Source organism: Anser cygnoides, chromosome 5 (assembly GCF_040182565.1).
Source record: "Anser cygnoides isolate HZ-2024a breed goose chromosome 5, Taihu_goose_T2T_genome, whole genome shotgun sequence".
Taxonomy (NCBI): Eukaryota; Metazoa; Chordata; class Aves; order Anseriformes; family Anatidae; genus Anser; species Anser cygnoides.
The window spans coordinates 10,864,727-11,127,500 of record NC_089877.1 but is presented as its reverse complement, the minus strand read 5'-3'; the positions used below and the strand labels follow the sequence as shown (position 1 = coordinate 11,127,500).

The 262,774-nt window shown below is 39.7% G+C and overlaps 3 protein-coding genes across 14 annotated transcripts; 2 read left to right on the top strand and 1 right to left on the bottom strand.

Moving 5' to 3' along the window:
• Positions 1–39,674: 39,674 nt before the first annotated feature.
• ANO5 (anoctamin 5) lies at positions 39,675–94,821 on the top strand. 12 transcript variants are annotated; one of them, XM_066998779.1, is made up of 23 exons: positions 39,675–39,876; positions 49,646–49,690; positions 52,356–52,426; positions 58,154–58,201; positions 63,504–63,548; positions 64,701–64,814; positions 70,735–70,803; positions 71,989–72,273; positions 72,622–72,735; positions 74,189–74,355; positions 75,240–75,374; positions 76,615–76,720; positions 76,810–76,870; positions 78,018–78,169; positions 81,912–81,986; positions 82,646–82,868; positions 85,482–85,651; positions 85,897–85,994; positions 86,288–86,418; positions 87,863–88,068; positions 89,223–89,404; positions 90,519–90,624; positions 91,076–94,821. In XM_066998779.1, the coding sequence occupies exons 1-23, from the start codon at positions 39,816–39,818 to the stop codon at positions 91,295–91,297; spliced, it is 2,886 nt and encodes a 961-aa protein (XP_066854880.1). In that variant the 5' UTR covers positions 39,675–39,815; the 3' UTR covers positions 91,298–94,821. The 12 variants fall into 12 exon arrangements, with proteins under 12 accessions (XP_066854880.1, XP_066854879.1, XP_066854882.1 ...); XM_066998778.1 differs by having other exon boundaries at positions 58,151–58,201; XM_066998783.1 differs by having other exon boundaries at positions 39,676–39,876; positions 74,240–74,355.
• Positions 94,822–113,004: 18,183 nt separating this feature from the next.
• SLC17A6 (solute carrier family 17 member 6) lies at positions 113,005–146,451 on the top strand. Its single transcript, XM_013177644.3, has 12 exons — positions 113,005–113,674; positions 116,591–116,843; positions 117,545–117,663; positions 133,896–134,010; positions 135,860–135,947; positions 136,050–136,136; positions 137,046–137,188; positions 138,832–138,981; positions 141,506–141,638; positions 142,319–142,429; positions 143,845–143,972; positions 144,337–146,451. Exons 1-12 carry the CDS (start codon positions 113,589–113,591, stop codon positions 144,667–144,669), a joined length of 1,746 nt encoding a protein of 581 aa, XP_013033098.1. The 5' UTR covers positions 113,005–113,588; the 3' UTR covers positions 144,670–146,451.
• A 96,042-nt stretch (positions 146,452–242,493) lies between these two features.
• Positions 242,494–243,979, bottom strand: FANCF (FA complementation group F). Its single transcript, XM_048050899.2, has one exon. The coding sequence runs from the start codon at positions 243,793–243,795 to the stop codon at positions 242,788–242,790; it is 1,008 nt and encodes a 335-aa protein (XP_047906856.1). The 5' UTR covers positions 243,796–243,979; the 3' UTR covers positions 242,494–242,787.
• Positions 243,980–262,774: the final 18,795 nt, after the last annotated feature.

Below are 262,774 nucleotides of genomic sequence, written 5' to 3'. Positions count from 1 at the left end.
AGCACTACATTTAAACATCTTTTAAAGACCTCTAGGGCTGGTGACTCAACCACTTCACTGGGCACCCCATTTTATTACAGAGTTCTGAGACCCACAATCAGGTAGCTAGCTATTCAGGGGCCTAAAGTCAAAAGGCACTGCTAGATTTTCATTGAACTTGTCCACTTCATGCATAAAGATCTTACACTAGTCCCTAATGTCAATACAAGGTTTGACTTCATTTGGTGGCATTATACCATATTTAACCTACTATTGGCCCTTGCAGTTAAAGTATATTTAAGGACATTTTGAAGACAAGAGGGACCACCTACTGACACTCAAATCATCTTTGTTTTTGCATAAAACAGGACAGATAAGTGTCCCTTATGCTAATTTCTGGATAAGGGAGAAATGTATATTTTCAAAAAGGTCACTGATTTGTTGACGATCAGAAGTCACTAGAAAACCACCAATCTTTGAATAAGGTCTTTAATAGTTTTTGGTTGGTTGGTTGGTTGGCTGTTTTTTAAATTTATATACTCATTTACAAATGTGAGCATAATTTCTAAATGAGTTTGGTTAGAAATGAATGTCTAGCCATTAGACTGTGTTGCACTTGCAGTCAGCTTAAGCCTTCTCCCAATGTAACACACAGATGTGATAAAGTACCTTTAAAATTCTCTTTGGTAGAAAGGCTGCGCTTCTTTAGGATGCAAAAGAACATTTGCATCCTTCTGGACAACAGAACTGGACATAACAACCCCAAAGTAATTTCACTAAGGCCATATGTACAGGTAATATCACTTTCTAATTCCCAAAGGAAAATTCCTTCTCCATAAACCCTCTGAACACATTAGTTCTCATAGCCAGAGCTCTGCACAGGAAGTTCACAGTTTGATTATCCATTATGACCAGAAAGTCATTTCTAGAGGCAACATTGTTCTGAACATAGTTCCTTCAGCCTGACAATTTGACATACATTCACCATCTCTAGATGCATAATGTTGTATTTGGTTATATTAAAGTTGAAGCTGGACTTATTTGATGAGGAAACCAAGATGTTCAGGTAATTGGCTTGTCCCTTAGTGGATGGAATTTGAAACTTTACATTCCCTCTGCAGGATCTGTAGTCTTTTTCTGTAAAGAAAAGACTTTATCCTCCAGTGCTCCCTACTTCACAATTCTCACCAGCACGACATTCTTAGAAAAGTATAATGAGAGGGAAAAAGATTGCAACTTCATATAGTGATGTATTTCACCCTTTATTTTGTCAGTTATCAATCTGCGTCCCGCCATTTCATCTCCCTGGTGCTAAAGCCACCCACTATGGATGTATGAGCCATGCTGCACAGATCTAGAACGTGCATTCACTGCACTGCCCCATCAGTCTTCCCTTCTTTCTTTCCGTAAGCAATCCAGAAGAAAAACAGACTCAGTATTGTGCTTTGCTGCATTCTTTCTAACATGTTGCGTGTTACAGACTGACAAGAAAGATTATAAATAGAACTGAGCTTCTTTCTCATTACAGTGATTGTAATGAGAATGATAAATGGGTTCAAATAAAACCATTCAGGCTCCAGTGATAAGATTGCTATCTCTTCCAATGCTGTATCTAACCCAATTTCATGATGTCATTCATCATGATGTCATGATGTCCCCGAAATGTAATGGAATTTATGGCAATTTAAAGGATCAGTCCTAGTATATTTTATATATGCTGTGTTTTCTCTGGCACAGGAAAACTCCTTTCACTTGATCTTCATTATGACTCTGCTTTCAGGTATCTCTGCTCACAAATGATAAAATAGGTAGCTACAGATTAACACGTACATTGATCTGTGCAAACATAAGACACTTGCCTCTTGGTTGTTGCGTACTCCTAAAAGATCAGAGATCTTCTGTTACGACTTGTACTGATTTGAGTAATATAATTAAACAACACCCAGGAGAAAGAGGAATAAAGAAAGAAACTCATTTGTTTTTCAGATTATTTTTTTTCCAAAAAAAGACTGCCAAACTCACTACCTCAGTATAACAATCACCAACACAAAGCTTATACGTGAAAAATAGGTAAATCACTATGAAACTTTCTCATAAATATTTTCTAACAAAAGGTTAGAGAGAGGTGGAAGTTTGTGAGTTACATTATTAGTACAGAGAAGGCATACGTCAAGGTGAAAGAACAGAGGGCTTAAATTTCAGCAATGACAAAGTCAAGGCAAGGATTTCTGCCGCAATCACATTAAAAGCTATTGTTTCCTTCCATCATCATCCTAGAAATCATGTGTGTTGCTTCATGTTTTTTCCTGGTCCCATGTAAGAAAAGAGGTATATTAGGTCTGCAAAACTAAGCTGTCATCTCCTAACAGCTTGAGTACTTGTATGTCTTTGTGAATTGTTGGTTATCATCCGTTTTGATGTATCTGATGTTTTCATTCATATTTCTTTATGCAAAGGTTAATCTGAGAACATATAAACAGTCTGAAAAGTCACAAAATGCATCTTTTTTTTACACCTCTTTTTGGGACCCTGATTTTTGATTTTCTCTGAAACAGGTGAGCTATGCAACGCTGCAGCCATAATGCTGCTTCAGTGAGAGTTTCAAACAACATCCTTGTGTTTTTGGTAAATGCCAGAAATTGTACCAAAATCAGAGACAGCCTTACCGATTTTCATTGAAACTAGCAATGAATAAATATCAGTGCCATACAGAGCCATCTTTCACCTAAAATACTCATGTCATTGCTAAAGTCTAATATGGGAGATAGAACACCTCTTTTTCCCTCTCCTCCTTTCTTCCTGTGTCTCATTTTCAGGCTTACACTTACCTAGTGATAATCTGATTGTTTTAAGGTGATATAAGTATATTGTTTCTTGTGTATACAAGGAGACTGGAGGAGAAAGTAGACTTCTCTGGACTTAGCATATTATGCACTGCTACCTATTATTAGAGACAATTAGACTCAATAATACAGTTGTCCCTTTAGTACTGTATTCTTATAGCTCTAAAACTTTGAGTTAATTGTTGGATCTTAATTCTTATGCTAGTAACTTTTTCCAGCAATACTACAGCTCTGTGTACTTAAAACTTGACATGACTTTTCCACACAGGAAATTTTGTTCTTTTGCCTTCTTCTTCTGTTAAGTTTGTCAGTCTCATTAGCCAGTGCACAGAAAGATATACAGTTAATATATACCACTTTCGATGACTTTGTGGACTAAATACTCATTGAGTTTTTACAGAAACATAATCCTGAATGTTTATCACAATATTTACACAGCTTTTTGTTCTTCGCAGAATGATGAAGCCTGTATTGTGCAATGATATTGGGATGAGATTCTCCCCTGCTGACTTAACTAAATATAAAATAAGGAAATAAACAATATTAACAAAAACCTCTGATTTGGGCCTTCATTAAGCACTAGGTTTTCAAAAGCACTCGCTTTACGTCAAAAATGTCAGAGCTTTTTTCATTACGGCTGAAATTATGGAACGAAAATAACTCCTCTTCTCTGCACTCCAGGAAGGCCCTCAATCACCTCTTCATTCCAGAGATGGCTAATAATTCCTGCATGTATCGTGTGCATGCATGAAAGTGCTTCAAGACGAAAAGTGCTGTATAAATGTAAGCTACTATTAATTACGGTACTCAAAGGAACATTCAGAGAGCTTAGTTTTCAAACTGAGCCTACATTAACGTTTCTGTATGTTCTAAAGTTCATTTTCTCCATGCCTCTTAATTTGCCACTCTGTCATCAGAGAAATAGAAATTCACTATTCCTACACACCTCTAAACACAGATATATTCTCCCTGCTGATTCAACTGCAACAATTGACTAATATGTATTATTTCTGGTGCTCAGCTGAGGCTATTGTGAGGCAAAGACTCAGAAAGAAAGATGAGATTTTTTTTTTTTATATATACATAATATATATATTTTACCACATATGAGCAAGAACACTGAGAAGGGATATCAAGAGTGAAGTGGCTATGCAGCGATTTTCTTCAAATTTCCAAGAGATTACCATAAAATGTGGCAATTAAAAGAGAGGCAGAAGATGATAAGGATTATAATCAAACTTGTTCTTCTAGAGGATCTTCAAACCAGTGATCTCAAAGCACTTCATTAAACAATCAAATCTTACTTGACCTAAGTCTGCTAAGGAACAAAAAGGTATTTTTGTCCATCACTGGGATGACCACCTGGTAAATAAACACACACAAAAAACCCACAACTGGAGAATAAAGAATACGAATAAGTCAATCTTTAAACAAGATTAGGGCAAGAAGTCCTCAGCAGGATTCAACTGGCCAAGGCAGTAGCCCTAACATCCCAAGTGCTGCAGTAAGTGCCATGGGACTTTTGCCCCATAGTAGCATTAGGCTTTTTGAATGCAGGTTAATATAGAACAGATTAGTTTCTATGATCAGTGGTAGGAAAGTGATTTTGACTGCCAAATATTTTTGACGGTCATAACATATCAGTAACCTCATTATTTGATAATCTGTGTCTCCCTTCAGCTTTTTGAGTTCTCCCTTTGCGTGCAACCATTATTACTTACCAAAATTAGCTTTATTACACACATTTTGTATGGAGCTGTCCTTTAAAATCTTTATAGATAAAGCTGAAGAACTAGTTTTATTAACTTGAGCATCTTGCTAGAAGCATGTGACAGCTACAATCTTTTGTATGACCGAGAGTCCCGCTGAGATGTACGCCTCTTCCATCCCAAACTTCCCTTTGCTAGGAAACCTGCTCAGTATGGACCTTTCATATCACAAACAGTGAGCGGCTGTCAGAATGTTTTCTACAAGGTCTTGTTCCCTTTTTGATCTGGGCCAAGTGAAAATTACATCAGGTTAGGCGGCTTTCAGACTGGGCAGATAGATTTTTTCACATGCTGAGGCAAGAGGCAATCCTGTCTACGACTGAATGATTACATTAATACTTCAGAGATTGAAGCTGCATTGTTAATGTGCATCACAGTACTAGCAACCCAGGCGCTATAAATACTCAAAATCTGTAACTCTGCAGGATCGGTAAGCACACCATTCTCCCCGAGATCAGATACAAGCACTAGATGTGGGTAGGACAGACTGCCAGGAAGCAGCTCTAGAGTTCTCTTTGCAGGGTTCCATCTTTAAAGTGGAAGGCATCGCTTTCACTCTTTTACACTTCTCCATAGGAAGGTGACACATGCAAATGCTAGGAAACTAGGGTTTCCTTCTTGATGCATATCCAAACACAAAGGCAAAGAATGGAAAAGTATTTCCTATCTCATACCAGCTCACTGGAATCTCATTGTCTTCCTTGCTGGGGCTGTTACAGTGACTTAATTGTTTTCTGTTATTTTTCCTCTGCTGTCTTACACGTTATACTTGGGTTTGGGTGGATGGATATTTCATTGCTAGGAGGTAATTCAGAACTGGAGATTTTAAACCAAATGCTGACATTGTCTGTAGGACAAGCTTCTCGACCAAACCCTGCCCAACAGTCATACGTCTGCCTCATTTTCATCTCTTCAGAAGTCAAGCCTGCCCAAGCCCCATCCTGGCTCTGACAGCACGTTCCTGTTCTTTAAGCACACAGCATCAAAATTGCATGGCACAGCGGAAAAGAACTGAAAAGAGTCATCAGCCATGCTTTACCAAATGCCTAATCTAAGCTGTTGTTGTTTTCTTGTTGTTTGTTGTTTTTGTTCCTAATTTTCACTTGATGCAAATGAAAAAAATGGATATGTAGTTGCTAGCCTTCAAATTCCTTTATTTCACATTACAAGATGCAACAGCAAGATTATTGACTCAAAATTATTTCTTAATTGGATGAAAAATAGTTGACTTCTCAAAGTATAAGCCAATGTTCAGAAAATGCCTTTCCTGAACACTTATGTTAAGAATAAATGATTTCCCAGCAGCTTTGTTTGTGGCAAACGAAAAAATTTATTACCACTGTCAATTGTCACTCATCCAGAGAGATTTACAGGGACAATCCATTTTGCAGCCCAAAATAGCAGAACTTTTAATTCACTGGGTAACAGTCTATGCTTTTATAGCCAGAGTATGCATTTCATTTCTCCCCCTTTGGCCAATATTGATGTAGCAAGACAATCACCTTGTTATCTTCTGTAAATCTAGTCTCACACAAAATTACAATTTAGAAATCTACAACATTCTCTAGATAAAAAGCTTCTGCAATTCAGGACATTGTCCGTCCCTCTTAACAGTCAGAGAATGTCATGTTCTCATTTAATCTAAGTACCATGGATGATTCAGATTCAGTTCTGATTAGAGCTGTGGATTGGAAGCTGCAGATAAAGACTAAAAGATGGATGTTAAAATTGGATTTTACTATGTGCATAGTTTGGGTGGGCACAGATGTGTTAAATAACTTAGCAAATGTCTGACAGTCTGACACCTGTAGTCCAGAAGAACTCCCAAGACATTTTTCTACTCTAATTGTTAAGCAAGTCTTACCCAAACATGAACTATACTACACGTAAAGACCCCAATAGGTGACTTTTTGTTGTTCTACCAGTAACTGCTACATTAAGGGATATAAATTCCATTATACTGGCATTCCCAGCTTTAATTTGCACAGGATTAGTTTGTTTTTTCTTCTTAGAACTCTAAGATGTTATGGTGCTTTAATGAGTAACTAAAAGAGATCCAGACTCGGTAAGCCTCTGACAGATGTTGTTTAATATCATCAACTTTCTTGGTCTTTTCAGAGACTAGACAACTGGGTTATATTTTGTAGTCTGGTATGTGATTTTTATTAGAATTTAACTATTTCATTAGCTCATCATATGAAGATGCTATGTTGATGGCTGCTGTTCCTGCTTAATTGTTGCTGATTATTTTTTCCCTCCCCTTGCATGTCCACAAGCATAGCTACACTGTGTATCCTGTGCATCACCTGTGTTTACTTTCAATGAGATAACAAGGCTTGCCAAACAGTGACATTCTGTAACTGACAAGATGTCAGCCAGTAAGTTTTTGCTGCTGTATACACTTTGATAACATGATGCCCTTCCTTTGGATATATTGATTATATTCACTTCTTCTTCATTTACATTAGTGTACTGTTGTTTGTGAAGAAATAGGACTAATTTCATTTTCTGATAGCGTAAGCACTACTTTCAGTTCTATCTCAGAAAAATATGCCTATAAGTCTGGGGAGGAAGTGTGGCAGACACAGAATAAGAGAAACATGATAAAGCCGAGCACACCAAGGTGGCACAGATGAAAAGACGTACCTAGATACTAGATATCCTATTCTAATATTTTTACCAGAACCCTAGTTTTTTTCTTTTTTTCCTGCAGGAAATCAAAAATAATAATAATAATAAAAAGGGGATTTTGAGATTGCTTTAGGAAAATGAAAACAGTGTAGATATCTATCATTCTCTTCCTTCCTGGCAGAGCAACCAAACATTATGTACCTACTTAGAGTAACTCATGTAAATCACACAGTCCTCCAAATAGGACAGAAAATTGATCCTCGAGCTTCAGCTAAAAAGCACACTTCAGATACTAGCACCAGCTGTCTATGTGTTGACTTTATTGGCTCCTACAACTATCAGCATTATGGAATATTTCCAGGTAACTTGTTTGTAGCCAGTAAGGCAAGGTTACCTACAAGAAAAAATGTTCTGTAATGCTATTACCTTTGCTGCCTACCTGTCTGCAGATTCCTTGCTAATAACCTGGTAAAGCTCCCTTTCTGGAAGTATCACCTCCCTACCATACAAGCCTCTCACAGATTTTCTTCTTAGAAGAAGTTCATTGCCTTTTTTATTCCTTCTGAACGGTGGGAAAAAAAAAATCTCAAATAATATTGAAAAGTTTGGTTTTGGTTTTTTTTTTTTTGAAAAATGATCGTGCCCTTGTTTATCCACCTTAAAAAAAAAAAAAAAGAAGACCCACAGATCTTTGATTACTTGTAACTCATTTAACATATTTTTGTTTTACTAGTTTTAGTGGGGTGCCTTATTTATAAATTTGTTTATTAAAGCTCAGTGGTAGCTCTCTAGCCTGTTTTTGTAATAACTGCAGCTGACTCAAAGTGATACTTTATAAGGTTCAACAAGAGGACACTTCCCAGAATCCAATCAGGTTTTCTCATTAATCAAACTGCTTGAGTGCTGGATGTTTCCTGTTCCCTAATCACATGTGTAAATGCTGCTAGCTCCAACCACTTCTTTTGAAGTGGACTGAAAACATCATATTTAACCATGTATTTTTTTACAGGGTTTAAATACAATTTCATGGAAAGAGTGAATGATTTTCCTGTTCCTATTTCTTTCTCTTCTCCATGTTATGTGAGGTTGTCATATAGCCATGTCTTTACATACCTCAGTTCACAGTGCTTTTTTCCCCCACCAAGTGCTCTCTCTTTCCTATTTCCACATTTTGCTGCCATCTGTTATTTTCCTTCCTTCCTTCCTTCCTTCCTTCCTTCCTTCCTTCCTTCCTTCCTTCCTTCCTTCCTTCCTTCCTTCCTTCCTTCCTTCCTTCTTTCCTTCCTTCCTTCACCCCAGGTTTCTTCAACAGAGACAAGGGGAAAGAGGATCTAAGCTCAGCGTAAGGCTATTCCTCTGTTTACAAGTTGTACAAGTCAACAGGAACTTATGGGCAGAGCAAAATAGCTGTTGCTGGAGAACTGGTATCCACACTATACAAGTTTCATGAGTTTTACTTCAGAGTAACTACAATGAAAACCCATTAATAACCAGAGTCCATTAGGTGCAATTCTTGAATACACCTACCACTTCAGTTTCATTGGAAAGGAAACAAGTCTGTATATTCCGAGACCACCCCAATATACAAAACAGCATAGTAAAAGAAGAGATTATTGATTCGCTTTAAAAACAGACTCCCAAGCTAAGTTGTTCAGGTAGACATACCCTAAGTCACCAAAACCAAAGTAATTCAAGTCCTGAAGTTACAATTTTCACACAGTCAACTTCATCAAAAAACACAGTTAAAGGCTGTTGGACCTCAGTTATTGAATAATGGCATAGAGCTTTTATCTAATGCAGCAAGAAGAAATGAAGTGTACGTGCTCACTTCCATAGAAGTTGAACTGAATTCAAGATTCAGAGGACCAAAACAAATGTAGACTAGAAGATAGGTCAGTCAGCTAGGAAGAAAATCAGAAGGCTTGCATTTTGTTCCCACAACTGCTTATATATTTTAGCCCAGTCACTGGCTAAAGAAAGCAGAAACCAGAGTGTGAGCAAGTTCCAAACAGAGGTAAAGTATACAGTTCCCTGTCTGACAGAGAGTAGTGAACTGGATGTCAGGCTTGAAGCAATCCTTGCAACTGAAGGACACTTACACTTGCCGCTCAGAGACTGAAGGCAGAATTTGGGCTGCTTTGCACATTGCTTTTGGCCTGCAGCAGAGCAAGGCAGGTATTCCACACAATCACCTCTCTCTTCAATTTCTCCAAATAAGTACATGTTCAAAAACCTCAGGAATGCTGCACTTCAGAAAGTAAGTACTTCTAGGGTTTTAAAGGTACTGCAAAATGAGCTATATAGATTGCTTCCTAGACCTGGGTATCTACATTCCTCCGTGTCCTACAGATAAAAAAAAAAAAAAAAAGAAAAAAAGTAGGGACCGAGGCACCTACTCTGACAAGTATCATCACTGCTGAAACATCATCCTTCACATTCCCCCCTTCTTCTTTTTCTCAGTGGCATTGAGAAGCCATCAATTTCTCATATCCTTTGCTTTTGGCTTTGTTTAAAGCTAAAAGGCCCTGTGACTCAAGAGATGCTTATGTCTGTCTCATCCTGAGTCATAAGGGTGAACAGTAAATTGGAGAGAAGCTAGCAAATAAGAGAGGTCTCGATTTTAGCTTTAATTTTAAAAGAACTGACTCTTCTACTAATGGGGCTTATTAAATAGCAAGGGATCCTTAAAAACACGAGGAAGTAAAATTTTTATGATTACTCTTTTGAATGGCAAATATTTTTCTTCGGGGTAAAGTGCTGGACTGGTAACACGTCACAATTTATTACAGTAAAACAAACACAAATATGGACTTGAGAAGAATTCATTGTCACAAGTCTTTGAAAAGGATCGCTTGCACTCAGGGAATGTTTCTGTTTGTTGGTTTAAAAGGCCTTTTAATCTGCATCCAATTTTGTCCTAAATATTAAAGCAGTCTTTTCACAAAATGTAGTGTGATGCAAGACATACACATAATTTTACCCTGGCTCAGGCTTTGAGTTAGCTGCTAGCAGTAATGGAATAAGGAGCTGCCGTGTGCTGTGCCATTTCAGACTGAAAGCAGTTACTCTTCGGGTTCTCTGTGGTCAGTGTCACTGGAGTTGGAGTCTCTCCTCTCATACAGGTGAAAATCCTGTGAAGAATCACACTATCTGTCCTGGCTTCACACTTTCCCCTGGCCACCCGATGGTGGCTACTGTTAGAGATACTGCACTAGATGTATCTGACAACGGATGCTGTTACGGTTTTTGTGTTTTTCTGAAGTTTTAACAGATCATAACTACCTCACACTGTCACAGGACCCCTTAAGTTGCACCTTCAGCTGAGCTCAGTGGAAAGGCCAAAGCCTGATATTCTTTCCACCATAAGCAATGCAATTGTTCTTGTTGCATTAGGTTTTAACACAGAAACTTATAGAACAAAGAACCTGAAGTGTTTTGTCCTTCTCCAAGGTTATCTTTTGGATCAGACTGAGTCTTTTCCGAGGACAATAATCTCCTTCTAACTACCCAAAGGGAATGGCAGAAAAGTGGTGCTAGTTGTGTGAACAGGGACTCCTCATGTAACAACATCCTTCCTGAGAAACCAGCAGAGAGATCAGCACAAAGCTTCTGTGTCAGCTGAACTACCATAAGACATTGTCAGGCAAAAAACTTGCAGGAATATATATACACGCGCTGTGTAAGAAGAAAACATACTTAACCAAACCTTATCCCTACGTCTACATACAGAAATGATATTGCTATCAAAGAGAGTTACACATATAGATCCAAAGGCAGAATAAAGATGCTAGCTAGCATTTCACTGTAGAGCTGTAATTATTCACATTGTTTTTTTTTGCAAAGTACTTGCAGGTTAACTGTAAAAGTGTGTAGTGAGTAGGGTAAATTCTACCTTCTGTCTGGAACGATTCCAGGCTCAGATGCTTCCTGGTGAGTACATAAACAAGTTTGTCAATCAGTGAAACTATGACGTGCTATTGAAATACCATTTCAGAGTCTTGTGGACAGCACACGGAAAAAATGCTATTGGTTATTTTATTTAGTGTTCGATTTTCTTTTGTTATGGAGTAGTTATTTTGTATTTCCTCCCAGTTAGAGGGAAAGGTTCACACAAAGTCTAATCTTTGTCTAAATTACGTTATCTACAAGTTCTCAGGCTTTTTTTTTTTGCTGTTTATGATGTTAATTGCAAATGTCAAGGATCCAAGGCTCTGGCATTCATCAGAGTCAGCACACAAGAGACTGGTTTCTGAACTCAGCTGAACAGCAGAAATCCAAAGGCACACTACTACCTGTCTCCAAAGCAAAACTTTCCCATATAAGAAATCATCAGCCTTTGTTCAACAGTCTTTGCCAAAATCTCTTAATCTGGCACTCAGAATGATCAGTTGGTTGAAACTACTATAACTCCAGCGGCATACAAAAAATATCAGCTGGGGCTTAGAGTAAATCTTGGTCCTAATGAAGTTAATGGCAGAATTCCCACTGATCACAATGGGACCTGAGACAGAATGCAACAGCTGCATATAAACCAGGGCAGACTGGTAACAGCCTTTCAGCTCATTGTACTTCCTTGGAAACACACAGAGGCTTTCATAAGTCCTTTTGTCCACTCCAGCACCTCAAAGGAGATTTAAAATTACCTCGAGGCTAACGCTGAGCAGTACAGATGCAACTGATTTTTAGTTCTCTGCTGTGTAAGAAAAATAAAAATGAAATGTTGTCTCAAGACTACCTCAGATGAATATTTCATGAACTTTCCAGACAATTAAAATTCTAAAAATTACTAATTGGGCAAACATCTGTACGATTTAAAATGTTTTGCAATGCTGTTTAAAAATAAGGAAAAGCATTCTGTTTATTCAGTTAAACAAAATAAGTAATTTTGATTCTAAAACCTAGTAAAGGATTTCTTATAAAAGATTTCACTTCAATTTTGATGTGAGCTACCTGGAACAATGCTTACAAAAGCTGAGGAAACTTCCTTTCCCCAACAGTTCTGGCCAAAAATCCTAGCTCATTTGTTGAAAATTTGACCTTCAGATGGCATGAGGTTGGCAGGATGGGTCACAAGCTACTTCTGGACTCCTTCCTAAAGTAAGTGCCTTGTGGTGATCTAAAAACATGTCAAGACAGAAGAGAACTGGGCTTAGTGACCCCAGCTGACAGACTAGTCCTCGTGTTGTGTGGTTACTGTACTGAGGGAGGGGCAGCTCAGGACTCCTGCAACAAAACAGAGACTGAAAATGGACTTTGCTTCAACCGGGTTTGTTAAATGTTTACTCCTCCATTGCACTTGCATAGTCAGCGTTCAGAATATCTTCCTTGTCCTTTGACTTCTCTGCTAGCAAACTACTTTAGTACCTCTGTACTGAGCTATACCACTTTGTAGGGTTACCTAATTATACCTACAAAAATGCATTTTATCTTCCCCTTTTACTACTGTATCTTTGTCTTTATAGCCTGTATCACAGGTGTTTATCCAGCAAGAAGAACAAGGTCAGGGTCTTCTAGTTCTCTTTAAAGAGGGTAACAAAAAGCTATTCTGTTTTTTCTTGATTTAATTATCTATTTTGTGAGGAAAGCTCTCACACAGGTTCTATTACTGTTATTTTGCTTCAGTTGCTACTTGGGGCCATTGTATTGTCTGCTTCAGATATGCCTCCAGGCAGTTTTGGCCTGCTGAGATCTTTTTTTGACACCCTGAGAACTACTGATGGGTTTTCATACCCCTGCGGCAATGCAACCTGTCTCCTTGGCAGCTAAAAATGACGCTGCACTGGTTGGACTGCTCTCCGGCATGGTTCATGTATTCTTTTCTTGGCACGTAATTTTCAACAGGTGTAATCATGCTCTAAGAGGCCCATGGTAGCAGGCTGTACTACAGTAATTGCTTAAAGGAGCTGCTCTTTTAGAAGAAATGATGCTTGCATTGTCATGCTGGCTGCTGATCATTGCCTGGCACCTCTGCCCTCAAGGCAAGAGTCCAAACAACTTGTGAGAAGGCACTCTGCCATCACAGCAGATGGACACGAGCATAAGCAGCTTAGGGACTATGTCTGCACATCAAGCATAGGCATTGAAGGCACGATTCCTAGCCAAGAATACTGCAACTGCTGTTTATCTTCTGCTTACCAACCAAGAGTTGTTTATCTTTTGCTTACCAACCAAGAGTTCAGGGAATATGTCATTGCTAATTAAGACCTGGGCTGGCCTCAGTTTCAAAGTATAAAATATGACTGTGCAAAACTAGTGTCTGTCTGGCTTGAGTCAGGCAGCAAGTCCTAACAGGGGACGTGGGAGTTACGGGGGTGAAATCTGCACTGGAGCTGATCAAAATGGTCTGTGCAGAAAACGACGCCCCAGAATATTGCCATTTCATCAGATTTGAGAAGAGTTAGGGAAGGGTGAACAGGGATACCACTGTTATTATGGGGGTGAATTTATTTTTGCTTAAAAGAAAAACTTGGCATATAAAGGTATGTAGTTGAAATGGGTTAAAATTTAGACCCAGTATAAGAAAAAATCCTGATTGTAAATTGCATGAATTTATAGAATAACCTCTGAAAGGAAGATTAAAAGCACTTGTGTTTGGCAATTATAATATCTGAAAAGAAACACTTCCTCCAAATAGGACGACAATATTGCATTCACTAGGAGAAAACCCAGATGATATAATGGATATTTTCGTCTCTCAGTTCCATGAGTCAGATAAGATGCCACCTGAGGTGCAGTGGGACTGCAAGTCCTAGAACACTTTTGAAAGACTGAGCTAGAGTGAAGTAGTTCAGAGGCCTTGTCCTTGTATGCAGAAGATAAAAAGCAGTCAGCCAACACATTATCTAGATCATGACGTGACACGCTTCTGCCAGTTACAGGCAACCACAATATCAGATGACAAGATCAACGACATGCTGAAAATATAATGGAAATGTTTTAAAAGAGGTTTTTGATCTTCCAATGTTATCTGAGTTTCAAGCCAAATATTCAGGAAGTATCGTAAAATCTTGCACCCCCTTTACCATTTTAGTATTAAAAATGGTTAGTTACCCTAATTACTATGAAAAAGGAAAGAGGTCAAGTAGTTGTTTTTCTGATAAAATGGAAATTATAAATAGATATAAGGAAAGTAAGTGATTAAAAACCACAAAACTAAAACAAAGTGTTTCACTGCATGATACTTTAATGGATGCTTGAAACACAGCACCCTAATAGAAAAGGCTGGCCACAGAATTGAAAGCTCAAAGATCAACAAGTCAGGACCTAGACACAGCATATTCCTGAGATGATAATCTCTCAGTTAGGACACTGATCCCACACTGTGACTAACAGGAATAAGTATTTTACATTATTTTATGTATTTTTATTTATGCCAATGCAGCTATCTTCATCAAGCCAAGTTTGAAAGCCTCTATGCTTTTGTGGCAACTGGGATGCAAGAAACTCAAATATTCTCCAAATCTACATAAACACGAATATTCGGACAGCAAAGTTTCTGCATGTTGTATGCTTCCTATAATGCATGCCAATACTAAGCTTGAAACATCTAGCTTCCTTTCCCAGTGCCCTTCATTTACTGCTCTCCATTAGAGAAAAAAACCTACAAGGGAGCAAAGCTAAAGGAAAAGCACAGCACGCATAAGCAGGCGCCGCATGTTCAAACACCCTTCTCTAATGACAGGAGATAAATTTCATCACTTCAGACTATTCTCCAGCTCTATGCAAAAAGACAGACAGTATTCAAATGTCTTCACCAAAATGCCTTTACACAGTTCTACGAGTTTTCAAAAACAATATATTCCTGACTGCTACTTGCATTATCACTGTATTTGTATCTATATCAATATTTGAATTTATATTTTTTACTTCTATGAGAGGACCTTCATAAATAAGAAGAAAATTTATCAGAAATTTTTTTGGTAGTATCACAAAATGTTGCAAGGCCATCACATCCCCTTGCATCATTTCACGTGATAATGCAGATATTTTGGGATACAAAGTAAATTAGAAGAAATGTGTAGTTCTACCCTTCACTGTCTGTTACTGTTGACTTTTTCCTACCATGAATATTTAAAGTCTAACTCAAAATACAGTGAAATTAAAATTTGCTCAGTGAAATAACTTCTTATTTATCACTCGTAAGTCACTCCATTTTCATCTGAATATCCTGTATGCCAGTTGGATTAGTGCAATGCATCTTCTCATACCACTTTGCAGTGCAGCCAGAACCCCTTAAAATACCAACAAAGTCAATTAAATGGATATTCTCTGCTTACGTACAAAATGTAGGTCAGCTATCAAGTTGAAGATGATGCATTAGCCTTATTCTCTCCACTAGTTGGCAGACTATCCAGTCTGGGGAGAGTTGATTTGGAAGAAACGTAGAAAAAGATTGCTTTCTGTCACATAACACAAGTACGAGGTAGCATTATGGGGTTTTGTAACGAATTTTCTCGAAGATGAGCTCTGAGCAGCATTTGAAAAGTATTAGGGAAAACAAAAACTTGAAGAAAGTAACCAGCAGTTGAACAGCAACCAGCTCTAGATGGCACAGACAATGAAAATGTCTATTACCAAAGTAGTACTGTTTGCTTTTTTTTCCTGTTTTATCTTTAGCCCCTTTTTTTTTTTTTTTTTCTCCCCTCTTCCATGGCATCAAACCCAAGGCTAACAAGGAGAGGAAGCACCTGCAAGTCAGGCATTCTGCAGTCAGACTTGCCCTCACAAGCGTCTGGATCTCTGAAAAGTCTCCAGATACTTGCCTAAGGGGCCACAGCTGCACAAGCAGTGCACAATGATGGCGACGTACCTCAAAGAAGCTTAAAATACATACATGGTACTAAGGCTAGACACTAGTGTTGTGGTTGTTCTCAAGGTAATTCAGTCCTTCTTCCTGTCTCCTGCTTCTTGTTTTCTTGCGAAATGTTCAGTTTTCAAATGCTCTTGAAAATTATCCACCCTCTCACAAATTCACATACTTCCTCTCTGAGGCTTGCTCCAACTATTCACCTCATCTTCCATTTCACCAGCCCTCTTCTAGTGTAACCATCCAGACCACATATTTCTATCTTGCATAAAAATCCTTGTACCTCCAAGCTTCAGCAAAGCAGGTTTTGCACACCAGCTCTCATCTGGGACTCTCATTGCCTACCTGGAAATCAAGAGAGCTAAACTCCTGCCAAACTTGCACTACGGAGGATTTGTACGGCCTTCCATCACTAACCTCAGGCCTTGTGTCCCCATTCACAGAGACTTTGGAAAATTGCCTTTTTCTTGTGTAAACTGTTTTCTCACTGTCCATCTCCATCACTGTGATGCTCACATGTTTTTGTGAGCAGAGATCTGCCAGCAGCACTGGTGCAGCCAGTGCAAGGCCAGGCAGACTGGAGAGGAGTAAGAGAGGTTGCCTGTCCTCACCCAGCTACTGCCACAAGGAGGGAGCACGCTGGAGCCTTGGGTCCTCTGCGTGCCCTCTTCCTCCAGAACGATTAGCCCCCCGTGGCTAGTGTATGCTTTTCACATGGCTGCCAGGAAGAGGAAAGAGAGAGGAAAAATGGAAAAGTAGAGTAAATAATCAGACGGTCTTTCCTTAGGCCTACTTACTGAGGATATATTTCAAAAATTTACTCTGTACTATGGAGGAAGGCAGGGAAGGAGGTGCTTTTTGAAAGCAGCTGTTAGAGGAAACACTAAGCACAAGGAGGTGTTTGAAATGCGACCCTGACCTACTCTGCGCCTCACATTTTGCAGGAAAGTGCTTTTTATCTACTGCAGATCCACAGATTTTAGCCTTTTCCTGAAAGAAAGGGTCTGTGACCTGTCTTTGAAATAGCTAAGCAGGGACTATTCTTTTTCCTTTTAAAACATACTTGAAAGGGGAGATGATGAAATGGCACTGAATAAAATATGAATCCCTGGAACAGAACTCAAGCTATCCATCTATCATGTAGTGCCCCTGCCCATGGAGCTATGTTCATATTCCTATTATCTTACTGGCCCAGTCAATCTTGAGTTCTTTTCAATACAGCAATCCAGATTCACCAGAGTGGCTGGAGAGCACTGCCCATGCATATACCCCATTAACCACAGGCTACAAAACCAGGCAAGAAAATGGGACACGTGGGTCTGAACTCTGTAAGACAGGAAAGGAAGGTGAAACTAATTCTTTTGCAATTACAGGCTACTACAAATAAGGCAAAGAGTAGGGTGAGATGATCTTTTTAAAAGAAAATGACATCTCCTACTGCATTTTGTCCAATCTTTCCAGTTCACAAGGCATGTAACTAGGTGGAATGCCTTTTGAGACTTAATCACAGGTTTATCTAATTACTGGGTCTTGAAAGTGAAGCCCATAAAACCCAAGTTATGAATTCATTGTTACTGCAGGTTGGTATCTGGACAAGGCTGAGTAAGTGTGAACTCTGGCAGAAGAGGGAAAAGAAACGTACTAAAGTATAATCAGTTGTAGCTAAACTCTGAAAGTCAACAGCAGTCAAAGGGCCAGCATTCAGATCCTGACACACAGAAGGAAAAGCAAAGGAGTTCCTGGCATGTTTAATCTCATTAAAAAAAAAAAAAAAAAAAAAAAAGGAAGAACTGAAAAAGGGAGAACATATAATAAAAATGTCATCAGTAAACCCTTTTAAGTTTATTATTAAGTGTGGTCAAGCAAAGCAAGTATAACGTGAAGTGCTGGTTCACTAGTTAATATGTTAAGTAAATTCTTGGTTCAAAATTCTACTGGGAACAATAGTCATTAGGCACTGCCACCTACTGCAGATGGTTATGAAGAACCTTAATAGAGGAACAGGCTATGAAACCTTTCATCTTAATAACACCTACCTGCTGTCTTATGGTCTACAAAAAGAGACATAAGAGTTCTCCACAATACATTTATTTGGTAAAAAAGAAAGAACTGCTACTTGCTATAGACTTCTGGCTGATTTTTTTTTTCCACTTGTCTTTGTTGCCATTTCACTCCATTTGTTCTGGAAGCATTTGCTACTGGAGAGGAAAAATATAGTCTTTACTGAACCAAACCAACAGCTCATGTAGTTTTATGCCCTGTCCTTGGTAGTGGTTAGTATAAGTTACCTCACACAGAACAAGATGGAAGAAGTACAAGAAATACAAGAAATTCTAATTGAAAATTCTGAATAGCAGGCTCAATAAAAAGAATTCTGGCTTAAGCTCAAGACGAATATGCCCTAAAACATCATCATTTATAATAATTTAAATATTGTATCACATTAATACGTCAGTTCTTTCTAATTTTAGTTCTAGAAGTTTGGTAATACTGGGACCATTTCAACTCACATATTCCTAAGCAATATTTCACTCCCGTATTGCTTTCTCCTAGTTCACCAGGCATGAGTTAAAATGGTTGAGAAACAGGCTGCTTTCCACCTGCTACCAACTAGTGTGATATAATATGTTAATTATATTAAAAATCTAGCATTGAAGAGTTTTTTAATAAAGAGATAGAGAACCATTACCACCAGTTTTTCAAGTTAAACTTTTTTTTGGCTCATGGTCTGGTCTAATACTCTGAAGCACACTGACTTCAGTCTTTGAACAGCAAGCCATTAGCTTTTTGTTTAACAGCTATCTGTCTTTTTTGGTTTAGATTCCCAAAGTCAGATGCAAATCCCTCACACTACTCCCCTTCCTCTTGACTGCTCTGCTCAGATAAATTTCCCCTCACACCACCTCCACCTCCGTTATGCTCTCTAAAGCAGAAACGAAGCACGGATTTGTAACATAAGCAGCACGTCTTCATTCTGGTTAGCCCAACACAGGCAGTCAGGCAAATGGCTTTTGCATTCTGTTCAACATCAGTGTTTTTGAGAACTGATTTGTCCCCACACTTACTTCCGTTCTTCTGGAATTGTGAAAAATCAGTAGCCTTGATTAGGTATTTTGTCAAATAGGTTTTGATGAGATGAGTAGCTGTAAGGATATTCGACTAGTTCTGCATCTGTGCTCTCCAGCAGAAACAGCTCATCAGCTTAGCTCATATATTTCAGCAGAAAGAGCAGGATGAAATGTCATGAGGCTGTGCTGGATTATATGCAAGTGTTCCTGACCTGATTCACTTTAATTTTTCCCTTTTTTTTTTTTTTTTCTTCTCCTTTAATGCAGTATGCTTCAGTAAACATAATATCTGACTTTCATAACTATTTTGGAAATTACAAATATCTCGTCTATGAAGCACTGTGAAAATTCACTACATCACAAGCCTTACAAAGAGATGCTGAAATAAAACATCTTTCATTAAAAGTGCATTAGGTGCTAAATGAATCTACAAAACTATACTCACAGACCCATACATTGCCCATATGGGGAAAGAGATATATAAAGTTTGTGGCTGGCAATCTGTTATTGAAATGGAACATTAATGTAATAGAAAGTATCTGCTTGTATCAGCAAGACTACCATCATAAACTTTACAGAGTAATTTCTTGCTGTTAATAGCATTTCACAGGAATCACCACAGACAGAACAGAAAACATATCCTCTAGAGAAATATACAGCAATATCCAATGGATAGTCCTTTCTCTTAAATGAATTTAATGCAACCTTAGTGAGGGGATTCTTTTTTAAAGTTCAACACTCAAATTCGATTCTGCATCTCAGATCCTCAAAATATGATGGTAGGGTACCAATCTGATCCAAATTTTCCATTTTTTCTTAAAATAAATAAATAAGTAAATAAATAAAAACACTGCTATCTGGTATATAAGGAAGAAAAGTTCCTAGGCATGGAGCTTGGTTTCTCCCCCTTATCTTAATATTATGGAACTTAAGTTATACTGGATGTGCAAATTCAACTGAAATCTTCAAGCCAAATCCTTAAACTGGTATAACACAGTTACTGTTCAGACTTAAATGACATCATAGTAACAATATGAGCAACCAGGGAATAAAAATAATCACAGTGAGAAGGGACAATTTGCTTAACTATGTCATTTCACTAGGTAAATAAAGTTCCAGGTTCCATTAATACCAGCGATAGCAAAGCTCCAAGTGGCATTTAGAAAGATGCATCTTAAAAATATATCATTTTTATTCTCTTGGTTTCTGAAATAATTGAAGATTCTTTGTCTAGATGTTTTGTTTCATCCTCTATCACTGCAACATGAAGCTGGAAAAATATGTGATGTCTAAAGGTCGGGCTTCATTTACACTTCATAAATGAATGGTGGATAATGGGCTTTTCTGCCCACCTCAAGAATGGAATTCTTTTCTATTTTACTGTCTCCAGGTCTGTGGTTCTTCATGCTTAAAAACCACTGTCATTCACAACAGACTTTCTTCTTCCTTTCTCACTAAACGTTCTGTTCTGAACGTGTTCTACTCAATGAAAGAGAGGACAGAAACCCTCCATAAAGCCATTAGAAGATTTGTTTGGGTACTGGAAAATCAGTTTTTAAAAGTTTAATTGCAGAATAAAACGTGAACCTATCAAGCCTACCAGCAGGACAGTATCCCTCTGGAAACTGCGAGAAAATTGGTTGAAGTTTTTTTTTTTTTTTTTGGCACAGAAAATTATTTGTCATTATTTTGGGATTCATATGGGATAAAAGCAAAATTAATTAAAGTCCTTGAGAAAATTGGTATTGGTTTCTTAAAAGTAAAGCAGTTTCACCAGGGAAGCTGAGGAGGGCCATGTGAGACAGGGAGCTCCTCAAAGGCACTGACAAAGAACTTGCGTCTGGGTCTTCCATTCTGCTAGCCTTTCCCCACCCTTTAGCTGTTTTGCCATTTCTGCATGCTTTTATAAATCTGATTTTTAGGTGTATATTTGATCCAAGTGCTGATGACAGAATTTATAAATTTGTTTCAGGATTATGAGTTCCCTTAGCTTTCTGGGTATGAAAAATAAGGAGTTGCATAGGTTAGTACTGCAACAACAGAAATCTCAAGAATCTACCCCCAGTGTCTCAGTTCTGTGCTGCCTGAGAAAGGCCACAGGTCAGAGTATTCTACAGAACAAAACCTCATAATAAAAATAAAATTTTTTTGGCCATATAAATCACTATCACCTGAGAAAGAAAGCAAATTGTAATGTCTAATTGCAGGTTGTCAGAACCAAGTGTTTTTCACAATTCAGTATAATTGGAATCAGTACTGCCAAACTGTACCCACTTCTAAAAATATGTCTTACTGTCTCCTTTTTCTGACTTTGAAAACACTGAAAAGCCTTTGTCTTATTAATAGAGCATACTTTTTCAGAAGTACAAAGTACATATTTGCCCAGAGTATTTCTAGATTAAATTTCAGGACACTCATAAATCTATATTAGAAAATACCCAGGCAAACAGCTAAAGTATGATTGTATGGAATGCTTCAGAGTAATTAGCAGATTAAGCAACATTTTTTAAAAAGGCTCAAATCAAATCTAATCTAATCAAACACAATTCAACTGAACTTCCAAGAGGAAAGGATAGGTGGGTGGTCCAGCTGTCTTCTTCATTTTTTTAAAGGATTTTCAGAAATATGGATATAACTTAGAGACTCATGCTCCAAAGCCACTGAGCTCTTGGAAAAGCCATTTATAGTCAAATTTTAATACGCACTTTAATGACTTAGGAATGTAAATTGTCTTTTTGAAAGTGAGGTAGGCACTTACAAGCTTAACTCTTCTAAAAATATAAGTGACGCAACATAATAATTCCCCTGTTCTCATGTATATAACCGAAGTAAAATAAGCTGTTTATTTTTAAAGAACAGAATTCTTGCAAATGACAACTATTTTTCTAATGATTTTCTAGCAAATATAGAAACTATGCATACTTTCAACAGACTATTTTTATATTGGAGTCTGAAATTATTTTAGCTTGTAGTGTGTTAAAGGTAATTTTTTTCTCTCATGTAATTTGGGCAAGATCACTTCCACAGCTGTGGGCACTTTGTAGTAGACTTTTCAAAGAGCATCAGAAACAATCCAGAGAATCTAAATCCTTATTATGAAAATGTTCATATTTAGCATCAGGGTGAATAGTTTAAATAGCTATTTTCACAGAAAGGAACTGCCAGAAAATTAACAAGAACATGGGCAATACTTGTGTGCACACTGCTTGCTAGCTGGGAGATAGAAAGGCAATGTTAATTTCTTTCTACTGTCCCATTCCTTGATAGTCGCCCAAAATCTTAGCAGCAAAACCCCACTTCCCTTCTGCCAAGTAAGAGGGCTGCAAAGGAAACAGTGCATCCAAACCTGTATTTCCTTCCCTTGCCATGCCGTATGATAAAAGGTCTGACTCACTGCTTTCTCAGCCTCAATGTGGAGCTGCCTCCTGGGGACGTGCCTTTCAGTTTTGCTTTTTCCTTGCATCCAGAAATATCGTCAGTGCCTTAGTTTCTCAAAAAGGTCTTCCATCAGCTAAATATCTCAAAAAACATTGAGCAATCCGCTGAGTTTTTGGGCACGATTACTTATTTGAGCGAAGACTTTCCTTTTTCTTCATTTTGTACACAGCTTTGTGCAGTAGGGACCAAACTATATCAATTGTCCTTCACCTCTTAACGCTGTAACTTTAAAGGGTCATTTCAGAGATCTGGGTGTTTCCATCTCTGTCAAGCCTATAACAACCTATTATTCTGAATAAAAAATAAAAATAAATAATAATAAAAAAATCCTGCAAAGCACAACAGCATGGGAGGATCTAGCAGATGATTAAAGATGTAGTTGAAACAATTATACAAATATATCAACCACTCTGGTTCAATGAAATCACATTTTATTTTTAGACAGTATTATGTTCCTTGTCTAAAAGCACTGCACTTATCTAATCTGCTGATAACCTTTTCCCATTTCATACAACTCAAACATTGTGATAAACTAATAGCAGTAAACATAGGGGGGTTTGGAGGAGAGAAACTTAGGACACACTGTTTCCAAACTCAACAGAACGCTCAAAGCACTAAGTAATGTACCCATGCATAAAAATACACACTACGGGATCCTAAACTTGTAAATAAATGTTATTGAAGAATACTCCTGAGAGAAAGAGTGAAAACAACTGGTTGCCAATAGTGCATTTAAATCAATGAGCTGCTGCAGTATTGGAACTTAATGATGCTTGTGCCCTTTCTGACATTACAGTGCTTGTCCTCCTTGCTTTGCCTGATCAGAGCCTGCAAGCTTTGCTGTTGCTGTATTTCAAGCTGCCGATGAAACAGCCTGAAGAAAACTGGAAACACCTCTTTGAAATGCACAGCAGGATCTCTCAAAAAAGAACAAACAAAATTTTGACAAAACTGCTGCAGTACCAAAAGCAAGAGAAAAAATATATGAGCATTATGATCGGAAACATATTTTGACATCTGGGAAATGCTAAAACAGGATTAAAATGGAGGACAAACTATCACCAAACAAACAACCAAGTATGGACAAAAGTCCATGCATAGATATAAGATTCCCCTAGCTAAAAGTTGATGCTTTTTCTGATGCCCTCGTGTATCTAGCTTCTAAAATGACAGGAGAGCAACTAACCCTGATTCTTTGCCACAGTCTACATAAAGATATAGGAGTAACTTTAAACTATTTCAATTGCAGAAAATCACTTAGTGAAAGTGCATGGCAAAATTCTTCTGCTCAGAAGAAAGGCTGGAGATGGAGGGAACAGAAACTGATGATTTCAAACTGATCTTTTCAAACGGTGACGGAGCACTGGAACAGGCTGCCCAGGGAGGTTGTGGAGTCTCCTTCTCTGGAGATATTCAAGGCCCGTCTGGACGCCTACCTGGGCAACCTGCTCTAGGGAACCTGCTTTGGCAGGGGGGCTGGACCCGATGATCTCTTGAGGTCCCTTTCAGCCCCTACAGTTCTGTGATTCTGTGTGATGATTTCATGGTAAGGAAAAATAAAAATAAAAATAAAAAATAAAAATAAAAATAGGTCTTCCATTATCACCGTGCTACCTGAAAATTAAGACATTCTTTCTCAGAAGGTTTTGCTGATATTTTATTACTGGTGACTTTTTGTTGAATACACTGTACAAAAGATGGAGCAATGTTCTGCAAAGCCTGTCACAAAAAGCATTCCCAACCAATCCTGGTTCCGTTTAAGGGGAAAAGATTAAGCAGAACCCCACCACTCTCCCTTGCTGCATTCAGAGTTTTCACTATGGATCTTTCTCGCCAAGAACAGTGCTCTAGACAAAAACGTTTTCCCTCTTTCTGCTTCTTTCTGTTGCGCTACACCTGCGGGATGCTTTGTAGAAGAGGCGACAACACACGCCGTGTACCCCCGCAGCGCCAGCCCCGTGCTTCCCACACGAGCCACGGGCCCTCAGCGGCCGCGGCGCCCCCAGGCCCCCGCCAGGCCCGGACCGGCCCCGCTGAGGCGGCGGCGCTGGGGCCCGGCGCGTGGTGACAGCGGCCCCTGGCGGCCCCTCCGGGCTGCGCGGCCCCGGCCGGACCCCGCTTCGGGAGCGGCCGGAGAAGCCGAGCCGGACCCCGGCCGCACCGTGCCGGTTCCCAGCGGGGCCCAGAAGCCAACGTCTGGCAGCCGGGCACGTCGCGAACCGCCCTGCCGAGACGCACAGCCGAGGGGCGTGTTGGGGGAGGCCCGCTCAGCGTCGCCATTTTGTTCCGCTGGGGGCGTGAAAGGATAATAAAGATTAAAAATCATAAACTTGATTTGATGGAGTAAGCGTGAGATTTGGGCTCTGGAAATAGTCCCTTACGGGTTTCCTTATGAGGATAGCTGCTAGCTAAAAAACAGCTCAATGAAATAGAGATTTAAGTCGTCGCAAGGCTTGACTTCTGGCAGGACTGCTTTCACTTATTATAAAAAGAACAGAACAAATTTCCCAAAATGTTTAATGTCAGTACTTGCAGTTCTCCTATAACAGCAGGAGGAAAAAAAAAAAAACTTGTCTAATGCCCAAAAATGACATCTGTGAAAAAAAATCTCTGCTAAAAAGGATGAAAAGAACATCTAGTACAGTTTATTCTCAGAAATGCCCTTAATAGACTAAATTTACACCATAAAACTGCTTTTCTACCCAGTTTGTATAATAAAGAAAATTATGTTATTGACACTAGCGCTAAACTAGCTCTGTGCAGTATAGTAAATCACAGTCATGCTGTGCTAAACAGATGGACACATTTCTGTACACGCTAGGGACTGTATCAGTTAGCCATCTGAGAAAGTCGTATCAGCACATTTATCCCTGTCATCTAACCTTCGTTTAAGGGCATCGCTAAAATCAGTAGCCGAGATTTAAAAGGTTCAGAAAGAAAAGAGGTCATCAGAACACTGATCTGTTACGCGGCCCATGCCAGGTATCCCTTTCCACAGATTAGAAGCTGTTGCTGCAGGCAGCCAGCCACAGCCTGAATTCAAGTAGCAGCCATCTTTCCAGAGCAGCATCTGAAATTTCACTTGAGGAGGCACATAGTAGAGTCAACCAAATTAACATTTTCACCATTATTGACACTACGAGATTTATTACTCCCTGTTCAATTTAAAAAGATTCCCTGGGGAAATTTTTAAGGGGTGCTTGCTTTATTAGTTGTTATTGAGTTGGACCATTTGACGGCTTGTGTGGAATGTCTGAATAACAAAATCCGTGCTAGAAAGAGATCAAGAGACCCCTGGTGACTGATATGGAGGACATTGATTTGATTTTAGCATGATGCATTTAGTTTCCATTGTTAAAAGAATATAGCAGATTAATTTATAGAATGAAGAGTAACCATATGAACCATATACACAAAGGAGTATGTCTAGGGCTGCTGCTAAAGCCTCTAGTCTTAGAGTGCACGCAGCTCTTGCTCCCCTGGTAAGCAATAAATTTTGGTAAGATTGCTATACGGAGATGGATTACTACGGAGAGGAAGCACTAGGGATGAACCCTAAAACTTCTACATTTGATATTCACAGAATCATTCCATTAATGTATTATAGTGGATGTGAGGTGGGAAGAAAAATAAAGACAGGAGAGGAAGATTTCTATCTTCTTAGAGCTCATGAATAATTTTCTTCTAGCAAAAATATAAAGAAATCATGAAACATTCTTGTATAATAAGGATACTGAAACAATAGAAGTGCTGAAAATACAGATATGGGATGAATTAGAGTCATACAGTCGTGCAATCTAAGAGGTATTCTTGGCATTAGAATACAAACCAGAAGGCTAGCTAACAAGTAACAAAACACCAATAAGACTGGAACTATCTTCTTTTTCTGAGCGATTAGGAGAAAAACAGAGAGAGTCTAGGACAGCGGAGAGAGGAAAAACCATGAGCATAATGAATTCATCCAGACACTAAAGCTTTTATAGAACCATGTACAAAGACACCAGCTTTCTTTAATATGCTGATAAAAAGAAATTTTAGGAAAGCTGGAGTGCATCAAGTTTACCTCCTTCAACAACATCATTTGCTAATTGCCATAACCCTAAAGCCCTTCATTTCAGATTTAGCCATTACAGTCATAAGTCATATCACTGCTACCAAAATGGCTCTCAATCTCCCAAGAAAGGATCGGTGAATATTCCTGTTACACCAAGAAACAATAAGTAGTGGAGGGACATAATATACGCAAAGATTGTTGATATCAACTCCACTAAAGCTTAAACTAAAAGCTGAAGATTTTTTAAAAGATCTTAAGATACATCCCTAAAAATGCCTTAGAAAGTCTGAGCTGTTTCAATTACAGGTGAAGTCGCTGCTGGATGGGCAGCAGCTATACAGGTTTTAGATGAAGAACTGGATTGAGACCCCTTTACCATGGTTCCAAGCTAACCAGAAATTCCCTAGCCCCGTATATTTATTTTCCTTCCTGACTCTGCCCCTGGCGAAGTCATGGTGACCTGGCTGATCATCCCTGCAGTTCTAAACTCTGATCGCTGAGGCTGAAAAATTAACGTGTGAACAACACTTTATTCAGTCTGTGATTATTCTGGAGCACATCAGATCTGCATTATCTGATCTTAGGAGTTCATCTGAGGCTTAATATGAATTGATCATTAACCCAACATCTGTGCTGCATACTGGGCTTTGGCAAAAAAGCGTGCCAGGCGAATATTCAGATTCTACAAACCAAAGGAAGCCAGAAATCTGTTTCCCTAAGCACACCAAGGTTACTCAGCAGGAATAGTTTTTGTCCCACTGTTTTTCTACCAGATTATACTTTGCTGTGTACAGCTACTGTAATTATACTTAATCCTCTCTGTGTTACATATGCTAATGTAATTTTCTATACTGTGTTTGAATCATCCATAATTCACTCCTGTTTTCTAACAAAGCTTTATGCCTGTGGGGCTGGAACATGGAGTGGGTTTTCCAATATAGCAGATGAACACCCAAACAGGTAGATTAGAGTCAGTTTCCTTATCTTTGACTCTGTCGATGACAAGTCTACAAGATGAAACTGTTTTAAGAGCAGGAGATTCCATGGGGTAGGATATATTTACAAGCAATAACTCTGCCTCACCCTTTCTGGTGATCTGGCATTTCTCCATTGTCAGGTTAATAACCTGATCGTTGGCCTACACAAATACCTTGTAGTAATTTTCTGTTATTTTGATCAGAACAAGAGAAATACTTTTGTTCTATAACAAAAAGAGTCTCAGGAATAACAAACTTCTTGCTAAAAGCATCACCTTTACATGATTAACTTTGCTGATGAAAATCAATGTTGGACTGTCCCTGCTGAATTTGAATAGATATGTCTGTTGTTTCAGATCTGAGACCAAAAAAGTCAGTAAGTGACTGCAAATCTCTAAATGGTCACTGAAACAGACAGAAAATTATTGCAATGTGCTCCCCAAATAAGAGCTCTGCATATCTTCATAACAGAAGTCTGGTGAGTCTGCCTGCATAGGTACTCTGTGAGGTGCTGCGGTGCAATTCCATTCATTACACACTCTCAGATCACTGTGACAGAGAGGCAAAGCATGAATACTTCTCGAAGAGCGTTTAACAATGAAGCAAAGAAAGAACACACTTCTTCACATTAAACCAAATCAAAATACCATGTTCAAGAACCTAGCCACAGATGACTAAACACAGCAAATTCAATGATCATATTATGGCAAATTACAGCCATGGGTACCATGCAGCAAGAAGTATCCTGAAACCAAGGAGCAGCACATAAGATCAGCCTTATTGAAAGAATGATTGATTGCAAGCAAAGAAGAAAGAAATTACACAGAGTAGCTTTTCTGGGGACAGTATTCTTCTCTGTGCCTTTTAAATCCAAGACAAAGCCTCTGGGAATTCAAGATACTAATTTAAAAGAAATGAAAATGATTTCTACCTTGCCATAACAAACCCTTATATAAAAGCATTTCCATTCACTCTGTAATGCCTAAAGACCTTCACAATGATATTTGTTTTCTGGTTGATTCTCCTCATCTAAGAAAGAGATACATTGCTATCTAAAAATGAATGCTTCTGACAGGCTTGTTTCTCTTTCTCGATTACATTACAACAGTAACAAAAATCTTGAACCATTAACTCTAAAGCAAAATTTATCTAAAAGTGAACCAACTAAGTATTTCAGGATTAGGTCCATAGAATTACACCATCATTAGATTCAAACAGATTAATATTTATTCACTGTGAAAAAGTGTTAACGCTTCCAAAGCGACTGTGCTGGGAACAAACTATTGGTATTAGTAACAGTCGATAGTAGTTTGATGCTGAAGCAGTTTATATTTTCAGATGTAAAATATCAAGTGCTTGCAGACAAAGAGACAAGGGTGCATCCTGAGAGCCATAAACCAGTTGCTGCTCCCCAAGGGTAACTGCCGAACACCAAGAGATCATTGTGAGAGCACCTAACCCTGGAACCAGAAACCTCTGTTTCAGACAGCAAGGAATCTAGTTTTGATAGGCAGGAAAAGGGAGAATATGTGCCTGTGCAGGAAAAGAAGGCCACCCGTGGAAGCAGCAGAAATCCTGTACTGTTGCCATACCTTCATTTCCTTCTAAGGGAAAACACTGAAACTCTAAGAAGAGGTAAGGATGTTCAGAGCTGGCTGGAAAGAGAATGATAAACAAACCTGAGTGCTGGAGGGAAGACTGATTAAAGCAGCAATTAAAGAAACAGGGATATCAGAATCAAGTGGAAGGGGAAGAGATCTGGAGGTGGGAAAGAAGAGCTAGGTAGTACCAGAGGGACAAGATGAGAGAACAGAGGTAGAGAATGAAAAGGCACTGTGAAGCTTAGTTACATGCCAGAGGAATCTTTGTTACAAAAAAAAAAAAAAAATGGCTTCACTGATGTAAAACACTGTACACATGATACAGCAGTAAACCTGCATGAATTATTATTCAAATTACACATAATTTTCACTCTGTGTAGAAGTGTGAGATGTAACAGGAAAAGAACAAAATAAGAGCTGTGAAGTGTGAAAGAAAGTAGAGAGGGGAGGACTTGTTTTCTCGGGTTATATTTTTTATATACAGAGGAAAACATTTTCACTCTGAAAAAATAAGAAAAGCAATTTAAACAACAACAACACAAATTATTCATTAAAAAGAGTACCTCAGTATTACCCTTGTCCTTGTAGGAGCTGTAGAGTTTAATGGAGACTGAATACAAACTATAATCTATGTTATACATGTGCATCTCTCTCTACTTGTTAAATTACTATTAGAAAGTACTTACACTGTTTGTAAGTGTTCACAAATGAGGTATGAATACTTCTTTTTAAATTGTATTTATTTTTGATTTTGTAGGAAGAAATGTATACAGGCAAATAAGAGTATATACTATACTTCCCACACAATTACAGAAGCCTGAAAAAAATGGGGGTGAGGGAACCCATTGTGAAATATATTTTTATGTATTTATGCTATGGAAAGTGAGTTTTATATAGCTTGAATTTGATGGGGAATTACAAACTGTGTCATAGGTTTGCTACCGTTGTTGTTGTTCTTTTACCTAGGAACTGTTAGACTGAATGTGAAGTAATTCAGGTTTTTGGATAACCTAGGTAGGTATGAGCTGGGAGAGATCAATACACAAACTTCAGTAGGAGTAAAGAACTAAGCTATGGTTAGGTTACTCTGGCAGGAGTTAAATACAACATCAGTATGGACCATAATGCTAAGGCAATTGTGAATCCCCTACCTCTTCACAATTCCTGCTGGTTACTTTGCATTTTGAAACAGCAAAATGGGGCTTCAGCCAAGCCATTTGTTTGGATTTGGCTCAGATATGTTTACGCCCCGCTGAACCAACTGATTTCACTGGCAAATTGATAGTAGCTTGAAACATATCACTGGGAATTATTTGTTGCACAAAGCCGAGCTCAGTTGGCCGAGTTCACAATAGGTGTAATAAAGCTAAGGAAAATCTATCATGTTTTTCATACAGCTCACACAGGACCCTATTTCCTGACATACCCCTTAACAGCTAGCTAAGCAACTTCTGAGATGTATAGTATAAAAACAAGAAACAATTCTCCTGTTGTTAATAATTTTATCAATCAAACTGCAGTTGATAATCAATTGACTGTTTCTATAAAAGTTATGATCAGTAGTGGCAAGGGGAACTGTTCTGGAACAGCAGCTGATGATATTGCTTATCCCATCACTGTCTAAGCCCATTTTTTGTCCAAATTAAAACCAGCAGTGGAATGGTCAGCAAAAGGAATCCACACAGGGAAAATTTTAAATCTAGTTTCTCATATAGCATATAGCCACGGTGATCACATTCGATGTACCATGTAATCATGGTGGAGAACATGACTGTGTTTCAGTTTCTCATGAGAGAAAATCAATAGAAAAAGTCACACCCCACAGTCACAGTCCATGCCCCAGCTCTAAAAACAACAAATGACACCAACAAGAAAAAAAACGGGGAACATTTATGGGAGATATGCGAAATGGGTTTCTCAAAACAGAAAAGAAGGGCATGGAATGATGACAGTATTAAAGACTGCAATAAATTTTGGGAAAGAACTGTGTAAAAGTTGCTGGCATTTGGAAAAGGAAGGTCTCTTGTACGAATTAGTAAATGTACCATAGTAAAGGAATACTAATAAGCACTTCTCCACTATCAGATAACACTGCTAAAGAGATTAGTGTTCATAAGGCTTACTTAAAGCAAATGCTGTAGCTGATGTTGACCCTGACAATGTATGCAATTGTGCTGAATTAGAGAATATGACCACCAGTCTAGTGACAAAGCATGATCTTGAAAATGAATTCAAAACAAATGTTACCAGACGTTTGGATAAAAACATGATAACAGAATAACAAGAGATTTTAAACATGAATCTTGGAGCACGCAGACAGAAAAATAATAAAAAATAATAGAATAATAAAAATAATTAAAAAAACTCTTATTCCATTAGCATTTCTTTAGGGCTATGGTATGGAGATACTAAACCATAAGTAGACAGTCAGATTTTTTTTTTTTTATTTTTTAGATAGATGCTCATAAGTGCAAGAAAAAAATGCTTTGCCTGTTTCAGTTTTCATTTGAGTATGACAGGAAGAATGTGAGGAGGATATAAATTTTACAAACAGAAATGGAGGGGTGAAGCTTAATAACATCATTACCTTGTGAAAGTACAAAGGAAATGAAGAAAAAAGCTGCTGCAGACCAAGGCAAAGTTAGCTAATACGCATAGAGCCTCATTGGATAATGACTGATAAGAACAGCGATTACTGACAGTTTTAAAAATTGTCATTCTATTTTAGTTCTCGAGATGTCAGACTCAGAAAAATTAAATCACGTCAGAAACCACAGACCTATTACTAAAAGGCTGATTTTTATGAAACACAAGAATTTTAACAGATTAACTGAAGTCCACTCTATTAACTTGAAGCAGACAAGTTTTAGCAGGAAGTCATGCAAAAATGGACTGAGAATAGTTGTATTTACAGTTACTGCACAAGGTTTTGATTCTAGTACCCAAGATCACTGAAAATTAAAGAGTAAATGACCTTGGCATTCATATTAGTATTATTATTCAAAACTTCTATCAAAACATGAAGAAGTGCTCTGAACTGAAAAATGAAGTGGCATCACTTGACTTGCTTAATGTAGGAGTGGATAGGGAAAAACCAGTGCTACCCTCCTATTTAAAGTCACATTCATTTCTCTAATGCACGTTAGAACTAATGAGGCAAGGCACGCGGCAATTCAAAGCAAGACCACTACACTTGCATATCCTGATGCTGGAGCTTCTTCACTAACTCAGGAAGGGCATGAAGATATTATGATCACTGAGTCTTCATGCAATTAACTGCTTTTAAAATCCAGGCCAAAAAGTGCATTTTATACTAGTTCAGTTCTTGATCATGCTCAATTTAAAACTGTGAAAGATAAACTATACCTTTGAGAAGCTAAGTATGATTGTGCTGGAAAACTGAGAAAATCAAGGAACAAGTTTGATACGAGAAAAGGAAAGTTTATTCTAGACCTAAAGACCTGTCTTGAAAAGAAAAAATGCAATGGAAGTTCCTGAAATATTTTAAAAATAGATCTACTAATATATATTTGCAGTAGGGGAGTATTCTTCTAAATATACTAAGTACTTGGAATGATTATCCAAGAGGACAGAGTTAGAAGTCACAACTAGTTTGTCTTCTGATAAAAAATACAATATACAATTCATAAGAAGAACTGTATTACAGACAATAGCAATGATCTCAAGAAAACAGATTTGACTTTTATTAGAGATGACAGAGCTCTTCTTATGAATTCAACAGTTTAATAGGAAAGTAGAATTAACATTCTAAGAGACAGCTACAGAAAAAGTGTTCAAATATCAGATTTGCTGTACCGAAATTACTGAACTCTGCACTGGCCTATTTGCTATTCACACTTGCTATTTTTACACTTCAGTTTTCCTACTTGAAGCCAGAGCTAAACAGCATTAAAATATTTTATGGTTGGCCCTCATAGGCCTATTAGAAGCCAGAGGGAACACAGTAGCACCTTGCCTTTTGAGAGGTTTCCTCCATTCCCCCGAAATTTAAAATATAATACTTTCCAAACAATGAAAGTTTCAATTTGATATCTTTCTTACTTATTGCTTTGACTTTTTTTTTTTCACTTTTTGTCAGTCTCTGCTGCTTCCTGCTTAGAATGTGTACAAAAATTTTTAATTATATTGATTTCATCTTACTATTTATACTTCAAAGTAATGATTTTTAGATACATCTTTTCCACTTCACTTTGTCACTTTTCTTTTTGCCTGATCATTCCTGTTATGTTTGAGGTGGCTGAGAGTACCCGTGTGTTGCACCACTCCTGCTGCTCCTGGATGCTTATCATGTTCACGGAGCGCATGTAACATCTATATGCTCAGCCTGTGCTGTGACTAGGATGGACAGGCCAGCTGGGGCAGCCCTGACAACTTTGCACAAGGGTTCCCCTGGGTGGGGAGATAAGTAACACATTTTTCAGACAGGATTTGGTGTAGGAAGCAGCTAGAGCTAGAGACTGGGGAAGGGCTGGAAACATTTTACTGTTTATCTCACACAGTTGCACAGAAAAGCTGTGAAAATGAGTACAAAAGGAAACTGAAAGGTTGCAACAAACAAGAACTAGCAGCTCACTGCACAGTTTGATTAGGGTGGAAATCTTCAGCCAAGGGACTAGAACTAAACTGTGGAGCATACCCAAGGAGATGGGCTGAAAAGAGAAGATGTAGTTTGATCATTTGATGTAAGAGGTTGCTCAAGTTGTTTTTTAGGGCACTGTGCATGTGCACAACATTAAACAGAAGCATTGAAAATTAGGTGTAAATCTACCAAATATGCAGAATTTAAATATAATTTATAACAGCAAAAGTGAAACATTTTTTTAAAGCTTACACTGTAACTTCTATTGTTCTTCACATAGAATTTTGTAAACAGAAGAGAAGAACACATTCATTCAATACTGTCCACAGGATTAGGCAATCACTTGTAGCATTATTTCTATTATTCTCAGCAGCCTGTCAGCTAATAATTTGTGCTTGAATATCCTGCCTTATTAATCACCATATAGAAGGGCTTATATTTTTCTAGTATTTTTTTTATATAGCTGCTAATCTCTTTATATATTTGTGTAAATCTGCAATAAAATAGGTAACCAAGAACAGCTAAAAATGGGCACATATGAGAGATGTACAAGTCATTAAAAGGTGTGTTGAAAAATTTGTGAGAGATTACATTTTATCTCATCCAAAACTGCAATATTTTGCTCTCTTAATTTTATGGTACCTTTATAATTCAGTTCTGCTTTACTGTCTAAGCTGATTAATGCACACTGAACTGAACTAAAGTTTCCAATATTTTTGCTAGAGCTACTTAGCTCCCTGCAATATTTCAGTGCTCTCGTTTTCACACATCAGCCTCCTCGTTTACTCCATCCACAACCCTCCGTGTTTAAAAAATAATATATATATATAATTTCACTTAATTTTATCCATTTATCACCAAGGGGTAATCAACTGATGCAGAGAAAACTAAAAGAAAAAAAAAAAAAAAAAAAAAGAAGCACGAGGTGTCAGCATATCTAGTTTCACAGGAGAAAACACTATTACCACAAGAGGGCACTAAACCCCGGAAAACTATCTATAATAGCAAGAGAGAGAAAATGGATGATTTCGCTAGAAAGCACGTAGGAACTTACTAAAATGTCCTTAAATTAACATTGTCATTTAAGTGCCAGAACTGATGAAGTAGCCTTATCCCATCCCTACTGCATTCAGTAATCCTTTATATGAACGCACCTATCTGCACAACTGATCAGAATGAAATACTGATCTCCGCTCATCTTTTTAGGAGCAGTTTAGTAAAATCAATGGAACTATATCCGCGGAGACACAACAAGAGTGAAGAATCACACCTCACACATAGTTAATGAATAGATTTTTTGCGTATTAGGGTATCCTTATAAAGTCTCTAGCAGCATGAAAGAGATGGATTCTCTCTACTCCCCAGTACATAACAATGCAATTTTTTCCTTGTGGTCTTTTTTGTGGTTTCTTTGAGTTATTTCAAGAAGGCTTTGATAGCAGCTGTGAACTGGGGAATCCAGTTATTGGAGTGCAACTGCAAAATGACAGAACTAAAATGTGTGTTTGTGTGTGAAATGTGATACGGGCTTCTGTTAAAACACCAAAATACAGCTTTCTGTTAAGATTACCTTGATCTCTTGCAGCTCTTTCAAAACATCTGTTACTCATGCAAAGGACACAGAACTATTGTTCCTGTTTCATGCTTTCCTCCTCCCAGAGCAGTCAGCACCCTGCAGAGATGTGGCTGGGCTTAGCTGGGACCACACCCATTTGGTTTCCTTGCCCTAGGGTAGAGAACAAACCAGACAGTTGATTTTAGCTCTGCTATTGTAAATTTGCTGTAACTCGGCTCAAGGAAAAAGTAGATTGTAGTCCGCAGAGATATCTGTTTGTTTAGGTATTGTAGGTGTTATTCTTGCCTGCGCCACTTAGTACAAACAGCTGACTAACTGAGAAGTGTGAAGTAAGAGAAAATGCAGTAACTAAGTACTTTTGCATACTATGTCAAACTTTCTTTAAGAATTGCTTACATTCTGCCACCTAACACCGGAACTGTTTATGGCAGCCTCTTATCTTTACCATTTCCTGATGATTTTTAAGGTTGCAAGGCAGCATGCAAATAGAATTAGCTGTCTTCATATGCAAATTCAAATGCCTGTTCCATCAGCAAGCATTTCTGTATTTCCTAGGTGCCTGACCCTGGAGTTTAGCCTGAAGAACTGCATATGGTGCAAGGAGAGAGTCAGATATCAAACAACCTCTGAGTAAAATGCAGGAAAAGTTTAGGGAACCCAGACTGAATCTCCAGACAGAAAAAATCTCCCTCAGGCTTTCTCTGAGATCAGGGGCTACTACATTCCTTTCTTTACTGTGGCAACTGTAACAGAAGAGTGTAAGGTACTTCACTCATCATCCCTGTGTCCTGCTTTGCTCCTCAGTCGTTCACCATACCTAACACAGCCTACAGGTTGGTGGCGTGGCACTGCATTAGGAGAGGTCAAATCCCCTTCAGTCACAGTAACTGGTCTGTGAGCTCCAGCATCCCAGGCAAGTGTTGAAGCTGTAACTGATGTTATTGCCCGAGAAAGAGGTATCATGCTTCCGTTCTGGCAGCATTAAAAAAAAAAAAAAAAGCCTATGAAAGTTACAATAGCAAGTAGCAACCAAATGGGAGTTTTGATTATTGTAATGTTGGATTTGAGCACCTAACTTCCATCTGAGTTCAACTTTATCTTTCTAAAGCTCTTTGATATCTGGCTCTACTGGTCTCTAGAAGATTAATTTCTTTCCAAATGAGACTATTATTTATATTCTAAAGGGCTAATTCAAAAACAGGGAAAGAAACTGGTTGGCTCTTCAACTTGGAAAGCCTCAAAGACGTTTAATTGCTTGAAGAAGTGGAGGGAGGTGGCAACATCGGCTTCTGGGATGCAATCTGTGTGAACTGAAACCTTACAGCAAAGCAACGCTCCATGGGTTGCAGACTGAAGAGACCGGGAAGGAGATACGATGCTTTACCTTTTCTTACTGTATCTGTTTCAAACTTGTGTTTTCTTACTCTATCTGTTTCAGACTTACGCTCGCAGTCTGACGTGAGAACTTACTAAAACTGAATATATACAAAACTTTTCTAAACAAAAGGAGTATGCACAATACACATTTTCCATGGCAGAAAGTTACTGCACCTTCTGAGACTGTGACAGAGATGTATATGTGCATATAGAATCCTGAAAGCACATGGCATCTTAACAGCTTATAGATCCCCAAGTGGTAAAAACAAACAAACAAACAAAACTCTCTATATTATATTCCTTCATGGTGGGTAAATAATAGTTTTTTTTGTTTTGTTTTTTTTTTTTTTTCAAAGCATTTAACTGCTATACACAAAAGCTTTATTTTTATCATGATTTAGGACCATATATTTCATCTATTTCTATTTAGGCCATATATTTCAAAGATGCTTGGGCGCCAAAAGATTTAGTCCTCTAACAGGACTTTCAAAAGCTAGGATCTCAGAATGAAAATTGTGCTTTTGAACAGGTTATGGGGTACTTATCTAAGACAATGATGGAAGCAGAGATATCTTTAAAATCTGGCCCTCCAGTCCTCCCAATTTTCTGCACTTAACTAAGTTTGAAAATACGATGGCTCCTAAACCAGTTCCATGCTTTTGAAAAAGCCTTTATAAGGGCTAAGAATAAAAGAAGGGCTACAAATGATCTGCTCACCTTTAGTGCACACAGTTAAAAATTACATTTTGCTGCTGAGCATCCTAAGCATAATCACTGCTAGCAATTTCTGGAAATGCACATTAACTACACCTAAAGTCTTCTACTATTTTTATTTTTTGTTTTATATATACACAGTATTAGAAACAGTGTTTGAACCCCAGACCACCGAAAGCAGAAATACAATGGCATTCCTGGTTGTCTTGATATTTAAGGAATAAATTAGTTCTGCCACTGTGTGGTACCCCATTTCCATCTCTGTGTTAGCAGTACCTGTTGCTTGCAATGAGTCACAGAACTGAAAACCCGCAAAAAAAAAAAAAAAAAAAAAAAAAAGGTCAGCTTAGTAGGTTGACCTGACTCGCTGCCTTACGAACGTCAGTGAAAATGTAAGGTGAGAGTGAGAAAGGCCTGTGCTTTTTGTAGGAAGTTTGGTCCTAGATCACTTTGGCATACTCTGAAGCCCCTGAGTAAGACAATGGCTGCTTAAACTCAGGATATCCAAGAAAGCTAAATGCTGGGTACTGCATATACCTCCTGTGTGCCTTCTACGGACACAAGGCCTTTTGTATCTCCTGGGGGAGCAGATTTCTGTCCTGTCTCTGACATAAGCCACTGTGTAATTTACACAAATTCAGTGCTTCAGGAAACCACGAACCTGACCAATTACAGAGATCTGCAAAATCATCTTTGGAGTACCTACATAGCTTTAGATATGGTCGGCTTCACTGCCACACATGCTGGGTGGAGCTGGGAAGAGAAAGCATGCAATTAGAAGGCAAAACCTAGCCATGGCCACAGAAATTCTTGCTGTTTCTGGCTCTTGTTAAATGGTGGAACTCTAATTGCATCTTCTACGGGCATAAAAGCATTTATCCTATATTTAAAGCTCTGATAAAATTAAGGGCCTAGAAAACACAGCTTTTAAATTGAACATTCTGACCTAGTGAATTGTATGCTGTTACAAGTTGTTTAAATGCTTCTCACTTAGCATGCCGTTTCTGTAGGCTTTGCTCCCAGTACAGAGATTAAAAAACAAACTAAACATTTCAGACTTTGGAAAGAAACCAGATATGTTTTTAGGTCTCGCCCCTGACTAAAAATATACTTCTCGAAGCAGTAATGCCATACAGTAAAAATAAAGGCCTAATACCATACGTAGACTGGAGTGCAGGCCCAGCACCTTAACTGAGGGACTTGCTTGACTTGATTAACTTTAGGATTGAGAAATCTTCCATGAAACTGGTGTTGCATGCTAGTTGCTCAAGTAACAAAACCTTGTATGTTTGTTGCATACAATTGTTATATTGTCAGTACACGCCAAATAAACAAAAATGTTAATCGGTAAAAAGGCCTCAAGATCTGCCCTGAGGGAGTGCAAATGAATAAAAAATATGCGAAACCACTGTATTGGACAAACAGCGCATCGGAAACTACCCCTAGTTACTGAAGGTATGAGAAGATGGGGCTGTTAGGGACATAAAGATGACAGCAGTTCCAGGGCAGCGCGCAGCAGCCGCCACCGGAGCCTTCTGTGGGGGTGTGGGGAGAGGCCTGGTTTGGAGCCCCTGAGGGAGGCCAAAGCAGGCTGGGCCAGACCGAGGGACCAGGGCCAAACTGGTGTTGCTTTTCTCTCTTGATCCAACACCCAGACGGAAAGACTTGAGTTTCATCTGCCACCTTTCCATGCCCTGTTTTCCCTTCCTCAGGGTTTGTTCTTATTTCTGTCTCTCTCACCTATGACTTCGAAGACCCAAGGACAGCTAGCCAAAACAACGCTTTTACTAGCACTGCTGTGAATCCACAGTCAGGACAGCCGACAGCGATACCTTTTAGTGCCTGATCCAGCAGAGGTGAGGAGCAGCGTGCTGTTCTGCCACCCCTGCGGCAGGACCAGGAGGGCCAGCTTTCCTCCCCAGCGAGAAAAAACGAGAACCCCCTGAAGTGAATGTTACTCTATCACACTTCCTTCAACTTCTCTCATAAAAGATACGTTATGATAAAAGACCCAGAAACAAAGACAGCCCCACTGCTGTATCTAAATCGACAAATGACCATTTGTCTTTCCAAATGTGCGGGGAAGGCGCAGGGCGGCCTTCGAGGGCCAAAGGCTGAGGGGGGGGTGATAGTATGGGGAGCGGCCAGGCCGCGTCCTCCTCCGCCCCGTCAGGGAGCCCCCGCCATGGAGCCCCGGCTTCCCCGGGCGGCGGCCGCCCCGCCCCGCGGGCAGTGCGCATGCATGGCCGCCCGCCCGCCCCCTGACTCACCCCGGTCTGCTCCCCACCGCACCGCACCGCACCGCTCCGCTCCGGGAGGCGGCGGCCAGCGCCCGGCGAGGGCGAGCAGGGGCCGGGAGGAGCGCGGGGAAGGCGAGCCGCCATGAACCGCCTGGGCAGGAAGGCGAGCGAGACCCTCATCGAGATGGCCCCGTCCGCCGACGGTAGGTGCCCGCGGGGCGGGAGCGGCCGCTCCGAGGCTCCGTGCCCGCCGGGCTGGGCAGGGCAGGGCCGGGCCGGGCCGGGCGGGATGCAGCCGCCTGCCCCGTTCCGCTGCCGGGGCCTGGCGCTGAGGGGCCGGGCCCTGCCGGGGCTCCCCGGCTGGGGCTGGGAGCGGGCGGGAGGCGAGAGCCGCGGCTCGGCCGGGCAGCGCCCGCCGCACCTGGCCGGCAGCTGGCGGGGCCCTGCGAGCCCGGCGCCGGGCTGCGAGTGCCGAGCGGGTGGGCAGCGCCGAGCCGGAGCTGGCGGTGCGGTAATGCAGCAACATCCTGAAAACTCGCACGCCCCAAATAAACCCCACGACCCTTTGGCCTAGGAAAAGTTGGTGGGAGCCATGCTTTGGCAGCAGCCGCAAAGGTGCAGCCCCCGCAGGAGGGAAGCACCACCTTTGGATCCGTGCCGGGCTTGGCAGCTGTCTCTTCTCCTTCGTGAGCTTGATGACAGCGTTTGTTTTAGGAAAAAATAAAACGTAATACCATTTTAAACAGCTTAAGCAACAGCGTACGCTCGCAGGTTTCAAAATACTTGACTGATTTGTTTCAGAGAGCTGGCAGCAAACGATGAGTGCAAAACTTGCCCAGAAGCAGCCAGTTGCGGTGACAGCGGCGTTGATGTCCCAGCTGTGCCAGCCCAGCCCAGCCTTGGCCTTCCTCGAGGAAGGCCCCCGAGCTGGCAGTCTGGCTGTGGGGTCGGAGCAGGCGGGGTATGGCAGCCTCACAGCCTGCCAGCTGTTATCCCAGCCCTGCATGGAGGCCGGAGTCACGGCCCAGAAGTGCTCGACCTGGGCTGCGGCGCTGACCAGGGGCTGCTCGGCTGGCGGAGCTTGGGATGGAAAAATAGTTACAGAACGTGTGGTAACTGTGTAGGGAGTGATGTTGGAAGTCTGGTATGTAAACTGAATCCTGTAGCTCTCATTTTTCCCATGAGCATCTTGTGGGGCTTTTTTGGTTTCTTTTTAGTCATAAACACTGAATGTAAGGGGTTTCAGTGAACAAGGATGACTTATTAGCTTATACTGTACAGTAGCACATAACTGTGCATCCAAAATCATGTACCAGTTCAATTCACTTTTTAATCAAATACTTTCCTAAAACGGAAAAATAATTTCATATGGGCTGAGTAGACTTTTACAAGTTTGTTAATTGGTTGTCCCAATAAAAGTCTTTGGTTTAAAATAAATGAGGTCTTCCTTCAGTTATGGCCTACAAAAGCTATCAATATGTATATATTACCACTGGGACATCTCAAAGATCTAAACATATGCTTAGTGCTCTGAAGGAGAAGGTGGCCTTACACAGGCTTCAAGCCATAGCTGCCTGATGTCTGCTCACACAGTAGGGTCTGTGTGAGTAAATAGGAACAAGGCAGAAGAATAAATAAGTGCTGCGTCTTTTCCTTAAAGACACATTAATATCTGGGGAGCACACGTGCACTTCGTTCTAGTTTACTACAGCCTTTCATTAAACTTGAATGCTGAAGAACAAGTCAGGGGAATGAAAAGCAACTTACCAGCAGCAGCAGCTAGTTGAGTGTGCAGTCTGTCTGGAGTTCACATGCCAAATCTTCTACCTTGAAGGAAGTTTTCTGGCTTCCTGTTGAGTTACACCAGTATGAGGTAATAACTTCCACTTTCAAGTGTGTGATTTTGCTTTTTGTTGAAGCTGTGTGGCATCCACCTAAATATAAAAAAAAAAAAATAAAAAAAAAAATAAGGGAAGTGAACTTGGAACAATCAAATATAAGTATCAAAAGAAGAACACCATAGTTTGTTGTTAGGAATATTTCTTTGTCTATGCTGTTGTTCAGCGTTATTTTTCCTGCATGAGATGCTCACGCTACAGTATCTCTGTTGGGGAATACACCCCAAAACCGCAGATGTTCGGGAAGCTCGCAATTGGCTCAGTGCCGTGTTTTGAGCTGTGCTGCCTTCATATGTGTGGTTCTACAAGAACATGGAACCTGTGTGGGGAGGCCAAACCAGGCTTTTCCTCTGCAAGGCAGAAAGATTATTCATGTTCCCCTTCAGTAGCAGGGGAGTGGACCAAAGCCATGGCTCATCTTTCTAAGATTTACCTGACTGTTTTAAATTGTAATGCTCACCGAGGTGGTTGGTCATCTTGCCTGTGGTCCCTCCGAGAAAGGTACCGAAATACCAGGAGAAGCTGATGGTGTGACTTCCAAAAAATGCTTGTGACAGTGTTGACTTCTGGTAATGCATCGCTATTTGGGACCAAATGTTACTACTGTTTAAGAGCATGTTGTTTATTTAATTGAATTTATGATTTATATTAGCAATTTAAAATCAAAACGTAGGCCTATGTTCAAAACTACATCTGTCTTTAATTACTGAAGATATGTATGTAATAATTTCCAGTCAATTTGTAGAAACAAAGATGGGTTATCATGCTCCCACTGGACTAAAATGGAAGATGTATTAATACAAAAACTGTTTGAAAATGTATTCGCAGGTAATGAAATAAAAGCTCCAAGAAATTTGGGCATAGTTGAGAATATAAAAGGCAGGTGAGGCGATACTGCATTAGCCCTGCCAACCAATGTGTAGAATTTCTTGTGGAATTTCTTTACTGCCTGAGCTGTGTCCCTGCAGGGGCACAGTTTAAATATGTGTTGGGTATCCAAAAGGTAAACCTCGTTTTAAAAGAAAATTACAGTTTGTGGTAGGCAAGTTTGCTTTTTGGAACAGATCCCCATAGCTTGCACAATATTGCCTTGTATCTTAGTGCACGCAAAAAGCTATTTTGCTGTAGTGCTTTTAATTAAAAACTGCAAACTTTAACCACTGTAGTGGAGTGGGGTTAAATAGGAATTTCACCCAGTGATTGTCAACTTGAAAAAAAAGAAAAAAAAGTTACAATGATTTGCCCTTGGACTGGTGAATGAGACCTAACACTTTTCTTTTAGTTCATGACCCTGCATGTGAGAGTAAAGTCACTTTTGTCAACTTTTTCTGACTGGCAAAGTGGAGCAGCTCCAAAGGGAGCATTAAGTGCTCTCGCCTGCCTTTTTAACCCACTGGCAATTATGTGGGATGTTCAGGCCACTTTTCTGAGAGCTGGGGAATACAGCTGAACTCTGTCAACTGGAAGAGAGAACTGAACTGGTTCTGCCATCTCAGGCCAATGCTGTTTAGCCTTTATATAAAACAGGGTCACTGCTTCACCTTTACGGGACTCATTGAAAGGCAGGTTTCCAATGCATAGGATTTTGCTTTGTGTCTTTCTTTTTTTAATAAGAAATAGGCTTTAGATCTGACTAAAATTCAAAATTATGAAAGTACGTCTACAGTTGGAGGCTTGCCAGTCTCTGTTGCTGGTCCATGAAATTTTATGACCCAAGTCTGATATGGTACACCGGAAAGTTTTTATAGGTAATTCTCAAGTTACTAAACAAAATTCAAAGTTAGTTTGCTTTTCCAACTTTTATTGTACAGATAAATGCAATCTGCCTGGCATTAGTCAGCACCTGTACGAACAGAGAGCTTAGTTGAAATGCAGGGTTTTGTTGTTTGAGAGAAGTCTGTACTCCACAGAAATGAGATAACTATCCTAAATTGGAAGAGCACCTCAACAGCTATGTACAAGTCATTAATAATTACTGAGACTCAAGGAAAAAACTCAGATAAGATGTAAGGGTTCTGCTGAAAATGGACATTTAAAATTAGTCTCAGAAAACTGTTGGCAGATATTTCATCAAAAGAAATTGTTCGTGCTTACTGTCTGTATACTAATTTGTGTGTTGTGCATGTATGCACATGGAGGAGACGTACAGGTCACCTAATACAAACATATTCCAAAAGTATTGGAAACATGATCTGGCACACAACACCACTTGGCACCTTTTCACATTATGTGGCAAGGTAGTAATGCAGTGAACTTTTCTGTGTTGTTTTATTGTTATCTGGGGGTGGAACTGAAGAGCAATACGATTGCAGAGGTTGTGCTTTGCTATCTAGCAGTACCTCTGTACTACTAGTAGTTATGGTTGGGGGTAGTATTTCCACAAGTGCATGTGTATAAATGTACCACGGGGATGAATTTTATTTGTGTCGTATTGCTAGGGATGCTTCTTGCAATTACAGTTCTGTAAAGGGTTTTGAGGTGTTAGCAATCTGCAGAAAGCTGAATAATATGTCAGGAGTTGTTTTTGAGGACTAATAATTCTTGGAGGGGTGGGGTTGACTCCAGATTGGGACTTGGCTACTTGGATTATACAGTAGACACAGACATTTTTCCGTGATGAACCTCCTGCGTGGACCTATGACTGTTAACACGTGCTCCTTGCTTTAGCTGGATGCATGCCAAGAAGAGGTATGCTAGCAGACAAGTTGCTGCTGTGGGCCTAGAATAAGGCAGGCGTTTGGAATCAGTGCTGAGAACTGAGTGCTCTGAGGAGCATGGTAATCAGTAATTACCTTTGGTAACGTAACCTAATACCATTCTGAATTCACCAATCTGGGCAGGGCGAGGGATGCAACATAAATATCTGCTTAAGAGTATTTCTCTAGAACGGCTGAGAAAATAGCTTAATTCCCTACCTAAGTTAATTCAGTATTGTGGTAATCCAGTAAAGGGTTCAGAATCTATTTATATGTAGTTCGAATACATCCGAGGGTGTGCTGGGATTACTCTTTTCACACTGCATCAGGAAGGGACTGAGGAGGACGGTTCTGACTGTATCAGGAGATCCAAGCAAAACAAACAGGATGATGACCAAGAGAGCTAATGAAGTTCCAAATGCATTTTTTGGGGAAGTGAGAGTATCTTAAGGTGAAATGCAGTTTTCTAACTGGAAATCCCACGTGACCTTACTTAGCTGGCTCCCAAGGGTAAACGTGAAATCTGAGGCCTTTGGCAAGGCAGCAGAATGCCAGCAAGCCATGTGGGTAGGGCTCACGATGCAGACCTTTAATTTTCCGCGCTAACCCTATATTAGAAAAGGCCCTGGGGTTTGTTATTCCAAAGGCTTTTCTTAATTATCTGGTAGGAAATCAGAGAGCCTATATTTGCCCAATTTACAGTGTGCTAGAAATATACCATGTGGACAAGTAATGTCAAACAGATGTGTTTTTGAGGCCACTGGCTAGTTAGTTGTCTTGGCTTACTTGGGTCCTGTTCATTAGCTGGTGCTTACATCAGAAACCCTAAGTGCCAGCAGCCCTGGTCTGTTGCCCTGCTCGTTTTGTTGGTTGGTGGGAAATGGGGTGGGGAAGCTGCCCAGTGTCTGAAATGAAGTGTCCAGGTCACAAGCAGCTGAGGAATCCTGCCAGCGGACAGCAAGGCCTGTTTTTTTGTGGTGTGCTTTTTACTTGCTTAGTAAATACTCACTGAGTAAATACAAGTCATATATGTTCCTCACTTTTGCGAATCCAGTCCCCACTCTGTTTTCCCACTATTGCCCCATTTTGAGCTCCCTGTTGACATGTTGCTTTTCTCTTGCAGTCTCTACAGAAGATTTCTTGTGCAAGGGTGGGAACGTAATGCCCGTCCATAGAGCAAGCAGTGTGTTGGGCCCCCTGCTGCTTCTAGTGCATGGCGAATGCTGAAAGAAATGAGAGATTGCGTTGCTTCACTATTAAATCAATGATTTCAGTGAAAGTCGGAGCAGTGCATTAATGAATAATGCTGTGAGATTTTAAAGGGGCCTCTGGGAACACTAGGAAAGCAAGTCTGTACGTAGCACCTTTTGAAGTGCTTGCCGCTCTTGGGCTGTGACAGAAAGCAATAGGGCAGTTGCCTTCTCTTCCTCTTTTCTGGAGTGAGAGGGGCACGCACCTGCCATTTCCATGTATGCGCACAGCAGTTGCTCGAGCTGTTTGTCCGCTTCTGCAGTCAGTGCTGATGAAAAATGGCCCTTGACATATAAATAGTCCAAGTGCAAACAGGCACGGCCGTAGTCCTTCACGAGTTGCCAGGACTTCTGCTGGCTGGTATTTTACTAACCCTGCTTTTCTAAGGTTTATTTGCCATCCTATTCCCCATCACTTATATGCACCTAAATGCAACCCAATGTAAAAATACCTGACTTTATCCAACTATCGCTCATCTGGGTTTTCTCTTTCAATTGCATTTGAACCCATTAATCACTTGGCATGTACCGTTCTGCAAAATGATAGGTCCCAAAAGGTATAAATGCTACCTTGGGTGCTCACAGCACATTTGATGAACTCGCACAGACAGGACTTACAATACAGTAGTGGTTATTGCCCTAACCACATGAAAGGGTCATTCAAGTTCTGTTACAACACTATGCTTGTGGTTTTTTGCTAAAACAGATTTACACAACTTTTATTTTTTTAACCCAGTCCCTTCTAATCAAAAGGGGAGGTTTTATAGTCTTTATAAAAGGAAGGCAGCTAGGAGTAAACCTGATGTTCTGATTTAAAATACACATTTACTATACTAGAGATTCACAGAATCACAGAATTGTAGGGGTTGGAAGGAACCTCGAGAGATCATCGGGTCCAGCCCCCCTGCCAAAGCAGGTTCCTTAGAGCAGGCTGCCCAGGTAGGCGTCCAGACGGGCCTTGAATATCTCCGGAGAAGGAGACTCCACAGCCTCCCTGGGCAGCCTGTTCCAGTGCTCCGTCACCCTCACCGTGAAGAAGTTCTTTCTCATGTTGGTGCGGAACTTCCTGTGCTCCATCTTGTGGCCATTGCCCTTTGTCCTTTCCCCACAAACCACAGAAAAGAGGTTGGACAAATCCCTCTGTTTGCCACACTTCAGGTGTTTATAAACATTGATGAGATCCCCTCTCAGTCTTCTTTTCTCCAGGCTGAACAGACCCAGGTCTCTCAGCCTTTCCTCATAGGGAAGATGCTCCAGGCCCCGTATCATCTTTGTGGCCCTCCGCTGGACTCTTTCCAGGAGTTCCCTGTCTTTTTTGTACCAGGGAGCCCAGAACTGGACACAGTGCTCCAGGTGAGGCCTGACCAGGGCAGAGTAGAGGGGGAGGATCACCTCCCTTGACCTGCTGGCCACACTCCTTTTAATGCATGCCAGGATCCCATTGGCCCTCTTGGCCACCAGGGCACACAGCTGGCTCATGGTCAAAATTAGAGTAGAAGTAAGGACTGTATCTTTTCCAAATTGTTATTGTTAGCATTGATTTTTTTCCTATATATTCATCTGTTTAAATTGCTGCTGTTTTTTATTTTACTACCTATGTGTTGATAAATACCCATTCTGTGCAATCACTCATTAATAATAAAACAAACGTTGTAAATTAATATGACCATGAAGCAGGTAATAATTGAACGCATTTTTTTCTTCCAAGGGGATCATGAAGTTCTTTTAATATGTTCCTAGTAAATTATCTTGGGTTTATGGAAAATCGAATGTTTTCATTGTTAAGGAATAGTTTTAAATTTTAAGGAGCAGCCCTGAGTGGGTATAAAGTACTTGAAGCGTAACCTTGAGATTGAATCTTTGGCTCAGGAGTGCAGTTGTTAATCTTCGGATGATGCCAGGTGAAGTAACAGTGTTTATTTAACTTGCTCAGGAGCCAGCAGACTAGGTGGGACCTCAGTTCCCCCAGGCAATGCAGTCATCGAGCTGGGGAGTCTAGTTGGGTCCTGCCGTGATTCCCCTACAGCGCGTGATCCCAGGCAAGCAGGGCGCAGCGAGTCAGGCTTCACTGCACAGCTGGGTTGTGTCCTGTCAACAGGGTGGATTTGGTCAATATACGCATAAATTTAGTTAATAAGTTATTTTAAAGCCATGCTTTTCTGAGATATGGAGGCACTTAGAATAATCATTATAAAGCTTATGTGGAATGAATGATGTTATTTCGGAGCAGTAATCTTCAGTATGCATTTTTGTTAGTGATTCATTGCTGAATCAGACTCCTTGAGAGTTGGAATCAGTCAGAGTAGGTCCTAGTCGACAATTACAACACTAATCCCACGGCGATCTTGTGGGAGCACAGGACACGGTGCCATAAATACGATATTGATTTAGCAATATGTAACCATGTTTTTAAATTGATTCCTATTGTCCCATCAGACAGGCAAGCATATTGAATAATGGCAGGGCTTTATTAAGACGGTATCTTCAGGATATCCAGAAATAAAATTTTCTTTCACTATTTGGTAAGGTGAATAACTGTTTATTTTCCCTTGGGTCACTTTAAATTTTAGTTTTATAAAATCCGTATTAGCGGTATAATCAAAGCGAATTTCCCACTTCCTATCATACTGTCTCAGAACAGTCAGGTCAGTCAAGCAGGCGGTCTTCATCCATTCGTCTGATCTTAGACTTGCAGTCATACTCAAATAGATTGCTTGCTTCCCTAAATTGTGGCTACAGTGGTGCCTTTGAAAAACTGTAAGCATGTCAGCGTCCAGACCGTTCAGGGATTTTTGTCCTTCATCAGGGAATGAACAGACAAGTTTTGAAGGACAGCTTTTTGATTCCTAAGTACTAATCATAGTAAACTACTTCATTTAACCAATAGGTTCAAACGCGGAATGAAATTGCTTCAATTATTTTTCCTAAAGTGCTGTGTAGAAAAAAGGAAGTGATTCAGGCACTGTGAACAAACTTGGACTATTCCAGAATGACTCACCAGTTCATTACACCCCAAGCCATTTTTCATGCTGGTTATGGAAATAGTAAGATTGCATTAGTAAAAGTACTTTTCTGTGTGTGTGGAGCAGACTACAGTTATCCTAACAGGCCAAATCAGTCATGGTTGGATTCTCCAGTCTATTCTCCAGTCTCCAGTTCTGAATGTTGATTTCTGTGAACTGTTTTGGGTTACTGTTGATCATCCAGATCTGTAATTGACATAGACGTGGTCTGTAATTGTTCAGGGTGGCATACTGCAAGTTTATAAGTAGATTCCCTTGTGGTCGGGTATAGTTTAGGATAGCGTATGTTAATAATACTGCGAAATTACAGGCATAGGAAGCTTACTCATTTCCAGCCATGTCCAACTCCCAGGATGCATATGTTTAAGGAATTAGAAATAGCTGTGCACAGAATTGTAGGGCTGTGGGAGACCAAAAATAACATAGGGAAAGCAGCATTTCCTTCAGATATGACATGCATGCCTCTGAAAGACCAGTAATATGAATGAACATTGAAACTATTTTAATAGATCTTGATAATCATAGCGTGGTTCTCTGGTTAATTTTGAACAAAAAGACAAAATCGCGACGCCTGACCACAATTCGTACGAGTGAATTTTGAAGGGCTGTGTATGTTTAGCAGATGTTGTCATTCCTTTTGGTGTGCTGATGGTTTTAGATCTTTTTACATAAAGTAGAGCATGGAGTGTTGAAGAATGAGGCAGTTCCCTTAAAAATGCTGGTTTTATCGGGGTTTTATCAGTATGTATCATTGTACTCCACCTTTAGATAGGAGGATGCAATTTCTTGAATGTGTTTTAAAGGCATTTTCTTGGCTAGGGGAAACTATTAATGTCCACCCTGCTGCCGATATGGGGAAGTGACATCCTTGCTTCTGTTGCCCAATGAAGTGCCTGGACAAAAGGGCAAATGCAGAGGTTTCAAGAGAAGCCTGCTGTGTGCTTTCTGCCTAGGTCACGGGCCTTTGTCACTGCTTGTTCATTCGTTTGGTTATTGGGCCCTTACTGTAGAGGGTGGAGGAGACATATTAAATGGATTCATGTTAGAAATGGATTGTCCTTAAAAAGGCTTTTGGTTCTTACTGAAGTGTTTTTTCCTTTTAAAGATGACATTGCGGTTCTCACCAAGTTCAAGCTGTTGCAGTCAGAAGGTATTGTACTAGCCAGCGTCCCACCTTCCTTCCTTTTGTCTGTGCCCTCTGTTGCTTTTTTTTGTTTTTAAAATTCCAAGAGCCTCTTGGAAATCAGACTTCAGTTTATTTGAATCGCTGATGTCACACACAGGCCATTTTTTTTTGCAGTGGGATTTACAAGTCGGTTTTTACTTATCCTCTTGGCTACGCGCTAGCCTGGCATCTGCATTCATAGTGCTTGTTGCAGTTCTGGGTTGCAGCTCCCTTACACCTTCATACATGACATGGACATGCATTTTCTTGTACTGCTGTCTAGGAACCTGCTTATATGTTGTTCAAGGAGCAAACGTTTAAGTATGTTGTATTTCTCGGCTTATGTTTTGCATCCTCTTTCTTCCTTCTTGTGTGCTGCACCTGCGTTAATTCAGTTTTATTCCCCTGGATTAGAGCTACCGAGAGGATTTCTTTTCACAAGTTTATTAGCTATGCTACTAGAAGAGCATTTCCCAAGAAAGTTCATAATCATGCTTGTTCCCATGGTTCAATTTTCACAGCTACAGAAATTATAATCCAGAAAATACAACCGCCAAAGCTGTTGTAGGCTGCGGAGTCGGTTCAAGTCCTCTCAGCATCACTGGCAAATTGAATGCCATGGCTCGGGGGATGAGGTGCCAGGCTGCTGCTGCCATGGAAAGTTGGGTGCTGAAACCCTTGGGCCGTCTGCCTCTGGGCCCTGGGTTTGCTACCTTAAGCCAAAGCTGCAGCAGCCAACCTGCTTTCCTGCCTGATGGGCAAAGCAGCCACCAGAGTGCCGTGGTGGTGCTGCCTTTCTTTTGTTTCAGCTGTTCTAGGCAGCTGCCAAGTTTACGTATGCTTACAGACAGCCCTGTATCAAGGTAGAGCCTCTCTCCAGGAATATCCTTGCAGAAACAGTTTCTCAAGCAATTTGTTCTGGATATTTTGATAGTGGCTGTCTTTTGAGTAAAGACTGCGGTATTCTTATGATATTCTCCTGTTTTGTGCCTTGTGGTTCTCTTGTGTTGAACGTTTGTGCTGTTTGGGAAGTAACCTGAGTTCACTTCTGTGCTGAAGCTGTTTCTTAATGCCTTTTCTGCGTTTGATGTTGTCTTGGAGCATAGTCCCTTTAGCATTTATGATAAATTTGGGTAGGAAAAATGAGCCTAAATTAGTTACTTCCACATGATTTAATGTTGGTCTCCATGCTTCTGTCAGCATATACAAACAGGTGTGTAAGCATATACAAACAGTGTGCAGGTGTTTCTCTAGGTGTATAAACCTTTTCAAACTACAAGATACCTACAAATACAGATTGTGCAGGCGTGTTTTCCATAATGAAATAGCATGCAACAACTGTAGGTTTAGTATAACGAAGATGTTTCTGCTGTTATGTATCATTATATACCATTGCCCAGTTTCTCATCACATCAGATGTAAGATTAAAAGTCATAAAGACCATTATTTCTAAGCAAGCTTAGATACAGCTTGAGAGCATTTTTTTCTCTTTGTCTCTGTAGTTTATTAAAAACTTTTGAAGAATGTTTTTTGTTCTGCACAGATGTGATTTTTGACAGGAAGTATTTGCAGCCTCTTTGTTGTTGTTTTTTTAAACAAATAAAAAACATAGGCTCCTGTTATTTGTAGGAATAAAGTAACTGTAGTTGTCTGAAAGTGCTCTGGTCTAAGCTGTGATACTCTGTCCGGTCTGAGCTATACCCATTGATGCTTCCTTGCTGTTTGACGGAGAGAGGAGCATGATAAATCCTCTTCTGGAAGAAAGAGGCACCTTGATTAGATTCCTGCTGTAGGCTGTGATGAGCTGTTTACAAAACCGCTTATCCTTTTCCATTGGCGGGGGAGTTATTTAAATGACTGCCCTGTCTGATCAGCAAGGAGATGGCTGTGTACAGAGTCTGCTTAGAGTAGGAGCTGAGCTTATGGGCTCGGAATTGATCTCCAGAGGAAACTGTTGACAGAGGAGGTTCAGAGCCACAAACCCAGCCAACCTCTCAATATGATTTAGGTATTTAAAGATGCTCAGCGTAATTTCCCCTATCGTGTTACCATTAAGTAGTAGTCTCCTTGGCAGACTGACTTTTCTGTGGGAAAGGCAGAGCTCAATGCTGCTGTTAAAATTAAGGAACTTTTTAAACGAGCTTTGGTAACTTAAGTTGATGTTCTTGATTCTATCATCATATCTCCTTTATGTGTCTTTAATCATGAGCTTTACCATCGTACCGTTAATCCCTTAGAAGCAGAAAACAATTTCTAGCAAACAACCCCAGAGATAACAGAACTTTGAGAAACAAGGCAGCAAAGCTCCAGGTGTTGGACCCTTATTAGACAGTAACTCATAGGACATTTGAGGCAAGAAAGAATTTTATCCTCTCAAATACGTGATTCATCTGGATTTTGCTTGTCACAGTTAGAACTGTGTGACTGTGAGGTTACAGCCAGTTGGTACAGGCTGAGTGTCTTGTGTCTCAGGGCGTTCTTTATCCCTTCAAAAAATCATTTGTGAAGGTCTTATATAGCTGAATATCACTTTCCAGCTATTGCTTTTGCTTGTTCATAGCTCTGTGCCTTCAAGTTTCTCTTCACTTTCAAATACAAGGGTATTTTAAAAGGCATGTACTTATATGAATGTTTCTTTGAATATTTTTAGGGGAAGAAAGCAATGGACCTTTATGTGAAACGCTTTCAACTGCAGGATCAGAGGTCCCAAGCAGCTCAGAGGTAAGGTACAGTACAGGTAGCATTAACACTCTGTTGGTAAAAAGAGAGGGGAACAGTACTGTGAAAGATGAAATTAGTTTTGGAAAATAATACTGCTGTTAGATTCTCTCATATGTACATTTTTATCCATGCACATGTTTTTTTTTTTTTCTCCAGTGTTTTGAAGGAGCAAAAGCAAACAAGTAATGCTGCTATTCACTGAGTCTTGTAAGAGACTGCAACACAATACAGCTAGCAGTAGTGGAACAGTATGGGGCTTAACAGCGCTCCCAGTGTGAGTCTTGAAAGAAGAATCGCATATCGCAGTGTTTTGGTAATCGGAAAAGCATAATACTCTTCCACAACCCCAACACTTGGTTTTATACTACGTGCTATGCTACTAGGAAATCAAGGCACTCTTACACTCCTGTGCTCTAGGTACTTTTTTAATAATTCAGCTGTTTATGAGAAAGCCAATTAGAAGAGTTATAAGAATACCTCTTCCTTGCAAGAAATGCAACCCAAAAGTTGGGCAATCCAAAAAGCATCAGTTACTTGTTTTTCACAGTACCTCATTGCTTAATACATAAAGTATGCAGTATCTTACATACAGGTGTACGGATACTCTTCAGTTAAGAAATGGATCTAAAAAGAATATTGAAAATTACATGATCTTGAAATTAGTGTTTTAATTTCTGTTGTCTGATTTCTTCTTTGTTATTGTATGTTTAAGGAACATAGGAAGACTTTTAGGTAAGAATAGAAATAGCTGCTCTGTTGAAATATGGTGTCTTATGTTGGCTGAAAGCATTCCCCAGAAATGATACTGTTGAATTGAACGTTGACAAAATGTAGTTCTGTTGAACTTCGAAAGCATAAAACATTTCCTCATCTACTTTTAAGAGGCAAATTTAGAGACGATCCTGTCAAGACTAAACTCCAAGTTCTTACATTACACAGATGTTTGTCTTGCTAGCACATGCAGCCCGATCATCCAAATGCTTTTATAAATCTACCAAGTTCCACCTTAAAGGACTGTTAGTGTGTTAGTACTGTTAGTAGTTTAGTGTTAGACTGTTAGTAGTCTGGTACCTCTCCATCTATTGTGTGATGGACATCTTTTTCTCCTGGAAAAGTTTTGAGCAGACAATATCAATCACTTTACTGAACCCAGGCTGACGCTATCTCAGGTTACAGCGTATGAATCATCATACTATGATAGGCAGCAGTTTGGAGCTGATTCTGGGTTCGTGTTGAGTGTCACTGTTTAGATGAAGATGACCTATTTCACCAGGGCCTGAAAGAATTCACTTCATGACTTCGGCTGTGGGAAAAGACAAGAAACATGGGAGGAAGGGTGTGAGAAGCATTATGTGTAGGGGCATGGGATTTGAACCTTTTTGAAAGGTGGAACATTTATGATTCATAGGAAAGGAGGCTTTGGTCTTCAGGGTTTTCTTGTCCAGGGGGTAGTCTCCTTATGAAAAATAGGTCTGGTTATTCTCTCAGAATCTCCTGTTGGTAAAATCATGCTGCATTTTTCTCTTTTTTACTTCCTTACACAATTATTTTTTCTTAATTTGTTCTTAAGTATCACAAACAAATGTCCTAGCATCTCAGTAGTTGACTTTAATTTTCTTCCACTCTCTCCTTCTAAGAGGAGACAGCATACTTGGCTTTAGATAGTTTGTTTCTTCAGGTCAGCTGGTCATCTGATGCTTGCTTACATTTAAGTTAACGCTTTCTCTGTGTTTCACATCATCCTATACCACATCCCTTAACATGGTCTCATTTACCAAACTTTTGCTTTCTATGCACTAACGTGGCATAAAGTTACACAGTTGCTTTTAATCTTCTTGCCCAATTTCATGCTCTTATCTGCCATGACAGGCTTAGTTCCTGATGATTAATGTCCTATATATCCAGGTGAAGTCTGTCCTTAAAGTATTTCCATGAATTGATTCCAACAGTAAGATAGCCTTGGTTTTTTTCTTATAATGCTAATCCTTTATCTTGATATGTCATCTCAACTTCACTTTTCTTCTCTACAGACTGGAAGAATTTCCTTTCCCTCAGTTTGTTGATAGCCTGTCTTTGTCATCCTTAATGCATTCCTGTAGGAGCTGAGTAGGGTCATCAATCCTGGCCTGTGAGAAAACCCATACTGTCTCCTCTTTCTACAAAGACCCCTTTAAGCTCAGGTGGATGTGCTTTGTTCTTGTTTTGGCCAATAGTGCATTTCTCTATTTTATAAATTTACTCTGATGACAGATGGGTAAATGTCTTGTTACTTAAGCATGGACTTCAATTTATATCCCTTTCGACTGGGAAGTATTAGCACTTGAAGTCTTAAAAGGATTTAATTCCAGTGATTTTAAAACGTAAATGGAATTGATTCATAAAAAGACTAATGGAAAAGATTTACCTGAAATTACATTCTGGTCACAGCTAGAGTATGCTTGCATTGTCTTTCCTTTTGGAAGAGAAAAAACATAACTTGAAATAACAGTATACTTCTGCTCAGCAGTTGGAAGAAAAAGCTAAGGCCTTGATGTTGGTTTAGCAGTGGAGAGGGCAAAAAGATATTTAGCTTCAAATATGGAAAAGAGAAAACATCCATAGTTCACTGGCATATTTTTATCTTTTGCAGTTTATACAGTAATCTGTACATAAGGAATTATGCAAGTAAAATTTAAAAAGAGGAAAAACAGTCTGTCGTGAAACCTGCCAATGCATATAGAAAAGTCAGATGAAGTTTAGGATTCAAAAAGCAGTCATGTCTCCAGCCAGCAATGCTTTTGGTCCTTCCCCATAACTTTGCATTTGTGCTTTAATCTGCTTTCCGAATTTTACTGCATGGTTGTTTTTTTTCCTCATCTGCTTCTTGAGTCTCATTTTTCTCCTTTGCTCAATCTCCCACGAGGCCAAAAGAAGCAGGAGCACTTAAAGTTCAACAGTCTTCCATATTAGAAGCTTCACAGCATGAATCATTTCTAGATGCTTGGTCATGACGGGAGGCAAGGAGATTTCAGCAGACTGCAGAGGGGAAAAAAGGGACAAGATAGGGATGTTTTTGTGTAGGCACTGCAAAGGAGACTGCTTCCAATTATGTCATTGTGAAATCAGTAATTCAGACAACCACTCCTGTTAGGGATAGATGACTGTCCTAATTGAATCTCGAAGTAGAATTTACTGAATTAGTCTTTATAGAGTTCCTGTTCCAAGAAATAAATGCCTCTGATAGTCCTTTCAGGCAAATTGGAAAATGAATGAAATAAAAACTGAGAATCTGTTTTTCTTCTGTAGTTTATGCAGAGAGAGAAAGAGTATACTATGGGACAATTCTGTTTAATAGCATGTTATGTGGGAGATTGAATCAGAAGATAGTTTGTAGTTTATTGACATCTGTAAGAGGCATTTACTAAGGATTATTTGTCTGCTGTTCCAACTCCCTAGTGTAAAGTCACTTAAAATATGTGCAGTGTATGCACGTGGACCCCGAGTTCCTCACCCTCGCAGTTGGTTGTGCTGCTTTGCGTGAAGCTGTAGGGCTGTGCCCCAGTCTGGCTGTAAGAAGTTAGAAATTCTTTTTTCACAGCTATATATTAATTTTTCACCTTTTCTGTTAATTTCACACCAACAAAATGCTCACTAAAAATTCTGTTACTCAGTATTTTCCATATTGTAAGTTGATCATGAGAAGACCTGAGAACAAGCAGCTGTTATTCAAACCAGGTTGTTAGCAGAAGTAAATTGGCATAACTCCATCAAATGTGTTAAAGGGATGTATTTTACCAAGATTAGCGGTATGACGCATGGATTTTTTATTTTTTTTTGAGAGCAGCAGGTGCTACTGTACCTTCTCTAGCTGATTCCAAATGAGTTGATTTTTTTCTGGAAAAATCCCACCATCATAATGTACATTACTGTCATTCTTGTTCAGTTTTCAATGCAGACCAGTGGATTTTTGAGTAGAAAGAAAAAAGAAGCACTATTATTAATATTGTGGAAACAGACCAAATCGGTTTCCAAGTCTAGTTGGACATATGAAAAGGCTTCTTTCAGGTGTAACTACAAAACATATTCAGAGGAATATCTGAGAGAGAATATGCTAAAGCCTTCTGAGAGAGGATTGCAAAGTATGAAGGACCAGCTGAACACTGCTACCACTAGTGCCAAAGTGTTTTACTTACTGGCTTTCATCTGAACGAAGTTGGACTATTTGAGTGTTTCTGAAAGCACTGCTTAGCTCCCGTTCTGAGGGCTATGTTTTATCACGGTAGAAGCCCTGTTGTACAGTACATAAACTTTGGCATATAACAGAAAAGTGGTCTCTCTACACCAGTCTGAATGTGTAAGAAAAGGTATGCTGACTGTCAGCAATTTTGAAACACTTAACCCCCATGACTCGAGTTAATTCATTTCAGACAATTGTACTGACAGCGGGAGTAGTTCCCTGGTTAAACAGAAAAGCAGTTGACAAAACGCATAGGAACATACAGAGGGTTTTTAGCTAGACTCTTCCAGCTCTATTTTGGCATTTCAGTTCACCAAGATTTATCCTTGAGTAAAGCAGTGTGGGCAGCCTAGGGCCAGTGGGTGGCTAAAGCCTGCGCCTGCATCTAATCACACACAAGGTGGGAAGCTGTGAGTGGAGGGTGCGCAGGAAGGAGAGGTGGAAGAAAAGCTGAAGGATGGGTGCTGGCTTGGACAGGGGCGAATCGGGAGTCTCAGAGAGTCTCTCACTTTCACAACACAGTCCTTCTTTCCTTTGCACCATCTACGCCGGTCTGTTGTGATTTTTTTTCAGAAGCAAATCAAGAGATCAGTGTGAGAACTTACTAACAGAATCAGACACTGCAAACCATTATTCTTTCCAGTAGTGAAGCCTGATCTCAAAATCCCTTGCTTAAGCATTCATATAACCGTGGGCCAGGAGCGCAGATAGCTCGTGGCCATGTCTTTGTAGGATAATTGCTTTGTCAAGTCCTCTGTGGTGCTGGCGGTCCCATCACCCAACCCACGTGTGGAGTGTGGCCAGGGGATGTGGCAGCACCCTGCAAGCCCCCGGGCAGGGAAAAAGGGAACACACGGGTCTGGTACAGTGCAAGTCGGGGGGGGCCTCGCTTGGCTGCGTATCAAAAGGAAGCTGGAAGTCCTCGCAAGTCTCACTAGGGATAACCAATACAGTTACTGATACATATTTGCCTTGTCTACACTACGAGATTCATTATTTGTCTACTTGTATCCATTTTTGTTCAGTGTGTGCATGGTGTATAGTTTGTGTTGAAAAAATAAGTAGGCATCATATTTGTTCTGAATGCAATTGCAGAAGTCTGTTGTGTACATTTTGCCTGATGTTCAAATAAGAAGTATTGCTAGAAGTTGTTCTTTATCAGTTTGTGAACTGCGGTCTGTGCCCGATTGTTTATGGACTTGAATTTTTATGATGGACATGATGAGGAATACTGTATAGCTTTTATTAAAAGTAATTCTTAATGTTTTAAAATCAATACTGGCCATGTAAAAGTCAATGGCAGTAGGCTAGTGGTCCAGTTGATCTGAGGAAGTAGAGATCTGCCTAAACTTTGACAACTGGACTGAAAATCCAGCTGTCACACGGAATAGCTTTGCAGCAACTTAAACTCGAAGCTACACAGTTTTTCCTGAAATAGCCTTTTATTTTAAAGCATCCTTTGCATCATTGCTAACAACATTATGTTTTTCCCGTGATGCCACTGGCAGCAGGGTCTAAGCAGCACTGAGACTACTTTACTCATCCCTGATCATCAAGTGGTAAGCAGTAAGAAACATTCATGCTTCCTTGCATGAATTTGTGTGGCGTCTTCTATTACCATATGCCAAGAAGTCCCTCACTAAAAAATTTTCCAGTTTCTGGGAAGCCATCCTTTGAAAAACAATTGCTTTCCTAGCATATGAAAATGAATGGGGCTTTTGAGTCTATTCCTAGGCAATGGCTCCATGAGCATATAATGTGATGGCTTAATTGAGAAATTCAAGGTAATTGAAAGGGTTCAAATGGTGAATAAAAGACAAAATTGAAAAGTTAATTATTGGTGGAGAAAACTGGAAAGTTTGCTTTTTTTGACTGTTGTTTTGGGTTCATGGGATATAGGGTGTTTCGACTACGGTGTGACTAACAAATGGGAGATCCCTTTTTATGATGATAATCTGCAGGGCTTTGAGTCAGCATGATACCTGAATGTGTTTTAACCAATCCTGGCATCATTTGAAATGTTGCATATTTTTCTTATTGTAGTAAAAATAATAAGGAAAGGCCCAAAATATCCTTTTACTGAATTTTTCAGATATTATAATTGTGGTAATTATAAAATATGTCAGAAGACTTGAAATCTCCATTATTTTATGGAGAAAAAACTATTAACTCATTTAACATAACTGGAGAAGTACATGCTGAGGTGTATTCAGATTGCTTGCTTACATTGGGTTCTGGTGTCTTACATTAACACATGCTCTCTTGGCATCCTTTTTATTTTTCTTTGTTCTATTCTTGTTTAATTTGTTCTTTTGTCCAGAAAGGCTTTTACTGCATATTCAGATTTCAGTGTAAACATCTTGGGTGTCTTAAACTTCTTTGAAATGCATGTTTTCGAGCCTTCAGGTTTTATTGTAGCTCAAAATTGAAAGACAAGTATGCTAAAGGTGCAAAAATAGCTCCCTGAAGTAGGTGGGGCTTTTCTTGTTTCTTTTGGTGGCAAAGGTTATGGTTTTGAATGCAACTGTGTAGCTTGCACCAAGCATAACTGGAAATGGTGTTGAGTGTGTTGTTAACGCGCTCCTTGGAAGCGGTGAGCGCTGCAGCTACCTGGATTCCTCCAAGAAAGAAGATGGAAGAGAACGTCATGCCGAGTGCCTCTCTGGTCTGACAGCAGCTGAGTTCACTGTGCAGGAACCGCAGAGGAGTTTGCTTTTTTGATTTTCACTAGAGTGCCTGTGTATATGCAAATGTTGTGTAAACGCTTTTACAGGAGCTTTTTTGCTCTTCAACTTCCATCGAACAGGTATGTTTGGCACAGCAGGATGTTTCTTCTGGAGCTGTCAGCATGTTTGCTGCCATGGAAAGGGCTGGGGTATACGAATATTCAGCTTGCAGTAGGAATGAGCGTGTTAATTTTGTTTTTAAGCCACCGAATGTTGCTTGCCCTTCCAGGTCTAGAGTTTTTTTCTTGTATTTTGGTTCACATTTCATTTCCTTACGTTTTTGTGATTTTTTTTTTCAGTATTCTGGATTTTTTTTTCCCGCAGTGGGTTGTTAATTTATGAATTGCCTAATTGCTTTATAATGTAGTCATACTGGTTTGTTACGATGTCTGCAATAAAAACTGATTGGGTGCATGATTATCTGAGGTTAAATATACATTTGCTTTGTAAACTGAAGCTTGTAAGCAAGCAAAATATTGCTTGTTTTCGTTTTCCTTGTGATCTCAGGAAGCTTTCTTCTCTCATAAAGGAGTATAGTTATACAGCTGCTAGATATGCTGATGGGGATATTATTGACATGATTGCTTAGAATGCCCATTACTCATAGCTAGAGGTAGTTCATTGTGCTGCATGTCTTGGATTAGTGCTGGTAAGCACTTTATTGCTGAAATGACTGCTCTAAACGATCTTTCTACTCTAAGATACAAAAAGCAGAAGGTGATGAAAGAAGCTGACCCCTGAACCTCCAGCCCCAATGCTGCAGGGCTTGACCTTTACGAAATAGGAAGCTGGAGGTTGTTTGGGAGGTGCATTTCTCAGCGTAGGCCCCTAAGAAAGCTGCAGTTTTCTGACAGGTTAATCTGAACAGCATTGCTCTAAGCAGAGTTCCTCCATCTTTTAAGTACAGATATGGAGAGGGCTGGGATATTTAGTAGTGGAGCATATTTAGAGGAAACTCCATAAAAGCGGAGAGTAAGCCTAGCAGTGTGTAACGACTTACATTTCTTGTTATGTGGATGACCAGAAATAGAAATCCTTCTGAATCCTGTGTAAATACGAGGGATGAAATCATTCATGCCTGGTATAATGGCACCTGAAAAATACATTTGCTTTTCCAGCTACTATAAAACATGAGAGTATTGAAGGAAAGATGACTGTATTAACCAAGGTCAGGTACTTGTGTGTTTGGGTGGGTGAGTAAGGCTAAGGAAATATTTACTACAGTCTCTCACTCAATTTCAATCCCAAGTTATTTCTCTGAAGCACTTTCTGTTAGGGTTTCAGTGGCTGATGCCACAGCCAGCAGCTTGCTTTCCTCTCTGCTGTTAGTGGTGGCTGCCTTGTTTGCTTTGGACCTGCAGAAGCGTATCTGAACCACCTGTGGGAGGGAGGTGGCCAAGGCTTATTCATGAAATGTTTGGACAGTATTTAATACGTGCAGAAGTTTTAATGGATTTGAGTTCAGAGCATGACCACCAGCTGGCATTTATGCACTCTACCCAAATCCGTTTGGGCAGAAGTCAATGTGATATTTTTGCCTTAAGCTGTGCTTTATTTGTTTCCCTGCTGATGTTGTAGTCTTTCCGGCAACCTGTCCTGTCTGAGTCAGGAGTTCCTGCTGCGGGGCTGCAGTTTGCCTAACGCCAGGACTGCAGTCCGGTTCTGTGGGTGGTTGGTTGGTTAAACATGGTCCAACGCACCAACCTTGGGGAGATGTCCAGACGGAAGTTAACAATTCTGGGATCAGCTATTAATATTAATGTAATCCCACACGTATCCAGTTAATTTGCACTTACATAGTTAGGTGAAAAGAAAAATTAGCTCTTTATGCTAGACTGTTACAGTGTTCAATTCGTTGATCTGTCCAGATGCTCTGAAGACACTTAGCTCTTACAGAGATTATTGGACTATTAAAACTGAAAAGTTCCTAAGGGAAAATGAGTATTTCATATAAATCTGCTTTGTGACTGATAGTTTTATTCATTTTCTGGAAGCCCTGGTAAATGCCAGACACTGGCAGTGATGCTTTCTAGAGTCAATGATTTAGGCTGGAAGGGAGCTCTGGAGGTCTCCTTGGCCAACCTCCCACTCAAGGTGAGGCCTTGAAACTTGGATTGGGTTGCTCAGGTGGGGCCTTGCTTGGTCACGGTATGCTGTCGCTGAGGATGGAGATGACGCGGTCTCTTTGGGCAACCTGTTGTACTTGTTCCTGCTCAGCCACTCCCTCAAATCCAGTAGGAATTTTCCTTGTTGCAACTTGTGGCTGTTGCCTCTTGTGTTTTCACCATATGCCTCTGAGAGGAGACGAGCTCCATTTTTTTGCTGTAATTCCTCATTGGGTATTATTCAATTATTCAGAAGCTTCTGCTTGCTATCTGTATTGCGCTGAGAACCGTTCATTTGGTTACTGGTATTACAGAAGATGCACATCACAGACTATCTGCTGTGATGAGGGATAACTTAATAACTGTAGGTTGCCCAAGATGACTTAGTTTGAACACAGCTCTGAAAAGAGCTGTTCAGAAGTGAAATGTAGTCATCCATAATGTTTTAGGATTCACAAATACAACCAATGCAAATTATCAGCATTTCAGGTACTTCAGCCCTGTAAGTGCACATTCATGCCCAGCATAGCACAAGCATATAAGACTGATATTTTTTTCCTTGTGAAATCCAAATGTAGCAAAATGGAAAGGAATAATTTATGGGCTTAATAGGTAGGCTTGTCATTATCCATGATGAATAATTCTGTGTGCAGAAGGAGAACTGCTTAGTTGTCGTTCTCAAAGCAGATCCAAAGCTGACTACTGCACCTTCTGAAATGCTAGTTGGACCCGTAATGACTGAGCTGGGCTCTGATACATCTTGGAAAACAAGCAACCTTTGAAAACACTAAAGATAAAATATAACTCCAGTTTTTTGAAATGATCTCATTTTAATTATACTCCCCAAATAATTGAGACATTTATTTGGCAGGAGCTTTTTTGAAGCATATTATTATTATTGATTTTATTTTATTTGCATATATGGCTTTGTTGTTCACTAGGACAAAGTCTGTGTGAGCATCCCTCTGCCTTTATACATGGGTGGTTGAGGTAGTGTGATTTTCATGATGATCCCCAATATTATACATCGCTAGAATGCAGTTTAGGGTTCAGTTATCTGCAATGTTGAATAGTAGAAGTACTGGTAATACTGTTTAGGTTTCAGTGTGGCTTTATGTACTAATCAGGTTAATCTAAACAGCTGCAAGTTATAGTCACTTATTTTTTACAGACGAAACTGTAAGCACACAACAGAAAATGCTGTTCCTTTTCTTTTACTGGATTCCATGATTTTTGTGGGCATCTTAGTCTTGCATGATTGTATACTGCATTTGGAAGCAAAAGCATTTTCAGAGGTAGCTGTCCTGATTTCAGTTCTTAGGAAGTAGTCTGTCTTAATTGGTCTGCTGTAAATATTTCTCAAGGAAAAAAAAAAAAAGAGAAGCAAACAAAAAACAACAGAAGAATTGCTATAGAGAGAAAGCAGAGGATTGCAGCTTTTTCAGGAAATAATTTATTTTAGCTGTCTGCGTTACTCTGACTTGCAGCTTCGTAGCTCCCAACAGACTGGTATAGCTTCAGAAATACGGGAATTCTCCAGAATGCATTTTTGCTTCCAAATGCATTGTTATAATAGCAACATGCATGCTCCATTCATTAGCTGGAGCTTTTACCTTTGCATTACATTCAAAGAAACTTTCTTACTGGTCTCTTAAAATATGCTTAAATGTCCAAATAATGGCAATTAGCATTTTCAGAGTTATTACTTTGAAATACCTGAGATTATTTTCAAAATGAATGCCAGCACAGTTCTCCCTTTAATAAAAATAAAAAAAAAAAACAAATAATAATAATAATAATAAAAAAACAAACAAAAAAACCAAAACAACAAAAAAAAAAAACAAAAACAAAAACATGGCCATCCTGTTTGTGGGTGGTTTTGCTTTTTCTAGTACCTGGAGGCTTCTTCTGGCTTGCTTAAGGCCACAGACTTCTCTCTAACTTGAGGCAGGGGGTACTGCTGGAAGCAGTTCCACTTGGGGTCTTGGAGAGGAGCGGTGTGCTTACTAACTACTTGTTGGTTATTCCAGCAGAGTGGAAGGAGATATAATCTGTTCCTGAAGCGACGTCTCAGGGTAAAACAGTGATGAATGATATTGCAAGTGGCTTGGATGGCTGCAGTAATAACATGCTTCACTGTGTGATGTCTTCTGTTAACTGGGAGTTCACGGTCGCAAATATTTTGTGCTTTTTCAGAGAACTTTTTCACATGCATCTTGATATGGTTTAAGAGGGAGCAGACAGAGACATATCTCCCTGAATTACTCTTTTTGGTTCCTACTTGAATAAAATGAAAACCCAATTTGGTCCTTTATTACTAAATGTCAATTTGTTGATGGATGTGATCTAACAACCAAAAACCAAAGCTTCCTTAGCATGAAGTCAAATTTAGTCCAGGGTTCTAACTTCTAGAGCGAGCACTTTGCTATATGAGCTTCTAATCTTTTAAACAATTTGCTAGAGCTAAATACGAATAAAATAATAAACAATATTACCTAATATTAACTTTTTTAGCAGAGTGAGATGGTAGTCTTTATTTGCTTAATATTAATTGTTGTAGCTTACTCACCAGAAGAGATCATCTTATTAAACCAATATTCTGGCATGCCGATATGGATGAAAACATGAAGTTTAATTGATCTGTTAGAATATTAATTTTCCTGTTGCATTGATGCATTTTATTTTGTTATTTTTTTCCTCAGTTTTGAAATGTAACCCCTGTATTGTTTATGTGCTCATTTTGTATGTGATCCTTGCTGGGACATATTTCTCTGTGGCGGTTGACTTTTTGAGTTTTCTTATGTAGAAGAAAATGCATGGAGCTTACTTCTTGCCACCTGCTTCAAGTTGATGAACTGTGCCCTAGATTGCTTTGGTGTAGAGTGGCGTTCCTACTAACAGCAGAAGAAATCACTTGTGTTGATCATTTGTGACACATTCTAAGAACTGTGAAAGAATAAATGATAGCAGTTCACAGGCGTTGCTACACTAACATATATATTATTTATTCTTCAAACCAGTCATTTACATGTAGTGTTTGTGGATATAGGCAGTTAATTTGGAAATAATTTTAGCTGCATATAGCCCTTGTTAAAACTTGCCCGAGTGTACCTTGAGCTATGAAGAAACGGAAAAATTGAGACAATTAGAGTAAACTACATTGTCTTCTGTTATTTTAGAGCAACAGCAATACTTGATTTTTAATTATATGCCTGTATCTTCCACAGATTGATAAAAGACATCAAAGCAAAGATTCAATTTTCTTCAGGGATGGAGTCAGGAGAATTGATTTTGTTCTCTCCTATGTGGATGATCTTAATAAAGAATGGGAAAAAAAGCTGGTAAGTTCGCTTTTCTGAGTTGTTCCTGATTCTTATCTATCCTAACCTGAGTATCAAATTGCGAAGTCTTTCACATCAGTACACTCAGCTGGAATTGAACTTTGTAAAAACACTTTACAGAAGCCTAAAAAGCTGTTCTGTGTACAGAAATATGTGCAACTTGGTGTTGTGCTTTGAGACTCAATTTTACTAGATTTTCGGAGGCTTTATTTCCTGAATTGATCACTCACCATTGATTAAGGCTGCTCAGTATATCATAGAATCAGCTTAATGCCAAGTAATGCAAATGATTTTTCTTTCTTGAATTAACAGTCTAATAAAAACTGAGGCTTTGGTGAAACTGTATCTGTAAACAGTGTTAAATGAAGGGAAGTGTCTTCTAAATAAACAAAGCATTATCCAAATGAGAAGTAACGATAACATTGTTTATATATTTTATACAAATGGGCTGTGTGTTGATTATTCACCCTTGCCTTCAGTTAGAAGAGAACTAGATCCATGCAAATATCCATGTAATTTTCCTTTTAATACTTGAAAACTTTTTTTGTTGTTACTCTGAGTAAAACAAGTGCAGCATCTCCTCTTTGAGCTTTTGCCTGTGTTTGATTTGCTCTCTACATATATCCTTGTTGTTCTAGTAAAATATTTAAAGTGTCTTTGACAAGAGACCTCCTGTGGAACAAAGCACAGCATAACCACCTCCTCCTATGTAACAAGCAAGTTTGGGCTCCCCTCTAAAGTTCCAATTAGTGATCATCCTTGAACTTGTCAGCAAGACCCAGTTACCTGAATGGTAACAAGAGGGTGGACGGAATCAATAAATGACATGTTGGTTCCTTGCTCTCACTGACATTTGAGCAATACTTGAATTCAAGCTACTTAAAAATCCAGTACTACAAGATGCAGTCAGGACAAATAATAAACTTACATACAGCATAACATTAAAAATAATGCAGGGTTTTTAATTAGTTTGTTTCCTAGTTATTTGATGCTGTTTTTCTGAGCCAGTAGAGGTTATGTTTGCACACTGCTCTCTCTAATAGGTATTTCCAAAGTTTGCTCTTGAAAAGAAAGGGGGAGGGAAACAAACCACGACCAAAAAGCCATTCTCACATAATTGCATTATTCTGAAAGATAGGGCTTCCTGAAGAAAAAAAAATCATAGTAAAGCTTAGGACAGAATCACAAACAAAACTGGAGGTCTGTGAAGTAAAGAATGTTTTTCATCTACATCTTGTTGTATTAAAGTGTTTCATAATTAAAAATGATAATTTCCTTTGAACAAAACCTGCAAGATCGGGCTGGTAAAAAAATAAATAAATAAATGCTTACTGCTTCCTTTATGAAAGAAATACTGCTTTCGTTAAAGACTTAGGCTGCCTATATTTGCCTGCAAATATGATCTAGTGTAGAACACAGCCCCTGCCTCTTACTCTTGTTACCATGAAAAAGCAAGAATCTGTGCCATCAGCTGTTTGATGCCTTTCCCTGCTTGGGCATCTCTCAGTTGCCATCTTTGGTTACTCATGCTGGGAGACTTGCTTGGGAGACCAGTGTTACATTATAGCTGTGGCATCATAGGTTTATACAAAGGCATGCTTTTTCAAACTCACCCTGCTGCTTTATCGGGCTTTGTCCGGCTGTAATCCTAGCTATTTTTTTTCTACCATAAACAAAAATGCATTTTAAAAAGAAGGTAGAGGAGGCCAGTCAGCGTAGAGAGAGGAAAAAGATATTCATGCAAAATATGTGAGAACAACTCTTAAAATAAATATTTTCCATTAGTCATACCCCAATAACACGTGGGAAGAAATGGAGGCTATTTAGGTAATATTTCAAGTTGGAAGGAAAATGGGATCTTAGCCAGACGAGAGACCATGTACCTGGGTGTCATTATTTACTGAAGGATTGACGTGGAGGGTAGGAAAACCAAGATAACGCTGTGGTTCCTCTTGGAGGTAAAAATGCTTTTAGTTAGGAAGAAGCATCTGTCTTGCAGGAGAGTAGAACACCTACATGAAGTTCTGTGAGATTTCATTCTGTATATGTCTCTTACCAGCAAGAGTTGACAACACCATGGAAGAAGGCCTTGGTTTTGTGGCTCTGCAGGTTAGCTCTGTGCTCCCAGACTGGGCAGGGGTGGAGATGTCAGTGTTACGGCACATCACTTCTCACGTAGTTCTTGGGAATCTGCAGAGAAAGTGACATTTACTCGATATTTATGCTCAGCATAGGCCTTGATACAATGAATATGCCAGTAACTTAATATAGACTTGTCAGCTCAGAAGTACTGTGCTGTTGTATTTGTTGGAACAAAATCCAAATATTGACGCAGTGCAGCCTTTGGAATTTGCTTGAGATACTGGACTTATGGTTGTACAGTTGTTGCTGGAAAGAAACGTGCTTTTCTTCTACTGTAGTGCAATGATACAGCAAAATCTAATAGCTAAGAATAGAAATGTTTACAAGAAGAGAATAACAGTTGTGACAAAGGGTTTTGTTTCCTTGTCTCGAGGAAACAGCTTTATTCTGCATTTCTAAGAGAGGCATGAAAAACTTCTTTGTGTGCTTCCCCATGGCTCTGATACAGATGTAAGAGGCGGTCTGTTCATCTTCTCCCTTAGCTTCATGCAGAACAAATGCATTAACTTCTTTGATGTTCCCCAGAACCTCTCCAGCTTAAACTCTGTTTTGAATTTGCCTTCTATAAGCTACAGGAATAAATCCTAAACACAAGGTCTCTGTAAACAAAAATGAAGATTACATTTTTGTGAGACAGAAGTTTTATTTTTCCTTAAAGCCTCTAGGAGACAGCAGTATAGTATTTTATCTGTATATGAAATATATGAGGATATGGAAAAATAAATAAATTTTAAAAAACACTTCTAAGAAATTATTCAGGTAGTGCCAGGCATGATCTTTATTGCCCATACGTGCATTTCTTCACAAAAAAGAAAAACAAAAAAAAAAAAACACAAAGCACTGGGACTCTGGGATCTCTGTGCAGAGTAATTGTTGATTTCTGTGTTTACTGGAAGCAAACTCCACCTGTCCTCCGTGAGACCTGGAGACACAAAGAGACTTTATCTAGACCTCTCCCGCTTTTCAGCATCTCTGGGAGAAAGCAGGAGTTGCTCTGACACCAGGTAGCCCAAAGCCAGGGAGCCAGCAGCCGCAGCAGGCTCAGGTGCTGGCTGCTCCCCCTGCAGCCCGTTGGGTGCCAGCTGGCGCCCAGTGCAGCTGGGTGCAGAATTCACGGGTGCTTTACAGCATGTGGCAATTCCTACAGGTTGTAGTTGTTTCCCAGTGCCCTACACAAGGCTGTGGTCAGAAGGAGGCTGAGCATCCTGACATGCAAGAGGCATTTGTAAGGCTGGTGTTGCCTGCCTGAAGGGAGGGGAAGAGCATGGAGGGAGTCAGGGGTTTGACTAACCAATGTGTTGAATACCTAAAATGGCTTATTTTTCTGTTTAGTGATTGTTTTTACTCGCAATAGCAGCATTGTTACCAAGGAACAGATCTGTAACAGTTGTCTGTGTATCTTGGGTAGCTAATTATCCAGCGATGCGTCTGCACTGGGCATATTAGTGCTGGTGGACTTTGGATCCTGCTTTGTTAATCTTATCAGGAGGGTTCATTCTGCTGAAGCATGCATTAAGGTAAAGTCATCCTGTAGCAGCCTGGCGGTTAGCCACAGCGTGCTGGGAGAGGTGAAGGCTTGAAGGCTGTATCCCCCACTATCCTTTGTGGGCCACAGTAGTCTCAGAAAATGTGGTTTCTGCCTTTTGCATATGCTTCTGAGAGGTTTAAGAACTGTATTTAAACAAAATGTGGGGAGGGGAATGAGCCCACTATCACTGGCCTAATCACGGGATTATCTTCCATCACCCCCCTGTGACAGCAGGGCAGGGTCTGTAGTGGAATCCCAAGTATGTGCCCCGAGTGTGGCTTTTTAGGGTTGAGGGAGTGAGCTTAAAATTATTATGTGTATATATTAAAAACACAAAAAGTGGCACTGGGCCAAGAGTACACTTTGTCCAATGTAAGCCTTTCATAGCAATATGAAGAAATTCAGTATTTGACAAGAAAGGGGACTAATGTTTTAGTTCTGTTTGTTTTTCTGGCAGATTGATTTCCTTTTAATGGTGGTTGTTTCAAGTGGCTGCAAAGTACAGTACATTCACATGTCTTTCAGAGAAGGTGGCTTACGAGAAGAGAGCACGGTGATAAAAAGAGTAATTTCTATTAGAGCACTTCAATTTATCATGCTAAATATATAGTAAGAAGAGCTCAGTAATCAGGGTTGTACGCTTTGGCTCTGTCTATTGCTGAGCTGCACAGATCAAGGAGGAGCTGTCTGCTGAGCATCTGGTGGCAGAGAACCTCTGGGCTGACTTGCTTGGATCTCCTCCAGTGTTTGCCAGGGCAAGAACGCATGGCAGTGTGCTTTGTTTGGAGAAAATGTAAGCCAGGATGGCACATAGCTTTGGATGCGAGTTTTGAATATCAGCTTTTATATACCACTTCTGAATGTAATTGTAAATCACTTCTTAGTTGTATTGTTTTCTCTTAGATCAGTAGGTCAACAAACAAGTTCTCTGGTGTTGATACAGGTGCACGTAGGCAGGTTTGTGGGATAGATTAATTAAAAGAAATGCGCAGAATTGCGTTTGCCTCAGTACGCCTCAGTATTCACCATGATTCCTGAGTTCATCTAGGTTAGTGTCTAATTTAATAACTAATGATATTTGGCAAAATCAGCTGTTAGAGGTTAAAATGCAATGTCAGTAACACAGCAGATAGCGCAACACATTTTAGCATAGATCTGAGGGCCATTAAACCTATTCTTCGGTCTATTCATTAATCTGAGTAGTTCGTGCAAACTCCGATGTAACTAGGTCACCTTGCTTCTCACAGAAACACGGCAACATAAAATTGGCTGAAGACTTTCTTTTTTTTTTCCTTCTTGATGTGTGTTGTATAAGGCTATGGTAGAGAACACGTCACACGTCATTGCAGGTTTTAGCTAGAAATCAATTGGTTGTCTAGCTAGTGCTTTCTAATGAGGCTACAGCTCAATATTTAGCAGAACTTGTGGTTATTCTGGCAGTTCTTCAGCAAATGTTATGTAATTAAAAGGAAATTAATTCAGGCTCCCAATAGGAGCAAAAATTCTGCAGAGAAGGAGGGGAAGGAGATCTTGCCTAAAGACACTGCCTAGGGATTACTTGGCAAAGAAGCAGAATTGAAGCAGGATACCTTGGCATCAGACTCATGGAGGTCACGCACCCATCACGCACTGCCACAGGCAGGTTTCCTTATCTCTGCCTCAAGTCCATGCCAATTTTATACAGGCTAAGCACATGTGGGCTTACACGTGGTGATTTCGTACTCTTATCTAGTTTTACAGCCAAGTAGTTGATGAAGCATACTGTCTGAATGGTCTGTGATGGGTACCTGAACATCCACATCAGGCAGGGTTATTAAACTGGTGACAAGATGTCACTGTAAACAATAACAGAGCAGTCTTCTCAAATGCTTCCAGGATTTTTCTTTTTATCCAGTTTTTCCCATTCTCTTAGAAGTATTGCCGAATTGTCATAATAACCCTCCTAACAACTCAGAAATGCTCAAGGCTCCAGAGTTGAATTGTCAGTTTACCAGGGTGGCACAGTTTATGAGCATATTCCTAAGTAACATGTAAGTTTGGTGTTGTGTGTCAGCACAATTCCCTTTGTGCTGCTGAGAGTCTGCTGGTGTGCTGCAGCTGGCTTGTGTCTGTTGGGCTGGTTGCTTTTACAAAGGTCATGTAGCGTAAAGGGGTCTTTATCAGGATCCCTGGAAGGAGATAAAGACAGCAGTCACTGATCAGTTAGTTACTAACTTCATGGGTGAGTAACGTGTCTTTATTTCTCTTCAGGAAAGAAGAAAAGAATTTGAGAGCAATCTGCAGAAGGCTGGTTTAGAACTAGAAACAGAAGACAAGAAGGTAAAAAAAAAAAAAGTAAATAAAAAAAGGCATCTGAAGAAAAATTTGTACTAAAGAAACCTGCAAATGACTAAACATAAAGCACTTGGCCCTGTTAGAAAAATGATGAGATTCTAGCAGATTTCATGGAGCATGACTAACTTAAGTGAAAAAAGGTACATGTCTATTTGAGTTATTTTTCCAGGCAGGCTCCTAAGGATTGTCTAAAGAAAGGTATTTTGTTTCAGGAAGAACTAAATGCTTTTGATTTCATAACAAAAAGAAAACAGTTTCAAAATAGCTGTGAATTCACTTAAACCATGTAAATAGGAAGTATGTTCATAGCTAGGTTTAATCTCATCTAACAACTTGCAAGCCGTTTGGAATTCGGTGACTAGATTAACACATGCTCACTGGCTCTTGTAATTACACTGAGGATGCACCCTGGTGTAACAACGTCAGAATGGTTGATTAGTGTCACTGTTTTACTTTGTCAGTGGAGACCAGAGGATGCTGACAGTCAGCACTTTTTTCCTGCCAGAGATGGAGCAGAGCAAAACAACTTCTTGATGAAGTTTAGGCTCTGTAACATCCACAGATGGAGATTCATTGAGCAATATGTTAAAATATGATTGCTGTTATCTCCTCTGTGTGTGTTTGTGACATGCTGAGCAATGCTACAAGGACATGCGCTGTGGGGTGAGGCCCGCAATAAGATTATTCCTTATCGCAGGTGTAAGGCTGTAACAGATCTTGCAGCTCTTGGTAGGATGTTGTTGCAAGTAGTCTTGTGTGATCTAGTCCACTCTATGAAAACTGCCCCCTCCAGGAAACAGAGCAGCTTTAAAATCTATCACAGTGGCCTGAAGGACAGCTGGATTGCCAAGTGGCCAGCCCTGCACAGCAAACCCTTGCATTTTGAATGCACTCAGAATGTAATGAGTGTGTTCAAGCCTCAGAGTACAAGATAAATGTAGTCTGAAAAGCCTTTGTGAGCATTTAGGAGTGCACAGATTATTTGTGTCTTCAGTCAACCACCCAGATAGGCTATTCAGTGTTTAAAAAAAAAAGTCCTTAAAGAAAATCTTTTTTTGAAAGCTTAGAAAAATATTTAAAAGGAAATAAATTGTGTATAACAAGTGTTCTGATAAATCTTTCAATAAAGCACAGTGTAGTCTGATGTCAGATTTAACTCTTCCGGGGCAGGAATCTGAAGATGGCAAGATTTATTTTGTCAAGATCCATGCCCCATGGGAGGTTCTGATCACATACGCAGAAGTGCTGAACATTAAAGTTCCCATCAAGGAAAATGATATTCCCTCAATGGTGGAGAACCCCTTGGACTGTATGCTTACACCATTCAGGCTTCCCGAGAAGGTGATGCACCCTGAGCCGGATTATTTCACTGCACCGTTCAGCAAGGAGAAGCAGGAGCTGTACCTCATTAACGATGAGAGCACTTTCTTCTCACCATCCATGAGAAACAGAATAGTACGTACATGAATTTGTCTACTTCCATTTACAAGTTGATTTGCACTGACCGTAGGAATATACATGCAAGGAAGGAGTATATAAAGTGTTATATCTGTGGGTAAATATGAGGAAGCCTAAATATCTGCTCATCTTTCTTAGAATGCTGAAATAATGTTTGTGAGAGTGGGTCTTCTGGACTTTACAGGACAGGCTTGCCCTTCACAGTCTCACAGGGTCAGGCCTTGTGAAGAAATACTTCTTCCTTTGTATATTCTTGCAGATTAGACACAGTGCACAGCCACTGTAGGGTTCTGTTAAGTGGCCTGAAAGCAGGAAAGGATTGAATTTCATGTGTTTGAATCTCAGGTTAATTACATTCTTACACGTTGTCCATATGGAACAGAAGAAGGAAAGAAAAAGTTTGGGATTAAAAGACTGCTAAATAATGGCACATATTCAGCTGCATATCCTCTTCATGATGTAAGTATTTTAGCTTTCTGCTCCCTCGAGCATTTCCCAATGTTTTAATCTTTTACCTACTGTAACATTGCTGTTTCCAGCAGAAATGAAAATGTACTCAAACCCTTCAGTTTATCCTGGTAATTGATTCTGTTTTACAATTCACAAGAAATATGTGCCAGCCTCACTGTTTGGCTCTTATGTGCTGAAATGTTTCTTCCTACAGATGAGTTTCTGGGGTGTAACTTAGAAAGTCAGTCACATAATTTGTAGCAAACTTAATGCACAGGAATATACTATAATGTTCATGATACAGATTATGCGTTAAAATATTAGGAAGATCCCTTTAAAAAAAAAAAAGGATAAATGGATGTTCTGTAGGTTTACAGGGGATAAGTTGAGCTGATGAGAGTCTAGGCTGTACTGCTGCTGGAAGGTACGTCATAGTGTTGGGAGTACCAAAAAACAGGTAATAAAGAGTAGTCGTACAATTATCTTTTCTATACACATACAATCAACCTTAAATTGTAAGACAAACTTCCCAAATCATGAAATAGCCTTACAAATCATTGACAAATTATTTAATACTTTAAAATAGTTTGAGAATTTATGTTATGAAAATTTATGTTACTTATACTTCTTGATTTCTACTTAGAAACCAATTTGCATGCTTTTCTTGGTGATTAAGAAGCATTCAGAAAAAAAAGGAAAAATAAGATCACAAACTGAACTGCCAAATGTTTCTAAACAGCTGAGTTCTATGGCATAAAATTAAAAGAGCTATGAGAAACTATGGTAATTTTATGCCATTTAATTTCTAGGAAACTGACCAAATTCCTATGTTTCCTTGGTATTTGATGGGTAGATGTATGATAGTGATGACCATTACTGAAGTCAATTAGTGTCAGAATTTCATTTCGCTCCTTCTTGCATTACAACTTCAAAAAACACAGCACTGAGTGCATTATAGTGCAATGTCTAGGGGCTGGAACCAACTTTGATTTATATCCCCCTAGTTTACAACCCTCCGTGAAATGCTACTGCCTGTGGAATTTATATTGAAAGCCTGATTCTGAACTACAGAGAACAGGATTTAAATTTACATCATTTTTACTGCAGCAGGAGTAAAACAGTGGTTTTCTATTTCAGAGAAACTTGAGTTTCTGCTGCTCCATATGCTACACCAGTGTAAAGGAACAAACCATTTATTGCAGTAATCTACTAGAGCAAATGAGTACACACTGCCTGTGTTGTACTAGCGCAACATTGGTGTAACATAACACGAAGTGGCTACATGCAGTACAGATCGACTTCATGCTGAAAATGCATATTATCTTAAAACATTACATATGTGAAGAGGTTGCTACTACAAGTACTGAAGCAGAGTGTGTGATTGAGTGAATATCAGGTTATTTTAACTGGCACTAAGTTAAGAGGTGTACATCATTATTAATGCTCACTTCTTTCAATTTAGTGTTTGAATCTGTCGATGAGCTGTTTTGCCTTTCCTCTGATTTGCTCACAGTGTCAGTACTGGAAAAAGGCAAGTGATCCAAACTGTGACAATGAGAGGTACACACTGTATATGGAGTGGGCCCGTTTCTTACGGTTCTACAAAGAGCAGCCTTTGGATCTCATCAGGTAAAATATCATATGTGTTTTATCATATTCATTTGGTTTTCACTGTAATACAAGCTTATATTGATTTGTAGATGTTTCCAGCTGGGAAATTTTTACCGCTTGTAAGATGAAGATCTGATGAGAATTGGACATTTAATTGGGCTGTAGGGCTTTGGAGGACACAGCATATTTTTTTTACTAGCAATTGGAAATGTGCTGTGCTGCAAATTAAGCCTCATACGATCTAGCCAGGACTCCTGATAGATACCTTATAGATAATTAATCTGTAGATGAACACCTATAAAGAATATCTTGAATTTTATCATAAATACCTGCCACAATTTTTTTAAATGGATTTGAGATTTGGAAATCTCAACATAGTTCTGAAAACATGTAGATAAAATCAGTTTCTGAAGCTTGACTCTTAATTCAGTATTAAACCAAAACTGAAACTAACCTTACCCAACATTTCTTGGATTCAGTTCACATTATATAACAACTGCATTGCTTTATTCATGGGTTACAGTTAGCACTTCCGTTACACAACCAGTTTTGTTTCTGTGGTAAATTACTCTTTAATTCTAACTATGTGATCAGTAAAAAATAAAAACAAAAGTAAATCTTGATTTGGAAAGGATTTAAAGATGGAGTTTCCCGCTGGGATGGAGAAAGGGGTTTCAAAGGAAACCATATGTTTTGTTCTTTCAACTTGTATAACTTGCAACAGCTGGTTTTACGTATCACATTTATGAGAGTACATCCATGGATTTTCTTATTTTACATGAGAATTTTGCCAACTGATTCATATTGAGTCTGGATGGTTTGTTCTACCGCAGTTTTAAACTATGCTTTGTATCCCCTATTCAGTTGTGATGGTTATGTTTTTGTTTGTTTGTTGTATTCAGGAAATACTATGGTGAGAAGATAGGAATCTATTTTGCCTGGCTAGGATTTTACACTGAGATGCTATTCCTTGCAGCAGTTGTCGGTGTAATCTGCTTTCTTTATGGCTTGTTTACAATGGATGAAAATATGAGCAGGTAAGTTTAGTGTTGAAATCTCCTGGGCTTATAATGGTAAAAGTTAAGCAGTATGAAAACATTGCTCATGTAGAAAAATAACAAACTTTTAAACTCAAAGCAGACGAGTTTATTCTTTGGCTATCTCTATTGACCTAAACGGTGGTGGACGGCCTGTGTAGAACTGGTAACTATTAACTAGCAAGACTCAACTTGCAAGTGAAAAGCAATATTTTATTGCCATTTGGCAACAACTTTATGTATAGGATTCTGTGCAACACGTAAGGTCTACAGAATACCACTGATATATCTCCAATTTTTTTTTCAAGTGTTAATGGTTGCCTTATGCTTTTATATTTTAATCTATCTTGCAGAGTAGTCTATTGGCCTTTATATGTACGTTGTCATTTTTACTGACTAGCAAAAACATGAGTGTGGTACAGATCAGCAGTATTCTACTGGCAGAGATGGCTCAATTATCTCAGAAGCCAGTTTGCTTCTTTTTAAATAAACATTGTATTTGTTTCTTCAAGGATCCCAAGATTTACTAGATTCAGGGATGTGGGGTGATACTTCATAGCTTACTGTTTTTTATAAGGATTTGAGAAAATGTTGAGTTTTAACTGTAAAGGATATTTTCATAAATTAAAGCTCAGCAACAGGCATTTTACCTACGTTTCTACACAATATCACTGCACCCATTCTATTGTATCACGCCATTTTGAGACTTACATGTCTCAAACATAACTTATGTTCAGAATTGACCTGGGAATATTGCTATACATGTTGAAGTATACACAGGGTAGTAAAATTCACTCAATGTAGTCGTTAAATTGAAATAACAAGTCGCACTAAAGGTATCCAAGTTGAATTAACACCTCTCCTTTTAGGAAAGGTGTTACGAGCACATTACTAACTTGATGCAAAATAACATGGCTTGCTATCTCACCTGAAAGCAGTGCAAGTGCTGTACAGCTCCTTACAGACCTCCGATTCATTACTGGAAAAAAAATCAGAAAGCCCATACCAAGTGCGGGCTCATTCTCTTTCTTGCAGCAGCTGCCTTTACATGGCTTGCCCTGACTGTCTACAGGTTAACGCCAGTGATAATGACAAGGCTTGGCATATTCTCTGTGAAGCTGCAAATACTGAGCTTTGAACAAATCAAACTTCGACATTTTTCTTTTCTGGTGAATGACTTTTATGTAGCAGCTCTTAAGATGCTACAAAAACAGACACTGTGCAACTTTTTTGTCCTCAGCAAAGAAATCTGTGACCCTGCAATTGGAGGAGAAATCATTATGTGTCCTCTTTGTGACCGGGAGTGTGAGTACTGGAGACTAAACACCACCTGCGAGTCCTCAGAGGTCTGTATCTGATTCTTCAGCCATTTCTCGTTTTTGATTGGGCTGAGCATTGTTTTGTTACAGAACTGTTCCTATGTGTTCTGTTGCAGTATTCCCATTTGTTTGACAATGTGGCGACTCTTTTTTTTGCAATTTTCATGGGCATATGGGGTGAGTACGTTTGCTAACAAGTTTTAAGTTAAGCAATAAAGAGATCTTGGCCAAACTGCTTAGGGACACTGGAGGTGTGAAGGAGGAGGGTGAATGGCTTTGCTTTAATATTCTGCCTCAGATGCAAAAGTGAAAAAAGGACACAAATATAACCAACAAATATATAAGTGTGTGTGTGTGTATATATGTATATGCACATACATTCACAAATACATAAATATGAAATATAATGAAATCTTCAGTTGGGATACGGAGCTTCCAGTAATACACACAGACATCTGTGCTAATGGAAGGCCAGTTCATGTATTTGTTATCAAAGGATGTAACTACTAACCTTTTTCAAAGATTTCTCAAAACAATTATGAATAAGCTGATTTTGTATGGCTGTTTTCCTCAGCTTTTCTTGGTTTTAAGCATGGATTACTCATTCAGGAAGTACCATCAAAAGACTTTAGAATTGCACAAGATAAGGTTTCCTGTGATTGTATGAACCATAAAGTCTCTCCAGCTCAAATAAGAGCAATCAGATTACCCAAGGTTTACATTTTAAAGTAGTTTATAAAAGGCCTTTTGAGCATCATATAATAGTATAACTTTTATAGTTGTTTATGTATGAAATCAGTTCTCTCCGATATTTAAAAACAAACTTAAGCTAAACTAATTCTTGACCATGTAAAGCATCAGACATTCCCTGTCTCTATAATGATCACAATATCAATCATCAAAAAGCAAAACAAATCCTTCAAATGTACAACTCGAAAACAATTCTGCTGATTTGTAGTAGCTGTTCATGTGTTACACATCTATGTACATGTTGAATTATCACAGTTCCTTTGTTAGTTCTGTATTGCTATTTGCATATGAGAATTAAAACTACTTGAACATGGTTGTCATAACCATGGAAATAGCCTTTTTCTGTCTTGGCACCTTCCTTTTCATCCATTTCTGGAATTAGATTAATTAATATACTTAATCTGTATTATGCTCTTAGCTTTGAAATGTAATAGTCATTAAAAATAGATGGGTCACATAGTGAGAGTAAATAATAGACTGCAGAATAGGAGCCAATGCAGAAACAAGTTTAACTTGGTTCATAAAATTGTTTGCTTTTCTTTTATAACTATACTTCAACACTTCCAAATTGCAGTTACGCTTTTCTTGGAGTTTTGGAAGAGACGGCAAGCTAGACTGAAATATGAGTGGGATTTGGTTGATTTTGAAGAGGAACAGCAACAACTCCAGCTGAGGCCAGAGTACGAGGCCAAATGTACACAAAAGAAGAAGAATCCTGTAACTCAGGTAATGTAGATTACTGGGTAGTGTACATTATCTGAATGGACAAGAATGCAAATTCAGTTATGTACCAAAAGATAATTTTGATAGTGCTTGAGTTCTGTATCTAATTGCTAGGTAAAAATTTGTGTGATATATAAGCAGTGCTACTTTCATACTGGAGTAGGGCACACCCTCAGCTATTAGATCTCCGCACATTTGTGATGGCAATCAGCATGGCTTACATTTGTAGAACATGATCCCAACTACACCCTCTGCAGCCTCACTGAATGCACTGAATACCAAAGCAGCATTTGGTAACACACTGTTTTCTCACTGAAGGCATTCACTTGGTGAGTACTGAGCTTTGCACACCTTGACTAGGGTGAGAGAAAAGTGTGTTAGGTGCTGAAAGCAGCATAGCCTTGTTATCGTCAGTGAGTCCTGCAGCTAACAGCCCTGCGTTTCAGGGCACATAGTGGTGCAGCTGCACTGCTTTCCAGTCTGAGGTTACCGGTAACTGAGGGCTCTCAGCACATCAGCCTCTCACACATGAGAGGCACATCCCGTCTCAGACTGTTGCTGTCTTCCTGCAGATGTCTTTGTTGTCTAGGTTTTTGACAGAGAATAAATGAGAACTTTTTTTTTTTTTGCCTCTGGGGTGTGTTTATAATTTTCATTAATTATTCTATAATGATATTAATTTCCACAGGAAATAGGTATATGAAATCAGGAATACAGAGGTGGAGTTTACATCTTTCAGTATCTGTATGGTGTTCTTTACACTTCAAGATATCAGTCTGAAATCTTCACCCATTTAAAAGCATCCTTTCTCACCCCTTTGCAAGAGCAGTCTTCTTGATCTAAAGATATGCAAGCGTGGCTAGTTGTGTTTTTTTCTTTTGACACACAAACACGTTATTTGGGAAACACTAGAGAGATGGAAGTTGCTGAAGCTTTTTGTCTGAAATCTAATAGAGATATAATTAACCACACTATTGAACTCTTCTTCATTTACATTTAATTTAGGTAAGGAGTTATTTGACAAATTTAGGGAACAGATTGTTGTATTCCAATACAATATCTACCACCTTAATTTGAAGTATTTTGAAATCAACCTTGCTTTTCCTTGAACTGTCTATAAACAATTGATTTTCACTAGTCTTAAGTATAATAAGGTGACACAGTCTTCAGAAAAGAAACAGAAGCTTAGCCAGAGCATTGTTATGTAAACAGTAGGCCTGTCTTTCAAGGCTGTCTACTTAATTATTAGGAGATATGAGAAATAAAATTAGCATATATAAGTTTTTTCCTCTCTCTCCTTCTTCTGCACATGCAGTATTAATGCTGGTGTTCTTATACCAGCAACTTGTACGCCGTAGTCACACAGAGATCTTTGAGGAGAAGCACTATGATTTTGAGTGCATCTCTGCCAAGGTGTTGCTTTCTGCATACTCAGGAAAATGTCTTCAGGCAAATCCTAATTTTTGATGAGCTAGTTCAGCTAATTGCAAACAGATTTACTAGTTTACTTGCTAGTTTGCCTCCCTGTGTATGCTTAGGTTGAAAACCTCCGCTTTCTTACATAACTGCACAGTAACAAAAACCAACTGAACCACAGCGGTTCTGCTGCAGTTGAAGGAAAGAGCAGGGGGAATCACAGAGGCAGTTCATGGCCCTCATGTGCTCTGAGGTAACATACTGCAGCGATTGTGTGAGGGCAAGGAAGTACTGGACTGGCTCATGGGCAGTGGTTACATATGGCAGGGTCCAAAACCTGTAGTCTGATGAGGTGAACTGGCCACAGCCGATGACAGCCCAGGGTGGCATGGGTTAGGTGCATTTGTGTAACTGTCTTGAGGGAAGAGATTACTCTCTCTAAATTCATGCAGATCTTGTAGATGGCTTATTTGGAATTGATTTAGGAAAGAAATAGAAATTGGACCTTGATATATTTTTCTTATCTAAGACTGAGATAGTGCACAGTTCTGTGCTTTATAACTATGCATTAACAGCTGCCATAAAAATTCAATGACTGCATAATCCTCTATTTTATGACACATACATTTATTACCTTGGTGGATTTTCAGAAGCTTTTGTGCAGCAGGGCTTAGCAGTGATCCTTATCAATGCCCAGGTACAGCAGGTCATACAGGTTAGCCACACCTTAGCATAATTCCGTTTCATTAGATAATATGTAATACTGAACAGTAATTGAAAAAAAAAATTAATTCTGCAGACTGGGTAAGATGATATGGACACAGGTCACTGAGTTTCTTGCGTCCCAAGGCTAGCTTTGCTTCTACCAGAAAACTATTTCTTCGTTACTCCTAGCCATGATTCAAGGTTCAAGGTGCACAGAAATAAAAATTTGCCATCTTCAGGATTGAATTAACGTCTCATTTGCTATTAAAATTGTATTGGTATCATCCTTACGGTGCTGAACTATTTAGCTAGATCATAACTAAAAGCTGCTTTTGTTGATTAAGTTGAATCTCTATCTAAATAAATAACAAAACATTCCATTCAAAATTACTCAGTCATTGCATATTATTGTCTGTATTTTGTTCCAAAGTAGAAAACTGTTCAAGAAGCCTAGAATGCAAGACATTTGTTCCTTAGTATAGAACATAAATATTTATTAATGCATAATAAATATAAAACGTTATGAGCCTACGTAAAGTCACCTGATATCTGTGCTCATATCTTCTCTTCAGTTGTTTTTATAGTTCTACTGATATAGTGTCAAACTGTTGCCATCATCAAAAAAAACTTGTAATAATCAGAGGCTAAAGTATTTATTGATAAGTGTGCTTAGTAAGTATACTCTAGGCAGATATAGGCACTATATTTTACTTTCTCATGAGAGTGCAGCAAATTACACCTGTAACAGTGACATCTGTATCAACCTGCTCATTGGTTAAATAATACTGCTATCAAAAAGCAACAGTAGAACGATTGATATTGCGTTGGCCTGTAGCAATCAAAGTTCCTTCCTCCAAGAGGAAAAGAAGTATACTACAGTACCCTGGCCCAAAGATTTATTAAATTCAGATTACTTGCCACGAATTTTTTTCTATTGGTGTGGATTTTGAAACAGTCATTTCTTAACACATGTGATCTGGTATTTTAGGAATTAGAATTGGTTGCTAAAGAGAAAACTTTACACGAACATGGAAAACTGTTCTTGTGCTATGTGGGAATACTCTTTTGGGTAAGACCTAGCTGCCTGATGCTGCAGCAGCAATTGGCAACTAATGAATGCAGCCATTTCTTCAATACAAAAATAAGTATATTGAAGGAGTGGAAGAAAATGCTTTCTGGCTGTGTGGAAAAACATGGTACATCCAATTACATGATCATTAAGAAACCCTGACACAAATGATTTGTTAAAAACCAGTCCAGTTTTGAACTCAGTGCTGTATGACAGCTGACCTAGCATTACAGTTCTGCCCTGTTCATGCAATGAAGCAGTTGGTCTTTTTCCTTCAGCTACTAATTGATTTTCACAAAGGTTTAACCATTCTTTCCAGGTACTGTCTTGACTTTTAGCATTGTTATGGCCGCTTTGGTCCTGATCTTTTTGGAATTTTTTTTGTTCAGCACATTCAAAATGATGTCATACCTGCCCTTGTAGAGAGAGGGGTTGTGAGTGGTTTTCCTTGGATGTGGTCACTTTCCCACAGCTGTTGAGAGCTCTGTGTGCTGCTTGATGTTGGAATAAGTTTATGGATTTGTGAACTATGCTGTGCTTGCTTGACTGTTTCAGGAGATGGAGCCTTACTTGCCTCTAACTAGCCAGGCTGTGCGGTTCTGCATCTCAGGAACTACAGTGTTGTTCTGGGTGAGCATCTTCTTTGAATTATCCCATTAACATTTATCACAGTTACTGATCATTACTAATTATGGCATTAACACATACACTAGTGTGTTAGCTTCCCTTGGATTATTGTCCTGCTGATTTCCTGCGGTCATGCAAAATGCAGTTCAATTCAGTGGACAAAGATAAGAAACCTTGGAAATCTGTCATTAACTAGTAATTTGATGGGACATTTTAGCATAGGGCTAACTTGTTCTCTGGCTTACATGCCATTAGCAAGCAACAGTGAAAAAATGTGCAGTAAAGGTGAAAAAAATTTAATATTATTCACTACAATGAAGTAACAACATATTTCTTTATAGAAATAACTGTAGAGTGAATTTCAGAGTGGACAATATAATCTAACATGTCTTTTCCATCTCCATTTTTGAGTTTGTATCCTTCTGCACAATTTTTTTGAATGTCTGCTTTACTTCTGTTAACAAAAGAATTTTTGTGGCTTTAATGTGTCTAATATAACCAAGTGTTTTACCTGTGGTGTATTTTGCATTCCAGTGCTGCTAAACTCATACCCTTAAGAATAAAATTTAGAGTATAAAGCATGATGATGAACTTATTTCAAAAGATGCATGAGTTTATATCTATACTGAGGTGTGTGTCTGACATCTCTGTCCTTTCCTTAGGTTTCTCTGATCATAGCTAGCATGATAGCTGTGATTGTGTATCGTCTTGCAGTGTATGCCGCCTTTGCCAGCCTCATGGAAAACACTCAAACTCTGCAGCCCATCAGCGGATTACTGACCCCTCAGCTGGCAACTTCGGTCACAGCCTCTTGCCTGAACTTTGTCATCATCATGATACTGAATTTCATATATGAGAGAATAGCTATCTGGATTACTGATATGGGTAAGCAGTGTAAACGAAGACAGAACTCTGAAGGAATGGCTAGACGTTGGAGCTATCTAGAAGAGAATAGCTGCAGTTGAAAGGGACCTGCAGAGATCACCGTGTCCAACTGTCTAGGGGTTATCAGTAATTTTGGACATAAATTTGTGGTTAGCAACAATGACTCAGTTGTATCCATGACCATGCTAAACATTTTCCTTGCATTTGAGTAGTTACCATAAACTGCTTTATCATATTACAATGTTTGCATATATTAAAACTAGTCTAACAGAGGTGATCACAGTTCAGAACATAATTAAAAATTCGTTATGTTAGAGTCACCAAACAGAATTAAAAACATCTTGACTTCCCAGTATTTCAATTAGAAATCCTGAGGATGTATTCTTAAGAGATGGCAGCTTTTCAACAGACATTGTTTTTAAACAAAACATGAAATAATCATGTTTGTTACTTTGGAGGGAGAAGGGTGGGTAGGAGAATGGGGATAGGATGGTGTACTTGTTTCAGGTTTGTTTTTTTTTTTTTACTTAATACACCTTCTCTTAGGTATGGATTTACAGATTTGGAGTTAGATTCAAGGCAGAGATTGAGTAGGTTGAGAAGCAGTTGGGCCGAGGATGTGTCATTGTGGGTACGGCCATTGGCAGCATTATTTTCAGTAGACTCGCTCCAGAGCTGGAGGAGCTTGCTGGAAGGCAGATGCAGAAAGATCTCCTAGTTTTGTGGCAGGTTTTCTTCGACTGCTGCTTGCTTGGTGGATCTGTCCTTCCCTAGGGACCTTGCTATGTATTTTTTTGTTTTCCCATAATGATTTATACATACAAGTCCTTGTAGGTGCTTCACAAGAAGAAGCAACGTTCACAGACTACGCAGCAGGAATAGGGCATGTAGAGAGCTGAAAATTATTGGGTATTCGTAGTATGTACAGCTGTCATAAAAGCAGTTGGATGATCTTTTCTAATGACATTTTACAAGTGGAATTAAGAGTTGGAAAGCATGTGTTGCAGAAACTTACTGGGATGTTGCATTGGCTTCATTTTGATTAATTCTGGCCCATCTCATTTCAGATGTGTATTGCTTACTTCACTTGGCCTAATTAGACCAAGGAAAAACAGAACAAGTAATAAGTAAAATTGCCTCTAGCAAAAATAACAGAAATCTTTAGTTTTTATTTCTTGAAAGGCACGATTTACGAGCATGAAGGCTGTCATGTTGTTTTCCTGCTTCGAAGCGTGGAGGATTGATTTCCCAACTGTCAGCACTGCCAGCAGTTAGCAGATGCAGAGGGAAAGTAATTTATTTACGTCTGTGGGACTGCCGCCCTCCTACGGCAGCTTTAGGAGCTGCAGTTAAGGCTTAGAGAAGTGGCTGAGGATGGGAATATGAAACGTTGACTACATCTGTCAGGAGCGTCTGTTGTAGCTCCCTTAACTCTTAAATTTTTGAAAAAAAGGCTAGGCCAGATTATGCTTCTGGACAAATGTACAACCTATCTCTTCTGTACCGGACATTGAGTATCTGATATAAGCATTTGAACAACCCAATGACAATGTGAATATCTTTATGAGCTGCATCCTAGGAAGACCTCCTCACCTTTCTGAGTACGGCTTCCTCTACAGTGGCCTGTTTTCAGTTCCTAGTAAATACCGCCTGTTCCTCAGTCATGCAAACTTACACCAAACTTGAAAACATTACTCAGATGTGAGATAACTGTACCATAGGGCAGGTGAGGTCGTGTCTGCCAGATTCTGACCAATTCAGAGAAATTAGAATTTTTATGGTTTATTTTCTTCCCCTTTCTTCCAGCTTGAATTGGTTGCATGTTACCATTTTATAAATACTGTGCTTAGGGCTCCCTGATACCTTAAAAAGGTAAATATGATGGAAAATGTGATTATGGAGGCAGCCAAATCTTAAGCCAAGGCTTTGTGACGTTAACTGCCGCCAAGATGACAGAATCATTAGGTTTGAAAAGACCTTCAAGATGACCAAGTCCAACCATCATCCTGACCTATCGAGTCCCATCAACTAAACCGCATCCCTTACTGCCACCTCCACACATCTCTTAAATACCTCTAAGGAAAGGGACTCCACCACTTTCCTGGGCAGCCTGTATCCTCACGTGTTCTTCCCCCCACTGTGAGCTTCATAATTCGGAGGCCTGATGTCAATTTAAGTTGCATACATACTGCACATTGAAGAAGCAGTACCATAACATACTCCTCTGCCACAATGCGAAAATATTCCTTGTCTTATGCATTGCCAACATTAGAATTATCATACTCTAGGAGCCCCTGCTAGTTGATGTTTGAGATGTGCCTGTTTCTGAGATGAAATATTTGGGGATGCTACAAGTGATAACAGATACTATCAAGAAGCCAATAAACATTTCAAGAAGGAATTCCACCTGCCTGTCTACTCAGAACATTGCACTGTAATTAAGGGTAGGGTGTCTGAGGACAGGTGCTCCATCTGCTGAACTGAATTTGGAGGGCTGTTTTTGTTTTCATTTCTTTTGGGATGTAAAGTCACTGTGGGTGATAAGTATTTATGAAACTGTACCCCTTTTAAGGGAATAACGGAAAATAAAATTACTGTTTTCTGGTTTCACAGAGATTCCCAGAACTCATATGGAGTATGAGAACAGGCTCACTATGAAAATGTTCCTGTTCCAGTTTGTCAACTACTATTCATCCTGCTTCTATGTGGCATTCTTCAAAGGGAAGTTTGTTGGTTACCCAGGTGCATACACATACATGTTCAATCGCTGGCGAAATGAAGAGGTAGGAATTTTTGATCATGACGTTTTAGCATGCACTTTATCAAGCATGTTGAGCATTTAACGTCCTTCTCTAACAGCCTTGGTGAAAAGGATATTTTAACTGGCAGTCCAGGTGAAAATTAAGCATTGTCTTAATAACCTTTAAGAACTGCTCTCCTTTCTTTCACTTATAGAGCAGTAAGATGTATTTTATCTAGTTAATGTCAGTTATTCATGTCCATTAATCCCCCAATCTGTCTCTATTAGTGTGATCCTGCAGGCTGCTTGATAGAATTGACGACACAGCTCACCATAGTCATGGCTGGCAAGCAGATCTGGGGAAATATCCAAGAGGCCATTGTACCGTAAGTTCTCTTACAATGAGATGCCTGTGTTGTGGACAGAGGAAATTATTGGAAACAAGAGTTGACTAGTGAGCATTGCCATATGATGTATGTGACAATAAAAACATATGACATATGACAATAAAAAATACTGTATGCAAATTAACTGCATAGGAAGTAGACAGTTTTATAAAGGTTTTTGCATCTTTTTTTTGAAAGCCATGTTTGTAAAAGCATATTGCAACAAGGAGTTTGTTTAGAAAATGGGATCCTTGATCTGTTTGTCTCATTATTAACTTTTTCTGCATGTGCAGTTGGATTTGTAACTGGTGGGGACGACGGAAAGCCAGAAATAATCCAGAAAATTTGTATAGTCGCTGGGAGCAGGACCATGATCTGCAGACATTTGGAGCCTTGGGCCTATTCTATGAATATCTAGAAATGGGTAAGTTTAAAAATATACATTTGGAATGAGGACAAGGCACTTTGTGTTGACACTTAGCAGAAAAGTTGTTGAAGGCTGATGGCACCATTTTCATATGGTAAACAGTAAAGGATTAATAGCTGGAAATGATTAAATAGGCGAGCCCAATTTGGAGGAGGAAAAAAAAAAAAAGCTGTCTTTGCATCTTCAAATGCAGGGGATAGAATTTCATAGAAACACTGTGAACACTGTTTCACTCATTCAAATGGTGAACATTATTCTTAGTGCAGCCAGCTGTCTTAGTCTGTATCCCGTTCTTGTTCCCAAGCACATTATCAGCTGATGTCAGTGGAAATTCAAAGCATGGGATGAATGCCAAATATGCTGTGGGGTCTAAGCTGCGGATGTGAGATCTATGAACCAGATCAGAGAGAATCCATTTAGTTTTGGTTTGCGCTGTGCTGTGATACTGTCCAGTAGACCAGCAGAGGGAGCTCAAGTAACAGAAAAAGTTTTTTTCAGGGGTAATGCAAACAGGATCAGCATATGAAATTAGTTTACAAAACCCGAGAAATTAGAAAAAGAAATTCAGAAAACTAAATCTAAAGGATACTTAAAATATATTTATATATTTATATACATACATATATATTTGTCTATTAGAAGGACAAAATTGGTTAAAAAGGGGTCCCTTGTAATTTTAAGTATTCTAGATTGACTGCAATACTAGTGAAGCTATATTATTGTCATTTCGTACACTTGGTGATGTTTCATGAAGGGCTGTGATCTTGTGAAATTCATACTCAAAGAAAAATCAATTTTGTTAGTCATGCCTGTTAATTGATTTCTTTCATTTTGGTAACGACTAAAGTGATCATTTATGTATTTTATTTACAATTCTTAAACTAAGTTAAGACTCCCCAGTGGAAAATTGGCATTAATATTTTGTGTAAAGCATTAACAATAGGTGGAGGTAAGGTTGTGATAAAAATAGAAGTATTTCCTCATTCTTACTTAGGAGTCTAACTGATAGGAAACCCTTTGGGTTTTTACTTAATCTGCACAAACTGCAGGAAAAGAAAAAGAGAAAAAACAGCTTTTTTTTTATCTTTAACTCCTCTCATGATTCAGAAATTTGATGTGTGAGTATGTTCCCCTTCCCCTACAGCTACTTGCCATTCATGAGAACAGAACTGCAGCACCATGAAAGCATTAGTATCCAGCACTGCTGGCAGCATCATTTTTCAGGACCTGAATTTCCCTTCCTTTTTGCTGCTGCAGCCTGAAGAGACCAGGCCTGGGACTGGGGCAGTTTGTCACTTTGCTTTGGGCAGAGCTGGAGGAGACTTGTTGTGCTGACAGAAGCTTGCCATTTGTCTGTAAGGGCCAAGTTGAATGTTTCGTTGTCATCCCGAAGGTGCTTTACTAGAGGCAGGTGTCAGCAATTGTCTTTTCTGCCTTGCAGTCATTCAGTTTGGATTCATTACGCTCTTTGTGGCGTCCTTTCCTCTGGCTCCGCTTCTTGCTCTGATGAATAATATCTTGGAGATTCGAGTAGACTCCTGGAAATTAACCACTCAGTACAGAAGACCGGTGGCTGCAAAAGCACATAGCATAGGAGTTTGGCAAGAAATTCTGAATGGAATGGCCATCTTGTCTGTTGTCACTAATGTAAGTAAGCTAACTGCGCTAAGTCAGCTTTGACTCTTTTATGGACTCAGAGTTTGCAGATTTAAAAATCAGCTAATGCTTTTTCTCCTTCATCAACAGTATTAATTTTATCATGTGCTACCCTGTGGAGATAGGGTACAACTGTTTGTCTGATTCGGCTTGTCTGTGTGCTGATGATGTGCATCCATATTTCATTGGACTATAATCTTTCATTCACGTGAAAATTTTTTTCAGCATTTTGTAATGGTATAATCCAGTCTGAATCTTAGTCTGATGAAGCACGCTGATCATCCAGAGGGGACCATAAGGGACAAGAGAGGTGGATTAGGTCTGCTTACCAGATGACATTTCTCTCTCGTCATTGTAAAGCCTGTTCTGTGGGAATGCTGCTAGTTCAGCTGCTTTTGGATGCCCCTGTAGGGATGGTGGTTTAGGGTACTTCTTACACACTGGAAACAAAATGGGATTTCAGTATTTCATCTTGAATGTAATGTAAAGCAGACCACTGGGCAAAAGAGTTGCTTCTTTTTAATGTAGTGTATTCAGCAGTATCAGATCTGCAAATGTCTTAGGCAACAAAACCACCTGCAGCTGTTGCCGAAGTATAGAATCAGAATCGCTCGGGTTGGAAGGGACCTTAAGGATCATCCAACTCCAACCCCCAAGTAGCAAGGTACCTGAGCATTTCAAATATCTCATGCTTCCAGGCAAAACGTGCCAGTAGTCATTGTTAACTCTTTCAATACAGCTGGAGAAAATGGCTCCCCTTTTTCATAAAATAACTTGGCTGGTTCACACACTTAATTCAAGTTTGTCCGTTCTTGGAAGAATTCTAGCCTGCATCTCTTTTTTCACCAAGGAGTGTGGTAAATGCTGACAGAAGATGATTTGGTTTAGGGCTGAGAAAGTACGGGAATGTGTCCTGCGTTGCATAAAACAGTTGATAACTTAGTAAATGAGAGGAAAGGGAAGAATGACTTTGAAGTCAGAATACTCTTCTAGAGAAAAAGATATTTGGGATTTGGTGCCTCTTAAGTGTCACCCTTGCTCAGTGGATCCTGGTTTATGCCACAGTCGGTACCAAAAAGTCTTTATGAATCTGCTCACTATATTTGTGTAGAACTTGCTTAATTTCTTGTCAAATTCTTTTTCAGGCTTTTATTGTTGCATTCACATCAGACATGATTCCTCGTTTAGTTTACTACTACGCTTATTCTGAAAGTGACGACTCACCGATGTCCGGATACATAAACAATAGTTTGTCAGTGTTTCTAATCTCTGATTTTCCTGAGAGAAATAAGCCTAAAACGAACCCAGAAAATTTTGTCATATGCAGGTTGGTGTTGTTACAATGATATTTTGTGCCTTTATTTAGAATACAGTAAAAAAAAAAAAAAGTTACTGCAGATCTAATTAGTTTACTAGAAATTAAATCATGTCTTTTCATCATTCTGAAATGTAAGACATAGCATTTAAGCTATTAAAAAGGCAGTGTTTGAGATGGTAAGAGGTCATGCCCATAATTAAAAAGAAGTTTTTTTTTAAGAGACTCTTATGGCAAATGTGGTTTGCTTTTGTTTTTTTAGTCAATTAAGCTATTGGTATTTTTTTTGTTTGTTATTTTTTTGAGTGATGGAGGAGATTGATGTCCCTAAGATTGCAACACCAAACTGAATTTTCAAGCTATTTAGGCTGCAATGCCTCAGTGGCCAAGGAAGCATCATTAAGGGGCAGTTCAGACTCCAAAGCTGAAAATGAGATGCGGTCTTTGAAGTCAATTGGTGCCATACTAAATATCTCTGGAATTGTGGTCCATCCTACTTTTGTTTAAAAAAAATAAAAAGAGAAAACAGTCCTTTCTTACCACAAGAATTATCAGAAGCTTCTGGAAGAACTAGGAAAGAATTTCAGAGAAGTCCGTGGTAAAAGAGAAGCATTTTGATTTGATTTGGTGAAGAAAAAAAAAAATCAAGTTGTTGCTACAGCTTTATGATGCTTTAGTTTTAAAGACATGGGAGATTTTATCCCACTTATACATATGAGCAGTGTTAGAACACAAATTCCAGACAGTGCTTCCATTAAGCCCTGCATTATTTCAGTATGTAATCTGCCAACATCAGTTGGATTTATTTAATATTTGTTAATTTTTGTGTGATAAATCTCATCACTCCTGCATTATTTGATTATTGCTTGAAAAAAAGAGTAAGCTATGTATAAAAATTTCACACATACTCATCTATATTCTGTTGCTGTGAGTGTGGATGTTTAAGCAAACATAAGACAGAAACAAATGGATAGGCAACCTTTTTCTGCAGAAGGAAACAGACCATTTAAAACAAGATGAAAAGGTTCCTTAAGAGACAGCTGTATTTGCCTGTAAGTGTCACTGAGCTTGTAGTCTGTCTCAGACCGAATGACATTTCACCTTCGCATGCCTTTCTGTTCAACAGGTACAGAGACTATCGATATCCTCCAGATCATGAGAGGAGATATTTACACACTATGCAGTTTTGGCACATTCTTGCTGCAAAACTGGCCTTTATAATTATTATGGAGGTACGTTACCTATGTTACTCCTTTCTGAAATTAATACCTTTATACATTTGCTAGGTAGCTACTAATGTTACAGAAAACAGAATTGCTGAGAGTACAAAAGAGTTTCTTACTTAAGTAATCCCAAATGCACGTCTTAAATGAATAGTCTAAGTAGGGCTTTTGACATCAGTAAGTCAACCTCAGAGTAAGAGCAGTAAAAACAACTGATAAGGACACTACTAGATTTGATCTGTATTGAAAATCCTAAAAGTGTTTTGTGGTGATTTATGTAGGATAAAAAACAGCTAAAGAAGCACACATGGGTATTAGAAAGTGATGCTAGGAATTCAGAACCTGACACTTTGCTGTTGGCTTTGCTAATTCATAAATGGTTTGGAAGTAAATTTTCTGTATAACAGGAAATGTTTTAATCTTTGTGCACATCTCATATACACAATATTATTTTTTGCAGCATGTTGTATTCATCGTCAAATTCTTTGTAGCATGGATGATTCCTGATGTCCCTGCAGATGTGAAAGCCAAAATAAAACGTGAAAAGTATTTAACACAGAAAATCCTACATGAGTATGAGCTTGAAAAACTGAAGGAGAGGCTGTGTCAAGGTGATAAAAGAGCCACAGAAAAAGAGTTCATTGCTACAGAAGGGAAAATGGAGTTATCCAGAGCAATGTAGTTGAAAATACAACTGTTTGGGATTTAGCTCATTTTAGCTTCTTTATCTGTGATTTGCTCAGTATGCATCAACTTGAAAGCTATAGGACAGGTTCAACCCTTTGCTTTCAGTCCAAAGATTTTAGACTTCTCTTTAAAAGTTGTACTGAGCATCCTAGGTTTAGTAAATCTATTTAACTGTAAGACTTGGGCACTGTTCTCTATTTACCCATCACTTCAAATAATCACGTAATCCTAGAATCTAGGTTCCCAGTACAGGGAATGTTATGCTAAAAGGGCTCACAGGATATCATATGGTCATTACCACCAAGCCCTTCCCGTACTGCTAAATGCAAACTTTGAGGTTGTATCCCAGCTGAATGAACAGGATATCATAGAGGATTCCTGCTGTGGAAAAGGCTGAGAAGGATGACTTCGTGACATGATCATTTAAAATCAGACATCTGATAAGTCCTGATAAAAGGTTTGGGTTGGGGTTTGGGGCTTTTCTGTATCAACTAGGTCTTACAAAACATTTGTTCCTGGCTTTGAACTTCTGTATGCTTTTTAGAAGGATTTTTGTTATTGTTGTTTTTAAGATATACTGGCTTAATTCCACTTGGAATTATTTTAGGGCACAGAATTCAGTTAATATCTATTAGTGAAGGAAAAAACCCACCATAATTTATATTAATTAAGATAACATCTGCCAAAGAGTTTGCTCTTTAAATGCAGATTTTGTGGAACCCTCTATTTAAAGTGTTTTCTAAAAGATGTGTACAATTTGGAGAAATGCGGCTAACTTATTTCTCCATCTCAAAAATGGCCATTGGAAGAATTTGCTTGGCATAAGTGTTGGCCAAAACTGCTCCTTTGTTTACATTCTTCCCATTTTTGTGAATGTTAACAAAAGGTGTGGTTTTAAAACCATACGTCTGTGCTTGATCCATGCCACAGAGTATGACTTCAGAGTGCAGTGGACTGGGGGCTGGGCTGCCGCACTAACTGATCAAGCTACATGATTGTTCAGAGGTTAGGATTCATATTCAAAAGATTTTAAGAATGCCATGTACTTTGTTTACATTGTTCCTGTCCTTATACATAGGAATCTTTCTTTTTAATCTTCAGGAAGGAATTGTTTTCTGTTTTGTCATGGGATTTTTCTACAAAGTTATTAAGGTTATAAATAGATAAATACTTGTGCAAAGTAGCTACAATCTGTATATGAATGTGCCCTCGGTTTATTCTTTTAAGCAGTTATGCATTTTGATGATTTTGCTGTATATTTAAAACATATCAACGCCTCCACGCTTAGTGCCTTGTTTATTTGCATTTGGCAAAAGATGTGAAGATGATCACTATGTGGAAATGTGCATTTCCTAAGTGTGCTTGCAGGCATCGTGATACTGTGAACCTGCACACGTAACTATAGCGTTAGCCAAACAATGCCTGCCTTGGCACACTTCCGTGTGTTAGTGCCACGCAGACTGTTCACAGGAAACAGTTCATACCTAGACTGCTTAGATAAACTAGCACCAGACTGTTGAGCTCTCTCATGCTGAAATACACTAGCTAGAGAGATCAAAGATGTTAATATTTGCACTTTGAAAGTTATACTTCCTTGCAAGTGTGCAAGAAAAAAAAATCAGATTTGTATTTGATATCAGCTAAATTATGTACTGTTTACTAGATCCACAACCTACGGTTCCCATATTTCATTTTAGGAGACCTAGCCTGTGTCTTGAAATATTTTGGCTAGTAATCTTAATGTTGTAAGAGAGTTTTAAATTAGTGTCTTCAGTGGAACTGTTATAACTAGCAAAAGTTCTAACATTGAAGTGCCTACCTCGAACAAACATCACCTGGTTTGGCTGCCGGTCAAGGAGTTGAAGCAGATGTACATTTCTCTACTTTTCTGTAAGTTATTCAGCTTTGTTCTGTAAGTTTGCTTGATAAATCACACATATTGGCAATTCATGTTTATGATGAACTGACCATGTTCTTGAATATTCATATACATTTAAAGAAATGGATATACTGCAGGAATGCATGTTTAAATAAGCTATCTCTGCTGCTTAATGTGTAAGCCAAAGAAGAGTATCATTCACCATAATTACGTATGTGACACATGGATTTATATGATGTTAGCACTTTCCTGCTTCTTACATCTATACAGTTAACTAAACTGCTTAATTTAGACTTTTTTTTTTTTACTGTTAGCAATGCAAACAATTGTTTCAAATAGGTGATGAGATGCAAAATGACAGTTCTATGCAAAATGTACAGATCTGATTGAAGCTGAAAGCAGATCTGAAACAATTAGCATTAGATGCACTATTCCTGCATACGGAACATGCGTTTCTTCAGATCCTGTAATAAAGTGTCCTCATGTACAACACTTGAAAAGTTGTCAGCAAAATAGCTGCATTGTGAATGATTCTTGCTATTTAAAAGCAAGATGGAGGAAAACAAGGAAGCAACGTAGTTTGGGATACATATAGCAGAGATATGCAGAAGCCCCATGTGCAGACCTTGAATTTGATTTCGTGTTTGGGCCCCCACTTCTTGCTTCTTTCAAATTTGTTTTTTGACATCACTTCCTATTTGATGCTATTGAAACATGTTCTGTTTGTATGTTTGTTTGTATGTATGTTGTATCATGCAATAAGAAGTAAAAAAATATCTGGGATCTACTTATTTAAAATATATGTATCTGAAAATGTATCATGACACTTCATAACGTTATTTGTTGGTATAACAGAAACTGTTAAAGAGAAAATGTGTTGTCATATTAAGAGATAATGTCAGAAAATCTAACACCTATTTATGTCATCATTTGCCTTTACTTGTCATTAAGCAGTATTTTGACAAAAGATTATTAGCACGATTAGGATTATAATGGTCCATGTATACATATTTCCTGAAGTATTCTTGAAAAGTGACAAAATAAGAAAAAATGGTCTGGGCAGTTTGGGAATGTGCTTGTTCTTACTGTTAGAATATTTGATTTTGATGTGTTTAAAATATGTATCTAAAAGTGTCCTTTAACCAAAGCAAAGCTACTTCTGTGTTGGAACTACTGTAGTTAAAGCTACAGTAGATTGCTTCATTAGAGTTAGCTAGAAAACAAAATTAGCCTTTCAAGTGTAATACAATCAGGGAATTTTTTCTTCCAGTTGAAATTTAGTATTTATACATTAGATTGTATAGTATGATCTAAGCAAATGACTGCAAAATGAGTGCTACTACAAAACACTATACTGTTTATTTCTAGAAGATTTTCTTATGTTTTTACTTTTTTATGTAAGACTATCAGTTCGAGGCAATGGAAAGAGTGAAAATACATGGACTTCAGTACTGTTCTGTGTGTACTGCTTGTTTTGACTTGTACCGTCATGTAATCAGAGTGGCATTTCTGTTGAAGTATGTTGCTGATATATGATACACTAATGTTGGGATAATTTTTTAAACATTGCATTCAGCTAACTTATATATGTACATTTAATAAGATTTAAACCTTGCGAATAAAGCAGTGTTTATTTTTAATATGCTGTCAACTTGTTTTTTTTTTTTTTTTAAATAATCAAGAATTCAGCAAGTTAAATGCCCTGAGAGCCTCATGGAGAAAAGTATTCATAAAGATTTGTTCAACTCATTGCAGGGTATTTGGATGCTGCATACAGGTTTCCTGCAGTGGTCTGAGTAAAAAAAAAAAAATGGTAAGAAAGCCTACATCTGGTTGTCATCTTCCAACTGAATGTTTTGTTAAGAAACTAGTTACTGAGGGAAATGTGTACTAAGTTCTGCATATATTGTAAGAAATGCACATCAGCTGAGATAGCATGTGTATATGATAGCTACCTCATGAGTGATTGTAGCTTCCCAAATTCCTTATGTTAGAAGGCCACAATTCAGTGAACAAGATGGAGTACTTGCATCTTCCTCAAGGTATGGTACAAACAGCATGGTAACCTACATTCATTTTTCATACAGGCTGCTTTTTCCTTCATTCTTTGGATACAGTTTTTATTTTCCTGATGTCAGGATGTGAGGTGGCTTCTCAAGCTCTCAGTCACGCACACATTTTTCACACGCAGCGTGAGCGGTTCACACGTGTGCTTAGATAGCCTGGAGGATGCATACTGGAGAATACAATACAGCTCAAGATTTTTTCAAGGTATTGGTCAAGTCTTAATGTTCATAGATACCTCTACACAGTTTAACCTTCTTTTTAAAACTTAAGTGTGGCACTGGTGTGGGACTTGGGGTTAAATCACAATGAATCACTTGCCATCACTAGTTAGCACTGGAACTTGTTAACCACATTATCAAAACTCTGGCAACACCACCAACTTCCAGACATAGTAAGTTGCTTTCTTTTGAACTTAAAAAAAATAATTTAAGACAATCACAGGAAAGAAATGCGTGAGATGAACAAAACAGTTTCATCTGCTCTAAAAAAAAAAAAAAGTAGGCAAGGTGTAATTATGTATTATGTTATCACCATTGTTTGTTACTGAAGTGTGATAGGTTACTTAATTAGGTATCAATAAGAATAATTAAGAAAGATGGGAAAAGAAAACAGTGATTAGGAAAAAAAAAAAGACAAAGGGAGGTGCTGTTGCTCTGCAGGACATAGGGGATATTTGTGCTTTATAGAAATGTTAAAAGCTCTCAGGCAAATTCAAGATTTGCTCTCGGAGGCGGGCTCATTGCCCACACTGAAACCTGTGGCAAATGGGTAAGGACATTTAATTGAGGCTATGATTTTCATCCAAAAACAATTATATTTTATAAGAATGGCATGATAATTTGTCAGATATCCACAAATCCTGGAACATACCTGTTTGTCCCCATGATCAAAAATTGTAGTTACCCTTATGAAGTCTTATCTTCATTCCTTTTGTACTATAAATGAACGGCAGCGTTTGGTGGTTGGTGGCATTTAATTTGCTCAGTATTGTCAGCTACACATATTAAAGGGTCTTTTCTAAAAATAAGCTCCTATTTATGCTATGCAAAATGGTAGAGAGTACTGAAATGGAAGAAAGGTTTTGAACACGTGCATTTCTGTCTATCTTGTACACTGCATATTTCTGTTTTTGTAGGACTATATAAGTAACCCCATTCACCAGTAGATTATTAGAAAAACAAACAGCAAGCCTTGAAAGAAATGGTATCCCAAAATTTGAAATCTGCACATTTCATGCCTGTTTCAGAAGCATGGGCTCTGCAACAATTAAAATGTCTTGTCTAACATTCCTCAAATTGTTCAAAAATTAAAGAAAACCTACATTTCTGGAAATAATCTCTTAGACGTGACGGTGAAAATACCTTCAGGTCAGCACAACTCTACCACTGGCAACTCCTGCAAGTCCCAGATGTAACTAAAGCTAGAGTAACAGGCTACTGTTAGAGTAACAGGCTACTAAATGAAGCTGGGGCAGGGGGTGGGGGTCCCAAACCTCTGGTATAGCAAAGAGATGAGATTAAGAGGGCTAATGCAGCCCAAACAAAGGACTAACACATCAAAATGCTTCCTTCCCTATACAGAGGGGAAGCAGTGAAGGGAGAAAAAAATGACCATTACTGTATCAACGATTCAAATATTCTGGAAATAACTTTGTAATGTAACGTCATTCAGTCACAGCTACTGTTTCTTGTCTGTCCTCCTGCCTACTCGGGGTTGTCACAATTCTGCAGCATAGTCTTGGTGTCCTTAAAAAGAAAGAGCTAAATTAAATCTTGTTCTGGTTTTAAATAATTACTTGTCCCTACCCAACACTTACATCATTCAGATGCAGCTCAGGAAGTGGTTTTTTTTTTTTTTTTTTTTTTTTCTTTTTTTTTACATAAGCATGTGTACTGAGAAATCTGCTGGGAGCTGAGTAGGATGTGAAATTCAGCAGCCATATCAATTTTTGGAAGGCACATATGCACATTCCCCTGCAGCAACCAGTGACTATGCTTTCTCAGTCAGAAATGAGTCAACCTAAAACATTTAGTAAGTGTATGACTCTTCCTTAACTCCTCAGCAATACTGTTAACTAGTCAGAAACACATTTGTATTCGAACTGCTGCCTGACTGAGCTTCCTCATTTGATGGTCCAAAGGCCCACAGCTATTACTTAGCAATCCTGTGCATTAGCTGAATGGTTGCTGCCAGAAATGAATAGAAACCTCAGTAATTCTGTGGTCAAATGTTACATATCTATCTAGCCTAAGGAGAAATAAAGAGAGAGATTTAAACTCAGGTGGCGTTTTAATATATTATGTAATTTAATCTGAAGATGTAGGCAGTAATGAAGGTATTAAACTAAAAGCACTGGTGCTCTTGCTTAAATGGTAATGTTTGTCTGCATGATGGCTCTTTTCAGGATGATCATTGTTCTCTTGGTATCAGGCTCTGATATAAATGTGTGCAGCCCAAAGACAGGGCAATGGCTGTAAAAGACCATGGAGTTACTTGAAATATACACTCCTCTGAATGACACCTTTAGCCAGCCATGTTTAAATTGCTGTGTTTAAAGGCCAAACAACAAAAGGTGGGACAGTCAAGCAATAAAGCTGGTTTGCTATAGAAGCAGAGCAGCTAAAGAATTAATTAGATCTACAAGTCCCATGATTACAAATTGAGCTGCAAATACATACAAGACCTCTTTCTACTTACATATGTGCTACTGTAAGAATGGATGAAGTCTATGAGTTATCACAGTGTACAGTTTTTTCAGCTGTTTGTATTGAGCTGTGTATACCCTAATGCCTACAAAGCCGATGCTCCAACAGTGTGCTGTGAGCCCTCACTTCCCACAACACGGGCACTCCCCTCACACACCATAAGCAAACCCCTGCGTTCTGGTGCTCTTCACAGGGGTGCACATCTGAAGCAGCCTCGGTGAAACACCACTGTGGGTCGCTCAGCTGATTGTAACGCTGAAGCATCGCCCCTCACCAGAGCTTTCCTTCTCCCAGAGCTCATTTACACAGCCTCAGTGTGATGGACGGACAGACAAAAGGAAGAGGGAAAAAAACAAGCACAGTATTATCTTGCTGTGATTTCCAAATGTCCCTGCTCTGTTCCAGGTATTCCTTCCAGGCACACACCGTAACTGTCTGTAGGCATTGCAGCAGGAGCACTGTTTGCTACAACAAAGAAATGCAAGCACCTGGTGTTCCCAGTGGCCCGCCATTTTACAGCCAGACATAAAGGGAATTCAGCAGTGTATTTTCACCCTGAATGATGTACGGGACAGCAGAACTATTTCTCTAGTCAAGAGACATTACATAAATGAGTCTTTTAAACACTACCACCGTGTTCTTTCTATGCCAGAGTGCATTTGAAATGCTTGATGTGGCTAGGTATCTGGACCATACCATCTGCAGCAATGAAAAGTGACACTGGAAAAGTTCTGTATCAGATTGCCCCTGGCCACATGCATCTCTTGTGCTGACGGCTTTTACTAATTTGTCTCAAATAGTTCTTGCAGCAGTGTAACAGGAGGCCTATGTTCAAGAAGCATGGGCTGCATGCTAGGTGGCTCTTTTGATGTTTTCAGAGGAGGAATAGAAATACTCCAAAGAGAACATTTTAGTATGAAAAACTGAAGGCTGGATTCTCTGCCTTGCTAGAGCCTCATCACAACAGATGTTCTTGCTCTTGGGTTCTCTCGAATAAACATTTCTGTTGACATTATCATATTAGCAGAGTGACAGCAAACAATCATGGTACGGTTGAGCCTGTTTTTTGGTTGTAGTCTCTATATTATTCTTCAGCTAAAATCCTGGGTCCATCTATACTGATGAAAATTTTGCTACCATTTTCCAATGTGGCCAAATATTCAAAATTTCACTGTGAAATCCAGATTTAAAAAAGTTGCTGCAGTAGGTGGTCCAAGAGGTTTACAAAAATACAGCTCACCGTATATATGATGGCAATTGTTATTTTTGCGACCGCTAGCAGTACCAGCAATTCTGTGCTGCAAGGTGTCTAGACATCATGCTGCTGTAAGCAAGCTATGAGTGTATTACAATCAGGAAGGATTCCCTGCTTTTTCCCCTTTCACATAGCATTGCTTCTGTATCATGACAGCTTTTTTGGCTTCCTCAGAAGTGGCAGTACTAGCAAACACTGAATCCTAGGTGCCAGGTCACGCTTCCGTTCATCTGCTAACAGTCTTCCTTGCATGGGCTTCTGGTTCCCAAATAGAAATGCAATTCGTGTGCCTCCAGAGCATCCTCCCAAGATGCTGCAGAGTGTGAGGTGCACGTGTCCGGATCCCAAACTGCATGAACATTGCAAGAAATATTCCTTGTATCTCGGCCAAGAACTCAAAGCACCCTTTTTTAATGATGTTTCCTGCCACTTCAATGCCACTGAAGCTGGCATGTGTAGGTTCATGCCAAAGGAACAATGACAGATGATCCTGTGGGGTGTGTCTGGGGTGTTCTCTTAGGAAAAAGCAAACCTTCCAGCACTCTTTTTTTTTTTTCTTTTTTTCCTTTCTTCCATTTTTTAATGGAACAGTCTGTTATACCATCATAAAGGGATTTTCACAAAGATTTATAAATAGAAAAATCTCCTGCTCTGAGAGAGGGAACAACGAGATCCTGTGTGTTTCACGGTTCAGCAATAAGCTGCTCAATGCTTTTTCATTACATTGTTGTTGGGCACTCGTCAAAATATCAAATTGTTCTGTGGCTACAACGAGCCTGTCATGATGACTCATGTATAATTAGAGGATGCCATAATGTGCCAAGCTGCCATGTATCAATGAACAACATTCAACTTCTTCATCAAATGAACGTACTCTCCCTGGTAAAATGATACAGTTAATGGGGTCACTACTGTGACTGGAGTTCAAGGAGGTGACACGCATAGAGGGTCAACACAGAAAGAAACCTGCTTTGTACTTTTTCTGTAAGTTCCAAGTGCTAAAGTTATCTGCTGAACTTTACAGGGAACTGATTTTAGCAAGGAACTATGAAGTCCTTATTAACAACCTTATTTTCAAAAGGGGGAGGGTGAATAAATGGCGGTGTAATGGCTCAGGAACTGGAGAAGACAGAAAAACTGAGGCAAGAGACAGGCTTGAAGCCAGGCCATGTAAAGAAACATGGACACTTGTTAATACTCAGATGTGTATAAGCCTTTAAATGTAAGTGCTAGTCTGTCAGCAAGTCTCCCCTGCCTAGGAGAGAGGAGCCAATTTTATTAGCAGTTAAGACAGGAACTGAAATGGGGCATCCAAGAGGTTGATTCTGAGGGGGAGGGAAAAGCAGGCTTCCTTCTACTTTTGCAGCTGGAAGAAATTAAATGCAAAGAAAGCGTTTGGAGCATTTGCTTCACTTCCAGTGCAAGGGTAAATTCTGCTTCAGACGTCCATCCAGCGTAACCCCACACCTCCCTGTGCACAGAGCAGCCCCCCTTCTCCTGCACACACCACCAGTGATTTACTCATGCATCCCTTGTTTCCAGGGACCTGACTCATTCCTGGGCACAAGGACAGTCGCAGGAGTAAGCACTTTTGTGAAAGAGCTTAGTGTGTATGATGAGGCTGGGGCAAATGCTGAGCTAGGTACTGTTGGTTTCATTTGTGGAAGGAACAATTACAACTTCCTAGAAAACTATCGTGGTGAGTTTCTTAATTCCAAAATAAATGCCAGTTGTTTGTGCACAACTGCACAAAATTCTCAGTCATTCAGAAGCTTTATAATTAAGCCTGTATCCTGGAAAAGGGTTGACATTATTTAGCACAGGAAAAGTAAATGCTACACGATCGATGTCTTCAAAGAACACATTCTTTGTTGCTTTTTAAAGAGTGCTGAAGTGGTCCCAGAGTTGCTGTGGCAGGGCCAATCCAAAGGGAAGGCCAATCCAAAGAAGCAGATAGGAATTTTTCTGTTAACTTTAATGCCTTTGATCAGAAAATCGTGATTTGCCAGTGAAATGTCAAAAACCTAAAAAAAAATGAAGCCAGTCCTACCATAAGTCTCTTCTCAAAACTGGCAATACAGATACAACCAGCCATAGGATGTTCATGCTAGCTGCAATGCAGAGAGCAGACTTCTGTCAGGTGAAGTGGAATCAGCATGCTTTATGTCTCTGCATTTGGACAGAAAAAGAGACCGGTTTTGTTGAAATGCAGATGCCACCTTGGATACTGTTCACAGGACTTATCTCCATAGGGTTTGCCTCTCCATATGGACAACGGCTAGCCATGCCGACCAGTGCACTAGTCGCTCAGACATCTCCGAACAGCAGAAATATTTGCTCCATCTACACAGTTTCCAGGTTCTCCTCTCTCACGCTCCTCCTTTCCTGCGCAGTTTCTGGCTGCCTACTGCTCTTTGTTGGCATTTGCTACTGTTAACTGCAGCAGCATCAGTACCCTGACAAACGGAGCCCTCCTTTCCTTTTCTTAAGAGGAAAAACTCACCAGGCTCCAGTTCTCCACTCTGATCATTTTTGTCTTCCCTTATTTCCTTTAACACTTGTGCAGAAAGATGTGCTTCCATTTGAGAGCATGGTGGCACTCACTGAGGGGGTGGATGTTTTCCGGGGATGGCAGCGTGCAGCCTAAATGCTTGCATCAATCCTTCCTTCTGCTCCTTAGCTGGGGGGGAATTTGGAGAATATGTTGCCGTCAGAGTAGCCTCCTCTTTCTGGAAGAGCACAATTCAGAAAAGCCAGATACTGAGGACATACGTAGATTCATTATAACTCCATCCTCCTGCAGCATTAGCTGAAGAGAGAAGAACTTTTCTGCCATTGAAATCAATGGCAAAACCTGATTGCCTTTCCGAGATGGGATTACACCATATACTGACACCAATGCTTGTATTCTAAAGTCTATTGATTCAGACAATCCGAAGGATCATACAAAATGACTGCAGGTGATGAAACCGTCCATCTCCAACCCTGAATATTCTTTAATGTTGAATAATGTGAAATAGGCAATGAACAGAGCTAGCAGAAAAATTAAACCCTTGAAAAATATCATGCTTTCACAGTTTTCTTTTGAAGACTCTCAACTGATTTCTTCATCAAGATTTGTTCATTTATTTTCTGTTACTGTTTTCATATATCACATGTACTATTTAAAATGACAGTGAAATGAATTAGCACATTTTGAACCCTTCATTTTTGACAAATGAAATGATTCCTTTGGCTTTCTTTCCAGATTATTAACCCATTTTTTCTAAAATAGGATATTTCAAAAAAAAAAAAAAAAACAAACAAAAAAAAACTTCTATGTTGACAGTTTTTAAGCTAAAAAAGCTTTAAATCATACAAGATTTTCTATATGCATGATTAAGTGTGCTTTGGGGAGTATTTTAAAATAATAAGAACAGAAGTTTTCACTATTTTTGATATCATCAAAGGCAAAAAGTTTTCTGCTTCTTGAGATTCTCAATCTTCTGTCTTGTTCTGCAAGACTGAGTCACCAGTCCCAACACTCAGGTTGTGCGTGCTCATTTTACTCAGCCCTCCCTCCTGATGCACAGGGAACAAAGAACTTCGGAGCCTGATTCCTCTTGGAGTAGTGAATAGCAGCAAAACCGATGAAGTTAAACTTTGTTTAAGCATTTGTTACAAATATCAGAGTTGGGCCTAAATGTTTAGCAATGTGATCAAGTGTTCATAATTATTTCAATTTTGAAAGTGATCTTTTTCTATTTATGTCCCTCTGGTCTTTGGCAAAATAACGAGGATTAAATTAATAAAAAGCTTGGAGAAGAAGGTGATTCAGCTGTCCCGCTCATCAGCCATCCCACTCCTCCTGCTGAACAAACATTCATGCATATTCTGGGAACCCCCGGGTCTGTAAACTGCTCATCACCCTACTACAGGGAAATGGGGACTAGATGGGAAAATGAGGCATAGAGCATTTTGGAAAAAGAGGAAATATATGTGAAAAGGACACCCCCTTTGCCCCCCACGACAGACCTAGTCACAGTATGTTTTCAGGCTGATAACCAGCCTGTGGTGTGGGAAAGCAATTCCAGAACTTGCATCATTGTAGAGATTTCCTGCAAATATGCTAGAACTCGTGAGAAAGTCCTACTGTATTGACGATCATGTTCCTTGAAAGTGAGTTTTATAGAGAAACCTGGTCTCTTTTTTACGCTGTCTGACCTTCTCTGTACCCCACATGGGCTCAGGAGAGAATCCTGCCCTCTCTTTCCCTCACTGGTCATATTTTCCCATTTCCTTCAGGCTGTATAAGTGGTCACCCAACCTTTTAGTGAAGCCGGATTAATGAGAATCATTTTGAAGTCTATTAAAAGTGCTGCAGAGTATAGGGCAGCTTTTGAAAGACAAGCAATTGATTTATGAAGCCTTTTGGAAAACACTACTCAAGGTAGAAGATGTGAGTGAAGGAAAGATGCCCAGGTAGACTGGGACAGCAATATGCTGCGTGAAGCCCTTAGGTGTAATGTTAACCAGATGCAAAAGTACCTCTCAGTGATTTATGATGTGCACTGATGATGAAGCATGCACCATTCGGAAGGTGATTAATATGCTTGTCATAAATGGAAAGAAGGTGGCAGCTAGCCAAGAAAATTTGTCTGTGCAAGCAGACCAGCTCGATTGGCTGAGAGTGATGCAGTAATATGAGACTGATTGAACTCATGGATTCAGTGGAGATTTTTATTAAAGATAAGCACCTCCAGGGAAAGGTGTTTCCATGAGCCATGGGGCCTCACAGCAAACAGGAATGTGGAAGAGAAAAAGATGTGACTGACAGAATGGATTTCAGAGACTACTCATTTCCCAGCCATTCTGTTTGGGGATCTGTAGTTATTTTAGAGCTTTGATGATTATATTATTATTTCTAATAGAAAGTCCAAAACCCATGAACCCTGTCATTCCGTAGGCCACAAAAGGTAGACACTGTAATGATTCTGATGCATCCAGCCCTTCAGAAAGCAGAAAACACTGAAAAAGAAAGGAGTACCTACCAACATATAGCTGTGAATGAATTGGCAGTCTCAGACCAACTTTGAATGATATATACATCACACCAAAATAAATAAACGCATAAAACAAAACAAAACCAAACTAAAATTAAACCACCAGCATTCTGCACAAAGGAAATCATCAACTACTCTAGCTGATACTCCTGATTCCAGTTTGGGAAGCTGAATCTGCAATAGAGAAGCTGAAAACTGGAGGTACACAAAACCTTGCCAAAATCTAGTCCTAAAGGTGACTTTTTGCATTGGACCTGAAGATGGTGGGGAGATGGGGTGGGAGAAACATTGTCCTGAGCATGGTACTGCTGACTGTCAGGTCCCTTTCATTTGTATCTACAGAAAGATAGACATAATAGATGGAGCCTCCAGTTCTGTACAGCTTGCACCTTCCTTACCAAAAGAGTTAGAAGTCTATCATGATAAGGAGAAAAAATTCATCTGTGTAGAAAACATATGCCATGATTCAGATCAGTGCAAGAGAATTTAGATATTTTTTTTCCTTTTTTTTTTTTTTTTTTTTTTCCTGGAAATAGCCCTGGTTATTTTATTGGAGTTTGTATATAAAGCAAGACCTACAGTTTGGAACTGGAGGAAAATATTAAGTGAGAGAGAACATGAAAACAAACAGCTAAATTTAACAAGTTATGTGTTGCAGAAATTAATTACCTAGCTGCAGCCCCCAGGGTGTGATCTCAGGACATCTGGCAAACAGCAATAGAACTGTGCTCATATTCTTTCATATTTATACACAACTCAGTCTTGATCTTTGCTTGGCTGTAGTGTAATGCACATTTTTCATTAGCAAAGCAGGCTTAGTATCTAAGAAATACGCATTCCTCGGCAGGGCTTTAGAACAACCAAATGGTGAGAGGACTTTTGAGGAACTAGCATCACTTCTGCAAGGAAACTGTAGAGGATGTGAAAGTGTCTGGGGGGGTTGTTAGCTAAAGATAGCCTGCTGGTAAAATGCAACATGCACTTTAAAGATAGTTCCATGCAGAAAGCCAAATCCTGCATTCCCTTCTTGATACTCCACAGAGACATGCCTCCTGCTGACTTACGGAGGGGTATAGCCCAAGCAGAGACTTTGACATTTGTCTTTTCTCCTTTCAATTGTTATTTTCTAATGTATTGAGAAGTATCTGTAGCACTAAAACAAAATAGCTAGCACTGTCTCATAAGATCTTTCTATCTACACTCCAGTATCGGCTTTGACAAACAGAGTGGGGTTCATAGCTCATACACCATAGCATAGAAAGGCAGCATTAATGGTAAAACCGATCGCTTCTCCAGCTGTGAGAAAATAGGCCATTTAAAAACTGCCTATTGGACGGTGCCCTTTAGGTAAAAAAGGAAAGCAGCCAGAAAGTCTTTGTCACAGGAGTAGCCAGGAAGCTCCTCAGCTACAGAACGTGAGTCGTAATAATCAGATGTGATGCAGCAAAAGTCCATGGTGATGGGCCCATATGTGTCAGCTGCTCAGGCGAGGACTGCTGGGCTGAAAACCAAATGGCAGAGAAGTGTGTTCTGGCTTTCAGAATTAAAACGCCAACTTAAGAGACAGATAAGCAAATCTTGGGCCTGCAAAGGGCAGAAGGTTTATATATATATAAAGTAAGATGTAAAATAAGGGTCCAGAAGCACAATGCTCATTTCAGCTTGCACCTGTAGAGCCTCCTCCTGCCAGAGCTATGCCACTGTAATATAGCTGTCAAAGCTAGAATCATCCCATGGCATTATGCAGCACACTTGGAGCCACAGCTTCCTCCAGTGGCATCAAGTAGTTAATCCATCAGATGTGTGATGACTTATTTATAACAAACAATAAGAAAAAGATAGATATGAAATATTTCCACTGAAATGGCAGATTATAAAATGAAATTAAATGAAATGAAATGCATATGAAGTCTAAACTTGAAGGTGTTCCCTCTGACATTTAGAAAAGGGATCTGAATTGAGAAATTGATATTTTAGTTACATTTAGAGATCACAGATGTTTTGAAATGGATTGGTAGAGTGCTTTGGCATAAAGCTAGCTATGTGATACCCTGATCTTCCCCGCATCCCGTGGAACGCAGTGTAATCACCATTGAACTCATTAGCAGTGCCCTAAAATAAAGCAGAGGTTTTCCTGTCATCTTGAATTATGTACTGTTCTAATGTTTTGGAGGGAGGAGGAACATCTTGGGTACTCAGTACAGCAACAGGAATAGCTTCTCTGTGCTCACATTACCTCAACAGTTTTTACAGTCTTTGATTTTCCTTTGTATCTCGTGGTAAGAAGAAGAACATTTGGACTTTTATGCTTTCAGATGCATGGGCATATTGTCCTAAGAAGGTATCTAGTATTTAGTATATTTATATATTTATATATTTATATATTTATATATTTATATATTTATATTTATATTTATATTTATATTTATATTTATATTTATATTTATATTTATATTTATATTTATATTTATATTTTTATATTTATATTTATATTTATATTTATATTTATATTTATATTTAGAAGGTATCTAGTATCTAGTATTTATCTTTTAAAATATGTATTGTATAAAACAGGTGAGACCTTTGTGATTTATACAAAGCAAAGGATCTGTTTCTCGAAAGTATTATCAGGGACACCTTCCACTCTCAATGAGACCTGAGATCAACAAAAGCAACAACATCAAGAGCGGATTGTTTATGTTTAGCTTTCTAATGAAATGAGACTTGCACAATTCATTATGTCAGTTTCCCTTTGTCAACACTTTGAACCTATTTCAGTCAAATTGGCCAGAAACATTGAAGCCCCAGAGTTAAGAGTTCCCTACAAGTGCCAGAAAAAAATAGTTTACCCAAAGCATTTTTTTATAGAAAAATAAATGAAACACAATAAGGGAGAGAAAAAGGGCATGCCGATGACATGACAGGAACTAAGGGTGCTGACAGGAAAGCATTAAGGAACATGCAGGGGAGAACTGGAGTTCACATATGTCCTGAATAGGTCCTGCTGTGAGGAGGAAGTAGGATAAAGCTAGGATTGCTGAAGACAGGTAAACAGTGCCTCAGAAAGTCAGACACGTTCACTCTGATGTTCATATTTGATTTTCTATTATAAATAAAATTATGAGAGTCCTTTGACTAAAATACTAGTTATTTGAGGATATGCTGGCATTGCTATCTTGAATTAGTGTGATTTGATGCAGATGTGAATGTAAGACATAAGAACCCCATCAGATTCCTTATTTTCCTAGTTTGGATCCAGATTAGAGATGACTATACGGGGCTGATTCCACAGAAACTAAAGAGATGATATATGATCACATTCAGTCTTGAATTCATGTGATGGTTGTCAGCTTGTCAAGAAAAGAAACATGAAGGAAATACAGGACAAAGGGAAGTCTCTCTATGTGAAAAACCTGGTTCCTGAGAAGACAAGAGAATCATTGATACCTTTCCACAAGACTCCACTGACCCCAAATATCAACTAAAAACATATGCTTCCTCCTTATTATTATTGCTACAGTTACGCACTGTTTCAATATCCTTCTACATAGAAAAGCGATGACATAGCAGCTGAAAATACACAAGTGAACCTCTTCTGGCAGAGTCTAGTGGTGATGATGAAATGTGTTGCCTGTCTGTATCACCAGCAAATTATGCTTTGTGGATGTAGTTTACTAATTACAGTTTTACATATGAGTTTCTCCATGGAGAAACATCTTTACATGTAATAGAAATTCCATACATTTTTCTCATGCAGCATTTCATATACATTGGTTTAATTAAGTCTATGGATAAATCAATATTTGTCCCAAAGAGGGATTGTTCACCATCCTTCACATGCAAGAAATTGAGGCATGGAAAAACTGACTGGCAAATTCAGGCAGTGAAATCAGTCCCTGACCCAGCACTTTAGTCCATGAGTCCGACCACAAACTCAGATGTCAGTTCCCTGTTATACTAACCACAACTCTTTTTCAAATATCCACTAAGAGTTGTTTTGTTTGTTTGTTTGTCTGTTTTGTCTGTTTGTTTGTTCTTCCACCAGGAATAGTTTCCTGATCAAATGATGTATGTGAAGTTCTTTTTGGTATCTCTTTAAATGGTTAGCCTATTGAATGACAGTCTGTAACAGATTTGAGCCCTGTTCACATTTGTGTACCCTGTGATCTGAATCAATGGCAATTCCTCCCCAAACTTCTCTTAATACATTTTAAAATAATGTTAAGAGACAAGTCAACAGAAAAGAGAGGACTACTGCAGCCTTAGAAAAGATGGTTCTGATTTTCTAGTTCTAGCAATAAAAGGCCCCATAATCCGTTCTTCAGTTTGTACATTTGCCCCACGGTTTTAAAACAGTGAAAACAGACCTGACTATAACTCCTGTGTAAAAGCCTTGCCTATGCTGTTAAACAGTCCAATGGTGGACAAGACGGAACAATAAAATAATGATAGATTAATGATATAAAAGATCATTAAGCATCATATTAATAAAAGATAGGATAATATGCTTCAATGCTTGGCTTGGTTTCATTGTGGGTAATTGCATCCCACTCACCAAGTGTTGCATAGCTTTCCTGAGTACTGAGAGAATTGTTACTCCGTTTCACCCCCTGAGGTAGGTGCCTTTCTGTCTGCGTAACATGACAGATGGCTTGATGTCCTTAGGGATCCTTTGCATTTAACTCATGGAGCAGTACAGGAATTCAAAGGAACAGATGTTCCTGTAATATCAGGTAAAAAGATAAGCATCTACATCTACTTTTAAGATTAGTTATATCCTACACTGTCAAATTTCTCCACAGATGTATCAAAAATAAATAAATAAATAAACACTAAAAAAATAATACCAATACCATTGCTTTGGCAATTTAAAGGGGATTTACTATCGGATGAATGCTTATTAGATTTTTTATTTTAAATCTCGTTGCTATATTAAAAAACAAATGAGGTTTTAAACAGGAGTAGGAGAAGAGAGGAAATAAATAAATCTTGATGCAAAGTAACCAGAAAATTTCCTACCATGCAATAGTTATACATGAGAATTTAGTATCACCCAGTGCTTTAGAGGCTTTTACCACTAGAGGGCTGAAGCAACAGCCTCAATATGACAATGAAAGCTGCCTTTGCTACACACGAGCCGAACACACCCTGGATTATGTGAAATGCAGGTATTGCCATTAGAGTTAACACTAATATTTTATATGCTTAAAACAATGAATATCTTGACTGAATATTTAGTTTCAAGAAACAGTTTATGGAAAAAAAGTTTCATGGGAAAAAGAAAAAGAAAAAAAAAAGAAACAAACAAACACCACCACCACCAACAACAACAAACGAAGAAGCTGTTCCTTGTGGCCTGACAAGCAAGATCTTTATTTTAGCATTGCTTTGGGCTTTTGCGGTTCCATGGTCCCAAAGAAAGTAACAAATTTATTTGAAGGTGACATCAAATTCCATCAGATTCAATGGACAACTGCCATAAACAGAAGCAGGAGTTAAATCATGACTTTTGAGGCATGTTTATGCTACCTCAGTCCCAAGTGACTCAACATTACAGACATACATTTAACGACATAACTAAGGTTTCTCAATCATAATTTATTTCCAAAGTCAAGACTGTATCAGTAAGAAAAGTACTGTGTCGCCTTTTAATAGATAGGGAAGACAAAATCTCTTAGCTTGAATGTATGTGATCATAAGAGTTTAAAGTGATGAGCATACGATTATTTTAAAAAACGGATCACAAAATATATATTCATTTGGAACCTCTGTGTGCCTGACACCTAGGAAAGAGCAAATCCATACTGTAGTGTATCAGCAGCAAAGGTAAGGTCAAAAATGAAATTGAAAATTGCATTTTTAAATTACTGGAATGTATAACCAATGAAAATATTAGCTTTGGGTGTAGTTTGCTTCAGAAAAACTAAATCTTAGGGAAGATAAATGTATATTGCTGTGTAGATTTTGTAGTCTTCTAAATGGATTATGCTATATTTAGAACCTATTCAGAGGGTTATTATAGAAAAAAATGAGATTAGATATGGAGTAACATAAAAAACTTAGCAAACAACCACAGTTATAATTTTTCATCTGTTTTTGCTTAATTTGTTGAAATAGCCCAGTCAGAAACTTGTATAAAGGGACTATTTCTAGAAACAAAAGGACAGGTAAGGACTCAGTCCTTTAGCCTTCAAACAAGCAAAAGAAAAAGAAAATCTTATCACACAAAGAGCGTTTTATCTAATTACAAGATTTCACGATTAAACAATCAGCTTTCTGCCCCCATGTGAAAAACTGCAGGCATCTGCTGCATTCTGCTGGATCTACTAATGTTACGTTATGTTATGTTATGTTACGTTACGTTATGTTATGTTATGTTATGTTATGTTATGTTATGTTATATGTTATGTTAATATCCCTCAGACAGTCTTAGTGCTTTCTCAGGAAAGTGTGGTTTTTTTACTGGGTGGCTTTTGACTGAATTTCTTTGCTTATGGGCAATAGGTGACCATTTAGCAGTGACAGCGAGACTAGAATTTTCTCCATGATGAATTTTCTTCCATTTTACCTGCCCCTGATGCCAGTGGAAAGAACTCACAATGATTTCAATTGAGTTTGAATTAGGCCTTTTGTGAGAGGAGTGTGTATGTGACAGTTATTCATTATAGAAATAATTATTGCTAACAATATTGATAACATATTGTTATGTGTTGTTTCATCTAGAAATAGCTTACTCTACCAAAATTAAATAATTAATAAATAATGATTAAAAAGTTGACAAGTCTGGACATCTTTTACAACGCTACTGACATTCACTTTCTACTGTTCTTATTAGTTCCTCATCTGAAACCACAACAGCTGACTTGGATCAGGATGTGACTCAGTAATACCTGGATATAGTATGTAATAGTCATAAAATTCCTGCTTTGAATGGCTACAGCAGCAGCCTATTCACTATAGCATTTTACTATCCCAAGGTTATTTGCTATTCTGCATGTTTCATACAATTAAAGACTCATTCTCCTCTGCTAAGCGTCTGTAACCAGGAATGTCTTATCTGGCCTTTAAATCCATTTGCAGTTGGTATGATAGATTATTTCTCTTTTCCAAATCAGTCATAATTCACCTATTAAATGTTATTATTTTAATTATAATTACTGCTGCTACATTGAGCCATGGCACCAATGTCAGAGCTGAGCTTTCTAAAAGAGCGCCAGAGCTCCTTCTTGGATGTAGTGTGTAAAGAAATGAAACACCCTTGCTCTGCAGACTTTACAATCTCAAATTCCAGCTGAAAAAAGGTGCTCAGTAGTTTTCTGAAAGGCTTGCTTTATGGAATCCAAACCCGTCTCACCCCTACTAAATTATCTCTTGTTCTTTGTGCCCCTCAGAAAAAAAAAAAAAAACTATGTACACAGGTTTCCTTTGAGCATCTGCAATGGCACACTGGAGCCACAAACACTGGGAAGACTTGCTTATATAACTGTCCAGGTTTGCATTTACTGGGAAAAAAAATCCTTCCAACAGTGCAATGGTAATAACGATTCCATACGGAAAACTATGCTGAAAACCACATTCAGTAACTACCATGGTGTAGAAAATAGCACTATGTTATGATGCTAATTAGCAGCGTTTCAATTACATATAGTTTTAATATATTTTCTGCTGTACTATTTTGTTGTTCTTTTACAACTCTGAAATACTGAAATTCTACAGAGATTAGTCATTATGGAAATTTCAGTATTAAAATAATTGGCCTTTTATGTATAAACGTGCATTGCTGCTGTAAAATTTCATTAACCCTCCACCAGAGGGCAACATTAGAAAAAAATATTTATATAAATCCAAAGAGCAGTTGCTTTTAGGATACTGCAGCTACAACATGCATTTTCCTCGGGGAGTCTTACTTTTAATATACACTGTTTACAATTTGTCACCAACTAGGCAAGTGAAGGAGCTTAATAATTTTAGGAAAAAAATTGTTTAGAACACAAGTTACACTTTTTTTTTTTTTTTTTTGTAATTAACAAATGTACAGAAACCTTAAGATTAGTATGAAATATAATGGATATGACTTAGAAAGAAATAACATGCTTTGCTTCTGCAATCTAGTGCAAAATGATTAAAGTCAGAAAATTACTGCTAGATTCTGGGAAGAAAACTAACTGTGTTATCAGAATATGCCACGCTCATACCAGTGCTGAAAATACCACATATCAAGTCTAGATGTTGCACTGGCCTATTGCGATGCAGGAACGCAGAGGACACAAAAGATGTGAAAATAGTAAGTGCTTAAGAGAAAGCAGTCGCTAAGAAATGCCTAATGTGATATAAAATAAGCTGCGCAAGCGAATATGGATATAGAGATAAATACACCTTCCAAATGGACGTTACCCACTTATAGCAAGAGCAGTACTACTTGCAGCTAACGCCCTGCTCCCCAGAAGCGCGGCGGACTGCACCAAGGCCATGTCCTTCGCGCGCCCGGCGGAGCAGCGATGCTCGCCCTGTCTCGCCCCAAGTCCCGGGGCGAACGGGGGGTCCCCACAAGGCCCGTCCGGGGCCCCCCGTTCTCGGGGGCCGGACGGAGGAGGCGGGGGCGCGGCCCCGGGCGCCCGCGGCGCGGAGTGGGCGCGGCGCTGTCCGCGGTGCTGAAGGGGCGCGGCGCTGTCCGCGGTGCTGAAGGACGGGGCGCAGCGCCCTGGGGGTGCCGCTCGGCGCCGCCGCCGCCTCGGGGCGCGAACCGCGGGTGGGCGGTGGGGCGGTGGGGCGGGAGCAGCGCACAGGCCGGCGCTCCGCGCCTTCCGGCGGCTGTAGCCAAGGGGGAATTTCGGGCTGCCTGCCTACCGCGGCCAACAGCACCCCTCCCCCTCTGGCTTTACAGCCGGGGAAAGCGCCAGCGCCAAACGGAGATTTCTTGGAAACGCTCCCGCGAGGGGGGCTCCGTCCCCTCCCAGCCGGGCATGGCACGCCGCGAGCCCGCCACCTCTGAAGCCCGCGGGGCCGAGGAGACTTTCTGACCGTGCCTCGCAACTCCGCGCTGCCCGGAGAGCCGGGGACTGCCTGTGGCGCTCTCAGCCTCCCGCTCGCTGCCGCACACACGCGCGCTCCCTCGCCCTCGCCCTCTCCCCCCCCGGCTCCGCACGCCGTCTCTCCCTCTCCCTCTCTCTCTCACACACGCGCGCACGCTTTCTCTCCCTCTCCCTTTACCCGGAGGTGCACTGATAGCCATTTCATGAGGGGGGGAAAGTTACGAGATTAAACCAATATGAACCACCGTTGCTCGTAGCGGTGCCCTATCCAGAGCAGAGCAGAATCCAGCGAGCACCCCTGCAGGAATGGAGTCGGTAAAACAAAGGATTTTGACCCCTGGCAAGGAGGGATTGAAGAATTTTGCTGGAAAATCTCTTGGTCAACTCTACAGGTAAGACTGAGATCTATTATAGGAGCCTATTTGCTAGAAATAATCGGAAGCTTTTCTTAACCGTCAGCTGCTGAAGGAGGACGAAGAGGTATGCTTTGGGGAGGTTAGTGGCGGAGGGGCTGGGAGCTGTTTAGATATCGCTGATATAATCTGGATCCTGGAAACTAGTGCTGAAGCTTCTCAATATGGCACCCTCCTAACTTGTCTATCTGATTCGTAGATGGTGTCAGTAAATATGTAGCCAAAGATTACCCCATCTTTCTCGCACAAAAGCAGGACCCTATTTCAAATCATGATCAGCAGACAGCGGCTCCCTGTATTTTTGCTTTGTGTTAATTTTGAAATGTAGTCGCAGGATCTTTATCGCTGCCCTTACGAATCATTAAAAAATAATAATAATAATCTTTCCGAGTTTCGATTAGTCTTGTCCCTTGTGTAATGTGTCGTCAGAGGAAGATAAACACGGAGATGTATAAATAATTGATACCCGAACGATTTTTTTCTTCTGAAGCTGAAACATATAGATGGATGTGTTTAATTATTTATCCATCTGCATTGAGAAGCATCCACTTGTCTTACAAAAGTAATGCACAACTGCAATTGCTAAACTCATCGGCATCACAGTATGTTTCTCTGTGTACACGTTTCTACCATCTTTAAGCTCTGTACGCACAGATAAACAGACACAAATCCGCGCATCCATAAAAGGGGTATGTACTAAAGTTGACACATCGTACCCCATCCAATCTAGTGACTTCAGTGACCTCCAGGACGTTTGAGAATAGCCTGTGAAAATCCAATGTATTTTCGATCGCCCCCTGTGCCAGAAATTAGCCCTAAATTTCCCCGAATTACAGATTAAAGCTAACTGCGGATTTATCTGCCTATTGTAGGTCACGTAAAAGTCTTTTTTCCATACCTATGCGGCAGTATTGGGCACAAGCACAAGGCTGGTCCACAGCATGAGTCACAACTTCTGCTGCCATTTTCGGGGAAGGGGAAATATCAGCAAAGTGATAAGACAAAATTACAATTTTCATTTTAGCAGGAAAGGTACAATTTTGAAAAGCCGAAAGAACAACTAAACCCAACTACAACATAGTGAAAGCCCTACATTTCATCATCCTATTTAAACCATCTTCAGTAATCAGAAAAATAAAAAGGAATAACAGGTAATCAGAGAAGCTGCTTAAAAATATCATTAAGGAAACAAACTCTTTTTTTTTTTCCCTAAAAGACTCTTCAAAATATAAATGAAACAAACGAACATGGGTACTGTTTTTTATATTGTACAGTGAGTAATGGAGAAAGGGTTTGTATTTTGCAGCAAAATTCCGTTTGAACTCCCCCGTTAATAAACAAATACACCATTTACTATTTTTTTTTCCAAGGCACAGGACTGAACTATTTTTTTTTCCTATTCTAAGAATTAAAATAGTTTTCACGTCCCTTACACCTTAGTGTCTTACCGCAGATAAGTCCATTCGGTGAGAAGACACTTCTACATCATTCTTTATTCACACAAACGAATTTTTTAACTTAAGAACATTGTGCTGCATTTTATTTACAACTTTAAGACAGTAAAAAAAATATGCGGTCTTAAAGCATGGAAATAATTCTCCCAGCAAAGAAAAAATCGTCGCGATGTTAAATGAGTAACTATTAGCGAAAATCTCTGCATTTGCTCCAAAACACAGAGAACATTTTGAGCCTGATTCTGCTAATTCTTGCTGCCCCATTAGCCAGATGAGTTAACCTCAAAAAGAAGCTCCTCGGAGGAGAACTTCTGAGGTGAGAAAACACTCCTACAGTGGGGTTAGGGCAGTGCCAGGAGAGTGCCGAGTGTTGGGAAATGATCACGTACTCGCTCCTCAAGAGGATGGAGCTGGGATGGAAGCGGTTAGTGTTTCTGTCCTTTAAACATCTCAGTGACTGCAAAAGAAGGTTAAGAGATTCAGCATGGGGCACCTGCTTGATAAACCCGATCTTTCGTATTATCCACACGATGTTTTTAAAGCTTTTCCACCAAAGAAGAGACGCAATGTTCTAAGTCACCTTTCTTGAATGACAGGGTTGGTGCTTAATTTAATTTCTTTTTTTTCGGCATTTTTCTGTTGATCGGAAATGGCTGCAAACAACCGGTTCCCTTCAGATTCCTGTACACTGGTTTCTCGGAGATAGGATTCCGTGTAAAAACAAGGAAGTGGGAGCGATGAGGTCGAGGTTAGAGCTGAGCGGGAAAGGTGAAACCTGCCCAGAGATCACACACCGCAACATGTCGCTGAGCAGATGCGATCTTTTGCAAAGACTTCTCCGGAGATGTCAGTTCTCCAAAGACAGTCATGTTTTCTTTCACTGCATGTGACAGCCATTTTGCAAATCTAAAATAAGGAGCAATATTGCCCCCCCTACCCCTTCTGTTACTATATCTTTTGTTCCGAGACCAGAAGCAAAATGCACACCAAGCCCGTTCCCCTTGGTGTTTCTGGTACAGCAACGAGAGAATAAAACCTTCTCCAGAAGACTGCTTTAGTTTCCAGCCTATGCCTCTTGGGCTACCCAACATGGCGCCTCTGCAGTGGTTACAGATGATGTCTTCTTAATGCGCCCTACATATTTAAGCAGAAGCCTTTAATGATAGATGAGCAATTCTCAGCTAGAGCTCCTCCCTGGGTTTCTGCGGCGGGGCGGCGGGGGGAGCTGGGGATGACTAATCGTGACTCCCACAGGTCACAGCTGAAGAACGGCTGAAGGTGAACGGAAAACAAGGAGTAAACACTCAAATCGAGCCAAGGCCAGCCAAAGGGGCGGGGGGAGCGGTGAACTTAAGCCTCCGGCTGCCCGAGGTAGCCGTGCATTCAGCCAGGGCGGCAGGGCTGGCGCCGGAGTTTGACTTTCCCTTCTTGTGTCGGGCAGAGTCCTAGAGAAGCGGCAGAAGCCCGGGGACACCATCGAGCTGACAGAAGATGGGAAGCCCATGGAAATGCCCGAGAAGAAAGCCCCGCTCTGCGACTGTACCTGCTTCGGGCTGCCCCGGAGGTACATCATTGCCATCATGAGTGGACTGGGATTCTGCATTTCCTTCGGGATCCGATGTAACTTGGGAGTGGCCATCGTGGACATGGTCAATAACAGCACCATACACCGAGGAGGAAAAATTATTAAAGAGGTGGGAACCCTTCCCCCGTAACTCCTCTGGCCTCTCGGTACAATTCCCAGCCCCAGGTCAGGCACTCGAGCGCAGCCGAGCCAGGCTCCGCCGCTCTCGGGGCGCTTTCCCCGCCTCGGGCCCGGCCCCGCGGCGCTCCCCGGCCCCCCCCGCGGCTCTGCCCGGCCCCGCCGCCGCCCTTCGCATCCCGCTGCAGTAGGGGATGTGCTTTTCACCGACTGTTCCTATTTTTCCCTTTCATTTCCCAGCCCAAAGCCCTTTTGCGGTACAATTTACGGGCAGATATTTTTATTTTTTTTCCTTTGTCGCACACAACCTCGAAAAACGCAGATATCTCGTAAAATAACTGTAGGGAAGGGGGAAGGAGGACAGCGAACAACCGACCGCAAGCGGATGTAACGGAGCCGGGGAGGTTGTGAAGGAATGTTTGAAAACACCGGGATGGAAGGATTTGCGTGGAAAAGGCGTCAAATGCCGAGGCTCGCTTTGAAGCGGCTCGGAGCAAGGGGGACAGGAGGAGGCGCTGGGAGCCTGGGGGGCAGGAGGAGGCGCAGGGAATTTGGGGGGCAGGAGGAGTGTTTGCGATGGGGAGAGGGTCGCACCCCGGGCCGAAGCTGCCGCGGGTGCGCGCGTTATCCCGGCTCGATGACAGCCTTCCTCTGCTGTTTCTCTTCTTCTCTCCCGGTCCCTTGCGCTGGAAGAAAGCGAAGTTCAATTGGGATCCCGAAACAGTTGGCATGATCCACGGCTCTTTTTTCTGGGGATACATAATCACCCAAATCCCCGGCGGGTATATCTCGTCCCGACTGGCAGCGAACAGGTAACAGCGGCCCCAAACCTCCCCGCGTTTGCCCCCGCGGGCAGCCGGCCCCGTCCCAGTGACAGGCGCTGTGCAGGAGCAGGGGGGCCCGAGGGGGGGGGGGGGGGGGGGGGGAAGCTGGCGGGGTGCTCTGCTCGGGCATGGGGGGCCTCTGAGCTACCTGCCGGAGAGGGCCGGGGGGGCGCGGAGTTCCCTCTCCCCGTAAAAAAAGTTGGCTGGGGAGGTTGTGGCGACGCCAGTCGAAGACCCGCATTCAGAGGCAAGCCCGGAGGTTCGTTATTGCTTCAAAGCTTGAAAGATATTTTTTTTTCCATTACCGAACGAAAGAATTTTATGATTTTTTTTTTTCCTATGAAAAGGAAAAGCATCGGCAGGAATTTTCCATTAACACAAATGAATTTCGAATGGTCGAAAAACATGTTTCAATGAGACCTACACAATGAAAGGAAAGTGCAGATGGTGCGGGGACTTAAGGACTCGTTTCTATGGTGTCTGGCAATTTTTCAAGCACCCAGGGTGCGATTCTACCTGTTAATTAAATCCGCTGAGTATTCAAGACACATGAGGCTTTCACATCCACACTTAATGCCATAGGCTCCTCGTTCGGAGAAACAGCAAAGGTCCTAGTGCCACTCTTCAAAACAATTACAAACTAAGTGCAAATGGATACTAAGATCAGCAATATATACCTTTAACTCTTCTCAGGAGTGTGCAACATCAAAGGTAGGATAGATTGCCTGGGGAGAAAGCTGGCTTGTATTTGCTGGAGAAAGAGGGGAGCTATGGCAAAAGACTCTCCAAAGGAAATACCTTTTAGACAGATGCCTACATTAACAATAACGAGCATTTACTAATGGGCAGGTCCTCCAGAACTGGGATAACTCTAACGTCCCTCCCTTGGCAAATAAAACCAGAACACATTTATTAGACTGGTGTGTCCATTGTCTGTCAGTTTACGAGTGCCAGCTTTTTGACAATGGTTCGCAAACGTAAAAGGCTACTGCAAACAACAATTAACAGCTCGCTAGAGGGCTCCTCCTTTGACCGTTTTTGCATCTTTGCACAGTCTGTAACTCTTGAAGATTAACAGGAATTTTGCTTAAAACTGCAGGATTTTACTTAGAGAAACAAAAGTCTGTCCTCATTTGCCCTAGCAATGTCCTTAATTTACATCAATCCAAATGTAAAATGGTGTAACTACAACGATTTGCAAGACAATGGCTTGGACATCCCCAGGAAAACTCGGTAGTACAAACACACTACCTGGCACAGGTGTGAATCAAACTTCTCTTCATGAACATTTACACCAGTGAAAGCAGACCAGATCCAGTTGTTAACTTGGATGTACTTTAACTCAGCAATTTTATAGATGAGTGATTAGTTATTAGCACTGTGAAAGCCTAAGAGACAACTCCCACACAAGGCAAATGACCATGTAAACCACAGATTTAAACATGGAACTACCTGTTACATGCCAGCCAGTAGATGCAAATAGTCAAATACGGATAGCGGTTGTGATTTATATTTAGTCTGCAGATAAAACAATGGCATAGAATGGAGAGCTGAGTTGTGGTTGGAATAACAGGGCACTGAGGCCAAACCCCAAGTTAGTTCCTGAATGCTACAAACAGATTTTGACATCTACATGGTCAGCTCGAAATAAACAGAATGACAGGAAGGTTAAGCGGCACACAAAATAGGGTGGAAAGCTTGATGTCCATACCTTTCCCAAGAAATCCTGCATCAGAACAAGTCCGAGCAGTGGGTACATAGGTTTAGAAGCCTACAGTACCATTAGAATATGAGCTACTATAAAAGCCTCTGTTGTTTTACACATGCTCCAGCCTCAGATGGTCCCTTCACCCTGTGATGGACAACAGCCAAGTAACATTTTGTTTGTTTGTTTTAATCCTCACTGAATATCTTTGTGCTATCAGTGCTTTCCTTTACATTCACAGCAAGTCTGAATTCATACAGAAAAACTAATTTCAGGTGTCCTTCACATAAAAAAAAAAAAATAATAGTCTCTAGACTAGCATAACCAGATTCAAGGCAATCCATGAGAAACAGCCTTGAGCTGAAGAAAAATGGAGATTTTCAACAGGGAGAATGATTCATTCCCTGGGAGTGAAGGAGATAATGATTACATTGGAAAGATAGCATGAATGAAAGAAAAATTGCCTCCCGACTGCCAAGAGTGTCATGGAAGGAAACTGGGAAGAGGGTCAAGGTCTGTTTTGTGAGTTTAATTTGCTGTTGACAGGGAGTTGTAGAATGTACAGGACAGAGTTTGCTTGACATAAAGATTCAGTCTAGCAACCAGTTATAGAGATTGGGTTGACATAGCTTGAATGTGTCACTAAGGTATAACACGTGGAAGAAATGACCCTCCTGTGGTATCAAGTAAACCTTTCTACACACAATGCATTAATTCCAAGCTGGGCAGGATCCCTTTATCTTGATCCTGCCCCTGTCCTAAAACGTTTATTGCCTATAAAGAATTAGCAACACTGCGTTGCTGGGAACTCTCTAACATTTTATTTTTTTTCCCCAATAATTGAGTCTCTCAATGGGTAGCATTTTACTGACATCCTTTGCTAATTGTACAACTCAAGGCTTCTGCTGCATAGTTATTCTGCTCTGCCTTGACCCACTACTCTTGTCACACACAGCTCTCCATTACTTCTAGCAGATCAGATTTAGTGATTTACAGATTTACAAGTAGTAAATGGACTTTCTCAGGAATTTGTGCTTGCTAGCTTGGGTCTCACTTTATCTCATTTTGTGTAACTGATAATTTTGTTATAGTCTTTTCAGCCCAACTCTAGGAAAAATGCTTTATTTAAAAGAGATATATTTACACTGCTATAGTTCCAACAAGATCAAACAAAAATGTCTTTCAAAATTGCAGAGAACATTCAGAAATACCTCTCCTGTACTCTTACCTCTCAGGTGATCAGGAGAAGTTGGGCTAGTGCATTGCAAAGGCTGGTGCTCCTGAACAGTTTCAACCTCTGTTAACTTCTGTAGCAGTAGGGGACATTCAGAACATTGCAAGACAACATAATTTTTCAAAAGATATGGGTTGGGCCTCAGGTGTCCCCTCATTTGCAATCAGTGAAACTTTAAACTTGCATCCTTTGAGCAGTGTGTGAAAATAGCAGAGAATTTCCTGTTGCTACAAGGCTGGAGACCTCTCCTCCCAGAGGAGGACCTGCCTCTGGAAGGTGCTGGTACAAAATCACTACACAGGCAACCACAGTAGGCTGGAGGAACAAAGGAAGCCCAATGTGGCGTCCCATGGGTAGGGTTTATTACAGCTATACCATTTCTCAGGGCTAAGTTCTCAATGAACAATCAATTTTGTCAACGATAAAACATTATACAATGAGCAGAGTACTGAGGCATTTTCTAGTAGTTTAGAGAAGGCATTTTGTCACATGGACATCCAAGTTTGCAACTGATCTAGGTTATTTCTCATACCTGAACTTTTGTAGGACTTTATACTAAAAACAATGTCCTTCTCTCCTGTGCAGGGAGCAGCAATACATTGGGAGTGGAATTAATGGCTCCTGCAGAGATGTTTCTCTAAATATCTTTATCAGGAGAAAATTAGCCATGATTCAGAGGTTTTGAGACCATAGGGGCAAGAACACATGGGCAGATTCCAGATACAAGTCCAAAATTATATAAATGTTTATTGGTTACAACCCATTCTGGTTAGTAATAGTAAAGCTTTCTCACAGAAGAGTGAATAAATAGTGAGACTATTTTTTTGAGATTTCTGGGGATTCAGTGTAATGTTTTTCACTAGTTACAATGGATTTTCACTACTGTGAGTGGGATTTTCATGAAGAGGGAACTGAGTTGCTTTTGCATTTTTTATAAGTATTTTTCCTTGAAAAAAAATCAAGAAAACTTGAAAACTCAAGTGTGATGTACTAATATCATGTATCCACGACTATTTAATCAGCTGAGCTATTACTCATAATGGCAGTTAATGCCATTTAAGAGCACAAAGAACATCCCATTTGAATGCTTTTAAACTATAGGTTTGAATGTCAGCCTTAGAGTGGCTCCCACCAGAGGGGCTATCATTATACAATTACCATGAGATGTGAACAGAAACAGTATGAAATGCTGACAGTCTTCTAACCCCACTGAGTCTTAATTTCTACTTAGGTCATGAAAAGAACTTTAGCTGGAGCTAATCGGACATCACCTTATCATGACAAATTCAGAACAAACATACAAACTAAACACTAACAACAATCATTCTCATATGCTGAAATTCCTTTAAAAAAAGAAAAAGAAATTTGTGGTTTGACAGTTCAACTGTCTTTCCAAATTTGATTTAAGTGGAATGTGAAGGCCAAGATATTCAAATGTTTTAAAACAGTTCAAGGAATGCAAAATTATGATATGAAATTCAGAAACAACATTTAAAAAATACATTATTTTGTAGTCTCTTAATGATTATATTGTAAGCAGGTTTGGATGTTTTGATGCTTTGAAATCACTGTCAGCATACAGTCTGGAAACTGGTGCAGATTTTCTTGCCTTTGAGCTCCTCCAAGAGGATCTATACTGTTTAACAAAGCAAGTGAGTTAGGAAGCACTTAAAACCTCAGGTGTATTTTATCACTCCCAAAACATGCTTTTCTCTGCCTGTATACTGTATGGGGACCCCAGATTACTTGGGATGTTTGCCTAAGTCATCATGTGGTGTGATGGAGCCCCTTCTCTTTGTGTTTTGCACAACCAAGTGGGTGCCTGTAATTGGAAAAGTGATATATTTCATGCTGGTAGACTATAAAGATTAACGTGCTAGTGTTTATGAACACTTCAAAGATTTAGACACTATTATGATAGTGCTGAGTAGTCCTTAAGCAAGATCTACGGAGATGTTGACATTTCTTCAGCCATTTCAGAAATACGTATAAATGCTGATAAACTTATGGGTGCAAAATGGACCAGGCAATCAGTAGATATATTAAAGATCACTTGGTAAGCTGGGTTATGTTAAAAATAATACACATGAGGCTTAAGTGCAAGTAACATCGGGGAATGGGAAACTACCCTGGGAAGCTATGACACTGGGTGGGTTCCTAAGCCATTCAGTTCCAGAAACCTGTCATGAGCTTCCAACAAGATGCTCTATTAGGGAAGCCGATATAATCCTGGGATATGTATATTGCTGTATTTAGGGCAGTCAGTGTATTTAGGTCAATGGAAATGACCATGGATTGTTGCAGGTAATTTGAGTACATGCATATTAAGATTAAAAATCAGAGATGGGATGTGGAAGGGTCACAAAATTACATGAAAGATTGAATATAATGTCATATAGTGAAAGAAATAGCAAGAACTATGTATTCAGTATATCAGTATATCAAAAAGAATACTTGGAGGTAATTTGATTTTAAAATATACAATTAACTCCTCTGGAAAAAAATCCTAGGCATAAATGTGTGTTTTAGAAAGACATAGAATGTAGAAAGATATAACAAGAATCAGTAAGCAAAAGCCAGATTGAAAAAAAAAACCATAAATGTTAGTAATAACGGCTAGCACTGGAAAATTACATGCTGAATTCTTCTCTTTTGGGTGTTAGATTACTTTTTTGAAAATTGTATTTTAGCTGCTACAAATAAATGCTTTCAGTACAGGGATAATTAGGTGAAATATAAGAGATAATTAAGCAAAATATAAGGTCTAATGTCACAGAGAATGTCAGGCTAGATGAACTAATATTTTCTTGGGCTTAGCATTATTCATTTGTTCTGTCATTAACCTAGAAAAACAACAATTTTATTTAAATTAATATTTCCTATTCCACATTTGTCCAATGAAAAGCTGCAACTGTCTGAATAAACCTCCTGCTGTGCTGTCACATGCATATGGAAAGGTACCAGGCTATACTGTTTTTCACCACCTCACCTCAGGATAATTTAAATACAGTTATATTTTAACTTTTGACTCATCCTTTTTAAAATTCTTTAAAAAACACACTGGAGATCTGTAATAAAACCATTGTCCTATCAAAAGCAATACCAAAATGCCATGGCAGGATTTCCTCACTGATCACAGTTAGGAAGTTAACAGGTTAAATACTTACCATAAATCAGCAAAGATTCTCTGAAATTAATGGGTCACTGTTAATGGGTCATACAGGCTAGGGAATTCATTCCCAAGAAAACATATTTAAAATACGAATGCAGTTTTTGACTGTACATGCCAAACACTGTTTCAAAAATAGATCTGTAATAATCACAGACTCTTTTTGGTAAAACAAAACTGGCTATTTTAGCTCATCTGTGTATCCTTAAGCATTAGAACTCTCATACATAAAGACCTACGGAAAACAGAATAGAATGAAAATTTTTAAAAAATGTAAGTCACATTCTAATTCTATGATAATGACTTATATTTCTCATTATCTATTAAACCACAAATCCTTGTACTATTCACATTAAGGATCATCCTTACAGAATTACTCTGAATTTCTCTGCAACCTAATTATCTCGCATCTCTGTTAACTCTTCATCATTGTCACATTCTAACCTGAATGAAAATATATAAATCAACCTTTCACTTCAAATTCTTTTTTGTTTTTAAAGTGCCATTCATCTTGTTATTAAGGGCTAAATCCTTGTGCCCAGCAAGTAATCTGATAGGATTATTTCCATGAATAACCTGAATGATATTTCAGACAACTATATGTCAGAGCATTTCATCTCAGAGTCCCAAAGATTTTCACAGAAAGTGTGTCATTTGTGTATCAGTGAAATTATAATACCTTTCTCCTTAATTCACTCAGTCCTAATGACAGCAAGCATGAAATACATAAGCTAAGTATTGGTTTAGAAATAGAAGTACAAAGATTTCCTGGATCTTTACATCTTCACATTTTCCTGTAGGTAGAGATACTGTGTGAGGTTTGTTTCTTTTGCAAACTATATATAGCTCACAGCATAACCAGGGAATGATTAGACGAGAGCCAGCTTCTGAACCTCTGATGATAGAAGCTGACCTTGCACTGTATGAAAGAACCCTTGCTGTTGTACTTGCCAGTTCCACCTTTCACATCCAGTTCAAAACCCTGCAGATTAAACTGGGCTATGAACCCAGGCACTGCTATTTGGTTCGTCTGTTTCCAGCCAAAGGAGCCAATATTGAGCAAAAAAGCAAGACGATTTTGTCACCTTGCTGTATTGCAGGGTGTTGTAAGCACCAGCCACTGCAAGGAGGGGACTGGGGAGACATCTATGGGCGGCTGGTCCTGCTGCTCCCTCTGCCATATGGCTTGGGGTCTTTCCATTTTTCTGTCATGAATGATGAAGCTGTTTTCACAATTTAATGATGCAACAAGGGATTTGGATGGGGGTTTTGGTTGATAAAAGGGGGCCTCAGATGTGTGACAAAAATTAATAATGTATCCAAGCCCTTATTATACTAGATTAGATGGCGGGAGGTCAGCTTTTACATATTAATGCTTCATGAAGGGCTTATAATAGGATTTAGTATGAAGGGCACATAGACACATTCCCCTCCTCCCTTGTACACATATGAATGAAAATAACCTGTTTTATCACATTTCTAAATAGACAAATAAAGCTGCTATACTATGGCTTCTGGCCACAGACTATTATGAAAGAGGATTGGTTTTAAGCGATTCTCTCACAAAGCACATTCAGTCTAAGACTGGCACTTGGGAATAAGTGTACCTCTCTAATGTCAAAGGTATCTTATTCTATCTGTTTTGCTGGGCAGCTGAGTTCATCAACCACTCTAATATTCATGGCATAGTCCCAGCTTTGTTAGCCCTGTGCCATTTTATGCAAATTGAGGGCCCGATTCAGAAAACAAAACAAAACAAAACACTACATCCCGTCTATCATTCAAGAAGCCATAAGCTGTCAGGATGGGCATTTCAGATGAATATGTCTACTGTATGGGGGTCAACAGAGTCATCAGAAAATTAGTCTATACTATAGAAAAGTTAGAGTGATGATATAATGTCACAGAATAGCTAAATATTGTCTCCTCATAGTGGGTTCAATTTCTCCTAATCCATTTCAAATAAGCAAACAGAAACAGAAAATATCCCAAGAAGGGTAATCAGCATGATAACAAAGTGAAAAGACAACAAGAGTAACAGAAACATTATCAGGATTATTTAGCTCACAAAGAACACGAATGAGTGACATGAAAGGGACATACTTAATAAACATGAGTTTAAGTAATGTAAATATTCCAAATGAGTGGCTACTTACAGTTTGCAGTCAAGAAGGTAACCACTGAAGCATGGGGAAACAGCTGGAAAAATATAAACAGTTGTCACAATATATTACAGAGGAAAAATGATCTTTTCAGAAGTCAGTAAGAGCATTGTTTACATTTGCATAAATTGAAAGCAAGTAAACCACCATTAATGATGTTAACTATGGAGGGTCCAAGCAAAACTCAAGCAGTAACATTGTAGGCTAAAATACTACGTTCTCTGGTGCTGAGAAGCACCTGTGTTACACAAGGTGGATTTTTGGAACTATTAGGATATAGGATAGTAGTGATCATAGATGATAATATCCTCAAGATACTAAATCCAGGAGTAATTTCAGGACTAAATATAACAATTTCAGAATTTGACTCTGCTTATTCAGATACAGCTAACAAGAGAAAGGTTACATCTGAAATTGGGACTTATTTTTGCATTCCCTCCTCCATTGATCTAAATCCTTTGATCTCATGTTTCTGATGAAATCTGAAAATTTGCCGTCTGTAGGAAAGTTGCCACACAGTTTAGATACAATTACAACAGATGAATTCAGAACAAGCTTATAAAGAAAGCTTATTTATCGAGATAATATCATCCAGATATATCAATACTGTTAAAGAACTTTGCTCCCAGTTCCCTCCCACGTCTTGGGCCTCCAGAATCCCTACTGCACTTATGATACCTCAAAATCAGGGTCCTGTTCACTGGGGAATATCTAATCCCCTCTGAAACAAAATCCATGTGCGTTCCTGACAGAGTTAATTCCAGACACTTATTGCAACAGACATCCTTAATCACCTCTACCTGCTTTGGTACTCCACCCCAATACACTACATACACTGGATTTCACGCTACAAAATGTTATTTAGGTTGTCTGCATAAAAAATATTAATGTCACCATCCCTTTGCTCTGAAGGAATCCACATTTAACCTGAGCAGTAGGGATGCAGATATCCGTAACGTGTAGTCTCTATGTCACAAAACACTTCACAAAGCAATACAGATAAAGCCTCTGCGTCCAGTACATAGCAATTATCATCCCAGCCAGATCCACAAAATATTTTAAAGCTGATTTATTTTATAGGTGTATTATATATCTCAAAATCAACAGAGACAGTTATGAATCACAGCCTAAGACCTGGAACTCGGTTAGGTAATTTGAATGAGATGGTCTTGGTTTGAAACACGATCTAGCAGATTACATATTTAAAGAGCAAGCCAACCCAAAGCTAATGAGCTAGAAGGAATGAGTCTGTGTTTTATCCAGACATCTATGGATATAATGAGCTGTAAAATGAAACCACAGGTTTGAGAGATTCCCCAGTAGAATTCAAACAGGAGAGAGAGAGGGTTAGTAGGGTGATCAAATGAATGAAGAATAAGGAAGATGAGATGGAGAGGGCCCAGCTTGCCTAGTGATGCAAAAGAAAGAAGACGGGATTGCTGCTGGGGTAAAATGCAAATATTAAAACTGTTAAAATAGACAGCATGAGAGCAATATATCTACTGGATGTAGGAAGTCATAAGCTGGAAAGGCTTCCAAAATAAGTAGGGCAAATGCTAATTACTTCTGAGATGGAACCAGGTCTGCTTATGAAAGGATGATGTAATGCACTTGCTGGTAAGAGCAATGATCAGAATTTAATGACCCAGGAGTCTTTTACATTCAGCATCATTTGCTGTGATGCTGTCACCTAACAATGCCAAAGTTCTTCAAAAAACACACACTGTATCAAAAATAAGTCTGTGAACAGCAAATGGAAGGCACAGCCTGAGAACTGTTTGGGGCTTGGTTTGACCTGTATAAGTCAGTGGTATTAATGGGGCTCAGAGAAGGCAGAAGGTGAAAGGGACTTTGTTACTGGTACACATTGACTTAACCTCTCCATGGCATTTTGCTCTGGTGTTTGGACCCATCCTAGAAAGGTCTATTCTACTAAAAGGCTTGGGAATATTTGGGGATTTATTTGTCTTCAAAGCTGGCAGATCAAAACTCAGGTCCTCAAAATGTTCATGTTCTCTATCAAAGACAAAATTTGTAAGAAGGAAAGCAGCTAACATCCTGAAATTTCTATACATTCAGACATTGCACAGATAAAAGAAAAAAATGAAGTTAAAAAAAAAATGGTCACAAATTGGCATTGCTAGCAACATCTGCAGAAGAAAGGATTCTGAAAAAACTCTGCATGCCTACAGGCATTCAAGCTAGCTTCTGTCCTGTTTCTGCTTAGACATTATGCTTTACTCAAAAAAAATAAGCATTTAATCCAGCATTCAGCTTTGCAGTTCCTCTCAGACAAGAAATTCTTTGGGTTGTGGAAAAAAAAGCAGCATCATTGATTCTACGTTGTGTTGCTGGCCTTTTGGAGGAGGAGGTGTGTCAAAGATAAATGATAGGCAGTGGAGTCAGAGCAGAAGATATCAAATTTTAGCAATCTTGAGCTGATAGAAGTCCACAAAGTCACTCTGCATGACACCCCTGCAGCTGCCCAGAGCTGCTCCTGCTCTGGGACTCTCCCAAACAAGCATGGTTCAAGAAAGAATATCTAAGGCTAGTCAAGACCTAGTTTATTTTTACGTATGTTTCATAAAATAAGTCTTTGTTCTTTAACATATTTTATGTATTTTCTCTAAGGAAGAGAAATGTCAATAACATGCCAGCTGTTTCTCCTGCTTGCCAACTTGAATCCAAATAATTTATTTTTATTTTTTTTTAGAATTTTCATCTTCAGACTAGGTTGGGAAAGCTTTGCAAGGAAAATTCATGTTTTCGCTCCTCTTTAATTTGTACCCTTACTTAACAAAAGAATCTCATGTAAGACTAGAAAAAATGTTTTACATTTGTTTATGGCAAAATATTCCCTATTTATTTTGTATGAAGAACTTCCTATAAGCAAGACTTATGCTCAGTTACCATTAGCTTAGATGATGTAGGACTGTGGGAAAAAATGTGGGAAAGCATTCACATCAGTGAAGAGTCATTAAATATTTGTGTTCAAACTAGCTCGTGCACAAGGATGGCACCATCCTGTGAACACCTATGCAGAAAAACATTCACAAGGTGGCAAAAGCAATCAACTGAATGGTTAAAAAAAATGTAGACAGTTCATTAAAAGAGAGAATATAGTATTTTATATAAAATGTGCAATATGAATACATTAGCCAATGCAAATAAAGCCTTTATAATGTGATCAGTATTCCTGTAAAACTGTCAAGTACGGAGGTTGTATGTCCCAGAAATTACTATGGGCTACATTTTCCATAGGTTCCTGTTTACAGTCAGAATAATACTCCCATTAGTATTTTGATTTAATTTGCTATAACAGTGTGGAATGCTGTGCTTTTTCCTCATGATTCCCGTGGAAATCATGACAAAACAAAATTATGAAGCTTTCTTATTCCACAGATAGGTCTTCAATGAAATGACAATAGGTGGCTTTTTGGAGGTGAAAAATATTCAGTTACAGTCCTGAATGAATTTCCTGCTGAAGTAACTTAAAACTTGTTTAGGTTATCATGAAAAGTGATATGAACCCTTTTATGCCTTCATAGCTCTCAATGTAATTCCATTAAAACATACATAGTCTTGTTTTGTAGTTGTCAGTGAACAACATTTACTATTTTTAAATCATTTTGGATTTTAATGAAGTGGCATTCATAGTTCATTAATAAAGCATTTTTTCTTTGAAATAAATAGTTAAAATTGCCATTTTCAACATAAAAGTTACCTTTTTTTTAAGGACAAACTTCAATTAAGGTAATTCATATGCTTTTGGTTTGACATATTATTTAATTTCCATAACAGTTTTTTTAATAAAAATGGACCGCAATTATCAGACAGTAAAGAAACACATAATTGTGGACATTGCCAATGATATTAAAGAATGACATCAATAAAAATGCACTGAATTCTGACAACTGGGGAATTGAATCCTACCATGCACATATGAAAGGAGTTTTAGCTTTATGCAGTCATTTTAGCAATTTTCATTCCCAGTCCTTGGGGTAAGAGGATGCTTCCAAGCAGGACTTCTTATTTTCAGATATCATATGTGTAACCCAATATGTCACCCATCTGGCATTCAGCATTTGGCACGCATCTGTATTCCCACTGTTCTCAGTTCACTTTTGAGCTGGCACTTTTTCCAACAAAGTAACAAAATCTGTAATGCACTTCCAGGCAGAATGCTCATGTAATACGAATTGCCTGGAAAAGGTAGATGAGAATGGTGGGGATGCACAGATATGTAGAAATTAGAAATCCAGAGATGAAAATAAATACATTTCTTTCTCTTTAGTTGGTCCCCAAAGAGAAGAATGAGCCAACTAGCTTGAAAACCAAAAAGATTAATTCTTCCTGCAACTTCATTCCATTCTAAGCATTTTTCCTGACATGTCAGAGTCATTTCCTTCCTCTGTTCCCATCCCAAATGTCTCTTAGTCAAATATGATTTTGCTATTATTACTATTTGTATTACAGGAGGACTAAGGCACAACTCATGACCTTCATATAATGCCAATGTCAGTAAAACACCAAGGATCAATGTTAGATTCTGTCTTCTGGGACTGAGTCTACTGAGTCTAGAAATAGAAATAGATAAGCAAAGCATAATTCTTTGTTTCAGGGCTTCTGGTCACTTCTGAGGGTTAGGATTTACCTTTTTTTTTTTTTTTCCTCCTTGACAAACTACTACTGTTGTTATTCATTTGTCTTCTTCTGTATATGGTTATTTTCTATATATGAGTATATAGAAAATACATCTATATATCTGTATACCCATACATGTCATATATGTCTATATATGGGTACACCGGTTGCTGTTTTGGGGTCAGAAAGGAATTTTCCCCCACATCTAGGGACTACTTAAGGTATATCATAGCATTTAAATTCCCTCCTTATGCCAAGGCTGAGAATGATGGCATTGTCATTGGCTTCTCCTCTTCTGTCTCTGTGGCATACTGTATTTTTCCCAGAATCTACCTTCAGTCTGCTAAAGCCCTTCAGTTTGTACCATGGAATTAAGATGTTTTGTGGTGTTTGGAATGCACCCACTGTGAAATAAATGTCCAGTTAATGTTATAGCCAAATTGGGCAAATAAGAACTGAAACTCAAGAGTACAATGGATCATAAAATCAGTAGCTTAATACATGTAACAAAATGCTAAGCACTAAAAAAAATACAACATAATTTTGGGGTTTGATATGTGGGTCAGTAAAATACCTCAGAAATGCACTGTATTTAGATATAAATCATTATAAATGTAGTTAGCTGAGATATTTCAAACCATAGAACAGGAATTTTCTACAAAAAACAGAACTATACCACAATAATTCATTAGGAACAAGACTTTAGTGATAGTGGGGATGGAATAAATATACCAAGATAAAAGAGCATGAAAAAGAAATGCCAATTATATTTATCAATATGTCTTGAGAAATGCAAAGCAAATGTAAGAAGCTGTATTTGCTCTTGACTGAGAGTTATAGAGGAAACTAGGTCACTACAGTAGCCATACACTAAAATCATGGCACTGCATTTAATTTGGATTCCAGAAAAAAAAAAAAAAAGAACAGAAAGGACATTTCTGACATGAATCATATTCTACTCTTAAATCCATAGATATTTGGAAAAAAAATGAGGTTTTTTTTGAGAAAGCTGCTTTGATAAAGCATAGCCCTGAGAACTCTGACTTACAAGTGACATTGTGGAACTGTTTCATCACACGGTCCTCAACATAACTGAACATTCACTAGCAGTTGTGTGTCTGAATACAGGCAAGATTTTCATTTCAAAGATGCATGTCTTGGATCATTCTCTAAAATGAATTTTACTTTCTTTTCTAGAAAGAACAAATTCAAAAAAACAGCTTCTCTTTAGTGAACATGAGAACAAGGTAATTCTGGGAAACACAGCCTTCAATTGTGGCAAACAGAAGCTGATTTCAGATGCAGAATTGAAAAATCAGACTAAATTTCCTTGATGAAATAGCTATATACCACAACTATTTTGTAGATCTCATCCCTATAAAGAGATGGCGAATTCCTAATATCTCTGCAGGACTTGAACAGGAACTGTAATTTAGAAAGTGTTGTGCTGATTCACACTAGCTAAGAATCTGCTCCAGCAAGTCTACGCACTGATCCACAAACTTAAAAATATATTGCTGCATTAGAAACCTAGTTAAATATCTATTCAGAAAAGAAATAGAAAAAGCTACAAACCAAGCAGTGCTTTCTTCTTGCTCACAAAGAAACGATATTCTCAATGAATCTTTAAAACAGTTACAGTCCATTTTTCTTCAGAAATTGGTAACAGGAGCATCTTACTTTTGAAAAGAATTCATGAAAATCATAAGCAAAGCTCCCCTGAGTCCCACACTATTCTCATTAATAAATATAGAAAAAAATCAAATGAAAACCAAGACACCATAATATTTTATGTGAACATATCAGGGATATTAAAATGTAAGGAAATGAACTTCACTCACTTTTGATGTGATTCACAAAGCTATGAAAGAGAAACTTACACATATAGAAATTAGGAGTAAAGACAGAATTCAGGCCAAGACAGTTCATTCAATGAGACACAAACACACGCACCAGTCAGTCCCGGTGAACGTACTAGACATGCTGCCAAGCAACGGCAGAATCGTGCTGCACAGCGAGCCAGATGTTCTCTGACACAAGATGGGGACACCAGGAGTACAGTGAAGAGACCAGGGTTAGAGCTATTTTTTTTTTATTTTTTTTTCTGTACAGCTGCCACTTAATATTTGTCAAACTTTAGCAGTGGAATATGTTTAATTTGCTATTTAAGTATTTTTATCAGGATGTAACTCTAAATAGATGATCTGAAAAATAGATGTATTCAGGAAGAAATTTCCTCTTGAAATTTATCACAGCTTCTTCCTTCCTTAGCCTAAGGTCTGTTTCTCACTAACTTATGGCACCGTACCAATTTCTAAAGAACACATGCTAAGGTTAAAGGTTTCTGTCAAATCAGTTCCACATCAGATACCATGATGTCATATGTTAAGATATCTCCAGGATTTATTTTAGCATTACATAATTTTGTATAAAGAAAGAGGCCAATCAATGCCACTGGGTACATCACTTTGCATAGCTGAATGAACAGAAAAAAAAATAATACCGGAGAAAAGGCTTGCTACCACAAAGGGTTCACATTCATTAAATTAAATTAAAATTTAGTCAAAACAGTGTAATTTTGAATATGAATTATTATTTCACACATGTATTTAGACATTGTAATGTACTTGATTTAAAGCAATTGTTAGGATGTTGTTGGAGGCAAAATTATCAATATTCAATGAGCAGTCCCTGAAAAAAAAACAGCATAAAGAATGATCTCTTTGCTTTGGGTGTGTGCTTGACTTGACACACATTGACTTGCTTTTGTAGCTAAGAAAATGCTGTCTCTGTTTGAAATTCTTCCTTCTGCTTTGGCATTTATAAATGTGGATTGTCTTCTGCTTTAAAAGTAGTGAATGTACGTTGCCACTTTTTTATGATGAAAGCATTAATACAAATTTCTCTTTTGCCCAGCCGCCCGGTTTAGCAAAATATTTGGAGATTTAATTTCTAACTTCTCTAGATGTTGGAGAATAGAATCAGAGTTGGTTGAAATAAAGGCGAAAATTAAGGAAAGGAAAGAGTGGGGATATATAAAGAGAGTAAGATATAGACATGTGATTGCACAAGATGTATTTCCTTAGGAAACAATGCTAAATAGATGTATATGTCCATGTGGGTCTTATCACACAGGTTATTACACTAGATGAAAGCAAACACTAACCCAGTCCAGCAGCTAGTAAATCCCCTACATAAATATCATACACTGAAATTTATTGATATGGGTATGTGAACATATGTGGAATATGTCCACTGGAACAATACTGAAGTTGCTTCCTTTACTTGTTTTTTCCACCCTTGCAGAGTGTTTGGTGCTGCTATCCTGCTGACATCCTCCCTCAACATGCTAATACCATCTGCAGCCAGGGTGCATTACGGGTGTGTCATCTTTGTTAGGATCTTGCAGGGCCTTGTGGAGGTATGGAAAAATCATAACACAACCAGTAAAACTGATACGTTTATTAGCTTTTAAGCAGCAACTGCCACTTTTTTGATAAAAAATAAAAATTGCTTTTAATTTACTCCTGATTTTTAGTGCAATGGGTTACACTGTAAGAACTATGGATTTTCTTTCACCTATGAAATTATGTAGTGAAGTTTTCCCTTGCTGAGAAGCCAGTAATATAAACATTTAACAGTGCAGTTTTACTGAAATCCTGTCCTGCACAGGGCTTATATTGGTGCTGTTCTCAACGGTTATTTGCTGTCCAGTATCACAGACTAAATCTATAATAATGAATTAAGCTTCTCTTAATGAATTAAGCTTCTCTCACAGCTTCCCCGGCCATATGAATGAATGAGAGGTTTATGGTGACTGAAGAGAGAAAAATACTGAGCCTGCCTTCTAAAATTGTTCGTTTCAGATTTTAGACGTGATCACTGCTCCTTCTTCCCAAGCGCTGTGCACTTCTGTTGTGTGAACTGAATTTATTTCATGCACTTAATTATTTACAAAGGCTCAAAAAGAAGATGTAGAAAGTTAGGTAACTGGCAATTAAGTACTTGAAGTATACATGTGTAAACATAGATCCACTCCTGAAGAGTGCTTTGCATGGACACAGGTGTGCATGACCACAAAGAGGAGAGGAACGGAAGCAAGTGGTTAATTACAAAATAAAATAGCTCTTTCATCACTCATTTCTGTGATACTGTTTTAAGGGATGGCAAATACAAAATATCTCAAGCAGTACTGTTTGAAGAAGGTTTACAATAAATCATGGCAATCTTAGGATTGCATCAGATTATTTGCGGGGGGGAAGTTAATAAAGTTAACAAAAAAGACTAAAATGAACATTAAATTGGTTATAAAATCTCTTTGAATACAAAACAATGTATTTTACAAGCTTTTTGTGTATTCAGAGGGATAATCACAACATTTGCAAGAAGCTATTCATTCTACTTTTTGCAGAGGAAATATCAAATTAAAGGAAAAGTGGCTATATATAAATACACATACATCATAGCAATTCTTACACTTTAATTTTGTGAAAAAGTACAGTATATTTCATATTAAATTTTCTAAAATTTCAACACTACAAGATGTTGTGATTTATTTGTGGTATTTCTATCATGAGTTAAGGCTGGTTTTGAAGAGAGACTCAACCTAAAATGTAACTGGTTTAAAATCAGACCAACTAAGATCATCCAATTCTTTGCTTAAGTGCTCAGAAAGGTTCATTAAAGGCTAAGATATAAGATAATATTTTATTTATTTATTTATTTATTTATTTATAGATTATATAAAATTATATTTTTAAGCTCTTATTGATCTTGTTTTATAGTTTTAGAGCAATGGAAAAGGAAACTGTATTTGCTAAATTATATTTGAAATGCTAGAAGGTCATCAAAAATGTTAGAAGGCCACCAAAACTGTGGGTTGCAGAAATGAGCCCAGCATTAGAAAGACCCTGAAGGATCCATGTTTTCATCCCTCCTTTGACTCCGATACTCGTGCATTAAGATTCTTTCTTTTTAATTCTTCACTGTTCTCTCCTGGAAGGAGGGAGGCAGAGCAAAAAGGAATAATCATGTTTTGTGTCTGCTCTGTAAGTCCTCTGAAAAGATTGGTAGTGATGAACAAAACCCAAACTTTTACCAGACTGATTTACCAGAAATAGAAGTTTTTCTACGGCTGTGCTCAGACTTTGCTATAGAAATGTAAAGTGTTCTCAGCTTCCTGTTTGTAGCAGTGTTAAAACAGAAATTCATGCACAATGACCTGACCAACTGCTCAGCATTAGCTGACCTGTGGCACACTCGTTCCCCAGGGAGTCACCTACCCTGCCTGTCATGGCATCTGGAGCAAGTGGGCCCCCCCATTAGAGAGAAGTAGGTTAGCAACCACTTCCTTTTGTGGTAAGTAAATTTCCATTTTGTTCTTTCTTTCGTTTGTAATATAAAAGCATTCTGAGACTGAATTTTTCTCCGTTTTTCATCTACACACGTCTTGTTTTGCAGGTTCTTATGCAGGAGCAGTTATTGCAATGCCTTTAGCTGGGATCCTAGTGCAATATACAGGGTGGTCTTCGGTGTTCTATGTGTACGGTACGTGCTTCTGCTCATCTCACTCCATTATCGTATCACCTTAATCTACCCCATCTAAAGATGTAAAAACTGTGCCGTCCTCCCCCTCCCCCCACTCCCCCCCCCCCAAAAAAAAAATATGTTTCCATAAAGCCAAACATACGGTCTTGAGAAATAGAAAATAAAATAAAAGAACAGAATTTAAAGGAAAGCAACATTATTAAACAATAATGGCAAAACCTTCATCACTTTCAGTATAAGCAGTGCAACCTGCTTTGCAAATCCGTAGAATCTCAGATTCTCAGAGGTAACATTATTGCTCTTTCATTTATACAACTGTAAGTTAAAAGTACCTCTCCTGAATAAGACGTCTTGATTTTTGTCTGAAGAGCTACATAACTGTATTCACACTAGTTGCGTGAATACACTGCTGGAAGAAAAATGGCCCAAAGGCCCAAAGGCAAATTTTACATATTCTGCAGTGTAAAATTGATGTGAATCAAGGGGAACCCTTTCAGAAACTTAATAAACTACTCAAGAATTCTGTTGTTATGTTGAAAACAGAGCTGCAATCTTGTGTTTTGCAGGTAAAAAATTTAGTGCAGTAATCAAACAACAATGGCTTAAAGCAGAATGGAACATCATTTACAACCTGGTAGAACAAAATGGGAGCTATTTCATTGCACTGCATTGTACAAATTGATGTTGAATATCAGTGACCATTCACCTAGAGTGAAGGCACTCTGTAAATGAAACCAAGACTTGACGGTGGTACAGCTCTTCGTGTATTCTGCACAAATATTGTTTGCAGGATCAGGCTCTCAGTAACAACATTTGCCATTTAAACTGATTACAATTATCCACACATTTTTTTCTTGTTTGCTCCTTTACTGTGCATTTCTTTTTAAAGTTTTTCTTTCCGTTCCAAAGGGAGCTTTGGTATAGTCTGGTATATGTTCTGGCTTTTGGTTTCATATGAGAGCCCTGCAAAGCATCCTACGATCACAGATGAAGAAAGAAGATACATAGAAGAAAGCATTGGAGAGAGTGCCAACCTCCTAGGTGCAATGGAAGTAAGAATATTACTCATACACTTATTTCCTATGAGATAGGAACAATGAAAATAAAAAACAAACAAAAAGCCAAAAAGAAACAAAACAAAAATAAAATCCAATGTGCTACTTCTTTTAGACAGAACAGCACATGTTGAACAATTGAACTTTTTTGTGGCGGGGAGAGGGGGAGATCTAAAATATGCTGATGGATTTCTGGGTGGATATTGCTTCCTTGTGAAGAGAATACAGGTTTCAGAGGATTGCTCATAGAATTTATGCCTGGTCTTTCTCTCTTTCTACTCCAAAATATAAAAAAGAGCTAGAGCTAAAGCTAGAACTACAACTGGAATTGCAGGTTTATTGAGACTTTTATACTACCCTGAGTTCAAATGGTTCATTTCCTTCCTATTTATCCCTTCTGAAGCGTTTTCATCTTCCTAAAAGTGAACTAGAGGACTAGCAGTACTTGGTGTCTTCAGCCGAGGTCTTCAGAACACCAGAAAAAACAAACCCTTTGCAGAAAGACTGCAAGTTGCATTAGAGCATGCCAGTAGAGCCATAAATACACCCCCCATTACACTGCTGGAAGCATGCTGTCAAGCTGCAGGAATATACCTCCATCCTCTTAGTCAAAACCTTTGATCCAGATTGAATAGGGAACTGGACATATTACAGTCTTTTCTTTTTCTTGATAGCTGGATTCAACAGTCTTCACGGTTTCATATACCCATAAATGCTTTTGAAAATCTTATGTGAAACAAGGTATTTCAATGAATGTTGGTGTAATTTTAGCAGGGCTTGGATATTTCTGTTTATTTTTTATCCTTGCTTTTAATTAAACGTTTCTGGAAGTGATTAGTTTGTGTCAGTAGTTGCTTCTAAAATACATAAACTGAAATTCTTCCCCAGCTTTCACTTGAGTGCAATTTGATAGGCATACAAAGTGTGGCACATATCTATCTACCAGGTCAGACTTCTTTGAATAAAAAGCAGTATTCAAGCAGTTTTCAGACACTCATCAGTGTCTGGATTCTGCATTTGTATCAACACAGATGGACAGAACCACCGGCTCACAGAGAGGTGCTGGGACTCAGCAGGATTGTAGTTCTGCCCATCTGTCATCTTTCATTACCCAATTCATTTAAGCATATAATAAAACATAGCAAAAATATATTGACCAAACAGCTTCAGCTAAGACCTGCCAAAAAAAAACATAATCAAAAAAATCAGAATTTTGGAATTAAGATCTAGATGCTAAAATACATGCTTAAAATAAATGTGGATGAAATTGTGTACCGACAGTGTAAAGCTGACTGTTGACTTATATTCAGCAACATTCTCTTTTAGAGACAATTTTGGACTTCATATCTTTATATTACATGACTGATCTAACAGCATTTGTACATTCATTTTATGATAGAGCTAAGTATCACTGAGTTTCTTCACTTGTGTATTTCATAGTAATTTTTCCTTGTTTATGTTTTTATATTAATAACGTGGATGCATGTACTTTAAGACAAAGTCACTGGAATTCAATGAGTACATGAAATCATGCATATATTAACTTGTTGGAGTATAGGGAAAAATAACAAAGAGGAAAAGGGAAGATAGACATTTGGTAATGATCAAAATGCTGACTGGATCCCCTTTTTATGTTTCAGAAATACAAAACACCTTGGAGAAAATTTTTTACATCTATGCCAGTCTATGCAATAATTGTTGCAAATTTCTGTAGGAGCTGGACTTTTTACTTGCTGCTTATTAGTCAGCCTGCCTACTTTGAGGAAGTGTTTGGATTTGAAATAAGCAAGGTATGTAAGAATAATGTAAAAAAATAATAATGTTTTATCTTAGCTAAGCAAGTATCTGAGCAATATTTGTGCTATTTTTTGGAAGATGGAAAAATAAGTGTTCTGCATCTTTACCACACGTTTATAGGCCTCAAAAATGATCACTCCAAGTTACTGTTCCCCCTACCAGCACCTATGAGTGAAGTAACAGCAATGGCAAAGGACTGGATATCAGCAGGTGAAGGCAGGATGGTGTTATTTAGTGACAGCCTCCTTGGGGTCCTTATCCTTGCAATAAGCCCTTCAGTTCGGTTCTTGCAGCCAGATCACGCAAGGTGTTCGAATGTATAGTAAGACCCAGTGCACTTCTGTCTTTGACACCCCAGGGTTTGCAGGAAAGCTGTACAGAAATCTGTCCAAGTGTTTACATTTTTCCAAGTACACTTTGCAAAGCAGGGCCACTTAGTTTTAGGAAGAACAATGCACTCTATCACTGTTCAACGTCCCCCTTTAATGTGTGAGACCCACACCTGTGTTTTGTTTTTGTTTTTGTTTTTTTCTAATTAAGAAGAGAAATAGATGATGCCAAATATGAGACCTAAATATGGTGCAACGTTCCCCATAATTCATATGAATTTTCAATCAGCCCCTTACCATGAATATGGACACATGCAAGCAAGCCTCAGAGGATCCAGTAAGCTTTCTGCAAATGCTGATTTCCCTCTTCTGAAAGTGATGGCAGCTTGTACTTTTGAGACATCCATATTCTTTTCATACTGTTCTAGGAGGTATTGAGCCACTCTAAATTGTGATATGAGTGACAATTAGAGCATTCTAGTAGCAACCAAAATGTTGCAGTAATACGGGGCATTGTCAAAATTATGTAATGCCATCCTGCATTTAAAGATGGGCTACAGATACAAAATTAATTTTTGGAAATCCAGCTCTCAGAGCTAAGTGTATGAGCCCATTCTAGCATATTAAAACACACAAACAAAAACAAAAACAAAAATCAAACAAAAAACCCAACCCTTTAAAATGAGGCTCAGATTTGGTAATACCCCATCTTCAAAAACCAGGGCTGGACTGAACAGGTGTGCTGCTTTAAGACCATTTTCTATATATAGCATGGCACCTGAACATCAAAAAGAGAGTGTAAATGATTCATGATAATTCCATTATGATGGGCAATAAAGTATTTGGATTTTCAGTCTAAAATTGTTATGTTCTTATGTTCAATGATAAACATAACTTTATCTGTTATGCATGCAGTAAGAATGGTCACATGTTTAATTAATCTGGTCATTTTGTTTCAGAAGATTTTTCTTAGAGTGTATTCAAAGAAATGTGGAGCTTTGTAAACAACAGCAGCAAAGCCAATTTTCATCTTTCCATCTGCTGTGGACATGGATGCTGATAAATGAACAATTATAATTTAAGGAACACCCCACTGCAGTAACTGCAATACCATAGTTGCCTTGTAGTTATTATTTGGCTTATTGGGGGAAACACCTATTAACATGAAGCTAGCTACCACCACACAGTCGCCACGTATGTAAACTGCACTGAAATACGCTATTTCACCACTTCAGTGGGAAAGCAAAGACCAATTGTACTCTCCGTGTTCTCGTGAAGTCTGTCTGCTCTGCACACTGACGTAACTCAAGTCAGCCATCGGGCCTGACTGACACACTGTTCAGAAAGGAAATACGCAAAAGCACTGGGTGTAAGCACATTTCCAGATATAGACAGTAATCAGAATTCACCAGTAGAACAAAATGTCACGCCTCCAGAAGCAAACCATCTGCAAGGCAGTTCTGTTGGCAGGAGATAGCAGGTGGCAGCTTGAGCTAGGCACTACTTGGAAAGAACGGTCTTCGAATATATTCTTACAGCTTGGGACAGTCATCGCAGAATTACTGTGTCTTAATTTGCTAATAAGCATAGCATTTTGTATATTGCCAATGGATATTTAGTGTATTATTGTTTGCTATATACAGAGTTTCTCAGACATGTCCTGTGCTTGTGTGGAATTTGCAGCTTGTGGGTTGCTCAGAAATCAAAGGCAAATGGGCACTGCATGTGTGAGGGTGATCCACAGGGAATCTTTTTCAGACCTCACACGTCTGGACGTGTTAGATTTGCTGGGCAATTGCTGTGCCAAACCCATCACCAACAGAAACGTAGCAATTCAGCGAGACACATTTGATCATAAATTTCCTGAAAAGGGAGGTCAGGTGAGCTATAAGTTAGGGGAAAAAATAAATAAAGCTATTCGTTTAAAACTGAACTATGAAAACAATCTATAAACGTGAAGTGTCATGGCACCGGAGATTCTTAAAAAGTCCGACTGCCCTTCAGAAAATACAGAGGCAACGTAAGATCAACAGTTTTATTCACTTCATAAACCAAGTCAAGATTCTTAGTTTGAATACATTGTGTGAAATTGAAGAGAAACAATTAGCTAATTGCTGAGTGTTTCCGAAAATGAAAAATCGGTATTTTCTTGCAGTTTTTACTCTGCTATTTCCAATTATTATTTTAGGTGGGTATCTTATCTGCTGTGCCGCATTTAGTGATGACAATTATTGTTCCCATTGGGGGACAAATTGCAGACTTTTTAAGAAGCAAACAGATTCTTTCAACCACTACTGTGAGAAAGATAATGAACTGCGGAGGTAAGCTTTCCTATTTTATTAGAAAAGTTTCTTGTACAGATGTAATATCCATACAGAACGCTGTATACAGTAAACAGACTGCATGGTTTTATGTACATACGACATAGTCCTTTGTACAGTTTTTGTGTGTTGTAGACAGGGTTACTAAATAGAAACAAACACGTTTGTTCCTCTGTCTAATTTCAAAAGAGATGTTTGATACTTAAAAAAGCATTCCGACTCTTAAAGGAGCAGATGAGCTCTTTTGGGGTAATTTGCTTACAAGCAGCTTCTTACAGTGTCTTAACTCCTCATCTGGACACCCTCTGACAATGAGCTGGGATCACCCATCTGACTTCTCAGAGGTTAACCTTACAGGAGATGAATTGTGCCTCTGATGAGAACTTAAACGTTCATAAGCAGGTTGAGTGTATACTCCCATCAGTGCCAACCCAATTATGGTATTTGATTTGAGCTTAAAACTGGCAGGAAGCAATGATAAGCAAACAAACAATAAAATATGGATTACCTGACATAGCAAGAACACGTGTCTTTTAGGGAGGAAAGAAATGCCTGATTATATTGCACTCTAGGGTAACGTTTTGCCTCTGTCTTCCTCTGAAATATTATGATATCCTAAAGTCTGCAATACTTGAGGGGGAATTAAAACTGATGCCTAGTTTTCTTTACAATTTCTCAAGGTTTTGGCATGGAAGCAACTCTTCTTCTTGTGGTGGGATATTCTCACAGTAAAGGAGTGGCTATTTCATTCTTAGTACTTGCCGTAGGCTTTAGTGGATTTGCCATATCTGGTAAGATTATACTACTGCTATTAATGAATTAGATTATTTTAAGATATAAAACACCTCATTTGTTTTTTATTCACTGACAATAATTTAAAACAAACCTCAGAATTCCAGATGTTACTTATGAACATTACAAAGAAAAGTAAGATCAATATCACATCTTTTGGATTGGTTATTTTTGTTCAAATACTCAATCTTTTTCATACTCAGTGCAGAAAATTAAACTTCCTTTTCAGTGAGGTGCTAATGTACACCACAGGTTTTTCTTAAAATTAAATGTGTACCACAAATGGATTGATATTGTATGCCAATACCTAAATATATGTCTTTGTTTAGATATAGACCTTTACCATTTTTTCACTGTGTATTATTTAATGCTTTGTTAGTACTGTATTTTTTTTTACTACTTTGGGGCCTAATTATTCGCAATTTTTTTTCTGATGTTAAAATCAGTTACTCCCATTTCCTGCTGCTATCTCACCCTTTTGCCTTTGCCTTTCCCAAATGCAAGTGAGCTGGCCTTCCTGTGTTTTCCTGCTGTGATCTTAGTATCCTCTCCCATGCTGGTTCCTTATGTCTAAAGCAGACTCTCTTTTCTTTTGTGCCAAACATCTAAACTCTCCTTAACCAAATCTGTCCCTAATACCACATACCAGATCTGCAAGGTATCATGACTTTTTTGTAGAACTTTACAAGTGTGGTATTTTCTAACAGCTATCCTTGTCTAAGCACTTGCCTTTTCTCTTTTAATTATGTTCTGATATCCAAAGATCTGGCTTCTGCTTTCACTTACTTAAGTGCTTATTTGGGAGATAATCAGTTCGGACACTTCATATAGAACCAGATATTTTTCCTAAGATAATTTAAATCATTACTGCATAAATCCGAAGGGAATTAAGCTGTTGGAAATGCAAGGAAACAAATATTATAAGAATAATTAATAAACCATTTATAGATAATCCCTTTTCTCCTCCTCTCATCTTACCACTCAAGAACAGAAGGGAACTAACTCCCTTCTGCTAGTCTGTGAAAGAAAAATGTGGGCAACAGGAAATGAAAGTGGCACAAGCTAGAAGAAGAAATAACGTGTTATTTACACCATGAAAAGGTCATGAATGACACTGTGACAATACGAACCGTACCCTTGTCTAAATATATTCTGGGTTCTCTAAACAATCACTACTAGGATATTTTTAAAAACTCCAGTTTGGGGAACAAAATACATTTAGTATCCTTCTGTAATATATTATTTTCAAAGAAAAAAAATAGATGTTTAAGCATTGTAAAGCTTTTAGAGAAAAAATAAATGCAATTAAAGAGCTCAAATGTGTCATATTAAAATTTTCATGTGATAGCATTACTTTTCAGAACCAAAGTATAGCTCTGGTTATAGTACGAATGTTTGCTGACTTGCTTTGCAGGATTCAATGTCAACCATTTAGACATTGCCCCAAGGTATGCCAGCATATTAATGGGGATTTCTAATGGAGTCGGGACCTTATCTGGAATGGTATGCCCTATAATTGTTGGAGCAATGACAAAGAACAAGGTAAGTGGCAATACGGTTTTCAAATCTTCCAGTTCAATACTGTTAGCTTCAATAAAAAGACCTTTCCATAATACAACTTGCCAGAATATCTGAATTGCAGTCTGGGACCTCTAGGGGATAGCATCCTGGAACTTGCAAATCTGAAACATGCTGCACTCACTATATGCTCACAAGGTCAGTGCTTTTGTAGGCTGATGAATAGTGATTTTCAGAGGGAGACGGATGTAAGTAATTGGAAATTGTACACTTAAATGTTTTAGTTTTGCTGACAATCACAACCTCAATCCCTAATTTAAGTCTCTCAGCTCAGAAGAGTTGGGTAAGCATAGGCAGTGGTCTGATTTAGCAACTTTCTTCTTTGCAGACACGTGAAGAGTGGCAGTATGTCTTCCTCATTGCTGCTTTAGTTCATTATGGAGGTGTTATATTCTATGGCATATTTGCTTCAGGAGAGAAACAACCCTGGGCAGACCCCGAACAGACAAGTGAAGAGAAATGTGGATTTATTCATGAAGATGAACTAGCTGAAGAGACAGGGGACATTACTCAGAATTATGTAAATTATGGTACCACCAAGTCCTATGGTGCTACAACCCAGGTCAACAGTGGCTGGCCTAATGGTTGGGAGAAAAAAGAGGAATTTGTACAACAGGAAGTACAAGACTCATACAACTACAAGGAAGGAGATTATTCATAACAACCCTAAATATTGGGTATATTTTGTAGTGTTTGTGATTAAATTCATTGTGATTGTTTGCACACAGAAATAAAATGTGGTATAAACATGTAAACACATATCAAACAGGAAGGTCTTACTGTAAAAAAAAAAATCCATTAAAGTGCAATCTGTATGAGTTGTGACATGTCATCACTTTCATTAGGTTATATTTGTTCGATAAACATTAGAGTTTTAAGGGTTTACTGGTCAAAACTATAGGGGCAATTAGATACTTACAGTATACAAGAGCTAAAACTCATAACTAAGGATTAAAGCACAACTAAGCAACCAAGTTGGCACATCTAATGCTCTTTTTAGAAAGCCAAAATTACTTGATCGTTAAAAATGCACTTATATATTTGTTACACTGTATTGAAAGAGATTGTGTTAAATACACGTTTACTAAGTGCAATGTAGGAATTGTGTGTTTAGTCTAAGACAAGAGCTTTCTTAAAGGAGAAAGGCTGAGTCCTAGGCGTTTACAGAGGCTTGATCCAGTTCCTTTAAGTGTAATTGTATCAAGCCTAACAGAACAAATAGGGCATATTGTATGTTTATTGTGATTACATGCTGCAGGCTACTCTGTGATGAATAATGGAATTATTTAGGAGTTTTATACTGAATGTTTGGGCACAAGTTCTTATTTCTATTCTGCACAGATTCTTATGAAATTATAGGTCTTGTCATGTTCTTCCCTGCATTTATCAACTAATAAAAAAAATGCAACGTTAAGTCTGAATTTTCATGCAGACTGTCAAATCCCTTTATCAAAAATAAGCTTTATTATTCTTTTCTTTGCAGTATATTCCAACTTTGTACTGGTGTCTTTAGAGAGAGAAAAAATAACACAATATAAACTAGAAAAAGATATAGTCTTATAGAAAATTCCAAAGAGAAGTTTACTATGAGCAAGTAGCCCTATGAAAAAGGATGTATTTGTTTTGCAGAATATTTTGAAGCCAATAGAAGAAACAGAGAATAATTTAACCCTTATTCTTCCCTTAATAGCATTCATATTTTTACACATCGTGCCACAGTTATATACATAGATATAAGTTTATTGAAGATACTGTAATTATAGAAAATGTTGCTATTTTAGAAATCCCTGAAATAAATAAAAAATGTATTTGTCTTTCAATTAAACCTAATAATAATGGACACTGAATATAAACTCACAAACCAAAGTGGCAAATAACTAGTGTTGGGTTGAAAGAAGCCAACAAGCATCACGCTTGTCTTTTTAGTATAACTCAACGGTGACTGCAACATTAGTGTACCAAGCAATAAGTGCAATGCATTATGAAGTGCATAATCTTCTAGTCTATATATTAACCTTCATTTAGCTTGTTGTATATATTTGGGGTTGTTGGGATTAAACCAAACCAAACCAAACTGAAATTAGCAACACCAGACCACTTCTTAATACTCTAAAATGACAACGATGATCCATTTCTTAATTCAATCAAATGATTATTATTGTATGTAATAATCCATTCTGAATTCTTGGTCTGTTCATTGTATCGTGCTAGTGATTGGAAACCCTGCTACCGCAATATACAACTTGAGGATTGTTTCTTCTCTTTTTTTTTTTTTTTTAATGCAAATCATACCTTGACCTTAAGAAAAAAATATTTTGCTTTGTGCCTCAAAGTGATGTAAAATGTGATCATAGCTTTTGCTGTGTTTAATGAAAAAGATGTGGACTGTGTCACTTTTGTTGCTGCAAAAAGTGTTAATAAAATGCTCTATTTATCCTTTTATATAAAAAGGACCATTGTAGTTCCTTGTGATTTTTTTAGAGGTTCTCTAACACCAATGACTAAAACTATACTCCCTGCAGAACAAATTCTGCTATCAACACGGAGACACTACCTTACACCTCAGCTAGGCATGATGCAGGATACCCAGCGTCCTGCACTGCCTGCTCTTTCCTCCACCTGTGCACAGATACATGGTGGGAGAGGCACCTGCTGCTGGCTCCCGTTCCTCCTCCTCTAAGGATGGCTGCAGCAAGCGTGAAGGAGAAAGGAGCAGGAGGATCAGTGAGCCAGCCAATGCCACGCAACTGGGAAAAACAGACAGCTCCATGTTAGTTGGAGGGCTGCCATGGGTCAGCACTCTCTGAAGCAAATGGGGGGCTAACACGGACTGCTGATTTGGAATTTGCTTCCTCTCCTGCTCCTGCAACAAGGCTCCTTAACTGAAACGTAACGTTGCTTTCTGTCCACCTCACAGAACTCGGTGAAATTCAACAAATGCTACCTTAAAAACAAATCTTCTTCTAACAACATTTTCACTGTTCAGTAATTCTCCTGCACCCAGCAGAAGAATGTAGAAGCATCAATCTGCACAGAAGCCTGCAAACACCAGCTAGAGCAGCGGTGGGCCCAGTGCTCTGCACCAGTAGGCTAGTTGTCATGAGACACAGACCAGGTAATCCCAACGTTACTGCTAATTGTTTGGATGGACTGCTGTGACGTTGTCGTGGCAACATCCTGAAAGAGTCCAAAGTAGGATAAATAGGGGCTGCAGAAGTACTCTTGTGCTTATCGCACCAAGCGGACAGTTCAGAAAATGAAAATTAATTAACAAAATTAAAATAAGTTTGTTTTAATTTTTGGTCTAATCTTACAGGTTCTCTATCTTTTGGAACTGTCTCAACAGTTTCTTTTCATTAAGGACAGGCAATTTTTCTTCTTATTAGCTTGACACCTTTTAATTACCTCAAGCCAAGTAAAGACTTTAGTCAGGCACTACACCCTGCACAGTTCTGCCATGCACACTTCTGTGGGAACTCAACAACTGCTTTACCAAGAACAATACAATCAAACAACTTACAATAGAACTGAGAGGGTGAGGACAAATATTGATTGAAATGCTCAGAATTTTTTTATATTAATGACAGAAAGTGTTTTGTAATCTTTTTTAGCAAGTTTTCATGAAAAATATTTGTGATGCTACTTGAAGTGTAGCTACTTGGCTCTTCTGTCTTCTGAAAATGCGTCCTTTCTCATGGTTTTTCTTCTTCTTCCCTTTATTTTAAATGCCACACCACTTCTAAGATTCTCCACTCTCTTTCTAGCTCTCTGCTTCTGCTCTGATTCCTTTACTTCCTCTATAAAGGGAAGAAAGGATGAGGAGCATGCCAGATTTTAAGGTTTTTACTTCACAGATTTCCACTCACAGAATAATACAGGAATCAATCATCAGGAACACAACTGAGAAAGAAAGAGGGAAATGGAGAAACTATTTTATTTCTCACAAAGGATGATTACACGAAGACAAGGAGCAACAGTTGGAGCTGGGTTAGGGAAAAGGAGAATTGAGTAGACATGATCCTTCATCTAACTCCTGTATTTCTTCTCAGTAAATACACCTATGCGTCTCCTTTACTACTTTCTATTTATAGAGTAGCATTGCTAAAAAATAACTCTTAAGCCTCTTCTTATCTGTGCCCTTTCTGCCCAGATGCTTCTCTTCTGCACTCAGGTTCAAAGACTAGCTCTACAGATGCACTGCACTTGTATGAGGCAGTGTTCCTCTTTTGGAACTCTTTCTAGGTCAAATCACCCATGTTTATCAATCGGGCTGTAGGATCAGGGTTCACAGTGACTTTTTTGTCTCATCCTGTCATCTGTTTCTGTTCTGTTCTGCTCTCTGGTACCCTGTATTCATTATGTTGAAAAAAAAAAAAGGCAAAGTAATCTTTACTCACATTTTTATTTATCAGTTAGTTGTCTTCTCTAAGTGAAGAACCGTAACTTAAAGGAAGGGCAGAATCCTAGCTCCATTAAAATCATTAGAAAATCTGAGTTTAGATGGGTTAGAATATCACCTCAAATGTTCACCTTTATGTCCTCAAAACATTTCAAGTAGATATTATCACTTAACTAGTGACAATATTTTAAATATCTGAATCCACATTGGTCAGATGCCTTCTGTTAACATATACTCTCTCTCGCAGAGATAAAGCTATCATAAAGTGCTCTTTGCTTTCAGAAGTGATCATGAAATTCAATGGACCCAATTTCATAAAAACACTTTTCTATGGGGAAAAAGAAAGCCTCAAGGTAAAGGCTGAATAACAGTGACAAAAGAATATCTGCAAATTTGAATGAAGTCCTCTTTCAGCATGAAGCTAGGAATAGGAATGAATGTGGAAGTCAGAATAAATGTCACAGTTCAAAGCTGTACTGTTCGAAAGATAACATCACAGTCTTAGTTGCTGTCTGTGAAAGATAAAATGTTTTGTTCCTTTTAGGATAAGCTGTGAAAGAATTTGAAGGCCAGTCTAAGTCTTAACTACTTAACAGCAGATGCTTTTGTTCTTATTTTGATTTTGTCTACATTTTTTGATTGAATAATTTTCATTGCACCGGGGTGTTTAAGAGTAGATAATCAAAGGACCTAGAACTAAAATGAGACATTTTAATTTTAGTTGGATATCTATGTATATCTCCACTGTTCTAATTAAAGTGTCTGATTTTGATATTCTAGCTTTGCTTAACACTTTTTCATGCTGTAACCCAAAGCATGGCAAAGAATGAAATGTGTTATATGGGTGCATATGTACAACTGCTGAAGCCTATGCAATCAGTTGTATTGAGGTCTAGCCCTTCGACAGGATCTTCTGTGTTTGAGAACTGATGTTACAAAATGGTTGTTGAGAAATGCATCTTTGGTAAGGCTTTTAACATTAGAAACACATAATTCCCACAATTTTTGCTTTAGATGAAGCTGCATTCTCTCAATTGCTGTGAGTGAGACATTAGAGAACAACAAAAAAATAAAATTTCAAGCAACAGTCCAACCTCTTGCAGGCTTTTGTCTATAAGAAAGTAAGTAGAAGGCAAGTACGAAAGAGACACCACATGTCTCTATTTTTCAATGAGAGAAACATTAAGAAAGGCAAATGTGGTATCAGACATGAAATTTAAAGATAAGTTAAAAATTAAAGGAAATAAAGTGTTCTAGGAACTTAAAGGAAGGCTTATAGAAGAGCTTCCAGAATTCCTAGCTTTTGCTTATGACAATAGTAAGAAGAAAAACCTGAAGTCCTAAATATCTAGGTAAGTCCACACTAACCTTCATCACAAATATGATCAAAATTTGGCTCAGAAGCTGATTACCATGTCCTGGCTGCACCTTACTTTGTCCTAATATTGTTTCTAACACATGGCAGGACCTTGAGGGCACTTACAGGCCTTTATTGCCTTCAGCGAACACCTCTGGGACCCCCACCTGCACCCAAGAGCTCAGGCCTGGACTTCCCTGTCACTAGTCTGTCTCCTCAATAGGAGCTGGATCTCTGCTGTGCTTCTGTCTCCAGTCCTGCCTCTGGTCCCCCCTCCTACTGCTGTTGAGAGAGCCCTGTAGAGGGACCCTGGGCCTGACTCATTCCTTGCTGCCTCTGGGACTGTCAGTGGCCACCCTGCTCAGGTCCTGTGGGACTGCACCCTAGTCAGTGAGGGCACAGCCAGCACCTGGCTCACTGCCCTCCTGAGCTCCCTTCCTGCTCCCCGGGCTCCCTGTTGGACACCTTCCACGCCGTGCCAGCCCTATGCCGAGGAGACCTGCTAAGCCTCACCTTAGGAAAGTGCGTGTGGTCAGTTCACTAATTAAGCACCTTTGCCAGTCCCTGAAGAGGTAGAATTGTGGATAACGATCCCATTATTTTCCTAAAATACATCAAATGTACTGATGTGTCAGGCAGGAGATGTAACTTGTTGGATACCACAGCATACTGCCTCAGAAGTAGAGGGTTTGGCATTCCTACTTAAAATCTCTCTCGCAGATGTACTTTCCCATCATGGATATACTCGTGGTATTAGATTCCTTGTCCAGGAGGAGCTGTGTTTCATTTGGCAGTGAGTCTTTAGGGGACTGAATCAAGTTATCATCCTCGAACCCACTGCAGGCTTCCTTAGCTGCGTACAGGAAGCTGCTATTACTATCCTCAGTCCTTCTGCTAGAGAGGATCAGCATTTACTTGTACCAAACTAGCTTTTCAAAACTGGTATGCCTTTACACTGCTTCTGGCTGGGCATCATTGCACAAGGGCATAGGGTCTGTTCACAAATCTATGGAAGCAAATGATGTTCTTGATCTTTGCGCTACCAGGGTCAGCAGCTAAAACTGGTGGTTTGCAAAACTGGCAATTGAGGCATTACAAAGAGTAACTGCTGCCTTGTACTACTGACAAGGAGTTGATGACGAGGTGTTGTTTGTACCCTGAAGATCAAATGGCAGGTTCTGTGCACAAGGAATAGCGAATGAGATGAGTATTTGACATGGGCAAGCAGTACAGATATATTTGGCTTAGCAAGATCCCACTTCATAGTAAGTAGTATGAATTCACTCACATCTGCTCTGACTCTGACACTGTGAACTCTCAATATATAATTCATATACATGCAAATTTATTTCCTATACCACTTTTCTTTCAGAAAATACAGAGATTACCTATCTCGTTTACAATCCTAATCAGCAACAGAAAGAAATTTACTTCAAACAGTAAATATTTTATAAGAGAAAGATAGCAGCAATCAATAAAATAAAATAAATTGTGATTGTAAAACTTCAATTAAAATATAAAGTGAACCACCTTAGAATATTCTTCTAGGTTTATATACACATGCATATACATATGTGTACATATGTATATATATATATATAAGTACACACAAAGATTTTAGTTCTCTTTTGACTTGATCAAAATCCTAATATATCATCAGCAAATTCAAACAGCACTGAGTAAGGCTCCACTCAGCCCCCCTATAATTTGCCATGAATGAGGACATCAGCAACAAGTGGCAAGAAATTGAGTCATACATAAGAAGCTTAGTTGTATTTGTTCTCTCTGAGAAGACTTTCAAGTCTGTTAGCTTGTGGGAAATTCAGAACAACAATCTAACTGTTGGGGGTCTGTATAACTGGATGGGGGCATTAGCAGGAACCAGTTTGTGTTGTATTGCTTATCTTGAACCTCCTTGAACCTTGAACCCTCCACTGCTACATTTTCCAGGTCACAAATGCAGAAGAAAAAATTATTTATTTACCCCATAACAGGAACATGGTCCTTGGTATTTTCTTAAGTTGATATAATTAAGGCTCATAACATTTATAGAGGTATGAATAGCCTAAAACTATTCCCTAATTTCAGGGATGTCCTTGAACTAACATACTTTTTCAGAGGTTATATAATTGTTCTTTGTTGAAACAGAAATGTTAAGAAGAGCTTTCCCTGAAAAATGGAATTTCTTTTACTTATCCAAATGGTTGCAACCATCCTGCCAGGGTTTTCAAGCTTCCTGAACATTAGAATAGAATAGAATAGAATAGAATAGAATAGAATAGAATAGAATAGAACAGAACAGAACAGAACAGAACAGAACAGAATAGAGTTCAGCTGAAAGGGCCCTACAAAGATCACCATTCCAACTGCCTGAGCACTTCAGGGCTAAACAGAAGTTCAAGCATATTACTGAGGGCGTTATCCAAATGCCTCCTGAACCCTGACAGGACTGGGGCATCAGCTACCTCTCTAGGAAGCCTGTTCCAGTGTTTGAGTCAGCATTTCCATGATAAGAGGATAAATAGCATATGCACTGTAAAAATGTGGTAAGGTCCACACAAACTGTGTCTGGTTTAAATTGATGTTCAGAAAATCCAAGTGGGTGGTTGGATATCCAAGGATCAAGAGGAACACAAAAAGTCCTCATATCTTGAAAACTACTTCTTTGTGATACAAGAAGGCACATCTAGAAGAATCCAGATACATGCACAATGGTCCTACTTATTTATTTCTCTCTACCCTTCTGTAGCATCTGGGGTGGCCAGCAAATTAAAGAGAAAGGTCACTATAGTGCCAAAAACAGATGGAAATAAAAGCAAAAATGATGTTTGCAAGGAGGAAACGAACCACATAAGAAAGCATTCCAACAATAAAGGATAGCATTGTTAAAACTGGAAGGCTGCCATTTAATTACAGTTTGTCTTGTATAATCAATTTAATGTGTCAACAATGTATAATTGCTGTAGATGGCCATGAACTAAATAAATTTATGAGGAGGGCATGATAATTTTCTTCAAGGTAAGCATCGGTACAAACAACAGAACAGCTTTCAGTTTTCACCTGGAAAGTGACAATGCTATTTTCTTTTTTGTAGATGTTGTTTTGTGGAATTAAAATTGTATCAAATACTGACAAGGTCAAACAAACCTCAACTTCTTCCTCTGCTGCGTTTTCCTATACAGTTATGTCTGACCATAGGATCAATAAAGCACAAAAACAAAGGGAATGTCTTGGAAAAAAAACACACCATTTTCTAATTCATGTATTTTAATGTCTTAGAATATCTTTATTAGTCTAGAAACTTGTTCGTATAATGACAGCTTTATTGCAACCGTCATTAGCTGTTTATATTGCTAAATGTAATTACTCCATGTTTTATTTAGAATAAAATCCTCTGGGCCATGAGTGGTTTATTTGTTCTTGTGCATTCATTTGATGTGAGAGGACACAAAAAGTGCTTAGCAGAAAACTTACAGTCTAAAATAATTGCTGCGAAGTTGGAATACCAGTGATATTCACCAAATCCCATTAACATTTAACAATCAGCACTTACTTAAGATCTATTCCCTAACTGACGCCTTGATGCACAGAACGTGAAACTTCAGAGAACTTGGATCTACTGTCTGTCAAAATAGCCAGTTGGGCTCCCTACAGAGGCAATGGGATTTGAAGACACTGACTTTGGCACAAGGAAGAGAAACCAGGTTTCCTAAGATGTCAACTCTGCTACCCACTGAGCACTGATGTTCTGTTCTGGAAGCGCCATCTCCAGACAGGAGGTTATCTCCAGTGCTTGCTTGCACTAGATTTTAGCGTATATCCCCGTTTAACAGAGTGGAAGAACTGAAACACAGAAAAAACTCTATGTGTATTTCCCTCAGAATCCAAGTTTCTGGCATCTCTTAGTTCTCTATCAGAATGAAAGCTTTATCTTCACAGGACTTCACAAGAAAAGCAGAGCAGCTCTAGAGCAGTTCTTGGCAATGGCTGCTGTTGAACCAGTGTCAAATGTAAGCCTCTTGTATCCTAGGCAAATGTTCAAATCCTTCACTCACTGAACTGATCTTATGCAGTCTCCTGATCTCTGCTGTTTGCTTAGCGTGAGTTGGGTAGAGTATCTGAAGCACAGAGAAATGACATCTTTATGACACAGAGCAGAACTTGGAAAGGGAAGGGCCCCGATCACAGTGTACCTGTAGCTGCGAGGCAGTGTGTCTGGACAATGGATGTTCCGGACATTCTGCTTCTAGTATCAGGTAGGCAATACATCTCAAAACACTCCTCAATTTCTGTCGCCAGTGATAACGGTGTCACACACAAAAGACAATCCCATAAAATAATAAATGAAACATGACCTAAAGACATTAACTCATCAGAAAAAACATCTGATTAATAGGTGAGCCTGGAGGCACCGCTTGGAAATGCTTTTTTTTTTTTTGGTTTTGTTTTGTTATTGATTCCTTTAATTTCATCAATCTATCACTTTCAATTGTGTTATAAAAATGAAGTAATGAATCATATGTAAGTTGATTAATGCCAACATCTTGGTAGTACGACTTAATCATTCTCTGTGGGATTACTATCTCTTTTCTTGTGTCTTTCGATTCAAGTAACATTGGCTTTCTCTTTCTGCAATGAAATCACAAATTCATGAGATTCCTCCTGGAAGAATCCCATTAAAATAATCAAAAAGGCAAAGAAAAAAAAGAAAATGAAAATGTGAGAGACAGAAAAGGATCCTCCAACTGAATGATGGGGATTTAAAGGTTACCATCAAAACATGCAAACCAAACATCAATAAAATCAATTTGCAAAATTGTCTCTTAAAAACAGGGTATAGAAATGTTATGTATTCAAACACTGCTGGGAAATCTAAATCACTTCCAAAATAAAAAACTCTAGGTAATTTTTATTAGGAGTTAAAGTTTCTTTTAAAAACTTTTTTGATGTGCAAATGTCAGAGTTTATATGGACAAAAAGTGTTTATGGATTTGCTTGAAACCTGACATCCCATTAAGCACGATTTTGTTTCTGTTGCCTGAATAAACAGTGTAGCACCCACTGAGACTCTGTCATCTGTAGTGAAATGGTGTTGATCTCCCAGGGAAAAATGCTGGAGTCAGTCTTTTCATTTGTTGTGTGTGGCCATTAATTTAATTTGTGATTACTAGCAAAGTACAGGAAGATATATATAGATGAATTATTGATCTGCTCTGGGGCACTAATTAGAACAAGTTTACAGTTCATCTCTGCAGCACTCTTTATCTTGTATGCAATAAAAATAAAAACAAATTTAATTTGTCCTCTGTTGTTCTTGTGATTAATTGAATGTATGAAAACAAATCAACGTTATGTGCCTAACAAGCCATTTGCAAATGCACATTCAGTTTGTGGACACTGTTCTCCACATATACATGTAGAAACAACAGAGATTGTCTGTACCAGCTCTGACAGAAAGCAGGACTTGTGGTAAGTTTTGCTACATGCTAATACACGATTTGCAGCAGATAAAATTCTTCCCAAAGAAAATAGAGCAAAAATTAAACACTTTATAACACTTTATAAAGTGGTCATTTATTACGGGGTTACATACTGACAATGCCTGTCTCCTTTTCCTTTCTTCTCCCTCCCTTCTCTGAGCCCAGACAAACATGAAACTCCATGGGAAGCTGCCCCTGCGCCGGGGCTGGGCTCAGGGCACTGCTGCCGTGGGGCTCCCTTCTCTGGCTTTGTAGGCAGCAGCTTCAAACAACAGCTTGGGGATGATGCACCTTCAAGTAAGGGGTCTGTTCGCCCCTGCTGCCAGCACAAATTTCACATCATGCTTGATCATTAGGATTTGATCTCAGGTTTTGAGTAGCCCATAGTGGTGCCACACCGCCAGGTTAGCAAAAGCATGCTGATTTCTGTATTGCCTTTCAAGTCAATGTTTTTAGCTGATCCTACACTCTGACATGGCACAAAAAGTGATGTAATTTATGTGTTGATTGGGAGAAATGAAGAAGTCTGCATGAAATAACAATTCTAATTCATTCATCTTCGTTACTTTTAAAACTCTATTAATGTTAATTAAATTCATGTTATGACTTTTGCATTAGCAGTTTACAATTGCCTCACTAATAAGTATTATTGGATTTATTATACCTTAAAGAACAGAAAATCAGAAAATCATCTCTCTGTTTTCTCTTGAGGCTTAATAGCAGGTTTAAGGCCACAGACAGAAGAAGATACAGTCCTTGCATTTCCTCCCATCTTCTGTCCCTTCCGAGTGATACTCAGACATCACCCCCAGCATGGGCAACAGACACTCACTACAAATTCTGGTTGCTACACTGCATGTATATGTGCCTATATTTATCTATGTGTGTGTATAAAGATTTAAGATTGCAAAGACAAGTGTTCACTGTTAGGAGGCATTAGAATTAAATTTGCATGTACAACCCAAATAATCTCTTTTTCCACATCTATTCTGAAGCAATGCATGATAACTAATGCATTTTTCTACAAGATCCCTGTGTCACTCAGCACACAAATGAATAGCACACTAATGAGTAGCTATCGGGTGCGTTGTTTTATCTTCCTTGTTCAATGCTATCGCCCCATTTAAATCCTGATGTGAAGACAGAATGATTAATTTCCTTATTTACTCTCCAATAATACTCATCACTACAATGTCCTTGTGCTTCAGACGTTTATTTACATTTCTTCAGCACACATGTAATAAGAGGGCATTGACTGCATACTTAGGTAAAGAACTGTCAAAAAATGAAAATAACTATTTTAGGGTACTGATTTGAGACATTTTCATCCTGATTTTGCAGAACAATTGGCAATAAATGAAACTATCTAGGTATATAACATAGTCTCGTATATCAGCTGCACTTAAAGTGCTCGAATGTTAGCAGATCAGACTGCATCACCATGCACTCTCCCCCCCAAAATAAGAAATTGAATATCTAGGAGAAGTTTTGTTTGTTTTGTTTAATAACCTGTTTAGCAACAATCTAGGACTTTTGGAATAATAATAATAAAAAAAAGAAATCAGTTTATTGGGATGGCATTCAGCAGTCTTGAATAAAACATCATCCTCTTTTGCTCGCAGTCCTCTGACTCAGTCACCACACATTTTTCAACTTAAGCAAGTCGCTTTTCTTCATCTATGGAAACTGTTTTCTGTGCAATGAGTTAGCTGATCATATGAGATGATGGTTCTTATGTGCAATCCCCTGCCTCTGTTCCTTGCCTCATTCTCCATCGGTCCAAATCTGCAAACTGCAGTTCCCAGCCCCTTTCTATAATCTCGATTTCTTGTCCCCTCTCCAGCCCCCAGGTTTGTCCTCCTCATCTGCTGTCCTTCCCCAGCCCGGCCTCCAGATCTCTCCTGGCTCCAACTCCCATTCTGCCTTGCTTCCCAATATTCTTTGCCAAACCAGCTCTCTCACGCCCAGGATGAATCAATCTTGGTGAGAAAGCAAAGAAGAGAAGAGACAGACCTTCTGGTTCTAAAATAGGCACTAGTTACTGATCCTGAATACCTCTTGTAATACTGAAGAGAAACTTGGCATGAGTGGCTATTGTACAAGCCTCTTCACCAGTCACAGGGAAAAGAAGGAAAGTAACCAAAATGCAGGAGTCAGAAAATTCAAACAGATAAGTAATTTAAATCCATGACATATTGCTGTTGTCTCTGCTTCTTTTTTCTTAGTTCTCCCTTAAATTAGTGGTATTTTCACGGTCACCACAGAAAATAGCTCACTCCTTCAGTAGTATTTCTGGGATTCACAGTTTCACTACCCAGATATTGGCTGCATCTATGTATTTAAGATAGCTTAGTGGGATGGGAGCAAAGGCAGTTTCATTTGCATAGCAAAGATCTCATCTATCCATATTCAAACCTTTCACGCGGCTGTAAGAGCAGCCATAACAGACTGCATCACCCAAAGAACCTTTTTCATGGGGACTTCTCCACTGGCTGGAGCTGGATGAGTCCGTCTCAGTGCAAGCTGATAAACATTTGCGCACTTGAGCGCAACGAGGTGGTGCATCTTTTGCTAAATTTCAGTGGACAAACATGATAACCGTAAATGCCACTCTAGAGCTGAAAGCAGTGCTTTTACTTTAATTTTCTAAATAATTACCTGTTTCTGGAAGGTTTGCTTCTTGCTGTGTGAAACTTCTTCTTATTTATTTATTTTTTTTCACATGTATTGCAGAAATGGACAGAAGTGGATTGGCTATGTAAAGTAAAAAAGTGATATGCTTGCAGAGAGACAGTCATTCAACTTTGCTAGCAGAGCTCTCCTCTCTTCAGACGACTCAGGCCAGTTTGAGAAGGATAAGGATGTGTCCCATCCATCTGCCATTTAAATTTTGGAGGAATTCAGTATGTGCATTTTTGTATGAGTTAACACACACTGAAAAAAGTCAGGCAAAATTCCAAGAAACAAATCAGTTCGAAATTGAAAATGAATATAACAAAACTCTGAACTCCACTACAAAGGAATCCTGTCTTCAGATATCTGGGTTATTTTTCATAGTTATTTACTTGAGAATCAAAAACTGTATGCAGATTTGCAAAAACCATATGTAGAAAAAAAAAAGTTCAGCAACCAGTGAAACATGTGCAGGCATTCAGTCTAAAAAAGGCAACTCCACAAGGAGCCACTAGAGTATAAGAAATTTCACTTATTTGTAAATTCATGAGAAATATAGTTAGTAAAATCCAGGCAATGAATTATGAATGGTTCTCAGCAAAGGGGAGAAATTGTACATACTGTACAGCTGACAAAGAATATTTTGGCATCCAAATACTGAGCAAAATACTGAATATAAAATAAACAGTAACTGGCAATATGAAAACATTTGTCTATCTCAAAGCTGCCAATCTAGTGGTAAAATATACATTTTGAGGATGTTGTCCTTTTTTTTTTACATAAAGAATGAAATGCTGGCAGCAGGAATTATGTCATCTATCCGTATCTGGTATTTTTCAGTTGTCTCACCGTGTTTTAGTTATTATTATCTGTTTTTCTAAACTGCTATTTTGAAAGAGAAAAACCTGCCGTCAGCTACACGTTTTGAGTAGATAAAAAAGCAGTGTGGCTATTATACTACATAACATAGCACAAAAGAGCTGGCAATTCGATGTGCCAGAGGTCAAAGCCTAAGCATTGTTTTGTATTTCTAGCTACTCCTACTTTAGCAAGTCCTAGAGCTGAGATAGGGATCTGGGTCTTGTACCATTCAGCTCTGATCCCTGGGCACTGCTGGGCCACTCCCTCTTTGAGTCAATTAGATCCAGCGTCATATACAATACAGACAGGAGTTTGACGTGACAACTGAATTCCTTTCAGCAACACTTTCAGATAGACTGATAGTTGTGAAGAGAAATAATGCTTCAACTAAAATTTTTACACAGTTTAACACCAGATATGGCAAATGTCTTGAATTTAACTTGCATTCTCTCAGCAGCACACTTTTCCCTATATCCAAAAAAGCTTATTAAACCAAACCTTTTTGCCTTTTCTCTGTTTCAAAATGCTACTGTCAGAACTCTGGCATAAAGGATCTCGCAAATCCATGGCAACCTGATTTTTGCTATGCATCACCAAAAATAAATGCGCATACGTGGCATCCTCCCCCTCCCTGGTCATATGCTCTGCTGACAAATTCGGCAGGTGGACGGGAAGGGGTTAGTCACTGGAGCAGCGAGGGAGAGCAAAGGATTCCTCACAAAGGAATGTGCCTTAAATCCATGTGTCTGTTACTCATCACTCTCTCCACATGAGAATTCCAAACTACGTGGTGTGTTTCATGGCAAGCGGCCTTTTTAAGAGTAAAATGATGATAATGGGACCTCTCTGACAGCTGCTCTGTGGGGTGGAATATGAACCTCACCCCAGTGGAGGCAGAACAGGGGGCAGCATGCAGATGAGATGGGGAGAGGTAGAGGGCTGTTAGCCCGAGACATGTGTCTCCAAAACATATCCTTCAGAGCTTTGCCATGTAGCTATGTCGCTGCATTTACATCATCTTGTTAGTTTTGAATGCGTGATCTTTAAAACAGAACATATGTAAAAATATAGATTACATAGCCATTATATACATAATAGATCCAAAATAGCACTGAGGAATCTAGAAAACTTTATGAATATTCTGTATTTTAATTGGGCAGTGTGTTAATTACATGCAGAGGAAAACCCTTCGATCATTTTTTTTTTTTTCTTTTGTAGGTAAATTATCCTCACATTTACCCAAATCATGCACCGTTACCAAATCCTCCCATTTTTGTTGTAAAGCTTGCTATTCAGGAACAAATACTGCCAGCTAACAGTAATAATCAGCCAACTCATTTCTCTACATGGACAGCCTAGGAATGGATACACTCTGTAGTCCCAGCAGCATCAGCAATTGTACAAAGAACATGTGGAAACTGCTGGCAGTAGCTAAAAAGACTGGGAAACAGGATATGCTATGAGATCAGTAAGAAACATTTCTATTGTGTCAGCCCCTGATGCAGCACACCTGCAGCGCAGCCCAAGTTTCACCTGGCCTAGCAGAACACCCTCAGCTCCTTTGCTAAGAGGAGAGCTGAGCACTGCTTTGTTGCGGCCGAGTGCCTTTCAGGATGGTGACAGACAACATGGGCTACCGTGGAATTTTTAGTGGCACCTACGTCCTGCCTAAGGGCTCACACCCCAGTGACATGATAGGATAAGAGGTCTGATAAAACCTTTCATGATAGAAATCAGCTTCACTTTTTCCTGTTCAAGTTAGTTGATACTGAGTAAATATATACAAAATGCTTCTTAAAAGAATATCTTAACTAAGCACTGACATCTAGGACACACAAGAGTTATAGCTGCTTCTGAAATGTCCATTTATCTATCTTCATGTACATGCACGATACCATTCTTCAAGGAGCATGTGATAAATATTGCACTTATTCTGCACACACAATGTGCAGATGGAGAATTTCAGGAAGAGCTCTAAAGCTATTTTAAACTTTCATCTTTCAAATATTTGAAGTCCTAAATTATTTGCAACTTAAAAAGTATTTTGTAATGTGCTTTTGCATACATTTTTGCAATATTTTATATTGATATTCAATAAAAGCTTTTCCATCCAGAGAAGCATGCAACATGAGGATGGTCAATGAATGATCAGTAGAAAACATCAAACACACTTAAGTCCCTTTTTCTTCTTAAAGCACATACCACATGTAACTTGATGCTCAAAAACTTCCCATCGTGCCATGACCCCTGCCAATCCAGTGTCATACTTGGCAGCTTTCAAAAGTTACACGAAAAGCCACGTGAGCAGGACGAGAAGGTAACTGTTAGTAGATTAATAGTAATACCTTTTTCTCTAAGTAAAATGCAATTCAAGTTTGGAAAAAGAAATATATGCTGGTAACTAATAGAGACACGTGAGTGGAGCCGGTTAGAGTGTACAGCAGGCACTGTCGATGTAACTAATTTAATCACTGGAACTAACTGAAGAAAAAACTCAGTTAATTGTGATCTTATATAAGGAGTGATGCCAGCCCATGTCTCTGTGCTGGGAACTAATGTAGCCTTGTGGGGGTTTTAAATCTGGCAGCTGGCAGACTGTGATGTTGACAAGGAGAAAGACTAGAAGCAAGAGCTATTTTAATTTTAAGTCAGAACTCCCTGTTCAAAGTAGGGAGAGATTTAATATTTATTCCTTTACCTTTTCTTTGCCCTCTGTCAAGTTGGAATTTACACTGAGGCAACTGTTGTAGGTTAAAGTGTGGCAACTTAACAGACTGGAGCCTGGGCCATTTAATTTTTCCTATTATCATTTATCTCGTTCAAGTTGCATCGTGATTATCCCGATAGAAAACACTAACAGAAGCACAAATCACTGTTCCTTGGGGATCTTTCCCATTATGCAGGTTGTGTCAGTATGTGAACTGGCCACCGCGTGGCACACCCTATGGAGACGTGGCTCAGAGTACGCCAGGCTGATGGTCCAGCAGAGGTGTTGGTCGAGCATTTCATCGTGCTGTCTCACTTCTGTGGCCAACTCACTCGTCTGGGCCCAGCATCGTGGGAAAGGAGCAGCCAGCAAAGGAGAAAGGTGTGGACACTCTACGACCAAACTAATATTTTGGTTTGTGAAGAGGGTAACAAAGCTCCTGATTGTTTAAATGCTACCTGAGTGATCTCAAAGAGATCTTCACAGAGAAACGAAGGCATTATGCTCTCTTACAGGTAGGAAAATCCAAGTACAGCAAACTGAAAGAACCAGGACACACCTGGCCAGTAGGCTACTGGCAGAGCTAGGGACAGCACCAAGTTTCCAGCTCTAATGTACCATTGAAGTCAGCTACCTTTCTGGTGAAAGAGAAAAAACTATATGCATAACTGGATTAATTGGATTAGACTTGGATTAATTAAGCACAATATCATTCTTGATCCCAGCAGAGCACTGACTCATCGGAGTTTGAACACTGTGGCTGAATGGCTGGGAATGTCACCTAATGTTTCTTCTTTCATTTGCATAAACAGGACTTGGTAACATCAGGCTGTGGGCACTGAAGACATTCAGCATCCCACAGAACTGAGAACTAAGCCATCACACCAAGATCTAAATAATTTGATGGGGAAAAATATTGCTCTGTCTCCTTTTGGAGGCTGCCTTCAAGGGCACAGGCATGTTTTTCCTCTTATAAAAATTATATTGTTCTCCTTTAAGTGATGAATTACTAGAAACAAAATATTACTGGGCACTCCAATAAACCTGTTTGAGCTGCTTGGCTTTACTGACATGCAGTGAATGAGTAAAAAGTGCTCCTTGAAGAATCAGAGCAATTGCCAGTGAATGAGATTACATGCCACATCCTGCTGCTGCTGGCCTGAACTCCACTCACACATAGGAGCTCTAGAGAAAGATATCAGAAATATTGTAAACGTTGGAGGAATATTACTGGGGCATAAACAATTCTAAATACAACTATGATCTGCTAATAAACAACATGTGCGTTTCAGGCTCTATACCGCTTGATATGTAACACCACAAAGAAAAATGCATGAGCAAGCACGGTAATCCTATGAGAGGAAATGACATTTTACTGCATCTTCTTCATTCATATTTCTGAAGAAGCTTAAACGCTGTTTATGATTTTTTTCAAGGAATATCATTCTGTGAATTCCTTTCCTTGAGAAATACGTCCCGTTTCTGCACAAATTTTACAGATGAATACAGAATGCCTAATAGTTTATCACTGAGATAAATGAGCAGAAGAGCTCTCTTCCTTCTCATTCCTAAGTGTCAGCAACTATATTCCTCCGTGCCATAAATCACGAATATGTAAGAAGTGCAGCCAATTAGTTAATAAACTATGCCTCCTTTGGATCTAATGTCTACCATATAAGTATTCTATCTAAGGCACTGACCATGCCTTTATCACAGTGAGTGATGGAGCTACGCAAATCAAGGGGAGCTGCAACTTGCCTTGCAAACACCCTGTGCAGCTTTTCTTACCCTCTCGTTGTGCTGCTCAGAAAGATGCAGACAGGTAGTTACCATGGTAATTCCCTCATCACATGGTAATCTTAGGCTGCTGTAGAGATATAGAGCATCTTCTTAAGGAAGCATGTGCAAATGCAGAGAGATTACAGCTGATATGTTTTAGACAAACTTCCTTGTTGAGTACATTTTAAATTAGATCAGGTTTGACAACATTAGTACAGAAAAGACCATGTCTAGATCTCCCCAGCTGGGCAACTGTAACAGTGAAAACACATTTGCTTGTAACTAGCTCAGTGGGCACAAATGATTGATCAGATTTTAAAGCTCTGAGACAGAAGTTGTATTAATTTCTTGTACAGTGCAAACACTACCACATATACTTTGCAACTAGCCGTAACAACAATAACTGATTGTCTCCTCTGTAACAGGGCCCTGGAAGCACTTGTTAGATAGGCTAAGAAGGTGCCTGTCTGCATTAAGTAAACTCATACAGTCACAAGTAAACAACAGAATTATTCTGATATTGAAATTCTGGGGCTTTTTCAAAAATGGAAATAACAACTTCCATTGGCAAGGCATGGGTTTTAGTCCCTTTTGGTCACAACCTAAACACAATGCCTGAAGAGAGTATCCCAGTTTGCTCAAACAGAAAAAAAGCATTTCAAGCTTAGGAGTATGACCTTGGCTTAGCTTCTGCATTTGAGAATCTGAGAACAAACAGAGCTTTTTTATTTTTATTTTTTTTTCTTTTCTTTTGGTTTTGAAGCAGCTTGTCTCTAACTGCAAAGCAATCTCTCAGCAGAAAACTCTTCACTAAAGTTCTCATTTAGGTTGATCTAAAACAATGGCTAGTATGTGACTAGGGAAGGACATGGAAGAATGGAAGAAATATAAAAACACTTCAGTAAAGCATGTTTGCTAACATATGTGGGTTAGAAAAAAGAGGAGGTAGTGTACCTATCCCATCACTTTTCCTGTTCCTCTGATGAAACCACCAAGTTTTTATGTGGCTTGCAACACAAAGCCCATAAGGCAGCCTTGCTGCTCTTCTCTGCACAATAAGGCAAACAAGAATTTTTCTTTTCCAATTTCACATCACTTACAAACATCGCTTACAAACTGCCACACTGATTTTTCACAGAATCTTTCTGCACATTGGGCCAGGCACACTAAAAAGAGTAGAAAGACTTGTTGCTACAAACACCTGGCTTTTTTTCCCTTACCAACAAAATGGAAACAATTCAGCACAAAAAAGGGAGGTGATATTGCCTGTCTGCCATCAGGATTTGTCACAAATTTGAAAGTACTAAAAATCAGATTAATCTGGTGGACTTCTCCTGGTGATCCAGTGGCTGCCTTTTAATCCCCCAAACACTGTCTCCTCAGCCAAATTAACTAAACATACCTCATGTCTCTATATCGGATGCTTCAATCCATCTCTGAAATCTCCATCTTAGACCTCTTTAGGTCTACCAGAAATTTTGAATGTGTTTTAAAAGGTAAAATCATTACTATATTAAAACAGATACTACACTTCTGCAGTCAGTTACATGCCATACACTGCATTCGTGCATCCTAAGTGGATCTAGTGCTATTGGCTGTACTTATCCCACACCACCTCGTGAAGAGCAATAGTGATGACACTCTATCACCATAAAAGCTTACAAAAACTTTATTTTTTTGCTCCAAGTGGAACCTGTATTACGTAAGTGGCCTATTAGATACCCTGCTTTTGACTGTTCGTGGCCACGTAAATGAAAACTAGTGTCTGGATTTAAGCCAGTGTGCGTGATGACCACAGGTGTAACAGATTTAGTGTGAAAACATTGCTGAGTTTTCAAAAAAATGACACTTTTTTCAGTTTTCTCCATTTTCTAGTGATTTTTAAGGAAAAAAAAAAAACACACACACACATGCAAAATGCATTGTAGAGAGAGTGCTGAAGTTCAGCTGAGAAAGGGTAATTTTACCTTGAAAGCCAAGCCTGGCTTTCTTTCTCAAGTGAAGGTAGAGAGAGGAAAAATGAAACATAGCTCTAATCAGGGACAGAAATTAGTAACCTTCAATTCTGTGTATAAGGAACTCTGGAAGAAATTGAGTAGTTCAGCTTCTACCAGCATGCAAAGAGAAGGAGGGGTTATAAGCACTTAGAAATGATTTTTCCAACTTTAGAAAGCTTGTTTTTTTCCCCCTATGTTTTCTTTGTCTATTTTCCATATCAGAGCAGATTCCATATCAGAGCAGATCCCATTTCCCCTGTTCATTACCATAAGCTACTTACAGTTAACAAAACTCAGTCTCAGGAAAATGTCAAATATAATGAAAAAGAAAGAGGAAAAGTTATAAAAGAGAGAGAAAGTTGGCAACAAGTTCTCCTGTGGGTCACATTCTCACAGGTTCTGCAAGTTCTGTTTCATTCACTAAAAAACCTGCTACCACCTCAGCTGTTCTGCTGCTGCCATTGCTGCTCTGGCTTTTGTCACCAGGGTATTGTCCATAAAAAGAACACCTCCTAAAGCACTGCATAATGTCAGTGGTGGTTGACAAGGTGGAAAAACAGCTTTACTCTTTAAAAACACCAAAAATGAACCACTGGGAGTTTGCCTCTTTTCTTTCTTTACCATGAAGCAGACTCTGAAAGAAACAAAGGAGTATAAAGACGCAGATGAAGAAAGAATAAACTATTTATTACTGTAATGTGACATTCAAGGATAATTTTGAGAATTATTAGAACATACGATGGATCCAAAACCTCAGCAGAATCTAGAAAAGAAGGTTTTGAGGTCCTGTACTGGGAAATCCAACACTGGGAACCACGAAGAAAGAGGAAATGGCACTGGTTTGTCAGTCTGATATAATCAGCACAATGGTCTTTGTTCTAGCTCTTGGAAAGATAAAGACATGCACAATTTACAAGAACAAGAATGAAGATTGAGATTAAACTAGGAGCTAGTGAGCAAGTGATAAAAAATAAACAACAAAAACAAAAAAAACAGAAGGTATGTCAGAATATTTACAATATTTTTTGTTAAGTTTCCTGTTGATTCTTTATGTTGACAGCATATATATTTATACCTATATATTTATATATATTTATACCTAAAGTGAAACTCATTCTTAGAAGAATGGAAAAATCACCTATCAACCAGACTCCTACACAGATATCTGAAAATCCCCATAGAGAATCCAAAGACACCTTAGATAATAACTATTTTACTAAGACCTTAAAATGTTCCACAGTGAACATGAAGAACATACTCATACACAACATAACCTAAGTGAACATACTAATAACTGTGGGGAGAAAGTGATGAAAGACTTCTGTTAAAAACAAGAGTCCATCACTTACTGGTGTTTATGAATATATTCTATAGTTGTAGAAATCTGCAAATCTGAGCTATCTCAGTATCCCTCAGCTGGAACAGGAATAGGAGGAGTGGTGAAATGCGGAACAATGTTGCTCCCCATGTTACTGACCAAGTGGTTATTATAACACTATTAACTGTACCTACTATTACTTTGGAGGTAACGTGTGTCTCTATTTGGCTTTTAGGTTTACACCTCCCAAGTGCGGCTGTACCACTCAGTTTTCCATAACTGCTGCTTCAGACTGGTAGGTACAACATTATCTGTTCTCTTCTTTTTTGATATGTTTTCTGGTTGTGAAAAATAAATAAATAAATAAATTTGTTCTCTGAATAACCAAATACATCCTCTAACTTTCAAGAATATCAGAAAGTCTGTGAGGATCAAGATGAATCACTTGACACATGCATATTTCAGTGAGCATGTGGGTGGATGCCAAAATGTTTTACCCTTATTGCTATTAAATTTCAGGCTACACTCCTGTATCAAATTTATGTCATTGATTCCACAGATCCTTCACTAACAAAATTTGTCAGGTGATGACTAAAGAATTAGCCTGAGCTTTGGAAGATTTAGATTCAGCTCCGTGTAGGATGTAGGTTTCCTGTGTGGTCTGGTGCATGCTCCTAAGGTCATTCAAACAGGATGCAGAAAATCTATGTTCTCTCCCTTGTACAAGGGGATTTGTTTCCAGTTCTCTCTGAACAGTTGTCCAGTAATCAAGGAATAATGGTTTGGGTTGGCAACAATCTTTTGACCCATCTTTGCTGCTGAATCACTTCCATATTGCAAGGAAGGATTAAAGAAGCCAAGAACAGCCATACTTGTTCAGCCCCCATAGCCTACTGCTTTGACTCCCACATTAAACAAAAGCGTGCACCTATGGAGGAGTACAAACAAGGCAGGCATATGTGATATCTCCCCTGTTAATACTCTCTCAGCCTCCAGCTGGAAAATTTCCAAAGCCCACTGCTATGTGTCCACTTAGTAATCCTCTTTGAATCTCTCTTCCACATTGTTATCTCGTCTCCTCTTCACAAAATGTATTTTGTCATCTAATATGTCCTAAAGCAGGTCTAATACAATTACCTTCTTGATTTATTTCTTTTCCTTGGCCATCACTTCCCTAAAGTGATGTTCCTGATTTTTGTTCCTGATTTTTTGTTGTTGTTGTTGAAAATGACAAGGGAAACCTCACGGTGCTACTCATGACTTTAAAGACTTCTGCCTCGATTGAGTTGTCTCCATTTCCACGTTGAAGATTGCTAGCCTATGCAGTCATTCTCTGTGTGGAAGCCATTCCATTCTTTTGAATTCCCTCTCATAAACTTCTCCAGTTCTAGTATATTCTGAGGTCAGAAGACCAAAACTGTCCACAGTATTTATGGTGTCAACAAGCCATGGATTTGTTCAATAGCTTACTGCATTCTCTTTTCCTACTGTAGCCATTCCTAGTGTTTGATTTTCTTTCTGACCTTTGCTAAGCACTGAGCACAGCATGGCTCTCTATATTATCACTCCAACGTTTTATTCTTAAATGCTAATGGTCATCTCAGAGCCAACATATCACTTAGGATATGTATTATATGAAGGTAGGACAAATTTTCTGATGTACAAAACTTTACAGACAAATACACCCAAATTCTAATACATAGTTTATATATAAATAATTTAGTCCAGAAATGAGAACCAGGAGTAGTAACACAATCAGCGTCACATGGAAAATGGAGATCAGATTCCTAATACCTACTCAGATAAATAATTAATTTTTTATATTACTTATTGATTGGAAATCAGAAGTATGTCTCACCCTTCCTAATTTATTGCTAGCACTAGGCTGCAGGCTCTCTCCTGTGTTTCAAACATGCATTCTCTCTCTTGCAGACCTCCATAAATATTTAATTGCTTAACTCAGTGTGGATCAGCTTCAGGCAGAAGGGACAGACACCACATTATTCCACTGACTAAAACCAATAAGAAGGGAGGAAGGGAGAAACAGAAGATAGAGGGGAGAATAAAAGGGTAAGGAGGGAGAGAGGGAAGAGCAAGAGAAAGGAGAGGGAGAGGAGGAAAGAAAGAAGTTAATGTTTGTTAGACAATATAGGGAGCTGAACTCATAGGCTACCTTAGTCCTTGTACTACTGAGGTAGTGGATAACTTGTGGGGTACCAGTTACTGCTACCTCTTGAAAGAAGATTGGCCTCACCTCAGGAAAAACAAACAAACAAACAAACAAAAAAACTGAACTGCTTTATTCCAAGGGAGACTTCAGGATCAAACTGAGAAAAGTAACTCTGATCAGAACATAGATGCCTTTTAATTCCTGGAGATGAGGATAGGAAATGAGCACAAGCTATGGCTTTCTCAGTGGCTTCCTATTGGCATTTTGTGGTTCCTCAGCCCATATTCTCATTTTTGCAGAGCACATTATTACTAAGTCTGACTCTTCACAGGTTGAGCCGGGCCTGAGGGATTTTGCCAGAGGATTCCATGTGGTGGCAAAGCCGCCCCCTTGCTGCTGGAGTCTCTAAGTCTGACTGAAAACCAAATGGATTTCGGATCAACAGAGTCTGAAGTGTGATCTTGAAAGTCATTAGACTTCTGTTAAATAAAAATAAAACTGCTAATTATATCTGAAGATTTCGGTGTAAGTAATTCTTTAAATGACAATTAAATTGCTAAAAGAACTAGATACTGAAACAAAGGATGAAGCCATAATAAGGTATTGCTGACAGACAGGATCTTTAGAGCCTCTTCATCAGTTCATTCAGTTTCCCACAAATAAGGCTATTATGGCAATGTTTTCATTCATGCCTCATTTCTATGTGGATTCTATGCTTTTGGGGGGATATGGATTATTTTATACTGTACGTACAGCAACTAGTCTAGTGGGATCCTAATCACTGTTATGGGCTCTGGGAACTGGCAATATAGTGATCATCTATTTCAGTTATATATGACCCATTTTTGTCACCACTATCTACTTTTATGATGTCTCTCTTATGGAAAGAAGAAAAAAAAACTTTTAAAGCAATGGTATTTGTGGACACCACTGCCAGCATACTCATTTAAAATATTTGGTTCCCAATATGTGAAGAAGAAACCTGAATAAAATCAGCAGTCCTTTAAAGTCCTTTGAAAATCCAGGCCTATGGGATTTATGTGTTCATTTCCCATTGAAATAAAAAGTAAATAGTCAAATACCCTGTGCAGCTCTGAAAACCGTATCTTAAGATTTATGGCAATGTCTAAAAAGCTAAAAAGACAATTCTTTCTTCAGCAAGCAAATATATTATTGATGTCCATATTTAGTTGTATTTTCATTCTCCAGTAAAGAAGAAAACATTGGTAAGCCTACCAATTTTATTTTTTAATACAATATATATAATTGTTTTCATTAGTAGCAAAATTACTTGTGTTCAGCTATGTACTATGCATTCTCTGCTAAGTTATAATACAAGCCAAAAGCTTTTATTGGGTATGTAAATAGTTTATTATTATTAACAGTTACACAGAGCCAAGTTTAGCTAAAAAAACATGGCTGGATTTAAAGGGCACAAACCCTCCAAATAATCAATTCTTTAGGGGGTTCTGCAGCTTTTAAGTATGTTTCTGCAGAGCAGAAATCTGATGTGGATTATAAAAAGAAAACAGTACCCTAATAGCTTACAGTATTATTTTACACCACAAAATTGTACAATTCCATGTGTACGCTGCATAACACAGGGCCAAAATATGCCCTTGCATGTGTCCCTGTTGGATTTAACATGACTTAAAATGTTCAAAACAGAAAGAAAGTTATTGTAAAAACATTTCGGCTGTAACATTACTGTATTGGGATGCATGGTATTAGCATATTCTGTGCAATACAGCAGAGTTTTCACTTGGACCAAGTCTACCTCTGCCTCCAAAGGTGGAGAGGCCTCCTGGCAGTGCCCCAGGCAGTTCTGCTAACTGAGGAATTACTACATGGGAGCACATTCCCCACCAAATTAAGGGATCGCTACATTTTAGTCCATCAACTGAGCATATGGAATCTGAGGATCCAGAACTTAATACCTGATCTTTAGTCAGGCCGTAAAACATAAGGGTTTAGGGGGAAAAAAATGGAATTTTAATGAGTTAAAATTTAGTTCCTTAGCTGTTCTCTGGTGCTGTGGTTTTTTTTTTGTTTGTTTGTTTTGGTTTTTTTTTTTTGCTTTTAGCTCTCTGTATAATAACAATGTCATCACACTGCACTGCACTGCCCGGTTTTCTTCCATATGTAGGAGGACTAGGAATTGGCTTTTTCAAGAAAATGGAAGGAGGACTAGGAATTGGCTTTTTCAAGAAAATGGAAGCTTGTGGTTCTCATGAAAATGGCTGAATTGGAAGTCAGTTCTTGAACAAAACCTCTAAGCGTGGTTACACTTCTGCTAAAACGATGACAGTTGAATTAAATGTAGTTATCTCAATAGTGCCTTCTACAGTTTCCCAGAGGGGATGTGCTCAGGCCGTGCTGGCTACATACATCAGGGTTCCTCCCCTTCTCAGCCACCCTGAGAACAGAAGTGAACCCCATCCGCTTTAGTTGCTCACAGAGCTGAGTCTAAAGCCAATTATTATTATTACCCTGTCTTTGCCACCAGTGTGGATGTCTGACACACTGTAATCCTGCAGAGATGCTAGGATTGGGAAAATATTTTTACACAGAAGTTCAATATTTGCAAAGAATTATGCACAGACCCTGCAGGGCTATAGCTTTGTATATGCAGAGAGGCAGAAGCAATACAGAGAAATTAATACTGCCCATCCAAGACACCTGCCGTGGAGTCGGAGCCAAAGTTTTTTCAGTGCGCTTCCAATAGCCGAGTCCTAATGTTAAAGAGAAGTGAGTTTCTGGCAAGCACAACACAACTACACAAAAATGAAGCTGTTGTTTAGGAAATATTTAATTGAAGGATTTTGCATAACAATGCACTCCTCTGTCAAAAGCTGAAATGTTCTGATTTCACTGAAATAATATTTATCTGAAAAAATTAAGAGTTTTCAAGAAAAAGAGTATTTTGTTTTGTCACTTCTGAACTGAAAGTCTGTAGTTTTTCTTATACACAGAGTAGAAGCAAAATAAAATGTTTCACTTTTTTTTTTTTTTTTTTTTTTTTTTAAGAATTCTCATGTTAGAAATCCAAAATTTAGATGGTTTTCACCTAAATGGAATAGGATCAACTACTGAAACCTCAGGTTTTCCACAGGCCGAATTTGTCTTCTATGTAGCATTTTCCACCCTCTCAGAAAAGAATGATCAGCTCTTGTGTGTCTTCAGCTTGTTCCCGTAATTACAGGCAGGTGGCATAAGGTCAGGAAAGAAAATCTTTTTCCTCAATGTGCAAAGAAAATCCTGATTATATACACATTTATTAAATCAGCTTGTTTGACCACACCTCTGAGTTCACACTACTTGCTACAGGTGGCAAGTGTACCTAATGAGAATAAAGATGTGTAGATGCACACACACCACACAGTCATACAGTAAATAAAAAGAAATCTGTGGTTAAACACGATTGCCGCATGTTTTAAAAAAATAATGCAAACTATTCTACAACCGGGTTCCACAAATCCATAACTAACTGCAGATTTGCCACCAATCATATATCCCTTCTAGGTAAGCTGTTTCCTAACTGTGATAATGCTAGCATATGATGGCAAATGAGTATTAAACAACATTTTTGTGGAAAATTAAAAAAGTAGTTTTTTTTTTTTTTCCCCATTAGGTAGAGAGATTTTAGCAACAATTACTCTTTCTGTAGGGGCAGGGTAGGCACAACGTACTGACGTCCTTAGCTTTTGCCCATCTAACTCAATTCAGGGATGCTGGCAAGGTTTGCTCATTTATCAGGGCACTCTTTGCTCGGCTTGATTTCACAGTAGCTGTGAAACTGGGCTCCAAAGCTGATGCACACCACAGATATTTATGCATATAAAGGGATGGAAGGAAGAGAAAGCTTTCAAAGAGAGGGCTGGCTGCTCCCATCTGGAGCTGTAAATGAGAAGCTTTAGCCTCACGCTGCCCCACAGGGGACATGCACACCAATGCAATAAGGTTTCCTATACATCTTGTTAAGCCAGCATTAGATTGAAAAATGCCAGTTTTCATCCACACGCCACCATCTCCTGAGCCCTCAAGCTTGTCCTCAGGTCTCATAAAATACTTGCTTCCACCTGTTTCCACCAGTATCCCCTAGAGTTTACCATGAATTTAATTGCCTGCCAGTTTTTATGTCTGCTTAAACTACAAGACCTTTAAATAATTTATGTCCTAATTACTGTTCATCATTTTTTAACTAGAAGGCTCAATTCCATTCACACAAAAGAAAATTCATGGGATTCATTCTGAGGAAATACTTTCAAGGAGCCATATAAAAATAGCAAGTGTGATCGTGGTTTTGAAGAATGAACTTAAACTTACTTTAATAAAACGTCATAGAAATATTAATCATTCCCTCCTGATATGGATCATAGTCATTTTAGCACAGTTTCTATTAAATAAGTTCATAGTTCACGTGATATGTAATACCTCAGATTTCTGGTAGAGCTTATTTATTGATCATCTCACTCAGGGTTACCATTCTGCTTGCAATTTCTATTCCTCTCTCCCAACAAGCAGGATTAAACCCAACTGATGTTTCAATCAATCTCAGCTAACACAACCTCAGGCTATCAAATTCATCTATGATAATTTGGAGCAGAAGCCAGCAATGCCTCTGAGCCACAGTTCAGAATTAAACTTTTTTTTTTTTTAATCACTCTCCTTTAAAAAAAAACACTTTTTTTTTTTTTTTTTTTCAGGACTACAGTATTTCCAGGTACAAGCCAGTAATGCCTAAATTTGCTCTATGATTTGTGGCAGGGCATCTTAAGGAGAGGGGAAATCGTTCTAATGGAGTGTTATAAGTTTCTTGAGTTCAACAAGTTAATAGAAGACATATGTCTGGAATGATTTTGCTGTTAGCATTTTGTCTGAGAAATATACACAAAGGAAAAACAGAAGATGAAATTATAGGACAAGGGCAGAGTAAAAGCTTTTGAAGTTTTACTGTTGCTACCAGGAATAGCTGTAACTTTTTTACAGGTTTATGGCATTTCTGTTAAGTATATCCTGGCCAATACTTTAAAAATCTGATTGTGAATCCATGCATGATTGCTTCTCTGCTTTTGCCCAATTGGGCCTATTTAAGAGAGTAGGGGCCAAAAATTCAAACGTTCAAAGCATCCAGAAGCTCCAAAAATGAATTCATTGTGAATTTGAAACATACGCGATTTTGTAGACAGAATTAGGAGTTACAGGAGACATTGGTCATTAAAAGGTTTACTTGAGAAAATAAAACTGTTAGGTATTGAGCACTGTAGAAAATGAGAACAAAAATAATCTGGCCATGCAAACATATTTTTGCATAACTTCACTTAAATGAGTGGTGTTACATTCACGAGGAAATGTTTTCAGAAGCTGGCTCTTAGTTTGTCAATAAAGGGCCGTTCAGCCTCTGCTCTGGCTCACCGATGCAATTCAATGCCTGCTCTCTGATTCCCTCTCCTCAGGAAGCCCTCCAGGCACGACCTACCAGACAAGCTACCTGGCCTTTAGGGCTCAGAAAGGCAATGCCCGTGATCAGAACAGGTGCTTGGCATCGTCACACGAGAACATTTTCACACATGCATTCAGGAACAGGATGTGGTGGTTGCTACATGCCCCAGTGTACATGCACTGACTGCTGGTGACTGTGCATTTGGTCACATACCAGGTGCGCTGGCAGCCATGTAACTGGGGGAAGGAGAACATACGGCTCTCCATTAGTTTCAGAACAGACTATCAGCATTTACCTTTCCCCAAAAGATTGGGCAGAACTGCAACAGTTGGCAAAAAGACAAAAACTTCAAATGCCTACTCAGTTCTGATCATAAGTTATATAGGAGATGAGACATTCCAGATAGTTTTCTGTACACATTCTGGAGTAAAGGTGCTACACACATAAACCTACTAAAACCAAACTGAAACAACAACAACAAAAACCCACCAGTACATTCAATGATTTACAGAAGTCACTTCTCAGTTGCCAACATTTATCTTGTTTGCTTGAATACCTCACCACGTTTGAGCTTTGCCTATCTTAGACTCTGGAAGTGCGATTAAATATTTCACCTAACACTGAGAGAGGTGGTAAAGATCTCTGAGCTGATTTTGCTCCCCAGCTTTCTCCAAAGGTCTAGCAGATACTCTGTTTTTTCCCTTCAGGAAAGGCAACATATGGAAATAATATGGGGCAGATCTCTCTCCAAGACACTTTTATGGTCTTTGAAACCTGACTGTTCAGGCGGTAAAAGTATTTCTTGACATAAGTGCTCTCGGCTACTATGTCCTTGTTAAAGCAGTTGATTGTGTTCAGTCCAGCCTGCACAGACACAGTGACCCACATGCTCTTCGTCATGACAGATCTCTCCTCCTACCTCCAGTCAAGGCATATCATGCCTGTCCTGGTGTCTGTCAAGAAACCAGCACACAGCCACTGACAGCAACCTACCTTAGTGCCAATTCTCAGCACTGGGTGATGCCGAGGTCTCTTAAAGATAGCTCAATATTTTCCACTTATTTCCAGAGAAATGCATGTTTGTGTGCCAAAGATACAATGAGAATCCCACTTCCACATCTTCTGCCCAGGCTTGGAAGTATCCTGCCCGCAAAGACTGTTTTGCATGGTTTCAAACACACCAGGGGATTACTGGGCCACTCTTTAAAGCACAGTATGGGATTTCATACCTACTTCAGGTATATGCTTTTGACATTTTATTGTTAAAATTAAAAGAAAGATTTTTATAGTCAAATTGCATCAAATACAACCCTTGCTTTCATTGTATCTCTGATTTAAAATCTGATAGCTGTATTCTGTGAAAGGTTTCATTAATGAGAGTATTGATGTGAACTCATAAAAGGAAAGGGACTATATGCAATCTCCTTAGCAATGCTAATATTGCTTTGCCAAATGTTTCATCCCAATAACTTTAGTATTAATAAGGGAATTTCAGAGGATGTTGCTGTAATAAATTACTTTTCCTGAGAGGGATTAGAGTCCTCTGATGGTGCCCCATGTGTTGTAATAACCCTGGGCTACAACAGTTTCATCACATTGAGGTATCCTTTGTTGATTTATTGCTTAGCTAATAGTCTTCCAAGGAGAAACTTGCTAATATTTCATAATTCACTCCACATACATGTGAAAACACAGAATATTATAGGCACCATCACACTATGAATTTCTTATTGTCCCAAAGACTGGCCCAACAGCAGGCGTCATTCCAAGGGCTCATCAGTATCTAAGCTAAGGGTCCTGTTCAGACAGTGAGATGCATTAGGAAATGTGACTTCTGTCTTTCAAAGAGACAAAGACTTTGAAAATCCTGTAGCAGTTCCTTTACAAGATGTACGACCATAACCCATTCCTCACACAGTAGCAACTAAAGAAAAAAAACTAGCCAGCTAGCTAAAAACACAGTTAATTATAGCTTTAAAAAGATGTGGTACGTCTGCAGTACATGATGGGAAAAAAATCAGTTACTTACTTTGTGGTGTACATTGTATCTTTTTCTTTTAATCAAAGTTCTTCATGGAATATGAGCCAGAGAATCCAGATTTCTGTGGATATAGGAAAAAAAAATCAGGTGTGTGCTTTATATTTACATTAGAAATATTGTTCCTTGAAAAAGGCAAAAAACAAACAACAACAACAAAAACAAACAAACATACAAAAAAAAAAACACTTAATTTGTGCAATATATCCATGGAAGATATAAGGGGTTTTAATTTTCTTTAGGTAAATTGTATTTAATCACTGAGTAAAAATTAGACCATTCACTAGGAAAAGGACTCCATACATTTTACAGGAGCCAATTTGTCGTTCAATTTTGCAGGCAAAACTCTATTTAAGTTTTTAAAGCCAGAATAAAGAATGCTGAATAGAAACTCATATGAATTCTCATTAAAGAGAGATTGCTGACAGCATTGGTCTGCTTGTGCCTTGAAAACTCATTCTCTCAACGTCCACTTCCTTTGGTGACAGACTCGTCGTCTCTCTAATGAGTCCAATAACAAGCAAGCAGTTTGGGCATTTGTTTATTTGTTGTAGATGATTGCCTTAAAAGAACAGGACCAAAATAGCTAGTTTGTCCCTGTTTCATAATTACTTCTTTCTTGTTAAAACTCTTTTTTTTTTTCCCCAGTGAGTTCTTTGTGGGGCTCTAATGTGAAGTGTTTTGAAAGGCATAGGGACAATATTATTAACTACTATTCATAGCTGGTTTGGTAACGTAGAACAGCAACAAAGCCTTTCCATCTACCCAAGTGTTGTGCTTTAGGATTACATATGTCTTTTCTCTCCTTGTCTTCCTCAACTCACTCATGTGCCAGCTACCCAAAATTGCTATGTATGAGGTTCATCGGTAGAATATATCCATGCTCTGAATACTTTCTGCTCATGCAATAAAAATAGTATTCTAGGAGCTACACTAATGCAAGACGTATGATAAATGCAGAGAAGGACGAAGTAGCAAGACTCCTTTCTTCCCTCCCTGATGTTTAAAGGATAGCATGGCAGGACAATAGAAAATTAAACAGTGGCTACTGAACTGTCATAAGGTAGGATCAAGGCTACAAGTCTTACGTTTAAAGAGTATGTCCCAAAAATTCAGGCAGAAAAAGGAGATATGGTCTGTGCTCATTCACTACTGGTTTTCTAAAGAAAATCTTATATTTTTTTTTTCTTCAAACCCCATTTCTTCTCTCTCCACAACGTACCAATGATAGACATACTAAATCTTGCAGGCAGAAGAGCAGCAGGAGCTATAGGAATACCTATTTCATTTTTTTTTGAGAAACACACACCATTTTCCATAGCCACTTTCTAGAGACTTTGTAGAGACTGTCACCTTCTCTAGTCTATATTTCTCCATCGCTTCTACAAGCTGCTATCCAGCAAGCAGCTTCTACACCAAATCTGAAAGTAAATTCTCTTTTGATTTTGGTAGTGTATTCTAGTAAGTTGCTGTACACTTGCTAGATATGTTTACTAGATTCTTATAAAGAATAATGTGGAGCAAGCAAAAATAGTTTGTAACATTTTGCAGAGGATTGGCAGAGACCAACCATCCACACAGCAGGTGAATATTAACTTTCCCTTGATAGGAAATAAAACCATTTTCATCTCAACCTTTTTTGTCATGCGGGATCATGCAGGTGCGCAAACAGTACAGGCAGTTGTTGATGGCCGTGAAATTTCAGGAGCACAAGAAATCAGAATGGTAGCAGCCCACAGTCGTGGCAGCCCACAGTCAATGGCAGCAGAATTTAAGAGCTGGCCCAAGATAAACTAAGTAACATTGAGGTCATCCTTCTACACCCACCAGCAGCTCCATAAGGGAATGGCAGTGTGCCACACAGACTGGCACCTTCTTTCAGGATAAGGATCCTGAACTGATTCTGCTGAAGGAAAAACTGTAACACTGTTCACAGTGCGTCTTTTACTTAATCGGCCCCATTTTAAGAGAGAATGTACCCCTAAGAACCTGTTAAAATTCCACCTGGAACATCACCATCATCCCACTGCTTCCTTAACACTGCATATTCTCCATGAATGCCCACAGCACAAGAACAGATCTTAGAGTTTTTGTGCTTTCATCAGTGAATACAGTGTGATTCAAAAGTAGCAAGGGAAGGAACAGCAAACTTCAGAGCTGTCTTTTGTGTGCACAATAGCAACTTGGTATAGTAAATGCTAGTGCTGTACAAAGGCTAGTAGCTTTCTCTTGATATATCCTAATTTGTGCCCTAAATGTGAAAATATATGGCAAGCTTACAAGTGTTTTTATTTTTAAAAGCAACCTTTCACTACTCAGAGAGAAATTCTTAGAGAGAAAATCTAGAGAGAAAATCTTCTTAGAGAAATTCTCAGAGAGAAATTCTTCACTACTCAGAGAGAAATTCGAGAAATTCGAGAAATTCATGATTTCATTGATCCAATTGTTATAAGAAACTACTAACAACCTTGGTGATGTGGAAAGAAGAAAAACAAATATATATATTTGTAATGGCATAGATTTAAGGTTCAGCTTCTCAAAAACTTGTTTTTGGGGATGTGCCTAAATCTGTCCGCTGACTTCAATGGGCACCCAAAACCAATAAGCATACAAATTCAGCCTGAATAAATACACCACATTATACTGTAAGCTTCAAAATGAATTCCTGCGTTTTATCTAGCCACACAGGATTTTAAAGAATATGCTAAGAAATCCTAAGCCAAGTGTAGTGGGGGTTTGCAGGGGGCACAAGTCTGTAATAGACTTGAGCACTCTCATTTAAATTGCTGAGTGTTATTAAGATAGTCAGTCATGAGGATCTAAACTTTTTTTCCCTGTTATCATCCACTCCCCTCCATTGAAAGAAAGGCAGCATTATACCATGAATACGCTCCAATTTCCTCGGCAGGATAAGCCACCCAGGTACTATATGTAGGTCAGTGAGGTAGACACCTTTATTCCATCCAATCCAAGTAAAGTGTACAAAAGACAAAAATGACTATTGGGACTCTTCAGCATGATCAAAGTGGTGTTAGTGTTACAGATTTGTTCTCATTCTGGTCACATAACTGTTACTGCCTGTGGCACATATAAAAAATACATGGCACTTTTAGTAAAAGAATGACAGGAAGAATGCTGAGAGAAAAATGCAAGGCTGTGTCCTTTCTAGTTATAAAGAAAACACAACAGAGTTAAAAGGCAGAACTAAAACATAAAGATCAAATAATGATCCTTTTCCACTGGCAATCAGATTTACATCTTTTTCTACAAAAAATCAGAAAGCACAGAATTATTCAGCCTGCACATCTTGCTGTAAAAGTAGGTGCAGACCCAAAGATTAGGCACATACCCAAGATCCAAAATACCCATCTAATAATAGTTTCCAATTGTGTTTTGTTGTTGTTGTTGTTGTTGTTTTGTTTTTGGCAATCAAACAGATCTAGTGAATTTGTAGACCAGATTTGCTCACTGATACATAAAGAATATTTTGCCTTTAAACAGATGAAACCAAGTGAAGCAAAGGACAAAGAAGTAGAACACGTTATTACTGAAGAGGTATTTCATAATTGTCTGACACATTTCAGTTTAATCAAATCCCCTGCATGTTACTGGTAGCCCAGTGCAGTGTTCATTTAATCAAGCTGATACAGAGCAGCTGAAATCAGGGCCTGGTTTGACCAGCTTCCTCGACTTAATTTCCTTTCCTTCAAGTTGGACATATTGGCTCCACACACTTTGACACTTCTGCTAATGAAAACACCAATATCTTGGTGCAGTTGTAATGAAAACACGAATCAAAGCTTCAGGATCAGCCCCTTCATCTGTTACCGATGGTTGGCAAGAGGGACATGGGAACCTGATGCCAGTGCAGAGCTGTGCACCTCGGATGGAAGAACTCCATGCAGTGTTCCCTCCCTTCAGCACATGGGAGATGGCACCTGGAGTTGTGTGCAATTAGGGATTTCCCAGTAAGAAAGACATTGACATGTTAGGACACATTAGTGTGCCTCAAAAATGAAAAACAAAACAAGGAAGAAGTAAGACAATTGGTGAAATGAGCAAGAGATTGAGGACAATTTCTCAATGTGTAATTCACAGTTAATGTCAACTGCATTTAGTCTCTTTATTTTTAAGGACTATGTTCAGGCAGGTCGTGATTTCCTAAAAATGATTCCTTCCTTACTTGATCTAAGGCAATGCACTGAACTTAACGGAAAGACTTTCATTAATAAGGACATCATGATTGCTTTGGCTCTGGGGATTGGCCCTCAAAAAAATCTCTGCAATTAATAGCATTTATAGAAAAGGATGGAAGGGTTATTTTCTAAGGGTCATTTATTACTGCTGTGTCCTTGCACTGCAAGTCATAATAAATATTATTTTCTATTAATATGCAGTATTATTGGAGATGAGTGGTTCCTGCTGTACGTCGCGCTGCTTTCCATGCTTGCTATAGTATCTCTGTTTTTAAAGGTGACTCAGATGCTTCCTTGTACAATTTTAAACTTTGGTTTCTGCTAAATCATGTTAAGAGTCTGCAAAACCTTGTGTCAATAAAGCCCAGCTTTACAAAGTGGCTACAAAAGGAGTATGAGCTTTGTTAAATGCAATCACTTACAGAGAGGATATTTAAGTGCAGAGTTCTTACACTGTTAGTGCCATACCCATTCCCATTCAGATCTCTGTTATAGGATCATGAAGCGCAAAGTAAAGCTCTACAGTGTTAACTGCTTTCGTGACCATGCATTCATCCCAAGTGTTTCTTCAATCTGAAATAGAACTTTCAGGAAGATGTTGTCAGTGACAGCTCCTGGGGTAAAATTAACCTTCAGGAAGCACTGATGTGAACATGAAGGCCAGCTATCTATTCTTCAAATTTTGGCAAACCACGGGGCTCCTCCCTGCACCTTTTGCTCCACTTTGCTGCTGCTACCAGGCTCTTGATAGATCTGCACTCAAAGAACAGCACAGGATAAATCACTGGTGTAACATTGCTTGAGATGTTTACTTGCTAGCACTCTCCCTGACATAGTTTTGTCCGTGACCAGCCAGAATTCTCAAAATGCCCAGGCATGGTATGAGACATGGCACTGGGTGAGGATTATCCTCACCAGGCAGCACAAGCCAATGCCGCCTCAAAAGGGAGGAGCACAACCTGGTCCTACAGACACGAATCCTGCTGTGCCAGGGAAAGGGGCTTGGTCAATTTTGCTTGCTTTGACAAAGTCAAAAGGATGAGGGCTTCCTTTTTTGTGAACCTTCCAAAGGTTCAAGGCTTATTTTCCCAGAATCTTCTCCATCTCCTAAATAATGCTGCTACACAGTAATTTCTGTACAAATGAAAACAATCATTTTCCATGCCTTTACTAATGAAGTAAAGTGCTAATTCTTCTAGTGAGTTACAGATGAGTTCTGCCGTAGAGTTTCCAAATGAAATATTCATCAGAATTCAACATTATATCAAAATTAGACTGATAATATTGACTAGCCACAATCAGACATTAATTGCTTGTTGTGTTGTGATGAATGTTTTTCTCTATCTGTATGATTGTATGTATACACTATGCTGAAGTACTATTGGTCTGTAAGAAGAGTCTGATTTTCTGGGGTAATATGTTCATCCCTTAACTGTATGAAAAAGCTCTGTATTGATTATTTTAAATTCACAGCAGGCTTCTCCCCTGTGACTAATTGTGCATTCTGTTGTGCTTCCAGCCTCCCATCCCTCTGCACAGCTCCCATGAATCTTTAATTCCCTTCTAACTCAGAGATGCCAGAGTCACTTTTCATCATCACGTCCACTCAGCTGAATTCCAATGATCGCCACAAAACAGAGGACCAAAATATATTTTTGAGATTGATCGTTTCATGAGCTCTATTGTTTCACCAGCTGTACTAAGAGAACATTAATTTTCATTCCACCACGCATTCTTCCTAGCAGGTTTTCAAACAGCATTTTCTCTGATAATTTCAAATACGTAGGAGCAGGGTGGGAAAATAAAAGACCTTTCAATATCAAGAGATCCCTTGGAAAAAATCTCTCCATGAAATGGATCATTTTTCAGTAAGTTCTTTCTTTTCAGGAAGTAAAAGTATTTCACTAAAACTGTAGTGAGAAAGGTTTTTGCGTATATAGCAAGATTTTTTTTCTCCCTCTTAGATCAGCCTTTAGTGGTTGTAACATTTCCTTTATTATTTAGTTATGCTGTTTTTTCTCCCCCAAGTTTTTGTAGATTTTTTCAACTGTATTGTATTTATATTTTCCATGAATGAATCATGTCCATTAACTTTTTTTTCTGTATTCAGATAAGGTTTGTTGTTGCTTTCCTCACAGTTGCGTTGCTTGTTCCTTTGCGATGAAGTGCAGGAGCAATGCGATTTTGACATCCATTTGCTATATCTTTGAAACCAATAATTTTTAATATGATAATTTTCTAATGCTATTATGGAACTATTGTCTCCTCAGTGCTATTTTTGAAAACAGTAAAGCTGGGAGTATGCGGCATAACTCTTTACAGAGCAATGTATACAGCTGGTGGAACCCTCACAGGAAAATCAAAGTGAGAGGGGAATGCCAAAGGGAGAGCAAACCTTCTGCAAACCCATGGCTTCATTCAGGCTGGACGGCCCGGGGTGAGACATGGCAGACAGCTTCAGCGACCCCAGGAGCATTGGTGGCAAGTCACAGGCCCCTTTCCCTGAGAGGGAAACGAGTGGCTCCTGCCTCTGGCGCGAGGAGTGGACGCCTTCGCCGCTGGTTCTGGCAGCTGAGCCATAGGGGCTATGGGGGCTGATCCCCTGCGCTCAAACCCCACAGCATGTGCATCAGCGTGTGGACATGATTTAAGCAGCAGAGGGAAACTTGTAGAAGAAAAGTGCAGCGTTCTGAACATTTCTATTGCCAGGTAGCCTGCTCTCAGAAACAGATGCAAAGCCTCCTTCCTTCCTTCCTTCCTTCCTTCCTTCCTTCCTGTTAACTTGTTGTTTTTTTCTTCTTTGTCTACAGAAATGACCAGTTCAAGCCATTATACCTAGCTGTATCAGGAATACACACAAGAAACACACAGAACACTGTACCCACTGACTTATCCTGTACCTGAGATTAAAACCAGAAACAAATCTCATTGTTCCTTCAACATTTCCTCAGACAGTTTTATTATAGCTGCAGCTAATAAACAAATTTTTAGATATGGGGCAGTGGACCCTGAAAGCATGGTCTGACCAGATGGGTACAAGCATAGAGACAAATAAGTAATTCAAGATAAATGAGGCTTCATGGCCCCTGCAGGAAACGAGTGACAGATCTCATGCTCAGAGCATTAACATGACATGAATTCAAAAGGCTGGAAATTTATGTGGACCGTTAACACTGCACACATGTGCACAAACACATGCAATTTCTTAATCAGTCCTGGCTCGATTTCCATGTACCAGCCCCAGGTCAGGAAGGGTGAATGCTTGCAATCAATATCCAGTTGTTAGAGTAACAGCCATGTCGGTTCTGGATGGCTGAGTGGGTGAAAACATGTTTGTTCTACTTAATGTGACACAGTCCCGTCAAATTAACAACCACGATGGCAGGAGCAGGCTTGCTTAATGGGCTGAAGTCAGTTCCACAGAGGATTTATTATCAACACTCGACCAATAGATCCGAAACCTCATTACTAAAGGTTTATTTGCCGATAATAACTGAAGGCACACTTTATGTACATAGGCGTTGTCTGATTTTAAAGATACAGCATGCTACACCGCTTAGCAAACAGACTGCCTCTGAACTACCATAACCTTGAGGTAACACAACACCTGTATGTCAGCTGGGTGCCACAGTTATTTAGCCACCTCCCTGCCCAGTGAAGCTACAATAGGTGCTACCCTTACACATGCAAAGAATTCCTTTTTCCTGCTGTGTGCCTGTGGGGACTGTACAGGACATGCAAGGAGCCGGACCCCAAGAAGCGAGCCCTAGGCAAGGGCTGAAGCAGCAGCTGGAGCTCCCAGTGCCCAGGCAGAGTGAGCACCCGCCCATGCCTGGCCATCACCCGCGGCCTGGACCAGCTCCCTGCCTCGGAGCCACAGAGCCACTGCCAGGCACCTTCTGGAAACCAGGTACCCACGTTCCCTTCTCCTTTCCAACCCTAAGACACCAAAGCTTGGTGGTTACAGGCAGCAGAGCTAATCGCAGACATTCAGAAAAACTCTTTCTAACCAGATATGGCTGGAATTTATCTTACTAGATAAATTTCTCTTACCAGATGCTCAACACTCAGCTTTGGGAGAAAAAACTCAGCTTCTCGGTTAATTGATTTGTACATAGGGAAGGATTTCTCTTTACCTGACTGAAGTGGTGGATAGAGAACGCTGGAAAGGGCTTTGATCCATACTACCACAGGGTCCACATTATAAACACTCCTATTAGTAGCTGGGGTAGGAATCAGGGTTTTCAGTTTCCCAAAACAAGCATCCTCCTCCATCGGGCAGGCAGCGCATGCCCTTGGCCACGGGAACAGCAAGGTGAAGCCAGTGACGGATGTTTGCAGGATGGCTTCGTTCTTCCCATGGGGCAGCCACGGCCAGCCTGGCTCTGAGGCACCCCGAGCATTTTGCTGCCCTCTGGACTTGTGCTTGGCTGTCACTTAGAGCCAGCCCCGAGCAGCCCTTGTGCACAGGGCAGTCTTACATAGCTTGTGGCCTTGCTTATTCCTGGCTGATTTCCACGGGGAAATCAAAATTCCGCAGATTGCAAGATTAATTCCCTGCCATGTTTCAAAAACATACTGTTAACTACAGAAAGGCTTAAAAATGCATAAGGGAAGCCTTAATATTAGTGAACCCCCACCTGACGCTGCTCCCAATAGTTTTCATTTCTGCTTCTAAAAATTGTAGATTGAATTAGAAATCCAACACTAAAAAATCAAGCAAAATTAAGTTTTAATGAAACAATTAGTTTATGAGAAGATGTAATAAAGGAAAATGTTAGTCCCACATATTACTTTCTCCTATAAGTAGGCTTGAAGGAAGTGTTTCACTGAAAGTATTCAACAGAAATCTATCCAAATTGTTCCACAGAAAAAAATATTTTCAGTTCTTTTAAATTGTTTTTATTCTAACAAGAGAGTCTGTTTTCCATAGAGCGGTCACAATTTGAGCTGAAAGCTGAGCAGCTTGAAAACGGACTTATTTTGGCTGCAGCTGAACATCCTCTGACTATGAAATGCTGCCACCAGAGAATTCCAGGCTGGGGAGTGCCAGTGCCTGTGAGGAAGATGAGACAGAAAAGTAGAGCTCACGGTCACCTCATGGCTCCATGGTTGACCCAATTTCTTTATATATTCGTGCCAAACAGCTAAAATATTGCACTTAGGCAATGTCTGATAAAACAGGTATATTTCTGAAAGCTTAAAAAAAAATGAAAAAACCTAAGGTTTAAGAATGTTTAACCTACATGTCTCACTTGCATAGTTTGTGTTTGAAGCAAATAATTTGGTTAAAATACAATTTTGTATGATAAAAACAAAATCAAATGAATCAATCAAATTAATCAGTCAAAGACTGGCAGTATCTTGAATTCACCCCTAAGAACAATGAATTAAGAAAAGCTAATAAAGCTCTATTTAAGAAATAAATATAATTATTCTAACATTCGGCAGAACTCTCTAAGGATTTTTCCTTAAATTTTTCCTGTTAAAACTTCTTGTGTCTTCTAAATCCCAATTTAATTATCTCTCTGCTTGCCAGACCCTGGAAGACACGCTTGTCTGTTTTATTCAATTTATATTCGTCTTGGAGTTTTTCAACAACACACACACGCTATCTGTCCACTGGGGAGCTACCAATACTGCCCACTGCATTCAAAGAAAAGTCAGACAGAAGAATAAGAAAATGAAAAACAAACAAACAAAAAAAACACATTAATTTCTCTGATTTGGGACTGATTGTGTGAACATAGGGGGGTGGGTATAGCTCATGCCTGCATTTTGGAGTTGGCTTTCATGGTTGAAGTGTAACCCACATCTAACAGGTTGTGGCTTTATACATCTCATGCTAAAATTCCAATTCATCAGGAATTCTTTTAGGTTAATTAAAGATTTAGGAAGGCGTACACAGAGGAACATTCCGGACCTGGGGCAACATCCTGGCCTTACGAGCTCAGTCAGATTTTGTTACTGATTTAGGTAGGAAAGGATTCCCATCTGGATGGTCTCCCATTTTCTCTTCTTGCGACCGCTGTCATGGTGGCCACATCCTTTGCCAGGCATCATAGCGACAACAGTCTGTTATTAGAAAGTGATGAATTAAGCTGAGGCCTTCAAACAGCTTCGCCACCAGGTAAAAAAAGCACACCTTCGGATTTCATCACAAAAATGAATGATGAAGCACAAAGTGCTATGAAATGGGCCGTGAGGGTATCTGTTTTGGAGACACGGGAGCAAAACACTTGCTATTCTGTGACATGTGGTATTCAAAAAGCAGAACTTTTTTATAGAGGTGACAGATACTTGGACGCCTCTACCTGGTAGTAATAACCTCTGAATCTATCAGTGCCAATGAATCAGCCAGAAACAAGACAGAACCATACCAAAATCTCCTTAAAAAAGAGAAGACATAGGGAGAGTTGTAAGAAAAGAGTCTGTAGGATAAGAGAATAAAGAGCATAAAATTAATGTGCTTGAAAAGTCAGTAATTTTGCATATTTTCCTTTTGATATTAGCAAAATGTTTCCTTACAGTACGTCTAAAGTGGGATTGGCTGCATTATGGAAAGCACTGACAGAAGGCCAAAGGAGGTGATGATCCCTGCTCTCTGCTCAGGATGGGTGAGACACAGCTGGAGTGCCGGGTCCGATTCTGGGCTCCCACTACCACAGAGACATGGAATAACTGCAGCAAGTCCAGGGAAGGGACACAGACATGACGGAGGGACGGAGCTTCTGTCTCACAAAGAGAGCTGATGACAGCTGGGACTGTCTAGCCTGGAGAACGTGCCCGGGAGATCTCATCAATGTCTGTAAGTGCTGAGCACTGGGGGAAAAAAGAAGATTGAGCCTGATGCTTCTTGCCAGTGCCCAGTGAGAAGAGGCAATGGAAGGAAACTGAAACACAAGAAATACCATTTACATTTAGGAAAGATCCTTTATACCGTGCGGGTGGTCCGACACTGGAAGAGGTGGTACTCCCTGGAGGGATTCACAGGCTGGCTGGACAAGTTCCTGCTGCAGCTCAACCTGCTCTGAGCGGGGCCTTGGGCTGGAGTACTTCCACACTCAGCCGTTCGGTGATTCTGGGACTTTGTAGGGTGTTTACCCTTCTGCACAAATGTTACTGCAGGAAGGAGGCCTGCACCAGACACAGGCTGCATCATGCTCAGTCCAAGTCCCAAATTTAAGTGGTCCTGGGCTCAGAATCTCCTGTTCCATGGAAGAACTTGTCTGCCCTGTAACTTGATGGAGATACAGAAACTCCCACAGTGCAGAGTATGGTAGTGCAGCACAAAAGAAAGTTGGGTTAAGGAAAATGGGTAGGGGTTATTTGTAGAAGAATGTCATTGACACATTTCTGAAAGTATCCACCTGCCTAGAACGCCCAGGAAATACATTTAATTAAATTAATTCTAATACAGAAAAGATTTGCCACTGATTGTTATTTTCAGTTTATCAGACTATAATTGTTTAGTTATTTGTTCTTTCATATATCCTTCTAAAGGCTTGCTTCCCCTCTTGGCTGTTTCAAATCAAAATGAGGTTAAAAATGTCACAGCTGTGGAGCTGTGTATTAAGAGCAGAGAGCACAGGTGCAGATCAGTTTCGGCAGTCACCCAGGACAATATTCTGGCCCGTAATCCACGGATTCATTGAATGTTGGCAGGAGATTGAAGGGGGAGCTGGAGGCTGTACACATGTAAAAGAGGGTACTCAGAACAGACAGCTGCCACCTTTAGATAGATGCACAGCATCAAAGAAAACCAAGACAATGTAATGTATCTTAGGATGTCAGTGCTTAAGAGAAGGAGCTCTTAAGAACCCCATCTTCAGCCACGAATGTAAATCATTTTCTCAAAACAAAACAAAAAACTGGCATCAGCAAAAAAAAACAAAACACTTTTTGCCTTCCCTAACATCACAACTTATACTTTGGAGAGGTGAAAAGCAAGGGCTGTAGCCAAGCAACAAGAAATAATCTTTAAGACTCCTGTTTTCAAAGCAAAACAGAGCCGCAAGCCGCACCACACCTTCATCAGCACAGGCAACTCCCAGCACAGCCTCCACAAAAACAAGCACAAGCCTTTGTGGTTCTTTGTGCCTCCAAACCACCTAAATGAGATTTATGAACAGATTAAGCTCTTTTAACATATTTGGAAATTCTTAATTTCATCAGAATATAGCAAGGCTGACAAATGAGCTGTTAGGAAACACAGTCTGCTCAAGCTGGAAGCACTTTAGATAAACATAGACAAAACTTTTGTGCAGATTCATGTATGCTTCCCCTGTGCAGCAAACCTCGGCCTGTACAATTAATTGGTTTGCTGGTTTCCTTGAAATGCATTTTAATAAAAATAAAAAAGGTTAATGTGTCAAAAGAGAAGAGTCCTGACACTGTGAAACTTTGAGTTTTAGATTTAAAGTCAGTTAAGTAATTGAATCAAGAAGACAAGATGGCAAGTCTTCGGAAAAGTCAGGTTTGTTCCCTCCTTACATCTTCTCTTTCTTTTTGGCTGGAAGAGCTAAACAAAAGGACACGTGAAGACACAAAGTGTTTGCAGATGTCCATTTGTCAGAAATAGATACTAACATTTTCTGCTCAGCTCTAGCGCAGTCTTGCTCTTGCCTCTCCATGCAGGAATGCTGTGTTTTCCTATCAGGCTCTAGTCCTGGCACTGTTTTTTAAAAAATGTCCAACAGAAATAGTTTCAGAGAGGTTACGGAGCATTACCCATTAACCTCTCGGCTCACCAAACAGAAACACAAACTATTTCCCATTTAGCTGCCATCAGTCCTGCTGGCAAGATACTACTCTTCCCCTCCCCATGGGAGCAGAGGCCTTGGGAGCACACCCAGTGCTAACACTTCTGAAAAATATGGTCACCTTCACCCACCTCAGCTTCCTTGTCTGCAACTTGGAGGGCAGTAAGGATGTGAATTGTACATGGCATTGAGACCTGTTGACAAAGAGACGGGTTTATATACAGCTCTGTCTAACAACAGCTGTCACCAGGGCAGGGGACAGCCATCTCCCCAGCCGCAGGTGAGGAGGGAAATGCTGGACACACAGAAACTGCTAGGGATGCTTCCTGGTGGCAGCATGTAAGTGCCTCTCATCGTTATCAAGGTTCTAGGTGAAAGGTAAATAGCTGGAATTCTCAAATAGCAATTTTTATATTTTTCCTATACATGCAGAGCTGCTACATACTTTCCAGGTCACCTTTACTTTCAGTTGAGGAGGACAGGCAGAGAAGAAATGATCACTTAATATTAATTTGCAAAATAATTATCTTTATTTATAACATGCAGACTCTGAAATGGGTGCAAATTAGCAACTGCTTCCAGAGAAGCATACTGCTATAAGTAAGTTAATGCACAGACAGACACAAGTGTAGCAGTGAGGTAGCTCACATACTATAAACATTTTTTTGCCACTTTTGATGCTGAAATGTTACGTTGCTTGACTGCATTTTGGCATTTGCTGCTAATAAAGTGAATTGTTAGTTGATGCTCCGTACAGTCTGCGTTATACTTGACTCAACAGTTTGCCATAATAACTTCATCAAGTGCTGTTTGGCACGTTCCTTCTCCCACAATTTACTTGTAAGCAACTCCGTATGTCACAACACATTCAGTAGGCAATTATAAAAGGAACATCATAAAACCCACCGCTACGATGAATGTGTTATTCTCAGGGCTTTAGTCAAACCAAATAAATGTCGTTAGGAGAAATCTGACATGAAAGGCATTTTTTCTTATTTAAATACTCTCCCAAAGGGCTGACACAACTTTTCACTGGAAGACGACGTGATGAATGGCAAGCCAGCAACTTAATTGAACTGGAGATATAAAATTTGTTATTGTCAGATACGCAGCTTTAGCGAAGTCACATCCAACCTCCATATTACCTCACATAATCGCTTGTAAGATGTCTCAGGTGAAACCTCTCTTAACCTTCAGAGATAAAAGAAAATTACAACTAACGGATGCTGCTGTAGATTTGTGTGTACCTCCTTGTCTTGGGTTTCAATCAATTTAAATTGATTTCATGAAAAGTGTGTGGCAAGCTCTTGGCATGTAGCAGTTCTCTTTGATTAGATATACTCTGCCCTGACATGGCCTTTTTTTCTTTTGCAGTTGCCTTTTTGGAACATTTTGCAAATAGAAAATAATTTATGGTGAATAGTTTACTTGACAAATTTAGGCAATAGAGACAGAAACCACACAAGGACATGAGAGTCTGTCTTTCGGGAGCAAATAGGAGAACCGGGGCATAAATATATCTCTTTGCAGCAAATCTGTTCACAGACCTGTAAGCGTGCTCATCACTTGAAAGTACAGACTGTTCAATCCAATTTGCTATGATCTACCAGTACAATATTCAAAACAAAAAATAATCTTGAACTGCTAAGGGTGACTGTATGTAATCATTAAAAGAAACATTCCTGTCCCTGAAGTAGATGTGTATCACTTCAAAATCCAGGCAGGACTTAAAAAAGCTGTGAAACTTTACAGAAATATATGCTGATGTCAAGTGAGCACTTAAGGATTTTGTAGACAGACCTGTCCTACTTTTGAACTAGCTACTCCAAGTGCACGACAATGCTGAACTGAAGATGCGCTGAACACAAAATAGGCTGGAGCTCTACGTAGATAGTCCATTAGCGCAAGTTTGCTTGTGTGTGTGGTCCAAAACTTTTGAAATTGTTGACTGCAGCGTGAGCATGCCCTGAGCGTTACTCAGAAGAAAGCAGCAGTTTGGGGAGAACAGAGATTTGAGAATATGAGTAACTTTTCACACTCCCTAGTGAGGTGTTTTTGGTTTTTTTTTTTGGATGGTGAAATACAACTTAGATTTGAAGAAGGCAATTTTATCTGATTGCAGTGGTTCCCCTTTCTTTATTGGCTTAAACGTGTATCTGTGGGAGCTGACATTGACTCTTTCTCTAGGCTGCAATGAGAAGACAAATTATTTAAAATTCTTTTGCATGACTAATGCAGCAGAAAAAGTCCATTAGTGCAATTAATGCCCATTAATGTACTATCCTTCCAAAAGGTTCCCTAAAATAATTAGAAAACAGTATCATAGGAGTTCTTTGACTCAAATGTTATCTTTAGTTATGCATAGGCTCCAAAATCTCTGTCTGGTAACTCCAGTGGGAGCTTTTCACCCATTTTCTGGAATCAGAAGGTATTACCTGCTTAATCTTGAGCATCAGCGGATGTGTAGGCTTTACATTTTAGTTTGCATGGTTACCAGTCAAGCCCACATTCACATACGTTGTTGTTTCTGTAAGAATAACATGCAGTGACTACAGTCTAAATAAGCTTAGAGGCTATTAAAGAGTGTTCTTCTATTACTGCTGTGTGCTGAGTTCGTGTAGGTCAGTCTGAGACCAGTTAGGGCAGTCTCTCAGGCACCAGGAGAGAAAGGAGTACCACACAGACAGAGAGAAGAGGGCCTTATCACTATGGCCCTGCTTCTGGATCCAGACATGGCGACAAAAGAGTCCATGTAGAGGGCTGATGAGGAGAGGCTCTTGCAAGAAAAGAGAAAATCCCCCTCAGCTTGTTAGTATCCTATGGCATCTTTTTTGCTTTTCTTTGCTTATGGAGTTCGTTTTGGAGGTGTGAAGATGACTAATATGTATCCCTTTTAAGTGTAACAGATGGTACAGATTTTCTGTAAGTTGTCTTAAAAAGATGATTTAGTCATCTGAAAATAAGATGACTAAATGTTTTAGTGCTCAAATCACCAGATAATGTTCTCCACAGGAGTCAAAAAACATGAAAATTCAGAAGTGATACACGCATTTTGTCACTAGGGACTCACTTTCACACAAGATCTTATGCTTTTTTAAGGCGCTACAGACACGACAAATAACACAACTGTTTGGACCTCAGGCGGTTCTGTTCAACAAGAAGCTATGGACAGAAATGCAGTAAATCAGGGGATGCTTGTCAATGGTTATAAATGGTACCCAGATTGCTCCGAAAGCCTCTTGCCTTCTACAAAGGCTCATCCATAGTGCCTGCTGTTCTTTGCCCCTCTTGAGGTCTCCCAGAACCTTACAATAAAAATTACTAGGAAGAAGAGAAGAGCCAAGAGCACCAAGGCCAGCACTAGTTCACGTCATCCTACTCCAAACTGGACTGAGTAGCTCGGCTTAGACTTGCGGCCTTAAGGTACATTCCCAGTTTGAAGAAACACGTTGCAATTTAGGTGAAGAAAGAGCCCAGGTCTCTAGCAGAACTGGCTGCAAGCACCCTTCCACCCTCATTCATCAGCCTTGCATTGTCGTGTGGGATTAATAAACGTGCCAATCTCCTGTATTGTTTCCACGTGTATTCTCAAGTCCTATCTACAGACGAAGAGGGAATTGCTATAAATTTTTTAGATCTACATGACTACACAATCTTAACTCATCAAGACCAATAAATCTCCACATGTAGAGTAGAAAAATACCTACAGATACTGAGAATGTAGCTCAATGTGCCAGCAGCTCTGGAAGCCAAGTGACATTGAGCAGCGCCCACTTCCCTTCAGTCCTCACTGCTCGTTTCTGCCACCCGCAGGGCTGCAGGAAGTCGGAATTAGGTCAGTGATACGAGCAAGGGTTAAAGAGAGGAAAATACAAGAGAGGGAGAACATTCAGAACAATACAGTTTTGTTGTTGATTTAGGACTCAAACATCTATCCTTTCTGGCCTTGCCAGGGGACTGTCTTCTGATTTTAGACAATTTACTTTCTCTCTGCCTCAGGTTGTCTGTACAATAGCAAAATTATTTTTATCTTTTTATAAAATACTTCCAAAGCTATATATCAAGAATGGGTTCTAAAACCCAGGCTCTCATTTTAGTGAACTTAAATTATATTCAGTGTTTCTGCTAAACTATTCCAGAGAACATTTTAAAATTTGAATCCATGTCAATGTTTAATAATTTTATTTTTAGCTGATAAAATTTCTTAGGCAGATCTTGTTTCTTTCCATAGAAGAGAAGTGGTTTTTTTTTTGTTGTTTTGTGTTTGCTTTTACCTGTATCTGTCAGGTGAACAGGAAAAAAGTTGGTTATTCCCATTTTTTAAGATAATGAAACCAGCCAATCAACTACCTAAACTGATAAACTTTTTCAGATTGAAAGCCATCGTGAGCGTGTGTGTGAGAGCAGGCTAAATAGCCTGATCTCAACTGGGACCTTTTTCTGTTTTATTAAATTATACTTACATGAATGATAGTTAATTGTCCCATTTGACTATCAGTGAAAGAACATCTTATTTTTGATTAACTATTCTGTGAAGTCTTGAGATACATACCACTGAGATTATATGAGATTTTAGCATAAGTAAAATGATATTGTGTTGGAAAGAAAATGCATTTTTAATCGCCTTGAATCAAAATTCAACAACTTTTGACCAATATATTCCAACAGCATGAAACAATGCAGGGGAAAGAGAGCAAAGAAAGGCAGATCTGAAATTGGGTAAGTCCTGAAACAAATAGTAGTGTTTAAGCTGACTACAAGCCTTACACAGAAGAGTTATGAAAAGTCCCAATATTGAAAACTCTTGCACGCACATAAAACTTAGAATTTATGAATAGTTTCATTCTTTTAATACTCCGGAAACAGTGAAAACTGAAATTAGAAATGATCATCATATCTTTAAGTAAAATCCCGGCTTCACTCTGAATGCTCTATGCATTGCCACTTAGAAAAGCAGCATTATAATCAAAAGCACAGGCAATCCTTGCTGAATTTGTGATTTCATTAATGTGCCACTTGGACCTATACCGTGGGTGCTACAGAGTCATTAAGTTCCCAGTGGTTAGACAAGACAGTGAGATAGCTGAACTCTAAGTACAGCATGGAACTGCTTGAAGAAGGTGAGGTATTTTCACATCAAGCAAGCAGACAGAAACAGGAAGTCATAACATCAGCTACATGAAAGTTGACTTCTGTGGAATGACTGCTACACTTCACAAAAAAGCTAACAAATGCTGCAAGAAAAGTGAAAACCCGAATCAGAAATCCCAATTCTGAGTCTCACGAGGTACTATTTTTTTTTTTCCCCAGAGATTTCCTGATCCATTATGCATAATTTCTTGGAGGATAAAGTTTCATTATTTGGTATGCTATCTTATTTCTTTCTTTTGTGGAGACAGTAAGTCAGATGACAAGAAAAAAAATCTTACATTACCACTTCTATACTAATGTGGTTAAAGAGCAAAATTTTATATGTTGTAAACCACATTTCTTCCATGTATATATCATCTCAGGATGTGTACAATTAGAATAACTTATACCAGCAAATTAGATACCTCTTGTATGCATTATGTGGTGACTACTAGCAGGTGAAAGTCCACAGGAGCTGAAATAATTTCCTAAAAGATACATATTAAAAAAAAAAAAAAAGACTAAGTGACAGTAGATATTTCCTATTAATAAATCAAACAGATATACTTGAAACTAATATTCAGAACAACAACAACAATGAAACCCATACCAGGTGCTGCATTAATTGTCTGAAATGCTCCTGTCAGTGATGGTCAGTTGAAGAGATTTAAGGAGCAATATAAGATCATAATGTGCAGAGAAAACCCATTCAGGAACTTTTCTAGCAGTACAGACAAACGTTCTGAAGAGCTATTGCTATGATATATTCTTATTTACACAATTTTAGGTCCTACCCCAGTCTGAAACAATCATTTGTGAAAAGTGGAGAAATGCAGCAGTGTTATTATACGCTCATACTGCACTCCCAAATTGCATCATGTTATTTCAGTTTAAAGGCAAATAAACCAACCAACAAAAAGTCCACTTCCCCAAAGTACAAGGAGCATATAGAAAGAGCTCTGAAAGTTCCTATAGTGCCTTTACAAAGAATGGAAGAAATATTTTTTTCTTCACTGTTTAAACATACTTTAACAAAAAAGTTGCTGACTCAAAATGCCGTGTTTGTGGTGTTTTCTGGCCCTTCATGAACTTTAAAGAGAATTGAGAGAAGGTATACTCCGTGGTTCTTGCCACCAGCGCTCATAATACTGGCCCACCAGGAGACACCATGTCTGAATGAACAAATTTCTGCAGGCTGAGCATTTTGAAAGTCAATGCCACTGGCAAACATTGCTACCAGCTCCCCTCCAGCACCTTGTAGAAGGGAATGGGAGCAGAAAAGCAACATCACCGTGCATCAGAGAAAACAGAAGTTTGGGCTGAAGCTCAGAGACAGCCGCCCAGGGTGATGGCACCGCCGCCGGGTGGTGCCCAGCCCCGCAGCAGAGAGCAGAGCAGCCGTATCCCTCTGCGAGCAGCAAGCCCGTGTTCTCGCGGCGTTCTGGTTTTTGGGTTGTCTGCCAAGACTATGAATAACCTTTAAGGCCAACACAATTAAACCTTTTCTTGGAAAGCCTTGCTGTGGTTTGCTGTGGTAAGCCAAGTTTAGGCTATATCTGCGCTGCGTTTGTGAGCACATGTGTTGTAGTAATCTTTCAGGGTAATGCATTGGCAGCAGTGGGAGACATTTTTACAATTGCTGGTGCAGTAGAAGCATATTCGTCTGCACTTAAGTACACTTTATAGTAATTCACATTAGGGGAGATTTTTCAAAGAGCTGCTAAAGTTTTTGGCCAGGTATGCCACTGCTTTTATTGGGAACTGCATGTGTTAATCTAAGCAATGTGCTTTGAAAAACATACATGCGTTTTCTTTTTCTGAACATTCAGGAATGTCTGATTTCCCCCCCATTTTTTAAAGGCAGTTGGCACAACGGCCAGTTTGAAAGATATGCTGAGAGCCCTCTGACTGCTGCGGCTGAGGATCCTCCCAGTCCCGGAGATCTCCTGGGGTGGGCTGTGGAGGCTGCTGGGCACCGCTGCAGCAGTGCAGAGCAGTGCCAAGGGTCCAGGAGCCAGGTCCAGCTGTAACAGCCAAAGGGAGAGAGATGCTCGAGGCTAACACGGCACCCTTTCCCCTTCCTCCTCCCCAGGTACGCTCTCTTCACCCAGAATAATCCTATTTTTGTTTTGGAGCATTTTTCTTTCAAATCTGTATGCCTGACTGCAGAGAGGTCTAAGCTGATATTAAAACGTCCCTTTTCCAAGCTGGATGACCCACCATCAACAAAACCAGAATATACATTTCATGCAGGCCCTTTGGTGCTCCCGCTGGCTTCGGTCCTGCAGAAACCCTGTCAACTCCAATATCCTGTCAGTTCTCAACAGGAGAGCAAGCCAGAGAAGCAGAAGGACTGGAGCGGGGACTGTGTCCTCTTGAACCACATTTGGCAGAACAGCAGCCACCACAAGTTCAGAAACCTCATTCTGCTATCCAGTGTTCAAAGATCTCCCTGATTAAGGGCACATCTTAATTGTGGAAAAGGAATATTGTTTCTTGTGACTGTTCCTTTCATAATAATCAAAGAATATTTTAATATTTTAATTTGTAACAATTTTAAAGGCAATAAAAGTGTAATGAATGTTATTGTTTCTGTCTATAATTAAATGCACATTTTGCAATTTGGAATTCAACATGGTCTCCTTAAAACATAAAAGTGCTGGCTAGAAGATGTTTAAAAAATATTTGTATTTTTTTTGAGAGAAAGTGCTCGTTACTTGATGCATTAGGACGAAAGCTGGATGTGCATAGAAAGGGAGACGATCACTATACATCATCCAAGGTGCTACCTCAATGTGTTGATTACTGTTTAACATGAATGCAGATGCTGCTCTAGGCAATTTTCACCCAGCATTTGGAGGAAAAGTTCAGTTTCAATCATAATGAAATGAGGCATTATGTAAAATTGCACCCCAGCAACTGCATGCGGTACACATGCTGGTTCTGGTTTTAAAAATAGATGAGGACATGTGTAAGGCTTACAAATTTACTTTTCTTACCCAAACCTTATAGAGCAGCAGATGGTGAACTGGCTTCAAAGAAGCTGCAGAGAAAGGAGTAGCTTTTTTTCCAGGCTGGCATTTTGGTACGAATCAAGTTTATCCAGGTAAGGAGAGGGTAGATCACAGACTATGATCCCAACAAGAAAGTACCGATAGGGTCATTCAGCTCAGAAAACATGCCAGCCCGAGGGGATTCTAGAGGCCCTCTCAGAAGGTAGAACAAATTATTTGTTCTTCTCTTGAAAAAAAGGAAAAAATGAAAGCTATGAGTGGCAGGCACCTGTAAAGGCCATTGGTTCAATACCGAAAGAAGGGAGTACTTGAATTTTAAGATATTCTGGTAACGCAGTGATTCCTGGTTTTGGTACCTGTAATTGAGCTCAAGACGGGAGAGGCAGACAGAAGAGGTAGCAGAATATTTTGAAGTCTGCATTTGTAATGTGACCACACAACACTACCATTTTGGATCTTTTCACTTGGCCTGTAAAAACAGCATCAATATAACTGCTAAGCCATATGATAGGAAGCATCCATATGGACTCATCTGAAGGATTAGACTTTTTTTTTTTTGTATCTTTTAAATTACCACTTAACCATTAAGAACTAAGAATAAGGTAAGATGAGCTCTACAAGGTTATCATGAGACTAAGATAGTGGGTTTTGACAAGCCTTCTGCTATTATTCAGTTAAGAGTCTCAGACAAAGGACAGAACTTTTCTATAGCTTGAGAACACAAATTCTCTAATCTTGTAAAGCAGTTTTGCTGTTGGAAAGCCACATAATAGTGCTGAAAATATCCATAGAGAGCAGTTCGATATAGCCAGGCTGCTACAAGAAATAAATGAACATAATCCTATTTCAGAAGGGCACTGATGTAAAGAAATAACATGGATTTCAAAAAAATGGAAAGCCAAAGTCTGCTGGCACTAGATTTGATCTATGATCTAGCTTTGAGAAATCAGCAGCAGTATAAAGAAACTGCCGCAAGCTGGAAGAAAATGTTCTTCCTTCTCTCTGTCGGTGCCTTCCTCCAGCGTTCTCAACTGCAGGGAGCTGTCAGCAGCCGCCATCAGTACCTGGGCTTTATGTATCTCTCTCGTCTCCCAAACACACAGCTCGTTAGATAGAGCCATAAAACCGACACCATATCGTGTATGTTTCTGAGCAACCTAAAGCACCTTCTTACCAAACCTACCTCAGCAGGTTAAGTTCAATTAGGAGACTTATTTATGGTTCATTTATGGTGGCTGGAGATAGAGCGATGTGCTTCAGGGGAAGCTTTGAAGAAATGTGGAAAGGAGACTGAAAGTTCAATGCCTTCGAGGAATTTCTAAAATCCCAGCCTATTTAAAGAATTACTTTACCCTTGGATATATAGTAGAGGTTGGCAACACAGGTGATCTTCATGTTACTAGGCTCTTTTTCAAGGAAAACTTTTTTTATTTTTCTTCCCTGAACTGTTGTTTTTTTTATGTATTTCTGTATGTCCATTGGCTTATTTTATCCTTCTGGGTTTAGTTGGAGTGCTGTCTTGATCGCTTCTATACAGTGCTGCGTGATTTGTTAATACAGGGGCTGCTTTGGTGTTGTTTTCTCCCACTCTGAATCCCCTCTGCATGCAGGCAGTGTTTGCTTGGAGCTGGGTGGCAGCATCCCGTCCCTTGCCTATGACATCTGCCTCTGCTCCCCACCTACGCCCAGCAACAAAAAGTGCTGCCTATTTCTTCACCTCGGGTCTTGGACCGAGTGCTGCAGTGCTGGAAGGGCTCGACCTCTTCTCTCTGCAGCAAAGAATGGCAAGAATCAAAGCCTGTTTTCTTCCGGGAGCAGACTATTGTTGAGATGAAGAGGCAAAGCTACGTCAGTGTCTTTCATTTGCTGCAAAGGTATTGTTGCTTACTTCAAAGCACAGAAAGGTTTTTCTAGGCAGCTGCGACTCGAGCACGCTGGCCAGGATGCAGAATATCGAAACTGCCTGCGCCAGGACTCAGGATTCCAGAATCGTCTAAGTGCGTGACTAATAGAAAAACATTTCCTTTTGGCTTTTTTGGAGAAGGAATTTTTTGTGGGTACAAAAATATATGATGTATAAAGAAAGTCAGCTCTTTGCTAAGGTAATGTATTTTCTCACATACCATTTCACAATAGCTAGATCATTTTGATTTCAACTTCCAGATATCCTCAGCACCCAAACAATGACTCAAATAGCCGATAGTTACAACATACCTACAACAATAAAGCAACTGGATGTAAATAAATAAAATGGAGGCTGTAAACAGCTTCAGGCTGCACAGTCTTGTCGTATTTCATCCCCTCGTTTTCATTCAATACTAACCAAAGCACGGAAATGTTTACCTTTGTCTGATCTTTAATTCCCTAAATTTATGTGGAATCATGCACAGATGCTCTGGAAACCAGCCTGGAAAAGCCTGGCATTTTAATTGATCCCAGAGCCTCCTTCCTTGCGGCCCCTGCTGCTCCGAAGCCTGCTCCCTGCTCCAAAGCCGCCGCGCGGTTGCCTAGCCACGGCCAGTGGTCGCACAAGGTGGAGGAGCCCAGGGAGGAAGCCACCAATCAATTTTTTAATTTCCCTGGGTAAACAGCAGCAAATCAGGGCAGGTTTTGAAATCTTGTTAGTGGAAAGTGAGACGCATCGTGTGCCTTTTAACATATGTATTAACTGTATGCAGTGGCGTGTGGCCAGAAATTAGAAGCCATTGGGTACGCTTCACAAAGCTCATTTCAGAAAACAATCTGAATATGCTGTATAAAACTCTGAATGGTTCATGAAGAAAAACAACAACAACATTTGTACTCCTTACACTATTGTTTTTTCCTTACACTCTTAGTTTATCTTGTCATAGGAAACATACTTTTCTTTATACCCCACAAGCTCTATACCGGCAGAATTAGGAGGGTGATAGGCAGAACCGAATCCTGCTGTCAGTAAGATTTAGTACAAAAGCAAGCATTGGATGCTTGTCTCCAAAGATTTTCAATTAGCGTTGTCTTGGCACATGAGTGAAAATGAGAGCAAATTTATCAGTGTCGTATCCGCAAGGCGGGGGTGCTGTGACCTCTCTGCAGCTCGCTGCATATCAGGACGTGTTTGGGTTGGTTCCAGGTGTTGCCCAGGCGTCAGACACTTTTTGGGGCATGGCAGGTAAGAGATTTCTGGAGGTACTCCATACTTCCTGCCGCATCATCCCAGTGACTTCCATGAAGAAAGGATCAATGGCTTTTGAATACATTAGACCATAACTAATTTCTATAAAAGCACATGTTCTGCTGTGCCACTAGTGGCATGCCACTCCTGCCTTTGGGATCACTACTGCCTTTGTGTAGTTTAAGCAGCTCCCAATTTTAGTCTAACTAACTCAGCCTACATATGCTACACAAAATACCTGATTTTACCGTAAGATAATACCTGAAATGGCTGTACTGATATCTATGGCGTTTTAAAAACTCTGATGCATACAGGCAGCTCTTTACTCCATGCAGAATGAATTAAAAGCAAATATACATACACACATACAGCGACCCTGCAGGAAAATGGCTCTTGGACTTTTCACAGGAAAATATAAATTTGCTTCACTAGCTCCCAAAAGAACCCTGTTTGGCACAGTGAAAATATTAAATATGGGCATCCAAAACATTCAGAGATCAATTACTTTTTCGGTACTCTTGGAACAGAGAAAGACATCATAGCCACACTCAGATCCTGACCTAGCACCAGCACTTCACCCACAGGAGACAAGAGAAGGGCCCTGGAGGAGCAGCCAGGGAAGAGATACTGTGCTCTCCGTTACAGTCTTCTGAATGCTGGGAGCCAGGCTTGGGAACTTCTTGATGAACTGTCTGCCTGTAAGCATAACATGAGCAGCAGTCTTGGTCTGAAGGCTGGCAATAGGGAAAGGTGAGTGGAGAAAGGGCCACAGCAAACTGCAGGAGCACTAAGGATACCATCCCCCTCTCCTTGCCCCCAGGCAGGCTCACATGCTTATTGCAGCTTCGCTGGTGATTTCACCTCGCACTCCATCACAAGCCTGAATGCAGACGTCTCCAGATGAAAAGAAAGCACATAAAAAAAAATTACTCGTGAGCCAGCAAGAATTCAAAGAATCCCAGCAGCTGAGAGCCAAAGCAGAAGTTGAGGTGCAAGGCAAATCATCTGGTTTTGCATAACCAGAAGGTCTGTTTTATTAATAGCCAATGCCAGCCAAAACCTTGACTTTTCCAACTCCTTCAGAAGTAAGAGGGATAGATTTGATTAAAAAATGCACATGAAAGTCATTTTAAATAATGCTATTCACAGGGTATGAACTTCAACTTAAAAACAACAACAAACGTTTTCTTGACGCTGGATGTATGAAAGGCCCTAAAGTACTCATTCTTACATGTGGAGATCTGCATTTAAGTGAAAATGAAATGTGGCCCAGAATTACCAGACAGACTGAAAAGCCTACTCTGAAAATTATGCTTTTCACAGGAAGAACACTGCTTTTCCCAGACTTGGTAAATTTTCCTTGAGTATGACTGATGGACCTCATTGATCTACAAGGAGGGTTGCACGCCTGATTTTTACATCAAAATCGTGAGTGAACTGGAGAGCTCTCAGAAGTCGCATGACCTCTGTGATTACCGAGACCTCTAACACAAACTAGCATTTGCATGCCCAGATCAGAAAAAGTACACTCACAGTTTTGGCAGAGCTAATACGGGAAGACGACATTTTCTACGAGCTACAGTTGTCAGGTACCAGGTACGCAGGTTGCAGACAGTCCCACCTTTCAGCTGCCCAGGCAGGGCGGCTGTGCCCAGAAGGCAGCGCTATGTTTGACCAGGGACTGTGCACCCACTGTGCATGCTGGAAGAGCAAGTTCCCGGCGCCAGCCAGGATTCATCGGCTCTTTTCTAGACTTGAGCTTACTAACAGCCACCCCGGTCCACTCCGCTCTGTCCCACATGGGAGACACTGATGATGTTGAAAGTGATTAAATTAACTTTCTAAAATAAAAGTGGGAGGAAATCAATTTACAGAGAGTGCACTGCACTTTGCGGTGACTTACTGAAGTGAATTGCAAAGCTCAGCAAACAGCCCCATGCCAGACCAGACAGCAAAGAGCTCCTTCCATGGCCATTCCCACACGGCTCCACCATCACCCCGCTGTGTTGTGCAGGGAAGACACGTGTGTTGGTATGAGCTCCTTCAAAGACCATGTGAAGCCCCTCACAAGCCCCTGACATTCAGAGCAATATTTTGCAGGTAAAGCAAGAGTCTGAGTAAGCTAAAGTTATCAGGATAATATGATCTTCATAATGAAGAAAACTAGAGCCAAAAAGGAAAAATCATATTATTTAGAAGCTGGTAGTACTGCTATTGTCACTAATTGTCATGGGGAAAAGTGAAGCTTAGTCAGATAATACTCGATTTTGTTATAAGTAAAAGATGGATAAATAAAATTTATTTTTTTTTTAGGAAAAATTCTTTTTGCTGCCTTATGTCTTTAAATAGGAAAATGGATATTACTTTACTTGCCTAGCAACAGTGAAAATCAATGAAAATACTGAGTAAACTTCCTTTGGAAAAAATGGAAAAAATTTACTATGCATTAGCTATAAGCAGCAAAATCCTTTTGTTTACGTGACTTCGCTTTGATTCACCCTACACAGAAACTGATTTGACTGTGAAGGTCAGCGCAACCTTTCTTTCTTATCCATGACATAAAAATGGTACTTTTACAAGCTCCCTGTCCTTCCCTCCATCACTGCTCAGCGAGAGCAGCGGCAGCACAAGAAGGGGCTCTGATGGGATGCTGCAGCCGCAGCAGCCTCTTGTGTCCTTGGCTTCTTTGTTCTGGCCTCCATTCAAATCCCCAACTTGGAGACAAAACGGTAGCAATTTCCTCTTGTAGATGAACATCCAATAGGAAAAAATAGACTGGCTTGTCTATTGTGCAGAAGACCTATGACTTCCAGAGTCTTCAATCACTCTCACCGTAAACTAATTTTCCATTGGTAAGTCAGGTGAGAACAGTTTCACAGGAACACCAGGAAAAATATTTGCTTTTTGTCAGATTCATTTTCAGAATAATGGAGGTCACTGTTAAAATGAAAATCAAAACTTTTAAGTTGAAAATGACTTCAAATAAAAGAAGTATCCATACACTAGTGCTTTTTTTTCCTTAGAAGTATTCCTCTGCAGTGAACAAAAAGGAGATAAAAATATCTTTTACTCCAAGATCACACGGATGTCACAGTTCAGGCATCTATTTTTATCACCTTTCAAATAGCATGAAAACCACTGAGATGCTTGATCAGTTCTAAAACTTACAATTCAACAACTAGGAAGAACCTTAAATAAGACTTTTCATTTTAAAATATTATTTTGACACATTCATCTCATTAGGTCTGAGGCGCTATGATGAGGAGTAATCCAAAATAATTTTCTTCAGAAGCAGAACTTTTGCAGTCATTTGAGGGACTTCATTTTAGAATTCCTCTCTTTCCTATTACGAGTCCAGCCGTTGAATATTTCTCTCCCCCGGCACTCTTCACACCAGTTTCCCAAATGGATTTTCCACTTGTTTACCTTTTTGTCTCTACTTAAACATTCATTTTCCTCCCACTCCATTGTGTGAAACCAGAGAGGTGAAATAATTGTGGATGTCCCCCTTCTTTCACTCTGGTCAATCGGAAGACTCTTTTCATGCTGACAACATACTCTCAGAAAGCTAGACTTTACTTGTTTTAGCAGACATTTGCTTTTTAAAACTCTTGGAGGGCCTGACCATATGTTCAGCTCACATTTATACAGCCTGGTTAATTTAACCCTTTGGGGTCTCATAACTGGCTTGAGAAACATTTCATAAGTATATCAGACTTGTAAAGGTAATTCTATAAAACAAATTTTCAGCGTCAGGACACTCCATTTAGGTTTTCTGTTTAAAATATTTGTTATTTTATGGAAACGGCATAAAGTCTCATGCCAGAAACAATGAAGAAATCCATTTAAATCATGTCTCAAAAAGACTGGATATCCCTTCCAGCTTTGATATGGTAACATTGGAGAATTAACTCCCAAAGTACTTTTATTGATCTTTTGGTAAATGATGCTTTTTTCATGACGATGTATTTGATTAGTATTTGCAGATGTTCCCCGTGGTAGCTTTTTTGTGCCCCCACCGTACCACTGACATGCTCTGAGAACAGCCAGACTCCCCAGGGACAGGGACAGAAAGCGGCGATTCCTCCCCATCCCTGCTAAAAGCATTCTTTCAAAGCAGGGGAAATGATGGTACTAAAGCTGACATTATTCTGCCCCTATTTTGAGGCAGGGAGAGAACTTTGCAAACGAAGGATACTGAAATATTTAGTGATTCCTGAGCCTCTTTGCTACATGAAAAACCTTTTGTGCTCCATTTAGACCCTGGAGAGACACAAGTACCTGGGCTGGGGGACGGGAAGGCTGTGCAGAACACCCCAGCCAGGTCCCACAGAGACAGCAAAAGACAGTCCAGTGACTTCCTTCTGCTTCTCTCATCCCCGCCCAAGTCACCACTTGGGAGCGTTGATGGAGACAGGCTTAATAGTGTGCTGGATCTGGCCTGTCTTGCTGAGACTGAGCTTTCGCAAAATACTAAGTGTTTAGCAGTAGCTAACTCTGAATACTCTAAAAAAAACACCCTTGTGTCAGTTTAATTGTTCCTAACAGTATGACTTTACCATATGTAATGACATGATTACCTGTCACTAATTGCGGTGGCACCTGCAAGACAGCGGGCTCCCTGGGACGCTTCCCGATGAGGGTTGCTGGCTCAACCCCACGCAGGCAGCACAGAGGACGCACTGTCCCCAGCAAGAAAGTGCCTCGGGTAGTGTCAGACCTGCGCTGTACCACTCCTGGTAACGAGACAGAAGCCAGCAAAAACCTTGGGTTTGGGATTATGCTCATAGGGACTGAGTTAGAGAGAGAAAGCAGAACCTAACAGCATTTAATGAGGCTGCTTAATTAAAACACATTCCCTATTACCTTTCTCAATTAAAAGGGATAGCGAGCATATGTGACTGCATGAAATTTTGGATAATGCCTTTACAGGCCATTTTGTTAGATATTTTTAATAAACAAACGAATAAATATTCTTAACTTCCTCAATGTCTATGATAAGTGGAAAGCTGAAAGCCTACTTGATAGGAAATTCTGCTTGTAGAAATTAAGCTTCATCGGAAACCCTCATTTTCTGAGCTAATGTTTCATCCTCTCACTATTCTAGCAACCCGGCTGTGAGCCCTAGGAACACGTGCAGGTTACCATCGCTGTTTCTTGCACATTCCTTACTTGGTGACGTAATCCTCAACATAGCTAGGTAATCCAGAAAGCATAATGTCTCCCCAGCTTATTTTCTCAGTGACGGTCAAAAAGCACAACAAGGATCTGATCCCAGCCCCTCATAAATCACAGTCCAAATGTTTTAATTACAAGGTGTTGGGATTTTTTTCCCAGCCACAGGAGAAGTGAGATGAGATGGCATTTAGGTAGCTCTTCATACCACCTAATTTTGGGAGCTTTGACCCCCTCTCCTCCTATATTAGGGGGAGTACATGTATGCATTTTGGAACCAAATCAAGTCAGAAGCTCATTTCCTCACTGGTAACATCCAGGGCCACCGAAGGCTAGGTTCCTACCGAAGATACTGCATACAGCTTCTTAAAATTTGGTAGCAGGAATACAGCCCAGATTTTGATTCAGGTCAGGAACTGCCTGGAGTGCTTTGCTCCCAGCCACAGACCGGAGGCACAACATGAAGGCAAAGCACAGGAAGACAAAATGCAAGAAAATGATTCACCACTCAAAAACACTTCTGCATGAATTTCTTGATACATGAAAATAACGGAAAAGAGATGTTGCCTCCTATTTGGAGGAAACAGCCAATAAGGACAGCAACTCAGAAAAAACTCCTGATCCAGAAGTAATTCAGCTATTTTCATTTTCACTCATTTCAAGGTGTCTTTGTTATTTAATGCATTTTAGACTAGTAAAGACTGCATTGGAAATCTAATTCAAACAGCATTAAAATATTCCCAGCATTGCAGTAGCATTATATTTAATAATCGTGGATCATGACTGCCATGTTTATATCTGCCATTGCCTATGAAAAATTTCAGACTATATTACAAGCAAAATTATATTTAACTGAAACATATCTATACTGCACACCTGCATCACTTTCCTTCCTACAACTCCCCACATCCCTCTTCCTCTTCTGCAAGTGAGTTACGATATGAAGTTAAATTCTGATCATGAAGTCATATTTTAGTTTTACTCCACAAAAATAAAACAGCAACAAAACCTGCTAACTCAGACTGATTTTGGTGCACATATCAGTACAGACTTTGGGACAGATACAAATTGTTGTCACAAAATGTACTCGAAAGACCAGCGTTTCTGCATGTTAGTGCAAAAGTCAAACTATGGCATCATTAACATTGTGAAGTGTCCAATAATTCTGTTCTCCCTATGGACAAGGACTGTGCAGAAATAATTACTTGGCAATCACACGCACTTCATCACTTCCAAATTAGATTCTAGTAATCCACCGCTTTATTTTCAGAGTAATCAAATTACCGCAATGGAGTTTCCTTCACTTTTTTTTTCTTTCATTCAATATTTCTTGCCACAGATGCAAACTGTGAGGTAGGCAGTCAAGAGATAAACATGATTTGCTGAGAAACAGCTGCATAATGTGTTTTAAAACAAATTTAAATCAAGAAAATCCTCCAAATCTTCTCTATTCTAATGTAAACACATTCAGTAAATCAATGGTATAAAAACATGAACCAAAAAGTATTTCTACAGAATACTCTGAAGAGACTGAAATTTTGAAAATATTATATCTTCCAATCACTTAGGAATTCCTCTTTTACTTTTAGCTGTACTCCTACAGTGGAATCTTATTTAAAATTTCATTTAGTCACCTTGGAAAACTGTGGGTGACTTCAATTTTGTTGCTTTGATATCACCAAAAAAAAAAAAGATAATTTTATTTTAATTTAAAAAATTAACCAGCATGTGAGAATTTGAGGTCTTTCTGGACAGCTCTGGATCAGACAGTTGGCCCACATTTATCAGGTCATGTCTAGTCATCACAGTGTTTAATCGATTGCTTCAATTTAAGCACAAGCCTCCCTGTTATTGAACAAGACCTAAGGAGTTGCTTACATTAAAAAAAAATCTATTTAAATCTGCTTTAGCAAATCCCTCATTGAACTATATTTCACATGCTCAGATGTTTTTTGTTCTTTATTTTCTTGGCTGGGGACTTAGTGTTGAATAAAACCTATTAAAATTAATATCAGGTCTCGCAGACCCTCATGGTCCATGCAGCAAGTTGATGATTATTTTTTAATTTTTTTCCTCTTTTCATTGATCCTAAGCCAGACATATCTATATAGAGAAGTGTAGGTAGATCTAAAGTCCATCAGGTTTGTATATCAGTTATTTCTTAGATCATCACTGATTATACTGGTATAATCTGAGAGCACCAGCATCCATGTGGTGAGGACCTGGAGAACCCTTCAGACGAGCTCCTTTTGAGGCCTAAGCTCCCCATCTGCAGCATTAGGTTCATGCTTAGGATGTTTCATCTCCCCTACACCAAGGATAAAAACTTGGCTTCGCTAAAATCAATGCAAGTTGTGCTATTGCTTTAAATGGGGACACAATTTCATGCTGCCGTGTGTTTTTCACTTCCTAGCACAGTTAAGTCAGCACTTCCACACAAATTTAGCTTGCAGTTTTACCACTGTGAAACAAGGAAAAAAGCAAGCAAAGAAGTCCCAACCTGAAATCCTCTCTGATCTTTGCATCCTTTTAATGAACGTTTCTTGCTATTGGTAGCGATAGTCATGATCAGATTTTCATCTCTGAACTCAAATACGGGTACAATCACATTAATTACAATTCTGAGAAGAACTGTCGGGATTGTCTCTGATCATACTTGGATTTCCACTTGACATTTGTTAAACAAATTTTAGTGCGACAACCACAAGGGCTCAAATCGTCTGTTGGCAAAGTGAGCAATCACATGTAGCTTTTGGGGAAGAAGGGGGAAAAGAACTGTTTTTAGCTATTAGTAGCCTAGGCTTTTAACTATATCTTCAGATTGATATACCTAGAAGCAGAGCTTTCCTTTTTAGACGCTGATATTAAAACTGGGTTAAAACCATGTGGACATTTTAGCAGAATTCGTACCGCATGAAATTACTCTATTGAGGCGAGGGAAGCTACTGCAATCAGTTGGCTCCAACCAAACCTTCTGGTGCACTCTAGCGGCCGAACACTGCGATGTACAATAATTCTGCTATCTGCTTGTAAAAATCCTGGAAAAGAGATTTATTTATTTATTTAAGTCTGGATGCACAGATAAGGAAAGGTTCCTGCATTGTACTAACACGTCCCCACACGTAGGAAGTGAAGCGCCCTTCAGTAGCACTAAGAGACAAAACCCTGCTACCCCATCTCCTGCAGAGCCCAAAGACATCAGACTCGAGGCTCATCCCAGCGCGAGCAAGGAATCACCTGCATCCAAACCCAACTGACCCAGATTCTAGATCTCTCTCCGCAACTTGGAGTTTGCTGTCTTTCAGTTTCACTTTTATGACCCGCTCTGTTACTAACACACGGTGAATGTCACAGGCGCGTGTGGACATGAGCGTGATCACATGCACACGTGCAGTTACCAGTCAGTGCACACAGAGTGGAAGCATCGTCTCATCCAAAGAGGAAAAGAAACCACGTATGCAAGCTGACCAATTAGTTCCCATTCAGAATTTAAACAAGCCAAAAATGTGGGAAAGAGAGGAAGCCAAACAAGGGACTTAGTGTACATCCATTTTGCACCTGCCCCAAAAGCAGCAAAACAAATGCCAGTATGATATTCTGAAGCTTCACAAATGAATGGGCAGTGCCAAAGCTGCACTGATGTATGTGCAAGACTGCCACTGTTGTTAACAAAATAGTTTTTAATTATTTTTAAAAGCATTTATTTTCAATGACAACATACGGAGCCATGAAGAAGAAATCTCAACTGTCCTTAAGAGAAGGGAGATTCCACACTTCCAAGGAAAATTAAACAAGATTTCTTAGCTAAGACCGCCTCACATAACACTACTCCAGGAGTTCCCGCATGCAGAAACCGAGATGCAAGATGATGAAGTGTCTTGCCCAAATTCATTTCACTGGGTAATGGCAAAGGTGAATTAGGTCTTAGGTCTCTTGAGTTCCTCTCCAGCTCTTATCCAATAAAGAACTCACCTTAGTGAAAGCACGTATCTTAGATTGAAAACCTAATGGAAAGGTGCTTCCCTTTGTGGAAGCTGTATTAACCGCAATCACTCCAGCTCAGGTGCTCCATGCAAACAGCTCTGAGACGGGCTCTTGTTTAGAAATCGCTGTGCAGCACAAGGCAGATGCCGGTGACTAAGGATATGATATGACTAGGCATTAACATCTTTACCCAGAACACACTTACATTAGGACAAAATAAATAGCGCTGCCCATCCTGAGCCTTCAAGAGTCATTGAGAACGGGTCTTTTTTTTCCTCAGATACATAGGTTTGCTCTTCTTTTCACTTGCTTGCTAGTCTCTGAACTGCTAGGTAGCATTCTTCTTCAGAGGCTACAGGTTTTTCCCTGAAGCTTAAGAACAAAGTCTGAAACTTCTAAGAAATGAAAAAATGCATCTAGCTAAAGATGAAAAGAAATAGGCTGGAACAAAGGATAAAAACTCAAAGATTCAATGCACGAAGGACTGCAGAACAAAATAGTACTTGTATAAGCAGACACCAGACTGATAGCAGTAAGTTTTATAGCAGCAAAAACGAGTATTGCCACTTCTAGACCACTACTTCCCAAGATAACATCTACTTGATATTACAGAATTGTGATCAGAGCTTCTGATGTGCGTAGACTACCCTGAAACTAGTTAATCTATACAGACAATAAAGATAACAAGGATTGCTCCTGCCTTGGACCTGAGCTCTGTATTCCAGAACAGAAGGCCATGCCGCAGCATCTGCAGTGTCACCTCCAGCCAAACCACACGTAAGAGTCTACCCAAGGAGCGCTCAAATTTATGTATATTAAGGTCCTCTCAAATTTCAAATGCCAACTTGCATTTACCCAGCAGACGTTAATTTGTGGTATCCCTAAACATTGTGGATGCTATTCTGTATCATGAATAAACCCACTGGTATCAATGGGATTCCTCAAGAGGAAGATACTATTTAAACTGAAGGAAAGAACCAAAGTCCCCAAACCCCTAATTGTATGCACTAGTTATTTCTACTGGTTCTTTTTTGAAATGCTTACACACAATAATAAATAGACTTTCTAATGTAGAAACAATATTGAGATTATTCATCAGATGCTGAGAAGCTAAGCGTCATTGCTAGTGCTCAAACATTCACAGCTTCATTTTTAATATGCCATTCTGCGTGATTTTCCAGCAGCCACTTCACTAGCCCCAGCAGAAGCAGATTTTTCAGTTTCTCAACCAACAGAAGTCTCCTCTTTCAGACCATGCAAGAATTATGGCACTGCAGATCCCACTGAAGTCTGCGGATTTTGCTCCAATAAAAGCCTTATTAGGGCATCTCATAATTGGGGCCAATATAAGTTCTCCTAATGACAGTGTTTAATTTTCAAAGCCACTTACTAAGACTTGTTTAAAGAAAAAGTAAAACTAAACAAAAAGCTTCAAGGAGCAGAAATCCCACATGAACACAAAGAGAAGGAAGTTCCTCAAACCCCAGAAATACCAACCCAGTAGTGTTCCTCACCCATTCTCATGGGGAACAGAACCACCAGACCCCCAGAGAAGAAGGTCAGACTTCTTAATTCTTGGGGCCTGGGGTCAAAATACTCCACATTTCATTTTCTAATGGTCAGGGTGTCTCTTATGACAAATAAAATCAAATGAACCAAAAAATAATCCACTGTGACTTGAACCCCCAGGAAGGTGTGCTGTATTTTAGGCCAAAGGAACTTCATTTCTTTCCTTAGTGAAGCCAAGACACAAGATTCATGCTGTAAGCTCTTTCAGAGCATCATCACCTAACATGTTAACATAAAGCCTGAAAAGGGAAAGGTCTTCATCAGTGAGTATTGCTTCTTATTTGTCAGTCAGATGAAAGCTCAAGCATGCATTAGTCTACTTAACTTCAGTTGTCTGCAATTACTTGCCTCTCCCAGGTTCTCAGAACCTATACAGGGATAAAAGTTCCAAGGCAGTTTATTTTAGATGACTCTTGAACATAAAAAAATAATCTGTAATGAGTATCCCTAAGCCTTCTGAATATAAATTGATATTTTTTACTGGCACAAAACCTCATCATGAAACCTGTTGTGCTTCTTGTCGTGTAAATAGAGGAACAAGTTTTCATTTAGGAGTCGCACTTAGTTCTATACCAATGTGTTGTCTTCCAGCTTCCACTTAGCTTTTAACCGGGGAGCAGAAAGCTGTTTGTGGCGCCTGCTTTCCATACCGATTCAGGCACAGCTTTTGGTGCCATCTGGATGCTGCCCACAGGTTGGTAGCTCTCCAGACTGCTGGGACAAAGTCAGTTGCTGGCGTTGTACTAGCAGCAGTCTGAGAGGAGCAGCAAGTGCTCCACACACAGAGAATGAGTAACTAATACGCCTGAAATCTGTGGCTTTTAGAGACTGGGTTTCCCAAGCCGCATTGCAGTCTCTGAGAGCATTCTCATGCCAATAACTTGCCAGCCAAAGGACACAGGACTATATGCTGCTCACAGAGGACACATCTTCAGCCTGGCACACTGATGAGCAAGTGGTTCACAAAGGTACCAGGAAAGCTTGTAACCCCAGAGAAATAATGGGCTTTGCAGGTGGATCTGAGAAAATGAAGAATTCTCCTTGCTTGGTTGAGCAGAGTGCGTGTGCTCAGGGCAGTCACTTCAAACTACAGCAAACCATGCTCAGCCTTGTTTCAGGGGTTAGGATGAAGAAAGGAGCTATGGCAGTCAACCTGAGGTCTGTTTTCATAAGGGGTTTTTATCATCATTTGAGGCCAGGGAATGCCCACAGGATGCTGTCTGCAAGCCATGACAGAGCAGGCTTGTACTCCAGCAACGCAAAGGAAATTTGTCATTGCATGGTGATAGAAGAGTGCCAATGAGAAATTGGAAACTGCACGGACAACCTTTGGATGTCTCAATGATTGCCTTGAGTTTCTCCTATACAGAAAACATCTCACCATCCAGGCATGCCAGAAGACGCAAGAAAATACTAAAGAAAGGGTTCCCTTTGCTTGGCTGACTTCAGCCTTTGAGGTGTGGGAAGGAAAATCTGAAGACAACTGCATTCCAATTTTTATAGTTAAATGATTTTAAAAAGGAAATGGATGCCAAGAATCAGTATATTTACTACAGCAATGAATAAACAAAGGTTTGTTGTTTTTTTTCGTCCCCCTGAAAGCACACAAATATTTTCATTAAAATAAACTTTGTGCAGGTCAGGCCTTGGCAACAGACTCAATGCCTCAGATGCAAATTGATTGAATCTATCAAATATGAAATACAATTTAGGAAAAATATAGACAAACTTTTAATGAGCAATCACATCCATAAAGAACATGTGCCAGACGGCTACACTTGTCTGGGAATATTGAAGCAGAATAAAGAAAACCAACTCTTTTTTCCCAACAGCACACACACACACAAAAAATTATAAAAACGTCACCCCAGACTGGTAAGGATTGGATAAAATGGGCTGTGTAATTCCAAAATAAGGCAGCATGGTTTGTGAGTAGTGAGAAACAAACACTGAAAGGTTTTCTCTCGAGCTCTGCCAAATGCCACCATGCTTGATCTAGATCAAGTAAGTACATTGGACCATATCATTGGCCTTTGCAGGAAATTCATCCAGGTCCAAGCTTCATGAGTTGAGACCACCTATAACTGGCCAGTCCAGAGGTTTAGATCCAAACAGCCTTATGTTACTAGAAAATCTGGCTTTGGACCCAGACTTTTACACTGGCAGCCCTCTCATGATTATGAGAGGCTCCGAGAACCACAGAAGCACGCGAGAGATAACAACATCAGTCTCGTGAGACCCTGCAAAGTCTTCCCCACAGCTGTGCTGGGATTTCACAACTTCAGCTGAGACAGCTGTGACAGTGGATGTTCATTTTGTTGCTTTTCTTGCTTCTTAACCACAGGTTCTGGCACCTCCACCCTCCCAGGCCGGTGTTTCCCTCTGTTGACTGGCCTCACAGGATAAACAGCAGGCAGCAACCTGGGCAAGCCTGGTCCCTGAAACATACAAGTCCCTCAAAACAGGATTTTGTTCCAATTAATATTTATGACTCACAGATATGAAACCAATAGGGAATACTCTGAACACATTTATCTTCTCTGCCCTTTCGGTCTACTCCCCCTTCCTTCCCCTCGCCCCCTCCCTCCTCGACCTCAGCATCCAACTTCCACATTGGAATTTTTATCGTTGTTTTCTCTGATTTATACTTATTATCAATTCCATGAACAAATTTATGTTGCACTTAACATTGCATTTCATATGATGGTAATCGTGTTTATTTCTGTTTATACTTGGTTAAACTTTCCTCCTTGTTTTTTCCGTAGTCCTATTTCTCAGATCTTTGTCTCTTCCTCTTGAATCCTGTTCAACAACACAGTACATCTATCATTATCACCCTGATATTTTGACTACTTGATGCAAAAGTTATTACAACTTTTCATCAACAGAAACATGGATTGCTTGCTAACTTCTTTCCCTCTGTGAGTTTTAACAAATGTGCCTTATGGAAAACTATTAGCTGAATTTTCTAAAATGTATTTTAGACAATGAATTCATCATTAGGGATTCCTGTTGAGAACTGTTCTATGCATTCAATAAATACCTACCTACTGAAATTACATTTGCAGATTGCAGAAGTGACATTTTCCATGACATGAGGATTGTGTTCCTAAAACAAGTTCCCTGCCATTTCAAATTCAAAAATCATATCCCATATCCTGCAATATTCTCTTAATGTTTTTCGTGTTAGTTAATAGGTATGTCATTAAGCTGGTTTTCTACGATAATCACAGAAAACCAGAAGATAAGCATAACAAAATTAATTAATTTTGACAGCTGTATTAATATATATTTGTAGTTTGCATTGCTTGCATTTGGTTAAGTAAAACCATTTCTGTCTTAAGCTATGAATTATGATACTGTCCTTAACATGCTAAAAAAAGCTGTGAGATTTAGAAATATGACACAGCTTGCTTAGGCGTGACAGCTTCCATGAGCAGTGTGGCTTGGACTTGTTCAGAAAATAAAGAAACTAAACTGAGTTCAAGATGTCATCTGAAGTCCTCTTTGAAATCTATGCAGAATTATAGTCGTTATTCTAAAAATTAAGTATCTAACAGCAAGGCCTTAATCGTAGGCTAAATAGAACTAATAGTTGACTGTAAGAAGGTGAAGCTGCAATAAAGTCCATATGGTATTCCCACTTCGCAAGGTAATATAATACTTGTCAAAACCAAGGCGGATAAACGCATCTTAGTTTTGTGCTCTGCAGAGACTTGCAAGTTGTCAGAAGTAAATGCAGTCTTTGTTTTCTTGCAATTCTGAAGTTTTAGAGGTATTTGCAAACAGCGGTGAAAGTTCTCCCTACAAACACTAATTACCTTTTTAAATTGTACCAATTAGCACACATGTACTTCATTACCAAAAGCAAAACTGAAAAACAGTCCATCTAAAAGATTTGAAAGGTGTAACGTACAAGCTCTCAATTTAAAGAATTTACAACAGTTCCTATTGTGCCCAAAGTGGTCTATTCATATTTTAATCACAACATCATGAAGTGGTTACCAGTGATATTACGTTGTCAAGACGATAAAATGTTCTCGAGCTTACACATCTGCATGCTAAAGCCAATTTTCAAACTGAAACATCTCTGCAGTTACAAAGCTCTAAAAGCTATCTGCCGAGAGGGGTGCTCCTTGCAAAATCTAATGTTTCTTTAATAAGCAAGCAGATTTTGGCAAAACAATCGCAGAGGACTGTCTTGAAATTACCTTTCTGCACTGCTCAGTAACTACAACATAGCTTAAGATATTAAAACCATTTGGGGCTTAAAGAATGCCTTCATGTTGAAAAGCTGACTAGTAAGGTTGTAACCTCATGCAATCTGAAGCAGCTGGGGCAAGAACCTCACAAAATCAGGTGCAGTAATGGGAGAAGCATCCCCGTTTCCATTATGAGTGGCATTTTGAGGGAAACAATGGCTTTTCAAGGCACATGGTTGATTACACCAGTGACTTTCCTGAAAGCCCTGGACAGTCTTTGAAAGACTCTGCTGAACTCATACGTACACGTGCACACAAACACATGCCAGCTCTGATAGCAAACAACCCCCCTGCTCAGTATTTCCAGCAGAAATGCTGCTCCTAAATCTGTCAGTCACATACGGCAGGCCTAAATGCTAATATCAGTCTGAAATTCCTCAGATTCAGAGCTCTGCTGCTGCAGTAAGATGGAGGGCTTTGGAAAACAGTTTCCTCCACAGTGCTGCACAGCCCTGCAGGAAGGAGAAGGTGAGCTATGTGTGTGGATCACAGAGGAAGGGACTCCCAGAAAGGCAAGGCTCGCTAGCCAACACGAGGACTGGCTTATGCTGTACGCCCACGGTTCTGAATGACCAGGAAGCCATAAAACTGTCAAAAAATGTTATGATCTCTCCCAGTCCCTAGGAGCTGTGCTAAGGTGGGCTGGGAGCTCGGAACGAGCCCAGGGCCTCCCCGAAGGCTGCGGCAGCGCCGTGTCCCAGGCACGCACCTCTCGGCCTGTCAGCGCGTGGTGCAAAGCAGCACCAAGCCTCCCCGGCTGCAGGCCAGCACAAGAAACTCCCGCAGCATGAGAAACATTTGGGTCACTCAACAATGGCCACAGAGATCAGAAAGCAGCAGGACTCTGCAGTTGCCCCTGACTCTCTGACCTGCTGCCCACGGCAGGGAACAACCAAGTGAAGCACGGAGAGGCCCCAAGGCAGGTGTGGTCCTGCTACGTCGTAAGGACAGACTGAGCTAAAAGAGCCACGGATATCAGCGCGGGCACAGCAGTAGCTGGAGCCCCAGCACAGAAGTCTGGCAACTATATGATTTCACATGGCCATCTCAAGGAATCATTGCAATTTAAAATCCTACTGAAATATAGAAGCCGGAGTGCAATTAGTGGAAGGCAAGGGTAGTTCTTAAGTGGTAACAATAAACTAGTGAACCGGCTGGAGTCACAGTGCAGAATCGTTAGTGAGCCTAAAACAGATGGTATCTCATTTTTAGCTATGGGCAAAATGCCAAATGACATGACTAAATAGAAAAAAAATCCCTGTAGTATTGCATTTTTGTGCCTATTGAGCATGGAGACTGAAAGGCAGGAACATTTTTAATAACCTTTCTTTGACAAGCTTAAAGCCATTTAATGCTGAAGCCTGTCCTCGACAAAAAGCCAGGAGAATAGGCCTCCAGAGAAAGCTCACTGCTGCACAGCTTCACCTCCCAGCAAAACACATTATGCAGCAGAGCCACATAATACTTACTTTCCATTTAAAAAACAGACCCTCATCAGCTATCGCAGTAGTGACCTTTCAATCCAGGCTTCTATAGTATTTATTGGCTGAAAAGTTGTTTCTATGAATAGCAATTGTCTGCTTTAAAAACTGAAAATCTCCTTCCTGTTTCAGGGAATAGCATTTGTAAAGGCAGCGGAGTTCAGGGAAAAAGCCAAGGTACCCCAAAGCAATCCAACGCCGCGTGCTCCATGGCCTCAACTAACAACCAGTCGCACTGAGCGGTTTTGCCGATACAGCAATTTCCATCGGAGGACCTTAAGGTAATTCCAAGCACAAAGCCCCTCCACATGAAAGCATTCCAGACGTGAAGGCTTCACAACACCTTGGAGAAATACTCCTGTGACAGACGGGTAAATTAATTAAATAGCAGGCCAGGCTCTGGACTTCATTCTGGCCTGGTTTTTGCTCCTTTGACAGCAGGAGGGACCAAAAAGCAGCTCCATCTTTCCACTTTCGGATTCACCTGGCACAGAGAAGTCTCCAGCTGGTCTACCTGGCACCTACTTAACGCTCACCTGGAGCACAGCATCAAGACCTCTGGGGACACGGGAGAGGCATTACTGCACTGCGGCACTTCCCCAGCTGGCAGCAGGCCCACCGGCGGCTCGAAGGGCGAAGGCCAGATGAGAAGAGCACCAAGCTGGCCAGGGTTTATGCCAGCACTTGGATCAGGACAGGCAGAGCTTGCCCCAAAACCTGAAAAACAGCGGGTTTGCGACTTCCCTCTCTTGTGTAAGACCAACCTAGAAGGTACCAAGGAACAATTAGAGATTGAGCCCCAAAAGACAATTCTATGATTCTTTGCCCAGGTATCATGCCATGCTTTCCCCGTAGAGCTAATTGAGCTCAGCATTTCTCAGTCCCATAAGAAAACATGACTTCTAAAAATGCATGCAGGAAAATATGGGAAAACCACCGGTACTTGGGGTAAAAAGGCTCCAAGTACCATGGTCAAAAGACAGTAATTTTGTAGACCAAAGTCAGAATTAAATTTCTTCTAGTATATAAGCTTTTTCTAGTGTAGTTTAAAGCAGTAGCATTAAATTCCGCACTAACTTAATTTTAAGATTATCACAGGCCTTGAATTTATTGGAGATTTCTCTTTTTAAAATCCACACTCAAAAAGTCATATTACTTGAGAATCTTCCATGCTGTGTATTTGACATAGTTGATGTCTTAATAATTGTTTTGCAAATATGGAGGAGTGAATTCTCAAAAATAAAGGGTTAATTTTTTCCCAGTACATGTTCTAGCATCACTCAGAACTCCATGAGAAATTTAGGGATCCCTTGGCTTCTATGAGCCCTGGTTATCGGCTTCTTTCATCAACAGATTTCATTTTTTTTTTTCAAAGAATTGAAGAAAAAGCAGTTCTACAGGTGTTGGGCATTTCCCCTTTGCATTATGGATTTCAACTTGTCTCTGGTGTTTCATTTTCATTCCAGCAACCCAGAGTGTTCCTGCTACACTATGAGCTCCAGGTTCCTTCTTGTAAGGGCAGAAGGGCACTCAGGCTACTTCCATTCAGAGCTTTCTGATCTCAGTGTTTCATTTAACCCTTGTTGTTTGAGTTAATACGAGACAAACAACTTCCTTCTGCCCCCCCAAAAGGAAAATCCTGATGAGAAGTTACCAATTTTTTTTAAAAATGTGTTTGCTTCAGCTGTACACCGTGAGTGGTCTCAGTTCTGCCATGCTGGTTTAGAAAGAGCAACACTTCTTACTTTTAGTAAGACTGAAGAGGATTAAAAATACTATCGACATAAAAGCAGCATCTGACATAGCCCAACTAATCTACATACAAAATGTGTTGTAATTGTTTTTTCCACTTACGTACGTGTTATTGATCTTTTTTTTCCACCTGCTGCTAAAATTTACTGGAAGATGCTTTGATTCAGAAGAGTGTGCTTTATTCTATTTTTACTAATTTGCTTTTTGATATGTTAAATTACATATGCATACTGCACTGCACAGGGTACTTTTCCAAAGAGCTCTTCAAAGATAACTTTAAAGGCAGAACACATCTGATAAAGAAAGGTTCAATAATAAACATTATGTTCCTTTTTTCCCAAATAATATATTATAAATATGTATGGCATAATGTATATAAGAGTTTTAATAATATTCACTGTCAGCTAACACATGCATCAATGGCTGCATTGCCTTGAGATACAGCTATTGTTGCATCTTCTTTAAGGTCCCTTCCAACCCAATGACCAAATCTGTCCCCTCCCTAGCCTGATTTTGGGTACAACAGACTTCATAGGACAGAGACTAAGCAATACCCTTACTGAAGGCATGAAACACCAGACCAGGCAGTGGCAGCACACCCAGCTGCTCCCTGGACAGGACCTCCCCTGCTGCCTGTGCTACTGCCCCAAGGCACAGCCACAGGGAGGCAGGAATGGTGCTGCAGAAAGTGATGCTTTTACACGACCTTCTTGAAGGTTTCAGTTCAGTTGTCCTTCATTAAATAGAGTGAGGCATTCTGTTACACTGAACTTGCATGACAGGTGTCCCGATAGGCCCAGTAGCTCCTTGCTGGATTTATTCTGTGAATCATTCTGTGAATCACTCAGCTGGTCAGAACATCAGCCCCTCACTGCACTTCCAGGTTTAAAAGTGCCAAGCTCTTCTGTGTCTTTCTGTTTTAAGCCTGCTTCCCAGCTTCCACCAGCACTGAAGCAGAGTAAGGAAGCTCATGGTGGCCTGCCTGATACTAAACACAGGCGATTTGTCTCCAGCATTACTGATATAGAACCCTCTAAAATACATTCCCAATCATCAGGAAGTTTAAAAAATAAATAAATAAAAAAGCATATACCTGGAAGCCTTAAGGAAAAACAAAACAAAACAAAACACTAAGAATTCTTGTACCTAGTAGCACTGGCAAGAACATACCGGGAAACATAACCGTGCCAGCGAACAGTAGCTTTTAGAGCAGAAGCAAGGAGAAGTGGGATGAAGGATGGGCCAGGCTTGCATCCACCCCAGAAGCTGATGAAATGACTTGGCAAGTCAGCAGGAGCATGACACACTCTGCTAGCGCTCAGTGTTTGCATACAGAAACTAAGAAGAATTTCAGCTCACAGGGGTTGCAGTTTGTGTGAACCATTCACCCGCCCTTCTAACAGAGGGCGAGGATACAAGGGACATAATCCTGCCTCTAATGGAATTAAAATTCAAACACCACCACCCAGGATAGGTTGGCATTTTATCTGTTTTTCCACAGCCTACGCACAGAGATCAATTTTCAAATATTAAAGGCACTGCAATTACCTCTTTTTCCTATACAACATTATAGCCAATATATGTTTATCCTGCTACTTAAATGTCTCTGTTCTGCTATAATGAACTTGACCCTTGCAGTTATGAATTTACAAATGAAGCTTTTACAATAGGTGACATTTTTTTCCCCTTCCTCTTCAGTCAAAGGGACTCTTTCCAAATTTTTTTAAACTCCTTTGCTTTTGGGTTTGGTTTTGTTATTTTCTCACTCAAACACCTTGTCACTGTAATTGCACAAGCAATGCTACAGAAATGGAAAAGGTGAGTTTTTAAGGTGCTTCACCTACCCTGTTGCTTTGGAGGCTCTAAAAATTCCCATCGAAGAATGTAACAAGACTGAAGTATCTTCTGGAATAGGAATTCAAGTTAAACATCTTTATTGCTGAACACTGATAAAACACTTCTCTCTTGAATTTCTGCATTATTGGTTTTCTTTCAAAAAGAACAACAGTAGCATAAGCGTACACTCTCTGATTCACAACAGAGAAGAAATGAAATGACATGCATTCGGTCCTCTACCCCCAAAACACAAAATTAGCTTTAAAAGTTAATTTAGTCTATTCGCTTAGCGTAAGTTATATGACAAATTATTCAGCAATCTATTTGGAAATTGTATTAGATGTATCCCATCAAAATGACTTTTTTATTAATGTATCTGGCTACGAATCTTAGAGTGAAACAAAGAACTAGGTTCAGACCAAGTCTGAACGTGGTATTTATCTCAAACCCATTCTGTTTGATTATATGGCACTAAAACGCTTCAAAGATTAAGAACCTTGGGCTATAATTTTAACTTCCATCATTCTTTACAGAAAAGTACATCAGTTAGACCAGACATACCCAACATTCCCAGATTCAGCAATTTTTCCCTGAAGTTTTAACCTACAGTTCCACTCTTGGTATAACCTTCCTGTTCTTTCCCCTGAAAAGTGTTGAGCTAAAGAATTTTCCAGGCCACCTGAGCATTCTCCAAGCGAAAAGAATCCATTACACATTTAACTTAATGACCAACACACGAGATAAATCAGACTAGTCAGAATGGAGACAAGTTTTTAAACTCAGAAAAGAAAGTCAGAAAAATGAATATCAATATTAGAGTAATTTTAAACTATTTTAAACTATTTCCATGCATTACTGTGAAGGTGTAATGGACCTAACAAGTTATAGATACAAATATTTGTTTCCCCTCAATACTTGAGCCAACACGATTGTTTCATTAGTATTTAATAGTATTGATATTGACAGTATTTTTGAAACATTTCAGGATTACTAAGTGTTTTTTTTTCTGAAAAATTCATCTGGTTTCAGAGATGTCTAGTAAACAAGGAAAGCATTGCCATAATTTCATATGTAAAGAAACTAAAAAAGCAATGAACAACTGATTCTTACAGAAATCCTGCAAAAGCAGAAGAAAACACACTCTTCATCTGTGTTTAAAACTCAGTTACAAAAACATAATTCCACTGCTCTTAGAAATCAGCTAGTGGCTACCACTCTTGTCGATCTACGTCTTTGGTCAGCAGTTCTGCAGGTCAGAACAGGCTCATGACAGAAAGTCCTTTTTTACTTTATTTCCTTACACAGCTATGGAAGGCGGAAGTCCCATACCAAGAAAGAGTTGCTTGTATGAAAGGTCCCTGAACAATCACAGTTAATAAATTGCCCTGAAGCTATGAGGGTACCATGAGCACGAACAAAAAATTTACAGGTGTGGAACAGATCCTAACACGGGGAGAATCAAGCAAGTGGTGAGTGGAATTTTCTTTACATTTGGCAGAATGTTTATACAGAAAACACCATGGAAAGTGAGAAAAATTCAGAATACTGAATGTATTTTCCTAGTACCTGTGCCAAGAACAGTAAAATGTTGATTATTTACAGCACAAACGCTTGTCATACGTACAAGACCTATGGCACGTCTAACATTTTCATATTAGTTATGAGGATAATTATATTACAAGCATGAATCATTATTCTTTCCTGTTTACTTCAATCTAGTAGAGATATAGAATCAATTAAATTTAGTGACAGATCAATACATCTGTTAATGAGCCAATAAATTAATGAAATAAATGTATACATTTATAAACGCATTGATTGCTAAACATATGGATATGTAAATAAAGTCAATTAACTCAAGTTATTAAGATTGTTAATAAAAACTTTTAAAACCTGAAAACTCAAAATAGAAGTTAACTATGAACTTAGAAATTTAGATATTTCTTAATTTTGTTCCCAGAGTGACTATCAAGCTAAACGAGAATTGCCTACTTGTACTGTCTTTAGCCAATAGGTACCATAAGAAAAAAGAGACGTGCCTAGTGATGAAGCCAGAAGAGAACAGCGAGTGTTTGCAAAAAGGCTGGATGTCTTTAGTGAAAAGGGATGTTGCGTAGCCTTAGGTTTCCAAAGGAAAATGAGACCAATACAGTATGAACTAAATCAAATTCTGTCCCTGTCAGAAAACTGACTACCTCATAGAAGGTTTTTCATATCTACATTGTCTACAACTCATTTTTGCAATTCTGCGGATCAGCATATTATCAATATCAAGAGTTATGAAGTAGTGTTAAACCTGGAGATCAACATTATGCGAAAGAATGCTATCTGAGGGAGATGGGGAAGTGTAGTTCACTAGCAGATAGCTTGAGTCTCCCAGATGTCTGAAAAGAAAGAATACATCATCAGTCAAAACAAAAGCTGGTTCATGAACTGCTAAACCAGAAACTGAATGCTCTTGACTGCCTGCCAGAGAGGATGCAGTTCATCACAGCTCCACATAGTTAATCTCTATCATTGCGCTCAATACCGTGAAACTTTAGAACAACTCTTCTGCCCCAAGGAGTTGATCATTAAAATTAACAAAAAGCAACTCATGTAGACAACGCAGTTCAAAAATAACACACCATATTTTACATTACAGATGCACTAAAAACACTCGTTGTAATTTGATAGTCAAACCAAGCACTACATTACAAAATGACTTAAATCTGCAGAAGATGCAGATGCTAGATATGCCCAGACAAACACTTCAGCGGGCATCTCCAGGCGAGTAGTAATAGGCAACTGCTATTGACACCGGCTATACAAGGATAACAACTTCCAAGGTATCTGTGCTAAAAGTAGTTTTGCTGCGCCAAGTGTGTAAGAATTGTACAAGAAGTCACACTTTCACCATGGATAGAAGCCATAGAAATGAAATTCTCTATCCCCCAGCTAGGGTGTCACCACTGATAAGTCCATCAGACCGTCCAGGAAGAACATTTTTAGGGCATACTCTAATATGCAGCTACCCTAAAAATTTCAGTGACAAAAAAATGGCAATTACTGTGGTGTAACACAGCCTACAGCTGTTGTTTTCATGTTCCTTAGTCACTCTAAGTAGCAGCAGGGAGTATGTATTTTACACCCTGGCTTATACAAAGTGAAGTGCAGAATGACACAAGATGGTTTCAAACGTGTCAGAGCACCAGCTACTAAAGGAGAAATATGCTACCAGTGGTGAAAAATACCAGCAGGTTCTGGTTCTCTAATAGATCATTTCAACAAATAAAAAGTCCTGATGTGATTCACATGTTTTCCTCGGGTATAAGCCATTCCTAGCTGTGCAATCACCCAGCTGCATGCATGCCAGTGAGCTCAATTTTAAGATGTTTGTACAAGCACAGTACAGCTGGGAATCTTAAGCTATTTATAATGCAGCTGAGCGACTCAGAACAGTTATTTGTAAAGCTGCAGCCTACCCAGAGCCATGCCAAACCATCCCTTGGTGACTGCATCCTAGCTCTAGCTGCAAAAGGAGTGAGTGCAATGTTGGACTTCTGGAAGGCATGAGAGATTAGTCATTTCTTAAAAACAACTCCGACTTGGAAAAAGCTGTAGAGTGATACCTAAAAGCTGAAGAACTTTGAAGACAATTTTGTTCTTCAATATTTTTCTTCGAATAGAAACCACTGAAATTGGCTCAAATATTTTATTTAAAAAAAAAAAAGATTCAACAGGAATTAGGAAAAAATAGGAAAATAAGTTAACGGAGAAGAAGAGAAGACTGTAGTATGATGGTACATACCTTTAGTTATACGGATATAATTATGGAACTGAAAATTCTCATCCTGCCTCAGACTGGAGTCACAGAGTCTGAATCCCAGACAAGTCACTCGGGTGTAAAACGCGTCTGGAAAGCACTCCATGGAAACTGTTCTCATCCTCTCACCCTATCCTGAAGCCCACCACTTATCCCGATGCAGGTGAGCTAGTTTACCTCACAGCAGGGAAGCACAAGGCCAGCAAAGATGGTAGCACCACAGGAGACTTGTCCTTCTCTAGATTCACAGTAAGTTGTTTAAGTGCCCATAACCCAACACCTGCCTGTAGATGAGCCCTTAAACGCTGACCGACCAAGTGACATGACGTTTTAGAGCCTCTGAGGTGAAGGCAATCCTTCTTTGTTTACAGTAGCACTGCTTATATCATAATGAATTTTCAATGTTCTTCCAATGTGTCCCAGTCATTGGTGTCAACTAAAGATTGTTAGATAAATATAGTAACTAAATATATTAAAATTTGTTCTTATCACCAGTGTTTTTGATGCAAACAAAAGGCGTCTCTAAAGGGCCCACGGCTTCCTTTGCACTGCACTACCTGGCCATTGTGTAAGGAACTTGTTATATTCCTTAATTCAGTCAGTAGACAACATTACAGCTTAGTTCACCGCTAACAAAAATCAGACAACATACTAAAAATTATTATTATTACTACTCAAGCTGAATTAAAACACAGAGCCTGAAACCTTCACTAGGCCAGATGATCAGCTAAAGTGGCCGTAGCCTACATGTATCTGTTGCAGCAAGGGCAGCTTCCCAACAGGTGCAGACCTCTTCCTGTAGCTGTAACGTCTGACCTGTCCACACAGGGTTGGTGGGGTAGGCTGGAGCTCCTGCTCGGCTCAGTTCATCTGCACTAAAGCTCCATCTGCAGAGCACAGCTCTTGTGACAATGTGCATTCTATTACCAACATGGAAAGCCCATAAAGTTCAATGCTCATTAGGTCTTTGTTTATAACACTATTATGGACACATCTCTACTCCATATTAGCTTGGAAGTCCTCCAGTCATCTCGCGCTGGTTTGTGTCCCAGCAGGATAGACCCTTCTGAAGCCCTCCAAAATTCTGATCTCAATCCTATTTAAAACAGCTGCATATTGCCAGAGCCTTCTCATCAAGGCTGCCCATAAACGGAACAGAGAAAACACTCTGGGAGTACCCAAAAGGCTTATTACATTATGGCACCCGGATACAAAGGCAGTAATGGGGAAAAGAAAAAAAAAAAAAAAAGAGAGCCTCATAATCTGCCAATATCAGGAGGAAGCTGAAAGGCGCGATCAGAATTGAGGGGAGATGCTTTATTTCAGTATCGCAGACATGAAATAAATAACCATGAACACCATCCACAAATCCCACAACTCAATGGATACAATCCACAAGAACAGAGTCCAAAACGATCTGCCACTTAACAAACCTGAGAGGAATTCAAAGAAATATAAAACACCACCAAAATGTGCATTCAGAGATCTCTTCAAACACGAAAAGCAAAGACAGATGGCTCAAAAATGCAGAGGATTCCTCTGGCCTGAGTAATGGGAATTAGCCACTCTCGACTGGTTCGCACTTGGCTCAGGAATTGGCTGGAAGACCAATCCCATAAAGCTATGCAAGAGAGCAGAGGCAGTTCCTGAGGATGACCAGCAGGCACCCTGCCTTCCTCACGACCCCAGCAGAGCTGCACCTCCCAGCACAGCCCCAGAGCTCCCAGCAGCAGCTCCAGGCCCAGGGCATGCCGCAGGCACCACGGCTCGGCCCAAGCAAACCGCGGCCCCAGCACCTGGCTCTGGCACTGCCACGCTGGCCCCAAAACCCAGAGCACCCAGCCCACAGGTGGCTGGGGATACCCAGCAACTCCCAGAGGCCTAATGAGTTGCACTGGTACACTGAAGAAACTGCTTGCTCCTAAATTGTTGGCAAAGGGATTTCAAAAGGTCATCTCCATATATTTGCACTGCTAGCAGTTAAATATCCTACAGAGCTGGATTCAAAATATTTTCCAGACACTTGGAGAATTACGGACGATCTCTGAAGGTTAGTGAGCAGCACATTTCAAGCAGCACTGCTGCCTGCCTCTAAGAGGGTGGCCCCACGAGGTGTCCCAACAGCACGGCCCCCCTGTGCCTTCTCCCTTTCCCAGCAGCCTGCCACAGGCCCCCCGCTGCCTTCCTGCCTCTTCACTGCTGCTGAACACCCCTTGGGCTTCCAAGAAGAGGGCAAAAGCTTTGTTTTTAGAGAATTCAATGAGGAAATGCACCGCCAGGATCTCAAAAAGCCATAGGAATTTTTAAATCACTATTTTTAAGAACACCAAATTTTCCAATAGAGATTTTGAAGACCAGGTTTGCACATATGCTCACAGGGGACAGACTTAGAGGGCTCCTGACGGCTCAGCGGGAGGCTTTAAGACAGAGCAGCGCTCCCCACGGTGACTCTGCTGTACAGAGCACCCCACTACCACCCAGCTTCCTCTCTCCTCATCCATCACCCCCGACAGCCAAGCTGGAAGACAAACTGCAGGCTTCTCTTCCTGCCTCCCCCTCTTGTTACCTTACAGAGAGTGGCAATGTAGTGCTAAGTCTTTTTTATTTCCTTCCTTTATTTATTAGACTTGAAATAATGTGGTACTTTAGGAGCAAGACCTCACCACTGAAATTTCAGAGAATATCTTTATAAAAGCTACAACTTCAGGCCGAACCAGCAGTCCTCCAAAACATACACAAGGCAAAAGGCGCTCAAGGCTCTGTGTGGTGTTAAAATAAGCAGAGAAGGAAACATTATAATTAATGAATGTGAATGTCTGAATTCATCATGGGGCTTACAGGAAGAAAACGAAAAAAGAAAGACAAATTACCATTCTCAGTAAAGACCCCACGGAAATAAAACAAACAACATTTAGCAGAGCTCAATTTTCATTTGTCACTGAAATAATGAATACTACAATAATAATTAAATGCCCTAAAGATTTCTGTGGTAGCCAGTAATAACTGTATCATGAACCACCTAGTAAATTCCTGTAAATACTAAACCAAGCATTCTGCTGACATCATTGCCCTGGCTTGATGGGACTGGCAACAATTTTGGCTTATGATAGCTACTGGGTATCCCAACCACGAGCATGCAACTTCTCTGCTGTGACACAGTGGCCTTCCAAAAAGTGCCTTGGCCCCTCACTCACACGGTGTAAACAATACGCTCCTACAGGTCCCTAAAGAACAGAAACTGCTCTCATGTTCTGCCCAGCGTGACTCAAACTCACTCCAAATTTTTCTTCAGTTAAGTTTCTTCTGATGAATTGGATATTATCTTTTTCTTGCTACAGGTGTGCAAAATACATTGCTTGATCATGGTGTACAGACCTTGGATAAAGAAGTTTCATTAAAAGCAATGAAGATGCTTTATTCAATGCAGTACCTACTTTCTGTACATTAAGTGTATTTGCAAGTATTCTCACCAAATACTGAGCCAATTTCTGCTTTCTAAAAAAGAGCAGAGTAGCAAGAAACTGAAAGCATTTGAAGACTGATTTCCACATTGTTTTACTCTTTATTTAAATAGACAGAAACCCACCCCAGGAACAAAAAGGCAAAGAAAACAGAGATGGTATTGATTGTAGTCATTTTATGAGTGACAAAAAGTCAACATAAAATGAAACGAAGCTCAGCTACAATGTTAGAGTGGGATAGATTCAAATATATGAAATAGCCTAAGTAATCTAAGTGCGAAGTGCTAAAAACATAGAAGGAAATGTGTGCATTTGTAAAATTAAAACATTTCAAAAGGCCACTTCAATACTAAGCTGCCATAAAATCTTATTTTAATTCCAACTTGAATGCTTGAACTGAGAATGAGGTGTGAATAGACCTTATGCTGCCTTTTGCACAAGATTAATTTCAGCCTTATAGCAAAATGCAGAGAGAAATTGGCACTCCTTAAAATGCCATCCTGCCCCTCCTGCTAGAGCCAGTCACCAGCTTTTAAAGAATCTAAACCTAGTCTTGGTGGGTTTTCATTCATGGGAAGGGAAAGCAGACCTCATTACCATAATCAAATGGGTCAGCAAGTGAGCAAGGATGAGAATGACCAGAAGATGTTGTGTAGTTAAAGGCAGCAAAACGCCAATTACAATTAAAAATGGGAAGAAAAAGGGAATTACACACACTGTCTGTAGCAGTGGCTGCATGCAGAGCTGCCCAGAGCCCACGTCCCTGCCCCTAGCAGCACAGACCTCCCACCTGCTCCCAAGAAGAGACCCCAACCCCCCCACACTCGCCCCACGCAGGCACTAAGTGGGGCTGTCACAGGGAAACCACCCCCTTGCTTCTCCAGCCAGGGGCAGGTAACCCGCTTCCACCTGGCTCACCCGGTCATTCCCCGGGCCACAATTCCCAAGGCCACAGTGCCCTGACAAACTCCATGGTTCTCCCCGGCAAAGCCAAGCCGAGTACCCTGCAAGGCTCCTGCCATGTGCAAATCCTGCCTGACATCCCAAAGACAATGCAGCCTGCTTCTGAAATGGCCCCTTATCTACACACGGGTGTTCACATCTGCTCTTTACACATATCAGACCCACTAACCATTACTTTCACCAGGGGACTGCAGAATTAATATTCTAATTTTCCACATCACTAAAACCTCTCTGGATTGTACAAAACATAAGAGTTATCCTCTCCTGCAATCCTTTGGTACGTGTACCTCTGAATTCAGCAAGCACAGCTAGTTCAAGGCAGGTATTTTGGAACAGAATCCGAGGCAGGAACATAACTTGGCTCCAGAGAAATCTGGTTTCATTGAGAAATTCTGACCCAGATACTTCCTTACTGGATGTGGCAGAAAAAGCCTGGTAATGCCCCAGAACACAGCACATGGAGAAAACACTGCCAAAGAAGTCCAATTTAGATAACCACCCTGGCAGTTCTATGCTGTAGAACAGCTTTTTGCTGTGCTTGGAGTGGGGGAAGACTTGGAACAATTAAGTCCTTTTCACAGTGCTCTATACCCAGCGATGTCAGAAGGAAAAACAGGGTTGTTACCTTATATTTATTTTCTTTCAAGCATCAGTTATTTTGAAAACTAAAGTTTCAAAACAAATATTTATTAGATCTTTCCTATAAATAACCATCTTTTACACAAGAAGAAGCAGTGACCCCCCACCTGTTGACTTGAGAAGATTTACTAAGCGTTCAGGGGAGCACACAAACAGCCAACATTAAAACAATGAAAAACCCAAAGCTGATTTTGTGAAGAAACCTTCACAAAATCAAGGCACCAAAATCAACAAAAAGGCCATTAAGTTTCCGCAAGGATGTTCACATATATCAGTGCAATAAGTTCCTACAGCATTATTCTCCTTCCATCTCTATCAATAATAACTATTTGTATTAAAAATACTGATGATAGGAAAGTAAAGCATGTGTCATTTACATACGATGCTAACCAAGTCAATTAGCTAACAGGTCCGTAAGTTAATGTTCAAGTAAGTCAGATAATCAAGTAGTATGGCTTGTTGACAGCAATCCCATTTTAACGCATACGAGATATTTAATACCATAAAATAATCAAATCTGCCTTTCACTCCTTTTTATTTGTGCAGAATTGATTGAACATTTGTCAGATTTCTCCCCTCAGACCCATAGTTACTGGAGAGAAACACAAAACAAAGATGCTTTTGCTGACAGCAACTACCTGCTGGTTTTACAGCATGGAAAAAGTTTCAGATTCCAGTTACTTAGGAGTGTGTGTGTGTGCTTATGTGTGAGGGAGTTTAATCAGCTGAAACTTTATCAGCAAACATCTAGTGCTATTAAATTTTGCTACCAGTTTAGGATAGTAATAAAAGTAAGACACTTACAATTTCAACAGGTTAGGACTAGCCAAATTTCAGTTACTATACTACAAATCAGGTCAGAAACCAAATTTAAAAATGTAAATGTGAAACATGAATTTCAACCAAGTATTAATGTGCCAATCCTGAAAGTATTCATCAGGTTAACACATTGGGTCCCAAGCATTTCCACTGCTCAGTGTAGAAAACAGAAGCAGGCCACATCTTTGCAAGATCGTGATCTCCTCTTTTATTTATTAGCTTTATATCCTTCAAATAATCTTGTACAGTAACAAGTATTTCTTCTAAGTAGAAGTTAGTTTTCAAATTCATAAATGGGATTTAAAAAAGGAAAAGGACTCTACTGAAATTAGTGCAATAATGTATCTTACAATAATTGTGTTTTAGCTGATTGAGCAAAACCCACAGGTTAGTCATTCAGTCCAGCACATCTGAAATGACTGCATGAGTAGTTCCTTAGGACAGCTCTGTCTGTGCACTTTTGCAGTGGAATAGTATTAAAGAAGCTCCATTCCTCTCCAATGCTTTTTTCCTAATCAAAACGTCTCCCCATTTGCTAAACCATTGGTTAGGAATACAGCAAGTACACACCAAGGAGTGTACTTGAAGAAAGCGTAAAATGCTAAGGCTGCCAGCACAAACTGTTGCACGTACTCCCTGCTCCAACCATATGCTCCCACATATGCATCTTCCGCCTTTGCTCTAGCGCACAGTCTCGAGCTATAAGATGCACCAGAACGGGAAATGATTCAAGTCAAACCTAACATGTGCTGGACTAGCAGGGCCTCTCGCCCATGCAACACGACCACACAAACACTTGGCCCCCTCCTAAGAAGGGGAAAGCCAGGCCACCTTTTTTTTTTTCTTTTTTTTTTTTTTTTTCCTTTTCACAGCAGTAACACTGACAAGCCTGCAGAAGCTCGGCCTGACCCAGCTGGAAGCGGAGCTGAAGGCCAGCACCGTGCCGCTCCTGGTGTGGCCAGGACAGGCAGCTCAGCGAACCCAAAACACACCAGAGCTGAGCGTACCCGTACCGGATCCTGGCCCCAGCTCTGCGGGGTTGGCAGCAGACAACCCCAGTACCACGGACACAGTCCTCTTGCCCCCTTTCACAGACCCTTGGGTGGATTTACAGGTCGTGGGAACACACTTTCCAGCAGTCAAACAGTGCCAGTGATTTTGTACCAGCAGGACACACCAAAAAAAAAGAAAAGCCCCCCCAAGAAATAAAGCATTAGCGTAATGAAATGCCCTGGTAATTGCTTTGGAAGTGAACCAGTGAAAGTATGTGGAAAAATAACACAGGCTGCCAATACAAAAATAAAAACGGATGGAATAGTAAAGTGCCCTCTCAGTAAGTGTATCCAGCAGCAGCATCTTGTCTCACTCTGAAACAGCCTGATGCTAAGCAGGTGTAACCTGCCATGGTTCTGCAGCAATCCTAAATCAGATCAGCTGAGAATCGCCCTTGAATCTCAGAAATTCACATCTGAGTACAAGACATAAAAGAATGCAGTTTCATATATGCCTGAGAGCACTGGCATTTCTGCTAGTACCAGTTGGTTTCTAATGCTGTGTTTCATTACTAAAGCTAAGGGGAAAAAAATACAAGTCAATGACTGGCCCAATGAAAAATTAGGAGAGATGTATTTTAAAAACCTTTGTTTGTTTAGCTGTTACGAAGCTATTGCATAAGTACCCCCATACTAATTTTATTGGCTCACAGCACATATAATTTGAAAGTATTATGTTACCTGCATAAACCATACATATGGCTCAGAATGTCAGAGTAATCTGTCTGTGGGAACTGTAATGTATGGTTCTGGAAGAGAGGTGGTGTACATAAATTATGCAAGGTATTTTCTAATCCCCACAATATTTCAAGGAATGGGACAGCCATTATGTAACAAGAAATGTCTCCTACACCTTCCTGACAGATGGGACATGAACCTTATTGCTTTTCCCTGTTCCTGCAGGGCAGGTCGCTCTCCCAGTTCACTGCAGCAATGTGGCACTAATTCTAAAGGCTTCATCATTCAGATTTCAGCATTTCATCATGGTGGAAAAGCTACTATTTTCCATTTGCTACACATGAAGTTAATTACTTCTTATCGAAGGAGTGCCAAAGGAATAAAAAATTGGCCAAGGTGAAGTTTACAACAGTGCATGCAATGAACAGTTTTGTCAGTAACATTAAATGGCTACTTGCTTTTTTTCTAAAAAATGGCCCTAGAATCACCGTGAAACACCCAAAACTCCTTCACCCCATAATTAAACAAGGCCAGATTTGTGTTGGGACCAGGAACACTGCTAGCTGCATCAAGCAGCTGCCACAAAGCTGCCATACCCCGCTGAACAAGCCCTTTCATTTCTGTGCTTCTCCTTCTCTAGTGCTGAGGCTCACTTCGTTTGGAGAATGGAATTGCATTAAAAGATACAAGTTCTGTCTGAACTTTAAAATAAGTGCGTGTTTTTCCCCCCCACACACATTTAAACCACAAATCCAGACACGTAATTTGGCAATTAGCGTTATGTTGTTAATTCCTAAGAAAAAATTGGCAAGTTTAGAAGTACAGGCAGGTCTACAGAGCGCAATTTAGTAGAATGGTATTCCAAATGTATCGAACAGCACAGCGATTTATATAAGAATATGAAAATACTATTTTTGCCATTACATGTCATTAAGTCCCTTCTTCAACTCACTTGCTTTAGTTGGACCAAACCACTGTGGTTCTGAATAAGCTACGTTATTGCAGACAACAGGCAGCGAAGGGGAGACAAAAAGAACCAACATTTCCTGCCTCTGCAGCGAGAATTCACTTCGCAAAATGTCATGAAGCTAAATACAAAGAAAAATGAAAACCAAAGGTCTCTTCTAATCTTGGTGGAAAACAGTTCCTTCCAGACCTTAATCAGCAACTGAACTTTTTACCTCGAGTACATGTGCAGTGTTCACCATCCCCTGAAGTCGCGATCTTCATCATAAAGCCCTAAATGACACCATGCCTGAAGCTTCTGTAGTGACAGGGATTCATCAGGTGTTATGACTGCGTGTCACAGTTGCCAAGAAGATGAAAACCCTTGGCATTTTAAGAGGCTTTGTACTTGAGGTTTATTTGTGTATGCCTTCATCAAAACTAAAGGAGCAAAAAGCTTCATCCAGCATTTGCATTATTTTTCTGTGACTAGAAGACAGCAAAAAATCTTTCACCTGTGTGTTTTTATATCTATTATTTTTAATTGCTATTGGAAGAAAATGAAAGATTAACATAGGGACTTTGTCCCCACCAACACATGCTCGTTCTAATTAGTTGGAGAATCAAAACACTCCAAAGACCAGCTCCTCTGCTAACTCGTATGTTGTTTAAAAAAAAAAAAGTTTCAGCTAACCCATTGGTCAGATCAACTGCATAGGATAGAGTTTTGTCCCTTCGCGTACCTTATAAAAGGACTACAGGCAGACTAATGAACGACTCAGACAGAAAACATTTGTGCTCTCATTTCTTCCAAATTATAATGCAAAATCAAAACACATTGTCTTGATTTTCTCCTGCTTACAATTTCTTCAGTCTTCTCACCTACTGAGAATTAGCAATGACCACGCTACTGCTTTGTACCAAATATTTCTGGTATTTCACATTTGCTTTGCCAAGGTATAAAGGACTCAACAAAGCACATGGCAAAGGACTATTGGATTCCATGAGCTACAATGATTTAGAAGACCGTCATGTTAAACCACGGAAGGACAAAAACATGTGCAAGTGTTTAGAGGCTGCGCTTCAACACAATACACACACACAAGTCGAGGTCCAGTTCACTGAAGCGTTACAAATCAAAATGCAATCACTTCCTTGAGCTTCAAGTGCTGTATGAGGAACTGAAAGGTTAATGAGCAAGGTGGCTTTAATTGCTTTTTCCTAAATACCTGGCCAATGAACTAAACAACCACCTTTAAAAGCTCCGTATTCCAAAATTTCTACAGCAAATGTTCTTCTGTTGGAATTTTCTATTCATGGAACTGGACTATAAATAGGGATATAATATCTTTAATAGATTGCAGAGACCATACTCTTTTCAAATATCCTGCCTTTACTAGAGGCTGTAATGACAACAGCGAAATAGCTTGGATACCGCTGGGAGCAATTTGTCAGAGCAGTGCACAGGGTCTGGGGTTTTCCTGTTGTAATTAGCGCACAGTGCATGCTCACGGCCAGCTTCAGGTACTGCAGCAATTCCAGATTCAACCCTATGTCCACCGACTAGCAGAGCATGTCCATGTATGTTTGCATAATGCACCTTCTGTAAATTGCTCATTAGTCATTTGCAATTTATTTCAGGCATCCACCTACGGTCTTCAACTGGCTATGTCAGTGACACGTGGTTTTCACATTACTGAGACTACAGACAAGAAGAGTTTGTGCCATTTTTCCTTTTCTCAGATTGAACAGGTACAAAACATGTCATACACCATGTCATAGGACAAAGTTCCAGATAATTTCACTTTGATGCAATGTGTGAGGATCTGAGTTTCATGTTACCAGAGTTACAGCTTATGTAGCTTTGCTCACTTACTGAACAGAGAAAACCACATGAACCCCTGCCCTACACATTGGTGCAGTCATTCACAAGTACAGAATTTCTTCCTGCTTTGCTGGTGATTCTGCCTAGTATATTTCACACAATAATTTCTGCTCGATCTTGCTCAGTTAAATTCAGGAACAAAAATCTAATTGCATTGAAAGGAAAGCTGTATTAAGCTTGATCTAGACAGAACTCATTTTCTCACTTTCACTGGGTGGACTCCAAAATTCTCAACCAACCATGTCTACAAAAATGTCACAACTGCAGCTGTAGGCACTGTGAGCCACAAGCACCGCTCTGAGAGGAGGAGCGTGACAAGGTGTGACAACCAGCAGGACGCAGAATGTCCGTGGGTGGCGGTGAGCACCAAGAACAAGCACAGTGCCTACCAGGATTTGGGCGAGACGTTCCACAGTGCAGATCAATCAGGTTTTTGTCAGGTCATAAAAAGCACAGATTGGATAACCTTGGAGGGAGGAGCCATGAGGACAGCGATTTGCACCCAATGGTACTGCTGTTCACAGCAAATTCAATACAAAACTCAGTGATTTAACACGTGTGAACAGACCCATCTTTGCAAACCCTACTTCAGGAAGATGCAGAGGACCCAGAGTTACACCAACAACCAATATACTCAGTTGAGGCTTTTCTTGGCCTCTCATGCAGTTTTTTTAATCCTTACATTTCCCCCCCCAACAAAGGCGACAGGGTTTCACTCTGTCCTACTTTTAGTTTAGAAACTGTTGGTTCAAATAGAAAATCACCATACTTGAGGAAGAAACTGACTCTGCAAAAGATCGTAGGCAAGCAATGAAAGACACAAGGTGTTGATAAAATATGCCAATAAATTGAGAATCTTACCATTACAGAAAACTGAACTTCACTGTTTCAAACTTTCACTTCCTGATGCTAGATCTCATCTGTGCTTTGTTAGGTTACTGAAAGTTTAGCGTATCATTTGTTTTTTTTTTTCTTGTCACATTTTGGCTCGTGCAGTAAATACTATAAATGAATTTAAAAAACAAGAGTATTTTACTTGACTACTCCAGTAACAGTAAGAAATTCTAACCTCACATTTTAGAAACCATTTTCTTCACTATGGTCTTTTCCTTAGTGTGTATTATCTTTCAACCTGAGCAGGTTGTTGTGCACATTTATGAAGACTAAGGTGCTTTTTGCATTTCAGGGAAAGCAAAATTGTAAACAAGAAAACATAGTTCTTAAGACAGCAAGAGACAAATTCAGCGTTCACACCAGTGTGAAACAGACATGATAGGTCAGATTGTTTCAGTGGTAGCATTCAGCAAAAGCATCTTACTCAAGAGCAAGCCTAAGATCTACACATTTGCGAACTCATAGCATTTTCTTACTTATTTCCAAGACCTAAAGTTTCCTGTGTAGGTTTTGAGACTCCTAGTTTGAAGAAGAAAGCATTTTCTCCAACCCCACCGAAGTTTCCAAATCAAATCAACACTATGCCTGTTCTCACGAGCACATCAACCCATCTAGGACAGAACAACTGCTTCGGTAAGAAGGACACGAGCACTGCTGCTGTATTCTGTAGGCAGGAAAAAAATCTTCACCTGCTTTCTTCTTTTTGAAAGCTTGGGCCAGACCTGGCAGCTGACTCCCTCTTACCATCAAATTCGTCTGTCCTTACACCTTATTTTTATTACAAAGAAGAAATGCAAGCTTGAAGAGAGATACTCTTTACAAGGCAAATACTGAAACAATCGAACTCAGCAACTTCCACATGAAGAGTGATGAGGCTGTGAGAAGGCAGTACACAATTTACTGTCAATAGCATAACGATTCAAAGCCTTTTCCCCAGGGCATAGCATCTTTTCCTAGCTGAAAGGGCAAGCTTAGCCTATTGCAACATCAAGCAGCAGATGAATGACCATGTTGCCACGCTTGTTTTGGGGACTGATCATGTCCAATTAATTCCTAGAAGAAATCAATTGTTCTTACCTACCTCATTTACATTAATAAGAAAATATTAATGACTTTACTGCCCATACATATTGGAAGTAGAGGTCACATTTATCTTTCAGCTTGATGGTATTTCAAGACAATTCACCATCTCCTAGGAGAGAACAAATAAAACCACACAATTTTTCTGGTTATTCAGCATTAAAAATCAAGTATTTCTCTGTGCATGTTACTGACAATGGGATCATATGCCAATTAGTCTTGGATTACTGCCTTATTTCCATGGGTGGAATTTTTATCATACACAATAGAAAGCACATAACCATTTGCTTCCATTGCTAACTTTATGTTGAGCAAAACACTATGTACAGAAATGCGACCACGGTCACCATTTCCTGTTCAGATAGCCAGAAAGTCCAACACACCGTAAGAAGAACGGTGATACATATGTGCAGGTAAAAGCAGTTCATACCATTTCATTCCTGGAAACCATCCTCAGAAAAGCATTCAGATTGAATCTTTGTGGTGGGATTTAAAACTCATAACGACTGCCAGAAACTTAAATAACGCTTTATCAGACGCTGGGATTAGCCTCTTTGCAAGCTACACACTATGAATAGTACACGTCTGAGCATTCATTCTGGACTTCCTTCTCGAGGGAGAAATATAATAGGAAGGTATTTCAAGACTAAATTCAGAACTTGATTGCATTATTCTGTTCAGCACATACTGCTATCATTTCTGGTAAAGTGTCCTAGTTAAGGGTTACGGTAAATTGATCACATAATACTAAAGGAATTTATCATGTAATAGAAAAGGAATTTAAGAGCTGAATACCTGATATTATTAATAAAACAGGTCTGTGAACAGAGACAGTTAAGGGATACAGCTTATATCATTACCTGATCCTACATTCAATTAGAGTTGGTAAAATCAGACTTGCAAAGTCAAAATAGACTCGCAATCATTTTTTTCCAACTGGAAACTTCTGCCTGGGCAGTGTGAGGGTGGGGATTTGCTCCCTGCATATTTTCTGCCACTACAAGTGGCCCACACGCTTTGCATCTTCTTTTGGATCACAAGTACAAGCCCATCTGTGCAGAGAGGCTCTGCTGCCCCCCTCCGTGGTATCTGACAGAATTCAAAATATTAAGCAAAATGCCAGCCACTCTGAAGATCTATGGACCGAGATCTCTGGCTGTGAAAAAGAAAAGCTGACAACAAAAAGCCATTGGAATACAATTAAACCTGGAAAGCCACCTCAGTAACTCTAAGTAACGGCACACAAGGAATTCAAAGCGTGTAGGCACACGACTGACTTCAGTATTGTGGTACATATATTAACGAGCTTCAAATCCTGTGCTGCTGCACTTGAAAGCAATAGAACACATCTCAACCAGGCAGTCACCTCTGCTCTAGCTCATCGCTACTAATGTTTTTGCTGACAGGTTTTAAGATATATAGGTAAAGGAGAACAACATGCAATTGTCTCTAGGTTGTTGATTATCTCTGAAGATGAACTTCGACGCAGGCACAGAACTAATTAAAACTGATGCATTTAGTCAAAATACGGTTTAATTCCTCATGAGAGGGATACAACACCAAGAACAAACAGCTAGCGCAAACGTTTTATATCATCTCACTGATAAGCTATTTTTTCAGACCACACTTGTGTGTATTCAAGTCTATTTTATACCAGAGCAGATAGGAGACCGCTCTTTTGCTCCCATTTCTGAAAGAGCAAACCCCGTTTAAATAAACGCTGCCTCTGACCCTGCACGTGCATGCACTTTTTCCTCCTTCTCTACCATAATACTTGTGCCTGTTAAACGATCCGCAGCGGTCATTAGGGAAGGCAGATGCTGAGTGCTTTAGCAGAGCAGCCAACAGCAAATCAAGTGCCTTGTGACTGCATTTTTTTTTTTTATCATGATGTTCAGACTCCATGCTGTCCCCAGTGGAGGCAAAGCCACTCCATTTTGGTCAAGGGGAAATTCACCATTGCTCCAGGGGCTTCACAAGGGAACAGTTTTCTGCCTTTCCTCCTCAGCTTCTTAAAATGTTTTAAATTTATTTTTTCTCTTGCTTTGCCCAAACTAAATAAGATCCTGAAGCGTACGATTGCCATCCTAGTGGTGCCTCTTCACTGTATTTTACATACTTAGTCACAATCTGCAATGGGTCAAACTGTTAATAAAAGATAGAATTTAACTTTACATTTCCCATTTCTCAGAAAGAGCAAAACTAAAGTTAGCCATACATTAACTTCAGCTTTCTAGTTAATACCTAAAATGACTATTACCATATAACCAAGTTACTACAGTATTTCTAATGCATCCTGACCCCCAAAATGTTCCCTTACAGGGGAAAAATCCCTTTTCCTTGTTGCTGATGAACAGGAACACTAGATCATTATTCTCATAGTCGGGGATGTGCAAAGAGGCCTCGCATGCAAAACAAATTCATTTTACTGTATAATTGCACTTCACATTAGAACCACAGATTTGGAATTTAACACCTTATTGAGTCAATGAAACTCGTATTGACGTGAATGGTACCAGTCTTCCTGTATATTTTCCTAAGTAACAATTTATTCTACACCATTAATCTATATTCTAGTAACCAGCTGTATACAATGAATTACTAGAAAAAACATGTAATTTGTTTTTCCTTGAGTTTGCTTAAGATGGTTATTACCAGATAAAATCCATTTCACAATTAAGAAAAAAAGCAGTTTAGTAACCAGTTGCATCCTATTACCTCACCCCTGGAGAGTTATGGTACTGTCTGACCAAGGGTAAAGCTTCTCCTTAAATACATTTAAAAAATATATCTGCTGTAGCAAAGTATCTGTCTTGCTCTTAAAATCCTCCTGAACCGTGATAAAAAGCAAGGTGTCACAATCCTTACCCATCTTCTAAAACAGGAGTATAAGAGAAAGAACTCCTGATACCTAGCTCATTTTCTTCAACAGTTTCTTCTCATTTTATTATAGAATATACTAGAGAGGTTTGTCTTTTAGTAGATAGTGGAAAGGACGTGTTGGGGAAAAGGTTGTTGTCTGTCATTTCTAATATCTTACCTCCCATGACAGTTCACATTGTTTAGGTGAAGAGTTTGCAAGTTTTGGGCTGCAAGCCTCAGCAGGCCAAAATGAGCTGCAAATATATGGAAGGGGAAGATCACAAACATCATGGTTTTTTTCCTCTCCTGTTTATACTTTTATTAAAAAAGGAACTCCAAAACAATTGATCATGTGCCGCATGGCTACCTGGCAAATGCAGCAAGCATGCTGAAACAATAGGGGATGTGAACTGGTGTATTTATTTCAATAAGTGCCATATGTATTTTGGAATTCGGTAATCGTGGATCTGGCACCTCTTTATAATGTATTTGGGACAGATTGGAACATTTTTCTGAGATTGCTACAACCAGGTGCTTCTGCCTGCCTTTGGCTAGCCTACCTTTTACTGTTCATGTTTCCCGAAAGGACAGGAGTGGAAATAAGCTATGATCTACGACAGCCCATAGAGACACAAATCAAAGTGATACTGCCAGTTTCTGTGTTTTTATTTCTCAATTCCCTTGCCTCCCCCTCCCCAGTTAGTTATTTTCTCAATAGGATCACACTGAAGCACCCATTACCACTACTTCCTAGCTACTGCAGTAGGTGCACTTAGCTAGGAAGAAGTGCAACGCTGAATTACTTGGAAGACATCTGCCTTTACCAATTGCATTTTGCAAAAGAAAGCTTAAGTTGTTCCAAGAGCAAGAGCTGAAATAGTGCAAGTACACACCCCCTACCAGCATCAGATTTATCCTAGTAGTTAAAAGCTGCTTAATAGTTAAAAGCTGTCTTAACTCATTGCCAACATGCTGAAGAGATTAAGAAACATCTATCTTGATGAGCAAAAGCAAGATGTCAGTCTCATTGAAATCTGTCAGAGGCTCAGGTACCTGGGAACAATCTATCTTGCAATGGGTAAGACCATCTATCCTTCAATAAGAGAGGGAATTCCAGGAGCTTATACCCAACCTTTCCCATTAGATTTCCAAGCCAAAAGGAGCACTGGTAAGGTTTATCACTGTAATGTTACATTTGTTATGTTACTGCAACATTTGATATTCATACTTCACATGTAGCAGGGCAGGAGGAACAACTGACCAGCATCTTCGGGTATATCATTCATCAGGAACCTCTGATAGCAAGAAGTATTTTAACAGACAAAATACCCTATGCCTGTTAAAAGCGTTAAGAGTATGCTCAAGTGCAGAGTTTCCACACCAAATGCCAGAACTACATAATACAGGGACCTGTGGCTAGACAACCTAAGTTCAAACTTCATACTTTATACTCTAAGCAGTTTTAAATGCTTATAGACAGCGTTCATATTCCTTTCACAACCACAGAAACACTGACTCAGCCCTGAGATCCCCTGACACCACGCTCTTTTGAGACTGACCACCACCACAAGCACCAGAACAGCCCCAATTAAGAGCCAAATGGTGACTGCCGCACTTGCTGTATGTTCATCTGCAGATCTCCACAACCTCACTGCCTCTCTGACATGCTGTAGCAAGGAAGCCAAAGAAAACAGTCATACATCTGATAGAAGACCAGTGTGTCCTTCTAACTTCTTGAAGTGTGTTACCATTGAGTAGCACTCATGCTTTGAGGGAGGGGGAAGGATAAGGACTTGTTATGTATGTCTTTATTTCCATGCAAGTTACAAAAGGCATTATTTACTACCTCTTCCCAACTCAACCACATTCATCTCCTTGTACTGTGTGTTTCCATTCCAAAATCACGAGATCCCTCCTTGCTCCTGTTTTGCCTTGTGACACAGAAATACCTGCCATAGTTTTACATATTATTTGTACACTCTAGCACAGAATATTACACTAATTAGTTTCAAACGATTAGTTTATTTTTCTTTTTAAAGCTTTTAAGCAGAAGCAAAGCACCTAACTCTTCCTAAAGGGACTTCAGCAACAGAAGACAGGTGTTGCAACTCATCTTGGACCTATAGGAACACTGGCTACACCAACTCTTTGTCAGGTACTCCACACAGAAGACTAGCAAAGACCTTTTTGTGGTATTTGTGTTCCCTTCCCCATCTTCATGGAGCATTCTTGTTTCACATTATTTGCGCTGGTAACACTAGCTTATAGACCTTAGTGCACAAGATTTCGTTACTTCTGCAATACTTGGTTTAAACGATGGTGATCTGGTCATTTCTTCATTACGTAACCAAGTTCTGTCCACAGAATGTGACTAAACATAAGATTTTTTTTCATCTAATTAACAAAGTTTGTTGTCCCACTCATTTTTACTGTGCAAAAGGAAACCAAAAAACATTTAATGTAACAGACTATGGAAAAGGGAAGAACAACACAGGAACAGAGCATCCTATATTTTACTGCGGTTTTCCTTGGACATGATTTGCATATTAGCACATAGTATGGTAGCTAATAAAGCTTGCTAGTTCGAGGACACTTCAACAAGCTTTCCAGTTAGCTTTCTTTCACCTTCACTTAGACCCAGAGGCTAAGTCATACACAAGACCTAGAAGCACAAAAAAAAAAAAAAAGCCACCAAGACAGCCTCACGAAGACCACTACTACTGAATTAACCATGAGTTTGTGGTTTTCAGGTTTTAAACTCCACCTTCCCTTTTTAACATCTGGTGAGCCTCCAGCAAGAAAAGAAACGGGACTACCCTGACCAAAACACATTTGAACTGTAATACTTGAAAAAAAATAACTCAGTTTTTTGTTAGCAAACATACATTTTATTAGCTGAGAAGTAAGCACTGAAGAGAAAACCATTTCCTGCTGGTGAGCAGGAGAATCAGCAGTGCAATTACAAAGAAGCACCAGGCCTTCCTGGCAGACTTAACATACAGTCATAATAAGTGTTATCATCAGTCCCATCAATGTTTGTTTCCAACCCAGATCAACATATAGTGCTCCTGCCTTTTGTATCAAATACAGAGTTAATCAGGATCGCCAAATTTCAAAAGTTTTTTGTGTTGCTTTTGTGTTCACGCATCAGTGCTCTGCTCATTTCCTCAAATCTTCCTCTACTTCCAACAGTAAGTCAGTCCACACACTTAGGCCACGGACTTGAAAGTCTCCATCCCTTGCCTTCAGGAGTTTGAGAGCAGCTTGGGTCTGTTCCCTGAGCGGCACAGGTCCCTTACACAGACAGCTGAAGCGCTCCCTCAGCTCCTCCCAGGACAGTTCACCCTCATCGGGGCAGCTTTTAACCCACTGCCCCTGCAAGGGGTCATACAGCAAGCAGCTTCCCCAGTCACTCAAGAGGTCCAAATAACGTTTGCTTATTTGCGAATAGTGAGCAGCTAACGAAGCAAGAAGAGAGCCCGGGAGCTGCTGACAGAAGGCAGCAAACCTCTCCGCGTCCTCCAGCAGCCAGGAAAGCAGGGGGTCAGCCCCTGCTTCCTCCTCCTGCTGGGGGCCTCCCCCCTGCCGCAACAGCAGCAGCGCTGCCGCCACCACCCGGAAGGCTCTGGGCTCGGGCAGCTGCTGCAGGACCCCTCCGAGCCAGCGGGGCTCCCCCGGGGGCTCGTCCCGCAGGCGGCCCAGCAGCAGCCCCGCTTCGGCGGCCACCCGCGGCTCCGGGCCCCCGAGGGACGGCGGCGGCGTGGAGCTGCGGAGCGGCTCCAGCAGGCGGGAGGCCGCCTTCCTGCGGGCCAGCAGCGCCAGGCGGCCGGGCCGGGCGGCGGGGGGCTGCAGCAGGCGCTGGAGGAGGCGGCGGCAGGCGGCGGGCGGCAGGGCACGGTTCTCCAGCAGCGCCAGGCCCAGCAGCTCTGCGCAGCGCCCCAGCTGCCCGAAGGCGAGCGGAGCGCCCGGCCGGGCCCGCCGCAGCCGCTGCCCCACGGCGTGGCGGAGCCGGGGCCGGGCGCGGAGGCGGTCGTGGAGATGCTGGAAGTAGCGGCCCCAGTCCAGGGCCCGCTCCAGGGTCGGCGGGTCCCAGGCACGCACCAGCGCGGAGCGGCACACTGCCAGCAGCGCCGGTAGCTGCGCCACCTGCCCCAGCACCGCCTCCATACCCCCGCTGCCGCCGAGCCCGCCGCCGCGCCCCAGCACCGCCTCCCGCCGGCGACCGGAGCCGATCCGAGGCGGCGAGGGAGGGGGGTCAGGGACGCCATTGGCCGAGCCGGGCGTCAATTCGCTGCCTTCCCCTTAAAGAGGAACGGGGCGGGCACCGCGGCCATTACGTGAGGAGAACCCTCAGCGCATGGCGAGAGGGGAGCTTTACTGCGCTCCCTGATGAGTCAATTTAGACGTTAAAAAATAAACAAAACGCATTTGTGACTCCTGTACACAATGTAAAGAAACTAAAGCTATTCCCAGGCACCCTGTGTGGGGGTATTTGGCATCTCTTGGGGCGGCTGCATGCCCAAAGGGTGGCCGTGTGGCCACAGGGCAGGCATGTTGTCCCCGCTGGGGCTGGCTCCCAGCCCTGCTCGGAAGGCAGCCCACAGCCGAACCCAGCTTACCTGCACCCCACGGTGCCTCACCACTTACAGCCTACCCCCTGTCAGCCATGCCCCAACTGGCCACCCTTCCCAAATCACCATGTCCGTGCCTCAGACAGAGAGGCCTCTTGCTGCTGAGGGAGCCACAAGCTGCCATCCTGTCCTCTCAACCCCCCAAAATTCTGGAAGGTTCCCTCACAAGCATCTCACCTGGGGGCAACCTGACCAACACCTCACACAAACTATGGTGTAAATGTGCCATAACCGCTCCCCACACTCAGCGATAAGAGAAAGGCCTTCCTTCCCTTCCCTTCCCTCCTGTGCCAGCAGGAGCTGAAGGCCATTTCTCCACAGCACACACACAAAAAACTTAAAACCAGCGCAAACTGGCATACTTGTGGGATCAGCAGCTCAGAGGGACTTTCTTCATGCCCGTGTACTGAAGAGCACCTCACGGAGAACAGCGCGTTTCCTCCGTCCTCGTCCCTTTGAGAGCTGTGCACACAGCACTGCCTCACAGCGCAGCAGGGCCAGGCCCGGCCAGCTTCCAGCACCTTCCGTGGGGCCCTGGCGGCTCCTGAGGGCTGGGGAGGCTGCAGGCCTACAGTTTGGGGCGCTCCTCATGGGCACACGGAATTTGTCTGGAAACAGTAGCAGAACCCAAACCTCAAGGACAAAGAATAATGCTCTTCTTAAGCAGATGCCCTGTTTGATTTTCTGTTTTTCCCTACACCCTAGTGCTGAATATATTCCCCCTCTACTCTGCCCTTGTGAGGCCCCGCCTGAAGTACTACAACCAGGTGTGGGGCCCCCAGCACAAGAAAGATGAAGACCTGTGAGAGCAAGTCCAGAGGAGGGCCACAAAGGTGACAAGAGGGCTGAAGCACCTCTCCTATGAAGAAAGGCTGAGAGAACTGGGGCTGTTCAGCCCGGAGAAGAGAAGGCCCCGTGAAGGCCCCGTGAAGGCCCCATTGCAGTCTTTCAATACTTAAAGGGGGTTTATCAAGAAGGTGGAGAAGGAGTATTTGCTAAGGTAGATAATGATAGAACAAGGGGGAATGGTTTTAAACTAAAAGAGAATATATTTAGTCTAGACATTTAGGCAGAAATTCTTCACTGTAAGGGTAATAAGGCGCTGGAAGAGGTTACCAAGAAAAGTTGTGGATGCCTTATCCCTGAAAACATTCAAGACCAAAATAGATGGGGCCTTGGTCAACCTGATCTAGTGTGTAGCATCCCCACCTCTGTCAGAAAAGTTAGAGCTAAATGATCTCAAAGATCCCTTCAAATCTAAGCCATTCTATAGCTTCCTTTGGGTTTTCTAACACAAATAAATTGTTCCCTGGTTACAAACCCCAATCCTAAAGACAACTTCTAGTCATTGAGAACCAGCTTTAATAACATAATGCTTCCAAAATAAATCAACCTAAAAATAAAAACAATCTAAACAGAAGCATGGGTACTACCCTTTGCTACTAAAACCTTTTCCTAGACTGCTCCAGGATAGTGGTTTAGGAACCTTCTGTCTTAAGTACCCTCATGAAAACACGTACCCTTTCACACCTGAGTGCCCTTATCCTATTATTTCAGTCATCTATTTAGGAAAGAACAGAGTTCACCTGTAAGTTAAGGGCCTAGTACAAGAATTACTGAGTGAAATCCTATGGCCATTGTTGTTGAAAGAGAATGGTATCTCTCAGTATCTATGAATACACTATAATTATTGCTTCTATTGTTAATAAGTTTGTACTTTCCTATCATCTACCGTGTCCATCTATTCCAAAGCATATTAGAAACTAATAAAAATTAAAGGAAAGATGGAGCGCACAAGCTCTAGTTACATACAGTAAGTAGGTCTCTGTAGAGCTGCCTGAAAAATGGAATTTCTGCTGTATGAAAAACTCTGAGTATTTCAACTCTTGGTTCTGTCTCAAATTAGGATAAAAAGTCTAAATATCAGTATTTTTTTCAACAATGGGATACAGACTGACATCTCTATAATAAAAAGGTTGTGAAAAAAGATGTTTATGTATTTCTAGGTATTGCAGCTGCATTTGGAGTCCTGAGTCACGATGGGGCACAGTTGATGTATATAATAAAAAATATAAAGACTAATCCAAAGAAGTAACAGCATTCTGCATAAGATAACATTAGGAGATGAATTTAAGGAACAAACAAAATGAATGAGGTAACGCTGAGGCAGTTATGATTCATATGTTAAATGGTTACATGACAACACAACAATAGTCTCTAAAATAGTCATTCTTGTACTACACTTGCTGTTGAAGGAAATCCCTTTCTGCTACTTTTTTTTTTTTTTTAAAAAAAAAAAGGGAGGGAAGGGAAGGGAAGAACGGGGGGGAAGAGAGGGAGAGGGAGGAAGAGGGGGAATGAGGGAAAGGGAGGGGGAGGAAGCATGCCTGGCCACTCACAGAGCATATTTTGAGTTGTTCCACGGCAAGCATGGAGCCTATTGATCTGCTGATGCTGTTGCCATCTAGTAATCAAATGTAAATTGAATAAACTTGGTTTCTTTCTCACAGGTTAATTATTTCCTTGTATTTTTAAGTGCTAGTACCTTCACTTTTCTGTTTTAGCTCTAGTAGAGTAATAGCTTGGGTAGTCTTAGGGCTTTTCATTGTAGCAGCAGAGTTATTCAGTATCAGCTCTTGTTATTTCTGTAGTTATTTTCTATCAATTTGTGTCATCTGTTGTAACTCAATAGTATCACTGAGCAGTTTTGCAAGTATTACTTTGAATTGTTTATGCAGTAGTGCTGAGTTGGGTTTTTATAAGAGGAAGAGGAGTGGAAGAGCAAGGAGGCACTTACAAAAGTAAGCAGTGTAAGACAGGATGTGCAGTGTAAGGCAAAGAGATGATGTTAGTAAAGTTATTGTGACTTTGGTCACAATAACCCTATGCAACGCTACAGGCTTGGGGTAGAGTGGCTCAAAAGCTGTGCAGAGGAAAAAGATCTTGGGGTGCTGGTCAATGCTTGCCTGAACATGAGCTGACAGCGTGCTCACGTGGTTAAGAAGGCCAATGGCATCCTGGCTTTTGTCAGGAATAGTGTAGCCAACAGGACCAGAGAGATGATTGCCCCCCTGTACTCTGCTCTGGTGTGGCTGCACCTCGAGTACTGTGTTCAGTTTTGGACTCCTCAGTACAAGAAGGACATGGAGGCCCTGGAGTGTGCCCAGAGAAGGGCAGCAAAGCTGGTGAAGGGCCTGGAGCACAAGTCCTGTGAGGAATGGCTGAGGGAACTGGCGTTGTTTAGTCTGGGGAAGAGGAGGCTCAGGGGAGACCTTCTTGCCCTCTACAACTACCTGAAAGGAAGTTGTGGGGAGCTGGGGTTCGGCCTCTTCTCACAGATAACTGACCCTGGCAATTACAGGCCTGTCAGTCTCATGTCAGTGACTGGTAAAATTATGGAGAAAATTATCCTTGAAGTTATTGAAGCACACCTGGGGGACAATGCAGTCATTGGTCCCAGCCAACATGGGTTCACGAGGGGTAGGTCCTGTTTGACTAACTTGATTTTTTTTTTTTTTTTTCCGATAAGATCACCCATCTAGTCGATCAAGGGAAACCAGCTGATGTGATCTTTTTGGACTTCAGCAAAGCTTTTGACACAGTTTGCCATAGGATCCTACTGGACAAAATGTCCAGCATACAGCTAAACAAAAACATCATGCGATGGGTGAGCAATTGGCTGACGGGCAGGGCTCAAAGGGTTGTGGTAAATGGGGCTGCATCAGGAAGGTAGATGGTCACCAGTGGGGTCCCTCAAGGCTCCATTTTAGGGCCAGTCCACTTCAATGTTTTTATAAACGATTTGGATGTAGGACTAGAAGGTGTTTTGAGCAACTTTGCCGACGACACCAAACTTGGAGGAGTTGTGGACTCGGATGAGGGTGGAAAGGCCTTGCAGAGAGATCTGGACAGATTGGAGAGCTGAGCAATCACCAACCGCATGAAGTTTAATAAGAGCAAGTGCTGGGTCCTGCACCTGGGATGGGGCAACCCTGGCTATACGTACAGACTGGGCGACGAGACGCTGGAGAGCAGCCCCGCAGGGAGGGATCTGGGGGTTGTGGTTGACGACAAGCTGAATATGAGCCAGCAGTGTGCCCTGGCAGCCAGGAGGGCCAGCCGTATCCTGGGGTGCATCAAGCATGGCATTGCTAGTCGGTCGAGGGAAGTGATTGTCCCGCTCTACTCTGCTGGTGCGGCCTCACCTCGAGTACTGTGTGCAGTTCTGAGCACCACAGTACAAAAAGGACATTAAACTGTTGGAGAGTGTCCAGTGGAGGGCGACGAAGATGGTGAAGGGCCTAGAGGGGAAGACATATGAGGAGCGGCTGAGGTCACTGGGCCTGTTCAGCCTGGAGAAGAGGAGGCTGAGGGGGGACCGGGGACCTCATCGCAGTCTACAGCTTCCTCGTGAGGGGGAGTGGAGAGGCAAGGGACCTATTCTCTGTTATCACCAGTGACAGGACCCATGGGAACGGTGTTAAGCTGAGGCAGGGGAAGTTTGGGCTAGACATCAGGAAGAGGTTCTTCACTGAGAGAGTTGTCACACACTGGAACAGGCTCCCCAGGGAAGCAGTCACTGCACCAAGCCTGTTGGAGTTTAAGAAGTGTTTGGACTGTGCACTTCGTCACATGTTCTGAATTTTTGGACAGACCTATGTGGAGCCAAGAGTTGGACTCGATGATCCTTTTGGGTCCCTTCCAACTCGGGATATTCTGTGATTCTAACTAGTGATAGGACTAGAGGGAACAGCCTCAAGTTGCGCCAGGGGAGGTTCTGGTTGGAAATTAGGAGACATTTCTTCTCAAAAAGAGCAGTCAGGCATTGGGATGGGTTGCCCAGGAAGGTGGTGGAGTCACCATCCCTGGGGGTGTTTAAGGAAAGGTTGGATGTGGTGCTTAGGGACAGGGTTTAGTGGGTGACATTGGTGGTAGGGTGATGGTTGGACCAGATGAGCTTGGAGGTCTTTTCCAACCATAATGATTCTATGAAAGGAATGAGAAATACTGGATTAGGATGTCAGGGGATGTAGTAGGAGCACATAAATGTGGGGATAGAGTCTTGAGTGGATTTTCAGAGAGCTTTGTGGGGTGTATTCCTGCTTAGCTTGATTACTTTTTGAAGAAAAATTGAAGGTCTACTTCTGGGCTTCACGTAAGTGTTTGTGATCACGTAAGATCAGTTTCCTTCGGCCACTGATGATTGTAGAAATCTCTTACATTGTTTTAGGATGTGTTTAGCTGTGTGTTTCATGCAGGATATACTATACAGTCTCCTTATTTTGTCTGACAAGTGAAAGCCATGTGGATATTTTAAGGGAGACTGTGCAGACTACGCATGTGAGTACATGAGGCTTTCTTTTAAGGAGACTGGGGAAGCATGTAACCGGCATTTGTCACCTCATCTGAAAAATTACCACTTCATTTCTCAGGCTGAAAAGTCATGTGGCTGTTTTTTTCTGATTTAGAAAAAAAAAAAAGAGAGAGAAATTGGAGGAAAAAAAGCATATTTTGTATGATAGGCCAGAGGACAGACTTAAAATTGCAGCACATCAGACTGTTTAACTCTTCTGGTAGATGCTTCTTACAGGTAGCTATGATAGTGTGAACAGGGGATAGGTTGGGCGCTTTTTTTTTTTGCCTTTTTTTTTTTTTATATATAATGTCTATTTTTCACTTTAATGTGTAAAATTAGTGTTAAAGTAAGAATAGCATCTTTGAGAATTTTTATCTACTGTTGTGTTAGGCTGTGGTAAATGTATCTGTGTTACAGCTTTTGATTGATAATATGCACAGCCAAAACGGCTGTTGAGCAAGTATGAAAAATGTCTGATGCAGAATCAGGGTAGTCATTTCCACAGCTCCTTGAACACAAACCCACTTTTCCATGAAACACTGCAAAACAGTTTCACAAGCCCTGTATTTTGTATGAATTACTGTACTGTTTTGTTGAAGCTGAGAAGTCAAGTAGAAGATTTGTATGAAATTTTTGTGAAACTAGTGAGTTTATTTATTCTGATTAAGAAGCCAGCAAAATGCATTCTGGCAGGAAATACCAGTTTTGAAGCAAAATTGGTATTCTGCAGCCAGAGGTCTGCAGTCCATTGTTGTATTTACCTTCCTCTCAGAAGTCATATTGGCTATAACAAGATTATACTGTCCCTCCTAAAAATAAAAGGGAAAGGCATTCTGTTTACTCAGTATGCTTAGCAATAGAAAACTCCAAAATGGTTTTTCCTTACATATATTATTTCATAATACAAAAGCCATTGAGTAAATTGAGCAAGATGTATGATCATGTAGTATGTTTCTTGTATTAACATTTTTTCTTAAAAAAAAAAAAAGAAAAAAAAAACAAGAACAAAAAAAAAAACTGTTGGGAGGGCAATTTATCTGCATCAAATTGCATAGTAGCCACCAGTCATTACATAGTGACTTGTGTATGCTGATGATTGTGAACTCACAGACCATTCTTGTAGAATATCTTACTATTTGTACCACACATTTTATGTAAAATTGAGGTTTTAGTTAAGCCTGTACCTGGCAGAACATGTCACCCCTTTCCCAACTTCTGGTGAAATCCTTTGAAATGTTACGTCAAAATGTCATCTCTCCAATCCCGAAAAGTAGCAAAGCCGTGATGCACTTTTGAAATGAGAACAGAATGAGTGTGTGATTAAATCACATTGGAAAAGTATTGAACCTACGAATTTACAGATCAGTGTGAGCCTCAGAAGGTTTAGAAGGACTGTGTTAAGACATGCACAAGATAGAGAGGTGATTTGAGACAGCCAGCACGGCTTCACGAAAGGCAGATCTTGCCTAACCAATCCAGTGGCCTTCTGTGATGGAGTGACGGCATCGGTGGACAAAGGAAGGGCAATGGATATCATCTACCTGGATTTGAGCAAAGCCTTTGATATGGTCCCTCACCACATTCTTCTCTCTAAATTGGAGAGGTATGGATTTGAAGGATGGACTGTTAGGTGGATAAAGAACTGGTTGGCTGGTGGCAGCCAGAGGGTTGTGGTCAACGGTTCTATGTCTGGGTGGAGGCTGGTCACAAGTGGCGTCCCTCAGGGGTCTGTCTTGGGTCCGGTGCTCTTTAACATCTTTATCAACGACATAGACGACGGAATTGAGTGCACCCTCAGCAAGTTTGCAGATGACACCAAGCTGAGCAGTGTAGTTGATACAATAGAGGGAAGGGATGCCATCCAGAGGGACCTGGACAGGCTAATAAGCTTGTGTATAGCTCTTCAGTATTCTGGAGGAAAAAAAAAAAAAAAAGTAGAATTACATGGCAAGCTGTGCCACGGTTTTCTAATTGTGAATAATCAGAAGTGGTGAAGCAATTGCAGACTTAAGAAGCTCCCTCTCACCAGAGGAGCCACATTAAGTAACCACTTGTGTAATCCTAAGCCAAATGCCGGAAGTGTGTATTAGTTATGACTGGTTTTGCCTAAGGTTGTTTGAGCTAAAGCATTTTAACTTGCATTTGCAGTGGGATGAGAGCATGCATGCAGTCATTTAATGTTGATTAGCTAATGAATGTTAAGGTGTTAAGCCGTGTGCTTTGATCATTTGCCATTGTTTGTGAAAACTTAAAGAGAACTTTCATTTGCTGTGTGTTGTGGTTGGGGATTTGATGTGTATTGATTAGAATGTTTTTCTACTTGCCTTTTTCCAGGCTTCTTTTCCTTGAAGCTATGAAAGATCTTAATTACTTACGTTAACTACTTTTCTTATAGGATCAGTTGTACATACTCAGCCTTTGAGGCAGTCTGAGCCCCTTCCTTCATGGTACCCCCCACTTCCCCCCAGCATCTTTTAGGGTACATTCTAAGAAGTATCTTAAGGAGGTATCTGTTTCAGAGGGCATCTTATTGGAATCCCTTGAAAATAATAGCTCTATAAAGCTTGTGGCAAACGTCACTGTCTATAGCTAAGGGTTTGTAACTTGGATATAAAATACTGTGGTGCTTGTATGAAGTCAAGCATATGAGGGCTAAGCTAAGTCGAATGTATTACTAGGCTTCACATTTAACAATGTAATGTCTTTAATAGTGTTGGAACAGAAGTCCATGCACTTAAGAATAGGATGTAAAAGAAATTCTTTCCTACCCATATATTGTGTGTTTCCACGACAGTTAAATTGCTGTCATTCACAAGAGTACGGGGAGATCTTATAAACACACTTTCACGTTGGAATTGGTTATATTTTTCACTTATATATATATATAATTCAGTGCAAGACAACTATGTGTAGAGCTATTTTTTTTATGTATACCTAGGTTCTAATAACATAAGTCACTTTGATTTTTTTCACTTGCATTGCCTAATATCCTGAGAACATTGTAAATAACCAGATGCACTAATATTGCTCCTTCATAGCTCTGTACAGTATCTTTAAGAATAGTACCTGCCTCTGTGTACACGGAGGTGGATACATTAACACACACACATGCACGTGCTGGATAGACATTTCTTTTTTTGAGCAGTATGGCTTTTAAGTATCTGTTGTTTCCATTTTCATGTCTCCAAAGCTTTTATGTGAATTCTTCCAGCACATTTCTCATTATTCTCTCAACCTTTCCTCTGCTGGATGGCTGGGGTTTCCAGACATATAACCTGAAGTGTCCTGGGAGAATTTACATAAAAACAATAAAGCCAAGGAAATGGAAACCACAGAACATATACATTTTTTTCAGTCTTTGCTAAGTTCGTTGGTTAATATTTACAGAGGAATTCAATTTTCCATATTAACATCCTTTTCACTGTTAAGCAAATGTGGGAGAGTGGGATAGTAAGAATCATTACTTAAGTGAATGTTCTGGGTTGGGGGGCTATATGTTAATCTCATTAATGATTCAAAGATTTTACTTTTCTCCATTTCAGTATGTCAAGAAGAACATACCATGACCAAAGGGTAAAAAAAAAAAAAAGTAGGTGTTAATGCAAAACTTTGAAAGGCCTTTTCTTTCTATTTAAGAAAAGTATAAAGGTTGGTTGTTTATTTGAAGAAATAGAATGGAATACTGGTTTCTGTTATCTTTATATCTAGCATACTCCGAATGCAAATCATTAAAACCAATACAGCTTCTTATAGGTTCAGTTATACAGTAAAACAATTCCAGTTTCTCTTGAGGGCCACTTCTTAATAATGAGTTATGTACCTCTCTGTGAAATGCTTCTGGATGGTTTAGTCCAGACCTTCCTGATGGTAAGCCTGTAGGATCACAGAAACCACTACCATAAATGCCCTATTGTCCTGATGTCAATATCTTCTGCGGAAAAGGCAGACTTTGTTCCTGTCTCCAGAGTTTTTAACCTAAAGGTCTTCTTGTAAGACCAAGTTTTTCCCACACGTTGCAGAAAATGGATGTGCAGAAACGGGATCAGGAAAGCCAAGGCACAGATGGAGCTGAACTTGGCCAAGGATGTGAAGAATAACAAGAAGGGGTTCTACAGATACATACGCAGGAGAAGACAGGCCAAGGAGAGTGTTCTCCATCTCATAAACAAGACGGGAGAACTGGCTTCCTCAGACATGGAAAAAGCTGAGGTACTCAATAAGTGCTTGCCTCAGTCTACACTGTTGGTCAAGTTTTCTATGTCTGTCAGGACCCTGAACCTCAAGGAGAGGGTGAGAGGAGTGGATTCCATCCCACTGTGACAGTGGAACAAGTCTGGGACAGCCTGATGAAATGGGATGTCTAGAAGTCCATGGGGCCAGGTGGTATACATACCAGGGTGCTGAGAGAGATGGCTGATGTGGTTGCCGACATACTCTCCATCATATTTGAAAAATCATGGCTGTCGGGTGAAGTCCCCGGTGACTGGAAGAAGGGAAACATTACTCCAATTTTTAAGAAAGGGAGAAAGGAAGACCCGGGGAAGTACAGGCCGGTGAGCCTCATGTTTGTGCCTGGGAAGATCATGGAGCAGATCCACCTGGAAGACATGTTAAGGCTTGCATGAGATAGAGAGGTGATTTGAGACAGCCAGCACGGCTTCACGAAAGGCAGATCTTGCCTAACCAATCCAGTGGCCTTCTGTGATGGAGTGACGGCATCGGTGGACAAAGGAAGGGCAATGGATATCATCTACCTGGATTTGAGCAAAGCCTTTGATATGGTCCCTCACCACATTCTTCTCTCTAAATTGGAGAGGTATGGATTTGAAGGATGGACTGTTAGGTGGATAAAGAACTGGTTGGCTGGTGGCAGCCAAAGGGTTGTGGTCAACGGTTCTATGTCTGGGTGGAGGCCGGTCACAAGTGGCGTCCCTCAGGGGTCTGTCTTGGGTCCAGTGCTCTTTAACATCTGTATCAACGACATAGACGACGGAATTGAGTGCACCCTCAGCAAGTTTGCAGATGACACCAAGCTGAGCAGTGTAGTTGATACAATAGAGGGAAGGGACGCCATCCAGAGGGACCTGGACAGGCTGGAGAAGTGGGCCCATGAGAACCTAATGAGGTTCAACAAGGCCAAGTGCAAGGTGTTGCACTTGGGCTGGAGCAATCCCAGGTATTTATATAGACTGGGAGAAGAAGTTTAGAGCAGCCATGCAGAGAAGAACTTGGGGAGTCCTGATGGACAAGAGCCAACAGTCCTGATGGACAATGAGCCGACAGTGAGCGCTTGCAGCTCGGAAGGCCAACTATGTCCTGGGCTGCATTAAAAAAGGGGTGGCCAGCAGGGAGAGGGAGGTGATTGTACCCCTCTGCTCTGCCCTTGTGAGACCCCACTTGGAGTACTGCGTGCAGGCCTGGGGCCCCCAGCACAAGAAGGATGTGGAGCTCCTGGAACGGGTCCAGAGGAGGGCCACTAAGATGATCAGAGGGCTGGAGCACCTCTCATATGCAGAAAGGTGGAGGGAACTGGGCTTGTTTAGCTTGGAGAAGAGAAGGCTCTGGGGAGACCTCATTGCGGCCTTCCAGTACTTGAAGGGAGCTTATAAACAGGAGGGGGAATGCCCGTTTACTTGTGTTGGTAGTGATAGGACAAGGGGGAATGACTTTAAACTAAGACGGAAGATTTAGGTTGGAAATGAGGAGAAAGTTTTTCACTGTGAGGGTGGTGAGGCACCACTGGCGGAGGTTGTCCAGAGATGTTGTGGATGCCCCATCCCTGGAGGCATTCAAGGCCAGGCTGGATGCGGCTCTGGACAGCCTGCTCTAGTGGTTGGCAACCTTACCCAGAGCGGGCGGGTTGGAACTAGATGGTCTTTAAGGTCCCTTTCAACCCAGTCCATTCTATGATTCTGTGAAAATACTGGTACTTAATTAGTAGAAATGCCAGGAAACCCAAATATTTTCATCTGGTGTTACAGTACTCCACAACAGTGATGACTTGTATTTTTTATATTAATTTCATATTCTTTTGGTTATGAGTTTGTTCCTAGTCCGATGCTAAACCAAAGTTAAGGGCTAGATAACCAAAAAGCATCACAATACACATAATATATTTATTAGAATATGCTAGTTCATAGCTAAACTTGAAATATTGCTGCTGGCTACCTGAATAAGACAGGAAATTATCAGTGTTAAAACAATGAATTATACTTAGAGAAAATAAGAGCAATGGGAAAAATAAACAAAAAAAAACACAGAGTTGAGATGGTAGCACATAGGATATTTGCATAAACCTAAAAGCCATCAGAAAAAAAAATCATTGTGATTCACAGCTGTGGATGGCGTGAAGGTGATGGGTGAAGTTGAATTCATGGAATTAAGATAAAGGTCTAAATGAAAGGTCTGCTTCATTAAAGATCCCCCCCCGCCCTTTTAAATAAATGTAACAGTATTAAACCTGGAAATAATCAAATTCATATTAGTTCAATTACTTCTAATGAAAACACTATTTTCAGTTGAAACCACTGCTGCAAGCGTCTTCATATTTCTTAATGTTACAATAGCTTCCTTTGTTTTAGAGAAATACATTTGAAACTCCTCCAATAATTACTCTCTAATAAATCTATTGGAGTTGTGCACCCTGCACAGAGAAAATAACACAATGGAGTATTATTATTTGTGTCTCTATTTCTGTGAAATGATGCTCATCAATTGTTCGGAAAAGAAGTTCTGTTAACTAACAACTTATGACCCTTAAGGGCTGGAATCAGTTCCTTTTTATTTTTAGGAAAAGTTGGATCTATGGATTTAGTAGTATTTAGAAAAGGGACAGTTCAGAGCTAGTCTTCTAGACCTAACTTGCCTACAATTCAAATTGTTCAAAAACACCTAAGGGAGTCATGTGCCTGGATGCAATAGCAAGTCAATGGGAACCAGATGCCTAGGGGTCTTTAAATCTCTCAAAAATTTGTGTGTAAATAGAAATTCTTGCATCTAGCCTAGGGATCCTCATTCGTCTAACAAAAGCATCCCGTGCACCCAGAAGATATTCAGGATTGAAACTTTAGACAGGAATTATATTTATGGTTTATCCTCTGTGTGTAACTCACTTAAATACTTCATTCCTAATGGATAGATGCTACAAGCTGTAGTATAGAAATGATTCATCTGAAAGAATAGTCCAGAACATTTCCGTGGGAGAAATCTAAGTAGATTTTTAATCTCTAAATTTGCTTCTGTTTACTTGGGTAGTTAAACAGTAATTTGAGGGGTTAAATTTTTTTACTGAATTAAGTTATTAAATGAAATGACTTGGGATAAATAAAAATATTAGTTTCAAAAGGAAAACAATCTTGTTTAATTTTCTTACCTAGTTTTTAAATGACAATTTAAAATGAAATTATTTATAACATTTAAAAACTGAAATATTTTCTAAAAGCATTCTAATTGTATAGTAACATTGAGGATGTATGGTTACCTTTACCCCCCAAATTTTTGTTCTAAGCAAAGCATTTGTTTGGGAGGTTCGACTTCAAGTAAGACACTTTCCAGCCTTCTGTTGGAAAAAAATTAACCTCCCCTTACACTTTTAGTGATTGTTCACTGGTTTGAACTGCTCTTTGCTAACCTGATCAATTCAAAGGGCTCAGAAAAGAAGAAAAGGTCTTGTCTCTCTCCTGTTGAGAGGGTTGCGATAAACGGCCTGGTTGAAAATTATTTTCTCTGGCTGGTGTGGGAAGAACTACAAAAGAGGAAGAATTGGAAATGTAGGGTCGGCCTGGTAGGATGCAATGGTTTCTCAGACAGTAGGCTTAGAACCAAAAGATGTTTTTCTCCTTTTGCTTAAGGAGACCATTGTTTATTATTTCGTTGTTTGTTCCTCTGGTGGAAGATATCATCTTTTCTAACAGTATTTTGTTCTTCCTGGTTTCCAAGTCCTTTTCTTTTACAGTCTTGACAAAATTTTCACAGGGGAATGAATTCAAGATGTGTACTTAGGCTTCATACTAAACATGTAAGGCTCAAGTTATACACGCTACATTGGTTCAAAGTAAATTGTACTACAGATATACAGTGTGCAGATAAACGTGTTTTGTCTGCCTAACCTGCTACTTTGGCTAATGCACCGCTATCTCAGATCGTTTGAATTAACTAGTCTGCTGGCAAGTACTGACAAAGGTATTGGTTTAAAAACAAAACAAAACAAAAAACCCACAACTACACAGATGTGATTTCAGTTTTGTTAGTTTTATTACGTGTTGGTTTAATTAGCAAATTGCAAACAGTGACTTCAGTCGTGTTCTGAATATTTCTCCAGTTGTAATACTAACAGAAGTTTATTTGGTCAGATTTGGTCATGGATTTCTTCTTAAATTTGTCTCAAAACAGATTCAGTGCTTCAGTTCTTAACAGCTCACAGAACACCTCAGTTGTAACTGGTCTTCATGCAAATGGCTGCCATCTTCAACAAAGCCCAGTTCATTGTTCCAAGCCCCATGGGAGAGTTGTTGAACTTTGTAAAACTGGGAGTCTTTGTGAGATTTGAGAATTTTTCACTATCTTTTCAAGGAGAGAGATTCTGGAATCCTTTTTCCAAAATATACACATTGTGTGTCTGGCATTCTTTGTATTTAATTTTGCTTTCAAAGTAGTGTAAATCTTTTGGCTTCTTTAACTTTTCTCTTTATTTTTGTATTTTATAGCATTTAATGAAGAAGTATCCCATGAATTCAGACTATATGTAGAATGTGAAATATGATTATCTGCTCCATGTAGACTATCACATTTATTGTGTTTGTAATCTAATTTTTATTATTAGAATAATGAAAATTAAAGCTACCCTAGGGAAGTTGTGATTTCTGTCTATGTCCAGTAAGACTTAGTGTTTGATAAAGCAGAAGATGCGGATCACTGGATATGTCTTAGTAGATAAGTCTCTCTCTCTCTCTCTCTCATATATATATATATATATATTTATATAAAATATATATATTTATTTATTTAAATTTATTTATTTGTTTATATTTATATATATATTTATGTATATATTTCCTGATCAAAAATTCACATGCTTAACTGCTGGTATGGAAATAACATAGTCCTTATGACAGATTTAGACCCTACCATTTGTGTAAACTAAGACTGAAGTACATCAAAGTACTGTCTTTACCATCTTTTTCACAGAATCACAGAAGCATCTAGGTTGGAAGAGACCTCCAAGATCAGCTAGTCCAACCTCTGACCTAACAGTAACAAGTCCTCCACTAAACCATATCGCTTAGCTGTAAATCTAAACGTCTTTTAAATACCTCCAGGGATGGTGACTCAACCACTTCCCTGGGCAGCCTATTCCAATGCCTAACAACCCTTTCAGTAAAGAAGTTCTTCCTAATATCCAACCTAAACTTCCCCTGGTGCAACTTTATCCCATTCCCCCTTGTCCTGTCACCAGGCACGTGGGAGAATAGACCAACCCCCACCTCCCTACAGCCTCATTTAAGGTACCTGTAGAGTGCGATAAGGTCGCCCCTGAGCCTTCTCTTTTCCAGGCTGAACAAGCCCAGCTCCCTCAGCTGCTCCTCGTAAGACTTGTTCTCCAGACCCCTCACCAGCCTCATTGCCCTTTGGTTGAATAAAGCCTGAGGGCCACAGATAAGTAGCGCAGCACTTGATAGTAGATTCCATACGGAGTTACCAGCATTCACATACCTCATACTATCGGATACCTGATCTGAATGTTCAGTCATAGTTGTTTGGTCTCTTTTGTTCCTAATTCTTCTCACTCACCAAGCTTGTGATATTTTGCACAAGTGTTTTTTCTCATTTGTTGAATTATTTCTTGATTTAATTATTCTGTGCGCTGTTTATTTGGACTTGAGCCAACATGCTAAATTAAAAGATGACAGAGAATGATTCTTAATATTGGAATTCTGACCCTGGTCTCATTTGCGAGCATGACTGTAGTGTTCACAAGGTAAAACACTAGCTTTCTATCTATAGCTTTCTTGCCTCATTATTGGATTTAGGCATCTGGTTTCAAGGTTGGTCTGAAATTTGATCTTTCTGAAATTCTCTCAATGTGTTTCAGCAACATATGTCATTAATGAAGGGAGTTGGGTAACCGGTCTCACCATCGTTTGTAATTCAGCCTATGACAGGCAGCAGGAAAGCAGAAAAGCTTCAGCCAGCTCCAATTAGGAAAACATGCCCAAGGCCCAGGCTATAGTATAAACAGAGGTATGTCAGGCTCCTCCCTAAAAGGAAACCAAAGAGTACACTGGGCTTTGATGCTTCGCTTTTGGGCTGAACAAGAAACCTGTTGAACAAAACAAAGTAATTTTGATATTGGTCTGGCTAACGGCAAGGATAAAAAGGCATTCCAAATGAAGAGAGAGAGAAACTTGAGGAGGATGATCTGTGGATTGCAGATGCTGAAGTAACATCTATGCAAAATAATGTCCTCCTAAATATGAAATTTCCAGAGTTGTATAAGCCTACTTTTGTCTGAAACAAACAGACTGAAAATATAAATGCTAGTCATTTGACAGCAATTAGATATTATCTTATCACATTTCAGATAGCAATGCTGGGATCTGGGAGGATTCTGCTGAAGGAAACTGTCATTCCACAACATGTCCCAACATGAAGAATAATGTCACAGGCAGGGCCAATGCTGGAATTGAGCAACTTCAACACAGCAAGAAGAATACCTGCCAAAGAGGTAATACATTTAACGAAGTAATATTCTCATTTCTGTTGAATTCTCAGTCTATGGCATCAAAATGTTTGAGTCTCTTACCTCACAACTGCCATGACATATTTATATTACATCTTATAGATCAGAAATCTGAAGTATCTGGAAGGTTAAGTAACTTTTCCAAGATCACAGATTTCTTATTTTCTTATGACAGCAAATGAGTATCAGAGCCAAGGCTATTCCCAAACCTCCTAACTTCCCTTCTCTTAATAGCATATTACCAGATACACAGTTCGCAGTGTAAAGAAGGAGGAAAGACAGGGAAAGAAAATATGTGCAGGACTCTTCAATAAATTAAATTAATATATTGGGCCCATCTTTATAGAATTCTCTCCATTTGTTAATGTTGGACTACTTTACAAGGGGAAGTTTTTATGCATATGCCTATTTTACAGATGGGAAAACTGAAATAAAAAGTAATTTGATGAAACTTGTACAGCAGATTATTTTGCAGGGCTGGCAAAAGAAACCAAGTCTCCTAACCTCCCACGAGACAGGAATAACTTATTAAATGAGCTTGCATTCATCTTGTCTCATTTTGCAATGTGACATGGGGAATAATGTTCTTTCCATTAGGAATGCTTCCATGATGCTTCTTCCATAGAAGAATGAAAAGGAGTGCTGGAATCAAAGCATTCCCTAAGGTATAAGATCGAGTGAACTGAGCAGTTAAAGGAAAAGGGAACTGGAAAAGAATAGCAATAGTATCTCAAAGAGGGGAAGAAAAACAATAGCTTCTGAGGAGAATGAATTTGAAATGTTGGTGGAGAAAGTATAAGGTTGAGGAAGAATTGCTGAAAAGTAGTGTCAGAAACACCAGGAGAAGGGCTGGAAGAGCTTTGAAGGTAGTATGGAAAGAAAATCAGGCTTGAAGAGTGCCAAATTTTCTCCTGTAAGGACCGCTCTGTCTCTCTTTCCTCCAGATTGTTGGACAGGCAATAAAGCTTTTGAATTCTATCGTTACAAAGGCGGGTTTACTAGAGTTACGCATGTTGTGAGCATGCATCACTTCAAATGGGGTAGAATTGTCTGTTACTTTTTACTTCATGAACAGAGCAATCTGCAAAAAGTTGATTTGAACTTGGAAGATAGCCAAAAAATCTCTGCTTTATGGGGGTTTTCATATGGAAATAAGATCCTGAATTGGACTCTTAAAGTTGCTCCAGTGACCAAAATAATTTCATACACAGTCCAATAAACATAGGGAATAAGTTACTGGGAGGGGAAATTGAGGCAAGAAATACTAATGATTATAAGAGGAAACCTAGGTATGTGTTATGAGAAGCAAGACATTGAAAGGTGAAGAGAAAATGAGGGAAGGCAGGGTTTTGACCAGCCAGGAGGGAGCAGGTGTTATTAGTCTTTTAGAACATTTTCTGTTTTAAAAATATTTTGAATTCTTAAGCAATGAATTGGTCTTCTGATATTCTTGGTCTGGAAAATGTGTTACTTTGAAAAAACTGTTGTGTGCATCTGGAATGTTTGCTTTTTGTTTGTAAATTGCTTTCCAAAGCACAGCATCTATCAGTTAAATCCTATAAAGATTATTTTGTGTTTTTTGAGTCACTATACAAGAATCTGTTTTAAAATATATATATATAAAACCCAGAACATTTCTGATACAACAAAGCAATGTTGTTTTGGTAGTTGTTGGCATTCTTGAATCCTCTTTTTCTCACTGGTGCTCTTTTGCTCTTAGTAGCTAAATTCTGATGCTTTAATTTGTCTTGAAACAGCATCTTATTTTAATGATTTGTCCATCACAGGAAGAAACCAGCTACAAAGTCCTGTTCCATAATATGTATGGAAAGTAGAAGAGATTATTTATGTTTATTTGTGCTCAGTAGCATTGTATATACTAAGCAACGTGGATATAATTGTTATTTCTTTAAATTATTCTGTTAGTGAATATGCAAACAGAAAATGTTGATAAAACTGGTTTCAAATTCAAGCTGTTTTAGTCCATAAAGACACTGACAGAATATAGAGAACAGAATGAAATTGATAATATCAATAAGTTCATCTCACCCTGTGGCAGAACTCTCCTTACAAATAAATTTACTTTCTGAGAGGTGTGTGAGAAAAGAAAAGATGATGCACTGAATTAAGTATGATTAATTTGTCTGACCAAGCAGTAGGCAAAATCTGAGAATCAAATATGCATTTTCCCATCACTGTTTACATTTGGGCTGAGAGGTATTTGAGTTGGTTTCAGTTGTATAGTCTTCTGAGTCACTTGCAATTGCTATACTGTCTCATGGAGACAGGAGTGCAGTTACATACATGGCTTGGAGTTTTCTTCTTCAGTTTCAGTTACTTCAGGAAGGAATAAAAGTGCCATGAGGCCTATGTAATCTCTGTTGTCATTTAAATAATCCTTATCGATGTGATATCTGAGAT

Bases quoted from the DNA above. Each gene is read 5' to 3' on its own strand.
- ANO5 (XM_066998778.1), top strand. From the start codon at position 39,816: ATGAACCGCCTGGGCAGGAAGGCGAGCGAGACCCTCATCGAGATGGCC. The intron at 39,877-49,645 runs GTAGGTGCCCGC...TTCCTTTTAAAG, and splicing joins GATGGCCCCGTCCGCCGACG to ATGACATTGCGGTTCTCACC. The intron at 74,356-75,239 runs GTAAAATATCAT...TGTTGTATTCAG, and splicing joins CAGCCTTTGGATCTCATCAG to GAAATACTATGGTGAGAAGA.
- SLC17A6 (XM_013177644.3), top strand. From the start codon at position 113,589: ATGGAGTCGGTAAAACAAAGGATTTTGACCCCTGGCAAGGAGGGATTG. The intron at 138,982-141,505 runs GTATGTAAGAAT...TTATTATTTTAG, and splicing joins TTGGATTTGAAATAAGCAAG to GTGGGTATCTTATCTGCTGT. The intron at 142,430-143,844 runs GTAAGATTATAC...CTTGCTTTGCAG, and splicing joins TAGTGGATTTGCCATATCTG to GATTCAATGTCAACCATTTA.
- FANCF (XM_048050899.2), bottom strand. From the start codon at position 243,795: ATGGAGGCGGTGCTGGGGCAGGTGGCGCAGCTACCGGCGCTGCTGGCA.